General features: G+C 52.0%; 5 protein-coding genes, 1 long non-coding RNA gene and 1 pseudogene across 35 annotated transcripts; 5 read left to right on the top strand and 2 right to left on the bottom strand.

Moving 5' to 3' along the window:
* The first annotated feature begins 25,186 nt into the window (after positions 1 to 25,186).
* GUK1 (guanylate kinase 1) lies at positions 25,187 to 33,369 on the top strand. 18 transcript variants are annotated; one of them, XM_003893003.3, is made up of 8 exons: positions 25,283 to 25,413; positions 29,937 to 30,050; positions 30,454 to 30,495; positions 31,262 to 31,358; positions 31,826 to 31,964; positions 32,035 to 32,119; positions 32,790 to 32,875; positions 33,084 to 33,369. In XM_003893003.3, the coding sequence occupies exons 1-8, from the start codon at positions 25,353 to 25,355 to the stop codon at positions 33,114 to 33,116; spliced, it is 657 nt and encodes a 218-aa protein (XP_003893052.1). In that variant the 5' UTR covers positions 25,283 to 25,352; the 3' UTR covers positions 33,117 to 33,369. The 18 variants fall into 18 exon arrangements, with proteins under 18 accessions (XP_017804447.1, XP_021782122.1, XP_021782151.1 ...); XM_021926456.2 differs by having other exon boundaries at positions 25,285 to 25,413; positions 30,441 to 30,495; positions 31,281 to 31,358; XM_021926409.1 differs by lacking the exon at positions 32,790 to 32,875 and adding an exon at positions 26,680 to 26,883 and having other exon boundaries at positions 25,306 to 25,413.
* A 7,088-nt stretch (positions 33,370 to 40,457) lies between these two features.
* On the top strand, positions 40,458 to 44,217 carry GJC2 (gap junction protein gamma 2). The gene has a single exon (XM_021926400.2). It carries the CDS (start codon positions 42,128 to 42,130, stop codon positions 43,451 to 43,453), a length of 1,326 nt encoding a protein of 441 aa, XP_021782092.2. The 5' UTR covers positions 40,458 to 42,127; the 3' UTR covers positions 43,454 to 44,217.
* A 4,343-nt stretch (positions 44,218 to 48,560) lies between these two features.
* LOC101023916 lies at positions 48,561 to 49,366 on the bottom strand. Its single transcript, XR_159818.5, has 2 exons — positions 49,064 to 49,366; positions 48,561 to 48,925 (listed from the first exon to the last, which is right to left on the bottom strand). It is a non-coding gene; the product is annotated as an uncharacterized LOC101023916 (long non-coding RNA).
* Positions 49,367 to 50,010: 644 nt separating this feature from the next.
* Positions 50,011 to 81,666, top strand: IBA57 (iron-sulfur cluster assembly factor IBA57). 6 transcript variants are annotated; one of them, XM_009185913.4, is made up of 5 exons: positions 50,011 to 50,550; positions 58,524 to 58,864; positions 58,957 to 59,125; positions 73,566 to 73,655; positions 81,001 to 81,666. In XM_009185913.4, exons 1-5 carry the CDS (start codon positions 50,210 to 50,212, stop codon positions 81,026 to 81,028), a joined length of 969 nt encoding a protein of 322 aa, XP_009184177.2. In that variant the 5' UTR covers positions 50,011 to 50,209; the 3' UTR covers positions 81,029 to 81,666. The 6 variants fall into 6 exon arrangements, with proteins under 6 accessions (XP_009184177.2, XP_017804428.2, XP_009184185.2 ...); XM_017948939.3 differs by lacking the exon at positions 73,566 to 73,655 and adding an exon at positions 65,344 to 65,421; XM_009185921.4 differs by lacking the exon at positions 73,566 to 73,655 and having other exon boundaries at positions 50,014 to 50,550.
* A 7,263-nt stretch (positions 81,667 to 88,929) lies between these two features.
* Positions 88,930 to 257,803, top strand: OBSCN (obscurin, cytoskeletal calmodulin and titin-interacting RhoGEF). 7 transcript variants are annotated; one of them, XM_031655006.1, is made up of 110 exons: positions 88,931 to 92,336; positions 95,957 to 96,962; positions 97,622 to 97,891; positions 98,324 to 98,584; positions 98,942 to 99,250; positions 99,715 to 99,981; positions 100,586 to 100,867; positions 101,177 to 101,452; positions 103,420 to 103,695; positions 108,529 to 108,804; positions 128,498 to 128,773; positions 129,584 to 129,859; positions 133,006 to 133,281; positions 140,246 to 140,521; positions 147,389 to 147,664; positions 151,786 to 152,061; positions 154,564 to 154,839; positions 155,893 to 156,168; positions 156,396 to 156,674; positions 156,797 to 157,063; positions 157,191 to 157,460; positions 158,362 to 158,628; positions 159,072 to 159,338; positions 159,552 to 159,664; positions 159,781 to 159,934; positions 160,126 to 160,287; positions 160,375 to 160,479; positions 161,342 to 161,608; positions 161,827 to 162,096; positions 162,446 to 162,712; positions 162,804 to 163,070; positions 163,156 to 163,422; positions 164,519 to 164,791; positions 165,605 to 165,871; positions 166,089 to 166,355; positions 168,633 to 168,905; positions 169,325 to 169,591; positions 170,242 to 170,508; positions 170,609 to 170,872; positions 171,176 to 171,439; positions 175,641 to 175,904; positions 176,439 to 176,702; positions 182,119 to 182,382; positions 185,895 to 186,158; positions 186,523 to 186,786; positions 187,341 to 187,604; positions 188,581 to 188,847; positions 189,029 to 189,295; positions 189,387 to 189,659; positions 190,247 to 190,519; positions 191,232 to 191,428; positions 191,617 to 191,692; positions 195,732 to 196,004; positions 196,917 to 197,183; positions 197,959 to 198,231; positions 198,842 to 199,117; positions 199,699 to 199,986; positions 200,127 to 200,408; positions 201,117 to 201,490; positions 204,143 to 205,013; positions 206,100 to 206,378; positions 210,831 to 210,909; positions 211,164 to 211,288; positions 211,558 to 211,755; positions 212,471 to 212,503; positions 212,774 to 212,872; positions 213,038 to 213,256; positions 213,747 to 213,807; positions 214,156 to 214,226; positions 214,944 to 215,066; positions 215,184 to 215,323; positions 215,874 to 216,074; positions 216,221 to 216,303; positions 216,784 to 216,957; positions 217,853 to 218,012; positions 218,413 to 218,529; positions 218,631 to 218,795; positions 219,002 to 219,160; positions 219,344 to 219,521; positions 220,059 to 220,172; positions 227,798 to 227,965; positions 228,742 to 228,844; positions 229,216 to 229,345; positions 231,561 to 231,672; positions 241,242 to 241,418; positions 244,168 to 244,267; positions 244,621 to 244,745; positions 245,259 to 245,371; positions 245,576 to 245,744; positions 245,984 to 246,065; positions 246,151 to 246,351; positions 247,064 to 247,124; positions 247,527 to 247,604; positions 247,913 to 248,085; positions 248,327 to 248,353; positions 249,032 to 249,184; positions 249,284 to 249,329; positions 249,770 to 249,847; positions 250,113 to 252,138; positions 252,984 to 253,064; positions 253,378 to 253,488; positions 253,642 to 253,809; positions 254,749 to 254,871; positions 255,055 to 255,225; positions 255,844 to 255,925; positions 256,103 to 256,342; positions 256,485 to 256,708; positions 256,880 to 256,955; positions 257,218 to 257,367; positions 257,543 to 257,803. In XM_031655006.1, the coding sequence occupies exons 2-110, from the start codon at positions 95,975 to 95,977 to the stop codon at positions 257,718 to 257,720; spliced, it is 25,122 nt and encodes an 8,373-aa protein (XP_031510866.1). In that variant the 5' UTR covers positions 88,931 to 92,336; positions 95,957 to 95,974; the 3' UTR covers positions 257,721 to 257,803. The 7 variants fall into 7 exon arrangements, with proteins under 7 accessions (XP_031510882.1, XP_031510884.1, XP_031510886.1 ...); XM_031655013.1 differs by lacking the exon at positions 175,641 to 175,904; XM_031655011.1 differs by lacking the exon at positions 185,895 to 186,158.
* Positions 134,445 to 135,031, bottom strand: LOC101022380 (annotated as a pseudogene). Its single transcript, XR_637156.4, has one exon. The product of XR_637156.4 is annotated as a 40S ribosomal protein S10 pseudogene (transcript).
* Positions 173,444 to 175,634, top strand: LOC116270255. The gene has a single exon (XM_031655028.1). It carries the CDS (start codon positions 174,379 to 174,381, stop codon positions 175,432 to 175,434), a length of 1,056 nt encoding a protein of 351 aa, XP_031510888.1. The 5' UTR covers positions 173,444 to 174,378; the 3' UTR covers positions 175,435 to 175,634.
* Positions 257,804 to 270,895: the final 13,092 nt, after the last annotated feature.

Raw genomic sequence — 270,895 nt, 5'->3', positions numbered from 1 at the left:
CAAGTAGTTGAGATTACAGACTTGCACTGCATACCCAGCTAATTTTTGTATTTTTAGTAGATACGGGGTTTTGCCATGTTGGCCAGGCTGGTCTCGAACTCCTGACCCTGTCAGGTGATCTGCCCACGTTGGCTTCCCAAAGTGCTGGATAACAAGTGTGAGTCACTGTGCCTGGCCTGTATTTAGTTAATTTTTTCTGTTCCACTCGGGTTAGCAGTTTTATTCAAGGGAATCTGGTTATTTCTGTCATGTATAATAACATAATAACCATAATTATGATTGACAGTATATACTCAGACACATCAGAATTTTAGAAATCCTATAAAAATTTTTTTTTTTGAGATGAAGTCTTGCTCTGTAGCCCAGGCTGGAGTGCAGTGGCACCATCTCGGCTCACTGCAAGCTCCGCCTCCTGGGTTCATGCCATTCTCCTGCCTCAGCCTCCCCGAGTACCTGGGACTACAGGCACCCGCCACCACACCTGGCTTATTTTTTGTATTTTTAGTAGAGATGGGGTTTCAACATGTTAGCTAGGATGGTCTCGATCTTCTGACCTCGTGATCCACCCGCCTTGGCCTCCCAAAGTGCGGGAATTACAGGCGTGAGCTACTGTGCCTGGCCTACAATTTTGGAACATATATTATTGTCCACTAAAATATAAACTGATGATTAAATATTATTTTTATTTTGACAATGCTTCCATGTAACTTAACATGTTAAATAATTATGTTTACCTCTCTTTTGGATGTTTTAGGGGCCCTCTGGAGCATTCCAAAGTTACAGGCCAGAAAAGACCATTTTGGGGCCAGGCACGGTGACTCATGCCTGCAATCCCAGCATTTTGGGAAGCTGAGGTGGGTGAATCACCTGATGCCAGGAGTTTGAGACTAGCCCGGCCAACATGGTGAAACCCCATCTCTACTAAAAACACAAAAAATTAGCTGGGCATGGTGGCAGGTGCCTGTAATTCCAGCTACTCAGGAGGCTGAGGCAGGAGAATTGCGTGAACCCAGGAGAAGGGGGGGTTGCAGTGAGCCAAGATTGCACCATTGCACTCCAGCCTAGGCAACAAGAATGAAGCTCCAGTCAAAAAAAAAAAAAAAAAAAAAGAAGAAGAAAGACCATCTTGGGCTGGATGTGGTGGCTCACACCTGTACTCCTAGTAATCCTAGCACTTTGGGAAGCTGAGGCAGGCAGATCACTTGAGGTCAGAAATTTGAGACCACCCTGGCCAACATGGTGAAACCCCATCTCTACTAAAAATACTAAATTTAGCAAAGCATAGTGGTACACGCCTATAGTCCCAGCTACTTGGGAGGCTGAGGCAAGAGAATTGCTTCAACCCAGGAGGTGGAGGTTGCAGTGAGCCAAAATCATGCCACTGCACTCCAGCCTGGCTGACAGGGCAAGACTACATCTCAAAAAAAAAAAAAAAAAAAAAGAAAAAACAGAGAAAAGACCATTTTGAAGATGAAATTTGATTTTGGGAAGACTATTAAATATGTTAAAGGTTTAAGGCTGGGCATGGTGGCTCATGCCTGTAATCCCAGCACTTTGGGAGGCCAAGGCAGGTGGTTCACCTGAGATTGGGAGTTCCAGGTCAGCCTGACCAACATGGAGAAACCCCGTCTCTACTAAAAATACAAAATTAGCCAGGTGTGGTGGTGCATGCCTGTAATCCTAGCTACTCGGGAGGCTGAGGCAGGAGAATAACTTGAACCCAGGAGGTGGAGGTTGCAGTGAGCTAGATCATGTTATTGCACTCCAGCCTGGGCAACAAGAGCGCAACTCCATCTCAAAAAACAAAAAATGTTAAAGGTTTAAAATATTTGATATTATGAACTAGAATTCCAGTTTACCATAAGTCATTCATTTAGCCAAAATGATGACTCAAAAATTTTTCAAAAGGCAAAAACCTTTACTCATTAATAGAAGACTTACCTTTCCAAATAATCTGTCTTGTGTATTCCCTCCCACCTATTTTTTTTTTTTGGTAGTGTATTTAAAAGGCAAACAAAATCTTTCATTATCTTTCAATATTACATGAAAATTTTGTTCAAGAGAGAAAGCCACATTTCACCCTTGCATTAGTGGACTATTAATGTCAACCACAGTTTTTAATATAACCTCATAGACAAACATATCCAGTCTTAATCAGTTTGACCATAAGGCGAGATTTTCATAAACCTTTTATAATCCTTTACAAATTTTTGTCAAAGAGCAGATTAGTGCTTTAAGAAAACCCTGTTGTGCTTTTATTTAGATGTTCATTTTAGGGAAAAAAAATTAATACCCCTTAAATTTAGTCAATATTTTCACACATAGAATTTCTTTTACAAGGTTAATTTTTACAAACCTTCCACAATTTCTTTAAACCTTTAGTTTAATTTAATTTAAAACAATCCTTTAACCCTCTAAATTAGGCAAAAATTTATATTACCATGCCCTCTTATAATCTCTTAACCAAAAACACTTAAAACCTATTTTTTTCAGTAGTTTGAATTACATGTTATAATGGTAATTCTTAGCAACTTTCACTTTTGGTGCATAAATTTTCTTTTATGAATCATTTCACAACTTACACAGAGCATCTATGACATGCTTGGACTTCCTGGCTTGTCTTAAACATCCCTCTTTTAAACAACCAGTCATTTTACTTTAGGACAAGAATTTAGCTTACAAGACGCTTTCTTATATAAAGTCTCTTTTCTTTATAAACTTCTTTTCATAGCTAGGGGGCATAGCTAATTCCACATATTCCCAGGCCTTATTTAGAATTTAATGTCTCCAAAATTAGTTGAACAATTTTCAAAAGTCAAAGCAGTTTATGACCTTAAAGTATGAAGAAAACCTAATATCTGACCTGCATAATTTAGACTAAACACTAAATACTAAATAAATAAATTTTAGGCTAAAATAAATGTCTTTATTTTTTCAATAATTTTTAAAGCTGTTTTTATTTTCCAAAGATTACTAAAGTTACCTGAATTAAAAGGCATTACAGTTTTTATTTTTCTTTTAAAATATTTGATTTAAGTGCCTATTTTTGTTCAAGTCAGAGATCTTTTATGTAAACATTACACACACAACAACACATATATAATTACACAGACAGACAGAGGAAGATTACTACAGTAGTTGTAAGATTTTTTTTTTGTCAGTTTTTAAGTTTCTTAATTGGATTATTTGCTTTAGGGTGGAGTCCTTGGAAGAACAGGGCCAGGAAAGGGTTTCTGGTGCCTCTTGTTTTCCCCAAGGAGCCCCAGGCTGTTAGAGCTTGAATATCTGCTTTTAATTAAGCTGACTTTTAACCATAGAACTCTTTAATAAAGTCCTTCTAAAATTTCTTATTACCTGACTTTAGCCAGGCCAAATGGCTGATATTTCTGGCTTTTAAACTTTACCAAAAATAACCTCATAGGTGCTCTGAGAAGGGAAAATTCAAGACAGTTTGTGGAGGGGAAGAGAATTTAAAAATGGCAAAGGTCACCCAAATATTAATGAGAAAGGCTCATCCCCTAATCTAGGGATTGAACCCTGAACCTGGCCCGCCATTGTGAAAAGAGAAAGCATGGTCACATAATTACAAGGTCAAGCTCCCAAGGACATAACTGACCAATTTACTGAACCGTCTTGAAAAGTGGGCTTACAGGCGTCTATCCTAAGGTACCCCTCTTCGTGACAGAACAATACAGAAAGGCACGCAAAGCACACCAGATTTGCTACAGTTTAAGACTAGCCTCACAAATCCTTTCTTCCATTAATCAAAATTTACAGAGGAGATAAACAGTGATTTTTACCATTCATTCAATGAGTTTGCACAGAGAGAGAGGGGGGAGGGAAGGGGGGGGGGGAGAGAGAGAGAGAGACCAGAAGTCTGACTGGGAAGAAATTCTTACCCTTTTGCTGGCGTGACAGGCTTCTGGGTTCTCTTTCTCTGGCCCTAATGACCCAGCTGGCTGCACCATAGCCCTGGGGGCCAAGACACAACATAAAGGAAAATTTTCTGTTTCCATTCTGGCCAGAGCAAAATATGTGTGATAAAACACAGACATTAGTCACTCTGCTTAGCAGCCAATATCAAACTGGCAAGTCTTAAATTTGTCCCCAGATGGGCCCCATCATCTTTAATCCAACCTCCAACTAGGAGTTTCAACGTATGGTCTCTGGGCCAGATGGTTGCCCTGAGTAACAGAAAAGATAGGAAAGGAAAGGTAGAGAAAGAAAAGTATTACCTGTGGCAGGATGGGGAAGGTGAAGAGCTCAAGGAGGCCAGAGAAAGACTGACTCATTGCAGCAATGCTGCAAAGTTCAGGTGGCTGTTTGTCAGTAGCAAAGATATCTTTTCCCGCAGTCCCATCAGCTCTCAAGTTTCCCCTTTCGGGAGGAAAAAGCTCCCCATGTGCCACTATCCTGTACATACATGCCTAATCCTGTCACCCTCAACCATCAGCAAAGAGTGCAAGGCAGGTTATTCCAAAGAGAATAGCAGTTAACATTCCGTAGTGCCTAACCCGTTCTTAGCCAAAAGGGACTTTTTTGAGAGCCCTTATTTTTAAATGTACTTCAATGCATTGCTCATTCAGAACATTCCACTGTAAGTTATCTCTAGTAAGATTTTGCCATTTCTGTAAGACTTTGCTGCCTCCTAGGCCAAATGTGTAACCCAAAAGGAACTCAGTTTTCCAGAAATTAAGACTCCTATTTTTACCTAAAATAGTGGCTTTATTCTCAGGTTCTCTTAATTAACTTAGCCAGTGATTTTTCCTACCTAAGTGCACAAGAAAAATGAAACAAAGGGGTAGAACACAAAAATCCCTGTGAATTTTCAAAAGCCAAATTGTATAACCCATGCAATATTACTGCTTACTACCAGTTTGTTTCTGACCCAGTCGTATGTAAAAGGCCTCTAACTGGATCAAAGCCAGTTAATTCCCAGATCAAATCCATTCCTGTACCCAGGCAAGTTTCTTTTTTTTTTTTCTGAGACGGAGTCTCGCTCTGTCGCCCAGGCTGGAGTGCAGTGGCACCATCTCAGCTCACTGCAAGCTCCACCTCCCAGGTTCATGCCATTCTCCTGCCTCAGCCTTCCGAGTAGCTGGAACAACAGGCACCTGCCACCACACCTGGCTAATTTTTTGTATTTTTAGTAGAGACGGGGTTTCACCGTGTTAGCCAGGATGGTCTCAATCTCCTGACCTCGTGATCTGCCTGCCTCGGCCTCCCAAAGTGCTGGGATTACAGGGGTGAGCCACCATGCCCAGCCACCCAGCCCAGTTTCTGTCATGACCTCCAAACCCAGTTTGGAATCAGAAATTTGCTCAAAGAAACTCAGAGAGCTCAAAACACAAATCTGTGGAGCTCTGAAATCCGAGAGCTTACCCACAATCCTCAGCTGCTCCAAGAGATTAGTGGACACAAGTGGGTCCTGCAGGTACTTTGCATATTCACTCAGCACTCCTGGGGGTTGCTAGAGGCCCTACCTCGAATCCCACTTCTGACACCACCTGATAAAAGAGAAGTTTCAGCCAAATTAAATTTAAAGGAATTTAACTGAGCAATGAATGATTTGTGAATTGGGCAGCCCCCAGAATCACAGCAGAGTCACAGAGACTCCGGTGCAGCCACGTGGTGGAAGAAGATTTATAGACAGAAAAAGGGAAATGACGTACAGAAATCAAAAGTGAGGTACAGAACAGTTGGATTGGTTACAGGTTAGTATTTGCCTTATTTGAACACAGTTTGAACACACAGCAGGGTATGAATGGTTGAAGTAGGGCAACTGGGATTGGCCCAGACTTTGTTATTGTTACAGGTTCATACTCCTAAGTTTTCAGTCCTATCTACCTATTAAACTAGGTTGCAGTTCATCCACAAAAACTCAAATATAGAAGTATGGAGCCCTCAGGCCATATATAGTTCACTTTAACACACTCTTCTGTGCATTCTGAATTATAATCCTCATTTTTCATTCCTGAGTAAACTCAACATATTTAGAGATAATTTTCTCTACTTTTTTTCTTAGGTTGATAGTTTCAAAGCAGTTTACAGGGATTTCTGTTTGTCTGTAAAACTCCCTTTTTTCCCAGTTTTCCTCAGGTGGGCCTATGACTTTCATAGCATGCTGAGTGGATTAAAACAAACACAGTTTTTCACATTATACTCTCAGAACACACTTTTAAAAAAATTCTTTAATTATTGGCTATCACAACGTGCTTCTGACACCAGATGGGTATTTCTCCCCACACACTAAGCAAGCAATCAGTTCTTCAGCGGATAGCAGCTGGGTTTCCTTTGTTCAGCTCGACTCTATTTGAATGCCAATCTCGAGCCCAGGTTGCTTTACCTGTATTCTGGCCTACCAGCAATAAAGTATGGATCCTAGGACCCCCTTTGGATTCAATTAATTTGCTAGAGCGGCTCACAGAACTCAAACACTTAAGTTTCCTGGTTAATTATAAAGCATAGAGATGAAGGGATACGCAGGGCGAGTTATAGGGCTGAAAGCTCCACACTTTCTGTGGGTCAGCCACCCTCCATGAACCTCCACGTGTTCAGCTACCCAAGCTCTCCAAACCTAGTCCTTTTGTGGTGTTTATGGAGGCTTCATTACTTAGGCATGATTGACTAAATCACTGGCCACAGGTACTCAGTTTAACCTTCAGTCCCTTTCCCCGCCCCAGACATGGGGAGATGGGGATGAGGATGAAAATTCCAATCCTGCCTTGATCTTTTCAGTGACTAGCCCCATTCTGAAGCTACCTAGGGGCTGCCAGCCACCAGTCAACTCATTAGCATACAAAAAATCCCTTACTTATAGAGATTTCAAGGATTTTAGGTGTTGTATGCCAGAAAAGGGCTTTCACCCTCAAGATTTGCTAAAAATCATCTGACAAAACAGAAGAATATATATGACACACAAATTTATTAATATGATGGGAGAAAAATCTCAGAGTGACTACCCCACCACTGAGTGGGGTACAGATGGATATATGCCCTTAGGGGCAAGGGAGATGGGGAAGCATAAATGATTTTAGGAGCTCAGTAAATGATTTTTAGGGGAGTTCAAAGGGCTTGAAGAGCATACAGTAGCCTCCATGAAGTCTGTTGGGCTCACAGGGTAGGCGGTGGTTTGTGACATCTGTCCAGGTGGATTGACTTCAGACTTTCTCCCTGCAATATGAATTCAGTTAATAAAAACTCAGGGAAGGGACCAGAGGTAATTGTTTTCTTCTTTAGGCAGAAAAGGGAGCTTCAGAGAACAACTTTATCCTGTGCTTTGGGAGAGACAGAGAATTGGGAGACATGAGGTGGGGAAGGTCAGAGAGACCTTGCAGCTTCTTCATTTCCACATGTTTTGACACCATATTTTGGGGATATCTGTTTCTGAGGCCCCAAGATGGAGACAAAACCTAAATATGTATATTTCACAATATCACACATGCATACCTTTGGTTGCAATCTTTTGCTATTCCCAAATAAAATGTTTTCTTCTAGAAAGCCAGTCTCAATAAGGCTGAAAACCCAAGGGGGTGGCATGGGTTGACTAAAGCCAGGCCTGCACAGTGGTGACCTATGTCACTGCAGGGGCAAGTGGGGTGGGCCAGTGCAGAGCTGTGACATAAGTAGGTGACTTTCTCTATCAGAACTTTCAGTTAAGTTACTTCCAGTTAAGTAACTTTCAGTTAAGGCTCTTCTATGAAGAGCCTCTATAACAGTACTGACTCCATGTTAGAAGAAAACTTGCTTGCTTGAATACAATTATTACTTTGCTTGAGTCTTTAGATTATTCACTAAAAATGGCCTCAGAAAAAGAGGACCTTCAACAGAGATTTTTAAAAACATGCCAACAAACAACTCTGGGAATGAATTGGCCGGCCTGACCATACCCACAGAAGGCCACAAAGCATTGACCAAGAAGGCAAGGATTAACCGCCCACCTGAGAATGCCCACATTTCACAAGAATGTTTTCATTATTTTCCCTAATTTCCCTTAACAACCTCTGATTTAGAAGCATGACTCAGAATGGTGGCCTTTGAACCCTAGTTCACTGCCTTCCCTGGGTTGCTGGCATCTTGAATAAAGCTAACTTTCCTTTTACCAAAGCTTGTCTCTTGAGTTTTTGCCTTTCAAGATTCAAGTGGCCTAGACCTGAGTTCAGTTACACCTCTGCTAGCAACAGCCAGCACCACCAATGAACAAACACCATCTGCAACAAGCCCCTGTGAACAAGAGTTTCTGTTTCAAAATATCTTACATGTGCTTACTCTTTTTTGCTTTCAAAAGCTTCCTCTTGTCCCAACCCCTCAAATATGCTTATGGTCCACCAAAGCACATGCATCCCAGATTACAATTCCTTGGCTATTCACAAATAAACTCTTTGTTTTGAGAGTTGGTCTCTCTTGCTCATTTTGTTACAGTAGGTAGTTAGGCAGACATGAGCAGGGCAGGAGAGGCCCTCTCCCAAACCAGGAATGTCAGATGATCACCAGGTGATGATCAGGCGGTTGCTAAACTGTTGCTTTAAAATAATTGATTGCAGCTGGTGCCAGGGAAAGCCATCTCCTAATAGACAGATAACACCTGAAGCTGTTAAACAGCAGCTTCCAAATAAGATCTCAGGAGTTGGGTGAGTAGGGTCAAGCAGGAACACTAAGAGGCAAAATGGCAGAGTTTAATTGGTGTATGACCTTCCTCTAGGAACACTCAACTGGTAAGGGAAGAATGCCTCAGATGAGCATGCATAAAATTTCAGTAAACACACTGTGCATGTGGCCCTTCCCAAGTGCTTGCAGGCTACTGAGCATGTGGACCGCCCACCCCAAGGGAAGAATCAGGGGAGAAGAGATGCAAGATCTCAGAAACATGCCAATGTATAAGACCCCAAGTTGAAGGTCAGATCGCGCACTTGAATCTCTCAAGTTGCCCTCATGGTCCTCTTCCAAGTATACTTTACTTCCTTTCATTCCTGCTCTAGAACTTTTTAACAATAAACTTTCATTCCTGCTCTGAAACTTGCCTTGGTGTGTCAAGAATTCAGGTCGGTGCAGACCCATACAGATTCACCACTGCTAACAACTTCAGGCTGACACAGAAAGGAGGAGCTTTTCCCAGATCGGCAACCTCTGGAACTGTATGCAGTACCCACCTGAGTCCATTGCGCTCTCAGCTTCCATGAGTAATCTTTCTTCTGTGTGGTTTACTCCTGTCTTGGATTCAAACTCACTCCTTTTGGTTGAACTCTCTGACTTTATTCGGGATTTGTTTCTGTTGACACCACGTCCTTTCTTGTGTGTTCTGCACTGGAACAGCCTATGCAAACCTACTTGCAAAAGGCCGGGGGAGCTGAGAGGCTGAAGAACGAGGCTGACAAATCTGAAATCTCAGGAAGAAAATCTGATAGAGACTTATGGACAAAAGCCATGACTCAGGCAGCCTGCAGATGGTGGATCCCTGCACTGTTACCTCCCAGACTCAGGCCTTTATAAGGAAGGAATATGTAGAGCAGTTGAAGTCAACCCTGCAGGGAAAGATAAGAATTTTCCAAAAGGCAGGATTTATGGTCACATTTGTGATAATGTGAAGAGACTGTTTTGACCTATAGCAGGATATGCGGTGAGTCCACACTCCTACAAGTCCCAGAACTGGGGTTAATCAGAAGTGAGCATGGAAGACTGGCATCCAAGATGGAGTTGCTTTAGCCTCCACATGGTGAGTATTCTTTTGGTTTCATTTTTGGCTGCTTGCATGCAATTAGACCTTTTCCCCTTGTTTTCGTTGTTTCTAAACATCATTTGAGAGCAAAATAACACAACATTGTTAGACACGGTTGAACACCTAAGAGTCACTGGGGTGCTCACCACCATTTTATAACAGATTAGAGTCTCCAAAGTCAAAGACTCCTTTGAAAGGACAAACTGGTCACAGATAGGCAATATTACCACTGGGGGCCTACCAGTTTCAAGAGAATTTATGTATAACAAGGGCTTCGTGGTCACAGGTCAGACAACTTAGAGCAAAGGCCATCCACCAAGCAAAACAAGCATCCTGTGAAAGGCATACTTATGAAAGCAGAACACTTTGTTCCTGAGTTTTAGTTTCCTCAAAGGACCAATAGGATTTTCTTTTTGCTTTTGAGAGATTAAGAAAGGGAGTGGGATTCCCAAATTCTAAAGCATGCAGGGCAACCCTCCTTCAGGACCCCAGTCAGCTCCATGTCCAGACGTTCAGGCTCACCCTTGTGCACCCTTTTAAACCAATGGACAAATTACACCAAGGATAATTTGGAGCTCCAATGGCCATTTGCAGATCAAACTGCAACTAAATTAGGAGACTAAATTAGGAGATCAAACTGCAACTAAATTAGGAGACTAAATTCTGAGAACTAAATTAGGAGACCGTGGCTATAGCATCAGTCTGAATGGGAGACATATTACAATTGGCATCTTGAGGCTTCAAAGCACATTTAGGACTCAGAAATTACCTCTATACAAAACGCTGTCTCAAAGCCAGTTGAGACAAGTAAACAATTAAAAGAGGCCAAAAAAAAAAAAGAAAAAAAAAAAAAAAAGAAAGGAAAAGCCTTAGAGGCCCAGACTCTCTCCTCCCTGGAACCTTCTCCTCCCCTTCCTACAGCCCTTCCTATAAGCACTGATGACCCAGCTAAATCCCAAGGCTTGGACGAAGGTTGAATTCGGAGCCATTGCCAAGGAATTCCCAAAAGTCACTGAAGACCATAACTGATTTGCTGATGAATTCAACATGGTAATCCAGGCCTATCAGTTCGGCTTCCCCAATCTATACCAGCTGCTTCATACACTTGTTGATGAAGGCCAAGCCCAACATTGGATGGCTAAAGCTAACTGGATCCCATCTGAACTAGACAAATGCCCCAATACTGGGAACAAGCTCCCAATCTAAAGAACCCCAGAGCTATCTTTAAGTTTTCCTTAAAGCCATAGATTGGAACAAGATTCAACTTGTACCCAAAACCAAATGAACCAGTTCAGAATTATTACAATTGACTCCGCATTGTCTTTAAGGACAATTCTGGACTTCTGTAAATGTTTATTCTACCCGAGTAGCCTTTAGTTCTATGTTTGTGAATAGCCTAACTTGAGAATTTTCCCAACCTGTTAAAATAACCCACATGGAATGGGGAGCCATGTCCACTCCACATTTAGTAAGGTTGGCCAATCAGCTCCGTGAAGATACCAATAAAAAGAAAATTATCAAAATCCTCAACCACCAGCTACAACAAACGGAAGCCCCCAAACAAAATCCTCCTGGCCCCTACCATTATTGTAAAAAACTGGACACTGGAAGAGAGGTTGCTGTAAGTTAAAGAGAGTTAAAGACCCCTCCCTCAAAACCCTCAAGGTATATATTCCTTTATTAGGCTGTTCTTGAATTGCTATAAATACCCAAGACTGTGTAATTTTTAAGAAAAAAGGATTAATTGGCTCACAGTTCTGCAGGATGTGCAAGAAACATGCAGCATCTGCTTCTGGAGAGGACTCAGGAAGCTCCCATTCATGGCGGAAGGTGAAATAGCAGCAAGAGAGCATGGGGGAGGTGCCACACACTTTTAAACAACCAGATCTCTCGAGAACTCACTTGCTATCATGAGGACTGCACCAAGAGGATGGTGCTAAACCATTCATGAGACATCCACCCCTGTGATCCAATTACCTCCCACCAGGCCCCACCTCCAATACTAGCTAGAGATTGCAATTTTCTTTCTTTCTCTCTCTTTCTTTCTCTCTCTCTCTTTCTTTCTTTCTTTCTTTCTTTCTTTCTTTCTTTCTTTCTTTCTTTCTTTCTTTCTTTCTTTCTTTCTTTCTTTCTTTCTTTCTCTTTCTTTCTTTCTTTCTTTTTCTTTCTTTCTCTTTCTTTCTTTCTTTCTCTCTCCTTCCTTCCTTCCTTCCTTCCTTCTCTCTCTCTCTCTCTCTCTCTCTCTCTCTCTCTCTCTCGATTCCTGTTACTCAGGTTGGAATGCGGTAGCAAAATCTCAGCTCATTTCAACCTCTGCCTCCCAGGCTCAAGCAATCTTTCCACCTCAGTCTCCTGAGTAGCTGGGACCACAGGCGCACATTACCATGCCTGGCTAGTTTTTTTGTATTTTTGGTAGAGACAGGGTTTTGCCATGTTGCCCACACTGGTCTCAAACTCCTGAGCCCAGACAATCAACCTGCCTCAGCCTCCCAGAGTCTTGGGATTACAGGTATGAGCCACTGCGCCCAGCCTGGGGATTACAATTCAACATGAAATTGGGGCAGGACATTAAAACTATATCAACTCTCAATAATGGACTCCAAAGAATTATAGGGATTCTTCTCATCCCTCCCCACAACCATGTTAGGGAAATAACTCTTAATATCAAGAATGAGGTCCTAACTGTCCTTATAGTTACTGGAGCCACACTTCCAGGGTTCAGCTCCACTAACCTCAACCAGCCTCTGCCTTGAAGCATAAATACAAATAGTGTTCAGTCTACAACAAACCTCAGGATGTCTTTGTAGTCCTGTCTATCCTTTTCTGCCTCAGTCTCTTACAGGATCTCCTTTGTTCTTAGTAATTCAGCTCCTGTCCACCTTCTTGGTCAATACTTTTTTTAAAAAATATTTTTTATATTAATGGAGATGGGTTTTTGCCATGTTGGCCAGGCTGGTCTTGAACTCCTAGCCTCAAATGATCTGCCTGTCTTGGTCTCCCAAAGTACCGGGATTACAGGCAGGAACCAGAGTGCCTGGCCTGCAAACAAACATCATGCAAGAGTTTCTTTCTCCCAAAAGGGGAAAATAATTTTTGGATTTGACAAACCAGGTCAAACTGACTCAATCCTGGAACTTCCTGACTCTTTAAGTTACCTCAAACAAGGAAGATCTATTGGTCATAAAATCCATCACTGCAGCTTATAAGGCACAAAATCTTGTGATGTCGCGTACCACAGTTCTTTAACACTTCAATTATGCCAGTAAAGAAACTTAATGGCTGTGAGTAGAGATTTGTTCAAGACCTTTGTGCAATAAACAATATGGTTGCACCTCACCACTCAGGTGTCCCAAACCCCCATACTTTGCTCACCTCAATCCCAACTGATGGTAAGTTCTTCACTGCAATTTATCTGTGCAGTGCCTTCTTTAACATCAGGTCAGCCAGGCCAGTCAAGGCCTTTTGCTTTCACTTGGGAAGGCCAACAGTGTACCTGGACGGTCATGTCCAGCGCTTCACTGAGAGCCCTTCTTACTTCCAAATTCTGAAGGCCAACCTGAAGGTTGTCACTTTCCTCATGGGTCCACTTTATTGCAATATGTGGATGACCTCCACTGTTCTCCCTTATAGGCAGCATGTGAGGAAGACAGTGTACACTTGTTAAAACTCTTATCTGGTAAAGGCCATTAAGTTTCTAAGGAAAAATTACAACGGGTAAAAACCCAGGAAAAATATTTAGGCCACCTAATTTCAGAAAGTGGACCACACTCAGACCTAGACTGCATACAAGACATTTTATAATCCCGTATAATCCCTATAATTCTCTATAAATCCAGAACTGAGCACCAGCTCTGTGGATTTCTCAGGTTTGCTGTATCCCCAGGTCTTCTCTTCTGGCCCAACGCCTCTGCTAAAACCACCAAATCTGACCCCATTGTTTGGGAAGACCCAGAAGATATGGCTTTTGACAAGCAAACAGGGAATTTTATTAAATCCCCCAGCCTTGGGACACCCTAATTATCAACTGCTATGGTTTGAATGTTTGTCTTCTCCAAAACTCATGATGAAACTTAATCCTCAATACAGCAGTATTGAGAAGTATTGCCTTTAGGAGGTGATTAGGTCATGAGGGTTCTGCTCTTGTGAATGAGTTAATCTATTCATGGATTTGGGGCTTGATGGGTTAATGGATTACTGAGCTATCCTGGGAGTGAGACTGCTGTCTTCATAAGAGGAAGAGAGACCACCTCCCTCACCATGTGATGTCCTGAGCCACCTCCCCTAGCACTCTGCAGGGAGTCCCCACCAGCAAGAAGGCCCTCACCAGATATGCCCCCTTGACTTCGGACTTCCCAGCTTCCAGAACTGTGATAAATAAATTCTTTTTCTTTATAAATTACCCAGTCTCAGGTATTCAGTCACATCAACAGGAGACTAAGGCAACTCCCCTTCTTCACTTGATCTTAGCCAAAAGGCCGAGAAGTGATGCAACCCCCAATTCTTCCTTTCTGTATATGAAAAAAAAGGAAGCACCCTGACAGTTTTAACTGAAAAGCACGCAGCTGGCCATGGTTGGGGGGCTGAGGTAGAAGGATCACTTAAGACAGGAGTTTGAGACTAGCCTTAGCAACATAACGAGACCCCTCACCACACACACAAAAATTAAATATTAGCCTGGCATAGTAGCACACCTGTAGTCCCACCTACTTGGGAGGCTGAGGTGGAAGGAGCACTTAAACCTAGGAGTTGAAGGCTGCAGTGAGCTGTGATCATGCCACTGCACTCCAGCCTGAGTGACAGAGTGAGACTCTGTCTCTGAAGAAAATTTAAATTGAAAAAGTTTTAAAAGCATAGAAATCAGCATATTCCCGTATGATACTACAGTGAACAGTGGGACCTGGGAGCTTGCAGATTTCCTCCTTGTCTGAGGGCTATCCGTACCACCACCCTGTGGGTGAAATCCACCAAAGAAGTCATCAGGGGATCTCCTTGGGCCATTTTTGTGCCACATTTTCTTCTATCCACCTCACCTTTTATGAGATCCTTCTGTTAACCACTCCCCATATTACTTTCTCTTGCTGTAATAAACCTAATCCTGCCACTCTCCTTCCTCTCTACTCTGGGATGAGATGCCACATGACTGTCTAATTTTAGTGGATCATCATTTATTTATTTATTTATTTATTTACTTATGTATTTATTTATTTATTTATTTTGAGACAGAGTCTCGCTCTGTCACCCAGGCTGGAGTGCAGTGGCCTGATCTCAGCTCACTGCAAGCTCTTCCTCCCAGGTTCACGTCATTCTCCTGCCTCAGCCTCCTGAGTAGCTGGGACCACAGGCACCCGCCACCACATCCGGCTAATTTTTTTTGTATTTTTAGTAGAGACGGGGTTTCACCATGTTAGCCAGGATGGTCTCGATCTCCTGACCTTGTGATCCGCCCGCCTCGGCCTCCCAAATTCCTGGGATTACAGGCTTGAGCCACCACGCCCGGCCAGTGGATCATCTTATGATTCCCCGAAAGGATTTACAGAAAACTCCCCTGGACAATGTGAAGCTATCCTGGTTCACAGATGGTTCATACTTCCAGGATGATCACGGTGAATATCCTACGCCCACTTGCTTTGAGGTTGGGAAAGCAGTCGCTTGGCCTTCAGCCACTCGAGCCCAGCAGGTGGAGCTATTTGCCCTCACTGGAGCCTGCCTTATCACTAAGGGAAAATCTGCTAATCTTTGTACAGATAGCAGGTAAGCATTTGGAGTTGCTTATGATTTTGGAATGTTGTGGAAACAGGTTTCCTCACTTTCAGTAATGAACCTTATGATTTATTATATGCAATACAAATACCTGCTGCTGTGGCCATGATAAAGGTTCCCGGCCATTTGAAACTAGATTCCATGGAGGCTAGAGGACACCACCTTGCTGAGAATGTTGCTAAGAATGCTGCCCTTAAGAGCCTACTGATCTGGCCAGGCGTGGTGGCTCAAGCCTGTAATCCCAGCACTTTGGGAGGCCGAGACGGGTGGATCACGAGGTCAGGAGATCGAGACCATCCTGGCTAACACGGTGCAACCCCGTCTCTACTAAAGAATACAAAAAAACTAGCCGGGCGAGGTGGCAGGCGCCTGTAGTCCCAACTACTCGGGAGGCTGAGGCAGGAGAATGGCGTAAACCTGGGAGGCGGAGCTTGCAGTGAGCTGAGATTCGGCCATTGCACTCCAGCCCGGGCGGCAGAGCCAGACTCCGTCTCAAAAAAAAAAAAAAAAAAAGTCCTACTGATCAATTCTCTGTCATGGAGTTACCCAGTTGGAAAGATTTCCAAAGGATATGATCTTAGAACAATGACTAAAGATGAACATTACTGAGCACCAGAGGCCAAAAAAAAAAAAAAACCACAATGGGAAAAATACAGGCTGATGGTTCAGTGATAGAGAGGAACTCTGGTATGGACCAAGTAAAAGGCCTGTACTTTTACTTTTCTCCATGAAATTTCTGTTAAGTATTGTGCATGAATTGAGCCATGGGGCTGTGGAAAAGAGGATCATTTTTATGAAACAGTACTGGTAGGGCCATGTCAATGGACTTGCTAAAAGGGCTTACCTCGCCTGCCAGACCTGCTTTGAAATCAAACCTGGAAAACCAGTGTGAACTGCCCTTGGCCATTCTGACCTGCCTAATGGGCCACACAGGGTTTGGCAGATGGACTTCATCCAGATGCTTCCTTCACATGGGTATACATATGTCTTAAGTAAGTTAGCATACTGAAACATTAATTACTAAGCATAAGTTTAAACACTTTGGCATCGTGTTTTTATATGGTATAGAGAAGCTAAGTGTATTTAGGTCTAGTAATATGAAATATTGTTTCCGGAAATTATGAAATGGAGAATGCTGATATAAGTTCACCACAATGCTTGCTAGTATTCTAGAAATTAAGATTCTAACAGTTAAAAGTTATAATAACATATGGGATTAAACTACTAGAAAGAAAACAACTTTGTCTGCAAGGGAAAAAATATGTGTTTGATAGGAAAAGATATGAAGAACACATTTTTGTTTAACAAAGGGGTTACAAATGGTTGGTGGAAATTTTGTGTTCTCAAACCTGACTGAAATTGAATGGATTTATTTGAATGGTTTTATTAAAATTAGCTTTAGCATTAATAGTACACTGGTGCAAAAGTAGTATTTGCTCTTTGTTAAGATGACAAAGTTTTCTTGGAGTATTGGTCTGAGAATGTGAAGGATTCTTTTTCCTTTCAGTTGGTGTGGGAAAAGAAGATTTTGTGTTTTATCAAGATAATTTTTTGTGCTTTGGCTTTTATTAGGTCTTTATTTTTTATTTTTATTTAGTTATTTATTTTTGAGACGATGTCTGGCTCTATTGCCCAGGCTGGAGGGCAGTGGCACCATCCTGGCTCACTGCAACCTCCGTCACCTAGGCTCATGCATCCTCCCACCTCAGCCTCTCAAGTAGCTGGGACTACAGGTGCACATCACCAGGCCCGGCTAATTTTTGTATTTTTTGTCAAGATAAGGTTTCACTATGTTGCCCAGGCTGGTCTCAAACTCGTGAACTCAAGAAATCCACCCGCCTCAGGCTCCCAAAATGCTGAGATTACAGGTGTGAGCCACCATGCCCAACCTGGGTCTTTGATTATTTAAGTGAGTCTTCACAACATTAAATACCTAAGTTTTTGTTGACAACTCTATAACCTATATTTGCCTTTTGAAGTATTTTATTACTCTGGTTAAATCAATGACTGTTATTCCACAGTGACCTGTGATCCTATTTTAATCAAGTGTTTTAAACTTTTTTACATTTTGACAAATTTCCCAAAATCCAATTCTAAATTAAGTCTTTTTGAGTCAAGCTAATTTTGGGATATTCCAGAAGGCCCCTGGAACATCCAAAAGAGATATATCAAACCAATTATTTTCATTTGGCATATTAAATTATATGGGGGCCAGGCATGGTGGCTCATACCTGTAATTCCAGCACTTTGAGGGGCCATGGTGGATGGATCTCTTGAGCTCAGGAGTTCAAGACCAGCCTGGGCAACATGGTGAAACCCCATCTCTACCAAAAAACAAAAGATTAGCCAGGCATGGTGGCACACAACTGTGGTCCCAGCTACTCGAAAGGCTGAGGTGGGAGGATTGCTTGAGCCCGGTAGATGGAGGTTGCAGTGAGCCAAGATTGCAGCACTGTACTCTGTCACCCAGAGTACAGAGTGGGTGACACTGGGTGTCAGAGCCAGACTCTGTCTCAAAACAAAACTATATGGGAAGTATTGTCAAATAACTGATGCTAAGCCATCTTTGAATTATTTTTGTATGAACGTGTTATTAATATGTGTTTCATAAATTGTATAAAATTCCTAAGACTCCGGTATGTTAGCCATGATTTTGGTTATTTTGTTAAATTGTTGTATGCCACAGAAATAATTAAATTTTCTTGTCAACTGAAACATTATTATTAGGCACTCTCATCAGATCTTTACCTATGGCCATTTAAAGTCTGGTTGTTCACAGTTAATTGGTTTACAATCATGCTTTTCTAAAAGTGTTTTGCAAGCAACTATAATCCTAAAGTGGTTGTGTCTTCAAGGAGATGCATGGAAACCTTGGTGCTTTGGGAAAAACTCTCTCAAATCGGGTTTTTCCTTTGTTCTCACAGAAGAACACAGAAGACTTCTGTGATGAAAGGTGTAGGGTTTTTCACCACACACCAGGCAGCAGACACCAGCGAGGTGTCCTCCAATTCAATTCTAACACTATCTACCTGGAGATAGTGTCAGATTTCACAGGCTTGGGGCTCAGTCCTCAAGACTGCCCCCGACACTCTCAGACACCAGTTGCAAGTCCAGGTCTCGGGAAAGTCTGACCAATTGGCTTCAAGCTGGGGGTGCCACAACCCTCTCTTTGGGTTTTATTAATTTGCTAGAGTGGCTCACGGAACTCAGGGAAACATGTTTTTTGTTTCGTTTTGTTTTTTGTTTTTGTTTCTGTTTTGAGACAGAGTCTTGCTCCATTGCCCAGGCTGGAGTACAGTGATGATCTCGACTCACTGCAACCTCCGCCTCCCGGGTTCAAGCGATTCTCCTGCTTCAGCCTCCTGAGTAGCTGGGATCACAGGCGCCCACCACCATGCCCAACTAACTTTTATATTTTTAGTAGAGACGAGGTTTTGCCATGTAGGCCAGGCTGGTCTTAAACGCCTGACCTCAGGTGATCTGCCTGCCTTGGCCTCCCAAAGTGCTGGGATTATAGGCGTGAGCCACCATGCCCAGCCAATTTTTGTTTTAACTTGAAACACAAACGCTTTATTTAAAGACTCATCTGAATTCCTGTGTGGCAGGCCAAGAATAAAATAAAGGAGAACGCAGCACACCATTCTCACCGGTCAAGTGGTCAAACCCAACATCCAAGACCCAGCGAGCAGCCAAGATCAGTGCAACCTCCCGACCTCTGGCTCTGACTCCAACAGGGTGAGCACAAAGCCCTCGCACATGGAGCCTTTTACATTGTGGATGATGGAGCAGCTCGTATCCTCCATAAATTCCATGCGCATCTGCGTGCACTGTCCCTTAGAGCCAGTTCTGCCCAGAACCTTGGTGACCCTGGCCAGCTTGATAGGCTGCACATGGCTGGTGTCCATGATGGCAGTGTGGTGGCAGTTGGGTTAAGATAACACTTACGTTTGCTGGTTTATTAAAAAGGGTATTTTTAAGGATACAAATCAACAGCAAGATGAAGAGACGCATAAGGTGAGGTCTGGAAGGGTCCTAAGCACAGGAGCTTCTGTCCTCATGGAGTTAGGGTGCAACATCCTCCCAGCCTGTGGATGAGTTCTTCTTCACCTTTCTCTCAGCCTTCACATGTTCAGCTCTCTGGATGCCCCCCAAACCCTGCCCTGTGGGCCTTCTATACTTTATTGGTTGTCCATGATAGAAGCATGGACAACTGTGTCAAAACATGATTGAATTTTAAAAAAAAAGTCTGATCTAAACCTAGCAAGACATCTCCACGTCCTTCCTCCAGAGTATGGGGAAGGGCCCTTTCTGGAATGAGGGTCTTTTGATCCACAATCAGATTAGAGTCCTGCCTTGGGCAAATGAAAGAGAAGGGCAGAGATATTCTGTCTCCTGAGACCCAAAGCACCCAACATTATAACAAAAGACTGTAACAATGGTTCTTAGAACTATGACCTAGGAACTGTGGACAAAGAACTATGACCTAGGAACTGTGGACAACATCTCTATATCAGGACACCACAGATGGAAAAGACTGTGACAAGTACAGGTTTCTGATGATTTTAAGATCATACCATTGGGCTGGGTAAGAATTTCTAGAACTCTAAGGGAAAAACTAGACTCACCAAATTACTAACCCAACATCAAGCAGGACAAAAATTAATCACATGAGACTAAATGGACTGACGAATTATGGGTTTCTATGTCTTTTTAAAATTCAAAAATATTGCTGGTTCTTTCGTTTTTCAGATTTAAGGAAACATTTTCTTTTAGGCTATCTATAGCTTAAGGCAATTTGGTAACTTATACCTTTGTGAACAAAAATGGAGACATTTGCTTTTTTCTCCCTACCTGATCCTTCCAGAATTTAGAAACTACTCATGAGGATTCTTTTTTTTTTTTTTTTTTTGAGACGGAGTCTCGCTCTGTCGCCCAGGCTGGAGTGCAGTGGCCGGATCGCAGCTCTCTGCAAGCTCCGCCTCCTGGGTTTACGCCATTCTCCTGCCTCAGCCTCCCGAGTAGCTGGGACTACAGGCGCCCGCCACCTCGCCCGGCTAAGTTTTTGTATTTTTTAGTAGAGACGGGGTTTCACCGGGTTAGCCAGGATGGTCTCGATCTCCTGACCTCGTGATCCGCCCGTCTCGGCCTCCCAAAGTGCTGGGATTACAGGCTTGAGCCACCGCGCCCGGCCGAGGATTCTTATTTTTATGACAAAATAATTATTTACATATGTTCAATAGAATCTGCTGTTGGCTGGGCATCTCAGTCTCCCAAAAGTGAGGGATTAATCCCAACACTTTGGGAGGCTGAGATGGGAGGGAAGATCACTTGAGGCTAGAAGGTTAAGGCTCTAGGGAGCTATTATTGCACCACTGTGCTCCAGCCTGGGCAACAGAGTGAGGCCCTGACAGAAGAAGAGAAGAAAGAAGAAAGAAGAGGAAGAAGGAGGAGGAGAATCTTCCCTCTTTATAACAGGACACAATTAGAAATATTGGATATATTATGACTGGGATATCGAAATTGAGACTGTAGATACAGACTTTGCCTGCAGTACTTACAGACACATTCTGTCTACACTGGCTTCCTAGCGTTGAAAGATTTTTAAAAGTTCATTCTGAGATTCCTGATCTAAAGTTCCAGCCAAGCAAACTTCAAAAGAGCCTATGTGGTTGATTGCTATTCTCACTGAACTTCTCTAAATAAGCGGAGCAATTTGATGAGGCTAAACATTTTGCAAACAAATTAGTCTTACTCTGATTATCTCTGGTAGAAATGAGGGGCAACTGTAAAGAGAAAATGTATGTTTCAGAAGAAAGAACATTATAGTACACTTGTTATTAGATTGTAGCCTTGTTTGTTGTTCTAGAGTTTTTGTTATCTACCTGCAGAATGGACTGGACCCTGAATTCTTCTTGTTTCCTCCAATACATGTTGACAACTCTCCACCTTAAGAACAAAACTACTAAGCTGGACAACTTGATGTAAACATCAAGGGACAAGTCTCATGCCAACGTGTGGACCATACAGAGTTCACCAAACCACCTGTTGTCATAACCAGAGACAGTCATATTACAAATCAGGACCAGAAGTTGACAATTTTACACTGTGATGCTTTTCCCCAGATATCCAAACAGGACTAGCCTCTTGCCCCTCTCAATTTTTCCTTGCTCATGCCTACCTCTTTCAGTAGTTAGAATTTCACACCAGTAGCTTCTGTGGGTTACCTGATAAAAATATTGGGTCTGTCGGGCCAGACTCTGATCTTTATGACCCAACAGACTCTTTAGTTTATTTAGTGGGTAAGTTTGGCAACATCCCTGATGCAACTGTTTGGCACCAAAGCAAACCAGACCCACTTTTTCTCACTCCCTGCCTTAATTTTACATAGATTACCTACTAGCTGAACACGAAGGGGTCTTGTGTGGTTTCTGGCACATCTTGTTGCACAAGGATAAATACATCAGGTATTGTAGACTCAGTTGCAAAAAATTAACAAACAGGCTACTTGGTTAAAATGGGTAGACCCATTTTATATAGTTTGATGTATTCAGTTTTCGTTGGTTGGGTTCATGGGGACCCTGGCTAAGGAACACACTCCAAACCCTTGGTATTATCCTCCTGACAGTCACAATAGTGGTCTCCCTGGTGCACTGTATCCTTTCAAATGTTTTAAGTGTTTGCATGTGACCATCCATTGAACATCAAATGGTCCCTCTTCAGCTGGAATGACAAAAACTCAAAGAAATGCATGATCATGGCCAGGCGTGGTGGCTCACGCCTGTAATCCCATCACTTTGGGTGGCTGAGTAGGGCAGATCATGAGGTCAGAAGTTTGAGACCAGCCTAGCCAACATGGTGAAACTCCGTCTGTACTAAAAATACAAAAATCAGCTGGGCATGGTGGCAGGCACCTGTAATCCCAGCTGCTCAGGAGGCTGAGGCAGCAGAATTGTTTGAACCCAGAAGGCGGAGGTTGCAGTGAGCCGAGATTGTGCTATTGCATTGGGTGACAGGGCAAGACTCCATCTCAAAAAAAAAAAAAAAAAAAGGCATGATCATGAAGACACTGTAACCTATCAATGACGTGATGACGTGTTGACGTGTTGAGATCAGAAACCCAAACTGATAGTAACTGAGAGAGGCATTTTTAAGTTTTGGTCAAGCTAGGTGACAGCCGGATCAAAATGGGTAAAAATTGTTTTTAAAAAATCATGGGAGGCCATTGTTTTGGACTGAGCTCTTGCGCTAGGTTCCAATAGACCAGACCAAACCAAAATTAAATCACTTATGTTAAATACCACATATGAAAATAAATCCCAAAACAGATTAGTTTTTCCTCAGTCGGCATAATAAGAAAGTCCCTTTTGCTCTCTAACCCTTACAAAAGAGTAACCTGAAGTAAGCTAAGGTTACCAATCTGTTATTTTTCTATCTTGTTTCCTTATTCTCTTCACCTTACAAAACCCATGGTTCTGATATCGCCCAGGCAGGGGGTTTTTATTTTTATTTTTTTGAGATGGAGTCTCGCTCTGCCGCCCAGTCTGGAACGCAGTGGCGCATTTTGGCTCACTGCAAGTTCCACCTCCCGGGTTCACACCATTTGCCTGCCTCAGCCTCCCGAGCAGCTGGGACTACAGGCGCCCGCCACCACGCCTGGTTAATTCAGGCAAGGGCTTTTATTCTATTTTGTAGAATGAAGGCTGCCTCAATTCATGAATCACGAATAAAAGCCAACGAAACCAATGAACACATATGACATAATTTTGCCTCTGACAGTGAACTTTCCCTTTTTTGCCTAAAAAGCTTCTCCTTGCCCACCTCCCCCAATGCAGCACCCATGGTCCGACATAGCATATATATGCCAGGTTGCAATCCCTTGTCCAACAAACTGTTTTATTAGTAGTATTTTAAAAAATAGAGACGAGGCTTTGCCATGTTGCCCAGGCTGGTCTCCAACTCCTGGGCAAGTGATCCATCTGCCTTGGCCTCCAAGAGTGCTGGGACTGCAGGCATGAGCCATGGTACAAGAGCCTGGCCCCAACATATTTTTTTAAAGTTGTATTTTTTAAAGTTTTACTTTTTTTCTTGCCCTCCTGCAGTTCACATTCAATTTTTTTTTTTTTTTTTTCTTTTTGAGACGGAGTCTCACTCTGTCATCTAGGCTGGAGTGCCATGGCTCCATTTCGGCTCACTGCAACCTCCGCCTCCCAGGTTCAAGTGATCTTCCTGCCTTAGCCTCCCCAGTAGCTGGAATTACAGGGGCACACCACCACACCTAGCTGATCTTGTATTTTTAGTACACACAGAGTTTCACCACGTTGGCCAGGCTGGTCCCAAACTCCTGGCCTTAGGTGACCTGCCTGCCTCGGACTCCCAAAGTGCTGGCATTACAGGTGTGAGCCACCGCACCCGGCCTTCAATAACACTTTTTTAAAAATTTAAAATAGGCCGGGCGCTGTGGCTCAAGCCTGTAATCCCAGCACTTTGGGAGGCCAAGACGGGCCGATCACGAGGTCAGGAGATCGAGACCATCCTGGCTAACATGGTGAAACCCCGTTTCTACTAAAAAAATACAAAAAACTAGCCGGGCGAGGTGACGGGCGCCTGTAGTCCCAGCTACTCGAGAGGCTGAGGCAGGAGAATAGCGTAAACCCGGGAGGCAGAGCTTGCAGTGAGCTGAGATCCGGCCACTGCACTCCAGCCTGGGAGACAGAGCGAGACTCCGTCTCAAAAAAGCAAAAAAACAAAAAATAAATAAACTTTAAAATAATTTTTAGAAATAGAGTCTCATGGCCAGGTGCGGTGGCTAACGCTTGTAATCCCAGCACTTTGGGAGGTCAGGGTTGGTGGATCACCTGAGGTTGAGTTCAAGACCAGCCTGGCCAACATGGTGAAACCCCGTCTCTACTAAAAACACAAAAATTAGCCGGGCCTGGTGGCGGCCGCCTGTAATCCCAGCTACTCGGGAGGCTGAGGCAGGAGAATCGCTTGAATCTAGGTGGCGGAGGTTGCAGTGAGCCGAGATGGCGCCATTGAACTCCAGCCTGGGTGACAAAACCGAAACTCCGTTTCAAAAAAGAAAAAAATAAGGTCTCGATCTGTCACACAGACTGGAGTGCAGTGACACGAACACCGCTCACTGCAGCCTCGACTTCCCAGGCCCAAGCGACTGTTCCACGTCAGCCTCCCGAGTAGCAAGGACTACAGGCACAAAAAATCTTTTTAAATTTTTTATACATTAGGGGTTTCCCTATGATCCTCAGGCTGGTCTCCAACTTCTGGCCTCACGCGATCCTCCCGCCTCGGCCTCCCAAAGAGCTCGGATCACAGAGGTAAGCCACGCGCCCGGCCACATTTCCCAATTAATGGTTTTTGAAGAGTGGCCGGCTTGGAACGGGTTGGCGGAGTCGTTGGTTAGGCCCCTGCAGTGTCGATGGAGGACGAAAACGGCGCTGTGACATAAGGGGGAGGGGGCGGGCTGGCGCAGCGCTGTGACGTAGCAGATGAAAGCCCGGCCTGCGCTGCACTGAGGTACTTCTCCGAAGGACAGGGAGGGACAAGTACACCGTGGGCGGGGCCGGCGGGTCGTGGCGTTAGTTCGCGCTGTGAGGAGGCGGGCCGGCGCCGCGCTGTGACGTAAGCGGGAGGAGGTGGGCTGGGAGGGCGGTGTGGTGAACGCCCCTGCGGTGGCGACAGGCCGGCGCTAGTGGAGGCGGGGCCAGCGCGGCACTGAGGTAAGTACTTCCCTAAGAGGCGGGGAGAAACGAGTCAGACATGGGCGGGGCAGGCGCCTCATGACGTCAGTCTCTCGCGCGTGCAGAGGTGGGCCGGTGCGGGGCTGTGACGTAGGTTCAGTGGGCGGAGGAGGTGGTCCCAGATGCTGCGGCGCCCGCTGGCCGGGTTGGCTGCGGCCGCCCTGGGCCGGGCCCCACCGGACGGTGAGTACGACGAGCACAGTCGCGAGGGTGACTCGCGGCCGAGGCGGCAGCGGCCCCTGCGCTTTGCGGTCGCCCAGTCCACGCCGCCTCCGGATCTGCTTCTAGCCGGGACACCCTGTGACACGTTCAACTGTGGACCCTGAGAACTGGGGAGCTCTGGAGGGCGGACGGGCGGGCAACGTGGGGGAGCCCCTGTCCCGGAGGGCGGGGCGCTCCTCAGGAGCTGAGCGGACCGGCAGTTCTCGCAGCGTCGAGCTGCTCCTCTGGCGCGTAGGAGCGCTCGGTGTCTTCCCGACAGCTGGGCACGCCGCCAAAGACAGCAGCCGGGAGTCCCTATCGCTGGCCCGGCGCGGTGTGCGCTCTGGTTCCCACCTTACTCTGCAAACCCGGGGGTCCTGGGCGGATGGAGCTGGCTATTCCGGGGCTCCCAGGATTCTGCCTGCCCCGCGGCACGGCGCAGAGATAGGGACTTGGGGAAACTGCAGACCTTTCTCCCGACGCATGAATGTGGCATTTGGGGTTTGGATTCTCCCAAGGCCAGAGTCTGGGTTGAGGTTCTTGAAGTTGCCCAGCTGCCATTCTTGAGCGTCGCCGTAGAAGTATGCCCCAGTAAGGACTGGGGTGAGAAGCAGGTGCCTTAAAGTTGATTTTGACCCTGCATGTTGTGGGCCTCGGTTTCGCCTCTGCTTGAAAGAGGCCAGTCCTGGTACCCCGGGCTGGGTCCTGCTCTGCTTCCCTGAGCTCATGGCCCCTTCCTGTCTCAGGCTTGCTCTGCCCTTTGCCCGGGGTTGCTGTCGAGGACCCTGTGCAAGACTCGGCCTGTTTTTCTTTCTCCCTGATGGACAGACCCAAACATAGCCGCGCAGCATCGTGAAGGGCTGGGGTTTTCACGCGTCTGTGGCTCTGGAAGGGCCCGGTTTCCCCAGGAGGTAAAGGAATGTTCCTGTCCCCCTGGGGGAAAGAAAGTGAAAACGAAAGCGCCCTGGCTGCTCCTGGTGTGGTCCCATTTAAAATGAGGTTGCTGAAGGCTAGGACGCGTGCTACCCGGATGTGTGCCCAGAGACCCTGCATCCAAGAGCAGCCGCCTGGACCACCAACCTCCCCTTCATCCAGCCGACCCAGCCCAGAGCCCAGGCCCACGTCTAGTGGATTGTGTCTTACGAGAGGCCAGGCAGGGGCTGACTTCTCTCGGTTCTCAGAAGGTCGAGCCCTCTATTAGCATTTCCTGCAACAGTGGGCAGAGGGCAAGGTGGTGACTCTGTTCAGTCCTTAGGATGGTTGGAAGCCGGAAGGAGGAGATTCTGCCGCCAGAGCAGGAAGTGCCTTTCCAGGAAAGCGGCTGCTGGGGCAGCATGGGAGCCCAGTCCAGGGAGCGTTCTGGCAGAGATCATTCCGGAACGTGGATCTGCGCCGGCGGCTCCCAGGAGACCTTCCATCTCGGAGCTCCTGTGGAGACCACGTGCCTGGCAGGTCCTTACAGTTGTGGGTTGTGTGGCTTCTTGCCAGGCAGCTGACTGGGGTTTGCGACTGTGGGTTGATGAGAGTGGAGAACATAGAATGTTGTTTGCTGGAATGCTTCTCTCTGCCCACAGGAAGACACCTTTGGCATGTGTATTCTGGTCAGGGCAAAGTCAGGTTCTGTGATTTCCACCCCAAGATTGTAGGAGCCATGAGGCCTGGGCCACAATTTTCTCCCTTGGTTGTGCTCCATGAAAGGTGGCTTTGGTGTCCGCTCTGCCACTGGTCTCTCCCCAGGCAGGCAGGCAGGCATCCTGTGCCCCCACCTTGTCTCCAGTGGTGGTGTGGCTGTGCTTCTGCAAGGCCCGCATCCACTCACTGTCTGCCCTCTGCACTCTCTGGCTGGCCAGGGCCCCCAATAGTCTGCTCATTGTGCCCTCACGCTTGGGCAGAGCCGAACTTGGGACCCAGGAAGAGCAGAGTGTTGGCCCGCCCAGAGTTCTTGGCAATTGGTGTACCGTGTGTGCCTCGTGCCCTGTGCTGGGTGAGAGTGGGCACAGCTGCGCAGACAATGCCCTTGGCGAGGCTGGAGCCTGGACCCCTGCCTGGCAGCAGCTGGGCGAACTGGTATCTTCTGCCTGTGGGTCCAGCCTCACCTTGGTAGCTTAGTGCTCCCTCAGGAGGAAGGAGGGGAGGCCTGGTCAGTGGAGGTCACCGCTGTGTTTCCTTCCGTGTAAATTGTAGTCACGTACCATCTAGGTTCAGACCCGAAAAGCTTGGAGCCAGGGGCTGGGGGAAACAGGGCAGGACCAGCCTCGGGGTAGCCCTGTTGGGCCCACCAGTGCCATGCTGGCTGTGGGTTGGCAGGGTGGAGTGACCTTAAGAAGGGCCAGCTCTGGAGCAACAGGGCAGAAGCTCACATGGGGTCCAGCCCACAGGACCGTCTGAGTAGTGCTCCCATATCGGGTTCTTTGAAGCGCATGATCTAGCTTAACTTTTTCTCCTTCGTATTGGAAAAGTCACCATAAGATCATCAAGTCTTAATTTCTGTGATCGTGATGCTTCAAGTAGGTGTGTAGCTATTGCTGGATGTGTCCTGAGAACTGCACCCCTTCCACTCTGGCGAGAAGCAGGGGCTCCAGAAATTCATGCAAGTGGCATGGCTCATTGATTGTGGGAGACTCTGGGGGGCTCCTAGCTAGTGTATTATGGGAACCAGGCTGTGGGGGTTGCAGGGCTCACTGTCTGGGAGAAGCTGAATGGATGAAGAACCCTGGCCACTGTGGTGCGTGCTGATGGTTGGCTGGCACATAGAGGAGGTGGCAGGGCTGGAGAGGCCTGAGCTAAGCGCAGGAGCAAGTTCTGTGGGTGGGAGAGCCAGGAGGGCATGGAGGGCATGCTGAGATGAAAACGACATGTGCTGTGACAAAAAGCCCAGAAGAGGCAGTAAGGAGGCAGGAGTCTATCCCTTACGGAGAGCACATGGACTTCTGGGTGGGTGCCCTGCAGTTCCCTTCCTCCTGAGTCTTTTTAACTGGGGGTCTAGGGTCAATCAATGACATGTATGCGTGTGCATGTGTGCCTGTGTGGGTACACATGTGTGGTGTGTGTGCATTTGTGTGCATGTGTGTGCTGTGTGTGCATGCATGTGTGTGTGTTTGTGGTAGGTTTGTGCACACATCCTGCATACTTTTGTGCTTGGGAGTGGCATGTGTGTGGTGGGTGTCCCTGTGCATGATGGAGTTGCAGCTGTGGTGCATTTGTGAGATTACCTCGGTGGCCTAAATTGGGGATTAGGAGGGCATCCTCAGGTCCTTCCCGCTGTCTGCTCGTCTGCCCACAGGCGGCTGTACCCCAAACAGGAGGAGGCCATCCACGCCTTGCCTGAGTTGTGTCCAAGGTTTGCGCGTCGCCAGGGGTCTGTCCACTTCCCTCTGCCCCGGTCCCTGAACACAGCTGCAGTGCATGGCACCACTCCTCAGCTCTGCTCTCCACCCCAACTCGAAGACGCTGCCCTGGCCCTGTGTGCAGCTCACGTGGGCTGGGAGGTCAGGGCAGGTGCAGGTCTTGGGACAGGAGCTGGAGCCGTCTTTTCCTTCCTGCACAGCCGCAGAGCAGGTGGACAGGGCTGCTTCCCTGCAAGGGCCGAAGGCCAGGCCCCCTGGGGATTTATTCCTGGCTTAGAAGGGTGGGGCCAGAAGCAGGCGTGATGGGGATTAGGGACTCAGCACCCTCAGCTCTCAGTCCAGCAGACAGACCCGCCCCAGGCTGGCCACAGAGGCTGCACCCCAGCAAACAGGTAGGCGCTGTTCCTGGGGAGGATTCCCACCAAGCAAAGGCCAGCTCCCGGGCCCTCACCTGCCACAAGTGTCCAAGCTAGGATCCTGTTTGCCGTCCCCTTGGAGGCTGGGAGGGAGACCTCCAACCCCCTCCTGGCATTACCAGCATCACAGATAGGAGTCCCAAGTCCGATGAGAAGTTCCTGGAATGGGCATAGATTCAGCAGATCTTGACAAGGCCATATCTGCAGGGTATGGTGCCAGAGGACAGAGGCGGGACAGGGACATTTCCATTCCAGACCTAGCAGCCCAGCACTCAGCATCATGCATGGGAGCAAATGGCTGGGCTCCTGGGTGGGGTGGGGGTCTCAGGGCAGGCTCCCAGAGGGCTTGGAGGTGACTCCACCAGGTGGGGACGGTAGCGCCCGGGTAGGGTATGATCAGAGTAGACAGCATCGCTTACCAGGGACCCCTGGGGAGGCTGACAGGGTCAGTGGGTTCAGTGGTGGTGGATTTCAGTGGGGGGCTCCCCTGCTGAGAACCCAGTAAAGCTGGCCTTCCATTCGTCTCCTGTGTGCCCAGATCCTGGTCTGAGGGCCACTCTGTGCATGCCGGGCCTTCCAATGTGACAGAGCTCAGGGGGAAGAATACCCAGGCTCTCAGGAGACTCTCAGGCCAATGTCTCCATCCCTGGGTCAGCCCTTTCCTGCCATGAAGGCAGAGGCAGCTCAGCAGGTGGGGGCCAGAGGCCACACTGCTATCCACAGCCTCTCCTCTCACCCCCAGGCATGTCGGGCCCCAGGCCTGTGGTGCTGAGCGGGCCTTCGGGAGCTGGGAAGAGCACCCTGCTGAAGAGGCTGCTCCAGGAGCACAGCGGCATCTTTGGCTTCAGCGTGTCCCGTGAGTCCAGGGCTCTTGCGGGGGGATGCGTAGACCTCAAGGCTGCTGAGTAGTCCCAGCAGCCTGTGAGCAGGCCAGGAGCCTGAACCCAACAGGCACACTCACCCTGCAGACTGTCCGCACTCTCGCCCACTTCCTACCACACAGAACCTGAGGTTATTGCACTCCTGCTGTCCTGCGTGCCTGTGTCTCCCTTCCCTGGGTCTGTTGAGTGCTGATAACTGGGCTGCAGTGTCTCTTTCTGGGAGAACCCTCGCCTTGTAGACTCCTGCGCCTTCCCAGCTGTGTGCTCCACTGGCTGCCTGCATCCTGGGGCTCAAGTGCTGTTGGGACCGCAAGGGGAACGCTGGGTGGGGCAGTGCGCTCTGAGCAGTCCCTGATGGGTGACAGGTCTCTCTGCTAGATACCACAAGGAACCCGAGGCCTGGCGAGGAGAATGGCAAAGGTGAGTGGGGTGGGGCCCTGTGGCTGGAGCACCCCCAGTGTGAGCAGGGCTACTGGGCCCTACAGCTGTGTTGGCTGTGCTGCCCATCTCCTGCCCCCGTTGATCCCTCATCTGTGAGATGGGTCCTTGCCTCCAAGAGCCAGTGAGCTAAATCAGGGTGTCAGTGTCACAGTGCGGTGTCGCCTTCCTTGGGTACAGTGTGAGAGGCCAGCCAAGGCCGGGGGCTGTCTTCCTCCCACCCTGGAGGCGGCCACAGTGCTGCTGTCCCCAGCCCTGTCCTGGGCTTATCAGCACTTTTGAGCTGTCTTCTGGGGTCCTGGTAAAAAGGGCCACTCTGCCTGCCTGATTCAAGACAAGGGACCCCCTTCCCAACAGCACCCCTGCCCCGTAATGTGCAACCCAGTGGTCTCCAGTCACCCCACCACATCATCCCCTCTGTAACCTGATGGTCACCAGTTCCCCCACCACCTTCCCCCAGCACCTGTTGATCTCCAGTCCCCACTCCCCCCACCACCAACTCCCAACTCCCCCGCTGGAACCCAGTCTCGTATCTCCATCAGTGAGGACAGTGTGAGAAATGGTGTCTGGCTCAAGCACTTGGCAGCACTTGAGGGGTCCTCAGACGTCTCCTGCCCGGCAAGGATCTGACCGAAGCAGTCGTGGGCGTGGGAGGGGCCTGCAAGCATGCCTGGGTTGGGGGCGGCTGGCCCTGGAAGCCCTGGTGCAGGTCCAGTCTGCCCTCTGGACTGCCCCTCCTCTTCCCCAGATTACTACTTTGTAACCAGGGAGGTGATGCAGGGTGACATAGCAGCCGGTGACTTCATTGAGCATGCCGAGTTCTCAGGGAACCTGTATGGCACGAGGTGGGCCACGCGTGGGTGCGGGTGGGCTCCCGGGATTGCTGTGGGCGGCAGGGGTTCAGGTAGTGCCTGCTGCCTGCCCGCCATCCACACCACCCGCCCCATGGTTATGAATGTGGCCAGGTTGTGGCCCAGGGCCAGGCTCCCAGGTCTGTGGCCCTGTGGTGGCTCTTTCACGAGACTACTGGGCCCGGTCCTGCCACCATGCGTTGTCCTGGCAGGGTGAAGGGTACACAGGACACCTCGTGCTTACTACAGGCACCTTGGAGAGTGGGTGGTCTGTGTTCCCTGTAGGTGGGGCAGGGTGTGGGGGTAGCAGGTTTGAGGTGCTGTGGGGTGCTGGGTTCACGCCAGGTCTAGGCTTAGCTGTGGGAGGAGAATGCTGGGCCTGGGAGGACCTGGGTGTCCCTGAAGCTCTTGTAGGCCTCGGAGAGCCCTGGCACCGCTGCTGACCTGGCACCTGCCTCCAGCAAGGCGGCGGTGCAGGCCGTGCAGGCCATGAACCGCATCTGCGTGCTGGACGTGGACCTGCAGGGTGTGCGGAACATCAAGGCCACCGATCTGCGGCCCATCTACATCTCTGTGCAGCCGCCCTCACTGCATGTGCTGGTGTGTGCTGGGCAGGGTTGGGGGCTGGGGGTCAGGGCATGCCAGGCTCTGACTGCCACCCCTTTTTTAGGAGCAGCGGCTGCGGCAGCGCAACACTGAAACGGAGGAGAGCCTGGCGAAGCGGCTGGCTGCTGCCCGGGCCGACATGGAGAGCAGTGAGTGTGCCGTGGGACTACCAGGGCATGCCAGGAGGGGAGTCGGGGTTCTGAGACCTTTGGCACCAGGGACCCTGTGGGTCCCCAGACCTTCTGACATCCGGAGTCCCTGTGAGGGTCCTCAGACCTCCCAACTACCTCCCAACACCTAGAGTCCCTGTGAGTGTCCCCAGAACTCACCCCAGTCACCAAGGGTCTCATTGAGAGTTCTCAGATTTCCTTCTGTTACCTAGAGTCTCCGTGAGGGCCCCCAGACCCCCCGTCACCCAGGGTCCCATGAGATGTCCCCTACCTTCTAGCCCCGGGGGTGTCATGTACATCCTCTTACAGCTGTCGCTTCCCCTCTGGGTCTGACTGCAGCCCACAGGAAGAGGGCATTTAATGTTCTGCTGTGTGTGTAGAGGACACTGCAACCCCTAACCAGAGTCCTGATGGTTGCTGGTGTCCAGACCCAAGGTTTGGGGCTCCAGAGAGAGCAGGAGGGGTACCTGAGGACTGAGTCCCAGGGGGCGGCCCTTCCCTACCCTGCACAGGCCCAGCTGGGCTGGAAAGCTGTCACACAGCCACAGCGAGGACAGCCGCAAGCCAGTGGGCTGTTCTGGGGGTCATGTGGGACTTGGGGTGGGGCTGCATGGGCTCACTGTGCCCTGACCCCAGGCCCCACCCACAGGCAAGGAGCCCGGTCTTTTTGATGTGGTCATCATCAACGACAGTCTGGACCAGGCCTACGCGGAGCTGAAGGAGGCGCTCTCTGAGGTGGGCCCGTCCTTGTGCCTACCTGGGCAAGGCCCAAGGGGAGGCCTTGGGGCCAGGCCTTTGTTGTCCAGGAGGCCACTGAGGTCAGATGGGACAGTCCTACCCAAGCACTGGAATGAGACACCAAGGTCCACTGTGGAGGGAGAGCAGGAAGCCCAGCCCTTCCTGGATACCAGCCCTCCCAACTCTCTTTCTTCCTCACTGGCAGGAAATCAAGAAAGCTCAAAGGACCGGCGCCTGAGGCTTGCTCTCTGTTCTCGGCACCCCAGGCCCATACAGGACCAGGGCAGCAGCACTGAGCCACCTCCTTGGCAGGTGATAACGGCAGCTCTGTGCCCTTGGCCAGCACATGGAGTGGAGGGGATGCTGCCCCTGTGGTTGGAACATCCTGGGGTGACCCCCGACCCAGCCCCACCGGGCTGTCCCCTGTCCCTATCTCTCATGCTGGACCCGGGGCTGATATCCTAATAAAATAACTGTTGGATTAGAAAGTCCATAAATGAGTGGAACGTGGCCCCGAGGTTGGTGGAGCCCCATCCTGATCGGGCCCCATCCTGATCAGGCCCCGAGCTCCAGCAGCCCACCCTAACCACCAGCCCCCCCTAACCACCAGCCCCAAGGAGGACCACCAGGTGGCCTTTGCCTAGGCATCTGCTGCCTGTCGGCTCCTGGCTGCCACCCCAAGGCAGCATCATGCTTGACTGGCAGCCAGGGAAGGTGGCAGGGCTGGTCCCAACCCGCCTGGTGGGCCAGCAAGTGGAGAGCAGGCAGCGGCTGCACCGGGCAGCCTGAGGCTGCAGGGGTGGGCCCTGAGGGCTGCCTCTTGGTGCCCGAGCTCCTGTGGATCTGGCATGGGCCAGAGCTTCCAGGAGAGGCCTCTGGGCTCTGACAGCTGGAGGTTCTAGACCTCAAGGCATAGGGGATTCCTTGAGGGAGATGCCCCTCCCCTCGCGGCCCTAGGGGCTGTGTGTTGTGTGTGGGGAGCCTGTGGTCAGGCCACCTCCCTCCTTCCCCTGTGCTCCCCCAGCCTGCCTGTCTAAGGCGGCACAGGGTGGTGCTGCCGGCCACCCCTAGGGTCAGCCCCAGCCCTGTTCTGATCCTAGGTGAGGTGCTTCTGGGGTGGGGTGCAGACAGATGGGTGGGAGAGAGGGAGGCAGGCAGGGCGCCCGGCCGGAAATGGGGGCGGGGAGCAGAGTCCCCGCCCAGAGCCCAGACTGGGGCCTCCGGAGGATACAGTCCAGAGCCGCCCAGGCGGCTGGGCAGGGGAGGGGAGGGGAGAGGAGGGCAGGGGAGGGCCCGGGCAGCCCCCAGAGGCTTGCTCCAGGACAGGTGGACTGAGCTTCGGAGGCTGGGGCTGGCCTCTGACCTGCTTGGGCCTGGAAAGCCCTGCCCGCTGCCCTGCCCCCCAGGACAATCAGGGATTCAGACCCTGAGGCCGAGGGGGGAACAATGGGGCCCTTGAGGGCCCCTCCTCCAGCCCCCATTGTGCTTGGTGGCGAGAGGTGGCCCTGGCTCGGCCACACACCCTCGGGGAGGACCAGCATCCAAGCAGGTGGAAGGGGTCTGAGGGAGACTGGAATTTTCTGGCCTGGAAAAGGTAGGGTGCTGGGGTCCATGTATGTACCTCATGGGGCTGGGGGCTGTTGCCCCAGGAGACAGCCTCACCCTGTGCTCCTGACCTTGAGTCCCCGAAGGAGGGAGGGCTTCCTGAGGACCGGCCCCAGGAGGGTGCACTCCTTGTGCCTGCCACCCTCTCCTGGGCTCCGCTGCTCCACGCAGATGGTGGGGTGTCCCCCGGCTCCGTGTCTGTGTCCTTCAGGCCCAGCTGCCTTCACCGCAGGATGGGCACCAACTTGTGGGGTCTGCTCTGGGACAGCTGGCAAGTGGGAGGGGGCTGCCTTCAGTACCTCCCCCAGCAGCTGGGGCCCCTCAGGCAGCGGTAGGGCTGGCCTCTGAAACACCAGCCAGCTGCATTGTGTCCAGGCCCACTCTCCTACCCTCAGCGGCCACCTGGACATGAGGGGGCTGGCCTGCCCCTTGCACAGACAGACCTGGGGCCCTGCTCAGTCTCCTTCATAGAAGACCACAAGCCAATAAGCTTGCACTGGGGCCCAGCCTAGGCCTGAAGCGCAGCAGACCCTGTGGTCAAGGAGCCATCCCCAGTGCTCGTCAGTGCTGTGATTAACTGGGTGGAGGCCCCCCCTGGGGTGCTGGAGCAGGCCCTCAGTGCAAGGAAGGGGCAGCATGGCTGAGGAGTGGGAGGCCCGTATCCCGCGGGGAGGGTGGAGCACCCCAGGGCTGATGCACAGGGAGGCCACAGCCCAGGCATGGGGGCCCCCATCCCGGAGCTGGATGGCAGTGAGCCCAGGATTCCTGGCTGCTGGGCATTCAGGAGGGAAGAGACGGGTTCGTGGACCCTGAGGGGAGCAGGTGGAGAGCAGGGACAGGCTTAGGAGGCTGGGGTAAGCATCACCCCCTCACTCCCACCATGCATACCCCCCAGGGCTCCATTTCTGGAGGATGTGTGGTCAGCTCCAGGCCTGTAACAGCCCAGGAGGCTGGCCGGGGGGAGCTGTCCAAACTGCAGTGATGACACACTCCCAGCCTGACCCAGGCCTAACTTGACCCCTTGGTCCACCTCCAGGGGAGGAACAGCCCCTCACTTCTAGGCCTGACAGCTCTGTACCTGCTTGGGACCCCGAGGGAGGGGACTTGAGAACGGGCTGCAGGAGGGCCCACACATTGACAGTGTCAATTGCCAACAACCCGAGGGGGAAGAGGGCTCCATAGGGGAGGAGGCACCAGCCTGGATGTTGCCTCACCAGCTGCACCTGTGCACGGCCCTGGCAGGGGCTGGGGACCCCACAGACTCATACCCCTACAGCATGTTCCTCAGTGTTCCCTCACTCCCCTGGCATTCCTGAGCACCATACCCGTGCTCTTGGGCTCCTGGGGATCTGGTCAGTTTAGGAGCTGTGGCAGGCCATGTGAGGGGAGCCATGATGTGGGCAGGCACTTGGGGTCTTGGTGGGGGCACCTTGCGTTCCTGGGCCTGGGGGAAACTCCCTGAAGGAGGCGTGTGGTGAGGCTGAGTCTGAATAGGGAGGGTTCATGGCTATGTGTGAGAGTGAGTGTGTGAGCCCAGCTCTATGTTGAGCTCGGGCAGCAGTGTACATGTGGGAGTGTGCACTGCTTATGTGTGGAGGGTTGGAGGGAGGAGCGTGCACTGTGTGTACATGTGAAGGATGCATGAGGATGGCTGGTGCCCACAGCCAGTGGGCCTACAAGCTGCACAGGCAGGACAGCGAGGCCGGCCACGGAGCTGCTGGGGCAGAGTGGGTGTGGAAGGAGGGTTCCAGGCTTGGGGCTTGGGTCCTGGGGGGCCGAGCTCTGCACCTCCCTCTGGACCAGGGCATCCAGAGGAGCATGACTGAGGGTGCACTTGGGGCTGACCATCCCAGGGCCTGGGCTGTCCAGGACAGGCAGCTGGGGGCTCAGGCAGGGACATGGAGGACAGGTACGGGAGCTGCCACCACAGAGCTGAGCTCTGGGCATCAGGGTAGGGGGCTACGGCCTGTTGGGGGTGAGGAGAAATTGAGGCCTGAGGGTGGGTGAGCGCTGTACCCCCCCTGAGTGAGGACCGTCCCCACACAGGGCCCCGCAGTGGAGTGCAGGGGTAGGAGGGGACTGTGCCTGCAGGAGCCCCAGGGAAGTGGGACTGGGAATCTGCTTTGGACTGAGTGGACAAGTGACAGCACAGTGCCTGCCATGCGCTGGGGTCCCGTCATTTTCAGGGAGGGGAGGAGCCTGCCCCAGGGTCCCACCTGGTGAACTGTGTGCGTGGGTACCTGTCTGGTGGCTGCCCTAAACTGCAGAAAACACCCGTGCTTCGTGGCCTGCCCTGGGAGGGTCTGCAGATGGAATGAAATACCTGGGCCCCTGACCCTGTGCTACAGACCTGGCAGGGCGGGGCTTGTTCCGCTGTGTCCCAGGACCCTCATTCAGACCCAGGATGAGCAGGAGGTTGATGGGGGAGGAGGTCCAGCTCTGACTGGTGTCCTGAGGTGCCAGGACACCAGGACACCGGTCAGAGCTGGCCCAGCCAGGTTTGCAGACAGGTGGCCTCGGCTTGGGCCTGCTTGCCCTGAAACCCTTCCCAGAGGTGGCCCCCACTGTGAGCCCCCATGGTGAGCCCCTTGGCTCTTGCCGCACACCCTTTGAAGCCCTTCCTGTGAGTCCCTGATGGCACCAGGGTGAGACCGTCCCCACTGTGAGGCCCCCTTTTACACCCTGGCCTAATAGCAAGCCCCCGTGAGACCCTGGTCCCCAGTATGAGAACCCTGTGAGCCCCCGGCCCTCCACCAATGCCCACATCCTCCTCTACTTCCCACAGCCTTCCCTGGGGCTGACCCTGCCTTACTACTCCGAGACCTGGGCCAGGCAGCGTCCTGGCTGCTGGCCTCCTGTGGCCACCCCCCTACCTCTCCCTGACATACATTACTAACCCCAGCAGCTCCCTCCTCCCAGACTTTGAAGCCCAAGGGTGCTTCCAGCTCTTTGACCAAGCTGAAGCCCCTCCCCACCAATCCTCATTCTGGGCACCCTGGAGGTGTAGCTTTGGGGTGAGATCTCTTGGACTTGTGTGCACATAGTCTACAAATCGCGGGCCTGGCTCCCTGGAGGCCAGCACCCCTCCCCTCTCCTCCTGAGGGCCTCCACCAAACCCCTGCTGACAACCTCATTCTGCAGCACTATCCCAGGGCCTGGGCTGTCCAGGACAGGCAGCTGGGGGCTCAGGCAGGGACATGGAGGACAGGTACGGGAGCTGCCACCACAGAGCTGAGCTCTGGGCATCAGGGTAGGGGGCTACCATCAAAAAAAAAAAAAAAAAAAAAAAGGAGATAGGGTCTCGCTCTGTCACCCAGGCTCGAGTGCAGTGGTGTGATCTCGGGTCACTGCTATCTTCCCTTCCTGGGTTCAAGCGATTCTCCCACCTAAGCTTCCCGAGTAGCTGGAACTACAAGTGCACCACCATGCCTGGCTAATTTTTGTATTAAGAGCACATTTCTTAAAATAAATAAATAAAAATTGCCAGCATGGTGGCATGTGCCTGTAGTCCCAGCTACTCAGGAGGCCAAGGTGGGAGAATTGCTTGAGCTCAGTAAGATTTACAGAAATGGCTGGGCGTGGTGGCTCATGCCTCTAATCCCAGAGCTTTGGAAGGCTGAGGCGGGCGGATCACGAGGTCAGGAGATCGAGACCATCCTGGCTAACACGGTGAAACCCTGTCTCTACTAAAAAACTTCAAAAAATTAGCTGGGTGTGGTGGTGGGCGCCTATAGTCCCAGCTACTTGGGAGGCTGAGGCAGGAGAATGGCGTGAACCTGGGAGGCGGAGCTTGCAGTGAGCTGAGATCATGCCACTGCACTCCAGCCTGGGAGACAGAGCGAGACTCCGTCTCAAAAAAAAAAAAAAAAAAAAAAAAAAAAAAGATTTGCAGAAATGTTGTGAGGATAGTGCAGACTTCTTATAGACCCCACACCCAGTTTCCCCGTTGCTGACGTCTTGCATTAGCGTGACATGCTCCTCATAATGAATGGACCAGTATCGATGAACTGGGGTTAACTGAGGTCCTTGCTGTATGCAGATGTCCTTGCCTCTCCCCTCAGGGTCCTTTTCTGCCCCACCATGGATCCCACATGGCATCAGTCACCGTGTCTTCCTGGGCTCCTCTTGGTTGCAGCAGCCTCCTGGGTCTCCTCGTATGGGATGTCCTTACTGTCTGGATGAACACTGGCCAGATGTTCTGCAGGATGCCCCTTGGGTGGGATCCCTTTCAGCCTCATGTTTCCTTATGAGTCCTCAGGGGGATGGATTTTGAGAGGAAGACCGTGGAGTTGATGTAACCTTCCCATGAGATGCTGTGAAGCATCCACACCATCCACGATGCTTGTGATGGCACCTTGGCTGCCTGGCCAGGGTTGGTGTAGGATTCGTGCTGCAGAGGCGTTCTCCCCCTTTCCCTCCCACACCCTCTGAAGCCAGGTTACCAGGTGCAGCCCACAGGTAGGGCTGGGGGTCACGCTCCCCTCCAGTACAGGGTGTCCACATGGCTGCTTTGGATTGACTGTGCACAGGGGAGCTGTCTCCTGTCCCCCAGTTGGTTATACATTCAGTCAGGTACCTTGGCTTCTAATCTATGTCAGTCTGTAATCTGTAACACAAGACTACTTGATTTCTTTCACTGCTTAGAGGGATCCAGTCTCAGGCACTGGGCGCTGTACATGCAGGTGCTGCTTGCACTGACTTCCTCTCTTGACACTACAGTTTACTCCAGGCTCCCCTGTACTTTCGCAGCCCCAGCCCTAGGGTCTGCCAGTCCCCCACTAGGGGTTCCTGATTCCTGTGATTGGGAGTGGAGGTAGGAACCAAGGCCTGGGCCCCAGGTAGGTTCTTGCTCCTAGGGTGTTTTTGCATTGAGGCCTTTGCAGGCGCCAGAGCAAAGGTGTGTGTTTGAACCCAGGTGCATTCACACATCTATATTTTCTATAAAACTGCCCACGTCTCTGTGAGACACCTTGCGGTCTCCAGCTGTGATCACATGGAATAGTCACCAGCAGTGTGGAAGGCGGTGACACAGCGACAGCCTCAGGGAAGGGCTGAACCTGTGTGTGTGCGCCTGTGCATGTGTGTGTGGCGGGGCCAGGCAGCAAAGGCTCCTGGTGGGAGTGGGCTCCAGCCAGTGTGGGAGCCGTGGGCAGAGCACACGAGGGGATATCTGGAGCCAGGTGTGGAGTGGGGGCAGGGGACCTGGCACTGGGGCAGGCGAGGCCACGGCATTTGCTCTGGTTAGGAGTCAGGGGCGGGGCAGGAGGCCTGCTGGGTGGGTGTCCTAATGCTCCCCAGGCTTGCAGGCAAGGAGTGAAGTGCCTGAGGCCCTGCAGGCGGGGCCGGGGGAGCCAGGCTCAGGATTGGCTGGGGTGGAGAAGCTGCTCTGCAGGGCAGAGTGGCATTTGGGTGTGGCCCTCTGGCACTGGCTGTGCCTGCTGGGCATCTGAGTGCCCATGTTGGGGGTAGAAGCAGGCCCCGGAGAGAATTACGGGCTGGAGGTGTGGATCTGGGAGTCCCCATAGGTGTGGCCCTCAGACCAGGACCTGGGTTCTTCCAGGCTATTCCCAGGACCACTATGTGGGTGCAAGTGACACAGCACTCCAGAGCGAAGCGCCAGCTCTCAGACACCAGGGCACATCAGCCCACGGCCGAGCCACGGTGGTCACCAGAGCTAGCTGATGGCGCCATTTCCTCAGCTGAATCAAGGAAGCCACTCGGCAGTCAGCCACAATGAGAGGGCTCACACCATGGGCAATGGCAGGCGCCATCACTGCAGGCTGCCCCCAGAGAGCTATTTGTTCAATATTGCCCCCACACAGCTGGGCAGGCCGGCCCTGGCACCGAAGGCCTCCTGCCCCATCTCTCCTTTGAGCCTGCTCTGTCTCAGGTTCCTGTCGGGCTGGAATCAGTGGGCCTCAGCCTGCTGTGATGGGTCAGGCGGGGAGGGAGGGGGGCCCTGCCTACCAGAGCCAGGGGGATAGGGGAGGTGGCCCCAGGGCTGGAGTGTGCCAGCCTGTGCATATGCGTGTGCCTGATCACATGTGTGTGTGAGTGCACGGGTCTGTTTGCATGTGTGTGCATATATGTGTATGTGGTTGTGCATACATATGTCTGCATGTGTGTGCATATGCACAAGTGTGTATGTGGCACTGTTTTTTCATGCATGTGTGTCTGCATGTGAGTGCAAACAGGCATGTCTGTGGATGTACACTGGTGATAGTTTGCACATACACATCTGTGTTTGCATTGACCCTGTTTGCATGTGTATCTGTGCATGTGTACGTGTATGCATGTGTGTGTGCATGTGTATCTGCATATGCATTGTGCATGTTCATGCATATGCACGTGTGTGCATGTGTACATGTGTCTGTGGATATGTATCTGAGTGTGTGTGCACATGTGAATGTGTGGCTCTGAGGGGTACTGCACAGATGTGAGGAAGCAGGGCCACTTCCCCAGGAACCCTGACTGCCCCCTCTTCCTGCCCCGGGTGGGGAGGCCTCAGCTGCATAAAGAGGCCGGGAGCCTCACCAGCGACTGCTGCTGGTCCCACACCTGCCACCGCTGCCTCCCAGGCCAGGTACAGGGAGAGGGCCAGAGGCAGAGGGAGCTAAGGGGTCTCCTGCCCCAGCGACCCAGGAGCAGGTACTGGCCCCAGGGAAACCGCCAGGAGAGGGTGGGCAGGGGAGCTGTAGGAGCTCTCCCTCCTTGGAACACAGTCCCTGCTGCACAGCCCTCTCCTGGGGGCACTTGCCCACCTTGGGCTTGGCTGGCCTGTGGCATAGCTGTCTCTGAGGGTCGCAGGTGCTGAGTGTGGCCTTGCATTACTGGGTCTATAACCTCGCTGGACACCGTCCCTCCTGGACCGACGCCTGGCTTCATCCTGACCCCAGCTGGGGACGGTCTGGGTTGAGATCATGGAGGACCAGGAACCTAGATTGGGCGGGTGGAGCCCTGGAACCCTGGGCACCTGAAAAGGGCAGCGGGACCAGCCCGGGGCTGGAGGGAGGATGGAGGATTTTGCGGAGGCGGAGGGACCCTGACGACCCCTGTCCTGGGTGTGGAGGGAGGCTGAGCAGGGCCTCTGGCGGCCGAGGGGCTATGGGGATTGTGGACTGGTGGCACTTTGGGGTCTGGGATCTGATGGTGGGGCAGGCACGGGGGGCTGTGAAGGACTGAAGGCTGATGGGGCTGCAGGGTCTTGGGGTCTAGGGAGCTGGAGGGGCCAGGAGGGATTGAGTAGCTAGGCAGGCTGGGGAGACCCTTCGGATGCTGAAACTCTGTGGGACCCTCTCCAACAACCTGGATGCGGCTGGGGCTGGGCTGGTGGTCATGGGTGCAGCGGACACTGAGACCACCAGTCCCCACATTTGAGTAGTGCTCGCCTCAGTGTCCCCATCTGCCTCCTGAAGGCAGCTCACCCAGCTGGGGCCCTGCATCTGCACAAGCAGGGGCGGATCAGGTGGGGGCTTCCACTTCCGTTTAAGGTGGCAAGCTCCACGTCATCGGCTGTGTAAGCAGAGGGGCCAGCCACAAGGCAAACCTGGAGCCCCAGCTCTGAGCTCTGAGCTCCGCGGGCTCCTAAGTGCGGGCCCCTGGCTGACCCCCACTCCGCCCCACAGGACCCGCCCGCCCGCCCCTATGACCAACATGAGCTGGAGCTTCTTGACGCGGCTGCTGGAGGAGATCCACAACCACTCCACCTTCGTGGGTAAGGTGTGGCTCACGGTGCTGGTGGTCTTCCGCATAGTGCTGACGGCTGTGGGCGGCGAGGCCATCTACTCGGACGAGCAGGCCAAGTTCACCTGCAACACGCGGCAGCCAGGCTGCGACAACGTCTGCTACGACGCCTTCGCGCCCCTGTCGCACGTGCGCTTCTGGGTCTTCCAGATCGTGGTCATCTCCACGCCCTCAGTCATGTACCTGGGCTACGCCGTGCACCGCCTGGCCCGTGCGTCTGAGCAGGAGCGGCGCCGCGCCCTCCGCCGCCGCCCGGGGCCCCGCCGCGCGCCCCGAGCGCACCTGCCGCCCCCGCACGCCGGCTGGCCTGAGCCCGCCGACCTGGGCGAGGAGGAGCCCATGCTGGGTCTGGGAGAGGAGGAGGAGGAGGAGGAGACTGGAGCAGCCGAAGGCGCCGGCGAGGAAGCGGAGGAAGCCGGTGCGGAGGAGGCGTGCACTAAGGGGGCCGGCGCTGACGGCAAGGCGACGGGGACCCCGGGCACGGCCGGGCAACACGATGGGCGGAGGCGCATCCAGCGGGAGGGCCTGATGCGCGTGTACGTGGCCCAGCTGGTGGCCAGGGCAGCTTTCGAGGTGGCCTTCCTGGTGGGCCAGTACCTGCTGTACGGCTTTGAGGTGCGGCCGTTCTTTCCTTGCAGCCGCCAGCCCTGCCCGCATGTGGTGGACTGCTTCGTGTCGCGCCCTACTGAGAAGACGGTCTTCCTTCTGGTTATGTACGTGGTCAGCTGCCTGTGCCTACTCCTCAACCTCTGCGAGATGGCCCACCTGGGCTTAGGCAGCGCGCAGGACGCTGTGCGCGGCCGTCGCGGCCCCCCGGCCTCCGCCCCCGCCCCCGCCCCCGCGCCGCGGCCCCCGCCCTGCGCCTTCCCTGCCGCTGCTGCTGGCTTGGCCTGCCCGCCCGACTACAGCCTGGTAGTGCGGGCGACCGAGCGCGCTCGGGCGCACGACCAGAACCTGGCAAACCTGGCCCTGCAGGCGCTGCGCGACGGGGCAGCAGCTGGGGACCGCGACCGGGACAGTTCGCCGTGTGTCGGCCTCCCTGCGGCCTCCCGGGGGCCCCTCAGGGCAGGCGCCCCCACGTCCGGGACGGGCAGTGCTACCTCTGCGGGCACCGTCGGGGAGCAGGGCCGGCCTGGCACTCACGAGCGGCCAGGAGCCAAGCCCAGGGCTGGCTCCGAGAAGGGCAGTGCCAGCAGCAGGGACGGGAAGACCACCGTGTGGATCTGAGGGCGCTGGCTTGCGAGCTGGGCCAGGGAGGAGGAGGGTTGGGGGGCTCCGGTGGAAATCTGCGACTCCTTCTCCTCAGCCTTCTCCTTAGCCGGAGGTCTCAGGCAGACTCTGCCCAGAGGGGCAGCCAGGCTGCTCAGGGAAGGGGCTGAAAGCGGCAGAGGAGTGCTCTGGCTTGCTCACTACTGGGGCCAAGGTGGGTTGGAGAGAGGGTCTAGGAGCCAGGAAGGGCCCTCTGCTGTGGTCTGAACCCCAGGGGGGCTGGGGCATTGATTCCACCCCTGTCCTGAGCTGGAATACATCCTCTGGGATGCCAGCTCTTCCCTTTGAGCTTCCCTGCAGCAAGCCATGGAGGCCCTAGGGTGCCTGGTATGGGCATCAGTTGGTGGGAGTGTGGGGGTGTGTATCCCCATTCCCTGCAACAGGGAGGGCTCTGTTGAACAAGGAACGGGGCTCCTTCAGCCCTCCCCCTCCCAGCCCCAAACTGAGACAGACTGGGAGCTGGGAGCCAGGGGTGGACAGGACCACACCCTCTTTGAGCTTCTGCGATGCCAGCCTTCCCTTCCTCTGGGAGACTTGAAGTTCTGCAAAGATGTTGACCATGCCCTGCATCTTGGACCCAACGGGTGGTGGTCAGGGCCTGGGGGCTCCATGCTATGGGAATGGGGCTCTGGGGTTCCTGTCTGTGGCCTGTCTGCCCTCCTCCCTAATTCAGACCCAGCCTCAAGAAGAAAGGGAGTAAAATAAAACTAACTTGTTTATAACCTTGTGTGTGCATGTGTATGCATGTGCATGTGTATGCATGTGTACGTGTGGCTATGTGTGTGACCGCATGCACACGTATGTGCATTGTGTGCATGTCTGGGTGTATGCTTATGTGTGTATGCATGGGTGTGTGTGCATGGCTACCACATGGGGAGACATGGCTTAGCTCCAGGCTGGCTGGGAGAAGAGACCCCTCCCTAGGGACAGGCAGGGGAGTATGGTCACAGGCGAGCCCCTGTAGCTTGTCAGACAACACTCGGGGCCTGCTCGGTGCCAGGCAGCGTGCTGGGGGCAGGGGTGGGTGGGACTGGGTGGAGTGCACTGATGGTGAGAAAGAAAGCACACACTCAGAGCCTCAGGTTGGGCCGCAGCTCAGTGGATGGAGGGTGGCTGTCTCAGGCCCCGTCATGACCAGGACATCGGCCAGAGCCTGCAGGGGTGGCTTTGGCGAGGGGCCAGGGGGCTCATTAGCCCCTGGAGCACACTCCAGGTGACTGGCTATCCCCCAGCCTCCCTTAAGCCTGGTGCAGCCTGGCCGGCTGCCCCTTCTGGGCTGCATACCCCTCTCTCCGTGTTGTCCCCCAGCCAAGACTCAAGCCCGGGCTGAGCCCTGAGTCTCACCTAAGCCCGACCCCAGGCAGATGCCAACTGCAAACTGCGTCCCTCTCCTTTCTGGGGCTTGCCTGGCGGACCTCTGGCCCCAGGTGAGCCCCGACTCGTGGAGCCACGGACAGCAATGCTGAAAGTGCAGCCTCAGGGAAGAAAAGCAAACACCATCCCCAACAGGTGTCCACTCCAGTGAGGACACACCAGGAGCCTCTCCAAGACAGGAAGGGTTTGGGGCTGTGCTGCTGGTGGTGCTGTCACGGGGGAGGCCAGGTCCCTGTGGTGGGGGGCCGTGGTGTCCAGCCATGCTGGGCAACTGTGCATGGCTCACCCTTCCTCCACCTTTCGTTCTGTTCAGGCCTTTGCCTGATAAGATGAGGCCACCCACATTGGGAGGCCAATCTGCTTTCCTCAGCCCATCTATTCAAATCTTAGTGTCATCTGGAAATGCCCAAACAGACATACCTAGAATAATGTGTGACCCCATATCTGGGAACCCTGTGGCCCAGTCAAATAGACACATAAAATGAACCATCACAGGCCAGGAACTGTCTCACATCTGTAATCCCGGCACCTTGGGAGGCTGAGGTGGGAGCATCACTTGAGCCCAGGAGTTCAAAACCAGCCTGAGCAACACAGTCCCCATGTCTACAAAAAATTAAAAAGCAGCTGGGCGTGGTGGTGTGCACCTGTGATCCCAGCTACTCAGGAGGCTGGGGTGGGAGGATCACTTGAGCTAGGGAGGTAGAGGTTGCAGTGAGCTGTGATTGCACCACTGCACTCCAGCCTGGGCAACACAGCAAGACCCTGTCTCAAAGTAAATAAAATTAGCCATCACAGGTGGACTGGAGGCAGAACTGCTTCTTCTTTGGGAAACTTTAGTCTTTGGCTATATATCTAAATATAGATATAAAAATAGTATATAGTATCTATGTCTATATTTCCTGTGGTTTTGTTTCTTTGGAGAACCCTGGCTAGTACACATCCCTCAGCCAGAGCTGTTCAAAGGGCACCCCAGCTTTGAGGGAAGCTGGAAATGATCTCTAACCTGGAGAGTGTGCCTGTTGGGACTGCCATACCACCACACCATGCACTAGGTGCCTTAAACAACAGACACTGATTATCTCACAGTCCTAGAAGGGAAGGCCAAGATTAAGGTGTGGGCAAGCCTGGTTCCTCCTGCAGCCTTCCTCCTTGGCCCATGGATGCCATCTCCCCGCTGTGTTCTCACACGGCTGTCCCTCTGTGTGCATCTGTGTCCTAATCTCCTCTTCTTTTAAGGACACCAGCCACCGTGGATTAGGACCCACCCCAATGAACTCATTTTAACTTAATCATCTCTTTAAAGGCTTTGTCTCCAATTATAGCCACATTCTAAAGTTCTTGGAGGTTACGACTTCAACACAGGAGTTTTGAGGGGACAATTCTGCTGGTATTAGAGGGTATATGCCCCCTGGGAAGCTGGATTGTCACGAGAGAAGGGGAGATGGGACCCTGGGGACAGACCTCCCTTCTTGGAGACTTGGGGGTACGTGGGCCATGTCAGGTTTGTGAGCATCTGCTGGTGGGCTTAGGCTCTGTTACTACACCCTCCCAGCGGCATGGCCTTAGCCAGGAAAGGCTGTGCAAGCCTCAGCCTCCACGCCATCTGCTAATCCTCCCTCTAAGACCAAGTCCTTGATAATCTGGACATTCCCACAATGTTATGCCTGAGCCCCACACCACCAAGCAGGGCTGGCGTCTCCCACTACAGCGGGACGTGGTATCTAAGTTGCTCCAGTCTGCAGACCCCCAAAGGCTAAACCCCTCCCACACTCCTGGCGCTTATCAGTCACTTTTAGAAAACCCATGCCTTGGTTTCCCCAGCCACCTGGTGTGGCCACGATGGTGATGAGCTGAGCCTGGCACTGCTGATACCATAGTCCCCCTCCCTCCTCTGTCCTGCATCTTCTGAGCTCTAGGGCAGGTTGGCAGGGGGGCCAGTCACTGTTGGGCCCAGCCATATACACAGCAGGACAGAGCCAGAGCAGGCGGTGCTGGAGCAGGCTGGCGGGGTGGGACTCCACGTCTCACCTCCATCCGTTTCCACAACCTCAGCCAAAACTCTCGGCTGCTCATGGGTGTGCATAGTGGGGTGAGGGGCCAGCTGCTCAGAGACGCCCCCAGAATAGGGCAGTGGCGCTCTCCTTCCTCTAGGAAGGGAGGAAGCCCTGAGGCGAGAATAACAGGAAACCACCTTCCCCCTACCCCCACAGTACCTGGGAAGCAGGGGCTGCCACCCCTATGCCCAGACATTTTCCAGTTCTCACTCCCCTGGCCCCAGCTGCAGCCTGGTCCCTGAAGCCAGGATGGGGGCGGGGTTTCCTCCCCCAGGTGCCAGGCCCCAGTCCCCTGCCTGCTGATAAGGGGAACAGCAGCCCCGGTGGCTGGCCAGGCTGGCGTAGAGGGTCCAGGAAGGCTTCTTGGAGGTGGCCTGGAGCTATGGCCTCACATGGCTCTGGCACTGGAAAGTGGCCCCTGGGACTCTGGAGCTTGAAAGCTCTCTTTTGTTTCCTTTGAGTCCATTTGAACTGAAGGAGCCCCTGATGGTGGTGGCGGCTTCTTTGTGGTGGGGGGCCTAGGCAGGACGGATTGGAAGCCACTGGGCCTGGCCCGGGGCACCAGGTTGCTACACGCCTTTCCTGCTGCCTGTGCAGGGGTGGAAGCAAATTCCTCCTCTGGCTGAGGACCAGGCTGACGTGAGGCTAGAGGAATTCGACCCCCGCCTGTGAGTGTTGTCCGCGCCACCCCCTGCCCCAGGTTTCATCCTGCCTGCCTTCCGCTCTGTCCATATGGGGCTGCCCGGGGCGGGGGTGGGGGGGATACCGGGTCACCCTCAGGAACGCCAGGCTCCAACAGAGGAAGGGGTGGTGGCTACAGCCAGTGGCTAGGGAGCACATTCTAGGCCTGGCCTATCTCAGTCAGGAAGCTGGCGGCTGGCGGGGGACTGAGGCCCAGGGACCTTGGGGGACCCGGCTGATTCTCTCCAGGCCCCTCACCATGCCGTGACCCTCGCCTCGTTGGGCAGGCAGGGATCCAGGGCCTCACAGGGCTTGGGGCAGGTGGGGATGCTGTGAGGAGGGTTCAGAAGGGCAAGTAGGAGCTCCAGAGACGAGGAGGCTGCAGTGAAGGGAGTGGACTAACGGCAGGGCCTCCGTGGCCATGACCAGGGCCTGCGGGAATTCGCTGACTGCTCAATGTCACCTGAGCCCCTAAGGCATGCTGGGTGCTGGCCCAGGCCCTCGGGACACGGCAGGGAGCTATGGCAGGGATTCTCTGCTTGGCCAAACTCCGGCCAGGATCCGGAACCTTCTCCTAGGCCCATGTGTGGGCACTTGCTTGGAAAATCCAGTTTTAGTAAGAGCCCTACTGAATCAGTTTAGCCAGAACACCACACCCTGGATATCTCACCCTCCATGACATCTGATTGGGTCCCTCATCCTCCACCGTCCCCTGGTGACGTCTGATCACCCTGCCTGCCTAGAGCAAGGACCCTGTGAGGTGGGTTTAGCCAGACCCCTCAGCCCTGATGTCTCCTTAGTCATTCCCACCCACTGACCCCACGCTGCTCCTCGGCTTCTCCACCCCCTTCCCTGCTGTGTTGGGGTTGAGCTCCATCTCCACCAAGGCTGCCAGGCAGGGCCCCACACCACATGATGCGCCTTGGTGCAGTCTTCCTCACTGATGTTACTATGCATCACGAGGAATTTTTTTATTCAACAGCTACACAAAGACCTCTGCTTGCCGGGACTCTGCACCATAAAGACACATTGAGTAAGGTTTCTTTGGTGCTTTGAGTTGAGGACTATGGAGAGAGGAATGCAACAGGGTGCACGGGCCCATGGAGGCCAGAAAGACGGGGATGGTTTGGACTAGGGCAGACTCTAGGGCTGAAGGCTGCTGGGGCCACCTTGTAGATGCATCACTTACTACCAGGGAAAGTGGCCACTGTACAGGGCTGCTCAGCGGGGGCATGGGGCATCACTCCTCAAGAAAGCACAGTGGGGTGGATATGTCATAGCAGTGTGCGGTTCCTGCCTAAATTGTCCTCTGTGAGTTCAGCTGTGAAGAGAAGACAAGAATCATCGGAAGGACGTCCTGCAGGACAGGTTGGGCCCCGTGGGAGCTTGGAGTCCTGCACTAAAGAGGACTATAGACACATGACGGGGTTGACCCTGGCCTGAAAAAAGCGGAAGTTACCAAGGATGTGATTGGAAGCTGTGATTGTGTCTCGTCATGTTGCATTGATTAGGGGTGTGGAGGGGTTGTGCGCTGGATGGTGCCTGTCCTTATCCGTGGAGTCACTTGGGGATGGAGCCTCCTGCCACCTGCAGCTGATGCCCCAATTGTCCAGCAAATAAATGACACAACAATCACACGTGGACAGCTGGCAAGCTAGTAGGTACCCTTATAAAAAGAGGAAGTGGCCAGCGCAGTAGCTCACCCCTGTAATCCCAGCATTTTGGGAGGCCGAAGCCAGTGAATCACTTGAGCCCAGGAGTTCAAGACCAGTCTGGACAACATGGGGAGACCATTTCTACAAAAAAATACAAAAATTAGCTGGCCTGGTGGCTCGCGCTTGTAGTTCCAGTTACTAAGAAGCTGAGGCGGGAGGATTGCTTGAGTTCCGGAGCTTGAGACCAGCCTGGGCAACGTAACCAAGACCCTGTCTTCACAAAAAAAAAAAAAAAAAAAAAAAAAAGCTGACACACGCTAGACCGTGGATGGACTTTGAGAATACTATGCTGAGTTAAATAAGCCGTCGCAAAGGACAAACCCCGTAGGATTCTACTCCTGTAAAGTCCCTAGAGGAGGCATGCTCATGGAACCAGAGGGTACAATGGGGCTGGGAAGTGGGTGTTTAACAGGGAGTCTCAGGTTGGGAGGATGAAGAGGTTCTCGAGATGGGTGGCGGTGCCCGACACGGGTGGGTGAAAGCGAGGCATGCCCCGAATAGAACACAAGAAGGCGCTTAAGAGGTGGGCAGAAATCTCGTTACCTGCCGAGGGTGGAGCCTACGTGCTGACGGATAGGTCGAGCCCCCGCCCCGAAACACACCCCGCGCACGATGCTCCGCCCCCCACGCATGCCCCACCCACCCAGCAGGCACGCTCGCCCAGCCCGCCCCTTCCAGCCCGGGCGGACCTGCTCCTCACGCACGCACGCTCTGTTGGCCCCGACTCGCACTGCTCCTCCCCTCAAGCACGCACGTTTCGTTCACCCCTCACGCACGCACTCTGCGCCCGCCCCTTCCCGCCTCCCTCCGGCGGCCGCCGCCAGGGGCCGCTGTGGCACCCGCCCCTCCTGCTTCCGTGGGCCCTTCCGGCTGCCGCACTCTTGTCCAAGATGGCGGCCGCGGCGCTGCTTCGAGGCGCGGCTCCGGGGCGCGGCGGCCCGGCCTGGCGCTGGTGGCTGCGCGCGGCCCCAAGGTGCCGCCTGGCCCACAGCTTCCGCAGTCCTGGTGGCGACCCAACGGCCGCAGCGACCTGGGCCTGCTTCCGGCTGGATGGGCGCACCCTGCTGCGCGTGCGCGGCCCCGACGCGGCGCCCTTCCTGCTAGGGCTGCTGACCAATGAACTGCCGCTTCCGGGTCCCGCGACCCGGGGGGCCCCGCCTCTTGCGCGCGCGGGCTACGCCCACTTCCTGAACGTGCAGGGCCGGACGCTCTATGATGTTATCTTGTACGGGTGAGCGCGTGTTAGGAGGGCGCTAGGGGGCGGGCACCCAGGGGAGTGGCCAGGGACCGGCACCCAAGGGAAAGGCGGGCGCCCGGGGCCTGCAGAAGGCGTGGGAGGTGGGCACCTGGGGAGGGCCGGGATGGGGTGGAAGTTCAAGGGCGGGTGGGCCAGCGACTGGCACTCAGGGTCGGGCACCCAGGTGATTCCGCTTGGGATAGACACCCAGGGGAAGCTCACCCAGGGCCCAGCACCCAGAGGAGGACTCGGCTCGACACCCAGGGATGGTTCAGCGACTCATCCAGGGGAGGCCTGGGTGCCCGCCTACCATATCAGAACAAAGGCATCTCTAGGTGGGCACCTCCCAAGTGGGCCACCTGGTGACCCTTCTCCTTCCGCAGGGACAAGGGGTTCAGGGCCCCCGCCTGGTGGCAGAGCTGTGTTTCTGAGTGACAGCTTGTGGTGACACTCGTGGGTTCTGTTTACCTTGTGTTTCTCTGTGTCCCCTCCCAGATCTCACCATTGCTGGTCACACTGGCATTTGGTTCTGTCATCTGTGCTGATATCACGACTGTCAGTGATGTTCATGCCGGGTCAGGGCCGTGACAGCCTACAGCCTGGGGTTTCCCTTGCTCAGCTTCTAGGGACCTGGATCCCTGAAACCTCCGCCGGGTGAAGTGGATCTGGCTCGTGGCCGCCTGCCTGCTGTCTCTCCTGTTCTTGTCCTCTTCAGCTTACTCCTGTGTTTTGGTTTCAGGGGATGGACACCTTTTTAACGACTTCCTGAGCTACGTGGGGTGAATTTTTGGACTCATTGTGTCTCTGCCAGTGGCTTTACCTGATATCCTGGCTGGGTGTGAAAATCTAGCTTGGAAATTGTCACCAAGAATGTTCACATCACAACTTTGTTTTCTCGCTGCCAGCTTTTCTGAGAAGTCTAGTGCCGTTCTTATTTGTATGTGAACTGTGTTTTTCTCTGTAAGCTTTTCGAAACTTTTCTTTATCTTTGATGTCGTGAAATGTCTTGCTGATGTGTCTTAGTTTGGTCTTTTTCATATCACATTGCTGGGCATTTAGTGCGCTCTTTAAATGTAGAACCGGAGTTGGTGAAATATGGCCCTTAGGTCAGACTCAGCCCATTACCTGTATTTATAATAAAACTCTCTGGGAACCCCGCCCATTGGATTCCATGTGGTCTGGGGCTGCTTTTTTTTTGAGACAGAGTTTTGCTTTTGTTGTCCAGGCGGAGTGCAATGGCACAATCTTGGCTCACTGCAACCTCTGCCTCCAGGGTTCAAGAGATTCTCCTGCCTCAGCCTCCTGAGTAACTGGGACTACAGGTGCCTGCCACCATGCCCGGCTAATTTTTGTGTTTTTAGTAGAGACAGAGTTTCACCATATTGGCCAGACTGTTTTCAAACTCCTGACCTCAGGTGATCCACTCGCCTCGGCCTCCCAAAGTGGTGGGATTACAGGCATGAGCCACTGCACCCGGCCTGGGGCTGCTTTTGCCTAGAGTGGCAGAGTTGTGGCATGAGTGTGGCCCTCAAGCCTAAGTTATTCACTGGCCCTTTACAGAAAAAGTGTGCCCACCATAGCTCAATAGGCTTAAATCTTCATGTCCCAGTTCAGAGATGTAGTCATCATTGTTTGTCTTATGTATTCATTACATTTTGTCTAGCTACTTTAATTTCTTCATCTTAAGAACTATAGTCTTTGATTATTTTGAGCCTTCTATGTCAGTACTGTGCTGTTCACATGTTAGCCTTACAGTGATGTTGTTTTTGGTCCCCAAATTCCCTTCCATATTTCTATAGTCCTCTTTTATTCTTTTCCCTTTGAGTCCTAGTTCTATTGAATTCCTATTCTTAATAATTGTTCTATGGTATAAAGTACAGCTGACTTTGCACTGCGTAGGTCACCTATATATGGATTTTCCTTCACCTCTGCCACCCTGAGATGGCAAGATCAACCTTTGCTCTCCTTCCTCCTTCTCAGCCTACTCAACATGGAGACCATGAGGATGAAGACATTTATGGTGATCCATTTCCATTCAGTGAAGAGGAACTGCATTTCCTCTTCCTTAGGATTTTCTTTCTGGGATTTGTAGCTTACTGTATTGTAATACAGTATATAATAGCATAAAACAGAAAATATGTGCAACTTGACTGCGTATGTTATACATAAGGCTTCCAGTCAACAGGAATCTGTTAGTAGTTAAGCCTTTGGGGAGTCAAAGCTTAAAGGTGGGTTTTCAACTGTGTGGGGACCAGTGCCCCTAGCCCTTGCATAGTTAAAGGGTCAACTGTCTGTCCTTTCTGCGTCTCAGGGTTTTTTCCTCTTCATCCTTTGTTGCCTAGTCTAGAGCTTGTCTGTAGATCTGTTGGGCCCCAGTTCCCCTTGCCAAGCATATGCTTGGTGGCTTTTCTGTGGCTTTCTATTTGCTCTCATTGTAGTGGTCTCTGTCCTCGAGGTCTGCAGGAGGAGTTAATTTTCTTCGCTTGTGCTGGGTGTCTGGTGTGTCCGCCACTGTTCTGAGTGCTGAGGGTACTGGAGGTGGCTCTGTTCTTCCCCAGCTCAGCACTGAAGGGTGATATCATCCACCTCTGGTCTCGCTTCTGAGATGTGACACAAAGTCACAGGCCAGGGAGCTCCACTCTGAGGGGTTGGGTGGGGCAGGACCATCCTCCATGGGATTCAGCATCCGTGTAATAATACTTGAAACCCTGTAGCTTCAGTTCTGTTGGAATTCATGGCCCTGTTTCTCCTCAGCCATCAGAAGAAGGACACGACAAGGTCACCTCAATTAGCTCCCCAGGGGTGGTGGGTGACAGGTGTCCAGATGCCACCCCTCCCAGCTCTGTGGCATGGGTGGGCTTAGGGCTGCGCTCATTGGGCATGTTTAGTTCAGTTCATGAGGTTACACTCTTTTCCTTGTCGGGCTGCTGTTGGCTGTTGACCTCTCTCTCTGTGGTTTGCCCTCTCTGGTCACTCCTCTGGGGAGAGGGCAGCCTACAGGTCAGGGGCCACCTCTCGCTGGAAGCCTCCGTGTGTTCCTGCTTCTCTGGTCATTCCCTGCCCATCATTCCTCTGTGGGTTTTTTCTGACTGTAAGTCAACTCTGATACTTGCTAATATATCATCCTGAGCCATTGCTTCCTTAAAGCCCCCTATTCTTGTTTCCTGGATGTAGTGCCTTCTTTCAGATGAAGCTATAGTTTTTTGGTTGTTGTCTTTTAATGGGAGTTGCTTTTTATAGCAGTTTTAGGTTCTCAACAAAACAGCAGAATGTGCAGAGATTTCCCATATTACCCCACAACTTCCCCTATCATCAACATCCCTCACCAAAGTGCTGTTTTCGCCACAATTGATGAACCTCTGTTGACGTACCATCATCACTTGGAGTGCATAGTTTTCATGAGGGTCACTCTTGGCTTGGTGTGTTAATAAGTTAGGCAAATGTATGATGACACATGTCCACCATTGTAGCATCACATACAGTAGTGTCACTGCCCTGAAATCCTCTGTGCCCTGCCCATCCATCCATCTCCCATAACTCCTGGCCACCACTGATGTTTTTAGTGTCTCCATAGTTTCACGCTTTCCAGAATGTCCTGTAGTTGGACTCATGCATCTGTAGCCTCTTCACATTGGCGTCCTTCACTTAGTGATAATGCGTTTAGATTCCTCCATGTTTTTTCATAGCTTGACAGCTAATTTTTTTTTGTTTTGTTTTTTTAAGATGGACTCTCGCTCTGTCGCCCAGGCTGGAGTGCAGTGGCTGGATCTCAGCTCACTGCAAGCTCCGCTTCCTAGGTTTACGCCATTCTCCTGCCTCAGCCTCCCGAGTAGCTGGGACCACAGGCGCCCGCCACCACGCCCGGCTAGTTTTTTGTATTTTTTTATTAGAAACGGGGTTTCACTGTGTTAGCCAGGATGGTCTCAATCTCCTGACCTTGTGATCTGCCTGTCTCGGCCTCCCAAAGTGTTGGGATTACAGGCTTGAGCCACCGCGCCAGCATTCTTTTTAGATGGAGCCTTGCTTTGTCGCCCAGGCTGGAGTGCAGTGGTACAGTTGTAGCTCACTGTACCTTCAAACTTCTGGGCTGAAGTGATCCTCCCACCTCAGCCTCCCAAGTAGCCAGGACTACAGGTAGTTGAGATCTCACTATGTTGCTCGGGCTGGTCTTGAACTTCTGGGCTCAGGCGAGTCTCCTGCCTCAGCTTTGCAAAGTATTGGGATTGCAGGCATGAGCCACCATGCCTGGCCTCCTTGGGGTCCTTTTCTGTCAGTTGGTTTTGATCTCTCTTCACGTAGGAGGCAGAGAGAGGCTGTAGGGTCATGTCGCAGGTAGGATTGTGGTCCAGTGGCCTTGCTGTGATCTGGCTGGGGCAAGGATGTGGACTCAGTGCAGGGCTCAGCAGGCCCAAGAGTGTCAGGGCTGTGGCCTTGTGTCTGTCCAGCACTGAGGGGCAGGAGAGACTTGTCAGGCCTCTGGTGGCCTGGGAAGGAGGAAGGAGAGAGAAGGGAAGGAGTCAGGCCGGGCCCCAGGGCAGTGTTTTCCTGAACATGACTGGAAACCCTTGGGTCTGATGGCTAGGGGACCCTTTCTCTCAGTTGGCTGGGCCAGAGCCACCCCTGATCTCCCTCCACTTCCTGCACCCTTACTCCCACCGGGGCTTCTGGGCTCAGCGAACAAAAGCACAGGACACCCAGGTCCATCTCAGATGAGCAACAGATGATTTGTACGTACATCTTGTGCGGTATTTGGGGTACACTAAAAAAGTCATTGGTCGTTGATGTGAAATTCTGATTTAACCAGGTGCCCTGTATTTTCTTTGGCAACCCTGTCCCCTGTGCCCCTCGGTGGTATCTGGAAATATTTTTGGTTGTCATGATGGGATGTGGTAAGGCAAGGGGTGCTGCTCAGCATCTGGACAGCCGCCACCATGGATAACGATGAGGCTGAGAAAGCTCCCCAGGCCAGGGCTCTCCTTTGCGGCTAGTCTCCTGGCAGTCTTCAGGTGTGGCAGGGGTTGGGGTGGGCCTGGGGGTCACGTCCCAGCTCAGTTGGTCCTGAGAAGCTGCTTGGTAGACAGTCACCGGCACAGAGGGCTGGAAAGTGCCCTTGACCCCAGAACCTGGGTCCTGTGAGGACATCCACCCTGTGGGAGGCCAGGGAGTGCTCAGCAGATGGGGGCAGCAGGGGATTTCAGCATGGGTGGGGGTTCCAGCCAAGGCAGGCAGCTGAGCCAGCCCCACCTCAGAGTGCAGGGGCCCTCAGCTTAATCTTCTCTGGGCTCCACTCTCGACTGATGGACCCATGGGGCACCCTGGCCCCACCCTGCCTGTCCTGCCCCAGCTCCTGCCCTTGCCCTGTAGGACTCTGTGGCCTCCCCTGTGCCTGTGTGCCCAGCTTACTAGACCCTGGACCTGCGATCCCTCAGCTCCACTCTAGTCCCCTTACTTTGTCCCTCTACTCTGCCTGGCGCTGCTCAGCTCCTCCCTGCCTGTCCAGTGCCCAGCACCCTGTGCCCATGACCTCACATCTGTCCCTCCGCCCGGGTCCCCTGCTCACCTGTGTTTTAGTCCATCTTTGTCTGCTGACCCTAATGTAGACTTTAAAAATACAAATACGCATGCATGTGGTTAAAAACTTGCTGATGTCAGATGGCTGGGATGAAAGGACTGCCTGCTGCCTTCCCTCTTGTAGTGCTCGGACACCTCTGCAGGGGAAGCTCCTTGTTTTTTTTTTTTTTTTCCCACTTCTTATTTTGAAATAATTATAGATTTGCAGGAAGTTGCAAAAAAAAAAAAAACCAAAACAACCTGTGGGAGGAGATCGCATAGACCCCTCCCCAGTTCCCCTGATTGCACACACAGGGCACATCTGGGGTCTCTGGATTTGCGTGTCTTACTTTGTGCGTGTGTGCATGCATGTGTATAACTGCGATTTTCTAACGTGCGAATACCTGTGGCCGTGATCAGGCCCATGCGGCTTCCTGCTCCTGCCCCTGAATGGGCACCCCCAACACCCCGAAACCTGTTCTCCAGCTGTAAAATTGTGTCATTTCAGGAGTGTCATAGTTGGATGCACCGGCCTGTTATTTTTGCCCTTACCCTTTTCCCTCACCATAGTGCCCTCAGATCCGCCCACTTCTGTCCATCTCCGGCTCCCTGTTCTTGCTGAGAAGTCCCCTGTCGTGTGGTGGCACCTTGATTCTCGCCTTTTGGCCATTACTAGTAGAGCTGACTGCTGTGAGCTTTCGCTGCAGCAGGTTTTGTGTGAACTGCAGTGTTCATTTCTCAGTGATCCATGCCTGGAAGTGAGAGAGCCAGGTCACAGGGTAGTTGCTTGTTTGATATTGTGAGGACTTGCACCCTGTCTTCCAGAGGGACGCCCGTTTTGCCTCCACACTAGCACCATGCCAGTGACCTGGTTTCTCCTTGTGCTGGCCAGCGTTTGGGTTTGCCACTGCGTCTGTCTGGGACACATTGACTGTGTTTCCCTGGTGGCGTGGTGACCTTTTCGCACCACACCTGCGGCTGCCCCTCTGTGCTGTCCTTGCTGTTCCTCCCATCATCTTAGCCCCACATGTGTAAATGACGTATGTTCCCCTCCCTTGCCAGTGTTGTTTTTGATGTCCTGTGACCACTGTCTTGGAGGGCGGGCCAGCTCCACTGGCTGTCACAGCTGGCTATGCCCACCCTCCCTGCATCAGGGTCCTCAGTGAGACCTGTGCCCACTGGTTCTGGGTGATGAGTGTGAACATTCTCTGTGGCTGCTGGCATGTGGGCATGATCACAGGGTAGAGTGAGACTGCAGAGATGAGGGCAGCAGGCCCCCACTTGGCACCTGAAGCTCTGGGTGGCTGGCAAGGACTGAGCCCTCTTCTGGCTGGAAGGGGCTGGGCCACCAGCTTGTGGGCTCCTCTCTGGCAGGCCCTCTGGGGGTCTTATTACCTCCCTGTCTCAGCTCTCACCGGTCTGTGAAGCCTTGTGCAGTCCACACCTGCAATCAACCCTAGCCATGGAGGTGGCTGCACCCGAGGTATCTCCACTTAGTGCCCCCCACCTGACATGCCCCACACTGCCCGGGCCTCTCCTCTCCCCACCATCCATCTGGTCAGGGGTCATTCGTGTGGTGCCTGCCCAAATCCTCTGAGGAGGGCTGCCTGGAGTGCAGGTCAGAATGGCTCTGGGGTTGGGTTCTGAGACTTGACTTGGGGAGGCAGGTGGTGGACATAGGTAGAGTGGTCCTCAGGCATATTGTACCTCCCTGACCTCCTCCTGGGCTCCTTGCTCCTCCCTCCTGCCCACCTTAGGACCCTCGGGCTCCTCGATGGCTTCCCTGGGCTGGAACAGGCAGGTCTGGTTCTCAGTGGCTGTGCATACCGTTCCTCTGTGGGGCCCTGCCCGTCCCTGCTCCCGCATCCAGTGGACTGTTGTCATTTCTTCCCTAGGCTTTGGGACTACTCCAGACGATGCCCTTGGGCAGGCTATTGTAGTTCTGCCAGTCCCTGGGCAAACAGGGTCTGTCTGCGCTAGCCCCTGTGAGCTTGTCTCTGCCTGCTTAGAGGAGAGCTCTGGAGGCGCAGCTCCGCGTGGCTGTGGGCAGGGCTCTCCATGCGCTGGTCCAGGTGTGCCCTGCCTGGCCTGATGTGCATTGTCTGCACGTATCCTGGCATTGCTGTGGGCACGGCACTCTGCGCTGTTCTCCATGGTGCTCACATCTAGCTGTGATGCGCACCTTGGGAGGTGCTGCGGGGTGTGGCTATGGGCGTGGCTTGCTGTGGGCGTGGCTCCCTGCTTGTGGTGACCCAGGCGCTTGCCTTGAAGGTGCAGTCCCTTGTGGCCCAGGGCAGGGCTCCTCGCGTTGGTCCACGGTGTACTCCTCTGCCCGGGTAAGGCTAGCTCCGTCATGCAGCCCTTTCTGGCCCACGCACTTGGTGAGCTGGCATGCACCCCTGCCTCTCTCCCTGCAGGCTCCAGGAACACTCGGAGGAGGTGTCTGGCTTTCTCCTGGAGTGTGACAGCTCCGTGCAGGGCGCACTGCAGAAGCACCTCGCGCTGTACAGGATCCGGCGGAAGGTCACGGTGGAGCCGCACCCGGAGCTGCGAGTATGGGCGGTGTTGCCCAGTTCCCCTGAGGCCTGCGGGAATGCACCGTTGCAGGAGAGTGCAGGGGCTGCTGCCATCCTCATCCGCGACCCGCGAACAGCACGCATGGGGTGGCGGCTCCTCACCCAGGACGAAGGCCCAGCCCTGGTGTCGGGGGGCCGGCTCGGGGACCTGTGGGATTATCACCAGCACCGATACCTGCAAGGTATGGGCAGGGTGGGTGCGCAGGACTGGATTGCATGGGTAGGGCTAGACGATGTTCAGTTCTCGCTGGTTTCCCTCCTCCGATCCCTGCAGGCGTTCCTGAGGGGGTCGGAGACTTGCCTCCTGGGGTGGCCTTGCCGCTGGAGTCCAACCTGGCCTTCATGAACGGCGTGAGCTTCACCAAAGGCTGCTACATCGGCCAGGAGCTGACAGCCCGCACCCACCACATGGGCGTCATCCGCAAGCGCCTCTTCCCTGTCAGGTTCTTGGACCCCCTTCCTGCCAGTGGCATCACCCCCGGTGCCACGGTGCTGACTGCGTCAGGACAGACTGTGGGCAAGTTCAGGGCCGGCCAGGGCAACGTGGGGCTGGCCCTGCTGTGGTCAGAGAAGATCAAGGGTCCTCTGCACATCAGAGCCTCTGAGGGTGCTCAGGTGGCCTTAGCCGCATCTGTGCCAGACTGGTGGCCTACAGTCTCCAAGTAGCCCGAAGCCTTGGCTGGTGCAGGCTTATGGGGAGGCTGGGGCCTGGGGCCTCTGTCCTCTGTCGGGGGTCTTCCCATTCCATCTGTCTGCTGTGCCTACTGGGTGGGAGCCCTGGTTCCCATCTGGGAAAGTCCCCCTCGTAGGTGCCCTGCCTGGCCCCGCCCATGCTCAAGGGCCCCAGGCACGTGGGTTGTTTTCTCGCTGGGCTTCCTGTGGCCCCAGAGGAGCCCACTGTGTGAGTGCTGAGCTCCAGGTGGCGCCAGGCCCCAATTGTGGCTCCACACAGGGTTGTCTGGGAGGATGGGACAGTGTCTCTGGCCAGCACTGGCAGCTTCTGTGCCTTGCACCCCACTCTGCCCAGCATGAGCCTCATGGGGGGTTGGTCCCTGTGCCTGGAAGCTGGGCGGTGTCCAGGGTCTGCAGGCTGGGGCTCGGGCTTTGGGAGTTGTTTCACTGTGCTTGTTTCCAGCATGTCTCAGGGTGGGGTTGTGCGTGGTTTAGAGGGGTCTGGGACATTGGATCAGGTGGCATGTGGATTTTTGTGCATGGAGGAGCACACAGGGCTGAGCCACCAGGTATCCCATGCTGGAGGCTTGTGGAAGGCTGTGCCCATTGTCCATGTTTCCCCACCTCTGTTCGTCCTCAGAGCCCTCCAGGAGCGTGGGGTAGGGCCAGCTCAGGGCTCAAAAGCCAGCAGGGCAGAGTTCTGCATATGTGTGCTGGGTTTCGGCACTGCCTGTGTTTGCAGTGAGAGTGACTTGCTGTCAGTCGTGGGGTGCAGCCTCCTGTTCACCCACTGGCTTCCCCCTTCCCACTGAAGTGTGAGCTCCATGTTTCAGGGCATTTATTAAAGAGTGAGCCACAAGCAGCCCCTTGGGAGCTCTGGTTTCATTTGGGGGAGAGGGAGGCGGGGGCTTAGTTTCTGGGATCTGGCTGACGACCCTGGGAACAGCTGTCCCTTGAGAATGCCTAGACCTACCAGATGAAGCACTTGGCATGGCTGCAGGCCAGCAGGGGAGGCCTCAGAGGCCCAGGCTGGGCATGTGGGTGCCGAGTCTGCAAAGGACAGCCCCATGGCTGTGAGCTGTTGGCTGCAGGGCACAGGGCCTGGGGGGCAGGCATTTGGGCCACTGAGCTGGACCTTAGGGTGGTCACGGAGGGCCAAGCAGGCAGGGAGCCTGTGCAGCCATCCTGGGGGGCCACAGGTGCTCTCTAGAAACCTTCAGCCATGGCAGTTTCAGGGCCAGGGGTCTAAAGGCAGCTCTGAGCTGCTGCGTAGTTTGCCATCACCACGGAGAAGGGTGTAGAGTGGATGCACAGGAGGAAGTGGCTGCAGCTGGAGGGAAGAGGAGGGCTGTCCAGTCCCACCTGCTGCGGTAAGCTCTCCTGTGGGCAAGGAAACAACTAGGTGGCCCTGACCCCTGGGGTCCTGAGAGCCGGTGGCCTTCAGCCCCTCTTGGACAGGTCATGCTCTGGAAGTCCCCAGTGCAGGATGGATTCCAGACCAGCATCCCTGCAATCTTTCCAGCCCCACCGGCTGCTGCTTTAAACTGTCATGGAGACATTTGATCAGCTTCCTGGCCAGTTTTCTCTCCAGCTCAGCCAGGAGTGGATGCCTGTGGCCCGTGTCACCAAGAGCTGGTGTCTCCTGCATGAGGGGCATGCACCCCTGGAATGAGGGTCTGTGCCTCGAGCTCAAAGTGCCCTGGCTCCCTCATCTGCCTGAGGTTGCCTGGCATTCCCAGCAGGACCTCCTTGAGTGCTGCAGCATCTGGGAGCATCCTAGCCTGTCCCGTGGGTGTGGCTGGGTGGTGAGCCAGGAAGGAAGCACGCCACTCCAGAGTGAGGTGCTGCCTGAGCCATCCTGTGCCCCCTCAGTGTCTTCAGGTCTCTGCAGGTGTCAGGATCTCAAAATACTTGGTTCATATCAAACACATTCCGTGTTCTTCTGTGTCCTTTTTTTTTTTTTTTTTTTTGAGATGGAGTCTTGCTCTGTTGCCCAGGCTGGAGTGCAGTGGCACAATCTCGGCTCACTGCAAGCTCCGCCTCCCAGGTTCCAGTGATTTTCCTGCCTCAGCCTCCTGGGTAGCTGGGACTACAGGCACATGCCCCATGCCTGGCTAATTTTTGTATTTTTAGTAGCGACAGGGTTTCACCATGTTGGCCAGGATGGTCTCGATTACAGGCATGAGCCACTGTGCCCAGCCTTTTCTGTGTCTTTAAAAAGGAAAGTATCAGTCAACAAAAGAGCCCCTCTGTCATACAAACCAAATCAGTTTTCACCAAAATGTCCTTAGTCCTCTCAGAAAGGCCTGGCCTTTTTTTTTTTTTTTTTTTTTGAGACGGAGTCTTGCTCTGTCACCCAGGCTGGAGTGCAGTGGCCGGATCTCGGCTCACTGCAAGCTCCGCCTCCCGGGTTCATGCCATTCTCCTGCCTCAGCCTCCCGAGTAGCTGGGACTACAGGCACTCGCCACCTCGCCCGGCTAGTTTTTTTGTAATTTTTAGTAGAGATGGGGTTTCACCGTGTTAGCCAGGATGGTCTCAATCTCCTGACCTCGTGATCCGCCCGTCTCGGCCTCCCAAAGTGCTGGGATTACAGGCTTGAGCCACCGCGCCCGGCCAGGCCTGGCCTTTAGGACCTTGGAAGCAGGCCTAAAGCCTAAAGCGCATCAGCAGGGTCAGAGCTTTGCGTTCAGGAGCACTGGGGTCTGCTGAGAGCTGGTGCGGCAGCTCCAAAACTGCACACTGCTCTTCTGTCTGCTTTAGTTTATATTGTAAAAACATAGGAAGTTAGCGTGTGTGTGTGTGTGTGTGTGTGTGTGTGTGTGTGTGTGTGAATTCAAGGCATAAGGTACAGTTGTGTTATGTGGGTATAGTGCATGGTGATGCAGTCTGGGCTTCTTACCTTCACCTCTCCTGCCACGCCTCATTAGAGTCCCTCATGTCCGCCTTCTGCCTTCCACTTTCTGAGCTCACATTGCCTGTTGGGCAGCTCCTGCTTATGAGTCAGGACGTGTGGTGTTTGACTCTCTGTTTCTGAGTTGTTTTACTTAACACAGTGTATAGTGCATCTTTAAGAAAGCATGCTTGTATTTTCCTTTCAAAGCCAGGTAAGGTTGGGTATGGTGGCTCATGCCTGTGATCTTTGGGAGGCTGAGGCAGGAGGATTGCTTGAGCCCAGGAGTTTGAGAGCAGCCTGGGCAACATATCAAGACTCTGTCTCTTAAAAAAAAAAAAAAAAAGTTAGCCAGGCATGGTGGAGCCCAGGAGGTTGAGGCTGCAGTGAGCTGTGATTGTGCCACTGCGCTCCAGCCTGGGCAACAGAGCAAGACCCTGTCTTAAAACAAAGAAAAAATAAAAAAGAAGAGAAGTTGCAGTTGGTAGTATTTCCAGAGCCCAGCAGACAGTGTAGAAACTGTGAGAAACCCACCTCCAAATCAGGCCTTTGATAGAAAACATCCTAAGAAGTATACGTTCATTGTAAAATCATCATCATCATTATCTTCTAATCCCCAAGGAGACAAGCTCCCTGTTCTGTGTTCTTGTATGAGACAGTCAGTCAAGTGCAGCCTGAGAGGAGAGGCAGGAGCCCAGGAGAGCTTCTGCCAGACCTTTCCTGGCGCTTCCCCAGGAAAGGCAAGGTAGGGCAGGTGTGTGGCCGGCGAGCTGGAGTGATTTCCATGGGCTCCAAGCTGTAGGAGTGGTCCTTGGCTGCCTGAGTGCTCTGGCTAGATAGAGGTGGGCTCTGGACTGATGAGGTTGCATCACAGAGGCGTGCACCCAGCTGGGCCCTTATCTGTAAGGATTGGCTGCTCTGGGAGGGGCAGTCTCCCAGCCAGAAGGTGGAATTTTTTTTTTTTTTTTAAATGAGACTGCCGTAAAACAGAGGAAGTTTTTTTGTTTTTTTGTGTTTTTTTTAAGATATCAAAACATGCTAAGGTACAGGAAAGAAATTGTAAACACACACACACGGTACCATAAACAAGGCCCAGCAGAAAGACATACAGAAGCACACACACCAATATTCTGATCCTAGAGTAAGCAGACACATCACATGGAATGAGAATGTTTAATATATTTAAATAAAACAATTTATGCACAGGAAGCAAGAGACTATAAAAATGACCAAGCAGATTAAAAAGAGAACTTGTTGAAATAAAAATAGAATATTCTAAAAAATAATCCATGGTGTGTTTCCTGAAGAGTTGGAAACTGTTTGAAGAAATGACCCCAAAGTGCAGCTGGAAAATATAAGATGGGATAAGAGACAAGAAGACAGAGAATTTAGTATGGCATCCGCAATTTACGAGTAATTCCAGAAGGAGGGGAAAGAGAATATGGGGTGGAGGCAAGTATTCAGAGAAATACGGCTGAGAACTTTCCCAAACCGATAGGAGCCCCTGCTCCTTAGGTTCAGGAATCCAGTGGCTCCCAAGCAGCATAGTTAAGAAGCTCTACCAAATAGTCATGTCTTGGTGAAAGTACAGAACCTCATGACAAAGAGATCTTGAAAGAAGGCAGAAAAGAAAGAGATTATCTGGAAAGAAGAAAATAAGTGGTTTATTAAAAGCAACAGTGGAAGCCAGAAAGAAAGTAAATAATATTTTCAAAGTCCTGGGAGAAAATAGTGATAGCCTAGAATTGTGTACACAGAAAAATCCGTCTTTCAAGAATGAGGGGCCAGGCACAGTGGCTCATGTCTGTATTCCCAGCACTTTGGGAGGCTGAGGCAGGTGGATCACCTGAGGTCTGGAGTTCAAGACCAGCCTGACCAACATGGTGAAACCCTGTCTCTACTAAAAATACAAAAATTAGCTGGGCATGGTGGCATATGCCTGTAATCCCAGCTACTCGGGAGGCTGAGGCAGGAGAATCACTTGAACCCGGGAGGCAGAGGTTGCAGTGAGCCAAGATTGTGCCATTGCACTCCAGTCTGGGCAATAGAATGAGACTCTGTCTCAAAAAAGAAAAAAAAAGAGAACTAAAGGCATTTTCATACCAGGAAACCGTCCTCACTCCTGAGTTTGCTGCCAGCAGAGCCTAAAGCATCTAAGGCATGTCTGGGCTTCTGGCAAGGGATCCTGTGGGGAAGCTGGTGATGGAAGAAGGAATGAATAGGCAGGAGGGTCGATTTGTGGGCATGTCTAAAACACCACATCTAGAAGCTTCTACTTAGAATGCCTACTTTTGGAGTTTATAAAAAAGATGCCACATGTGAGTTGGGAGAGAGGTGCGCAAACCTACAGTGTTCTATAGTCCTCCTCCTGGTTGGAAGGAGGGCATGGACACTGACTTTAGCATCTGTTACTAGGCTTATCAAAGTTTTCAGATAATCTCTAAAAGAATGGAAATGTATCTTCCAAACTATAGAGGGAAGACCATGGAATTTAAAAGCCAGTCCTTCAAGGAGAAACAAACAAACTCACAATTGTAGTTGGGAGGTGTTTTTTTGTTTTTTTGTTTTTTTGTTTTTTGAGACAGGGTCTCACTCTTGCCCAGGCTGAAGTGGAGTGGCATAAACACACTACAAGCTCACTACAACCTCAACCTCCTGGGCTCAGGTGATCCTCCTGCCTTAGCCTCGTGAGTAGCAGGAACTACAGGTGTGAGTCATCACACTCGACTAATTTTTTCTTTTCTTTTTTTAACTTTTTGTAGAAATGGGGGTCTCACTATATTGCCCAGGCTGGTCTTGAATTTCTGGGCTCAGGTGATCTTCCCACCTCCACCTCCCGAGTAGCTGGGACCACAGGGGCATGCTAATTTTTAAAATTTTTTGTTTTTAAATGCGTCTTCAAGTCCTGTCCACAAGTAGCTGGGATTGGGGCGTGAGGCACTGTGCCAACTTCATGTTGAAACTGAATTGCCATTCTAACAGTGTTAAGAGATGAGGCCTGTAAGAGGTGATTGGGCTGTGAGGGCTCCACTCTCAAGGGTGGAGTTAATGTTATGAAAGGGTGAGTTTAGCCCACTTGTGTCTCTCTTGCCCTCCAGTGTTCAAAGCACCATCTTGGAGGCAGAATTCCCAAGTCTGCCAGTTCCTGAACCTTGGACTTTCCGATCTCCAGAACTGTGAGCCAATAAACTTCTGTTCCTTATAAATGAGTCAGCCTCAGGTATTCTCTTGTAGCAGCACAAATGGAGGCAGACACTTCCTTTACCAATCCCATGGGAGGCCGACTCCTGTGAGCTGCCTCCAGCTCCCCAGGCCACAGACTCCATCTGGGCTCACCTGGAGCTGTCCCTGTCTCATCTGGAAGCTCTCCCACTCCTCTGCCAGCCTGGGCATCTCCACCCAATATGAGTGATGGCGGCTGATTCCCTTGCTTTAGCAATCTGGGAATAAGGAATGTTTGCCTGTTCTCATTCAGGGGTCTCTGCATCTCCATACTTGCACAGATTGTGTGTACATACATTTTCCAGTCTTTCTGGTAAACCCCTGCGGTGGAGCTCTGGGCCACAGGGCAGGAAAGCTCAGTGTTGCTAGGAACTGCCAGACATTTTCCCAGAGTGAATGCAGCATTTACATTCCCACCAGAAGTGTGCCAGGTTCCTGTCGTCCTGCATCCTCGACAGCACTTGGTGCTGTCGGTCTTCTTAGTTTCCATTTAGAGATTTAGTGTTTGAGTTTTGAACATCTTGGGTAAACGCCTTGATTTGGGAAAAGTGAGGAGAAGGGTCTGTCTGGCTATGGGCTGTGGAGACCCAGGGCAGTGCTCCATGTGGGGCAGGGAGCCCAAGCTAGGACTGTGACTGGGCTGTGGGCACCTGGCCATCTCCAGTGTCCCCGTCTTTCATTTCCCTGGTGATGATGCTAGCTTAGTTTGTGCACACTGGCATTTGTGGGAGAAATGAAGGATTACTTAATACATTTTGTTTTATGTCAGACACTCTCACAGTGAGAAGTTCTCAGGGACAATAATAGCAGGGGGTCCTGCTGAAGAAAAACTGGGAGATGGCTGAGCTCTGGTCCATCTTTCATTGATTCATTTATTTCTTCATTCAACCGTGTATTGAATGCTTATAGCCAATGAAAAGAAAATACAAGGTATATTTTATTGCTACGGGCTCTGTGGTGAAAAATGAAGCAGGAAAACTGGACGGGATGTGTGTGGTGGGGACAGGGTGTGTGTGGTGGGGAGTGTGTGTGGGGTGGAGACAGGGATGGGGTATGTGAGGGCACTGGAGGTATGGATAGCGGTTGGATGCCCAGCTGGGGGTAGGCAGTCTGGAGGGTCCTGGATTTGGGAGCTCAGATGTGTGGGCCACACAGACATGCTGGAGAAGGGCATTTGGGGAAAACGGCTCCAAGGGGTGGACACCTGCCCTCTGGCCTCACCAGCTGTGGACAGGTGTGTGCTGATTGTGTTTCTGGTCTTTTCAGGAGCTCGTGCTGGGCTGCAGATATTGTTGTTTTTTAATTGAAACTTTATTGCCCACTGGACATGGTGGCTCATGCCCCCTAATCCCCACCTAACCCTAATCCTAATCACAGCACTTTGGGAGACTGTGGTGGGAGGATCACTTAAGCCCAGGAGGTCAAGACTGGAGTGCTCTACAATCGCACCACTGCATTCCAGTGGGGGACCCTGTCTCAAAAAAAAGAAACTTTTGTTGCCGTAATAGTTGTTGTAAGAAAGAATACAGAGCGATCCCTTGTTCCCTCTGCCCAACTTTTCCTAACAGTGAGTCTTTGCAGAACACCACAGTCTCACACAAGGACATGGACTTCGATGCCATCCGATGGCCTTACTCAGCCTCTGCCCATCTCACTTCGTATCCCCAGGAAGATCCCTGTGTGGCCCTTCCACACCCATGGCTCTGACGCCATCTTATCCCTAATCCCTGGCAACCGTAGCCCATCTTCCATTTCTAGAATTTTGTCATCCTAGAAATGTCATATCCAGCTGTCCACGGTGGCTCGCGCTTGTAATTCTAGCACTTTGGGAGGCCGAGGTGGGCAGATCACTTGAGGTCAGGAGTTCAAGACCAGCCTGGACAACACGGTGAAACTCCGTCTCCACTAAATATACAAAAATTAGCCGAGCGTGGTGGCACACGCCTATAATCCCAGCTACTCAGGAGGCTGAGGCAGGAGAATTGCTTGAACCTGGGAGACAGAGGTTGCAGTGAGCCAAGATCGTGCCACTGCTCTCCAGCCTAGGTGACAGAGTGAGACTCTGTCTCCAAAAAAAAAAAAAAGAAAAGAAACGTCATATCCATGGGGTCATTCAGGTGCCGCCTCTGGCACAAGGACATATCCTGGAGCTCTCTTCCAGCTGTTGCGTAGTTCGTTCCTTTTTATTTCTGAGTTGTTTTTCCTAGGGTGTGAGCCCCGTCTGTTTTCCCATCTGCCCATTTGTTTTGGGCTGAATCATGTCCCCCTAACAGTGTCATAGGCTGAAGCCATCATCCCCAGGGACTCGGAATGTGACTGTTTGTAGACACAATGTTCACAAACGTGATTAAGTTAAAATAAGGTCACATGGGGGGGGCCCTAGTTTAATCTGACGGTGTCCTGATAAAAACAAGAAATCTGGACACACAAAAAGACCCCTGGGGTGCACACAGGGAGGAAAGGCCATGTGAGGGCACGGGGAGAAGGCAGGGGCTGCCAGCTGTGGAGAGAGGCCTTGGAGGAACCAGTCCTGCCCCCTTGATCTCGGACTCCTGCCTCCAGGACTGGGAAAATCTGTGTGTGCTGGTGGCCCAAGCCAGTCGAGGCAGCACTGAAAGACACATGGGTTGTTTACAATTGTTGCTGTTACACCTAAAACTGCCACAAATATTCATGGTCAATTTACTGTGTGAATGTGTGTTTTCATTTCTCTGGGCCTGGAAGTGTGATTGCCGGGCCATACAGTAACTGCCTGTTTTGTTTTGTAAAAAACTGCTCGGCTGCTTTCCAGAGTGTCAGTCCCGTTTTACCTTCCACCAGCAGTGTGAGTGACCTGGTTTCTCTACGTCCTCCCCAGCAGATGGGGTGGTCACTGCTTTTTGTTCTCCCCATTCTGATCTAACTGTGGTGACCTCATGCTGTGATTTCAGTTTGTATTGCCTTGATGGCCAGTGTCGTTGAACACCTTTACATGTGCTTACTTGCCATCTGTACATCCTCTTTGATGAAATGTTTTTTCCCCGTTCTCTCTTTTTTTTTCTTTTTCTTTCTTTTCTTTTCTTTTTTTTTTTTTTTTGAGGTGGAGTCTTGCTCTGTCGCCCAGGCTGGAGTGCAGTGGCACAATCTCAGCTCACTACAACCTCCACCTCCCAGGATCAAGTGATTCTCCTGCCTCAGCCTCCCAAGTAGCTGGAACTACAGGCGCCTGCCACCACACCTGGCTAATTTTGTATTTTTAGTAGAGACTGGGTTTTGCCATGTTGGCCAGGCTGATCTCGAACTGCTAACCTCAGGTGATCCACCCACCTGGGCCTCCCAAAGTGCTGGGATTATAGGCGCAAACCACTGCGCCTGGCCATTTTTTGCCCACTTTCTAATTGGATTGTTCATTTAATTCTCGCTGTTTAGCATGTCTTTTTTATTTATTTATTTTTTTGAGACAGGGTCTGGCTCTGTTGCCCAGGCTGGAGTGCAGTGGTGTGATCTTGGCTCACTGCAGCCTCAACCTCCTGGGCTCAAGTGATCCTCTCAAGTAGCTGGGACTACAGGTATGAGGTGCCACACCCCGCTAATTTTTGATTTTGTAGAGATGGGGTCTCACTCTGTTGCCCAGGCTGGTCTTGAACTCCTAGGCTCAGACAGTCTTCTCACTTTTGCCTCCCAAAGTGCTGGGATCACAGGAGTGAGCCCCCACACCTGGCCTCAGTAGATACTGTGATACCATATGTCAGATCCAGTCGATTCTCATTATTTGGCAGTAGTTACATCCGTGAAGTCACCAGGATTGCTGAAATAGCAAATTCTTATCCATCATTCAGCAGAGAAATACTGGCAAGGCGCCTGGGAGCCTCTGGTCACATTTAATCACCTAGTCAATGCATAGCCTTGCTTTAGGTGTGTTTTGTTTGAAGACACCTGGTTTAATACAGATTGCTGGTGCATTCATGTGCTTACGGCCTGGGGGCACTGTAACTCTTGCTTATCTAACACAATCTTCAGGAGGCATGTCATGGCCCTCCTGCACCTGGGACGCCAGATGGCACTTCAGCATTGTGCTGGGAGGTGCCTTTAAATGCGAAATCACCCACAAAAAGCACAAAGCACAAACGTGTGGAAAATGTGGCACTAAATAGACCATGAAATGATGCTTCACAATAAGCCAAAAACCACAGGCAGGGTGCAACCTTCTCCACCCGAGCTGGGAAGGAGTGTGCCGGGCCACGCAGAGTTTCTCACTGCTGCCAAAGTCCGCAGACGACTCTAAACACTCCCAGAGGATTAATTTCGGGGTTACAAGTATATTTTATTGAACAGAATGCACAAATGACAATGAGAGACGGTGTCTGGGTTGCAATATTTTCTTCCCGTCAGCAGGATGCCCTCTAGTCCTCTTCACTGCGGCTTTCACAGAGCAAACGCTGTAAACATTTGATGAGGTCCAATTGATTAAATTTCCCCTTTATGGATCATGCTTTAGGTGTCGGCTTTAAGAACTCTCTGCCTAGGCCTAGATTCTGGCCATTTTCTTCTATTTTTTTTTTTTTTTCCTTGAGACGGAGTCTGGCTCTTGTCGCCCAGGCTAGAGTACAATGGCACGCGCTTTCGGCTCACTGCAACTTCCGCCTCCTGGGTTCAAGCGATTCTCCTGCCTCAGCCTCCCGAGTAGTTGGGATTACAGGTGCCCACCACCACGGCCCGGCTTATTTTTGTATTTTTAGTAGAGATGGGGTTTCACCATGTTGGACAGGCTAGTCTCAAACTCCTGACCTCAGGTGATCCGCCCATCTCGGCCTCCCCAAAGTGCTGGGATTATAGGCGTGAGCCAGTGCACCCAGCCTCTTCTATATTTTCTCTACAAGTTTGTAGTTTTATATTTTCTGTTTAAGCCTGTGATCCTTTTTTTTTTCAGTTGATGCATATTTTGGGGGTACATGTGATAATTTAATACGTTCATACAAGTTGTAGAGATCAAACCAGTATACTTGGGGTGTCTTCATCACCTTCACCATTTGCCTTTATGCTAGAAACATTTGAATTACTCTCTTCTAGCTATTTGGAAATGTACAATCAAATACTGTAAGCTACAGTCACCCTACTGCTCTCTGAAACAGTAGGTCTTATTCTGTCAAACCAAGTATTTGTACCCATTAATCAACTTATCTTATTTCTACCTCCCCACCCTCCCTGGCTTCTGGGACCCACCAGTCCTCTCCATCTCCATGAGGTCCACTGTTTCAGCTCCCATATGAAATCGAGAACACATGAAATTGTCTTTCTGTGCCTGGCTTATTTCACTCAACATAAAGACCTCCAGTTGCGGGCCAGGCACAGTGGCTCATGCCTGTAATCCCAGCACTTTGGGAGGCTGAGTTGGGCAGATCACGAGGTCAGGAGATGGAGACCATCCTGGCTAACATGGTGAAACCCCATCTCTACTAAAAATACAAAAAATTAGCTGGGCGTGGTGGCACATGCCTGTGGTCCCAGCTGTTTGGGAGTCTGAGGCAGGATGATCACTTGAACCTGGGAGGTGGAGGTTGCAGTAAGCCGAGATCGTGCCACTGCAGTGGCACAATCTTGGCTCACTGTACTACTCCAGCTTGGATGACAGAGTGAGACTCTGTCTCAAGAAAAGAAAAAAAAAGACCTCCAGTTCCGTTCATGTTGCTGCCGGTGATAGGATTTCCTTCTTTTTTTGTGAGTGAATAATGTAGTATACATCCACTGAGTATAAGTACCATATTTTCTTTTTGTTTGACCTGGAGGCTAACTCTGTCATCCAGGCTGGAGTACAATGGCGCGATCTCGGCTCACTGCAACCTCCATCTCCTAGGTTCAAGTAATTCTACCTGAGCCTCCTGAGTAGCTGGGATTACAGGCACCTGTCACCATGCCCAGCTAATTTTGTATTTTTAGTAAAGGTAGGGTTTCACCATGTTGGCCCTGGTGGTCTTGAACTTCTGACCTCAGGTGATCCTCCCACCTTGGCCTCCCAAAGTACTGGGATTATATTTTCTTTATAATGTGTATGTAATAATGTGTATATGTAATAATGTGTAGAAGTACCATATTTTTAGATATAAGCCATTTTCACTGCAGTGAGATACTTCAGTATAGTTTTGATGTGCATTTTTCTGATGATCAGTGATGTTGAATATTTTTCTGTAAACCTATTGATCATTTGTCTTCTTTTGAAGAATGTCTATTTGAATCTTTTGCCCATTTTAAAATCAGATTACTGTATTTTTTTTCTGTTGAGTTGTTTGAGCTTCTTATATATTCTGATTATTACTCCCTTGTCTGATGGGTAGTTTGCAAATATTTTCTCCCATTCTGTGGGTTGTCTCTTCATTTTGTTTTCTTCGCTGTGCAGAAGCTTTTTAGCTTCGTGTTTGCTTTTGGTTGCCTGTGCTTTTGAGATCTTACACAGGAAACATTTGCCCACACCAATGTCCTGCAGAGTTTCTCCAATGTTTTCTTCTAGCAGTTTCATAATTTCAGTTCTTACATTTAAGTCTTTAATCCATTTCGAGTTGATTTTTGTATATGGTGAGAGATAGGGGTCTAGTTTCATTCTTCTGCATATGGATATCCAGTTTTCCCAGCACCATTTATTGAAGAGACTGTCTTTTCCCTAGTGTATGTTCTTGACACCTTTGTCAAAGGTGAGTTGGTTGTAAGTGGTTGGATTTCTATGTGGGTTTTCTGTTCTGTTTCATTGGCCTATGTGTCTGTTTTTATGCCAGTACCATGCTGTTTTGGTTACTATAACTCTGTAGTATAGTTTGAAGTCTGGTAATGTGATGCCTCCAGTTTTGTTTTTTTTCTTAGGATAGCTTTGGCTACCCTGGGTCTTTAGCTGGGTGTTTTGTGGTTCCATATAAATTTTAAGATTTTTTTTCTATTTCTGTGCAGAATGTCATTGGTATTTTGATAGGGGTTGCATCAAATCTGTAAATTGTTTGGGTTGTACTGTCATTTTAACAATATTAATTCTTCCAATCCATCATCAGAGAATATCTTCCCATTATTTGGTGTCCCCTTCAGTTTCTTTCATCAGTGTTTTATAGTTTTCCTTGTATAGATCTTTCACTTTGGTGAAATCAATTCCTAGGTATGTTATGTTCTTTGTAGCTGTTATTATCCACGGGATTGTTTTCTTGATTTCTTTTTCAGATTGTTTGCTGTTGGCCATGCTCCATGTGGAGATAATTTTTGTATAAGGTGCAAGGTTTTGGCTGAGGTTCAGTTTTTCCCTTTTGTGACTGTTTAGTTGCTCTGGCACCATTTGTTAAAAGGGCTGCCCTTCTCCACTGCATTGGAGCTGCACCTTTACAGAAAGGAATCAGTCTTGCATATTTGAGGGGGCTTTTTCTGGGCTCTATTCTGTCCCATTGATGTGTGTGTCTGTCCCTCAGTGGATGCCACACTGCCCTGTTTCTGTGGCCGTGTATGGTAGAAAGACTCACCAGCAGGTACAGCAATTCCTCCCACTTCCTTCTTTTCTTTCAAGATGATTTTAGCTGCTGGGGGTGGTGGTGGCTCACACCTGTAACCCCAGCATTTTGGGAGGCTGAGGCGGGTAGATTGCTTGAGCCCAGGAGTTCGAGAGCAGCCTGGCCAACATAGTGAGACCCCGTCTCTACAAAAAGAATACAACAAAAACAATAAAAATTCACCTGGTATGGTGGCAAACACCTGTAGTCCCAGCTTCTTAGGAGGCTGAGGTGGGAGAATCGCTTGAGCCTGGGAGGTCAAGGCTGCAGTGAGCCAAGATTGCGCCACTGCACTCCAGCCTGGGTGACAGAGTGAGACCCTGCCTCAGGAAAAACAAACAAACAAAAAACCTAGAAACAAAAAAATAAATAGTTTTAGCAACTGTTGTGCCTGTGCCTTTCCATATAAGTTCTGGAAGTAGCTTGTCTATGTCCATGAAAACCCTTGCTGGAATTGTGATAGGAATTGAATTAAGTGTGTAGATCCTTTTGGGGAGCACTGGCTTATTCTGTGAAGTGGGCGATAGTCATGGCCCCTCGTGGCTCCCATGTAGCCCCGGTGGAATCCCAAGATTCATGACACAGTCTTCCTTTTCTTTTAGGCTCCGATTCTTGAAGTGCTACCAGATAGGCAGCATCCCTATGGGGTCCTTGCCAACAAAGCCCCTCTGTGACCATATTTTGGTCTTTAGGTAAGAAAAGACTGGGGCTGTGTGACCGTGGCTGAACTGGAGTGCCACAGGGCTTCGACAACTCTCAGGACGTCCTCTGGAACCCTGTGGCCTGTGTCCTGGCCACGTGCCCCAGAGTTGGTCCTCATGCCTCATGGCCCTGCTATTATTTCTGCATTGGGAGAGCCAACCTGTGGGGCCCAGGCAGTGTGGGCAAGATCACCCAGCATTCAGATCAGGGACAATAACAGGCGTGGCCATGGTCCAGCAGAGGACCAACAGTTACAGCTGGGAGAATTAATTTAATGTGAACCCTGACCTTCCTCCCCTGACCCTTTGAGAAATCTCAGAGCAATGTCTTCTGAACCAGCGGCTTCTCTGGTTCATTTTGCTGTGATACAACAAGATGGCTTCCCAGGCATGAGTCCCGGACGTGAGTCCCAGGCATTTGGCTGCATTTCTGAGGCTGTGGTCACCAGGGAGCAGCCACGTTCTCCCGACGAGTCCCTGCAAGTCAGAGCCCAGCTTTGTGGTCTCAGCTCACTTGGGGTCACTTGAGGTGGCCTCTGGGTGGGGACACCCCAGTGCCCTTGAGAACGGAGCCATCTGTGTCCAATGGTGACCATGGGGTGGCATTGAACAGAGGCGTGTCCCATGTGCCTGGCTGGAATGCAGGAAGAAGAGTTCTCAGAATTGATGAAATATGAGAAATGAATTTAAAAATTTTTTATTTTAAAAAATTATGGTGAAATACACACAAAAGTACCCTTTTAAACCATGTTTAAATGTCTCATTCAGTGGTATTCAGTACATTCACGTGGTTGTGCAGCCACCACCCATCTCTAGACCCCCTTTGTCTTCCCAGCCTGAAACTGTTCTCATCAAACGCCAACTCCCCATACCCTCCTCAGCCCCTGGAACCACCATTCTCTCTTCTGCACCTGTGACTGTGACGACTCCAGAGGCCTCTTATGAGTGGAATCACATGGGATTTGTCCTTTTGTGTCTGCTGCATTTCATTCAGCATGTTGTTGTTATAGCCTGTGTCAGCATCCCCTTCCTTTTCAAGGCTGAATACTATTCCATCATGTGGATGGCCTGGATTGTGTATATCCATTCATCTGTGGGTAAACACGTGGGTTGTTTCCACCTTTGGTTACTGTGAGTAGTGGTGCTGTAAACATGAGTGTGTAAATATCTCTTCAAGACCCTGCTTTCCATTCTTCTGGGCAAGGCTGGGCACGTTGGCTCACACGTGTAATCCCAATGCTTTGGGAGGCTGAGATGGGCGGACCACTTGAGGCGAGAAATTTGAGACCAGCCCAGGCAACATAGTAAGACCCCCATCACTACAAAAATAAAATGAAATTCCTCTGGGTATCTATCCAGAAGTGGAATGGCTGGATTATGTGGGAGTTTTGTGTGTCATTTTTTGAGGAACCTCCATCCTGTTTTTCATGATAGCTGCAGCATTTTACATTCCCAGCAACAGTGTACAAACATTCCTGTTTCTCCACATCCTTGCCAACACTTGTTATTTTCTGCTTTTGGATGGTGGACATCCTAATGGATATGAGGTAATTTCTATTTTATTTTATTTTATTTTATTTATTTTATGTTTTTTATTTTTTATTTTATTTTATTTATTTTATTTTTATTTTTTATTACTGTTTTGAGCCTGGGTCTCACACTATCGCCCAGGCTGGAGTGCAACCTCTGCCTCCCAGGTTCCTGCCTCAGCCTCCCGACTATCTGGGATTACAGGCGTGCACCACCATGCCTGGCTAATTTTTGTATTTTAGTAGAGATGGGGTTTCACCATGTGGCCAGGCTAGTCTCAAACTTCTGAGCTCAAGCTCACCTGCCTCAGCCTCCCAAAGTGTTGGTATTACAGGCGTGAGCCACTATGCCCGGCCTGGTACAAGGTAATTTCTCATTGTGGTTTGATTTGCATTTCTCTAGTTATTATGTTGAGCACCTTCCCATGTACTTTTTGGTTGGTTGTGTGTTTTCTGTGGAGAAGTGTTTATTTGCGTCATTTGCCCGTTTTGAGATCAGATTGTGTGTCATTTTGTTTATCCATTCATCTGATGCCTGGGTTGCTTCCACCTCATGTCCATTGTGAGAAGTGCTGCTCACATCACCCCGGGTGGACAGACAGTTCATTCTGTTTTCAAGCAGTCACTGACAGTGTTGCAACTGGCCCTCCTCACAACGTCGCAACGCACTTGAGGCCAAACCCAACCAGCCCAGGAAGGACCCCCGGGTGGGGGCCTATAGGGTACTGGGTCTGCAGTCTTCCACTGTGGGGCAGGGCAGGGGTACTGTTCAGAAACTCCTTAGCGGAGGAAAATGACGCTTTTTTCCCTGCAGTCTCCAATAAGCGTTCTGCTGCAGAGAATGGAGGGCTGGCTGAGCCTGGGTGGGCTGTCCCACTGCGAGGGGATTCCAAGAGGTGAGGGTTTGCATTCCTTCTGCGGGCACACAGCCTGTGGGCACACAGCCTGTGGGCACATGGCCTGTGGACACATGGCCTGCGGCCCGGGCGCCAGGTGGACGGGTCAGCAGAGGCATTTCTTGGATTTAATGTCCCGACTGGGAATGGGTTGAGCCCCCTCTGTGTATTGGCCACACCTGTTCCTTTCCTGTCACAGGCCTTTCCAAGTCCCTTGTCCTTCTCGCTGATTTTGTAGGCGTTATCTGTGTATCCTTGTCAATTCTATGTATTGCCTGTATTTTCTGTCAGTGTGAGGCTTGTCTTTCACTTTCTTTAATGGTGTCTTTTGGGACAGGAGTTTTTAATTCCAATGCAGTGAACTTTTATTTATTTTTCTAAAGGTTTGTGCTTTTTGTGCCTTGCTTAAAAATTCCTTCCCCGCCCTGACCTCATGATACTAACTTCTAAGACTTCTGTAGTTATACCTTTCTATTAATGAATGAATGAATGAGAGGGTATCGCTCTATCACCCAGGTTGGAGTGCAGTGGTGCGATTATGGCTCACTGCAGCCTTAAATTCCTGGGCTCAACCAATTCTCCCACCTCAGCCACCCAAGTAGCTGGGACCACAGGCATTGCACCACCATGCCTGTCTAATTTTTGTAGTTTTTGTAGAGACAGGGGTTCGCCACGTTGTCTAGGTTGGTCTTGAACTCCTGGGCACAAGCAATCTGCCTGCCTTAGCCTCCCAGAGAGCTGGGATTCTAGGTGTGAGCCACGGCGCCTGGCCTGGACCTTTCTTCTGTAGATTTTTAATCTACTTGGGGTTGGTGTGGCTGTATGGTGTGAGGTGGTTTTCTGGTTGACATAACTAGCTGCCCTAACACCATTTACTGAAAGTTCATCTTTCCCCACTGATCCAGGGTGCACTTTGTTCAGATTCCATGCGTTCACCTGTGTGAGTTTGTTTCTGGACTTCTCATTCTGCTCTACCCTGTCTGTCTACTTTTGTGCTGATAACCATGATGTCTTAATTACTGTACCATGAGGATCGTTCTTAGTAACTGGCATAATGCTGTCACAAGCTAAGGTCTTCTTCAAATAACATCTTGACTTATCTGTGTGAATTTTAGAGTCAGATTTTTTACAGTCTGTTTACACACATACTCATGCACACACACAATAGCATTTTGATCAGCATTGCATTAAATGTGTAGGTCAAGTTGGGGAGAACTGACATCTTTGTGTTACTGAGTTTTCAAGTCCAAAAGCAGTGCATATCTCTCTGCTTATTTATGCCTACTTTAATTCTGCAAAGTTTGTATAATTTTTCTGAAGTCCTTATATATCTTTTGTTAAATGTATTTATTTAAAATAATTTTAATATGTGGCAAAAGGCATCCTTGCGAAATTGCATTTATCTAATTTTTTGTTACTGATGTTTAGAAATAAATTTGCTAAACTTTAAATGTTCGGGCTTTTACTTTAGACAATCATCTGATCTTAAATTAATGACAGTTTTGTTTGTTTCTGGTAATCTGTAAATGTTTAGTTTTTTTCCCATTCCTTTCTCTGATGGATCAGGTTAAATAGGGGTGCTGGTGCCTCACTCGGCTCTTGATCTTAAAGGAAAGTTCATCATTATTTTACCACTTGGTCTGGTGGTTGTTGACATTTCTTGGTAGGTCTTCTTTTTGAGGTTGAGAAAGTTATTATAACTGGAAATCCTAGTTTGCTAAGAATTTTTTTTTTAAATCACAAATGGTTGTTGAAGTTTATCAGTTTTGGGGAGTATGAATTGAAATGATGATTATGTTTTTTGAGGAACTTGTCCATATCACCTGTTTTCAAATTTATTTTTACAAATTTGATACAGTTTGGATCTGTGTTCCCACTAAATCTTACATTGAAATGTAGTCCCCAGTGTTGGAGGCGGAGCCTGGTAGGAGGTGTTTGGATCATGAGGGGAAATCTCTTTAACACCTAGCTTTGATCCTCTGAACTGGAGTCCTGCATCCTTGAGACAACCCCACACTCATGATGGAGTGAGAATGACAAAGGCAAACAATACCTCAACATCACCATGGAAACCACTGGGACCTCGGGAGTCATAAGAGGGCCCCAGGGACCCACAGGCTGCTGGGATCACACTTTGAGAACCACAGCTCTGCTGTTCTGATCAGCTCCTTTTACTTGGGCTCTGTTTAAGATTTCGTTTTAAAGTAGGATTCAGGAGCCAGGCTGAAAAGTTCAGGATGAAGGGGGATGCCTGAATCCTAGGCCTGCTGCTCAGTACGTGTTTGAGGCTGCACCTGTCCTCAACTCAGCTGGGACCTGTTATTTTTTAACTGCAAATGGGATGTGTATTTGTTGAATAAAACTTAACAGTACAGAAGCACACAGAGTAAAAAGCCTGTCCATTTTTCTATATTCTTGAAGGTCACCATGGTCAGCAGTCTGTGCTCACTTCCAAATGCCTCTGTGCGTGCAGACACAGATGTCTCTACTCACACACTTATATCCACACACACCACCTTCAAGTGGCCCTTTTCCCATCTTAGCTGGGGTTGTACCCTCGATGTTCTGCAGCTTGCCTTTCCATGCTGGGTACAGTTGTCATGATGGTGAATCTTATGTGTCAGCTTCCCTGGGCCACGGGGTGCCCAAACATTTGGTCATACATCATTTCGGATGTATCTGTGAGGATGTTTCTGGAAGAAATTAGCATTTGAGTCAGTGACTGAGTAAAGCAGATTGGTTTTCCAGAGTTGGGTGGGCCTTGTCTAATCAGTTGAAAACCTGAATAGAACAGAAAGGCTGAGTAAGATGGAACTCCTCCTGCCCGAATATTTTGAGCTGGGGCATTGATTGGTCTTTTCCTGCCTTTGGACACAAACTGAGACATTGGCTCTTCGTGGGTCTTGAGCCTGCTGACTTTCGGGCTAGAATGGTACCGTGGGCTGCCTGGGTCTTCAGCCTGCTGACTGCAGATCTTAGGACTTCTCAGCCTCCATAGTCATGTGAGCCAGTTCCTTATAATCACTCAGTCTATCAGTCTGTCATCTATCTATCAGTATCTATCAGTCATCCATCTCCATCCATGTATCCAATCTATCTAGATCCATCTATCAATCTTCTGTACCTACCTGTCAATCATCTATTTATCATATCTATCCATCCATCCATCTCATGTATCATGTATCTTACTGGTTCATACAGAACCAGTGAGAGACACTTATATCCATCTTGTTTCTGTTTCTCTGGAGAATCCGGACTAATACAGGTGTCATCCCCAATCAGTGCATGAGGGTCCACTGCATTTTTTTCTGTGATTGCCCCCACCTTTGACAGACCAGTCCTGTGATTCATTTGATTCTTCCCTTGGTGATTGAGTTTGTTGCCAGTTTTTTTTTTTTTTTTTTTTTTCCCAGCATCAGCTGTCTTGAATATTCTGTTTTTAAAAACCTTATTTTGTAGAGACAGAGTCTCCCCGTGTTGCCCAGGGTCGTCTGGAACTCCTGGCCTTAAGCAGTCCTCCTGCCTCAGACTCTCAAAGTGCTGGGATTACAGGCATGAGCCACTGTGCCTGGCCTTGAATATTCTTGTATCTGTGTCATAGTGCATGGGTAAGAATTTCTGTAAGTCACCTGTGTAGCAGACATCTTTTTCAACATTTGTTTTTGATATCTTTTGTTGGATAGTCATTTTACATTTTAATGTAATTAAATTTATTTTTTTCCCTTATTTGGGATATGTGCTCTTTTGGTGTGTCTTGAAGAAATGCTTTCTTGAAAATGTTCTCAATTGTATTCTAAAAGTGTTTGTTTTACTTTTTTTTTTTCAGTAGAGTTTTAAAATTTATCTCAGCTTAATTTTTAAAAATTCCATCCCCTACTCCCCCCGCAGACCCTGGCCACCATCAGTCTACTTTCTGTTTTTACGGATTTACATATTCTGGATATTTCATATAAATGGAACCATACATATAGCCTTTTGTGCCTGGCTTCTTTCACTGAGCATCATGTTTTCAAGGTTCATCCATTTTGTAGCATGGATCAATAGTTCATTCCCATCTGTGGCTGACTAATATTCCATTGCATGAAAACCCATATCTTGTTTATCCATTTGTCTGTTGATAGACATTTGGGTTGTTTTCATCTTTTGACTATTGTAAATCATGCTGCTGTGGACAAGCAAGCATGTATAAATTTTTGTGTGGACATATGTTTCAATTCTCTTGGGTATTTATCAAGCAGTAGAAATGATGGATTATATGGCAACTCTATGTTTAATCAGCTTGAGTTTTGTGTATGGCATTGTATTTATTTCCTAGGTCTGTTGTAACAAATTGAATGGCTTAAAACAATAGACTTTATTCTTCCATAGAGGTCCCAAATCAAGGTGTGGGAAGGGTCATTGTTCCTCCAGAGGTTCCATGGGACGATCCTTCCTTGCCTCTTCCAACTCTCAGTGGCTCCAGGTGCCCCTGGGCTTGTAGGCTTATAGCCACATCCCTCCAGTCTCTGCCTCTGTCTTCACATGGCCACTCTCTTCCTGTGTGTCTCTACATCTCTGTGTATGTCTGTCTCTGTGACTAAATTTCTCCTTCTTGTGAGGACACCAGTGATTGGATTAGGGCCCACCCTGAGGACAGCATCTTAACTTGATTGCATCTGCATAGCCCCCTGTTCCATCCACAGGTTCTGGGAATGAGGAGTTCAACATACCTTTTTGGGAGGACACCAGTCAACCCATGATAAGTGTGAAGTAGTACTCCAGTTTTATTTCTTTTTAGAAGAAATAAACAGCTTCCTGTGTAGGTTCTTAGCACATTCGAGAGTCAATGCTTAGAGAGTAGAGACTGTTTCTTGCTGGGACCGTTTTCTCTGCACATTTTCCTTAATGGCCCTGTTCTCTTGACTCTTCTAGATGGGCTAGCCCTGGCGCTGGCTGTTGAAGAGCTAGCAGTGGCCACAGGGAAGCCCTGGACAACTTAGTGGTGTGCCCTACAAATGACTCTGTCCAGGGCATCCCCCAGTACAGCAGTGGGACAAGAAAACAATGACGGGATGTTGCATGAACTGACCCTCAGAACCTGATATCCAGGAGAATGAACATGAATTGGGATCTTGAAGTTCTTCAGAAAGATCAGAGTGAGCAGTGGCCCTGAGTCACTCTGTAGCAGTCATGGCAGTGAGAAGAGCCACTTTCTAACCATAATGGAATTGCAAGATTGCCAAATTAAGTCACCCAGTTAATTGTGGCCCTTAATTTTACTCTAGGAATCTGTGCTGTCCTAATCTTAGCATTTCCAGGGAGATATGGCAGCTGTTGGGGGCAGGAGGAATCACCGTGTTCCATGTGACCACTGGTTTCTACAGGCTCTAATTTTAAATTATGACAGGGAGAGAGAAGGCTGAGAATCATGCTGCTGACACTGAGACAAGGGTTCCCAGAGATTCATTTTCCTTGGACATGGCAAAAAGACTTTGCACAGCCTTTTCAAAGATTTGGCAAATACTGTGGGCCAATTTTTATATGCATTTTTTGGCATTTATTTCAGTGGATGCAGAATAAATTATTAAAATTCCTGCACTTACTTTACATTAAAAAAAATTCTTATACAGGCTTTGCTTCATGAAACCCTTTATCAAGTTGTTTGGTTATTTTTTGATTTTCACCCGAGTTGATAATTGCAACTGAATTCATCTTGAACATTGAGAAAACAGTAAGGACCCATGAGATAAGTTTTAGAAGTCAACCAACAGTATCCCAGTCCTCGCTAGCAGGTGGTTTAAAGCATCTTTCAGAATTTGAAATCAGTTTTAATGATGGTCACTAACATGAATCATGTTAACATAATTTTAAGCTTGTTGCACTTAATGTTCTGATTGAGCGTTTTTAAAGATTCTGTTTTAATTGCTGTTTTGGTGAGAAGAAATGATTCAGGAGGTCTGTGCCTTGTTACCCACGTGGTGCTCAAGGTTGGGTGAGGGAAAGATGAGCAGGTAAATGCACAAAAGTGGGAATTCCAGATCATCAGAGTCATTTAATTTTGTTTTGGACAAGAAACGTTTATATGCTGAATCAGTCTGCCTTTTTTTTTTTTTTTTTTAAATCCCATTGTCTCATGGTATCCATTGTTTCCAATGAGAAATCAGCTGTTAATCTCAGTGGGCTGCCCTTGTATGTGAGGAACTGGTTTTCTCATGTGCATGTTGGTGTGCCTAATGGTGTCCCATATTTCTTTAAGGCTCTGTTCATTTTCTTCATTCCATTTTTTAGATTGCAGAATCTTTATCAATCTATTGTTGGGGGCCGCACCGGGGGTGGTGTAGAATGAAAGAACACACACAAAGACAAAGACACACAGAGAACATGGCGGCCGCACTCAGAGCCTCCGCCTCACTTTATTTATACTCCATAAACCTCACGTCAGCAGAAAGAATGCAATGCAGAACAAACTTTCTTTTCCCACATGTAACCTTCTACTCAGTACCTTGTTTCTATATTCTTTCTTATTTACCCGACTTCATGGCGCCTACGGGAGTTCATTAAAAGTTCAGTTGGAGATACTGTCCTTGAGCCCTATCTATTCTCAGCATACTGTTTTCAAAGGCCCCTGCAATCTATCCTTAAGTTCTGACTCTTTTTTCCCTGCCAGTTAAAAACCTACCATTGAACTCCTCTATTGAGTGTTTTATTTCATACATTGTACTTTTCAACTTCAGAATTTCCATTTGGTTGTTTTTATAATTTCTGTTTCTTTATTCTGTATTTGATGAGACATCATCATTGTACCTTCCTTTGCTTCTTTAAGTGTGGTTTCCCTGAGTTCTTCAAACATATTTATAATAGCTGCTTTGAAATCTTTGCAAAGTCCAACATCTGGATCCTCTCACAGTTTATGTTGTCTGTTCTCCCTTTCCCTCCATTATAGGTCATACTTTCCTGTTCTTTACATGCCTTGTAATTTTCATTTTTGTTGAAAACTGGATATTTTAGGCAATATATTGTATCAACTCTGGATTCTGATTCAATTCCTCCCTCTCTTGGATTTCTTTTTCAATTGTTTGCTTATGTGTTTGTTTAGTGACTTGGCTATTTACCCTGCAGTGTGACACTCCTCAGAAGGTGTGATCTTTAGCATGCACAAAGTCACCCTGGGATGACAGTGATTTTAGGATCTCTCTCTCTCTCTCTCTCTCTCTCTCTCTCTCTCATTAGACTGGGTCTCACTCTGCTGGCCAGGTTGGAGTACAGTGGTGTGATCATGGCTCAGTGTAGCCCCCACCTCCCAGGCTCAAATGATCCTCCTACCTCAACCTCCTAGGTAGCTGGGATTACAGGTGTGAGCCACCATGCCCAACTGGTCCTTAAAAAAAAATTTTTTTTTATAGAGATGGGGTCTCTTGATGTTGCCCAGGCTGGTCTTGAACTCCTGGCTTCAAGCAGTCTTCCCAGCTCAGCCTCCAAACTGTTGGAATTACAGGCATGAGCCACTCTTCCCAGCCAGGAGAGCTCTCTTTGACTGTCTCTTTCCCTAGTCCCTCTGTTAAACTGTCTTATTTAATGCCACCCACAGCTGTTAATATTGGCTGATTAATCTACTGTTTTGAGTAATGCCCTGGGAACATAAATTCCTCCATTGTCTTTTGGTCAGGGGGTCATTTTTGTTTTGTTTTTCTTTTTAATTTATTTGTATTGATACATAACTGGGTATTTATCCAAAGGAAAGGAAGTTAGTATATCAAAGGGCTTCCTGCACCCCCGTATTTATTGCAGCAGTATTCATAATAGCCAAGATGTGGAACCAACCTAAGTGTCTACCAGTGCCTGAATGGATAAAGAAAATGTGGCATATATACACAACGGAATGTAATTCAGCCATCAAAAAGAATGAAATCATGTCATTTGCAGTAACACGGATGGAACTGGAGGTTATTATGTTGAGCAAATAAACCAGGCATGGGGGTCATTTTGACCCGGTCTTTGAGGTTTGTTCTGACCCAGGACATTCTTCTTAGCTGTGTCCTGCTGAAGTTCCTCTGGTGAACTAGCTGGCCTGAGATTGAGCTTGTTGGTCTTAGGTAAGAGGAACAGTTGTTTTCAAGAGCACCCTTAGGGTTGAACTTCTTTTCCCATGTGCTGTTTCAAATAGTCAGTTCCTATGGGGAGTGCTTTAGAACTTTCTGTTCTTACGAACTTCTTTTCCCCTTTGGCAAATCTTGGAGTCAGTTTTCTGGGCAGTGGCAGCCTGTGGTCTTCGTGGTTTGCATCAAAGACCAGATATACATGTCCTTTAATTCCACAGACCCTGAACTGTTCCAGTAACCCAGCAGTGGCGTATCTGACTGGGAGCTCTGTGACAAGGCTTGGTGGTATGCAGAGTCGGTTTCCAGTAAGATTCTGCAACTATTTTTCTAAAGACACACACGTACCTGTTTGAGCGGGAGCCAGGCATGGCTGACTTCCCCACAAAAGGGATAGGGCTGGGTGTCACTAAAGGCTGGGCCCTCTGCTCACGAGGCTCTCACACCATCTTAGGAGTGAAGCTGACAGGCCTCTCAGACTTGGCCTTCTCTGGCACAGGTAGGATTTAAAAATGAGGCACAGACTCTTCCTATGCATGTGTGACATGCTAGAGATATGGCCTTTAAGACCACATTCAGGGCCGGGTGTGGTGGCTCATGCCTGTAATCCCAGCACTTTGGGAGGCTGAGGCAGGCGGATCATGAGGTCAGGAGTTTAAGACCAGCCTGGCCAATATGGTGAAACCTGGTCTCTACTAAAAATACAAAAATTAGCCATGTGTGGTAGCACACACCTGTAGTCCCAGATACTTGGGAGGCTGAGGCAGAAGAATCACTTGAACCTGGGAGGTGAAGGTTGCAGTGATCCTAGATTTCACCACTGCACTCCAGCCTGGGTGACAAAGCGAGACTCCGTCTCAAAAACGAAACAAAACAAAACACATTCAGAAACCTTCAGGGAGATTAAAAGAGGCATAAATACTTCAAAGCCAAGGTAATTACCGACCCTGTCTGCTGAGGCAACATACAGTGGCATTGTGAAGAAATGCAGCAGAAAGCCACTTCCTTACAGAGTCCCGTCCTGGGGGATGGGTTTCCCAGCGCTCCCGCACTTGGGTCTCTCCCCAGATCTGCTCTTTTCATTCATGATGCAGACTCTGCAGGGTTCTGACCACAGGCTCGCCTTTGCAAAGACAACATGATTTTCCTTCTAAAGCTCAGCCAGAGCTACCACCGTCCTTCAGAGGAACGGGTCCCAGCCTTGTGATCGGTGGGCATGGAGTTCTGGCATGCTGAACCCTTGCCGTTTTGTGATTGGTTGTCTCAGTGGCTAGCTCTTCACTTTTCCCCCATTCTTACTGTGTTAAAATACAGAGAACACAACATTTACCATTTTGACCATTTTAAGTGTCCAGTTCAGTGGCATTAAGTGCATTTATGTGGTTGTGCAACCATCACCATCACCCATCTCCAGAGCTTCTTCATGTTCCAAAGCTGACAATCTGTCCCCATGACGCACCAATCCCCATACCCCCACCCAAGCCCTGGAACCCCCATTTTATCCTCTGTCTCCGTGGGCATGAATCCTCTGGGGACCTCACAGGAGTGCAATCAATCTTTGTCTTTCTGTGCCTGGCTTATTCACTCAGCATAATGTCCTCAAGAACTATCTCTATTGTAGATGCTACAAATGTCCTGCTTTTAAAAGCTGAATTAAAAATAAACTGAAGGCCCAGTGCAGTGGCTCCCACCTGTAATCCCAGCACTTTGGGAGGCTGAGGCGGGTGGATGACCTGAGGTCGGGAGTTCGAGACCAGCCTGACCAACATGGTGAAACCCTATCTCTACTAAAAATACAAAATTAGCTGGGTGTGGTGGCGCATGCCTATAATCCCAACTACTTGGGAGGCTGAGGCAGGAGAATCGCTTGAACCCGGGAGGCAGAGGTTGCAGTGAGCTGAGATTGCACCATTGCACTCCAGCCTGGGCAACAAGAGTGAAACTCTGTCTCAATAGCTAGCTAGCTAGCTAGCTAGATAGCTAGATAGATAGATAAATAAAATAAACTGAATAGCTGTCCTTTGTGTGTATCCACCACCTTTTGTTCATCCACTCATCTGTTGATGTACACTTGGGTTGCTTCCAGCTCTTGGCTGTTGGGAATAGTGCTGCAATAAATATGGGTGGGCCGGCTGCGGTGGCTCACATCTGTTACCTCAGCACTTTGGGAGGTGGCAGCAGGAGGATCACTTGAGCCCAGGAGGTCAAGACTAGCCTGGGCAACATAGTGAGACCTCATCTCTATTAAAAAATATTTTTAAATTAAAAATAAAGTGGGTGTACAAATATCTTTTTGAGACCCTGCTTTCAATTCTTTTGGGTGCATACTGATAGACAGAATTGCTGGGTCACATAGGGATTCTATGTTTAGTTTTTTAGGAACCATCATACTGTTTTACACAGCGGCTGTGCACCAGCTCTTTATTTTAGTAAACCTTCTGCAATGTAAAAGTGAAATAAATGATCGTATTTAGTAATTGTCATTTTTCTCTCTATAATTTACCTTATCTAAAAAGGTAGCATTTTCCATTTTATTTCCCATTCTTGGTGTGACTGCCTAATTTTGTAATAGATGATTTAAAAATTATTTTGTCACCATAGAATGAATATATATATATTTAGCAGCACAAACAGAAAAACCAAGAGCTTCTATCCCTTGGTCTTGAAATAGAAACAAAATGGACAAACCTATTTCAAATTAGGAGAACAAGAGAATTGAAATAAGAGATCTTTTCCTCCATAATAGCATTTTCCTAACGTGTGATCTAAAGAGGAAGGTGCTGAGGTAGGCCCAGGAGAAAAATCCCAGAAAGACGAAGGCCCTGTTATTTTTATGGTGTAATTTAATACACATGAATAACTTTGTAAATTAGGTGTTTTTCAAAACAGCAATAACTTTCCTTTGTTTTATGCTACCTAAGTGTGTGGTGTCTATCCAATATGTTACTAGGGTACATGTTCACTGTAGCTATTCATGATAGCCAAGATATGGAATCAACTTGAATGTCCAAGAAAACATGGTATATATACACAATGGAGTATTATTCAGCCATCAAAAGAACGAGATCCTGTCATTAGCAGCAATGTGGATGGAACTGGAGGCCATTATGTTAAGTGAAATCAGCCAGGCACAGAAAGGCAAATATCGCATGTTGTCATTCCTTTGTGGGAGCTAATTTGCACTGTGTAGACATATATCAAAACATCACATTGTACACTTTAAATATGTACAATTTTTATTTGTTATGTATCAATAAAGCTGGGATTGGGGATGCAATGGTATAAAAACTAACTCTCCTTTCTACTTGTGCAAGTGCAAGATTCTCATATGGGCAGTTGTATCCAGACTTTTTTTGTGTCCTTCTCAATGTTTAGCCTCTTACAGTAAAAAAAAAAAAAAAAATCTAAACTCAAGACTATGTTTGGGTTGCACCAGTTCTCACTCATGTTGATTTCATGGAGGTGGAGAGTTGAATGATGGTTACCAGAGACTGGGGAGGGAAGCGGGAAGGGAGATGAAGAGAGGCTGGTTAATGGGTAGAGACACACAGTCAGAGAAAATGAATCAGTTCTAGTGTTAAGTAGCATGGTAGGGTGACTGTAGGTAACAATAATTCATCATATATAGTTGGCCCTTGAACAACATGGGTTTGAACCACTGGGTCCACTTATACGCAGATTTTCTGGAACCAAATGGGAAGGGAACCAACAGTGTTCTCTGGATGTCAAACCTGTGTGTATAGGGAGGGCCGGCTTGTCGTATATTTGGGTTCCACAGGGCCGACAGTAGGACTTGAGTATGCACAGATTTTGGTATATGCGGGGGTCCAGGAACCAGCTTCTCGTGTATGCTTCAAAATAGCTAAAAGAGAAGATTTGGAGTGTGAAGAAATGATCAGTGTTTGAGGGAATGGTGTCATAAACCCTAACTTGATCATTACACATTGTGTGCAGGCATCAGGACATCATGTGTGCCCTGTAAATATGTACAATTATATATCAATAACAAGTCAGTAAAATTAAAGCAATAACTTACTGGGGTAACAGTCAGATTTACTTGCTCCAAACAGATTTTACTTTGCTCCTGATATGTTACTAGAGAAAGTTTACTTTGAAGTAGTGTATTTGTAAGCAACCCAGCTGCAATGAAAGGAGTTATTTCCATTAAAATATACAGAAGTCTTTAATTATAATTCATTTCTGGCCAGGCACAGTAACTCATGCCTGTAATACCATCACTTTGGGAGGCCAAGGTGGGATGATTGCTTGAGATCCCGGGAACCAGCCCAGGAAACAGGAGACCCTGTCTCTTAAAAAAAAAAAAAAATTGGCGGTATGTTAGCTCAAGCTTGTAATCCCAGCACTTTGGAGGCCGAGGCAGACAGATCACGAGGTCGGAGAGGTCAGAGACCATCCTGGCTAACCGCGGTGAAACCCGTCTCTACTAAAAAATACAAAAAACTAGCGAGGCTGAGGTGGTGGGCGCCTGTAGTCCCAGCTACTCGGGAAGCTGAGGCAGGAGAATGGCGTGAGCCAGGGAGGCAGAGCTTGCAGTGAGCTGAGATCCGGCCACTGCACTCCAGCCTGGGCGATAGAGCGAGACTCCGTCTCAAAAAAAAAAAAAAAAAGATTAAAAAATTAGCCAGTCATGGTGGCTGACACCTGTGGTTCTAGCTACTCAGGAGGCTGAGGAAAGAGGATCACGAGCCTGTGCAGTTAAAACTGCAGTGAGCTGTGATCACGCCACTTCACTCCAGCCTGGGTGATAAAGAAGACTCTGTCTCAAAAAAAAAAAAAAAAAAGCCACATCACATTGTACACTTTAAACATAAACGATTTTTGCTTGTCAATTATAACTCAATAAAGCTGGGGCAGGTAGGGGACATGGCAGTACAATAAAAACCCCTCACCTATCTGCTTGCACAAATGCAAGCAGATTTCCCTCTGGGCAGCTTTTTTCAAACTTGGCATTTGCATCCTCACAAGATTATTTAACCCCTTATGCTTAAAAAAAACCCCAAAAAACTGAAACTACAGACTTCATCATTCTTTGCGCTAATGTCGTCTTGTTGAGGAAGGATCTCCTTCAGGGTGGGACAGTGCGCTTAGCAGTCACATCTCTGTGACCATAAAGGCTGCTTCTCATTTATAACAGGAGAAATGTTGCCAGCACAGCCGCCGTGTAGGCTTAAGCAAATTGTTTTCACCCTGTGAGCCTCAGGCCCCTCTTCTATAAGATGAAAAAACACCCTTGTTTGGGAATATCTAATAAGATGCTGACATGAAAAGGCCTTATGAACACAAAAATGTGGCACACCTGTGTGTTCTCTCGGTGCTGCTGGGAGTGTGCATTTGCTGAATGTGTGTCATCTACAAGCTGGTTAAGGATGGAAAATGCCTTCCCTCCTAACATTCAGAAGGGAATGAAAACCCTCTTTCCTCCTAGAATACAGAGGAGGAAAGAACTTCATCTTTACACCCAAGCCAAGACACCAGAGATTCTTGACATGTTCAGATATGACTTGGGGATCATAAAATGTTCAGGAAACCCTGTGGGACTGACTTAGAGGTTTTTTTGCCTATAATTCGTGGGCACCCGGGGCCCAGCCACCCCATCACCTAGGCCTCAGGCACAGGTCTGAGGCCTCCAGGCCCACCATCCTTCAGGCCTTGGGAGGTGGCTATGAGAACACCCCCTTCAGTTAAACTGCACCCAGGATGCCAGCCCACCCAGCTGTGAAAGCCCCTGGGAGGAGGGCTCATCGCGGGACATCTCTGTGGAAGCTGGCAACTCAAGGGACACGTGACATTTGCTTTCCTCAGGAAATTGTGTCTACTCCTTCTCCACCTGTACCCCTTTGAACAGACAGCAGCTCCATGAAAGTTCTCTTTGCAGTGGATTCCAGCCAGGAATAGGCAAGGTCCATGGCCAGCCATTGTGTCCCGTGGCCTTCCATGGTATGAAGGACACCCTGGGCATAGTGCCTCCGGAAGCTCTGTTGTGCAAATATCCCACTGTCTTCAACAAATACATTGCAGGGAAATAAGGAACAACAGGGGTCCTGTGAAGGAGGCAGAAAATCCAGCCTGATGGCTAGCAGTGGTGTTTGGAGATGCAGCAGAGCAGGCAGCAGTGAAGAGTGTCAGGAGGGCAGGTCGCTCCTGGAGGCTGTGGGGGCATCGCTTCTCCCAGGTCGAGGAGGACCTGCAGGGGGCTGGCCCGCACAGCCATCTTCTCTGCACCCTCCACTGCCCTGTCCAGGAGGGAGTGGGGGCATGTATTGGAGCATACATGATGCACACACACTTCTGCATGGCTGAGGCAGCTCAGGGCCAAGCTCCTGGTGGGAGAGTGGGCTCTCCTTCCAGCCTTTCCTTTCTTCCTGGTGCTGTGGTCTGAATGTGTGTCCTGAAGATTCACACGTTGAAATGCTCACCCCCAAGGTGACAGGAATAGAACATGAGCTTTTGGAAGTCATGAGATAAGGCTGCATAATGGCATGACCGTTACTCCAGAGACCCTTGCCCTCTTTCCGATTGAGGACACATGAGAGATGTTGGCCATTGCCTGGAAGAGCCTGGGGTACCCTGTGAGGACATAGAGGCCTGGCACTGGATCAGGGATGGGGCGAAGCCTGGAGGCACAGAGCAGATTCTGAGCACCCCCGTCTTCCCCACCCTCCCTCCTGCCACAGCCTGAGCTGTCCTCCTAGGCCCAGCTCCAGGCCCTGGCCGGCCGGCCCCTTCTTTGGCTCCCTGGTGCTGGCAGCTGGGACCCTGTTGGCAGCACACCTCAGGATAGGTGCCCCCAGGTGCAGGGTGCAGGCTCCCTCCTCCCTCCATGGAGGCCCCTGTGGGTAGAGCCTCGGCTCCTCCTCTGGACCTGGGCCCACCCTGGCACAGGGCTCCCACTGGGCGACCCTCTCTGGCTGCTGCTCCCCCGGTGGGGCCTGCCTAGTGCCCGGTCCACACTTCTTCCTGGCCAGGGCCGTGGGGATGGGGTCAGCCCCTCTTGGCTATGAAGCAGGGTGCCATCAGCATCTCTCCCCAGGGCTGGTCCCTTCCCCGGGGCAGGCTGAGTTCTCACAGGACACCCCACTGCTCCCACGTAAGGATGACTCTGAGACCCAGCTGAGGCCTCCAGGAGGGCCCCTGGTGGGCAGCGGCTTGCCACAGGCCTGGGCCTGGCCAAGCAGGGTGCACCAGGCTCCTGCCCCCATCCCTCAACTGCTGGCCCTCAGATGGGTGCTGGGTCCTTCTAGGGGGTGGTCCTGCGTCTCCTCTGGGGGCAGTACTGGGGCTGCCTCAAGATCCATCCTGGACTCCCCTTGGGATGGTCCCTTGTCTCCCTCAGAGCCTTCCTGGGTCCCCCAGGCTCCTTCCTGCCCCACACTCCAGGATGCTGGTTTGAGGTGAGGGGAGCAGGCCAGCTACGGCCCCCGGCCAGCATCACTGCTGAGGACACAGGGTCCCCCCATCCCTGGCTGTGGTCCCCAGCCTGCATCACTGCTAAGGACAAGGGTACCCCTGTCCCTGGCTGTGGCCCCCGGCCCGCATCACTGCTGATGACACAGGCAACCCTGGCCTCCATCCCTGCTGAGGACACAGGGTCCCCCCATCCCTGGCTGTGGCTTCTGGCCCACATCACTGCTGAGGACACAGGTGTTCCCCATCCCTGGCCGTGGCCCCCGGCCTCCATCACTGCTGAGGACACGGGTGTGTTCCCCGTCCCTGGCCGTTGCCCCCCGGCTGGCATCACTGCTGAGGACACGGGGTCCCGCATCCCTGGCTGTGACCCCTGGCCTCCATCATTGCTGAGGACACAGGCGTTTGTCCCCCCTCCCTGGCTGTGGCCCCGAGCATCTGCCCTTTGCCTCCCACAGGGCCGAGGGTGAAACTGAATCCGGGATGGTGACACCCGGGTTATTTTGGAGCTGGGCTGGGCCAGCCTGGCCGGCACAGGGGGTGGGGTGGGGGCGGGCCCAGCCTTCTCCAACTGACAGTGTCTGCCTGTCCTTTTGTCCCCGTCCAGTTTGAGGAGCGGCCGGAGTGTGGGCTGCTGGTAGGTAGCCTGCTGGTCCTGGGCCCTCGGAGGGAGGTGAGACCCGGCAGCCCCTGCCTCCCAGCCAGCACCCCCGGCCTGTGTGCTGCCCAGAGCCCCCACAGGGAAAGGTGAGGAGACAGAGCCGGGCAGGGTGGGGGCCGTTCTGTGCCCTGGAGGGTGGCTCCACTAAAGATCACGTCTGGGGAGTGGGGAAGCCTTTGGGGTCTGGCCACAGTGCGGCTCCCTGTGGCCAGGCGGGGGTTCCAGCCTCTGCTCCCTCTCAGCCCCGGACCTGGGCCCTTCACATAGGGATGGAGCCACTAAGCTGGCCTGGGGCTGCGGGGTAGCTGGGGCAGTGCCCTACACCCACCGTTCCCTCTACCCCGGAGTTGACCCTCGCTCAGAGAGCGGCCTGGGGGTCCGGCTGGCCCTGCCCCCAGCACTGCTGAGATAGATGCCCGCTGACAGCTGGGGCTATTTTGGGCCTGTTGGCTCAGCAGAGGGGACAGCCAGAGGGGCGCTGACACCTGACTCCAGGAAAGAATTTCCCCGGAGCGCTTGAAGCCTCCAGTGGGGTCTAAGGTGAGGCACAGCCCTGGGACACTGCCCTTGGAACTTCATGCTGGAAGGGCGCAGGAGCACAGGTTGCCTAGGTTGCCTGTTTGTGTGGGGGTGGGGAGGGCCGGCAAGGTGGCGCCCTGGGAGCTGCCTCCCACTCTGGACTCTTCCTGATGATGGTCCCGGGGCCCCTGGAGGACCAGAGTGGCAAAGTTCTGCAACAGTCAGGGTGGAGGGGCTGCTGAGGGGTGGGCGGCTGTGGACAGGGCCTGTCACCCGGGACATGGTTGGGGGGGTCCCACGGGGTTGGAGTGACGCCTCTGAAGGGTTGAGGAGCCCAAGTGTGGTCCATGGTGGGTAAAAGGCTTTCCTGGGAGGCTGAGGTCTGCCCCCCCGGGGAAGCTCGTGGGGTGCCCAGACCCAAAACGTGGCAGAGAAAGAAGACAGCCTCTGCAGATGTCTCAGTGCCTGATGGATTTCCTGGGAGCCCCAGGGGTGACCGTGATGGCCCCCTTCCTGCTCGGCCTGTTTCCTCATCTGTGATACGGGTTGTCAGGGAGGAAGATGGCTCCTGAATCCTCAAGTGTCCTTGCTTGGTGAGCCCTTCTCTGGCCCCAGGCCTGCTGACTGGCGGGGACGCCTCCTGACGGGGCTGCCACGAGCCCCCCAGACCCTGCAGTCGGCCTCCTGGGTCTGCACCAGGTGACAGAATGCAGGCCCCAGGGCCATGGTGCCACCCCTGGCAGCTGATGAGGACCTCAGTGTCTACCCGCTCTTCCCAGGCCAAGGTCAGCCTGTGCCCCTCTGTCCCTTTAGCATGGGCAGTAACGGGAGCTCCCTGACCTGTCCCAGTCCTCTAGGCCCAGAGAAGTTACCTACACATGCTGCCTCATCTGTTGTTCCACTGTGACCCTGGTAGCGCCAGCTGGGGCTCTGGGTGTGGCAGAGGTTGGGGGAGAGAACACCCCGTTCTGCTTTTGGGGAACCCACAGACCTGCTATATGATTTTTTTTTTTTTTTTTTTAAAGAGACTGGGCCTTGCTCTTTTGCCTAGGCTGGAGTGCAGTGGCATAATCATAGCTCACTGCAGCTTTGACCTCCTGGGCTCAAGCCATCCTCCTGCCTCAGCCTCTTGAGTAGCTGAGACAGCAGGCACCTGCCACCACATTGAGTTAACTTTTTTAAAAATTGTTTTTGTAGAGATAGGGTCTCACATTTTGCCCAGGCTGGCCTGGAACTCCTGGGCTCAAGGGATCCTCCCACCTCTGCTTCCCACAGTGCTGGGATTACATGTGCTTGCCACCACAACCTGGCCTGACTCTATGACTTTGGAGAGTGCTGGGGACAGCCCAGAGCTCGTGGGCCCTGGAGAGTTGATGTCAAAGTAGCCCTTTGAGTCCTGGGAGGAGCCCATAGAAGCAAATTCCCAGAAAGGGTGAAACTCGGACCCCAGTCCCTGCTGTGGGCGGGCCCCTGCCCAGGTCCTCCCCAGCCCCAGAGCCCTGCTGTGGGTGGGGAGGCTAGGCTGCAGCAGAGGTGCTGACTGCACAGTGAGTCAGCAGACTGGTACCCACTGCCTGCAGTCCAGCCCTGCTCCAGCCTCAGCCTGACCAAGGGGATTAAGGGGGATTAACTACCTGAATCGCAGGACCAGGAGGAGGGCCCAGGAGAGTCACCCTGGCTCAGCCCACAGTGGGCGCCCAGGCCCAGAAACTGGTGGCTCTGGCCTGAGGGAGAGTGCAGGCAAGGTGCCCTGGCAGGGGCCTCTCCACCATGAGGTGGTTGTGCCTGCCAGGGCTGGAGGGAGTCAAGGCACCCCGGGCCAGCCCAGTGTCAGCGGGGCCCACTCACACCTGCTGTTCCTACAGAAGAGCTGCACAGGCAGGCAGGGCAGTGTCACCCCACACCATCTATGTGGGGGGATCTGTACTGGGGTGGCTGGCCTCCAGGCTTGGCCTGGGGTGGTGAAAGGACAGCGTCACCCGGGGCCTTGGGTACTGAGGTGCCCCGGAGGACCCAGGTGTCCACCCTCAACCCTGCAGCATGTCCAGCTGGCCAGTGTGGCTGAGAACTGTGGGGTGACCAAGTTGGGCCCAGCTGACCCAGCCCAGCTGGTCTCAGCCTGGAGGTCTCCAGCTCTTCCAGGGGGATATTACTGGCCTTGCCAGCTCCAGACTCTGGGGTCCCCCAGCTATGCTCCCCAGCCAGATATCTGACTGTGCTGCCCTTGCATCCCAATCCGACCCTGGGACTCAGTGGAGGGGCCTGGGAGCAAGCAGCTAAGTGGTTTCCAGTCCTTCCGGCTCATGGATGAGCATGCCCCTGGGGAGGAGGGAGGTGTGTGACCCTGCAGAAGAGGTGAGGCCCCTCTGCAGCAAGGGCAGCTGCAGGCGGGACTGGCCTCTCAGTGCAACTGGAGGGGCTGCTGAAGGAGAGTTGCCCTAGGGGTCGGGGGCGGGGTGGGGGGTGGGATGGGAAGGGGGTGAAGAAGAGGAGGGAGTAAGGGTGTTGCCCAGGGCAGAGGATGCAGCTCACCTAGAAGAGGCTCAGAGGGGAGCCTGCCAGGGTGGAGAACCGGTGACTTCGTTGTGTGATAGGCAGAGGAGATGGGCATGAGACCAGTGCCCATGGTGGGCCTCCCGCACCCAGGGCTGCCGGGGCCCAGCGAGCCTCCCCTTCTTGGTGTGGGAGACACACAGGCCAGCTGAAGTTTTAGGCCCCAGAGGCAGCAGTGTGTGGGGCAGGAGAAAGGACACCCTCCGCACCAGGCAGGTCTGCGTGCCTCAGGGAGGTGCTGCAAAGCTTGTAGGCTGGGAGGAACTGAAAATAGCGGGCACTTCGAGGGAGGGGGCCCTGCCTGGTTGCTGGGGGGTGTAGGTTTGGGACATGTGCTCCAGTAACTGTAGCTGGGGCAGTGGGTCTCTGTAGGTAGGGAGAGGGAAGGAGATGTTCTCAGACGCTAGAAGAGCCGTTTGCAGGTGAGGGTACCAAACCCCAAATGCCCAGAAAGGGGCAAGTCGGCACTCCTGGGCCAGATGTGAACCGATGATGCTTCCTCAGGGCGCGAGGCGGGGGTCGGGGGTGGAAATAGGATGTATGGAGGTGTTGAACTGGGTTCCCCAGGCAGCACGGTGGGGTGCACCCGGGCGTCATTCCAATCCCCACTAAGAGCATCCCCACCTCCTCGCAGGTCCCCGCTGCCACCCTCATGGATCAGTCACAGTTCAGTGGGGCGCCCCGCTTCCTCACCCGGCCCAAGGCCTTCGTGGTGTCGGTGGGCAAGGACGCCACCCTCAGCTGCCAGATCGTGGGGAATCCCACGCCACAGGTGAGCTGGGAGAAGGACCAGCAGCCGGTGGCGGCGGGCGCGCGCTTCCGTCTGGCCCAGGACGGCGACCTCTACCGCCTCACTATCCTGGACCTGGCGCTGGGCGACAGTGGGCAATACGTGTGCCGCGCGCGCAATGCCATAGGCGAGGCCTTTGCCGCTGTGGGCCTGCAGGTGGACGCGGAGGCCGCCTGTGCCGAGCAGGCGCCGCACTTCCTGCTGCGGCCCACGTCCATCCACGTGCGCGAGGGCTCAGAGGCCACCTTCCGCTGCCGCGTGGGTGGCTCCCCGAAGCCGGCAGTGAGCTGGTCCAAGGACGGGCGGCGCCTGGGTGAGCCCGACGGCCCCCGCGTGCGCGTGGAGGAGCTCGGTGAGGCGAGTGCGCTGCGCATTCGGGCGGCGCGGCCGCGCGACGGCGGCACTTATGAGGTCCGCGCCGAGAACCCGCTGGGCGCCGCCAGCGCCGCCGCTGCGCTCGTGGTGGACTCGGACGCCGCGGCCACTGCCAGCCCTCCTGGGACCTCCACTGCCGCGCTCTTGGCGCACCTGCAGCGGCGGCGCGAGGCCATGCGCGCCGAGGGCGCCCCGGCCTCACCGCCCAGCACCGGCACGCGCACCTGCACTGTGACCGAAGGCAAGCACGCGCGCCTCAGCTGCTACGTGACCGGCGAGCCCAAGCCCGAGACGGTGTGGAAGAAGGACGGCCAGCTGGTGACCGAGGGCCGGCGCCACGTGGTGTACGAGGACGCGCAGGAGAACTTCGTGCTCAAGATCCTCTTCTGCAAGCAGTCGGACCGCGGCCTCTACACCTGCACGGCGTCCAACCTCGTGGGCCAGACCTACAGCTCTGTGCTGGTCGTAGTGCGCGGTGAGCTTCTGGGTGCGGGGCGCGCGGGCCCAGGTTCCTCCCCAACCCCTGCACCTGAGTCCTTTCGCCCTTGCGGGTGTAGTTTCCCATCCGCGTCTGTCCAGTCGTGGAATCCAGGGTTGCAGGTGTCCGTTCCTGGTGGGCAAAATGCGGGCGACCCCCCATGACCTGCCTTAATGACCCGCAACCCGCTTTCCCAACCCAGTCCCCTGCCCGCCCCGCCCCCTCCGCGTGCCACCCCACCCCACCCCACCCCACCATTGGCCCACAGACGGGGGAAGAGGCGTGAGGGGGGCGGGGCCGCAGGAGATCCCACCTCCTCAGCCCTGCCCTCTCCCTCGCGCTGCTCCCTCCCCAACCTCCACCACTCCGCCTTCTGCTCTTCTACTCCCTGCCCCGCAACTTCCCGACTCTCCCCTGCGCCCTTCCCAACCCGTAGCCCCCCTAGCTCCTCTCCCCACCCCACTCCTCTACCCTGCACCCTCCCCTTTCCAGCCACCCAGCCTCTCTGCTCCTGTTCCCTACTCCTTCCCACACCCTCACCTCTGCATCCTCCAGTCTCCTTTCCCGCCCACAATCCCCCAATTTTCCCCCTCCCACCCTGCCTTCGTCCTGCACTCTCCGGCCCCGCCCCTCTCACCAGTCTCCTCTCCTGGCAGAACCCGCGGTTCCCTTCAAAAAGCGGCTGCAAGATCTGGAGGTGCGGGAGAAGGAGTCGGCCACGTTCCTGTGCCAGGTGCCCCAGCCGTCCACTGAGGCCGCGTGGTTCAAGGAGGAGACGCGGTTGTGGGCGAGCGCCAAGTACGGTATCGAGGAGGAGGGCACCGAGCGCCGCCTAACCGTGCGCAATGTCTCGGCCGACGACGACGCGGTGTACATCTGCGAAACGCAGGAGGGCAGCCGCACGGTGGCGGAGCTCGCAGTCCAAGGCAGGCGGGGCGGGGCACGGGGGCAGCTTCGGGGAGGTAGCGGGGGCAAGGAAGCACCGAGGAGGGAGGCAGGAGGAGCCAGGCCGGACGGGCTGGGTGGGCACGGGGACGGGCAGGGTGCGGACGGGCTGGGCTTGCGAGGTACGAGTTGGGACTGGGGCAGGCAGGGGCGGGACTGGGGCGGGAAGGGCAGGTAAGGTGGGGGCGGAGGAGCAAGCTGGGGCGGGGCACAGGGTGGGGATTAGGGGCAATGGGAGATGTAGTGGGCAGGGGTCTTGCGGGACGGAGCTGGAACTTGAGCCGGCGGGACAGGAAAGGGATTGAGCGGAGGAGTGAATTGGAGGCAGCCGAGAGATGGGGGCGAGCGGAGGAGCGAGTCTGGAGCGGAGGGTGCAGGGGCTGGTCTGACCGGCCCGGCTCCCTCCACCCCAGGAAACCTCCTCCGAAAGCTCCCTCGGAAGACGGCGGTGCGCGTGGGCGACACGGCCATGTTTTGCGTGGAGCTGGCGGTCCCGGTGGGCCCCGTCCGCTGGGTGCGGAACCAGGAGGAGGTGGTGACCGGGGGCCGCGTAGCCATCTCCGCAGAGGGCACGCGCCACACACTGACTATCTCCCAGTGCTGCCTGGAGGATGTGGGCCAGGTGGTCTTTATGGCTGGCGACTGCCGGACGTCCACCCAGTTCTGCGTGTCGGGTGAGGGCCTGAGGGTGCTCCCAGGATGGCGTCGCTTCCCTGCTGTCTCCCTGGTCCCAGTCCCCTGCCCTCCATTAGCTCAACTCTGTGGGCTTCAGCCTGCTGCTGCACGGAGGGCCGCCCGGGCAAGACCATAGTCCTGGCCCTCCAAGGTTAGGCTCCCTGAGCCCCTACAGTCTTTCAGCTGCAGCCAGAGAAGTGGCTGCAGGTCTGGGGATGGAGGTTATGGCCAGTGGTCCAGGTTTCCAGAGGAGCCCCAAGAGAGCTGGGGATCCTGTGATACCCCTCCAGGTGATTCCAGACCCCGGGCTCAGGAAGAGGCTCCCAGTAGGTGACCTCTGCCCACCCTCCACACAGCCCCCAGGAAGCCTCCCCTGCAGCCCCCTGTGGATCCTGTGGTGAAGGCCAAGACAGAGAGTTCCGTGATCCTCAGCTGGTCCCCACCACCCCATGGGGAGCGCCCTGTCACCATTGACGGCTACCTGGTAGAGAAGAAGAAACTTGGCACCTACACGTGGACCAGGTGCCACGATGCTGAATGGGTGGCTACACCTGAACTGACCGTGGCTGATGTGGCTGAGGAGGGGGACTTCCAGTTCCGAGTGTCAGCTCTCAACAGCTTTGGTCAGAGTCCCTACCTGGAGTTCCCGGGGAATGTCCACCTGGGTAAGTGGGGCCTTCCTGTTACAACCTATGGGACTGCTCACCTGCCCTGGAATGCCCCAGGTCCAGCCTCAGGGAAGGTCAGAGTGGTCTCATGAAGACTTTCTGTGAGGAGGGGGGCTGCCAAGGCCTTGCCCTGATGCAGTTTTCATGGTGGGAAGGAGAGGTGACCCCACAACAGGGCCCCCGGGAGCCTGCCTGTCTCCAGCAGACCCAAGGGACAGGGCTCCAGGGCTGCCCCACTCTGGTGAGGCTTATGGGATGCCGGAGGGGTCTCGGGGTGGCTGTACCTTGTCCTTGTTCCTTCATGAGCCTGACTTGTGCTATGGTCGCTCTGTGTGCCGGCCAGACTTCCTGGAGGAGGGACATTTGGGTCCAGGCTCTGTAGGAAGAGGAGGGGAAGGCAGAGACCCCCTCAGTACTCCCTACTCCTCCTTGGCCCCTTTCTGACGCTGCCCGCCCCACAGCTCCCCAGCTGGCCGTGAGGACACCGCTGAAGGCAGTGCAGGCAGTGGAGGGTGGCGAGGTCACTTTCTCTGTGGACCTTACGGTGGCCTCAGCGGGTGAGTGGTTCCTGGATGGGCAGGCCCTGAAGGCCAGCAGTGTGTTTGAGATCCGCTGTGATGGCACGTGGCACATGCTTACCATCCGGGAGGTGCCTGCCAGCCTGCACGGGGCGCAGCTGAAGTTCGTGGCCAATGGCATTGAGAGCAGCATCCGGATGGAGGTCCGGGGTAGGTGCAGGGGCCCAGCCTGGGACCCTGAGCCTTATTTCTCCAGGGTGGGCTCGGTCAGGTCTCCAGGTAGGGCTGCTACAGGTCTGAGGGCCCCAGGACACCCTTTCAGCCTGCAGGTCACTGGGATGAAGCAGGCAGGGTGGTGGGCGTGCGAGGACTCACTCAGGTTGGCTGGTGGCACTGGTCCCTGGCGTCTGGGTGAGGGCCTGGGGCTGCAGGGGTCCTGTTGGGCAGAGCCTCATGTCTGTCTCCCTCCTTCCCTCCTTTCCCACTCCTCGCTCCTCTCTCTTGTTCATCTTTTCCCTTCCGTTTCTTTCCTGCTTCTCTCCTGCTTCTCTCTGTCTCTGCCGTCCCATGCCTGGCTGTTCCACCTCCGTCTCCACTGCTTCTCTGGTATATTTGTGACCTCTGTTCTGCCTTTTTCTCCCCTGCCTGCCTCTCCTTCGCTGTCCTCCCGTGCTGTTCTCCTGGGTCCCTCCCTTTATCTCTTTCTCTGCCCTGTGTCTGTCTCTCCTTGTCTCCCCTTCCATCCAAACTCCTCTGTCCACCTTTCTGTGCCTCTCCATCCATTCCCCTCTGGCCACGCATACCCGGCCCCCAGCGGCACCAGGGCTGACTGTCCACAAGCCGCCAGCCGCAGCTGCCCGGGAGGTGCTGGCTTGGCTGCACGAGGAGGCGCAGTTGCTGGCTGAGCTGTCAGATCAGGCTGCGGCTGTGACGTGGCTGAAGGATGGTCGCATGCTGCCCCCAGGCCCCAAGTATGAGGTGCAGGCATCGGCCGGGAGGCAGGTGCTCCTTGTGCGAGATGTGGCCCGGGAAGATGCAGGCCTCTATGAGTGCGTCAGCTGCGGGGGCCGCATCGCCTACCAGCTGTCCGTGCAAGGTGGGGGCAGCTGGCAGCCTCTGCGGGGTTCTCTGACTTTGTGGGGAGGGTGAGGGACAGGGCAGTGGGGGCAAGCCCAGTGTGGTAGGAGGAGGGACTCTGTAACTGGGTGGTTGCTCTGGTGGGCACAAGTCCCAAGGTTAGAGTCAGCAGGCCGAGCTGGTTGCTTGCCCAGCAGGGTCCCTCTGGCCTGGTGAGCCTGGGTGTCCTGTGTGGTCCCAGAAGCCGGAGCAGCTCCAGCTTGTGAGCGCTGTGGCTGAGTTTGTGCTCAGGGCCTCTGCAATCCCTGACCCGCCCTGTGTCCTGCAGGCCTCCCATGCTTTCTGCACAAGGACATGGCAGGCAGCTGTGTGGATGCCGTGGCTGGGGGCCCGGTGCAGTTTGAGTGTGAGACCTCCGAAGCCCATGTCCACGTGCACTGGTACAAGGATGGCATGGAGCTGGGCCGCTCCGGTGAGCGCTTCTTGCAGGAGGATGTGGGGACGCGGCACCGGCTGGTGGCAGCCACAGTCACCAGGCAGGATGAGGGCATCTACTCCTGCCGTGTGGGCGAGGACTCTGTGGACTTCCGGCTCCGCGTCTCTGGTGAGCACGCTGTGTGTGCATGCGTCCCGGCCCATGCTGGGTGGGGAGCAGGTCTGGCTGCCTCCAGCACAGCAGGATTGACTTTCCTGACCCTTCTTTTCTCCAGCAAATGGTTCAGGGTGTCAACTGAAAAAAAAATCAAGGTTTTAAAAGAATTAGTTTTATTCAGAAGGCTCGAGAATTGTGGCCCAAGAGAGTCTTTCAAACTTTCTATTAAGCTGCTCCAAAGCAGAGTTTTGCAGGTCATACATAGGTGTGGAAGGCTCTGTAGCTGCTCAGAAGGTACCTTTAGAGCCAGAGCTCCTCACAGCTTGGGTGCACCTGGTTACAGATGACAGAGGCACAGTCATGAATACTGCCAGATGTTATCTCACATGCAGGGAGAAGAAGGGGCCCGCACCATTGAACTTACCTTTCCTAAAATTGCTGTACTTCAGGCAAGAGACATGGGAACCTGCGCTCTGTCCCCCAGGGCTGTGCTTACTCACTGGGCCAGGATTGGTGAATTCTGCTGGCAGACCAGGATGAGCAAACATAGCTTCTTATGTTTGCTGCCTTGTCCCAGAGGACATTTGCTTCTCTGTTTGGGAAAAGAAATGACATGAAAAACTGACGTTTACATGGGTAAAGAATCTAAATGTAGAAAATAAGAAAAGATAACATGAAGGAAATTGTGGAAAGTGGACATGGACTTGGTTTTTTAAGGCTTTAGGAGAATTTTTTCCATCTGCACCTGGGCCTCTGTCTTCTGTTGTGTTTCATTGTCGCCACTGGGGCTCACTCACAGCTCTACGGACGCTTTTGTGTATTGTGTGTTTGTGGGCCAGGCTTAGGGCTGGGCACTTCATTTAAAATGTGTTTTTATCTTATTTTGTATTTTATTTATTTTATTATTTTATATTTTTGAGACAGGGTCCGCCCAGGCTTGGGTGCAGTGGCGCCATCTCGGCTCACTGAAGCCTCAACTTCACAGACTCAAGCAATCCTCCCACCTCAGCCTCCCAAGTAGCTGGGACCACAGGCGTGTGCTATCAAGCCCAGCTAATTTGTGTATTTTTTGTAGAGATGAGGTCTTGCTATGTTGCCCAGGCTTGTCTCAAGCAATCCTCCTGGCTCAGCCTCCCAAAGTGCTTGGGCCAAAAATGTTTTTAAAGCCCTTCTCCTTGTTTTTAAGATGAGGGGACTGAGGCTGAGTGGAGCCACAGATGGGAGTGTCTTTGACAGGTTAAGATTTGAATGTAGGTGGCTCTGAGCCCTGGCTCTTTCTGGAAGCCTCCTGGGCCCAGAGATGTTGACTGGGAGGCTGAAGGAGGAACACAGAGGGCTTCTCAGGGAGCATGGCTGTGGGACCTCTGTGGGCCGGGTCCCGCTCACATAAGCCACGACAGGGAGGGCCCAAAGGCCAGGCTCTGGAAAACTATCCTGCTGGCTTCCAGGGGAAGGTATGTGGGCATTTAACATATAAAAGTTTAAAAATCATGCCAGCCCAGCCCTCTAACTTTCACAGTCCAATGGCCAATTCGTCCACAATGCAGAGCACACCCTGTGCCTGCTCTCTGTTGTTTGAGTAATCGGGAGCATCTGTGAAGCTGAACCTTCTCTCCGTCTTGGTCCACATCATGGCCCGTGTCCATAGGCGGTGGACCTCCAGGACGGGCGGGAGTTTAGGGGAGAGAGAGACAGCATGCTGGCTCTGCGAAGGACACCCAGGCCACAAGGCCCTATTGACAGCTTCTCGTAGGCACATGCCCCGCCCTCCTGTCGCATGCTAGGGCCTTCACGGGTCAGGGGTTGGGCATCACAGCTGCCTGTGCATGGGAAGAGCTACGCCTGAGCACACGGACCACGGAGGAGCCTGTGGCGGGACTGTGCATGCCTGGGGTACAGAATCTGATAACCAAGAACCAGACCCTGCAAACCTCACTTGGAAGGGCCTCTGACCCCACCTTCCCCCTTATCCATCCCAGAGCCCAAGGCGGTGTTTGCCAAGGAGCAGCTGGCTCGCAGGGAGGTTCAGGCCGAGGCGGGGGCCAGCGCCATGCTGAGCTGCGAGGTGGCCCAGGACCAGACGGAGGTGACGTGGTACAAGGATGGGAAGAAGCTGAGCTCCAGCTCGAAAGTGCACATGGAGGCTGTGGGCTGTACGCGGAGGCTGGTGGTGCAGCAGGCGGGCCAGGCAGATGCTGGGGAGTACAGCTGTGAGGCCAGGGGACAGAGGATCTCTTTCTGCTTGGACGTTGCAGGTGGGTCCCTAGTGGCACGGTCAGCGCCTGTCCAGGTGGTGGAGTGTGCGCTGCACTGGCACTCAGCACCTCTGCACCTCTCTGCATCTCCTGTTCCTGGCCTGTAAGGGAAGGCTGTGCTGCCTGCAGCGGTTCTGTTAGAAAATCCAGCATTCTTGTGCACACCCACAGAGCACCGTGCTGCACTAGCCAGGATCCTTTGTATGTTTATTCAGAAGCCTGTTTTCTGCTCCTGGTTGAGACCTTCCGCAGACCAGTGGTTTTTGTCTTTGTTCTGAGGGAGCTGCAGTTGTGTCTTTTGTTTAGGGCGCTGCAGTCTCAGCTGACCATGGAGTCTCCTCTCCCGTGGGGACCCTTGGTGTGTCCCCTCTGCTCCCAGACTTAGCGTCTGGGGACAGCATTCCTTGTCTTCCCCTCCTGGCCACACTGCTGCCTGCAGCTTCTGCCTCTAGAGTAGAAGGAACCAGGAAGGTGCCGGAAGCTCACGCTTGACTGGAGTTGCCTTAAGATGACCTTGTGTGGGCCCCGCCAGGGCTTTAGAGTGAGCCCCCCTAGTGGGTTCATCGGCAGCCCCATCACCTGTCCCTGAGGGTCCACGTGCATGTGCCCTGCCAAGGTCATGCTTTCCTTGGGGCCACCTCATTCTCTTCCTCTGCTTCCTAAAACACCAGACATCATCTTCTTCCTGCAGAGGACACTGGGACCTCTGGGCAGTCCTGTCGCTCCTGCACACCCCTTCTTCTGCCTTGGCTCAGCCCGATCCTGGCCGAGGAAATCCTGCGCATCTGTCGCTTGCATGATTTGGGGAGGCCTCTGGCCGCTCCCACCTTAGTGTTTAGGCTTTTCGGTGGGAGGCAGAATGCCCCTGTGGTTGGCGACCAGCTCTGGGACAGCTTTGGCGCCATTCCCAATGGGGTAAATGAACCCACCCCTGCCCATCTCAAGCTACACACGTGGCTTTGCTGAGTTTGGGATTGGGAAAGATGGTGGTGGCTCTCAGGAGCGTGGTGCCCTGGTGCCTATAGGTGCTCCGTGTGTCCCGTGGAGGTGCTGGTCTTGGTTGTAGGGGGAGCAGCCCTCTCCTCTCGGTGCTCCATGGGTGGGGGATGGGACCCGCAGCACGTCCTTATCCAGTGAGGTCCTTTCCCAAGACCCTCCTCTGTAGCTGCCATACTGCTGTGGCTGCTACCCTGTGTGCAGGGAGAGGGTCAAATCAGCAAAACTGGTTAGTTTTTTTTTTGGTAATTTTTTGTTGGTTTTTTTCTTTTTGCTAATTTCTTTCAAGATTTGTCTCTCCTCATGGCTTCCTATGTTGGAGTATCATATCTACTTTGTCTTGGTTCTGAGTTAAAATTTCCAGTGTAATATCTGATTGCACATATAAAGTTGTCTTTGTTATCATGAAATTAAGGAAGCTCTGGTGCCAACAGATTTTTTGTTTTGTTTTGTTTTGAGACGGAGTCTCATTGTGTCACCCAGGCTGGAGTGCAGTGGTGTGATCTTGGCTCACTGCAGCCTCAACCTTTTGGGTTCAAGTGATCCTCCCGACTTGGCCTCCTGAGTTGCTGGAACCACAGGCACGTGCCACCACACGTGGTTATTTTTTAAGAAATTTTTTGTAGAGATGGGGTCTTGCTGTGTTGCCCAGGCTGGTCTTGAACTCCTGGCCTCAAGCAGTCCCCCTGCCTTGACCTCCCAAAGTGCTGGGATTACAGGTGTGAGCCACTGCACGTGACTAAGAATTCTTTTTTCTTTTTGAGGTGGAGTCTCGCTCCGTTGCCCAGGCTGGAATGCAGTGGCGCAGTCTCAGCTTACTGCAACCTCCACCTTCCAAGTGCAAGCAATTCTTCTGCCTCAGCATCCCGAGTAGCTGGGATTACAGGTGCCCGCCACCACCCCCAGCTAATTTTTTTATTTTTTATTTTTAGTAGAGACAAGGGTTTTGCCATGTTTGCTAGGCTGGTCTTGAACTCTTAACCTCAAATGATCCACCTGCCTCGGCCTCCCAATGTGCTGGGATTACAGGCATAAGCCACTGTGCCTGGCCCAACAATTTTTTAATAATGACATTTGAGATGTAATCGATGCACAGATTTTAAGTGTATCATTTGAGGGATTTTGGAAAATGTAGATACCGTGCATTACCATGTCCGCATCAAGGTACTGAGCATCTCTGTCTTGCTAGAAAGTTCCCTCATGCGGTCTACCCTCCACCCTGCTCCAGGCAGCTGCTGTCCTGTTTCTCTCCCTATGTCAGTTGTGCCTTTTCTTTCTTTTTTTACTTTTCTTTTCTTTCTTTTTTTTTTTTTTTTTTTGAGATGGAGTCTCACTTTGTCTCCCAGGCTGGAGTGCAATGGCGCGATTCCAGCTCACTGCAAGCTCTGCCTCCCTGGCTCACGCCATTCTCCTGCCTCAGCCTCCCGAGTAGCTGGGATGACAGGTGCCTGCCACCATGCCTGGCTAATTTTTTGTATTTTTAGTGCAGACAAGGTTTCACTGTGTGAGCCAGGATGGTCTTGATCTCCTGACTTCGTGATCCGCCCACCTTGGCCTCCCAAAGTGCTGGGATTACAGGCATGAGCCACCGCGCCTGGCCCAATTGTGTCTTTTCTAGAACATCATTGAAATGTTCAAAAACCTACCCTCTACAAAATGACTTGAAATGGGACATCAAATGTATAAGGAACTTTGAAAAAAGGGATTGCCCAGGGACCAAAAAATAAGAGGGAACTGTAGGATGGGTGCAGTGGCTCACATTTGTAGTCCCAACACTTTGGTGGGCCAAGGATGGAGGATCACTTGAGCCAGAAATTTCAAGACTAGCTTGGGCAACATAATGAGACCTTGCCTTTAAAAACATAAAAAAGTAGAATAATAATAATAATAGTAATAATAATAAAAGACAAAAGAATGACTGGGTGAAGTTGGGGGCTTTGTGTACTTTGCAGTACCATAGAGCAGTCAAAACGAGCATAGGGCTGCGCATTGCAGCTGAAGAAGGGCGATCGATGCACGCGGTGTTGTACTGGAAAAGCAGGTTACAAAGCACAGCGTGACGTTCTGTGTTTAGTGGTTAACAACACGCAGTGGCAGCAACACATGGCAGCTGTGGTTTATCTCCTGCCTGGAATCTCCGGAGATGCTCTTAGAGTGCCACACCTCTCACCTGTGTGAATCCTTGGTCATTCTATTTCAGACAGCAGGAAGTCGATGTGCAGAGGTGAAGTCACTTTGTCCAAGGTCACATCGTGGGTAAATGGTTGAACAGAGCAGCCTGACTTGCACATTCACCCTCAATAAACACACATACCGAGACAATAAAAGGAGATTCCAAAACCAGGATTCAGGCTGGGGTTACCTCTGAGGGGCTGAGAACTAGTGGTGATGGCGTTCTTCTTTCTTTACCAGGTGGGGAGTGTGTGGGTGTTCATTGTATTGTTTTTTTCTTTATTTTCTGCATATTCTTTCTTACCCACTGATCAACAGCATGTACATATTTTTTAGAAATAGGAAGGCAGAACTCGGGAAAAAATGAAAGGACTTTAAATTGGAGTTTCTGCAGAGCTAGGTAGTGGGGCCAGGTGGAGGGGTAGGGCATGGTGTTTTGGTGTGTTTTAGCTTATTTATTTATTTTTTTTTTGTGATACTCTAGTTTTTAGTACTATTTTGTCTGCATGTGTATTTGTAGCTAGTTAATGGGCACAGATAGCACCTAAAAAGAAAACTCTTCTGTCTGATTTCATATATTCAAAGTTTGAAGACAGGTTCTACGGTTAGGAATGAGAATGGTGGTCGCTTTTGTAGGGGAGGCAACTGGGAGCTGTGTGAGTGTGGGGTGTGGGTTACCTAGGTGCACATATCTGTGAGAACTCATAGAATTGTGCACCAGATCTGTGCATATCACTATGTGTACATGTTATCCTAGTTAAGAGGTAGCATAAGGGATTTTCGTTTTTAGAGACAGGATTTTGTTCTGTTGCCCAGGCTGGAGTGCAGTGGTGCAGTCAGGGCTTACTGCAGCTTTGACCTCCCAGGCTCAAGCAATCCTCCCACCTCTGCCTCATAAGGAGCTGGGTACTCGCATACCACCGTGCTCAACTAATTTTTAAATTTTTTGTAGAGACAGGGTCTCACTAGGTTGTCCTGGCTGGTCTTGAACTCCTGAGCTCAAGTGATCCATCCAGCTTGCCCTCCCGAAGTGCTAGGATTATAGGCATGAGCCACTGTGCCTGGCCTCATAAGCAATTTTTCGATGTATGAGTTTCCTCTCTGTGTTGAGGGAAACCCCAGACAGATACAGAGCAGCTCTGGCTTTAGTGCAAACCAGGGGAGAAGTGGCCAGGGGATGGTCTGTTTGGGTCATGGTTTTGTAGGAGAGAGGTTCCCACATGTCCTGTGATTTTCAGCGTGAACCCAAGAGGGTGTCTGTGTTTGCTATTTCTCCAGGCTTTCTGGGTTCTCAGGCAGAGTTTTTGTAAGTGCCAAGGGCATGATGTGGGTGTTTCACACAGTACCAGCAGCTTTTCCTTTCAAAGGGGAACTCTGCCAGGGTGGTGCTTTTTTCTAAGGCGTTACGGAATGTTTGGACTCCAGAGTATCTGCTACATGTTGCTGATGGGCCTTGGGAAATTCTTCCCCATGCTGATGCTTGAAGCTTCCAATATGTGTTCTCTCTTGTTCAAACCCTCTGGCTGGCGGTTGGTGAGGCCACTGTTCATGGGCCACAGACGGCCCGTCATCAGTGGGCTCCAGCCTGAGCAGCCTCTGCATCTGAAACTTCAGTTTCTGTGCGCTGGCGTCTCTGACTGTGCATCCTTCCCTGTCCATCCCCAGAGCCCAAGGTGGTGTTTGCCAAGGAGCAGCTGGCACACAGGAAGCTGCAGGCAGAGGCAGGAGCCAGTGCCACACTGAGCTGCAAGGTGGCCCAGGCCCAGACAGAAGTGATGTGGTACAAGGACGGGAAGAAGCTGAGCTCCAGCTCGAAAGTGCGCATGGAGGCCACAGGCTGCACGCGAAAGCTGGTTGTGCAGCAGGCAGGCCAGGCGGATGCCGGGGAGTACATCTGTGAGGCTGGGGGCCAGCGGCTGTCCTTCCATCTGGACGTCAAAGGTCAGTTGATCGAGCAGACATTTGAGCATCTCATGGGAGCAGGCCTGGGGGCAGTGTTTCAGCATAGGCTGGGACAGTGCTTGGCGGCCTCCTAAGGGCCTGTTTCAGCTAGTTATCTGCTGCTGAGTAACAGATCACTCCAAACTTAGAGGCCTGAAAGAATGATCAGTTTGCCTCTCACCATTCTACAGGTTGAGAATTTGGTCAGGGCTCAGCAGGGGTGGCTCATCTGTGCTTCATGTGGTGTTGGCTGGGGCTGGGGGATCTGACTGGCCTCATTGGTGCACCTGACCAAGGTCCAAGCTGGGATGGCTCCAGTGGATGGCGGATGGCCAGGATGATAGGCCTGTCTCTTCTTCTGGTGTCAGCTGGCCTCACTCCCATGCCTGCAACCTCATTCTTTCCTCCGTGGTCACTCTCTTTTTGGGCTTCTTTCCATGGTGACTGGATTCTTCTCCTAGGGAATGGTAGAAACTATGAGCCTTGTTAACCTGGGTTCTCAGGACTCCCAGAGTGTTACTTTCCCCCATGTTCTGTTGCTCAAAGCTAAGCATAAGGCCAGCCTAGTCTGCAGGAACTTGGGTGTAGGGAAGTAGACCCTACTGTCAGTGGGGGAGTGGCATGTCCTGTTGTAGAACATTGTGCACCCAGGGCATCTTGACTCATCACAACCTTTTTAACAGTTTATCACAAGGACATGGGCTCTGTTTAATTCTCTGCCATCCTGAACATGGTATCTTTTTCTTTCAAATGCTTGCCTCATGGTCACAAGGTGGCTTCCATAGCTCCAGCCATCATATTCAAGACGGGAAGATGTAGAAAGGGTGTGTATTAGTTTTTTTGTTTTCTGCTTATTTTTTAAACTGCTTTGCAACAAATAACCACCAACTTAATGCCTTGAAACAATGCTCACTGAGTATCTCACAGTTCTGTAAGTCAGAAGTACAGGCATGGTGTGCCGGGGTTCTCTGTTCAGGGTCTCAGAAGCTGAAGTCAGGTGCCTGCTGATTAGTTCTCTTGGTTCCTGTTTCTAGCTTACCCAAGTTGTTGGCAGAATTCAATTCCTTGCAATTGTGGGTCTGTGAGCCCATGGGTCCAAGGCCCTATTTCTTGGCTGGCTGTCAGCCAGGGAGCTGCTGTCATATCCTAGAGGCCACCTCATTCTTTGCCATGTGGCCTTCGTCATCAGGCCAGTAATGGATAATCTCCCTTGTGTCATGTCACTCTCAGACTTCAAATCTCTTTTGCCAAGGAAGAGACCCCTCCCATTTGTGGCCTCACCTGATTAGGTCCAGCCCACCCAAGATCATCTTCCTTTCGAGGAACTTAAAGTCAACTGATTTGAGACCTCATTCCATCTGCAGGTTTCCTTCACAGCAGCACCTAGATTTAGTGTTTGGGCATTCTTAGAATTCTGCCTCCCTCATTGTGGATGTTTCTGGCTGTCTCTTCTGTTTGGAAAACAAAAACTTTTCTTGAAGTAGGGAGTACATCAACCCCCATGCCTCCTTGACTTGGTGGGGTCTTGCAGCCATGCTCAGCTCCAGGTAACCTGGAGAATGTGCCCCTGGCCTTACAGCCTTGGCAGGGGGACGTGGAGGAGGAGGAGGTGGACCTGTGGTGGGAGAAGCTGGCCTGGGACTGGCCCCGCAGCTCATACCCCATAGCCTGGGTTTCCACCTCTTTCTGAGGCAGGCTGGCGGTGGGATCGGCGTGTGTGTGGGGTCAGACTGCCACTTGTGTCTCATTCCTGTCTGTCTGCTGAGTGACCTTGGGCGAGTTGTTGATGTTGTTTCATCCCCAAATTCACATCCACCTGGAACCTCAGAATGGGGCCTTATTTGGAAACAGGGTCTTTGCAGATGTAATTAAGTGAGGCACCTTGTGATGAGGTCATGGACTAGGGTGGGCCCTGAGTCCAGTGACAGTGTCCTTAGACAGACTGGGAGACACATACAGAGGAGGCAACCATGAGAGATGGAGGCTGACACTGGAGCGATGCGGCCGCAAGCCCAGAGATGCCAGGAGCCCCTAGGAGCTGGGAGAGGCAGGGTGGGTCCTCCCCTAGAGCCTCTTGAGGGAGCACAGCCCTGCTACACCTTGATCTCAAACTTCTGGCCTCCAGAACCGTAAGAGGATGATTTTCTGTCATTCTGAGCCACTTATCTTGTGGTGAGCTCTTATGGCAGCCCCCATAAACTCAGACAGTTGGCCTCTCTATGCCTCAGTTTCCTCATCTATAACATGGGAGTCATTATTGTGGCATCTGGGGACTGTGCCTGTGCAGGGCACTGTGAATTATAGCTGCTGGGATTGGATTTTGGGGGATAAACAGGTCAAGGAAGGAGGGCACGACCAGCCTGGTGGTGTAGACACTGGCAGGCCTTCACCCCAGAGGGCCGTGGTGCGGGGTGGGAGGGGATGGAGGTGTGCCAGGCTGCAGGAGCTCAGAGGCACTAGCTGCCAGCAGAGTGGGCACCAGGGTCTCTGGAAAGGTCTCAGTGGCAGTGGCTCATCCAGCCTGTTTCCCTGTCTGTAAAATGTGGATCCCAAGTGCACCCGGCTCTGAGGGCAGGAGAGGGGATGAACATGAGATGGTGCTTGGCAGGGGCTACACTAATTGCTTCATCTCGTCTTCCTGCTGCTGTTTTTACCCCTGGGGTGACACATGACTCAGACACTAGGGGGCCCAGGCTTGCACATCCGCGGGCTCTGTCACATTTGTGCACCAGGTAGAGAAGCAGACAATGTCTACAGCATGGGCCAGAGGTCCTGTGTGGCCACACAGAGGAATGCTGATGTTCAGCAAGTGCCTCGGTCCGTGAGGGCTGCTAGAGCAGAGCACCATAGCCTGGGTAGCTCAGAATCCACAGAAGTGTGAAGTGTGCTGCTTGCAGAAGTCCAAGAGTAAGGTGCCAGCAGATTCGGTGTCTGGTGAGGCCACTTCCTGGTTCATAGAAGATGCCTTCTCACTGAGTCTTCACAGTGGAAGGGATGAGGGAGCTTTTGGAGTCTCTTTTATAAGGGCATTCATCTCATTCATGACCCAACTGCCTCCTAAAGGCTCCTCCTTCTAACACCATGACCTTGGGGATAAGGATGTCAACGTGGGAATTTTGGGGGCCACAGACATTCCAACCATAGCAGTGAGAATGTGGGAGCTAGGTTTTGTGTCGCTCTCAGGGTTTTACCCCAAAGGCAGGACTGGCAGGCTAGCGTGTTCTCTGCGTAAATGCTTTTGTTAAATTGACTTCTTAACATATTGTATCATGCCCATCTGCTATTCTTGGAATGTTGTGTCCCCTCCACAGTTCATGTTGAAACTTAGTCCCCTGAGCAACAGTATTAAGAGGGGGCCTTTGGGAGGTGATTAGGCATCGAAAGCTCCACCCTCGTAAATGGATGAGTACCCTTTGATTATAAAAGGGCGAGTTCACCACTTCCATCCTGTCTCCCATGTGAGACACAGCAATAATGCGCTGTCTTGGAAGCAGAGAGCAGCCCTCACCAGGCAGCTGAACCTGCCGGCACCTTTTATTTGTTTGGTTTTTGAGACAGGGTCCTGTTGTGTCACCCAGACTGGAGCGCAGTGGTGTGACCATGACTCACTGCAGCCTTGACCGCCTGGGCTCAAGCAATCCTCCCACCTCAGCCTCCTGAGTAGCTGGAACTATAGGCACGTGCCACCATACCTGGCTAATTTTCTCAATTTTTTGTTTGTAGAGATGGAGTCTTGCTATGTTGCCCAGGCTTATCTCAAACTTCTGGGCTCAAGCAATCCTCACAGCTCAGCTTCCCAAAGTGCTGGGATTATAGGAATGAACCACTGCACCAGACCTGATTGATTTTTTAAAGTATGTAATTCACGTAACATAAAATTCACCCTTTTATAGTGTACGATTTGGTGGTTTCTAGGTTGCACAACCACACCACAGTCTAATTCCAGAACATTTTCATCAACCCTAAAAGAAACTCTATGCCCCTTTGTAGTCACTCCCCATTCCCCTTCCCCTCAGCACTTAGCAACCACTAACGTGCTTTCTGTCTCCCTGGATTTGCCTGTTCTGGACATTTCATTTAAACAGAATCATATAATATGTGGCCTTTTATGTCTGTCTTTTTTCACTGGGCATGATGTTTTCAAGGCTTATCATGTTGTAACATGTATCAGTACTTCCTTTTCATAGCTGAGTCACATTCCATTGTATGAACAGATCACATTTTGTTTATCTATGCATCGGTGGACAGGCATTTGAATTGTTCCCACTCTGGCAACTGTACATAATACTGCTATAAACATTTGTATGCAGGCTTTTGTGTGAATGTATGTTGTCAGTTCTCTTGAGTAGATACCTAAAGAGTAGGGTTGCCAGGTCATACGGTAATATTATTTATCTTAGTAAGGAACTGTCAGACTGTTTTCTAGAGTGGCTGCACCATTTTACATTCTTCAATCAGCAATGTATGAAGGTTCCAGTTTCTCTACATCCTCACCAACTCTTCTTGTTTTCCATTTATTTATTTATATTTTATTTATTCTTTTTTTAAGAGTCAGGATCTCACTCTATTGCCCAAGCTGGAATGCAGTGGTGTGATCATGGTTCACTGCAGCATTGAACTCCTAGGATCAAGCAATCCTCCCATCTTAGCCTCCTGAGGAGCTAGGACTACAGGTGGGCACCACCACACCCAGCTAATTTTTGTATTTTTGGTAGAGATGGGGTTTCGCCATGTTGGCCAAGCTGGTCTTGAACTCCTCACCTCAAGTGATCCACCCACCTCGGCCTCCCAAAGTGCTGGGATTACAGACATGAGCCACCATGCCTGGCCATGATGCTAGACCTTTTTTTCTGATAAATGATTTGCAAATATTTTCTTTCATTCATTTTTTTTGATTATGTCTTTTGCTACATGAAGCTTTTAATTTTGATAAAGTTTAGGCTGGACATAGTGATGTGTGCCTGTAATCCCACCTACTTGGGAGGCTGAGGTGGGAGGATTGCTTGAACCTAGGAGATTGAAGCTGCAGTGAGCTATGATTGCACCACTTTACTCCAGCCTGGGCAACAGAGTGAGACCCTGTCTAAAAAAGAAATATTTTCTTAATAAAGCTTAATTTATCCTCTTTTGTTGCTTGTGTGTTAGGTGTCATTCCTAAGAAACCATTGCCCAATCCAAGGTCATGAGATATACACCTCTGTTTTCTTCTAAGATTTTAGTAGTTTTAGCTCTTACATTTAGGACTTTGATCCATTTTAAGTTAATTTTTGAATATGATGTGAAATAGTGGTCCACCTTCATCATTTGCATGTGGAAATCCAGTTGTTCTAGCATCATTTGTTGAAGACATTTTTCTCCATTGATTTTTCTTGGCACCCTTGACCATAAATGTAAAGGGTTTATTTCGGGATTCTCAATTCTATTCCATTGATTTCTAAGTTTATCCTTATGTCAGTACCACAGTCTTGATTACCATATCTTTGTAGTAAGTTTTGAAATTAGAAAGTGTGAATTTTCCAACTTTGTGTTTTTTCAAGATTGTTTTGGTTATTCAAGGTCTACTGCATTTCCATATGAATTTTAGAATCAGCTTTTCAAATTTTGGAAAAAAGGTAGGTGGGATTTTGATAGGGTTTACATTGAATGTGTAGATCAATTTGGGGAGTATTGTCATTTCTTCTAATCCATGAGTATGGGATACATTTCTGTTTATCTGGGTCTTTTAAGATTTCTTTCAATGGTGTTTTCTAATTGTCAACATATAAAGTTTGCAGTTCCTTTGTAAATTTATTGCTAAGTAGTTAATATTTTGGATGCTACTCTCCTTGGAACTGTTTTCGTAATTTCAGTTTTGGAGTGCCATTGCTAAGGTACAGAAATAGAATTGACTTTTGTATGTTGGTCTTGTATCCTGCAACCTTGTTGAACTTGTTGATTAGCTCTAATAGTTCTTTTGTGAATTCCTGAGGATTTTTTGTACACAAGATCATGCTGTCTCTGAATAGAGACAGTTTTACTTCCTACTTTGGGACGTTTCTTCTTTTTAAAGTGTAGGCATTTACAGCTGTGCATGTCCCCTGAGCAGTGCTTTCACTGCATCCTGTAGTTTTGGTATGTTGTGTTTTCATTTTCATTAATCTTAAAGTATTTTCTAATTTTTCTTTTAATTTCTGTTTTAAAAGTGTGTTGCTTTATTTCCACATATTTATGTATTTTACAGTTTTCTTTCCATTTTCTAGCTTTATTCCATCATGATCAGAGAAGATACTTTGCCTGACTTCAACTCATAAAAATGTATTGACACTTATTTTGTGGCCTAATAGATGGTCTATCCTGGACAGTGTTCCATACACACTTGAGGAAAATGTGTATTTTTCTCCTGTTGGTTGGAATATTCTATACAGTCTTTTGTTGATTGGAATATTCTATACAGTGTTCCCTGTGGGGGATAGGTTCCAGGACTCCTGTAGATACCAAAATCCATGGATCATCAAGTTCCTTATATAGAATGGTGTAGTGTTTGCATATAACCTACGCACATCCTTCTTTATGTTTTAAATCATCTCTAGATTACTCATAGTACCTAATACAATGTAAATGTTATATAAATAGTTGTTATATATATTTCTAAAAATTTATATTACTTTTATTGTTGTGTCATCATTTTTTTCCAGAATATTTTTGATCCTTGGTTGGCTGAATCTGCACACGTGGAACCTGTGAACTTGGAGGGCTGACCGTATAAATCAGTTAGGTCTAGTTGATTTATAGCATTGTTCAGTCCTCTTGGTTTTAATAGATCTTTTTTCTAGTCATTCTATTATTGAAAGTGGGGTATTGAAGTCTCCAATATTGTAGACATTTTTTCTTTTTGTAATTCTGTTGATTTTTGCTTCTCATATATTGCCCTCTGCTTTAGGTGAGTATATGTTTATAATTGTGATATCTTATTGAGAGATTGGCCCTTTCACAGTGTGTAGTGTTGTTTGTTTCTTCTGGCGGTTTGGTTTCGGGGTCTGCCTTGCCTGGCATTTGGGAGCCGTTCCTGCTCTCTTTTGGCTGCTATGGTTTATGGAGCATCTTTAAGCCTTCCACCTGTTTGCGTCTTTGGCTCTAAAGTGTATGTCTTATAGACAGACGGATAATGACTTTTTAATTAAGAATTAGTTTTATAATTGAGCTGAAATTCACATAACATACAGTTAACCATTTTGAAGTGTACACTTCAGTGGCATTTAATGCATTCTCAATGTTGTGCAACCACCACCTCTGTCTAGTTTCAAAATTTTTCATCAGAAATTTTTCACCAGAACACCCCATAGTCATTGGGTTATTCCTTTACATTCTTCCCTCCCCCCATCATCTGGCCACCCCACATTTTGCTCGTTGTCTCTATAGATTTGTTTTTTCTGGTTACTTCATGTAATAGAAATCTTACAATATGCGTCCCTTGTATCTGGTTCTTTTACTTTGTGTAAACTTTTCAAGATTCATCCAAGTTGTGCGTAACATGTTCCAGTGCTTCATTACTTTTTATGGCTGAATAGTGTTCCATTGGATGTATATATCACAGCATATCACAGATGCTGTTAATTTTTGTTGCTGTTTCTGTTGCTTTTGTTTGTGTATGTTTAGTGACTTTTCTGAACTAATTCTTTAAAGTCTGTGTTCCTTATCGTGAGTGGCCACTGAAGCCTCTGCTCAGTGAGCTTATTGGCCAGCTGATGATTAGAACAGTGGTTTTACTAGATATCTCCAACAATAAGTCTCTCTGTCTTTGGGGCCTCTTTGTGGGAATTGGCCCATGCATTCAACACAGCTAGGAAGACGACAGCTCTACCTGTGCCTTTACTTCTGGCCTCGCAGAACCTCAAGGCTAGCCAGCTGTGTGAGTGTTAGGTCTTCTCAGATGTTTCCTGAGTGTTCACACAGCCTCTGGATATGTATGACCCTCTCTGTGCCCAGGAGTGTGTTGTTGGATCTTTCCAAAGCCTCCTGCGGATGTCTTGTTCTCCAGCATTTCCTTTTAGGCTGGAGACTTTTGATTAGATTATTGTTCATTGCAACCATTCTCCACTGCTTCAAGCAGTCATGGTGTTTGTAATTACCTCTGATATTTTTTCAACAAATGCTTCTGGCGAAAATACCTTTGCACTGGGTGAACTACTCAGGTCAAATAAATGCAGCTGTGGTGAGCAGTTTTTCCAGGGAGCTACTAAACTGGTGAAATAATGACAGTGCTCTAGGAATGGCCTTCTCTGCTGGATGCCAGGGTGCTGGTCGCCAGGGTGCTGGTCTTCATCCTGATTGTGGACTGTCGGTTTTCACAGTTATCTCAGAGCTGGAGGCTGGTAGGTTTAAGAGTTGGGCGAGTTAAAACACCACACATCTAGCTGTTCTTACTGAGATGCACTGGTTTTTCTTGGATGAATGCTCCCCAGATTGCTGCAAGTCTTTGATTAATTTTCAGACTTCTGAAAAGTTGATTCCAACATATGTTTTTGGCCAGTGCTTTTCTTTCTTTTGTGGAGGAGAGGTTTTTCAGAAGTTATTATTTTGTCATTTTTGCTGACATCTCTGCCAGGGGTTTTTGAATGTTGAACCAGCCTCGCATTCTTGGGATGTGTTTGGGGTGTGTTATTCTTTTTACATACTGGATTCAGTTGGCTGATATGTTGCTGAGTATTTTTATTTTTATGTTAATGGAGAATTTTAGTTTGTGGTTTTCATATACTGTCTTTGTGTGGTTTTGATATCAGGGTAACGCTGTCCTCAAAAAAATGGAATGGAAAGCATTCCCCTTCTCTTCTGTTTTCAAGAAGATATTGTGTAGAATTGATATTATTTCTGTTACTTTTAAAATGTCTTTTTAAGTTATTTCATTGACAAAGCAAGTAAAGCCATCTTGGCCTAGAGATTTCTTTTTGTGGAATATTTAAATCAGCCAGACAATTTAATAGCTGTGGGACTGTACAAGTTGTCTATTTCATCTTGGGTGAGTATTGGTAATTTGTGGTTTCTGAGGAATTGGTCCATTTGATCAAATGGATTTAATTTATGTGCATGGTGCATGGAGTTGTTTGTAGTGTTTCCTTATTACCATAGTGTCTGTAGGGTCTGCAGGGATACCCTTGTTTCATTACTGATATTGTTAGTTTGTCTTTGCTCTCTCTTTTTTTCTTTGTCTTGGTAGAGGTTTGTCAGTTTTATTGATCTTTTCAAGGAACCAGCTTTAGGTTTCATTGATTTTCTCTATTTTCATCAATGTTATTGATTTCTGCTTTTATCTTTATTTCCGTCCTTCTTGCTCTGGGTTTATTTTGCTCTTCTTTTCCTAATTTCTTAAGGTAGACTATTAGTTTGCTGATTGAAGTACTTCTTGCTAATATAAATATTTCATACAGCAATTTTTTCTCTAAGCACTGCTTTAGCTTTATCACAAACATTCTGGTGTGGTATTTTCTTTCTTTCTTTCTTTTCTTTTTTTTTGGAGACGAAGTCTTGCTCTTATCTCCAAGGCTGGAGTGCGATGGCACGATCTCAGCTCACTGCAACCTCCGCCTCCCAGATTCAAGTGATTCTCCTGCCTCAGCCTCCTGTGTAGCTGGGATTACAGGCGCTTGCCACCATGCACAGCTAATTTTTGTATTTTCAGTAGAGACAGGGTTTCACCATGTTGGCCAGGTTGATCTTGAACTCCTGACCTCAGGTGATCCGCCCGCCTCAGCCTCCCAAAGGGCTAGGATTACAGGCGTGAGCCACCACCCCCGGCCCTGATGTGGTATTTTCATTGTTGTCCAGTTGAAGATAATTTCTAATGTCCCTTGATACTGCCTCTTAAATGTGTGGATTATTCAGAAGTATGCTTAATTTCCATGTGTTCAGAGATTTTACTATTACCTTTCTGTTATTGATTTGTAGTCTAATTCCATTTTGATCAGATAACATAACTTCGAAACATTTCAATTCTCTTAAATTTATTTCATGAACCAGAATATGTCCTAGGTGGGCGAACATTCTATGTGTTCTGGAAAGGGATGTGTTTTCTGCTGTTGTTGGGTAGATCCTACCAGTGTCACTTAGGTCATGGTGGCTCATGGTTCAGTTCATCTGTATCCTTGATGCTTTTCTGTCTGCCAGTTTTATCAGTTATTAAGAGAAGAGTGAAATCCTCAGCTATGATTGTGGATTTGTCTGTTTTACTTTCAGTGCTGTCGATTTTTGCAGCATGTGTTTCGAAGTTCCATTGTGAAGATCATTTTGTCTTCTTTGCAAATTGACATCTTTATCCCTATGTAATGTCCCTCTTTCTCCCTGGTAATTTTCTGTGTTCTGGAATTTTCATTGTTTGATATTAATATGAACAAACACTGCAGACTTGTGTTATTAGTGTTTGTATTACATGTATTTTGCCATTCTTGTACTTTGAACCTGCCCGTATCATTATATTGGAAGTGAGTTTCTTGTAGATAATATGTAGTTGGCTCACTATTTTCCAACTGATAATCTCTGTGCTACTATGGATGTGTTTAGTCCTTTTTCATTTATGTTGTGATTAATACGTTTGGATCCAGGTTGACTATTTTATTACGTTTTTCCGTTTTTCCCCTCTTTTTTTGGTTCTTCTGTTTCAACTTTTCTGCCCGTTTTGGGTTATTTCGATTTTTTTTTTTTTTTTTTGTATTTCTTTTTAATTTATCTATTGTGATTTTTTTTGGTCACCCAGGGACTGCACTTAACATACTTAACTCTTCATCATCTACTTGAGATCAGTATTTTATCACCTCCGCTGGAATACAGAACTCCTACCATCACATACATAGGTCTCTTTTACTCCCTGACCTTTAAGTTATTATGGTGGTTATCTTACGTATTATCTCTACATTCATTGGAAACCTCATCAGATAATATAATTTTTTTTAACTATAAAATTTATTTTAAAGAACTCAAGAGGAGGAATATAGTCTGTTTTATTTGCCTAGATGTTCAGCATTTCTGTAACCATTCCCTCATTCCTGCTGTTGCAAGTTTCCCTGAGACATCATTTCACTTCTGTCTGAAGGACATCCTTTAGCAATTCTTTTAGAGCATCTCTGCCATTGATGTATTTTCTTAGTTTTCCTTTATTCAGAATGTGTCTGTTTCACCTGCATTCCTGAAAGATATTTTTGGTCGATTGAGAATTCTGGGTTGAGGCCTCTTTTCTTTTAGCACTTGAAAAAATGTTCCACTTCCTTCTGGCCTCCATGATTAAAAAAATATTTAATTGACAAATAAAGATTGAATATATTTAAGCTGTACAACATCATGACTTTACACACACACACACACACACACAGAGTGAGAAATTAACAGTCATTCAAACTGTTCCCCTACAAATAATGTGTTGGTCTTCTCTGCCTGCTTTCAAAAATTTTTTCTTTAATTTTTAACTCATTTAAAATGATACATGTGGGTGTGGAATTTTTTTGGGTTTATTCTGTTTGGGGCTTGCCAAATTCTTTTAATCTGGTTTATGTCTTCTTCCAAATTTAGGAGATTTTTAGTCATTATTTCTTCAGATGATTGTTTCTGAACTATATTTTATCTTCTGCTTCTAGGGATAATGACTTCAATGTTAGATCTTTCAGAATCATCTTACAGGTCCCTGAAGCTCTGTTTTTTTTTTTGTTGTTGTTGTTTTGTTTTAAATCCCTTTCTCTCTGTTGTTTGTATTGGATAATTTCTATTGACCTGTCTTCAATTTCACTAACTTACTTCTGTTATTCATATTCAATTATTGAGCCTATACATTGAATTATTTCAGTTACTGTCTTTTCTTCTTATAAACTTTCCACTCAGTTCTTCTTTATATCTTCTGTTTCTTTGCTGAGACTTTTTAATGTTCCCATTCCTTTCAAGGGTATTTGCTTTTACTTGTTGAAGCATTTTTGTATTAGCTGCTTGAAAATTGTCAGATAATTCCAGTATTGGTGTCATCTTGACAGTGGTATCTATTAGTAATCTTTTCATGTGCATGCTACTTGATTCTTCCTATGCCCAGTAATTTCAGATGGTGTGCTGAGTATTTTGAAGACTATGTTACTTGACTTCAGGTCTTCTTTACATCATAGGGTAATGTTGATTTTTTTTTAAGCTGGAAATGAGCTTGGTTGACTTCTGTGGGTTGATGTCTTCAAAGCCTGAGCGGTTTGATCTGTCCTGTCTGTGCACCTTCTGTGGTCATGTGTGGGCAATGGTTTGTCCCGAGTTCAGTGACGTGTGCCTCTAGGGGGAGCCCTGGAGTTCCTGAACAACTTTATGTTATATTTCTCGAGAGTCTCCCTTTCCAGGACCCTCTCCAGGACTTTCTGCTTTCTTGGGGCTTCATTTTCAGTTCTACAGACAAAAAACTGGAGCTTTGTGTTTGCTGCCCTGATACTGTTCTTATGGTTGCAACTGTATGTGCCAGAGCTGAGCGCCAGGAGGACAGAGAAAAAAAAAATCAGCAGTGCTTACCCTGCTTTCTTGAGATCAGAACCCCTTCCATTGAAGAGGAGTGTTTTCTTTTTTTTTTTTTTTTTTTGAGATGGAATCTCACTCTGTCACCATCTTGGCTCACTGCAACCTCCACCTCCCAGGTTCAAGTGATTCTCCTGCCTCAGCCTCCCAAGTAGCTGGGACTACAGGCACCTGCCACCACACCTGGATTTTTTTTTTTTTTTTTAACTGAGACAGGGTCTCACTCTGTTGCCCAGCCTGGAGTGCAGTGGCGCAATCTTGGCTCCCTGCAACCTCCGCCTCCCAGATTCAAGTGATTCTCCTGTCTCAGCCTCCCAAGTAGCTGGGATTACAGGCATGCACCACCACGCCTGGCTAATTTTTGTGTTTTTAGTAGAGGCCGGGTTTTGCCATGTTAGCCAGGCTGATCTTGAACCCCTCACCTCAGGTGATCCATCTGCCTCAGCCTCCTAAAGTGCTAGTATTACAGGCATGAGCCACTGTGCCTGGCCACATCTGGCTAATTTTTGTATTTTTAGTAGAGGTAGGGTTTCACCATGTGGCCAGGCTGGTCTTGAACTCCTGACCTCAAATGATCCACCCACCTTGGCCTCCCAAAGTGCTGGAATTACAGGAGTAAGCCATTGTGACTAGACAGAGTGTTTCCTTTATCAGTTTAGTTGTTCACACCTGCATGGTCTGGGGTGTGAGAGAAAGGAGAAGAAACAGGGATGTCTTCTGTCCTCTCTGAGCACTTGTGCTTCCCTTTTCTATACCTTGAGGGAGGCTGCAGGATTAGTTGGGAGCCTGCTCTGTCTGCACAAATGCCCGCCTCTGGGTTTTGGGTGCACAGGTCATGGGATGAAGGGTGCTGGGACTTTGAATGCTGTTCCTCTGCTGCCCCCATCCACCTGCTGCTCTCCTTTCTGAGTGTTCAGATAGCGGCTCCTTGGTCTCACGGGTGAGATGGGGGGTTTGCACCTCCAGGAGTGGAGCCACCAGTAGGTGCTTTTGAAAACTGCAAGTTTTATTATAAATATGCAAATAAACCCAAACCTTGGCATTTCTTGTGAGACAAGTCTAAGCATCCTTGTGAGGGTATTTCTATTTCATTTAGGCGAATGTAGCAGGTAAACCACCAGGTAGGTAGCTGGGGACCTGATGGAGTGGCTCAGCTGCACTGAGGGGCCACCGAGACTGCTGCAGGCTTCCTCCCTAGTGCAGCTGAAGGTGGGCACTCACACACACATGTATGCACACAGTGAACTTACACATACACATGCACTCGTATACATGCACTTACACACACATGCACTCTTACACACACCTACACATACATGTGCACGTATACATGCGCACAGTGCACTCATATGCACACACACATATTCTCACATGCACACCTACACACACACATGCACTCACACATATGAATGTACACACATATGCACACATGCACTCACATGCACCTACACACACTTGCACAACATACGCATGCACACATGCACTCACACATATACCACCCACACATATGAACAGACACACACATATGAACTCACACACACACTTGCACATACATGCATACATACCCCAACCACACATTTACATATGCATACATACCCCAACCACACATTTACATATGCATACATACATTTAAACACACAAACAACACACAAGACATATATACACACACATACATAGACACACACAAACCTAAACATAATACACACATAATACCTACATATGCACTTACCTACATATATACACGCACAGACACCTCACTCTCATATACACTCATATACACATATATCCCCCATACACACTTGTGCTATATACATACATTCAAACACATGTACACTTGCACACACATACAGACATCTAAACACACATGTACACAAACATGTAAACACATGTGCATACACATGCTTCATCTTATACACACATACAAATACATGCATGATACACATACATACACATACATGAAAACACACACTTGCTTGTACATGTTACGTACACCCATTAAAACACATTCGCATTCTCAAACACATCACACGCAGTGTGATTGTGAGTGATTTTGTGAAGTGCATGTCAAAGAGAGACAGTTTCCCTGAAAGTACTTTGTGAGTCCTTCTGTAAAGCAAACATAACAAATGTCAAAGAGCTTGGGGAAGCCCTCCCTTGGTGATCAGGCTGATTCGAGGGCCATGGAATGAGCGGCAGATGCAGCTACCCAGCTGGGTTGAGCACACTGCGGCTGTGTGACTGGATTTGCATCTGTGCTCATGTTAGAGGTGCTCATGCAGGGTGCCAGTCTGCCATGTGCCCAGTGCTAGCACTGCTGCTGAAGACGTGTTGCTGACTGGTCGCTGTGTGGGTCCCTGCAAGATACTCGCAGTGCCTGTATCCATATCTGGGTCCCTGAGAACATTTGGCTGCAGAGGTTCGGCTCTGGGACTCCTCAGCATGCTCAGTGAGGCGGTAACACTTAGTCAACTCGGTTTAAAAACACAGCAACTCTTTTAGTGATCGTTTTGAAGACAGGTGTGGACTTGGAGGTGCATTTGAAAGCTGGTGTCCACTCACTTGGGCCATCCTGCACACCTGGGAAGTGGACTTTGGTCCTTAATTCCTGGGGATGAAAACATAGAAGTTTCACAGTTACACTCTGACTGCACCATGGAGACTAGATTAGGATGAGGGGGGATCAGAGGCAGGAGGCTCTGCCCTGCCTGGTCCAGGGAGGGGAGGGCCGGGCCTACAGAGGGACAGCAGTCCCGAGGGTGGAGGAGAGGGCCGGGCCTACAGAGGGACAGCGGTCCTGAGGGTGGAGGAGAAGGCCGGGCCTGCAGAGGGACAGCAGTCCCGAGGGTGGAGAAGAGGGCTGGGCCTGCAGAGGGTCCGAGGTCCCGAGGGCAGAGAGGAGGCCATAGGCTCAAGAGCCATTTAAAAGGTGGAGCACAGACTGGGTGCGGTGGCTGACACCTGTAATCCCAGCACTTTGGGAGGCCGAGGTGGGTGGATCACGAGGTCAGGAGATCGAGACCATCCTGGCTAACATGGTGAAACTCCATCTCTACTAAAAATACAAAAAATTAGCCGGGCATGGTGGTGGGTGCCTGTAGTCCCAGCTACTCAGGAGGCTGAGGCAGGAGAATGACATGAACCCGGGAGGCGGAGCTTGCAGTGAGCCAAGAATGTGCCAGTGCACTCCAGCCTGGGCAACAGAGCGAGACTCCATCAAAAAAATAAAAAATAAAAAAATAAAAAAAAAGAGGAGCCGTGGCCAGGCGGGTTCAGGGTTGAGAACAGAGGAGATGGGAGGTGAACTGCAAGCTTGGGCAGATGCGTAGATGCAGGGGCTATATCTGAGATGGGGCAGTAGGCAAGAAGTAGGTGTGCAAGGAGAAACGGGTGAGGAGCTGTTCCATCCTGTCCAACCTGGAGCTGGAGTTGCCACAAAGGCAGTGGAAAGGAGTTTCCACAAGGGAGTGCCCCAAACCATCCCACAATGGGATGGTTAGGATTCCACAGAAAGAAGCACCAAACACCAGGGTGATCAGTCCAGAGCTTTATTAGAGGAACTTGTTTACAGAGGAGGACCACAGCATATGCTTGTAACAAACAGCAAGAAGGCAGATGTCCCATCCAGGCATGTCTACCATGAGGGATCAGGGTATGGAGTTTATCTCAGGGTTGAGGACTCTGGCTCAGGGCCAAGCAGGGTGGCTTTCTCTGTATTTAGCAAGATGGCTGATTTCTCAGAGTGTTGAGCAACAACCTAAATACCTTTATCCATGCCTGGTTCAAGCCTGGAAGGGAAAAGTTGCAGGCGGGTCAGGACAGATAAAGAAAGTGCTAGGGGCGCCGGGGGATATTACATTAGCCTATGTGGGACATCCAGGAGGCAGTGGCTCTCTGGGCTGCACCTCGGTTGATGCTGAGCTGACAAGGGAGCTTTGGGATTTGTTGGCATGTCAATGGCAGGAGAGGATGTTGTGCACTGGGACACCGTGGGCAAGGGACCGTGATAACAAGACTCGCCCTGGGGCAACACTGAGGAAGCTGAGACCACCAAGGAAGAGGCCCAAAGGAGCAGGAGAAGAATCTAGAGAGTTGTGTTTTGGGGTCAGTGAAGACTTTGATGCACAGGTGATGTGCAGGTATGAATGCCATGGTGAAACAGGAGCGACGGGGGAAGGGCTGAAGGACTGCAACCCCAATGGGCACAGCTGACCTTAGCAGGAGCAATGGCTCCATGGCTGCTGAGCAGATCTGAGATGAGGATGTGGACACAGCTGGTGTCTATGGTTGTTTCCCCAAGTCAGGCTTTGAAGGGCAAGAGAGAGAGCAGGGGTAAGATGCAGGGCTGGTTCTGGCCCCTGTGGCCCCTGGTTACTGGCGTGTCATGAGGGGGTGTGAGAGCCTCACCACCTGCTGCTGTCCGTCTGCCGGCCCTAGCAGAGCCATCAGGTCAACAAGGATGAGCTAGTGAAAGGCAGGCAGCTGGATGCATCATTATTTCCTTTGTAAAAATTAATTTACAACATAAAACACCACCTTTTGTATATTGGGCACAAATACGTTTTTTAAAAGATTTTTAAAAAATCTAACCTAAGTGTCCAACAGCAGATGAATGGATGAAGAATATGTGTTGTATATTATAGTATGCAGGAGGATGCTATTCAGCTGCCACTCAGCAACACGGGTGAAGCTGGAGGATGTTATGTTAAGTGAAATAAGACATAAAGACAGTTACTGTACAATCTCACTTATATGTGGAATCTAAAAATGTGGAATTTGTAGAAATGGAGAGTAGAGTACCAGAGTCTTGGGGAGGAGGTAGGTCATGGAGATGTTGGTCAAACTGTACAAAGTTTCAGTTGGGAGGAATAAGTTCAAGAGATCTATAGTACAACATGGTGACTGTAGTTAATAACAATGTATTATATTCTTGAAAATTGCTAAGAGAGTGGATTTTTAGTGTTGTCACCACAAAATGATACATATATGAGGTAATGCGTATGTAAACTAGCACAATTTAGCAATTCCACAGTATATACATATTTCAAAACACATTGTTCATAATAAACGTATACTTTTTTGTAAAGTTAAAAAAGGACTTTTAGGATAAACTACAGAGTGAGGAAGATGCAATAATAAAAGAGGTCATGCAGAAAAATTTCGGAAATTATAAACAACATGAGTCCTAAAATTTGTAGATTCACAAGAAATCATTGTAAGTGTAAAGAAAATAAATTCTCAGCTAGACATAACATAGTGAATTGTAGAAGGCCAAAAAACCAAGAGGAGAGCCTTAAAACTACCACACAGAAGAATATATTAAGAGAACAACAGTTATCCTTCCTATAGATTTCTCAGCAGCAATGAAGAGCCCAGAAATGAAATGATGGCATAACGTCCAAATTAGCAAGGAAGACAACTGTCAACCTAGAATTCTGCACCCAGCTAAGCTATCATTCAAAAGTGAGTGTGAAATAAAGACATTTTCAGGAAGTAGATTGACAAAGTTTACCATTCACAAAACCTTCCTGAGAGAATTACCAATAGATACACTTCATAAGAGGAAAATGTCATCCAAAGTAACAGAATAGGTACTGGAAGTAGTGATATGAGGAAACTCAAATAATGAAAAGATCCAATCCCAAGGCCTAGGATTAGATTATACCAATGACAATTGGCCCTCTAGAAGTTGTAGGCTGTATTAGCAGTCCTTTGTGTGAGTCAGGGTTACTGCCCATTCTGCCAGTATTGCTTAAGGAATTATCTCTGAAAATACCTATGCTTTGGTGTGCAGGTCACAAATTGTGCTTCTCTTTGTTTTTATACTTAGGAGATCACAGCTGGTAAATAAATGTGAAAACCTGAATTGCAACATATACCAGTCTAAAAATTATCTAACTGGGAGGCTTCAGATTCTGAGAACTAACCTATCGTCTGCCCTGTGCATCTTCAAAATGTAAAGTTCTTTTTGTTGAGAAATCCAGGAAGAGGGCAGGCTTGTGGCTGAACCATCAGAGTTTTGAGATCATTCAGTTCTAGTAATTGGAATATGTCTGACCCTGTGTGTCACACTCTATCCCCAGAGCCCAAGGTGGTGTTTGCCAAGGAGCAGGTGGCACACAGTGAGGTGCAGGCTGAGGCAGGGGCCAGGGCCACACTGAGCTGCAAGGTGGCCCAGGCCCAGACAGAGGTGACGTGGTACAAAGATGGGAAGAAGCTGAGCTCTAGCTTGAAAGTGCATATGGAGGCCAACGGCTACAGACGGAGGCTGGTGGTGCAGCAGGTGGGCAAGATGGATGCCGGGGACTACAGCTGCAAGGCCAGGGGCCAGAGGGTCTCCTTCCACCTGCACATCACAGATGGGTTTCTTGAGATCTTTCTTATGTTCCTTAGGATAATTTTTAGTGACATTAGCATAGAGGTGCCACCTAATTGCCTCTTTTGTTACAAAGCCTCCCTTATAATAACTAGCAAGTATTAATTTTGTGCCAAGGAACATAGATTTTGTGAATGCTAGTTGTCTTTCTGCTTGCTTAAACTTCAAAACAATTCTATGAGGAGGAACTCTGATTATTCCCATTTTAAGATAACACACAAGGAAGTAACTCACCACAGTTCACAAAGCCAGAAAATTGCAGTCAAGATTTCAACCCAGTATTCTAGGATTATTATTCTTTTTTTCTTCTTGAAGAGTTCTATCTTCAGTATTTATGTTAGCAGCTCTGCTGGTTATATATATTCCATCATTTTTTTTTTCTCATATGAAAACCTATTTGTTCTTCCTTTGATTCTGAGGACTGTTTTATCTGGATATAACATTACAGTTTATCAGCTATTCCTCCACTCCCTAACATTTTAAAGAGGTCATTCCATTATCTTCTGGCTTCCATATTTCCTTTGAAATATCAACTGTAAGATTTACTGTAGACATTTTAAGGGTCATGTATCTTTTTTCATCATGTTGCTTTTAGATTTTCTTTTTGAATTTGCTTCGTGGCCTTTTTTTCTTTGATGAACCTAGTTGTGGTTTCCTTTCTCTGAATCTGGGTTGGGATTGTAGAACATCTTGAGTCTGTGGGTTTATGTCTTTCATCAGCTGTTTGCTGTTACTGAATCCTGAATCTTCAGTGCCTGTGAAATGGGTTGGTTCCAGATTTGTGTCTCTAACTGTGCATCTCTCCTTGTCCACCCTCAGAGCCCAAGATGATGTTTGCAAAGGAGCAGTCAGTGCATAATGAGGTGTGGGCTGAGGCGGGGGCCAGTGCCATATTGAGCTGTGAGGTGGCCCAGGCTCAGATGGAAGTGAAGTGGTACAAGGATGGGAAGAAGCTGAGCTCTAGCTCAAAAGTGCGCATGGAGGTCAAGGGCTGCACAAGGAGGCTGGTGGTACAGCAGGTGGGCAAAGCAGATGCTGGGGAGTACAGCTGCGAAGCTGGGGGCCAGAGGGTCTCCTTTCAACTACACATCACAGGTGAGTTTTTTGAGGTCTTTCTTTTGCTTTTAGGATAATCTTTATGTACTTAGGGTATGTATGGAAGTCCCACCCAAGGGCCTTTTTTCTCATAAAGCTTCCCCTGTAATAACAACTAGCAGGTATTAATTGTGTGCTGAAGATCTAGATTTTGTGAAGTGCTTCTTGTCTTTCTGCTTGCTTAAACTTCAAAACAATTTGTGAGGAGGAACTCTGATTATTCTCATTTTAAAATAACACGCAGGGAAGTAACTCACCACAGTTCACAAAGCCAGAAAATTGCAGTCAGAATTTGGACCCAATATTCTGGGATTACTATTCTTTTTTCTTCTTGTAGAACTATATCTTCAGTATTTATGTTAGCAGGTCAGCTGGTCATATGCCTTCTCTAACTTTTTATTTCTTTTGTGAACACATATTTGTTCTCCCTTTGATTCTGAGGGCTGTTTTATCTGGGTATAACATTACAGTTTAGCGGCTACTCCCCACTCCCTTCTGGTGTCCATATTTTCTTTGAAATATGAACTGTGAAATTTGTTATGGATATTTTAAGGGTCATGTACCTTTTTTCATCCTGTTGCTTTTAAGATTTTCTTTTTGATTTCGCTTTTTGGTAGTATTTCTTTTATGAACGTAGGTGTGGTTTCCTTTGTCTTCATCCTGGTTGGGATTGTAGAACATCTTGAGTCTGTGGGTTTATATCTTTCATTAGTTGTTTGTTGTTGCTGAATCCTGAATCTTCAGTGCCTGTGAAATGGGTTGGTCCCAGATTTGTGTCTCTGACTGTGCATCCCTCCTGTCCACCCTCAGAGCCCAAGGCGGTGTTTGCCAAGGAGCAGTCAGTGCATAATGAGGTGCAGACTGAGGCAGGAGCCAGTGCCACACTGAGCTGTGAGGTGGCCCAGGCCCAGACGGAGGTGACGTGGTACAAGGACGGGAAGAAGCTGAGTTCCAGTTCGAAAGTGCGTGTAGAGGCCACAGGCTGCATGCGGCAGCTGGTGGTGCAGCAGGCAGGCCAGGCAGATGCTGGGGAGTACAGCTGTGAGGCCGGGGACCAGCGGCTCTCCTTCCACCTGGATGTTTCAGGTCAGTGCTTTAGGGGTACTAACTTTGTAGAGGTGATGATGAGACTGGTTGATAGACTCTGGTGCTCTTCCCATTAGCCTTTACCTCTGTGGTTTCCTATCCTCCCAATTCCTATTTCATAACTGGTGTGGTCAAGGGAGGCCAGATGGGAAAGGTATGTGTGGAGGGACAGGGGCTGTTGCTGTGTACCTGGAATGGTGTTTATATGCAGTAATGCTCGATCATACGTTCCCATCATCTGCCTAGAACCTTGCTGGTGTTTCTTCTTGTCTCTACCAGGCCCTGTGGTCAAGGTAGACCAGGTGTCTCCACCTGGGGATATGTGAATTTCCTTCTACTGGATGTCTGGCAGCTCCCACATGCCCGCATGCTTGTTCTCCCTAGTGACAGATGTTTGAATTTAACTCAGCTGGGAGAAAGGGGAATTTCAGCCACACAACCATACATGGAATTATCTCAGTATCACACTGTGGATTATCTGATTTTCGATGTCCTGGGACCTTCTCCCTTCTTTTGCATGGACATGGAAGTTAGCTGTGCACCCACAGGTAGCAAAACCTAGATCCATGTTTGTTGCAGTGTCTGTGTCAAGTAAAACAGCAGCATGGATTGGTACATATGAGCCTGTGATATGCACCCATGAGGTCTGGAATTCTCTGCCAAAAACAACTCTTGTTTTCCTTTGTTTTTAGTTAGAATATGTCAGATTCTCCTTGGAGCTTGATTTTTAAATTGAGAAATGGAAAGGAATAAGTAGCTTAGATGACATCACCAGGCACTGATACAACTGAGATGCAATAGTAGCATTATATTAGTCTGTTCTCACACTGCTAATAAAGACATACCCGAGAGTGGGTAAGGAAAGAGGTTTAATTGACTCACAGTTCTGCATGGCTGGGAAGGCCTCAGGAAACTTGCAAGGCCTTAGGAAACTTACAATCATGGTGGAAGGCACCTCTTCACAGGGCTTCAGGAGAAAGAATGAGTGCCGAGTGAAGAAGGGAGCTCCTTATAAAACCATCAGATCTTGGTAGTAGTCACTTACTATTACGAGAACAGCATGAGGGAAACTGCCCCCATGATTCCATTACCCCCACCTGGTCCCACCATTGCAGCGTGGTGATTATTACTATTCAAGGTGAGAGTTGGGTGGGGACACAGAGGCAAACCATATCAAGCAGCCCCTAACTGACAAAAGCAGTATTTATTCAGTAGCATTTCCCAGTAATTATGTTGTGGCTTTTCCTGACTGGGTCATAGAGAATTCTGAAACCACATTTATTTTCTTTTCATTAAGAGAATCTTCACATCAGAGATCTGTGGGCTGCAGCCCCATGTTGATGCCTGGGGGCCAACACGTGACAGTCTGGTATTACCACTGTGCAGTGGTTTGTGGGTGGTTATAGATGCCAGTAAACCCACTATGTGTCTTTCTAAAGTGCTATTTTAGAAGAGTATGACAAATTATTTATTGGTAATAAATATGAACAGGTTCAACAAATTGTTAAATTGTTTAAAAAGTATATAAAAAGTAACATAAGAAGAAATAGACAGCTCAGATAGTCCTATAACTTTTAAATAAATGGGACTAGTAACAAAAAATGTTTTCACCAGTAAATTTCTAAGCAATATCTAATAACTATACAGTAAATTGTACCAAACAATCTGCAAATAAATTATTCCATGTTCATGGAGATTCTTCTAGAGAATACAATGAAGAGATGCACTCTCTGATTTGTTTCATGTAGGTAGCATAACGTTGATACAAAGTAAGAAGAATTAAAAATAGGCCAACCTATTATGGATAGCAAGGACAAAATCTTAAACAACATATTATTAATATATATTTAGCAATATACTAAGAGAATAGTATGCTATGAAGAAAGTCATATTACCCAGGCATGGTGGTGTGCACCTGTAAGTCCCTGCTACTTGGGAGGCTGAGGCAGGAGGATCATTTGAGCCCAGGAGTTGGAGGCTGCAGTTAGCTATGATCACGCCACTGCATTCCTGCCTGGGCAACAAAGCAAGATCCCATCTCTAAAGAAATTGAAAAAAAGTAGCTGGCTGTGGTGCCATGTACCTGTAGTCCCAGCTACTTGGGAAGCTGAGGTGGGAGGATGGCTTGAACTCAGGAGACTGAAGCTGCGGTTAGCTATGATTGCATCACTGCACTCCGCTCTGGGTGACAGAGTGAGACCTTGTCTCAGAAAATAAAAGGAAAAAAAAAAGATTTGGACCATTAAACCACATGGGAAATACATCAGACCAGGATCTCAACCACACACAAAGTCAACTCCAGTTGGTTAGAGATGTCAGAATCCTGGGGAAACCCATACAAGTCTTAGAGGAAAACAGAGATGTTTCTGGTGATTTCAGAGTAAAGCATGACTTCCTAAACAGAACATACATGCCCTGATCACAATGAAACACATTTGATATATTTGAATACATTAAAATTAAAATTTTTGATTCTTTGGAAGACACCATAAGAGAATGAAAAGGCAAGCTACACAGAAAAGGAAGATATTTCTAACATGCTAATGGTCACTGCTCTAGTATTTCAATGTAAAAAGAGATCTTAAAATGGAAGTGTAAAAGAAAGACAGTGCTATTGAAAGTCAGACAAAGCACTTGCACAGTGACTCCACAGAAGAGTGAAGACTCCATCCCCAGACCATCAGAAGGCAGCCAGCTTTCAGTCCTCCTGACAGGGCCCCAGGAAGCCACGGGAGGCCCAGGCCCTCCCCGCAAAGGCCAGAGCTGACCCTCCTGACAGTGGCAGGAGCGGGAGCCTCAGACTCTGGGGCCCTGGGGTGAGGACGCACCCTGCACAGTCGCCTGGGGAGAACCCGGCACATCTGTGAGGGGAGCTGTGCAGGCGTCAAGACTCCAGTCCCTGCCCTGGAGGATCTGTCACGGCAACCCTGCCTGGGACAGCCCATGGCACCATGCAGAATGGATGGAGAAACTGTGTTCCTTGTGCTGGGAGGTGGTGGGGCTTCTCCCGACCACATGGCCAGTGCAGAGCCTGAGGCTGGGGAAGGTGCTCTCCCTCCTGCCTCCCTGCCCAGGCCTTCTCTCCCCAGTGCTGCCTTCCTGATCTAGATGGTGGTGGTCACCCTGTGCATCCCTGCCTTCCCCAGAGCCCAAGGTGGTGTTTGCAAAGGAGCAGCCAGCACACAGGGAGGTGCAGACCGAGGCGGGGGCCAGTGCCACGCTGAGCTGTGAGATGGCCCAGGCCCAGACAGAGGTGACATGGTACAAGGATGGGAAGAAGCTGAGCTCCAGCTCGAAAGTGCGAATGGAGGCCGTGGGCTACACACGGAGGCTGGTGGTGCAGCAGGCAGGCCAGGCGGACGCCGGGGAGTACAGCTGCGAGGCCGGGGGCAAGCAGCTCTCTTTCCGCCTGCATGTGGCAGGTCAGTGCTTTGGGGGCGCCGAGGAGCCTCTTCAGAGGTGATGGTGGTTCTGACTCGTAGCCCCAGCATATCTCTGTGCACTTTCCTTCAGCTTTCATGTCTCGGGCTTCCCATCCTCCTGCTTCCATTTCCATCCCTGTGGCTGGGGCGAGAGAGAGGTGTGCATGGGAGGCAGAGGGGCTGTATCTGCAAACCCGGAGGCGTGTTTGCACTTTATAATGCTCAGCCACTTGTTCCCAGCACCTGCCCAGAACCTTTCTGGTGCTCCTTGACATCTGGGACTCTGGATCTCCCTTGTCTTGGGTTCTAAGGTTGACCAGGCGTCTCTCTCCTGGGGTTCTGTGAATATCCTCTCAGTATATGCTCTGGCAGCTACCATATGCCCTCACCCAGCAGCATATGCTGGTTCTGGTCAGCGAGAGATATTTTAATTTTTTTCTTGGTGGAGTGACCCAAACCTTCATTCCAGAAGGGTCTAGATCATTTGTAGTCCTGCCTGGATTGGGCTGTTGTAGTTTCCCACTGACCTTAATCACAGGGCATGGTAATACTGAGACACGCCCAAAGGAATTGCCTATATTCCACACACATGCCTCCTTACCTCCATTGTGAAGTAGTAGACTGATTTCATCTTGATAGTTTGGGTCAGTCACCCTAACCAACAATGTAACTCCCTTAGCCTGTTGACTTAAAGGTAGGAGGAGCCCAAAGTGGCCAGGTGGCAATCTTAAATTCCAGTTTAATGGGATCGTTGTTGTGTCTCCTGGTGGCAGCATTCCTCCTTCCGGAACTAAGATCTCTAAGCCAGCAGAAGGTGATGTCATGAGAACAGGAAACAAAAATTTTGCTAGTGGGTCACTAGGGGTGATGGTGAGTGGTGCCACTTCCACTTCTATCCTTTGATTCCCGGACTCGTGAATCCTGGCTATGGGAGAAACAGTACCATATATTAGACACCAATTCAGAGCATACGCAGCCTCTGGAGAACTTTACCCCAGCCCTGAAAAGTATTGTCACCTAGCTGGCTTTGGAATTGTGACTTCAAAAGGCCCTTCCACTGTTCTATCAGTCCACCTGCTTCAGGATGATGGGGAACATGGTAAGACCAGTGAATTCCATGAGCATGAGCCCACTGCCACACTTCTTTTTTTTTTTTTAATTTATTTAAGGTTTTTTGGCTGTAAGTTTATTCAATGCAAAATAATCCTCTTCAATTTTACTGAGGTGGCTGACCACGTCCACGACCAAATCCACCTCTAAACTGGAATTCAGTTGCTGACCCAGCCCCAGCCTCGGCTTTCTTGTCGGCACCAGGTGGCACAGCACTCCGTCTGTAGGTATCTCTGTCAGCTTCCCCTCTTGTGAGTCTCGCAGGTCGCTCACCCTCCAGACCTTTAGGCCGAGGCCTGCCAGTCTCTGGACGGCTACGGCGTAGGGCGGCAGGCACAATCTCTGGGGGCAGATGAAGGTAATCACGGAGATACTGGATACCCTCATTGGTAAGGTACCAGTAGAAATGTCTCCAGGCAAACTGTTCCTTCACGTAGCCTCGGGACTTGAGAGACTGCATGGCCTTCATGACATGAAGGTTGGGCACATTCTTGTCTGCCAGCTCCGGGTGCTTAGGCATGTGGACATCCTTCTTGGCCACCATGACTCCCTCCTTAAAAAGGAGTTCGTAAATGGCAATCCGGTTCTTCTTAGGCATCAACATCTCGGTGGCTGCTGCCACACTTCTTTAACCATAGAGTGCCTTGGTCAGAGACAATGCTGTGTGGAATACCATGACAGTGGATAAGGCATTCTGTGAATCCATGGATGGTAGTCTTGGCCAAAGTGTTGTGTGCAGGATAGACAAACTCATATCTGGAGTGTCTATTCTGGTGAGGACAAACCATTGCCCTTTCCATGATGTAAGAGGTCCAATGTAATCAACCTGCCATCAAGCGGATGTCTGATCATCCTGAGGAATGTTGCCATATCGAGGGCTCATTATTGGTCTCTGCTGCTGGCAAATTGAGCACTCAGCAGTGGCCTTAGTCAGGTCCGCCTTGGTGAGTGGAAGTCCATGCTGCTGAGCACACGTGTAACCTCCATCCCTGCCACCATGGCCGCTTTGTTCATTGGTGATGACAGGGGTGGCTGGGGAAGGAGGCTGAGTGGTGTCCATAGAACGAGTCATCCTATTCACTTGATTATTAAAATCCTCCTCTGCTGAGGTCACCGTTTGGTGAGCACTCGCATGAGATACAAATATCTTCACAGTTTGTGACCACTCAGAGAGGTGCATCCACATACCTTTTCCTCAATTTTCCAATCACGCTTCTTCCAGGTCCCTGACCATCCAGCCAAACCATTGTCTACAGCCCATGAATCAGTGTATAATCGCTCATCTGGCCATTTCTCCTTCGAGCAAAGTGCACAACGAGGTGCACTGCTTGAAGTTCTGCCCACTGGGAAGATTTCCCTTAGCCACTGTTCTTCAGGGATGTCCTAGAAAGAGGCTGTAGTGCTGCAGCTGTCCACCTTTGGGTGGTGCCCGCATATCATGCAGAACCATCTGTGAATCAGGCCCTAGTCTTCTCTTTCTCTGTCAGTTGATCATAGGGAACTCCCCATGAGGCCATTGGTGCAGGCTAGGGGAGAGAAGGCAGGGTGGCAGGAGTGGGGACCATGGGCACTTGAGCCACTTCCTCATGTAACTTACTTGGGCCTTCAGGATCTACTCTAGCCCTATCATGTATATACCACTTCCATTTGATGATAGAATGCTGCTGTGCATGCCCAACTTTATGGCTAGATGGGTCAGAAAGCACCCAGGTTATGACAGTCAGTTCAAGTCACATGGTGACTTGATGATCCATAGTCAATTGTTCAGTTTCCACCAAAGCCCAGTAACAGGCCAAGAGCTGTCTCTCAAAATGGGAGTAGTTACCTGCAGAAGATGGCAGGGTGTTGCTCCAAAATCCTAGAGGCCTCCACTCTGATTCACCTGTGAGGGCCTGCCAAAGGCTCCAGACAGCATCCCTATTTGCCACTGGCACCTCAAGCACCACTGGATCTGCTGGGTCATATGGCCCAGGTGGCAGAGCAGCTTGCACAGCAGCCTGGACCTGTTGCAGACCCTTCTCCTGTTCTGGACCCCACTCAAAACTGGCAGCCTTTTGGGTCACTTGATAAATGGTCCAGAGTAACACACCCAGATGAGGAATGTGTTGCCTCCAAAATCCGAATAGGCATTGTGCCTCTTTCTTGGTTGTAGGAGGGGCCAAATGCAGCAACTTATCCTTCACCTTAGAATATCTTGACAGGCCCCACACCACTGGACCTCTAGACATTTTACTGAGGAAGAAGGTCCCTAAATTTTAGTCAGATTTATTTCCCATCCTCTGGAATGCAAATGTCTCACCAGTAAGTCCAGTGTGTTTGCTGCTGTGTATGTCTGTGTTCTCTTGGCTGGTACATAGGGAAGCCTGATAAATACAATTAATTTTCTTTCAGAAAAAAAAAAGGGAGAGTGTTGATGCCAAATAGGGGTGGGCTGAAGTCCCATGGTGACCTCTGGGTGCTAACACATAAGTTTGGTATTACATCAGCATCAGTGTTATGTGGATATATATATAGATAACAGAAATCCCACTGTATATATTTGTGAAGTTATTTTTGGAGAATATGACAAGATGTTTCATGTAATAAATTTGAAGAGTTGGGACTATTTGGCTAATTCCTAGTAAATTACATGAAAACTCACATAAGAGGATACATAAAACTTAAATAGTCCTATAAGTTTTAAATAGATGGAGGCAGTAGTAAAAAAATATTTTAAATCCAATAATTTTCTAGTAAACTGTTTCAAATATTCTGGAAAGCAGTTATTCCATATTCATGAATATTGTTCTGGAGAATAGTAAAAGGAGATTGACTCCATATGCCATTTTATGTATTTTTTTTTTTTTTTTTGAGACAGGCCCTCACTCTATTGTCCAGGCTAGAGTGCAGTGGCAGGATCTCGGCTCATTGCAGCCTCTGCCTCCTGGGTTCAAGTGATTTTCCCACCTCAGCCTCCCAAGAAGCTGGGGTTACAGGCATGCACCACCAGCACAAAAATAGCATGTATGCTGGCTATTTTTTTGTATTTTTTTTTTCAGTAGAGACGGGGTTTTGCCATGTTGCCCAGGCTAGTCTCAAACTTCTAGGTTCAAGCTATCCACCTGCCTTGGCCTCCCACAGTGCTGAGATTACAGGTGTGAGCCACCATGTCCAGGCCATCATTTTATGTAGATAGTGTAACATTAATACCAAAATCTGACAAAGGAAGTGGGAAGAACTAAATTGTAGACCAATCTGTATGGATTTGTCATTATCGGTATCAAGAACACAATCATAAACAAAGTATTAGCAAATGGAATTCAGCAACGTATCAAGAAGACAGTGCACTCTGTTGAAGATCCTGGTCCCAGAATGCAAGGCTAGTTGGCTTTAGAAGCATTAGGTCAGTATAATAAGCTTGACCTTAACAGATTGAATGAAAAATGATATAGTTATCTCAATAAATGCAGATTAAAAGTATTTGATAAAATCTAGAAGATATATTTGAGAAAATTTAGCACTATCATAGGATTCTTAACAAACTTTATAGAAGTGTTTTTCCTTAATTTGATAAATGATACTGCAGAAGCACCACTAGGATCCCACTCAGAGTGAACCTTGAAAGGTTTAATTCAGAGGAGACAGGGCAGTGTCACCACTTGTATCCAACATTGTATGTAAGGGTAAGGAGGAAGATAAAGCAAAAGGCATAGCACTTGGAAAAAGTAAAAGTGAAATTTACTGATGATATGACCATCCACTTGGAAAATCCAATAGAGAACTTAGTAGACTAAGTAACATTGTTGAGAATGATTATCCTGTAAAAAAAAAATCAACACACAGAAAACATTTCTGTATCTATATACAGCAGTAAACAGTTGCAAAATGAAATTTGAAAAGACTTACAGTAGCATCAAAATTACAATGTTTCTAATTCAAAGTCTAATAAAGATGTTTAAAGCCTGGGGAGGGACTAGGAAATTATTGTATGTTTTGCAAGACCATTAAGAAATCTAATTAAATGGATAGAAATTCATGAAAAAATTAAAATATGTTCATTAACAATCAGGATCCAAACAATTTTTTTTGTGGGGGAATGAAAAGGAAATCAAAGTATGAACATGACTGTACCAGATGTCAAAAATTATTGTAAAGTTACAGTAATTAAGACAATGGATTTCAACGAATGGTTAGGTATCAGAACAAAGAAATGGAATAGTGAACTCAGAAATAGTCCCATGCATCGATGATCTCTGGACATCCTCCCCCCCTTTTTTTTTTACCATGGCATCTGTGCAAGAAATAGAGAAAGGATAGTGTTTTCTTTTTTCTTTTTTTTTTTTTTTTTTTTTGAGATGGAGTCTAGCTCTTTTGCCCAGGCTGGAGTGCAGTGGTGCGATCTGGGCTCACTGCAAGCTCCGCCTCCTGGGTTCACGCCATTCTCCTGCCTCAGCCTCCTGAGTAGCTGGAAATACAGGCATCTGCCACCACACCTGGCTAATTTTTTTTGTATTTTTAGTAGAGACAGGGTTTCACCATGTTAGCCAGGATGGTCTCGATCTCCTGACCTTGTGATCTGCCCACCTTGGCCTCCCAAAGTGCTGGGATTACAGGTGTGAACCACTGCACCTGGCCAAGGATAGTGTTTTCATAACTAGTGTGTGGACCATTTAAACATATGGGAAGAATTAAAGCGTATTGGTAATTCATAGCATGTGCGAGAGTCAGCTCCTGGTGGGTTAGAGACCTCAGGGTAAAAGGTAAAACCATATACCCCAAGACGGTAAGCATACGCTATCTATAGAATTTAGGGTTTAAGGAAGTGTTTAAATAGTACACGAATGCCCTAACCACAATGGACAAGATCGATGTATTTGAGTAAATTAAAACTAAAATGTCTGATTCATCAGAAGACGCCATAAAAGATGAAAACCCAAGTCACACAGGTAGGGAAGATACAAAGTACATAATTCTGACCTCTCTAACATTTAAATATATAAAGAAGACCTTAAAGCCGGAGTCCCCAACCCCTAGGCTGTGGACCAGTACTGTTCTGTGGCCTGTTAGGAACTGGGCCACACAGTAGGAGGTGAGTGGCAGGTGAGCATTCCTGCCTGAGCTCTGCCTCCTGTCAGATCATCAGCAGCACTAGATTCTCATAGGAACATGAACCCTATTGTGAACTGTGCATGGGAGGGATCTAGGTTGTGCTCCTTATGAGAATCTAATGTCTGATGATCTGAAGTGGAACAGTTTCATCCCGAAACTGTCCCCCAGACCTCCATCTGTGGAAAAATTGTCTTCCATGAAACTGGTCCCTGCTGCCAAAAATGTTGGGGACTGCTGCCTTAAAGTGAATAAAGACAAGACAGTGCTATTAATAATGGGATAGAATTGAGTAGTGACACTACAGAGGAGCAAACAGGAATGGCCAATCCTCTAGAAAGATGCTCAGCCCTGTGAGCCGTAGAACAATAAAGAAAGCCACAGTGACACACCCCACTGAGGCCAAAGCTGACCGTCCTGACAGTAGCAGGAGCGGGAGCCTCAGGACTGGGGTTCTGTGGTGAGGATGCGCCCTGCACAGCCGCATGGGGAGACCCTTGCTCCATTCATGAGGGGAAGGGTGCAGGCATCAGGACACCAATCCCTGCCCCAGATGAGCTCGTGCATGCAAGATCTGTCACAGCCACCCTACCAAGGATAGCCTGTGGCACCGTACAGAATAGATGGAGAAGCTTCCTTGTGCTGGGAGGTGGTGGTGCAGCCTGGAGAGCATCTGTCCCTCGCACCTCCCCTTCCAGGCCTTCTCTTCCCAGTTCTGCCTTCCTGACCTAGATGGTGGTGGTCACCCTGTGCATCTTGCCTTCCCCAGAGCCCAAGGCGGTGTTTGCCAAGGAGCAGCTGGTGCACAGGGAGGTGCAGGCCCAGGCGGGGGCCAGTGCCACGCTCAACTGCGAGGTGGCCCAGGCCCAGACGGAGGTGATGTGGTACAAGGACGGGAAGAAGCTGAGCTCCAGCTCGAAAGTGCATGTGGAGGCCGAGGGCTGCACACGGAGGCTGGTGGTGCAGCAGGCGGGTCAGGCAGACGCTGGGGAGTACAGCTGCGAGGCGGGGGGCCAGCGGCTCTCCTTCCGCCTGCACGTGGCAGGTCAGTACTCTGGGGGATGGAGAGTGACCTGGTGTGGAGGTGATGATGAGACTGGCTGATGGACTTCACGGCCCCCAGTGCCCTTTCCATGAGACTCCACCTCTCCACTTCTCCATGCCCTCACTTACCAGGTTCATGCCCGTGGCTGGGCCAGGCTTGGCTGGATGGGAGGGTACAGGGAGGGCTAGGCCCTGTGGTGCACTTGGAGCGGCGTTCCCATGCAGTGCAGCCTCATCACACTGAGCCCCTGCCCCAAACCCCCGTGCTCTTTGGTGTCCAGGCCCCTGGCACTATCTGGCCCTGTGGTCTGAGGTGGACCAGGTGCCTCCCCTGGGAAAGTGGGGTGTCCTTTCTATCATCCAGTATCTCCCGCCTGCCTCCCTTCAGCACCATGTGGGGCTTCTAGCCCATGAGAGACATTTTGAATTCATATGAACCACATAGGGGAAATTCTGCCCACGCAGTCCCAGTTGGAATTCTCTCCAGACTGAACTTCGGAGCATCAAAGCTTTTGGTGTCCCAGGAGACTCTTTCCTTTTTTTTTTCATGGATCTAGAAGCTTTAGAAGCTCACTGTGCACCTATACGTGGCAAAATCTCGGTCCTTGTTTTCTTGCAGTGTCTGTGCAAAAAATCCCAGCCCAGAGGGCTGGTGACTGTGCCCCTGGGATACAATTGTGAGATTCCAAGTGCTCTTCTTAAGGCTAATCTGGCTTTCCTTTTGTCTCTAGTTACAACATTCTGAGTCAGAATTCCCCCTTGGAGTCTGATTTATGAATTTAGCAGTAGAAAGGAAGAAAGAGCTTAAGCTATCTCAGCACACCTAAGATATGTATATATTTTGTTGAAAGAGTCTGGCCTGGGCATAGTGGCTCATGACTGTTGTAGTCCCAGCACTTTGGGAGGTCGAGGCAGGAGGATTGTTTGATCCCAGCAGTTTGAGACCAAATTAGGCGCTATAGCAAGACCTCGTCTCTACAAAAAATACAGAAATTAGCTGGATGAAGTGGCACATGCCTGTAGTCCTAGCTACTCAGGAGGCTGAGGCAGGAGGATCACTTGGGCCCAGGAGTTCCAGGCTGCAGTGTGCCATGATCACACCACTGCACTCCAGCCTGGGCGACAGAGTGAGACCCTGTTCTGGAAAAAATAAAAAATAAAAACAACAACAACAATAACAAAAAACCAGGCTAAATATCAGAGAGAAAAAGGTTGTGGTACTATATTGACTCCCAAATGCCAACCCTTGAGAGCTTGGCATTCTATCAGTATATAGTCATTTGTAGTTGTGTATAGATACCAAAAAAGCCCACTATATATCTTTCTAAAATATTGTGTTAAGAGAGTGCGATAAATTATTTAATGGTAATACATTTTATAAGTTTTGGAGAATTGCCAATTTCTTAGAGAAAACTATATGAAAAAGTTACACAGGAAGAAACAGACAACTCAGATAGTCCTATAGCTTTTAATTAAGTGGAACCAGTGATACAAATATTTTTATAAAAGGTCTAAGCCCAGTGGATCTACTGATAAATTATACCAGATATCCTCAAAACAAATTATTTCATGTTCTTAGAGATCCTTTCAGAGAATAGAATGAGAAGATACACTCTTGAATCTGTTTTATGTGGATAGCATAACATAGATACCAATTATGACAAGAACAGTATAACAATTTGAAATTACAGGTCAATCATTATGGATATGTAGGCCAATGCTTCAACAATATATTTTCAAAGTGGTATGATCAGTATGTCAAAAGGAAAATGCACTATGATAAAAGGCATAATTTAGAAATGCTGTACTGGTTCAATATTCAAAACATCAGAAAATGTCAAACAGATTGAAAGAGAAAAACAGTATGATTATCTCAATAAATGCAGAAGAAAAGTTTGATAAAATTTAACATCATAAATTCTGAACAGCTCTTTGATAAAATTTAGCATCAGGCCTGGCACGGTGACTCATACCTGTAATCCCAGCACTTTGAGAGGCTGAGGCAGAAGGATGGCTTGAGCTCAGGCATTCGAGACCAGCCTCCCAAGCAGCAGGGACCACAGGAACATGCTACTGTTCTGCAGGGTGCCCTGGGGGTGTGACAGATCCTCCATGGAGAATGAATGGAGAAACTGTGTTCCTTGTACTGGTAGGCAGTGGTGTAGAGCCTGGAGAGCATCTGTCCCTCGCATGTCCCCTTCTAGGCCTTCTCTCCCCAGTGCTGCCTTCCTGATCTAGATGGTGGTGGTCACCCTGTGCAAACAGAGCCCAAGGCAGTGTTTGCCAAGGAGCAGCCAGCGCACAGGGAGGTGCAGGCTGAAGCAGGGGCTAGTGCCACAAGTGGCCCAGGCCAAGACAGAGGTGATGTGGTACAAGGGCAGGAAGAAGCTGAGCTCCAGCTCAAAAGTGCATGTGGAGGTTGCAGACTGCACACGGAGGCTGGTGGTGCAGCAGGCAGGCCAAGCAGATGCCAGAGAGTACAGCTGTGAGGCTGGGGGCCAGCAGCTCTCCTTCAGCCTGCACGTGGCAGGTCAATGCTTTGGGGATGCTGAGTTACCTTGTGTGGAGGTGATGATGAGATTGGCTGATAGACCCCAGTACTCTTTCCACTAGAGTTCATCTCTGGAAGTCTCTCGTAATCCTAGCTGCCGTTTTCCTACCCATGGCTGGCCCGAGGTTGGCCAGAAGGGATGAGTGTGTACAGGAGACACTGTGAGTTGTGTTTACAGGCAGTAATGCTGTTCACATATTCCCAGCACCCAGTCAGAACCCACAGGTGCTCCCAGGTGTCCAGCCCTTTGGCTCAGTGGAACTGAGGGGGCTGCTACAGGAGGCTGAAGTAGACCAGATATCTCTCACCTGAGGCCATCTGAGAGCTTGCACCCAGCCTCACCAGCACGACCTGAGGGCTCTCCCTATGGAGAGATGGTTGAATTCCATTGAACCAGGATAAGGGCAAATTTCAGCCACACAATCATTCTTGAAATTATCTCATGATTTGAACTTTGGATTATCCAAGTTTTAGGTGTTCGGGGACCCTCTTCTCATCTTTCTTATGGGCATAAAAGGTCACTGTGAACCCACATGTGGCAAAATCTATATCCTGGTTTTTGTTGTTGTTGTTGTTGTTGTTGTTTTTGAGACAAAGTCTGTCACCCAGGCTGGAGTACAGTGGCACAATCTCAGCTCACTGAAACCTCTGCCTCTTGGGTTCAAGCAATTCTCCTGCCTGAGCCTCCCAAGTAGCCGAGATTACAGGCGCCTGCCACCACACCTGGCTAATTTTTGTATTTTCAGTGGAGATGGGGTTTCATCATGCTGGTCAGGCTGGTCTCAAATTTCTGGCTTCAAGTGATCCACCCGCCTTGGCCTCTCAAACTGTTGGGATTACGGGTGTGAGTCACTACACCCGGCTTGTTTTTATTATACTGCCTACAGAATAAATACAGAGCTGGGAATTGGTGGATTTGGACTGCGATACACCACTGTGAGGTTTGGAATTATCTTCTGAAAGTGTATGTTGTTTTCATTTGCTCTTATGTCAGAACATTCTGTGACTGAACTTCCCTTAGTTTAATTTTGTATATTTAAAACTGAAGAGGAATAAACAAATCAAGCTACATCAACACACATTTTAAAGATGAATTACTACACAGCAGCCACTGACAGATAAAGCAGTATGTGTTTCATACCATTCTAATAATTCATGGCTAGTTGATAGAGAAATCTGAGAACCAGCTTTATTTTCTTTTAGTAAGAGAGTCTTTTGTTGGATGGAGATGGAGTGCAGTCACACACTTGTTCATAGGTACTGACACTTAACACGGTGTCACATCAGCATCTAGGAGTTTGTGGGGATGTATAGATGCCAGAAACCCCACTTTGCAGGTACTGGAAATGTTGTTATGTGAGAACATGCCATTATTATTTTGAGATGGAGTCTCGCTCTGTCACCCAGGCTGGAGTGCAGTGGTGCGATCTTGGCTCACTGTAACCTCTGCCTCCTGGGTTCGAGTGATTCTCCTGCCTTAGCCTCCTGAGTAGCTGGGACTACAGGCATGCACCACCATGCCTAGCTAATTTTTTTGTATTTTTAGCAGAAACAAGGTTTCATTATGTTGACCAGGCTGGGCTTGAGCTCCTGACCTCAGGTGATCCACCTGCCTCGGCCTCCCAAAGTGCTCTAATTACAGGGGTGAGCCACCATGCCCGGCCCTATTATTTATGCAATCAAATTTGAAAAGTTTTGGAAACTTGATCAATTTCTTCAAAACTATATCAAAAGTAAAAATAGGTAAGTTGAACAGTCCTATAACCTTTTATAGAAATGCAACAAATAATCTTCTCATAGAAGATTACCCCAGTGCTCTACTGTAAACTGTACCAAATATTATAGAAAGAAATTATTCCATGTTCATACACATTCCTCTAGAGTATTGAAAAAGGACCTCAGTGCTCTATCTCGTTTAATGTAGGTAAATATCATTAATACAAAGCTCTGACAGGGTGAATATGAAGAATTAAAATTGGCCAATCTCTTATCAGTGTCAAGGCTCATTATCTTAAACTAAGTATTAGCACCCTGAATTCAGCAATTTATCAAGAGGATAACACACAATGACAAAAGTCATAGTCCAGTAGTGCAAGGCTGGTTTAACATGAGAAACATTTGAAAATCAGTACAAAATGTGACATTAATAGATTGAAAGAAAAACGAATGTGATTACCCCAATATGGAGACTAAAAGCATTGGATAAAGTACAACATCATAAATATGCAAAAAAAATTGGAAAAATTTAGCATCAATTCATGTCATATAATTCTTAACAAACTCTAAATAAAAAAATTTTTTCCTTAATTTCATAAGCAATAGTATAAAGAAAACAAGCTAATATTACACAAACATGAAACCTTGAAAGTGTCGCCTTTGAGATTGGAAACAGGACAAGGACTCCATCCATCACCACTTCTTCCAACACTGTATAGCAGACAGAGGAGGAAAAGAAAGTACAAGGTGTAAAACTTGGAAAATAAAACATGCAACTCACAGATGATATGGTTATTAATTTAGAAAGTCCAAAAAAACCCCTAATTATTAGTAAGACATTTGGGAATGGTTATCACATAAAAAAATCAATATACAGAAAACACTTCTAGATCTATGTACCAGAGACAAGTAGATGGAAAATAATGTTTTAAGAGATTTCCAGTACCATCCAAAGTCTTGTAGTTACCAATTGCAAGCCAACAAAAGATCTTTAGATGGTTTGTGGGGGGGAAATTATTAAACATTGTTGAGAGACAGTAAAAAAGATCTCAATAAATAGTTAAAAGGCTGTGGAAGACCTGAAAGTATAAATCCCAGTCAACCATAGTTCTGTTGGGTGAGAGAATACTGACAAGCACATAGCAAAGGCCAAGCAGAGCCAAGCTACCCTTGAAGAACACAGTGTGAGGGCCTTTGCTGTGCCAGACAGCAGGGTGTCCTCTAAAGCAGTAGTGATCCAGATACCTGGACCCAAAGGCAGAAAGAGATCAACAGACCAAAATAATTGAATACTGAGCTCAAAACAGCTTTGATGGAACCAGATTCCTCCTCCCTTTCTTTATTTTTTACCCTGGTGCTAGGAGGAGGTGTAGAGGAAGGGTGATCTTTTCACAAATGGTGCTAAGACAATTAACTGTTCGCAAAAATAAAATAAAATTGAGTGTCTACCTCCCCATACAAGAAATCAACTCAATATGTGGGTAGAACAGCTCTTACCAGATAATATAGATAATATAGATTATCTGGTGACCTCTGGGTAATAGAAGATGTTTTGAACAGAACCTGAATGCACTAACCACACAGGATGAATGATTATTTGCCTGCAATAAAACTGATCACTTTATTTCATCAGAGAACTTTCATACAGGAGTGAAAGGGCAAGGTACAGAGATAGAGAAGATGTTTGTAACATACATAGCTTTTAAGTATATGAAGTTCCTAAAAATAAATATGTAAAAGACAGTGCTACTGAAAATTGGGGTTGGGCATGGTGGCTCATGCCTGTAACCCAAACGCTTTGGGAGGCCAAGGCAGGAGGATTGCTTGAGCCCTGGAATTTGAGAACAGTCTGGGCAACATAGCAAGACCCTGCCTCTAGAAAATAAAAAATAAAAGAGCTAGGCATAGTGATGCATGCCTGTAGTCTCAAGCTCCTTGGGAGGCCGAGGTGGGAGGATGTCTTGAGCCTAAGGATTGAACCTGCAGTGGGCTATGATCACACCAATGCACTCCAGCATGGGTGACAGAGTGAGAGCCTGTCTCAAAAAAAAAAAAAAAAAGAAAAGAAAATAAAATTGGGCAAAACACTTTAACAGTGACACCATAGAAGAGCGAAGACTCTGTCCCCAAACCATCAGAAGGCGCTCAGCTTGACAGTCTTCCTGACAGGGACCCAGGAAGCCACAGGAGGCCCAGGCCCTCTCTGCAGCGGCTAGAGCTGACCCTCCTGACAGTGGCAGGACTGGGAGTCTCAGACTCTGGGGCCCCGGGGTGAGGACATGCCCTGCACAGTCCCCTGGGTAGACCGTGGCACATCCATGAGGGAAGCTGTGCAGGTGTCAGGACCCAAGTCCCTGCCCTGGAGGATCTGTCATGGCAGCCCTGCCTGGGACAGCCCATGGTGCCGTGCAGAATGGAAGGAGAAACTGTGTTGCTTGTGCTGGGAGGTGGTGGGGCTTCTCCTGACCACATGGCCAGTGCAGAGCCTGGGGCTGGGGAAGGTGCTCTCCCTCCCACCTCCCTGCCCAGGCCTTCTCTCCCCAGTGCTGCCTTCCTGATCTAGATGGTGGTGGTCACCCTGTGCATCCCTGCATTCCCCAGAGCCCAAGGCAGTGTTTGCCAAGGAGCAGCCAGTGCGCAGAGAGGTGCAGGCCGAATTGGGGACCAGTGCCACGCTGAGCTGCGAGATGGCCCAGGCCCAGACAGAGGTGACGTGGTACAAGGACGGGAAGAAACTGAGCTCCAGCCCGAAAGTGCGAATGGAGGCCGTGGGCTGCACACGGAGGCTGGTGGTACAGCAAGTGGGCCAGGCAGACGCTGGGGAGTACAGCTGCGAGGCCGGGGGTCGGCGGCTCTCCTTCGGCCTGCACGTGGCAGGTCAGTGCTTTGGGGGCCCTAGGAGCCTCTTCAGAGGTGATGGTGGTTCTGGCTCATAGCCCTAGCATATCTCTGTGCACTTTCCTTCAGCCTTCATGTCTCGGGCTACCCATCCTCCCACTCCCATTTCCATCCCTGTGGCTGGGCCAAGGGAGGGGTGTGCCTGGGAGGGAGAGGGCCTGTTCCTGCAAAACGGGAGACGTGTTTGTACTTGGTAGTTCTCAGTCACACCTGCGGGCACCTTCCTAGTTTTCTTGGTGTCCAAGGAGTCTCACTGCCCCTGGAGCTGGGGGTTGAGGTGAACCTCGCGTCTGTCGCATGCACAGAGGTGAATGTGCTGTTGTTGGATGTCTGGCAGCTCCCGCATCCTCACCCCACAGAGCGTAGGGCTCTCGCCAGGGGAAGGGGAGCTGCCTCCATTTCATCCATACAAGGTAATGGGAGTTTTCAGTCACCGGATTGTCCTTGGAATTTTCCCAAAACTAAAATTTGGCTTATCATAGTTTTAGAGGAGGAGAGACACTCTTCCCTCTTCCCGTATGTTACAAAATGTAGATCCCTGACTTGCTATGATTGTGTGAATCGTAAGGAGTGGTGCCCCAGTGGGGACGTGCCTGTGCAGTGCATCCATGGGCTTAGAATACTGTTTCTAAGACAAAGCATGTTTTCCTTTTGTCCTCAATTGGAGTATTTCGTGTCAGTGTTCTCCTTGTAGTTTGATTCAGAAATAGAAAAGAGTAAGTAGAGTAGGCGACACCACCACACTTTGTCAAAGGCGAGTTCCCTTCGTAGCAGCCTCTGTTTGTTATATGTATTTATTTTATAGAATTTCCTAATGATTACTGTGTTTGAGCCTCCATGGCTGCTTCATAGAGAAGTCTGAGAAACAAATTTATTTTCCTTTCATTAAGACAGTCTTAGTAACCCCGGCTGTAGGTCCCACACTGACCTCTAGGTGCCACCATATAACAGTTTGTTACTGCATCAGCATAGAGTGATTTGGGGGGTGTATATACACCCAAAACCTCACTCTGTATGTTTGTCAAATTTTAAGAAAATATGACAAATTATTTTATAGAAATATATTTGTGGTAATAAATTTTGTAGTAATAAATTTGAAAAATATTGACAGTTTGGCCAGTTCCTAGAAATATATCAAAAGTGACACAAAGAGAAATAGATAACTCTAGTAGTCCTAGAAACTTAAAAAAATTGAACCATGAAAACCATCTGCTCGTAGCAAAAGACGTAAGCCTGGTGGCTTTACTGCTAAATTATACTAAATATTTAGGAAATAAATTATTCTATGTTCATACAGATTCTTCTACTAGGGAACAGAAAAGCAGATATACTCTCCAGATAGTCTTGTAGAAACATGATATAGCCTAGGGCAGTGGCTCATGCCTGTAATCCCAACACTTTGGGAGGCCAAGGTAGAAGGATCACTTGAGCTCAGGAGTTCGAGATCATCCTGGGCAACACAGCAAAACCCTGTCTCTGAAAAACAATTTAAAAATTAGCTGGGTGTTGTAGTGGGTGCCTGTAAGTCCTAGCTGCTTGGGAGGCTGAGGTGGGAGGACTGCTTGAGCCCAGGAGGTTGGAGTTACAGTGAACTATAATGGCGCCACTGCACTCCAGCTAGGTCAACAGATTGAGACTCTTGTCTCAAAAAAGAAAAATAAGAAATATAATATGGATATCATAATATGGACAAGGAATGTTAACAAGAATTAAAATTTTAGACCAATCCATTATGGATATAAAAAAAAAAAATTAGCAAACTGAATTTAGCTATCTCTCAAGACTCTCTAAGGAAGGATGTAGTCCCAGAATGCAAGGCTGGTTTAGTTTTTGAAATATGCAAATCTGTATAAAGGATGATGTAATTGGATGCAATGAAAAAGTTGTGTGATCTTAATAAATACAGAATACAGTGTTTGATTAAATTTAATATTAAAGTTTAGAAGTAATATTTGATAAAGTTCAGCATCAATTCATGTCATGAAATTTTTAACAAATTATAAAGTGTCCTTCTTTGATTTGGTCAATGGTACTGCAGAAAACACCAGGTAACTGCATATTTAAAGAGCACCTTGAAAGCTTTGCCTTTGAGATAGGAATCAGCACGTGGAAACCAACCATCCCCACTTCCATTCAGCACTGTACAGCAGAGGAAGGAGGAAAGGAAAAGAAAAGGTATAACACTTGGAGAAAAACATAAGTGGGATTCACAGATGATATGAGTATCAATTCAGAAAATCCAAAAGATAGAGAGATAAATAATAAGATAAATAATAAGTAATAAATAATATGAGAGTTGAGAAACATCACATAGAAATTCAACATGCAGAATACACGTATATATGTATGTATGTACACATACACACACACACACACTAGCAACACAGTTGTAAGGTGAAATTTTAAAAGATTTACAAGAGCATGAGAAGCATCAAGTATAGTAAAGATGTTTAATATCTCAGTGGAGGAAAATTGTCAAACATTTTTGTTTTTGAGTCAGGATCTCACTCTGTCACCCAGAGTGGAGTTCAGTGGTATAATCATGGCTCACTGCAGCCTCGACCTCCTGGGTGGGCTCAAGAGATCCTCCCACCTCGGCCTCCTGACTTGATGAGACTATAGGCCATGCACCACCACGCCCAGCTAATTTTTTAAGAAATTTTTTTGGTAGCAACAGGGTCTCACTATTTTGCCCAGGTTGGGCTCAAACTCAAGCAATCCTCCCACCTCAGCCTCCCAAAGTGCTGGGATTACAGGTGTGAGCCGCTGTGCCTGGCCATTGTGAAACATTTTTGGCAGACAGTAAGAAGACCTAAATAAATAGATAGAAACCCATGGAAGACTCAAATATGTTCACACCCAGTCAAAACCCAAGCAAATGTTTTTCTTTGGGGAGGTGAAGGTTGAGAAGCAGATTCTGAAGGCCAAGTGGAGTAACACACTCTTGAAGAGCCACTTGTGAGCATTTGTCTACCAGATATTAAGAACCAATCAGCTGCAGGAATGGAGACAGCCAGGCACAACACAAGGACAGTTGTCAGACCAAAGGGACAGAATCGTGAGCTCATGATCAGACCCAAATACATGGATTCTCCCTTTTATTGTTTCTTGTTTTTTTGTTTTTGTGTTTTGTGTTTTTTTTTTTTTTTTAACCTTCACACCTGCACAGGCAGTGGAGAAAGGATGATCTTCTGAAAAAAAAATGGTTCTTTGATTTTTTAACCTTATAAAAATTTAGACTAGTAACTTATTTCACACTAAAAAGTAAGTTCCAGGGAGGTTAGAGGCCACAGAGTATAAAAGGTAAAACCATAAAACCCCTAGAGGATAACATAGATTGCTGAAAACTTCAGGGAAAGGAAAGATTTCTTAAAACTACAGAGTGGAACAATGGTATATTTACCTACATTAAAACTACAACTTTAATTTGTCAAGACATCATTTGAGAGTGAAAAGGCAGGTCAAGGACATGGGTAAGATGTTTACAAATACACAGTTATCATTTGCTAGCATTTAAAATATATAAAGAGTTCCTAAAAATAAGAAAGGAAAAGACAGAAAAGGCTATTGAAAATTGGACAGAAGCCTGAAGAGTGACACCCCAGAAGAGCTGATGTAACGGCCAGAAGTGGTGGAAAGGGCTCCACCTTGCATGTCACCAGGCAATGCATGACAAAGCCCAGGCCTTCCCTGCAGAGGCCAACGCTAACCCTCCTGACGGTGGCAGGACTGGGAAACTCAGTATTCTGGGGCCCTGTGGTGAGGACACGCCCTGCAGTCCTGTGGGGGAGACGCTGGTATATCCGTGAAGGGAGCTGTGCAGGCATCAGGACCCCAGTCCCTGCACTGGAGGAGCTCGTGCACGGAGTCTGTCACTGCTGCCCCGCCTGGGACAGCCCATGGCAGCGTGCACAGTGGATGGAGAAACTGTGATTCTTGTGCTGGGAGGCGGTGGGATTTCTCCCGGCCACATGGCCAGTGCAGAGCTTGGGAAGGTTCTGTTTCTCCTACTTCCTTATCCGGGCCCTCCTACCCTAGGGTGGTCTTCCTGACCTGGGCAGTATCTTTGACCTTGTGTGTCCCTCCTTGTCCATCCCCAGAGCCCAAGGTGGTGTTTGCCAAGGAGCAGCCGGCGCACAGGGAGCTGAAGGCTGAGGTGGGGGCCAGTGCCACGCTGAGCTGCGAGGTGGCCCAGGCCCAGACGGAGGTGACATGGTACAAGGACAGGAAGAAGCTGAGCTCCAGCTCGAAAGTGCGCGTGGAGGCCATGGGCTGCACACGGAGGCTGGTGGTGCAGCAGGTGGGCCAGACAGAGGCTGGGGAATACAGCTGCGAGGCTGGGGGTCAGCGGCTCTCCTTCCGCCTACATGTGACAGGTCAGTGCTTTGGGGATGCTGAGTGAGCCCTGTTTGGAGCTGCTGCCTCAGTGGGCTTTCCATTAGACTCCATCCCTCAACTTCTCCCATCCTCTCATCTCCTACTTTTATGCCTGTGGTGGAGCTGGGCTGCCTAGTGGGAAGGGAGTGAACAGAAGGGTCACGGCCCTCCTTGTCCATGTTGGGTGGTGTTTCCGTGCAGACATGCTGGGTCACATTTTCCCAGTACCTTCTCCAAACCAGTGATGTCCCGAGGTGTCCAGGACTCTGGTCCTATCTAATGCATGAGATGGTGGTAGGCCAGACATCCCTCCCTCGGGGATGCTCCTGCAGTCCCTGCACGGCCTCATCTGGCCCCACGTGAGGGCTCTCCCTGTGCAAAGAGATTTGAATTCGTTCAGCCAGGGTGTAGGGAAATTCCAGCCACACAGTCTTATTTGGAATTATATCAACACTGAACACTGGGTTCCCAAAGTGTTTAGTGTTCTGGGACGCACTTCTGTCCTTCCCCGTGGATGTAGAAGCCCTGTCTGAGTCTTCATTAAAACCCAGATCCACAGCGTTAGTGTGTGCAAAACGAGTAAAGAGCAGTGCATTGGCAGGTGCACACATGACACTGGAATTCCGTTTCGGAAGCCAATCTCAATTTCCTTTTGCATTCTGTTAAAATGTTCTGTGTCCGAATTCCCCTTTGGATAGATTTAAAAGTGATAGGAATAAGTAGCTTATGGCACAGTCACACACCGGTAGAATTAAGTTACGGTGGTAGCAGCTGCTGACTGGGGAAGCCATATTTACATCATCCTGTTTCCTTGACAAGTCCTGTACCTGTCCTCTCTGGCTGATTCATAGGAAGTCTGAGAACGATCTTTACTTTCCTGTTGTTTGTTAGGAGAGTTTAACTTCAAACTCCAACCCTGAGCCCCGAGTGCTGCCACATAACAGTTGGTGTTATGTATGTCTAAAATGGCTTACAGATGTGTAGATACCAAAAATACTCACTGCAAGTAAATTTGAAAAGTGTTAAATTATATAATTTCTAGAAACTAAAAACAGACTTAAGAAATAGATAACCTATATGCAGTTATCTACTGTTACCGAAGTTATCTGCAGTTACTACAACCTAGTAAAAACTAGAACCGGTAGCAAAAAATCTTCCCATCAAACAATGTCTAAACCATGTGGCCCTATTGAGAAATTCTTCCAAACATTCTGGCCAGAAATTCTTCCATGTTCATGGAAATTCTTCTGGAGAATGGAAAAAGGAAGATATACCCTCTAACTCATTATATGCAGATAGCTTAATGCCGTGACTAAAATCTGGCCAGAAAATAGGAAGTTTGCATATTGTAGATCAAACAATTATGGATATCATGGCCAATTTTTTAAACAAAGTATTAGTAAACTGAATTCAGCAATACATCAAGATGATCATACACTATGATGAAATTCATAGTCTAGGAATGAGGGCTGCTTTCATGTTAAAACATTAGAACATCATGATATTATGTGATTGAAATTTTAAAACAATGTAATTATCTTAAACTCAGAATAAAGTACCATATTTGATAAAAATTTAACCTCATACATTCAGAAGAAATGTCTGGCAAAATTTAGCATCCATCGTGCCGTTAAATTCTTAACAAAGTATAAATAAAAGTTTTTTTTTCTTAATTTGACCCAGGGTATTACACAAAAATCACAAAGGGAGACTTTGTAAGCTTTGCCTCTGAGCCAGGGACAGCATGAGGAAGCCAGTGGTCAGCACTTCCATCCAACATTGGACACACAGTTAGGAGGAAAGTAAAACAAAAGGTATAAAAGTTGGAAAAAGGTGAACTGACAGAAGATATGGTTTACCCAGAAGATAAATTATTAGAGAGTTGAGAAAGATCAACCCTTGCAAGATCTATGTGAAGAAACTTCCATACATGTAGACTAGCAGCAAGCAGTTTGAAAACGAAAACGTGAAAGATTGACAGATGCCTCAAAGGCATCATGTTTATGATTCCAGTCTAATAAAAGATGTCCAGAGGCTCTGCGGGGGGGGGAAGCTGTGTAACACTTGAGAGACAGTAAAGATCTAAAGTGGATAAAAGTATGGAAGAATGAAAGTTATTCAGTCTCAGTCAAAATCCAAACAAATGTGGTTTTGGTGGATGCGAGGTTCAAAAATGACAAGTGGATTTAAAGCTCCATACATGCTTGAAGAAGAGCCACGTGTGCAGGCACCCCAGTCCCTGCCCTGGAGGTGCTCATGCATGGAGGGTTTGTCATAGCTGCCCCACCTGTGATAGCCTATGGCGCCGTGCACAGTGGATAGACAAACTGTAATTCGTGTGTGGGGAGGTGGCAGGGCTTCTCCCGGTCACACAGCCAGTGCAGAGCCTGGGGAAGGTTCTGTTTCTCCTACTTCCTCATGCGGGCCCTCCTACCCTAGGGTGGTCTTCCTGACCTAGGCTGTATCTTTGACCTCATGTGTCCTTCCTTGTCCATCCCCAGAGCCCAAGGTGGTGTTTGCCAAGGAGCAGCCGGCACACAGGGAGGTGCAGGCTGAGGCGGGGACCAGCACCATGCTGAGCTGCGAGGTGGCCCAAGCCCAGACGGAGGTGATGTGGTACAAGGACAGGAAGAAGCTGAGCTCTAGCTCAAAAGTGCGCGTGGAGGCCGTGGGCTGCACACGGAGGCTGGTGGTGCAGGAGGCAGGCCAGGCGGATGCCGGGGAGTACAGCTGCGAGGCTGGGGGCCAGCGGCTCTCCTTCCACCTACATGTGGCTGGTGGGTGCCAGGGTTAGGTGAAATAGAGGTGATCCTGAGTGTCGGGTGTGAAACTACAAGGGCACGTTTGGGTGGCCCAAGGTGCCGTGGGCCCTGGCACCTTCCCTCTCTGTAGGCCTTAGAATCTGTGTCCCCAGCTCTCCCCAGCGGCTCTCAGGCCAGTGTCCTTATGTCATGAGACCAGAGCAGGCCCATGGACTGAGTTGACCATGGTGTGTGCCCTGCAGTGGCTGAGCTGGGGGTGGTAGGGACAGTAGCATGATGTCCTTGGGGTGGGGGTCTGGGGTCTGGTCTCATGTGAGGACCCCTGTCTGGGCGGTAGGGACAATAGCGTGATGTCCTTGGGGGTCTGGGGTCCAGGTGTAGTCAGATGTGATGACCTCTGTCTGGGTGGTGGGGACAGTGGTGTGATGTCCTTGGGGTGGGGGTCTGGGGTCTGGGTTGGTCTAATGTGATCTGCTGACTCCTCTGTGGGTGCTGGGCTATGGGAGGGCCCTGCAGTGACTGGAGAGCGTGTCCTGGGTGGTGGGGGGGCTTGTCTCTGTGCTCTGGGCCCTAGATCTCTGCAAGCCTGTGCTGGGCCCCTTGGTCATCACCATGTGTCCACCTGTCTTTCTGACATCCGACCCCTTCCACCCTGTCTCTGAGCCAGGGACAACAAACCACACTCAGCTTGGCATTCTCTTTCCGGTGGCCCTGCCCGACACTCTGCTGCCTCTGGGCCAGCCCAGGTTGCTGGTCCATCCTTCCTGACCCTTCATGTCCTGCTGCCTGTGGCCCCATGTGGTGGGGAGGGCTGGCAACGGGTGAGGGCCCCAGGGCCCTGGAAGACCAGGGCAGGGAAGGGACCGCATCCTGTTCCCAAGAGACATGATGGTGGTGCTGCCAACATGCACTCTTAGACCTTCGGCTCTGGTAGTGCCGGGGGGAGCTCTGTGCGTCACAGTGCACTGCTCAATGATGGACAGCCCTGCCTGGCTGTCACTGGGCTAACACATGGGCTGCGTCTGCTCTGGAGCCTCTAACCCTACATCCCTCCTTGTCCATCCCCAGAGCCCAAGGTGGTGTTTGCCAAGGAGCAGCCGGCATGCAGGGTGGTGCAGGCGGAGGCGGGGGCCAGTGCCACACTGAGCTGTGAGGTGGCCCAGGGCCAGATGGAGGTGACGTGGTACAAGGATGGGAAGAAGCTGAGCTCCAGCTCGAAAGTGCACGTGGAGGCCGAGGGCTGCACACGGAGGCTAGTGGTGCAGCAGGCGGGCCAGGCAGATGCTGGGGAGTACAGCTGTGAGGCGGGGGGCCAGCGGCTCTCCTTCCACCTGCACGTGGCAGGTCAGTGCTTTGGGGTGGCAAATCCACTTCACCTGGAGCTGATGGCCACACTGTATAGCTCCTGGGATTCTGGATGGTGGTTGATGGTGCTCAGGACGGCACTGGGCCATCCTTGAAGAGCAATGGGTATCAGGGGTGCCAGGTGGCATTAGGGTGGCCCTGAAGGGGAGCGGGGCCGGTCCAGGGATGCCAGGGTCCCCCTCTCATGCCAACTCACCTCTACCCAGGGCCGGAGCCCCAAATTTCAGAGAGACCCTGCCGCAGTGAGCCTCTGGTGGTCAAGGAGCATGAAGACATCGTCCTGACTGCCACGCTGGCCACACCCTCTGTGGCCACAGTGACCTGGCTTAAGGATGGTGTGGAGATTCGCCGCAGCAAGCGGCACGAGACAGCCAGCCAGGGGGACACCCACACCCTGACCGTGCATGGCGCTCAGGTGCTGGACAGTGCCGTCTACAGCTGCCGTGTGGGCGCAGAGGGGCAGGACTTCCCAGTGCAGGTGGAAGGTGAGCTGGGCACGGGGCGGGGACTCCTCCAGACCCCTCTCTCCCAGAGCTGGGAAGGGGCAAAGCTGGGGCTCAAGTCTGGTCTGTTAGGAACCTGGCTGATGTCCCCTTCGTGCCCACAGAGGTGGCCGCCAAGTTCTGCCGGCCGCTGAAGCCTGTGTGCGGTGAGCTGGGCGGCACGGTAACACTGGCCTGTGAGCTGAGCTCAGCGTGTGCAGAGGTGGTGTGGCGCTGTGGCAGCACGCAGCTTCAGGCGGGCAAGCGCTTCCAGATGGTGGCCGAGGGGCCTGTGCGCTTGCTCACTGTGTTGGAGCTGCGCGCGGAGGACGCAGGGGAGTACGTATGCGAGAGCCGTGATGACCACACCAGTGCGCAGCTCACTGTTAGTGGTATGTAAGGGGTCGGGTGTCCCTATCCAGGGCAGCTTCCTGGAGGAGGTGGCCTTTGGCACTCCTGCAGTGTGGGGGCTCTGCCGGTCCCGCGCGCCCGCCTCTTAAGCAGTGCTCCTGTCTGCAGTACCCCGAGTGGTGAAGTTTATGTCCGGGCTGAGCACCGTGGTCGCGGAGGAGGGCTGCGAGGCCACCTTCCAGTGTGTGGTGTCCCCCAGTGATGCGGCAGTCGTGTGGTTCCGGGACGGTGCCCTGCTGCAGCCCAGCGAGAAGTTTGCCATATCACAGAGTGGCACCAGTCACAGCCTGACTATCTCCGGCCTGGTGCTGGAGGACGCGGGCCAGATCACTGTGGAGGCTGAGGGCGTCTCATCCTCTGCTGTCCTGAGGGTCCGAGGTGAGTGTGGGGGGCAGCAGGACTTGCCTGGCTGGCCGGGGCTCCTTGCACAGGCATCTCCCCTGTGGGCTGGTTCTGAGTGGGCACCTGGAACTGCTGTCCTGTTATGGCTGATCTGGCTGATCTCAGGAGACACAGGGTGTGTGGACTGCAGAGAGGAGATTCGGGTAGGCTGGATGGGTCAGGTGCCTTCTCTTGGTATAGAGAAGATGCAATCCTGCAGGTGCACCTGGTGGGGAATGGGTGGAGGTTGAGGCAATCCAGGGAGGCTTTCTGGAGTAGGTGGGTGCATACTTAGCCTGATGGATGGCAGGGAAGAGAGAGTGGGGTTAGCACCAGTGCAGGCAGTGACATGGGCTTCCCATGCTGCTGAAGCCAGAAGGCAGAACTTTCCCTGAAGGGAAGTGGGAGTCATGGCAGGTTCTGGAGTAAGGGAGTGATGCAGTAGATTCACCTTCTGCGGAGTTCAAGGGTGGCCTAAGGCAGAGGCCCGCCAGCGCCTCTTCCTCAACCTGTGCAGGACTCCTGGGCTTTGCTAAACCCCCGTTGCGCCTGGGGGAGCTCTGTCTTCCCGCCTCTGCAGTTCCCGCCAGTGCTACTAGTGGGGATTACGCCTAGGATTTTGAGGCACGAGGGCCTGGCGTCTTGTTCAGAACAGGGGAGCTGGAGGTAGAAGCGGGGCTTAAGGAAGCTTCCCGGTTTCCTCGCTTAAAGTGTTTCCTCGCCCACGTGTGGCCAGGGCCGCGCCGCTGTTTGGATTGGGATCCCCGGGCGCCCTGCGGGCAGCTCTGCCTGGGCGCGGCTCAGGGCAGGCGCCTGTGCTGGGCGGGCCCTCTGTACCTTGGCTTGCCCGTGGAGGAGGGCAAGGACTGCCATGACCTCCCCTCTCCTGCGACCCCAGAGGCGCCCGTGCTGTTCAAAAAGAAGCTGGAGCCGCAGACGGTGGAGGAGCGGAGCTCGGTGACCCTGGAGGTGGAGCTGACGCGGCCGTGGCCGGAGCTGAGGTGGACACGGAACGCGGTGGCCCTGGCGCCGGGAAAGAACGTGGAGATCCACGCCGAGGGCGCCCACCACCGCCTGGTTCTGCACAACGTAGGTTTTGCCGACCGTGGCTTCTTTGGCTGCGAGACTCCGGATGACAAGACACAGGCCAAACTCACCGTGGAGAGTGAGTCGCGGGCGGGAAGGGCGGGGCACTGAGGAGGAGTGAGGAGGGAGGCAGCGCACTGAGGAGGAGGGAGGAGGGAGACGGAGAATTGAGGAGGAGTGAGGACTTAGGCAGGGTACTAAGGGGAGGAGGGAGGAGGGGCACTGAGAGGAAGAGAGAGGAAGGAGGTGGCCCACTGAGGGGAGGAGGGAGGAGGGATGCAGAGCACCGAGGGGAGGAGGGAGGAGCCAGGCGGGACACTGAGGGGAGGGGCGAGTCCTCTGGATGGGACGTAGGGCTGGGGGAGGGGCAGGTCTCCCGCCGGAGGGGCTAGCGCTGGGGGTGGGCGTTGGGAGGCTTCCCCAGCCCTCCCTGAGCTCCTGGGGAAGCTGGCTGTACCCCAGGGTTCTAAGGCGGTGGTCTCAGAGCAGCGGCTGACCCGTGATCCCGCGTGTGCACCGCAGTGCGCCAGGTACGGCTCATCAGGGGCCTGCAGGCAGTGGAGGCACAGGAGCAGGGCACGGCTACCATGGAGGTGCAGCTGTCGCATGCGGACGTGGAGGGCATCTGGACTCGCGACGGTCTGCGGCTCCAGCAGGGGCCCACGTGCCACCTGGCTGTGCGGGGCCCCACACACACCCTCACGCTCTCTGGGCTGAGGCCAGAGGACAGTGGCCTTATGGTCTTCAAGGCCGAAGGAGTGCACACGTCGGCACTGCTCGTGGTCACTGGTGCGTTGGGGGGACTGGCAGGGCTCAGCACAGATCATGCCTACCTGTCCCGAGGGAATCCCGAGGAGGTCGGTGGGGACTTTAGGGACCTGGATGAGCCAGCTCCATATAACTCTGTCCAGCTTGGGCACTGCCCCACCCTCATCCTGTCCCCACCCTGAAGGCTCCTCCAAGCCCTTTTTCTCCTCCCACTTCCTACTTCCTCCTCCCCAGAGCTGCCTGTGAACTTCAGCCGCCCGCTGCAGGATGTGGTGACCACCGAGAAGGAGAAGGTTACCCTGGAGTGTGAGCTGTCTCGTCCTAATGTGGATGTGCGCTGGCTAAAGGTGCCTCCCCCTGACCCCACTCTGTTGCCTCCTTCCCTCCTCTCATGGGGGCAGGCCCAAGTGGAACCCCAGGGCTGAACCACCTGTATGCCTGACCGGGCTTCTGCGCTCCACAGGACGGTGTGGAGCTGCGGACAGGCAAGACAGTGGGCATTGCAGCCCAGGGCACCTGCAGGAGCCTCACCATTTACCGGTGCGAGTTCGCGGATCAGGGCATGTATGTGTGTGATGCCCATGACGCCCAGAGCTCTGCCTCTGTGAAGGTGCAAGGTGAGGGCTGTGTGGGGCACGTGGGGCATGGCAGGTGTGGGCACCTCCTCCTGTCTTCTATGTCCCCCAGCCAGGGGCTTGGCCACTCTGCTTTCACCTTCACAACCCTTGGCACGCTGGGGCACTGGGTGGGGGGTGCTGGGGGTGGCTCTGTGCGTCCAGGTGTGGCAGGGCCTCCTTTGCCACCCCAGGCCGCAACATCCAGATCGTGAGGTCCCTGGAGGATGTGGAAGTGATGGAGAAGGACGGTGCCACCTTCTCCTGTGAGGTCTCCCACGACGAAGTGCCTGGCCAGTGGTTCCGGGAGGGCAGCAAACTGCGGCCCAGTGACAACGTGCGCATCCGCCAGGAAGGTGCGAGGACCAGTGGCTATGGTGGGCACGGCCCAACCCCCAGGTCCTCCTCTGTCCCCGCCCATACTGAGCCGCCTTTTTCCCCAGGAAGGACATACACTCTCATCTACCGGAGGGTCCTGGCGGAAGATGCAGGAGAGATCAAATTTGTAGCTGAAAATGCAGAATCTCGAGCCCAGCTCCGAGTGAAGGGTGAGGTGGGGGCTGAGGGGAGGGCGAGGCTGGACAGTGTGCATGTGTGGCCAGCTGGCTCAGCACAGGCCCGGACACCCCAAGCCCGCTCTCAGGACCAGGACAGCAGGGACTCACGAGGAGGGAAGGGGTTGTCACCTCCTTGGCAGGAAGATAGAGGCCAGAGAAGTGGCCATGAGGGGCTTCTCCCTTCCTTAAAACCGAGATCCTGATGAATCCTCCCTCTGGCTGCAGCATGTGCTGCAGAGGCCAGGCATGAGGCCCTGTGGGGCGGTGGGGAGGGGGAGGGTTGTCGGGGGCGGGGAGTTCTACCTGGTGGCAGTGAGGAGGAGGATCAGGGGATCAGGGAGAGTGGTGCTGGGGCAGCAGGGAGGGAGGCTCTGCAGACAGGTGGAGTGGGGACGGGCCAGTAGGGCTAAGTCAGAGGTGTGCGGGGAGGGGACATGAGTTCCTGGGACTGGGCTAGGGTATGTGGTTATGGTTCCGAAGTGGGGGCTTGGGGAGAGGACTGCAGGGGGTGGGGCTACATGGGGCAGAGCCTACCCTGCTCTTGGTGGGCCAGGACAGCGGGCAGGACCTGGGTGGTGGAAGTGGGAGTGTGGGATATGGGAGGGCAGGGTAGGCAAAGGCAGGCACACTCCCCTTGCTGGTGGTCTGCTCTGTGGAGCAGGTCGTAGCACAGCTCCAAGGGGGATACTCAGCCTAAACACCTGCTGTCCCCTGGCGGGCAGACATGGGCTGTTGGGGCCTAGTGGGGTCCGAGCCCTTGGTTGCCCAAAACACCCAGTGCCTTGTCGGAGCCTGGGCCTGGGAGCCTGGAGCACCGTCTCTGATCCACCCCGTGCCCCAACTATGCTCACAGAGCTGCCAGTGACCCTCGTGCGCCCTCTGCGGGACAAGATTGCCATGGAGAAGCACCGCGGTGTATTGGAGTGTCAGGTGTCCCGGGCCAGCGCCCAGGTGCGGTGGTTCAAGGGCAGTCAGGAGCTGCGGCCCGGGCCCAAGTACGAGCTGGTCAGTGATGGCCTCTACCGCAAGCTGATCATCAGTGACGTCCAGGCAGAGGACGAGGACACCTACACCTGCGACGCCGGCGATGTCAAGACTAGTGCACAGTTCTTTGTGGAAGGTGCAGGCAGGGAGGGCAGCTCTGCAGGTTGCTTTTGTTGGGGGGAGTCTCCTAGGTCCATGGTTTGCATACACTCCTGGAGACGCTGGGTCTGGGTAGCTCAGGAGGATGCTAACATGCATCTAGTGGGGCAGGGGCTTGTTCCCAGGAAGGAACCCTGCCAGAGGGGCAACTTGTCCTATCCATGGGATCCGCCAGCAACTGCTCCTCCCCAACAGAGCAATCCATCACCATTGTGCGGGGTCTGCAGGACGTGACGGTGATGGAGCCTGCTCCTGCCTGGTTTGAGTGTGAGACCTCCATCCCCTCAGTGCGGCCACCTAAGTGGCTCCTGGGGAAGACAGTGTTGCAGGCTGGGGGGAACGTGGGCCTGGAGCAGGAGGGCACGGTGCACCGGCTGATGCTGCGGCGGACCTGCTCCACTATGACCGGGCCCGTGCACTTCACCATCGGCAAGTCTCGCTCCTCTGCCCACCTGGTGGTCTCAGGTGAGCACTCCCGCCCCGGTGGGTGGACGCGAGGCAGAGGCATAAAAGGACAAGGCTGTGGGTGGGTACAGGGCAGGGTCATGGGAGGAGAAGGCTCAGTGCAGTGATGGGACACAGTTCAGGGCCACAGATGGGTATCACTCATGGCCAGGGGAGGACACAGTTCAGGACCACAGAGGATACAGCTCAGGGCCAGGGGAAGGCACAGTTCAGGGAACAGTGGACACGGCTCAGGGCCAGGGGAGGACATAGTTCAGGGCCATAGGTGAGCAGGCTCAGGGCTTGGCAGGCAGGACAGGGTGATTGGTTCCTGTGGCCCCGTGGCCCAGCCTGTCTCCACTCCCTGCAGACATCCCCGTAGTCCTCACACGGCCGTTGGAGCCCAAGACAGGGCGTGAGCTGCAGTCAGTGGTCCTGTCCTGCGACTTCCGGCCAGCCCCCAAGGCTGTGCAGTGGTACAAGGATGACACACCCCTGTCTGCCTCTGAGAAGTTTAAGATGAGCCTGGAGGGTCAGATGGCCGAGCTGCGCATCCTCCGGCTCATGCCTGCCGATGCTGGTGTCTACCGGTGCCAGGCGGGCAGCGCCCACAGCAGTACTGAGGTCACTGTGGAAGGTGGGGCATGAGGGACACGGGGCTACTGAGAGGGTTTTGGGGAGGGGTTGCCTGGTGATGTGGGCACTGAGGCCCGGTGTGTCCCTTGCAGCGCGGGAGGTGACAGTGACAGGGCCGCTGCAGGATGCAGAGGCCATGGAGGAGGGCCGGGCCAGCTTCTCCTGTGAGCTGTCCCATGAGGACGAGGAGGTCGAGTGGTCGCTCAACGGGATGCCCCTGTACAACGACAGCTTCCATGAGATCTCGCACAGGGGCCGGTGCCACACGCTGGTACTGAAGAGCGTCCGGCGTGCTGATGCAGGCACAGTATGCGCCTCCTCCCCCAAGGTGTCAACCTCTGCCCACCTGGAGGTCCGAGGTGAGCCATCCCACCAGTCTTCAGGGCTCCCCACTAGGGATGGGACAGGTGCTGGGCTCCCCTCACCCTCCTACCCCTCCTGCAGTGAAGCCGGTGGTGTTCTTGAAGGGGCTGGATGACCTGTCCGCAGAGGAGCATGGCACCCTGGCCCTGCAGTGTGAGGTCTCTGACCCCGAGGCCCATGTGGTGTGGCGCAAAGATGGCGTGCAGCTGGGCCCCAGCGACAAGTATGACTTCCTGCACACGGTGGGCACGCGGGGGCTCGTGGTGCATGACCTGAGCCCCGAGGACGCCGGCCTGTACACCTGCCACGTGGGCTCCGAGGAGACCCAGGCCCGGGTCAGCGTGCACGGTGTGTGGCTGTGGGCCTGGCGGAGCTCGGGGAAGGGAGGTGTGCTGGATGGGCATGGATGTGGGGCTGGCCACTACCTGGGTGGCCCACGTCATTCTCTGAGATTGAAGGGCTGCTCTGCTGAGCCGGGGAGGTCAGGGGAGCCTTCTAGAGGAGCCATGACTTGACATGGTCCTGTGAGGCCTGGGTGCAGGCAGGTGGACCTGGGGACGATGGGTCCTGGAGCCAGGGTTGGAGGCTGTGCTGTCCCTGCCTGGTGGTCCCGACATAGCCCGGGGATGTTGCCCTGTACCAAGGGATGTGTCTGCACAGAAGCCACCAGGCCAGTGTGGGACACCAATGGGGATGGCCAGGGAGAAGCCGAGATGCCAGGCAGGGGCTGTGAGTAGGCCATGTCTCTGTCCTTCATGGGGCCCCAGCAAGGCCCCAGGGCCACTGGGCTGACAGGGTAGAGCCATCCCTGAATCCAGCCCTGCAGCACTGGGGGTGTGCATGCCCTGGAGTCTGTCCTGTTTTTCAGGGGCAGTTCCCTCAACTGCAGGGTGGCTACCTGGCCCCCTGTGTGTGTATGCACAGTCCCAGTGGCATCCTGGTGTGGGTGACAGGCGGCGTAACCAGCCTGTTTGCTGGTCCTTGACAGTCTTGTAACGAGATGGGGAAGGGGCAGGAGGCGTCGTGAGTTTGTCCTGGAGCTGGGACTATGGGGTCCTGTGCCTCCTCTCCTCCCTGTGATGACCATGGGTCCTCCCTCTCCCTGCTACCCTGATTGGAGCTCAGAGTTGTTGGTTATGCAAATGCCAGGGGACAGCCAGCTCCAGCAGAGGGGTGTCTACTCATTGGCTGGTGCAACGTGGCACCCTGCCCCCACAGGGCCTGGCCTCTCCCAGGGTCTGACACCTCCCAGGGTTTGGTCCCTGTGGGGTCTGGTCCCTCTAAGAGATCCAGCTCCTCCTGGGGTCTGGTCCCTGTGGGCTCTGATCCCTCCCAGGGTCTGGTCCCTTGGGATCTGATCCCTCCCAGGGTCTGGCCCTTCCTATGTCTGGCCCAGGGCAGTGCTGTCCTCTTGCCTGGCCTGACAGTCTCCGATGGCCCACAGATCTGCACGTGGGCATCACCAAGAGGCTGAAGACAGTGGAGGTGCTGGAGGGGGAGAGCTGCAGCTTTGAGTGCGTCCTGTCCCATGAGAGTGCCAGCGACCCAGCCATGTGGACAGTCGGTGGGAAGACGGTGGGCAGCTCCAGCCGCTTCCAGGCCACACGTCAGGGCCGAAAATACATCCTAGTGGTCCGGGAGGCTGCGCCGAGTGATGCTGGGGAGGTGGTCTTCTCTGTGCGGAGCCTCACCTCCAAGGCCTCACTCATTGTCAAAGGTGGGCAGGGCCTGCCGGACGGGGGCTTATCACCTGGGCTGAGGAGTGGGGACCCTGGGCCTGTCCCCAGGAGTCCAGGAGCTGGGCCCCACTGGCTGCAGAAGCCGGTGGGGGTGCTTTTGGGGCCTGCTTCCCCCAGCTGCTGCAGAGCACCCCTTCTAGGAGCCACAGGGCCTGAGGCACCTGCTGGATGCTGGGGGCAGTTCTCATGTGGAAGTGGGGTTGCGTTCTTCTCTGAGCTCTGATACAGGCCTGGATTCTTTTCCAATCTGTGTTCTGAGTGCCCTGAGCACTTGGTAGCTCCCAGAGCTGTGGCTCACAGGGCCAGTCTGGCAGCACTGGCCTGAGGGCCCAGCCACTCTGCTCTGCTGACATCACCGCCAGCGCCCGAGTTCGCGCCCCTGACGAGCACACTTGGTGCAGTTTGGTGGGGCACGCTCAGAGGATGCCAGCGTGGGCCTGAAAGATGCCAGAGGATAAAATTCTGTAGTTGTTGATCTTCCTGCCTCCTGAGTCCCACCCTGGTGACAGTGGGGACACTAACATTCCAGGTCTCTGAAGCTCCTGAGGGCCGAGGTCCCAGAGTTTGGGGGTTGCAGGTTCTGTTGTCTTGGTCACCAGAGAATCAGTGTTCTCAAACACTTGTCCTTGCCCCAATCCTGGTCATGGTGAAGGTGGTAGGGTTTTGGCTGGGTCTGTGCGTAGAGCTATGGCTATAGCCAGGATGGTGGCTGGGGCCGTGACTGCAGTCATCTGTGGCTGGCTCCGTGGCCCTGGCTGTGCTTCAAGGGCAGCTGTCTCTGCTCTCTTCAGAGAGGCCGGCAGCCATCATGAAGCCCCTGGAAGACCAGCGGGTGGCGCCAGGGGAGGACGTGGAGCTGCGCTGTGAGCTGTCACGGGCGGGCACGCCTGTGCGCTGGCTGAAGGATGGGAAGGCCATCCGCAAGAGCCAGAAGTACGATGTGGTCTGTGAGGGCACGATGGCTGTGTTGGTCATCCGCGGGGCCTCGCTCAAGGACGTGGGCGAGTACACGTGTGAGGTGGAGGCTTCCAAGAGCACAGCCAGCCTCTGTGTGGAAGGTAAATGCTGCAGGAGCCCCACGCGTGGCCCTGGAGTGGCGTCTCTACCCTAGCGGGGCACAGGGCCACCCCTGGAGCCTGAGCTCCTCTGTCCCAAGTGAAAGGGCTCACCCAGGTCCCAGAGCTTCCCCAGCCAGGCCTGGAAGATAACAGGGCTAGCCTGGGGTCTGTGCAGGCCTAATGCCCCACCTATTCTGCCTCCGTCTCCCTGCCCCAGAAAAAGCAAACTGCTTCACAGAGGAGCTGACCAACCTGCAGGTGGAGGAGAAAGGCACAGCTGTATTCACGTGCAAGACGGAGCGCCCCGCGGCCACAGTGACCTGGCGCAAGGGCCTCTTGGAGCTACGGGCCTCAAGGAAGCACCAGCCCAGCCAGGACGGCCTGGCCCTGCAGCTCACCATCAGTGCCCTGGAGAAGGCAGACAGCGACATCTATACCTGCGACATCGGCCAGGCCCAGTCCCAGGCCCAGCTCCTCGTGCAAGGTGAGGTGCCCAAGTGTGCTCGGGTCTAGGCTTTGAACGGCACTGGAGACTTGGAGGTGGAGAGGCCCAGCCTCAGTTTCTTATCATAAGGGTAGAGGGATGCACCATGCTGGGTGGTCACTGAGGCTCCCCAGCATGGCTGTGAATGAGCTGCTGGTGCTCACTTACTTGTGTGTTGATTTGGTCACTGTGTATTTCTCCCACATGCCCTATGTGCCTGGCCCCCATGCGTGAGCTCAGTGTGTATCTGTACATACAACGTGTCACCCTTATCCCAGAGGGACAGCCTGACTCAGCTGTGCCAGGCAGCCTCAGGTGCTCCCAGGGAAGAACTGATGGTCATTAGGGTTGTCATTGAGAGTTACAGTGGCATTTTAGTCTTTTTCTTGTTTACAACAGAATACCTGAAACTGGGTAATTTATAAATGAAATAAAGTTACTTCTTACAGCTCTGGAGGCTCAAGGTCAAGGGGCCACATCTGGTGAGGGCCCTCTTGCTGGCAGGGACTCTCTGCCGAGTCCCCAGGGGGTGGCACAGGGCATCTCATGGGGAGGGGGCTGAGTGTGCTAACTCAGGCCTCTCTTCATCTTCTTTTAAAGCCACCACTCACATTAAAGCACTTTAACACATTAACCTGTTAACCCACTGATTCATGAATGGATTAATCCATTCCCACCTTGGACCCAATCCCCTCGTAAAGGCTCCACCTCTTAATATTACCACATTGGGATTAAGTTTCAACATGAGTTTCCAGGGGGACATTCAGATCATAGCAGGTGGCTGTTTGATCTTACTGTTTGGCTCCACATTTGAGTGGCAGGCAAAGTGACAGCTGTCATTCTCCCCACTCTGTAGATAAGAAAACTGAAGCTTTAGTGGGTCCATGGCCAGAGCAAGGTCGTCAGGCACATTGGGATCAGAGCAGGCGAGGCCCAGCCCCTTCACCACAGCCTTCACTTGGCTCTGAAGTCCCGGGCTGGTGTGTCCAGAGCTGAGTTTGCAGGGGGTCCCTACTGGGGTCTGACCACAGGGCGTTCACAGGGTTCAGTATTTGAAAGGCCCCAGTTGTGATCATGAGAAGTAATGTAAAGCAGGAATCATCACTGATTTTTCCTCTCCAATGGATTTGGTGATCCTGGTGAAAGCATTCTGTTAACACAGTAAAGCCCCATGATCTAATAAAGTTGGTACCCGTAGTTAATTTTTTTAAAAAGCCATCAAGAGTGAGAGTCATAAGATAACAAAAGATGCTCTTTAAAAGTTTAACATGGCCGGGCTCAGTGGCTCACGCCTGTAATCCCAGCACTTTGGGAGGCTGAGGCAGGTGGATCACGAGGTCAGGAGTTCTAGACCAGCCTGGCCAACATGGTGAAACCCCATCTCTACTAAAAATACAAAAATTAGCCAGGCATGGTAGCACGTGCCTGTAATCTCAGCTACTCAGGAGGCTGAGGCAGGAGCGTTGCTTGAACCCGGGAGGCGGAGGTTGCAGTGAGCCAAGATCGTGCCACTGCACTCCAGCCTGGGAGACAGAGTGAGACTCCATCTCTAAAAAAATAAAATAAAATAAAAGTTTAACGTATGAGGATGTTGGCTGGCCTGGTCAGAGGCCCAAGCCATTTCCTTGTGTGCCATCCACTGATGAGAGCTCTTCATCCACGTGGATTGCCCGGGTTGGGGTTGCCTTCTTTGAGGTGGAGCTATGCCTGCAGGACACTCATGCATGCAGAAGGAATCTGAATGCAGGACCTGTCTCCATATTCGTAAACGCTCATCTTTTACCATCCCTAATTCAGCAGCCAAAAAACCTCGTTTCTAGGAATTCACATTTCTTATCTTCCAAGCATTTGATTTCAATTTCAGCATAACTATAGCCATTTTTTTTCACACTCCTCTTTCATCTGTTACTACAAGAGTTAATTTCATGGCACAATTGTAATGATACACACAGCTGTGTATGCATGTTTGGGAACCAACCGCTCCTGGGAGCACAGCTTGGATAGGGGGCAGAAGTGTGCTCTCCTGGGTTCTCAGCAGGCTGCAGACTCGCCCAGCAAGCCTTGCAGAAGGACCTCCAAGGTGCAGAGAGGTGGACTTGGGGCTCCGAGTGGCCCTCAAACAAGTATCTAGACCGTTCAAACTCTGACCCATTTACTGTTTTCGGAGTTCTGTCCCTGCAAACTTGTTAAAACACAGACACCTTGCTCTGTCCTGGGGAGTGTCTGTCCTGGGGAGCACTGCTGGCTGAGCCTGCCCAGGACGCTGTGCCTTTGCAGGCCGGAGAGTGCACATCATCGAGGACCTGGAGGACGTGGATGTGCAGGAGGGCTCCTCGGCCACCTTCCGTTGCCGGATCTCCCCGGCCAACTACGAGCCTGTGCACTGGTTCCTGGATAAGACACCCCTGCATGCCAACGAGCTCAATGAGATCGAGGCCCAGCCTGGGGGCTACCACGTGCTGACCCTGCGGCAGCTGGCGCTCAAGGACTCGGGCACCATCTACTTCGAGGCGGGTGACCAGAGGGCCTCAGCCGCCCTGCGGGTCACTGGTGGGTCACATGCCCACGTTGCACATGTTGCTCAGAGCTGCAGACAGGTGGAGAGGCAGATGGCAGCTCAGCCATGTGCCTAGTATCCCTGGGCACACAGAGAAAGCACCCTTGGCTGACTGTGGGGTGGGGGCTCGGAAGGCTGAATTGGGCTTTCAGAATGAATGCTTCTGCATGGTTTGCAGAACTGTTCTTGGTGTGCGCTGGCTAGGCTGCATCCCCACTGGGGCAGGAGCCACACAGAGCCTTCCCTGTTCCCTCCACAGCCTGTTGCGTGGCCCCAGCATGAGGGTGACTGGTGGGTGCTGAGCCAGGGTGTTGCCTGGTCTGCAGTGAGACCCAGGGTTTGTCCCTGTTGGCCCCTCCAGCAGCAGCAGGACAGGATCCCACATGCTCCTGCTTCTCTCTCTGTCCCCCAGGTAAGCCAAGTGTCTTCTCCCGGGAGCTCACAGATGCCACCATCACAGAGGGTGAGGACTTGACCCTGGTGTGCGAGACCAGTGCCTGCGACAGCCCTGTGTGCTGGACCAAGGATGGGAAGACCCTGCGGGGATCTGCCCGGTATCAGCTGAGCCACGAGGGCCACCGAGCCCAGTTGCTCATCACTGGGGCCACCCTGCAGGACAGCGGACGCTACAAGTGTGAGACTGGGGGCGCCTGCAGCAGCTCCATTGTCAGGGTGCACGGTGAGCCCCAGCAGCCCCAAAGCCTAGCCACAGGCCAGGTGCCTACAGCTCTCTTCTCAGGCAGCACCGTCTTCAGGGCAGGGCATGTGCGCCCACAAGGAGCCCAAGGTGGGAGGACCCAGGCTCCTGTGCATCCTGTATGGGGTGCCCACAGCTCCCCGTGTCCTTCCTGGCTCTCCCTGGCACCTCATCCACCCTGCTTGGCTTCCGCTCTGGCCTCTGCCACCCGCAGGAGCCGCCCTGCAGAGCTGTCTCCTCTGCGTCCCTGAAGGGCTGTCCCTCTGTGCATGCCTGTGTCCCTGACCTCCCATCTTAGGAGGCGCCAGCCACAGTGGCTTAGGGCCCACCGTGACCTCATTTGACCTTACTTCCCTCATCACTACCACGCTTTGAGGTCTGGGCTAGGGCCTCCAACTGTGAATTTGGGGGCACAGGTCCCTGACACCCCACCCTTCTGTTCTCCTGCTTGGTTCACCCTTTCTATCCCTCACCCTCAGAGCTGCCCCTTTCCAGAAGTCTCGAGGTCCTTGCCACAGGCCCCAAAGGAGAAGGGGGACCCTGCAGCTGATGTCCCCAGCCCTCCACCACCTATAGGGGACCCCTAGTGGACCAGTCGGGGGAGGGCAAGCTGAGCCTGTGCCTGTCTGCAGCCCGGCCAGTGCGGTTCCAGGAGGCCCTGAAGGACCTGGAGGTGCGGGAGGGTGGTGCTGCCACACTGCGCTGTGTGCTGTCATCTGTGGCTGCGCCCGTGGAATGGTGCTGTGGAGACAATGTCCTGAGGCCAGGTGACAAATACAGCCTACGCCAGGAAGGTGCTGTGTTGGAGCTGGTGGTCCGCAACCTCCGGCCGCAGGACAGCGGGCGGTACTCATGCTCCTTCGGGGACCAGACTACTACTGCCACCCTCACGGTGACTGGTAAGCATCTCTGTTCACCCTGCCCATGTGGCCCAAAGATGCCACTTCCTCCAATGCAGGGGAGCAAAGACGATGTTCTCTGTGTCTGACCTTCCTGCAGCCCTGCCTGCCCAGTTCATCGGGAAACTGAGAAACAAGGAGGCCACAGAAGGGGCCACAGCCACGCTGCGGTGTGAGCTGAGCAAGGCGGCCCCCGTGGAGTGGAGAAAGGGGTCCGAGACCATCAGAGATGGGGACAGATACTGCCTGAGGCAGGACGGGGCCATGTGTGAGCTGCAGATTCGTGGCCTGGCCATGGTGGATGCTGGGGAGTACTCGTGTGTGTGTGGAGAGGAAAGGACCTCAGCCTCACTCACTATCAGGGGTAAGACCCTGTGTCCAGAGTCGTGGCCAGTGTCCAATTCTTTACCTCTGCTGTCAGTTGCACCAATTCCAGTCTCCCCCAACTGTGCCATGCCCTTCCCAGCACATCACGGAATCCCTTCCAGCTTTCTGGACTATTGAAGGAACCAGGAGAACCTGGCATTTGCAGCCAGACTCCCACCCTCGAGGCACCCTGGGACCTGTCCTGTGGGAGTCTGTCTTATCCTCCATCTCGCCATTGCCTGTCCCCCTGTGCTTCCCAGAGTCTGATCTACTGCATGTCTGTCTGTCCATCCCTCCCCAGCCATGCCTGCCCACTTCATAGGAAGACTGAGACACCAAGAGAGCACAGAAGGAGCCACAGCCACACTGCGGTGTGAGCTGAGCAAGGTGGCCCCCGTGGAGTGGAGGAAGGGCCGTGAGAGCCTCAGAGATGGGGACAGACACAGACTGAGGCAGGATGGGACTGTGTGTGAGCTGCAGATCTGTGGCCTGGCCGTAGCAGATGCTGGGGAGTACTCCTGTGTGTGTGGGGAGGAGAGGACCTCTGCCACTCTCACCGTGAAGGGTAATGACTGCCTCTGGCCACGTGCATGGGTGGCTGTGTCCGAGTGGGTATGCATATTCCTGCCGTGTGCCCATGTCTGCGCTATGGCCTTCCCTGTTTCTGCGTGGGGTTCCTGAATCATTCCTTCAGTAGGGATTCCTCACACCTGCTGCGTGTTACCCGTCTTAGGAGCAGTAAGACAGCAGAGAAGAGAGGGCTGCTTGAGCCCTGTGGGGTTGTAGGCAGAGACAGAGGATATGGGGAGAACAAAATCATTACAAAAGTGAGATCATAGATCTTCTCCAGGGTTAACACCAGGAAGGCAGGAAGGCAATCAGGAGGAGCCCCAGAAATGGAACACAGAAAGGAGTGGGGAGATGGCACGTGGGCTGGAGTGCACAGCCAGGGAGGGGAGGGTCCATTGTGAGGAGGAGAGAGGTAGGGTGACTGTGGGGGGGAGGTGATGGGGTGACTGTGGGGGGGAGGTGATGGGGGTGACTGTGGGGAGGAGGTGATGGGGGTGACTGTGGGGAGGAGCAGCCGCAGTGACTCTTCATGTGTCAGCCAAGCAGAGCAGCTGTGTGGAGTGGTGGAAGGGGCCCAAGACGATCCAAGATGGGGGCTTTGACCAGGACAGGACATCCGGAGCCCTGTGGCCTGCCTGCAGTGGATCTAGGGTGTCGTCATGTGTGGGGGGTGGGAGTGGATCTCAGCCGTGGCTGGGTGCCCTAGGGACATGAGGCTGCAGAACTCACCCTGGGCCCTGAACCTCTCAGTCACAGCAAGGAGAGGATTCCAGCCTCAAGCCACCAGTGTTAGCAGAAGGGACAGAGCCCTGCACCTGGCCTCTTGTGTCTGTGGAGCTGGGACCCATGGCCCAGTGTGGCTGGTGGTGTGGTGCGACGTGTGCAGGTGCTCGGGGCCTTGGCCTGGCTTGATTCTGTCAGGGAAAGCACATGGGATAAAGCCGGCCCGGGTGGAGGGCCCGAGCACCTTAGAGGGAATGCAGGGAAGGACTCTCCCAAGCTTGAGGACTTTCTTGCCCAGGACTCTGGTGGGCTCCTGTCACACCGCAAGGAGGGATCCCTCAGGCCAGTGAAGGGGCAGGTTCTGGGGGCCAGGCATGGCTGTCTGGATGCCAGTGCCTCCTCAGACGGGTGGCTGAAGAGCAGATGACCAGAGTGGACCCTTGCCGGCTGCCTGAGGCAGTTGCTTCCAGAAGTGGGCGAGTTCCAGGGAAGCTTCAGGTGGTGGGTGCCCTGCTGGACCCCCTCTTGTGCCTCCTTAGAGGGCACCCTTGCATGCTGGAAGTTTCCACTGGACCCCGAAGCCCCAAGGATGCTCTGAGCTGCAGTTCCCCGGGGGCATCCAGGGGATGCAGCTGGGCACTCTGAGGCTCCAGTCTCCATCTGGTGGGCTGGGAAGCCACCCAGCTTCAGTGCACAGGAGACAGTGGCCCTCGTCTGTCCCTGTGGTCCATGGCTATCTCCTGCTTGCAGGGCATGTCCGGGTGGACCGTTCCTTCATGTATTCGTTTGGTCATTTCTTATCTGCTGGACCCATGCACCAAGGCACCTGTTGGCGTGGGGTTCTTGCTTGCATCATGAACACAGGGTGATGGTCAAGGTGGAGGGTGGCATCCTCCTTTCTCCCAGCAGCAGGCTCCTTATTCCCTGTCTGCCCTGGGCTCTGGCCACAGGAGCAGCAGGAACTGATGAGAAGCAGGAGCCTGGATGATTTTGTGGGAGATTTTTAGGCAGCTGATTTTGTGTCTTTTTCCTCCAGCTATTCATCAAGATCATGAGGCTGGGCATGGTGGCTCACACCTGTAATCCCAGCACTTTAGGAGGCCGAGGCAGGAGGATCATTTGAGCTCAAGAGTTCCAGGCCAACCTGGGCAACCCAGGGAGACCCTATTTCTACAAAAAATATGAAAATTAGCTGGTTGTGGTGGTGCACACGTGTGGTCCCAGCTACTCAGGAGGCTGAGGTGGGAGGATTGGTTGAGGCCACAAGTTTGAGGCTGCAGTGAGCTGTGATGGCACCACTGCACTCCAGCCTAGGCAACACTGAGACCCTGTCTGAAAAAGAAGAAAAAAATTATGAAGGAGCTATAAAATAGGGAGCCACAGAATGGGGCCTGGGCCACAGTATAGTGTAACTGAGCCACCAGGCTGGTCTTGGGCCCTTGAGCATGATGACAGATTCAATCTGAGCCAGGATGGGCTGCAGAAGACCTTGGGGATGGGGAGATCCTGTTTGGTTCTGTCTCTTCCTCCCCATGTCATGGGTCTTGTGGCCACTGCATGTGTCTGCCATCATCTTGGGGTCCCTGCTAGGATTCCAGCTCCTCTGTGTCCTGGGTGGCTTTCCCCTGCGTGTCCATGGCCAATCTGTTCTCTGTTTCCAGGGCACTGTTTCATGTCCACGTGTCCATGCTTTAATTCCTAGTTTCCTCCATAGTTGGAGTGTGTCCTTGCTGAGTGTCCCAAGGTGTCTCCAGAGGGCCTCATGGTCTTTGTGTCCTCTCCGGCCCTACCAGCCAGGTTCATAGAAAGTACGAGGCCTGAGGACACCTCAGAAGGGGCCACACCGTGATGCTAACGGGCTGGACCGTGGGAAGCCACAGTGCACACCTTGTACTCAGCACACCCCAGGAGTGGCCCGTGTTCAGATAGCTTCCCTGTCTTCTCTGTGTTGTCCATGTCCTGTCTCTTCTGTGGGCTCAGAGGGTGTGATTGTGGCCATCTCTTTCTGATCCCCCAGCCCTGCTGGCCAAGTTCACAGAGGGTCTGAGGAATGAAGAGGCTATGGAAGGGGCCACAGCCATGTTGTGGTGTTAACTGAGCAAAGTGGCCCCTGTGGAGTGGAGGAAGGGGCCCAAGAACCTCAGAGATGGGGACAGATACATCCTGAGGCAGGAGGGGACCAGGTGTGAGCTGCAAATCTGTGGCCTGGCCATGGCGGATGCCGGGGAGTACTTGTGTGTGTGTGTGGGCAGGATAGGACCTCAGCCACGCTCACCATCAGGGGTAAAGATCATGTGTGGCCTTGTGGACCCGTGGCTTGGTATCTACATGTCACCGTGTCATTCTCATCTTCCAATGTGGCACAGCCCCTGTGGCAATCCTGGGGTTGTCTCTTCTCCAAGTGAGGTCCTCTGGTTGTCTCCCGCCTACCCTTCTTGTCCAGGGGGTGTCCTCATGCTCATGCTGATCCCTTTGTGTTCTCTGTTCTTCCCAGGCCATTTGCTTCCTCCTCATGTGAATGTTTATTTGCTTCTTCACGTGTGGTCCTTTGGTGGTTTGTGTGGCTCCTTGTGGGTGTCCATGTCCCGTCCACAGAGTCTTCCAGACAGTCTGATGATCTCAGCGACTGCTTGGTCCTTCCCAGCTCTGCCTGCCAGGTTCATAGAAGATGTGAAAAACCAGGAGGCCAGAGAAGGGACCACAGTCATGCTTCAGTGTGAGCTGAACAATGCAGCCCCTGTGGAGTGGAGGAAGGGGTCTGAGACCCTGAGAGATGGGGACAGATACAGCCTGAGGCAGGATGGGACCAAATGTGAAGTGCAGATTCGTGGCCTGCCCATGGTAGACACTGGGGAGTACTCGTGTGTGTGTGAGCAGGAGAGGACCTCAGCCATGCTCACTGTCAGGGGTAAAGGCCACATGTGGCCAAGGAGAGCCATATTCTGGTGTCCATGTATTGATGTCATGCCGTCTGTCTGTACTCACACCATGTGCTCTCCCTGCATCTGCGCCACCCTGTTCCCATCACTCTGCAGGATCTCCTCCAGCCTCCAGAGCTATTGTGGGAACCAGGAGAAACCAGCCTTGCAGCCAGCTTCCACCCCATGTGCCTACAAGGATGGGCTCCATCATGTTGTCCTGTTGGCTTCTGTACCTTGCCCTTCACGCTGTCCTGTCCTTACCCCCAGAGTGCTCCAGAGGCTCTCATGGTCCTTGTGTGTGTCTGACATACTCTGGCTCTGGCAGCCGGAGTTACATAAAGTGTGAGGACTCAGGAGGCCATGGAAGGAGTCACAGCTACAGTGCTGACAGGCTGGAGCATGGGAAGCCCCAGTCCACAGCCTGTGCTCAGCACATCCCACATGTGGCCTGTGTCCAAATGGGTTCTGTGTCTTCTCTTTGCCATCCATGTTCTGTATCTTCCATGTGCTCAGAGAGCAAGATTGTGTTCATATATTCTGATCCTCCTCCAGCGCTACCCATCAAGTTCACAGAGGGTCTGAGGAACGAAGAGGCCACAGAAGGGGCAACGGCCACACTGCGGTGTGAGCTGAGCAAGGTGGCCCCTGTGGAGTGGTGGAAGGGGCATGAGACCCTCCGAGATGGAGACAGACATAGCCTGATGCAGGACGGGGCCAGGTGTGAGCTGCAGATCCGCGGCCTGGTGGCAGAGGATGCTGGGGAGTACCTGTGCATGTGCGGGAAGGAGAGGACCTCAGCCATGCTCACCGTCAGGGGTAAAGGCCACACGCGGCCAAGCAGCGCCATGCTCTGGTGTCCACATGTTGACTTGACGCCATCTGTCTCTGCCATGCTGCGTTCTCTCCCCATGTCTGTGCCTGCCTGTGTAACTGCACAAGCTTCTTCCAGCCTCCAGGGCTGTTGTAGGAAGCAGGAGGAAGCAGCCTCTCTAGCCGGCTCCCACTGTGTGCCTCTGAAGACTCTGTCAACATCATCACGTTGGATTCTGTGTCTTCCATCCTGTCACATTCTGTCCCCTGATGTTCTTCATGTGTTTCTGACCCTCTCTGGGCCTGGGTGCCAGAGATTCCTATAAAGGCTGAGATGTGAGGAGGCCACAGGAGGGGCCGTGGCCATGTGCTGTAGAGCCTGTACTAAGAGAAGTCCCAGTCCACAGCCTGTGCTCAGCACACCCCCATGCAGCCTGTGCCTAGTTGGGTTCTGTGTCTTGTCTGTGCCATCCATGTCATTCCTATCTCTTCCATGTGCTCAGAGAATATGATTATATCTGTGTCTTTTGACCTCTTCAGCCCTGCCTTCCAAGTTCATAGAGGGTCTGAGGAATGAAGAGGCCACAGAAGGGGCCACGGCCATACTGTGGTGTGAGCTGAGCAAGGTGGCCCCGGTGGAGTGGAGGAAGGGGCATGACTGCCTCAGAGATGGGGACAGACACAGCCTGAAGCAGGATGGGTCCAGATGTGAGCTGCAGATCCGTGGCCTGACTGTGGTGGATGCCGGCGAGTACTCGTGTGTGTGTGGGCAGGAGAGGACCTCAGCCATACTCACTGTCAGAGGTAAAGATCGTGTGTAGCTATGTGGACCATGGCTTAGTGTCTCCACATCTCTGTGTCACCACCTTCTGCCTTCGAATGTGGCATGGTTCTGTGGCAACCCCATGGTTGTCTGTCCTCTAACTGGGGTCCTCTGGGCATCTCCCGCCTCCCTTCTTATCCAGGAGGTGTCCTCATGCTCATATCCTTTTGCTTGTGTGTTCTCTGTTCCTCTGGGGCCATTTGCCTCCTCCCCATGTGTACGTTTGTTTGCTCTTTCACATGTGGTCCTTTGATGGTTTGTGTGGCTCTTTGTGGGTGTCCATGTCTTGTCCACAGAGTCCTCCAGATGGTCTAATAATCTCAATGACTGCTTGGTCCTTCCCAGCCCTGCCTGCCAGATTCATAGAAGACGTGAAAAACCAGGAGGCTAGAGAAGGGGCCACAGCCGTGCTGCAGTGTGAGCTGAGCAAGGCGGATTCCGTGGAGTGGAGGAAGGGGTCTGAGACCCTGAGAGATGGGGACAGATACAGCCTGAGGCAGAGACCCGGGACCAGATGTGAGCTGCACAGATTAAGTGGCCTGTCGTGCTTGAACTGGGGAGTACTAGGTGTGTGTGTGTGGGCAGGAGAGGACCTCGGCCACGCTCACCATCAGGGGTAAAGACCATATATGGCCACCTGAGTGATTCCTGTCTCCTCCCGCCTAACCCATATGTTCTGTGCTCTCCCAATGCCTGTTGATGTCATTGCCTCAAGACAATGCCTCAAGTGACTCATTCAGTCACTCCCCTGTGTGATACATCCCACAAATGCACATGGAACCCACTTGGATGACTTAATCTAGGGCCTGGGAATATGGACTTCAAGAGTGAATAGGGCAGGGACCCAAAGGAGAGCTCCACAGACAGACGTCAGGGTCCAGGAGAACTGTCTGAGGCCACTGGCATCTTGCTGGGGCTTGCACATGTGTGCGGGCTCTGGGGACCCAGGCCTAGAGGTGAGGGCCTGTGATTCTGCTGATGGACATGCACAGTAGGGTTGGGGGCTCACTGAGGAGGTGGTCAGGCCAGGCTCCACTAAATCTGCTGAGAGTGTTTGAGTGGTTCTTGTGGTCATGCCAGGCTCCTGAAGGACTGCTGCCTTTGTCTGCTCGGCGGACACAGCAGAGCACTACATCTGGGTAACTTCACAGCAGATACTTATTTTCTCAGACTTCTGGAGTCTGAAATTCCAAGATCAAGGGGTCACTCAGTTGGTTTGTCCTTAGGCCTCTTTTCTTGGCTTGTAGATACTCTCTGGTCATATTGGATTGGGCCCACCCTAACAACCTCATTTTACCTTTCAAAGATCCTATTTCAGTACTGTGACATTGTGAAGTACTAGGAGTTAGGATTTCAACATACGGATTTGGGGAGGGGACTCAATTCAGACCATGACATTCTGCCCTCTGGCTTCCCACAATTAATTACCTTCTAACATGCAAAATACATTTACTCCTTCCTAACAGCCCGTAATCTTAACCCATTCCAGCATCAACTCAAAATCAGAATCTCATCTGAATGTCATCTAAGTCAAGCGTGAGGGAGGTGAAGTATGACATTCTGAGGCAAAATTCTTCTTCAGTTGTGAAGCATGAAACCAGACAAGTTTTGTGCTTCAAAAATTCAATGTGCAGGCATAGGATAGACGTTCCTGTTCAAAAGAGGGGAAGTTGGAAAGAAAAAGTGGGTCTTGGATCTTATGCAGGTCTGAACCTAGCAGAGCAAATTTCACTAGATTTTAAGGCTGGTGACTCAGTACAGTGGCTCACGTTTATAATCCTAGCACGTTGGGTGGCCGAGGCAGGAGAATTACTTGAGGCCAGGTATTCTAGACCAGTCTGGAAAATATAGCAAGACCCTTTTTCTAAAAAAAAAAAAAAAAAAAAACGTATTAGATGTGGTGGTGCACACCTGGGGTTCCAGTTACTGGGGAGGCTGAGGCATGAAGATCACTTGAGCCTGGGAGTTTGAGGCTGCAGTGAGCTATAATTGTACTGCACTCCAGCCTGGGTGACAGTGAGACCCCATCTCTACTTTTTTTCTAAAAGCCTGAAAAATAATTCTCTTTGACTTAATTCCAGTCCTCCATGCCAACCAGAGTGTTGTCCCCAATCTCTCAGACCTGGGTAATATCTTATGCACTCATCCTTGGGTAACAACCTCTTCCCCCTCTGTTCTGGGAAGAGGTGGTCCTGATCCCTGGACCTCTAGTGGCAGTGACAGCCCTGCTGATGCCTTTGGGGCCATTCTTTTATTTTGAAGGATAAGACATGTTTGCAGCCATATAGTGATAATAGCTCATCCTGGTGAATCCCGGAAGTCTGAGAGCCTTCCTTCATTTTATCCCACCTCAATCCAATTCACTCCAATCTGCTGGTATAAGATTATCAAAAACTGAGTTGGCCTCCCATGCAATTCATGGAGGTCCACACCATCAGACAAGAGGCTTTTCCAGATAACTGCATCTCTATTCCTGGCTTCTGTTGAGATGACTAATTGGATCCATAAATTGCACACCTGGTGCTTTAGCAAATGGTTGTCTAGCCACACCCTTGATGTTCTCTTCAGAACACAGTTTCTCATTTTTTACCATGTGGTTAGGCTGAAAAATTTCCAAAGCTTTAAGTATTGGTTCCTTTTTTATTTACAATTCCTTCTTCAATTTATTTCCCTCCTCTTGCACTTTACAATAAGCAGCAAAGAGAAAACAGGTTGCACCTTCAACACTTTACTTAGAAATTTCCTCAATTAAACATGCAAAATTTTATTGTTTCTTAGTCCTACCTTCTACACACAACAACACAATTTGGACAAGTTCTTTGCCATGTAATAACGAGGATCACCTTTCCTCCACTTTCCAATAACCTGTTCTTTATTTCCATCTAAGGTCTGACCAGAAACATTTTTAATGTCCATCTTTACATGAACAGGTTGTTCACAGCAATCTAGATTTCCACTTCCACATTTTTAGATAATTGTTACAATGGCACCCTACTCCTGGTACCAATATTTCTGTTAGATTTTTGACTAGAAGTCTGAGGTGAAGTGTTATTAGGTTGACTTCCTCTGAGGCTTCTCTCCTTGGCTTGTTGATGCAGTCTTCTGTTTTTTCGCGTGGTCACCCCTCAGTGTGTCTCTGTGTCCTAATATCCTCTTTTTATAAGGACACCAGTCATACTGGATTTGGGCACACCCTAACAACCTCATTTAACCTTAGTTACCATTTTAAAGGCCTTATCTTTAATACAGTCACACTCTGAGGTTCCAGAGGTTAGGTTTGAACATATGAATTTAGGGGGACACAATCAGACCGTAACAGGGGGTAACCAGGGTGGGGCTTGCTCCATTGTACTTTGTGAGCTGTCACTCTACCTAGAGTCAGGAAGCAAGAGAGGACAGCAGGTTGAAGGGTCAGAGGTGTGGTGTCGAAGCCATATCTGGAGTCTGTTGGGGGTTTTGGTGATTGAGCCAAGGCAATGTGTATCCAGTAAAGTCAGGACAGGAGCAGTGAGGTGGAGACAGCAGGTCCTTGTGTGGGCTGGTATGGTTGGCAGTGAGCCGAGGTATGCCCATGCATAAGTAGTGCTGGATGGAAGCCCTGCCTGGGATGGGTATCTCCTGTATGAGAATGGGGAAGCAGGTGTCAGGACAAGGAGGTGCCTCCTGTGAGACTGGAGAGAGAGAAGAGAGAGATGTGTCACATTATTGCATATGTGGAATTTGGAGGAGCCTGTCTTGCTTCCTAGAATGATAGGACATGGGTAGGACAAGATGTCCTTTGAGAATAGATCCAGGATGGAGCCCATCTCCCAGTCAATCTGCACCTCACAGGCAGAACACAGGAAGACCTCAGTCTCGCACAGTCTTTGGTCCACCTTATCCCATGTCCTCGAGATCTACTTCTGTTTCCTTCCTGGATAATCAGGTTGTGTCCCTCAGATCCTCCAGTGGATTTGATGGCTTCTGTCCATGTGACCCTTCCTAGCCCTGCCTGCACGATTCACTCAAGATCTGAAGACCAAGGAGGCCTCAGAAGGGGCCACAGCTACACTGCAGTGTGAGCTGAGCAAGGTGGCCCCTGTGGAATGGAAGAAGGGTCCTGAGACCCTCAGAGATGGGGGCAGATACAGCCTGAAGCAGGATGGGACAAAGTGTGAGCTGCAGATCCATGACCTGTCTGTGGCAGATGCTGGGGAATACTCGTGCATATGTGGACAAGAGAGGACCTCGGTCACGCTCACCATCAGGGGTAAAGTCCATGTGTCCAGATCTGCGTTCTGGTGTCCAGTTGTTCACTTCCTGCCGTCAATCTCTGCCCATTGCATGGTCTCCCCCAGACTGCCACACTCTTCACATCATGCCATGCTATCCCTTCCAGCTTCCTGGGCTGCTGAAGGAACCAGAAGAAGCTCATCTACATCCAGATTCCCACTCCTGTGATACTGTGGGCCCTGTCCTATTGGATTGTGTCTTTCTTTCATCTTGTCATGTCCTGTCTACCAGCGCTTTCCAAGGAGTTTAATGTTCTCTGTGCTTTCTGACTCTCTCTGGCCCTGCATGCCAGATTCATGTTATCTCTGAGACCTGAGGAGCCCACGAAGGGGCCATGACTGTGATGTTACCAGGCTGAACAGAGGGAATCTACAGCCTGTGCTTGGCATACCCTGCATGTGGTCTGTGTCCAGTTGGGGTTTGTGTCTTCTCTGTGCCATCCATGTCCTGTCTTTTTCATGTGCTCAGTGTAATTGTGTCCATGTCTTTCTGATCCCTCTACCAGCCCTGCCCGCCAAGTTCACAGAGTGTCTGAGGAATGAAGAGACCATGGAAGGGGCCACAGCCACACTGCAATGTGAGCTGAGCAAGGCAGCCCCTGTGGAGTGGAGGAAAGGCCTCGAGGCTCTCAGAGATGGGGACAAATATAGCCTGAGACAAGAAGGGGCTGTGTGTGAGCTGCAGATTCATAGCCTTGCTATGGCAGATACCGGGGTGTACTCCTGCGTGTGTGGGCAGGAGAGGACCTCAGCTACACTCACTGTCAGGGGTAAAGATCCTGTGTGGCCATGTGGGCTTGTGGCTTGGTGTGTATACCTCTCTGTGTCACCACCTTCTGCCTCCAAATGTGACACAGCTCCTGTGGAAACCCTGTGATTGTCTGTCCTCTAACTGGGACCCTCTAGGTTTCTCCTGCCTCCCCTTCTCATCAGGAGATGTCCTGCTCATGCATGTCCCTGTGTGTTCTCTGTGCCTCCTGGGCCATTTGCCTTCTCATTGTTTGTATATTGCTCATCTTGCTGTGGTCCTTTGGTGGCTTGTGCGGCTCGTTATTGGTGTCCATGTTCTGTCCAGAAAATCCTCCAGACAGTCTGATGATATCAGTGACTGTTTGGTACTTCTCAGCCCTGCCTGCCAGATTCATAGAGGATATGAGAAGTCAGAAGGCCACAGAAGGGACTACAGTCACACTGCAATGTAAGCTAAGAAAGGCGGCCCCCGTGGAGTGGAGAAAGGGGCCCAACACCCTCAGAGATGGGGACAGATACAGCCTGAAGCAGGATGGGACCAGGTGTCAGCTGCAGATTCATGGCCTGGTCGTAGCAGATGCTGGAGAATACTCGTGCATATGTGAGCAGGAGAGGACCTCGGCCACGCTCACTGTCAGGGGTAAAGACCACATGTGACCACCTGAATGACTTTTGTCTTCCCCAACTTAACCCACATGGTCTGTGCTCTCCCAGTGTCTCTCAATGTCGTTGATATTTTATTCAGTCACTCATCTGTGTGGTCCATCCGACAAATGCACACTGAGAACCCACTTGGATGACCTAATCTAGGGCCTGGGCATACAGACCCCAGGGGTCAGGACAGGGAGAGCAGCAGACAGGTGTCAGGGTCCAGGAGAGCTGTCTGGGTCCCCTGCCATCTTGCAAGGGCCTGTGGATGTCCACCAGCTCTTGGGCCCCAGGCACGGAGGTCAGGAAATGTGTCCTTTGACAGACATAGCAATGGCTTAGGCCAGGCTCCTCTTCAGTCTGGTGAGTGTTTTGATTGATCCTTGTGGTCATTCTAAGCTTCTAAAGGAGTATTGTCTTCATCTGCTCAGGCTAACGTAAATCACTGCAGACAGTGTGGCTCAAATAACAGAGATTTATTTTCTCAGAAGTGGGCTGAAATCTCAAGACCAAAGTGTCAGCTCCTCTCTTCTTGTAGATGGCTGTCTTCTCCCCGTGTCTTCATATGGTTGTCCCTCTGTGTGCATATGTGTGTCCTAATAACCTCTTTTTATAAGAGCACCAGTCATACTGGATTTGGAACCACCCTAACAACCTCATTTTACCTTTCAATGATTGTCTTTAAATACAGTGACATTCTGAAGTGTACTGGGGGTTAGGACTTCAACATATGCATTTTTTCTGAGGTGCAATTCAGACCATAACACTCCACCATGTGGATTGTCAAAATTCATGGCCTTTCTCACATGCGAAATATGTTTACTTCTTTCTAACAGTCCCAAATCTTAGCCCATTTCAGTATCAACTAGTCCAAATCACCTCTAAATATAATCTGAGTCAACTGTGAGGGAGACAAAGTGTGACTCATCCAGAGGCAAAATTTTTCTTCATCTGTGAGGCTGAGAAATCAGACAAGTTATTTGCTTTGAAGTCACAATGGTGGGACAGGCACAGGATGGACATTCTTAATCAGGGAAAAACTGGAAAGGAGAAATGGGTCATGGGTCCCAAGCAAGATGTAACCCTAGCAGGACAAATATCATTAGGTTTTAAGGCTTTGGATTAATGCCCTGTCCTCTGGACCCAATAGGATTGCAACTCTACCCCCTCAGCCCTGAGTGGAGGTGTCTGGCTCTCTGTAACTGAGGAGGAGACAGCCTTACTTCTGGAGCCTGTGCCCTCTACCCCCTGGTTATAGTGCCATTCCTGTCAACCCCTGAACCAATTTTGGGGTCATTATTCCTTTTTCTTGCGGAATATCATGTTTATATCCATGTAGCTCTATTGGCCCATCCTGTGGATTCTCAGAAGTCTGACATCCTTCATTCATTTTGTCCCATCTCTGTTCCAATCAATTCAAGCTAGCACAGCATTTCCTCTGGTATAAAGGTCTCAAAAACTGTGTCCCATGCGATCTATGTGGATCAAAGCCACCAGACAAGAGTTTTCCACAGATCTTTCCTTGATGATCTCATTTTTATTACTGACTTCTGCTGAGAAGGCTGAATGGATCCATCCACACACCTGATCTGTTTAGCAAATGGTTGTCCAGCATTGATATTCTCCCAGAATAATGCTTTCTCAATTTTTTTTTTTTTTTTTTTTGCAGTACGTATAGCCTGAAAATTTTTCTGTATCTTCAAGTTCTGGTTCCTTTTTGCTTAACAAATCCTTTTTGAATTTTATCTGTCTCCTCTCACATTTTCATATTAGACAGAAACCAGGCTATGGTTTCAATTCTTTGCTTAGAAACTTCCTCAGGTAAATATATCCAATTTTGTTGTTTGCAAGTCCTACCTTCCATAGAACACTAGAATAAAATTTGACCAGGTTTTTGGCCACTGTATAACAATGATAGTCTTTCTCCAGTTTTTAATAATATGTCTCCCATTGTCATCTGAGGCTTGACCAGAATCACTTTTAACACCCATGTTTTCACCAACAATTGCTGCCTGCAAACACTGTTTTTTGGCATGCGCCTGAAATATCTTTCAGCTACCTCCCATTACGAAGTTCTAAAGCCACGTCCACATTTATAGGTTTTGTTCCTTTGGCACCCCACTCCTGGTACCAAAGTCTGAATTTGTTTGCTTGGATTGCCATAAAGAAAGTATCATAGACTGGGTGGTATAAATAACAGAAATGTATTTCCTCACCATTCTGGAGACTAGATGGTTTGAGTTCCAGGTGTCAGTAGGGTTGGCTCCTTCTGAGGTCTCTCTCCTTGGCTTGTAGGCAGCCATTTTCTCTGTGTCTTCACTGGTCCTTCTGTGTTTGTGTCCTAATCTCCTTTTCTTATGAGGACAGCATTTATATTGGATTAGATGCCACCCTTGTGATCCCATTTAGCGTTAATCACCTCTTTAAAGGCCCTATCTCAAAAACAGTCATATTCTGATAGTGGAAGTTAGGACTTCAACGTTTTACTTCTGTAGAAACACAACCCATAGCAGGCTATGGCTATGTAATTGGGTTAGGCTCTGCTCTGCTAACTTGTGAGCCCCTTGCCTGGAGTCAGGAGGCAAGAGAGAATGGTAGATTGGAGCTTCAGAGGTGTGGTTCGAGGCCACATCTGGTGTCTTCATGATCTAGGTGATATGAATCAGGGTAATATGTGGGAATGTGGATTCATAGGGTCAGTCCAGGAGCATGTTAGATGGAGGTAGCAGGGCATTGTGTGGGCTGGGATGTTGTACAGTGAGCTGAGGTATATCTAAGCATGGGCAGTGCTGGATGGAAGGCCTGTCTGGTCAGGCTGTCTCTTGTGTGAGGGATGACAAGGGATCAGTGGATATTGGGACCTGAAGGTGCCTCCTATGTCATCATAGAGAGATGTCCATCACATTATTGCATATGTGGGTTGCAAGTTGGAGGAGCCTGTCTTGCTTCCCCATAATGAAAGTTCACAGGTAGGACAAGATGCCCTCTGAGAAGAGATCCAGAATGGAGCCCATCTCCCACCCAATCTGCACCTCACAGGCAGAATGTAGGAAGTCTTCACTGTCAAATGCACTTTGGTCCACCTCATCCCCAGTCCCTCCAGCCTTCCTGCTTCTGTTTTCTTCCTGGATGTTCAGGTGTGTCCCTCAGATCCTCCCGAGGGCTTGATGGCTTCTGTCCATGTGACCCTTCGTACCCCTGCCTGCCCAATTCACACAAGATCTGAAGACCAAGGAGGCCTCAGAAGGGGCCACAGCCACACCACAGTGTGAGCTGAGCAAGGTGGTCCCTGTGGAATGGAAGGAGGGACCTGAGACCCTCAGAGATGGGGACTGTGTTCTCTGTTCCTCCTGGGCCATGTGCTTTATCACCCTCTGTACATTCATTTGCTCATTCTGCCATGGTCCTGTGGTGGTTTGTGTGCCTCCTTGTGTGTGTCTGTGTCCTGTCCACAGAATCGTCTAGTTATTCTGATGATCTCAGTGACTGCTTGGTCCTTCCCAGCCCTCCCGGCCAGATTCATAGAAGATGTGAGAAATCACGAAGCCACAGAAGGGGCCACGGCTGTGCTGCAGTGTGAGCTGAGCAAGGTGGCCCCTGTGGAGTGGCGGAAGGGGTCTGAGACCCTTAGAGATGGGGACAGATACAGTCTGAGGCAGGACGGAACGAGGTGTGAGCTGCAGATTCGTGGCCTGGCTGTGGAGGATACTGGAGAGTATTTGTGTGTATGCGGGCAGGAGAGGACCTCAGCTACACTCACCGTCAGGGGTAAAGATCCCGTGTGGTCACATGGACTTGCGGCTTGGGATCTATGTGTCTCTGTGTCACCACTTTCTACTTCCAAATGTGGCATCCCTGTGGGAACCCTGAAGTTGTCTGTCCTCTAACTGGGGTCCTCTGGGCATCTCCTGCCTCCCCTTCTCTTCATCAGGAGATGTCCTCCTGTTCATCCCCATCCCTGCATGTTCTCTGTTCCTCTTGGGCCAGGTGCTTTCTCGCCTTCCGTACATTCATTTGCTCATTCTGCCATGGTCCTTTGGTGGTTTGTGTGGCTCCTTGTGTGTGTCTGTGTCCTGTCCACAGAGTTGTCCAGATAGTCTGATGATCTCAGTGACTGCTTGGTCCTTCCCAGCCCTGCCAGCCAGATTCATAGACAACATGACAAACCAGGAGGCCAGAGAAGGGACCACAGCCACACTGCAGTGTGAACTGAACAAGGCGGCCCCTGTGGAGTGGAGGAAGGGACCTGAAACCCTCCGAGATGGGGACAGACACAGCCTGAGGCAGGACGGGACCAGGTGTGAGCTACAGATTCGTGGCCTGGCTGTGGCAGATGCCGGGGAGTACTCGTGCATTTGTGGGCAGGAGAGGACCTCAGCCATACTCACCATCAGGGGTAAAGATCACATGTGGCCAAGCAAAGCCATGTTCTAGTGTGCCAGTACTGATTTCATGCCCTCCGTCTCCTCTCATTCCGTGTCGTTTCCCTGTGTCCATGTCATCCTGTTCCCATAATTCCACAGAATCCCTTCCAGCCTCCTGGGCTGTGGCAGAAACCAGGAGAAAACAGCATCTCTAGCCAGCTCCCACCTGTGTACCAGCATGGGTTCAGTCATGTTGCCCTGTTGGGCTCTATGTCTTGTCCTCCATTCTCTCATATTTTGTCCACCAAAGTGCTCCAGATGATCTGATTTTCATGTGTGATTGACCCTCTCCAGCTCTGTATGTGCCAGATTCATACAAAGACCTAGGCGTGAGGAGGCCACAGAAGGGGCCATGGTCATGTGCTGTACAGCCTGGACTGAGGGAAGCCACAGTGCACAGCCTGTGCTCAGTACATCCCGATGTGGCTCATGTCCATTTGGGTTCTGTGTCTTTTCTGTCATCCGTGTCCTGTCTCTTCTGTGGGCTCAGAGGCATGATTGTGTCCTTATCTTCTGACCTCCCCAGCCTTGCCTGCCAAGTTCACAAAGGGTCTGAAGAATGAAGAGGCCACAGAAGGGGCCACAGCTATGCTGCAATGTGAGCTGAGCAAGGCGGCCCCTGTTGAGTGGAGGAAGGGACCTGAAACCCTCAGAGATGGGGACAGATATAGCCTGAGGCAGGACGGGACCAGATGTGAGCTGCAGATTCATGGCCTGTCCGTGGCAGACACTGGGGAGTACTCATGTGTATGTGGGCAGGAGAAGACGTCAGCCACTCTCATTGTCAAGGGTAATGACCACATGTGGCCACATGGACTGATGTGGGTGTGTGTCTTTCCTCCATGTGCAGTCACAGGGACAGCACACCTTCTCCTTGTGGATGCTCCTTTCCTCTTCCTCTTGCTGTTTCCTCTGTCCCCTCTGCTCATGGGTTCCAATGTTATCCTGTGCCCTGGTATCTATACTGAGCTTCAGCCATGTGACCTTGTGTACCAGTCATGGTTGTAGGGAAGGAATTCCCACCTTGTCTCTCTCCCCCTGCCTCCCATCACTACCTAATCAATCCAACTTTCTGCCATCCTTCATTTGAGACCTGAAGTCTTTTAGCCACAGGGTCTCATGTCCTTCTCGGAGGGAGGCCTTTGGTGCCCAGGAAAGGGAGGCAGGACCTAGAGCCCTGGGCCCTGCAGGCTGGCCCTGGTTCTCAGTGTAGCCTTGTGGGGCAAACAGCCCCCATAACACCTGAGGGTCTAAGGGAACCCGGTCCCTGCCCTGGAGTCTGGGGGACATGGCCCTCTCCTGGGGTCTGGAAGACATGGCCTCACTCTGGAGTCTGAATACACATTCCTGCCCTGGGATTTGGGTGCCCACGGAGGGGAGGTGGAACCTATAGCCCTGGGCCCTGGCCTTGCCCTGGGATCTGGGGGACTCAGCTCTGCCCTTGGGTATGGGGTACAGGGCCTCACCTTGGGTTCTGAAGTACACATCTTTGCCCTGGGCTCTGGAGGGTGTGGCTCTGCGGGGGTTGGGAGTGGGGTCCTGGGTGAGAGGACAGCCTCCTAAGCCCTGGGTAGATCTAGCCCCTCCCTGCTTTCCCACCACACTGCCTTCTCGCTCCTGAATCACAGACTGGTGGTACCATCTGAGGCAGCACCGCCTGTGGAGCCAGGCCAGGGAGCTGGGAGGAGCCCAGGTCCTCATCTGCCGGCCTGGAGAGCGATGCCTGGTGTAGATCTGGAGCTGACCCTGCCCCTTGCCCCTTGCAGCCCCACAGCCAGTGTTCCGGGAGCCGCTGCAGAGTCTGCAGGCAGAGGAGGGCTCCACAGCCACCCTGCAGTGTGAGCTGTCTGAGCCCACTGCTACAGTGGTCTGGAGCAAGGGTGGCCTGCAGCTGCGGGCCAATGGGCGCCGGGAGCCACGGCTTCAGGGCTGCACTGCGGAGCTGGTGTTACGGGGCCTACGACGTGAAGACACTGGAGAATACACTTGCACCTGTGGCTCCCAGGCCACCAGCGCCACCCTCACTGTCACAGGTGGGAACCCAGGCTGGCCTGGCCCAGGATATAGCACAGTTCCAGTGCTTTGGGCCTGCCTCCTTCCTGGTAGCTGCTCTGGTGCGGTTCCCCCTCCCCACTTTGCCCTGTATCACACTTGTTCATTCCCCCTTATAGCTCCTCAGGGACCTGCCCTCACGCCCTGCTCCCTTCCCTGCAGCTGCCCCTGTGCGGTTCCTCCAAGAGCTGCAGCCCCAGGAGGTGGATGAGGGAGGCACAGCACACTTACGCTGTGAGCTGAGCCGGGCGGGTGCAAGCGTGGAGTGGCGCAAGGGCTCCCTGGAGCTCTTCCCTTGTGCCAAGTACCAGATGGTGCAGGATGGTGCAGCTGCGGAGCTGCTGGTACACGGAGTGGAGCAGGAGGATGCGGGTGACTACACGTGCGACACGGGCCACACACACAGCATGGCCAGCCTCTCTGTCCGTGGTGAGCTGCTCACCAACCCCTGCCTCCCACAGCCCCTCACCCTTGGTCACAGGCAAGAAGTGTTAAGCATCCCTTCCTGCATCCCCCGCAGTCCCCAGGCCCAAGTTCGAGACCCGGCTGCAGAGCCTGGAGCAGGAGACAGGTGACATAGCCCGGCTGTGCTGTCAGCTGAGCGATGCAGAGTCGGGGGCCACGGTGCAATGGCTCAAGGAGGGTGTGGAGCTGCATGCGGGCCCCAAGTACGAAATGCGGAGCCAGGGGGCCATGCGGGAGCTGCTGATCCACCAACTGGAGGCCAAGGACACGGGCGAGTATGCCTGCGTGACAGGTGGCCAGAAAACCACTGCCTCCCTCAGGGTCACAGGTGAGTGGTGGGGCCTCCCAGAGGAGAGGGTGAGCCCTTCCCTGCCATCCCACCCACTTATGGTTGCCTTCTGGGTGCACCTGAGTCCCCTGCTCTCACGCTGTCTTCCTCCTCACCCTCGCACCTCCCAGTGTCCCTGTCAGGGCTCTCCGAGAGAACCTGGGTAGCAAGGAAACAGGCTGCAGCCCCTCAAGCCCACCCCTGAGGCCGGTGCGAGGGTGCACTGCTGAGCCCCCACCTATTTCTCCTACAAGCCTTGCCTCCCTGCTGTGCTAGCCAGGATGGGGCTGGCTGCGTTGTGGGAGTTGACAGGCAGTTGGGTGTCCCACGACCCCTTCCCATTCCTCAGACACAACTGCCCTCTTGGCCCACACTTCCAGCCCAGGTTCTGTCCCCAAAGAGCTCAGTGTCATGGCAGGATCTGTGCTTGTGAGCACATCAGGAAACAAAAGCCATGTGGGACAGATGGGCCATGGCAGAAGAGTGTGAGGGTGCCCAGGAAGACTTCCTGGAGGAGTGGGCATGGGAGCTTGGCCTAGGCTCTTTTACCTGGCTGGTAAAGGGAACCATCTCGCCCCACCCCTCAGAGCCTGAGGTGACCATTGTGCGGGGGCTGGTTGATGCAGAGGTGCTGGCCAATGAGGATGTTGAGTTCAGCTGCGAGGTGTCCAGGGCTGGAGCCACAGGCATGCAGTGGTGCCTACAAGGCCTGCCACTGCAAAGCAATGAGGTGACAGAAGTGACTGTGCAGGATGGCTGCATCCACACACTGCGACTGAAGGGTGTGACACCTGAGGATGCTGGCACTGTCTCCTTCCATTTGGGCAACTGTGCTTCCTCCGCCCAGCTCACCATCAGAGGTAGCCACAGGCAGGCCCCACCAGTGACTGCACGGGGTTAGAATGTCTGGGCCCTGCTGGGTATGGAGCCAGACAGCAAAGGTTCCTGCCTTTGGAGGCTGGGGCCTGGCAGGGAGGTGGACCTGTGAGCTGGCATTTCAGGGTGGCCCCAGGATGTCAGAGGAGAGTAGGCTGAGTCAGGCTAGTGAGGCAGGTGGTTGTGAGCTTCCAGTAGGCTGACACAGTGTTGGAGTTTGGGTCTTGGCCCTCGTGGCGGGGCCACTGCAAACCATAGCCCACTCCCAGCCCTCAGTCATCTGCACCATCTCCTCTAGTTCTCACGCTAGTCCCATTTATCCACCCGTCATCCATCCTTTCATTCATCCATTTACCATTCACCCATTCATCCACCCATTCACTATCCATCCATCCATCATCCATCCATTATCCATCGATCCATCCACAATCCATCTATTTATCCATTGATCAGCCATCCATCCATCCACCCATTATCCATCCATTCATTCCTCCATTGATCCATTCACCCATCCACTGTCCATTAGAGCAGACTCTGCCTGCAACTGGAGTGGGGAGCAGAGAACAGGCCCCCATGTGCATGTCTTTGTGCGTGGGGGAGGATACCCAGGGATGGACTCCCAGGACGATGAGACTGTGCTGATTGAGGGGGCACCTCAGACGCTGAGGCTGACACCCATGCCTCCCCTGTGTCCAGCTCCTGAGGTGACCATCCTGGAGCCCCTGCAGGACGTGCAGCTCAGTGAGGGCCAGGATGCCAGCTTCCAGTGCCGGCTATCCAGAGCTTCAGGCCAGGAAGCCTGCTGGGCTTTAGGAGGGGTGCCCCTGCAGGACAACGAGATGAATGACATCACTGTGGAGCAGGGCACACTCCACCTGCTTACCCTGCACAAGGTGAGGCCTCTGGGACCTGAGTGTACCAGGACAGGAATGCTTCCAACTCCATTCAGGAAGGTCTTCCACCAGGGGGTTGTGTTGGGGAAGTGATGACCTCCTGTCACTGAGGTCTGGCAAGCTGGCTGGGCTCCTCCTGGTCGGGATGGGGGCTCTCAGGGCCAAGCATGTCTCTCCCTGCTTCCTAGGTGACCCTTGAAGATGCTGGAACTGTCAGTTTCCACGTGGGCACGTGTAGCTCTGAGGCCCAGCTGAAAGTCACAGGTGGGCAGCCCCTTTCCACACCGGTCACTCTGCCTGCAGATGCCCAGCTTCCTGGGCACCAGAACGTCCCACCCATTGGCAGCTGTCAGCGGGCAGGGGGCAGAAACCCAAGACTTCCTACAGTGATCTTGTCTTGGGGCTGGCAATTTTCCAACCCCTGGCCACTGAAGCCAAGGACCAGAGAGGTCACTGGCGAGTAGGCTGGTGAAGGTAGTCTTGAGAAATTCCAGGGTGTGTGTGGGGTCCCTGTCCAGGATTAATGCCACCTGCGGGAGGGAGATGGGGGGCCCAGCTGCCATAGACTTGGGCCCTAAGGTGGAGGCAGGACCTTCCTGACTTCCATCCTCCAAAAGCCTACTCCTATGCTACGGATGCATGCACATGCCAGTGCATCTATGTTTACACACATCTGCATGCCTGACAGGCTCAAAGGTGCAGATGCAAAAGCATGCCTATGACAAGTGTATGGATTTGGGCAAGCACGCAAACAAGATTTTAGGAGCCTTCAGCCTGGGTCATACTTTGCACCCAGAGCTGGTCATCCCTGAGTGCTTGTCCTTGAGTGTTCTTCCCCTACTGTCCTGCCTTTAGGTCTCAAATGTGTCCCATCTGTGTACTCATCATCCATCTGTTCATCCATTTATCCATTTACCTATCCACCTTCCATCCATCTGCTATCCACCATCCATCCATCATCTGGCCATTCATCTATCATCCATCCTTCTATCATCTGTCCATCAGTCCATTCATAATCCATCCAGTCATCCATACAGCTACCATCCATCCATTCACCATCCACCAGCCATCCATTCACCATCCACCCATCCACCATCCATCCATTTACTATTCATCTATCCATCCCGCTGTTCCTCCATTCATCCATCCATCTGCCCATTCACCATCCATACATCATTTATACATCCTCCATTCGTCTATTCGTTATCCATTCACACACCCACCATCCATCCACCCACCCACTGATCCATCTGCTATCCGTCCATTTACTATCCATCTATCCATCCACTATCCATTCACCCATCCTTCCATTCATCTACCATCCACCCATCCATCCATCTATTCACCTGTCTACCATCCATCTACCCTTCCCCCATCCACTCATGTATTCATCACTCACTCATCCACTATTCAGCTATCTTTCCATTCATCCACCATCTATCCACCATCCATCATACATTCACAATCCACCTGCTATCCATTCATTCACCATAGAATATACTCTCTAAGCTCCTACCCTTTAGCAAGTCCTGAACCTCATGATGGGCCAGATGCAGTCTGCCTTCAGGGGATCCCCAATCTGTTGGAGGAGTTGGACATGGAGATAGTGTGTCCTTCATCCTAGGTACCACCTCCCACTCCCAAGTCTTTAAAAGGAGACAGATGCAGTCAGTTCTGTCACTTGTGGGTTTGGGAAAGGTTCCAGATGCCAGTGCCCTCAAGTTGAATGGTGAAGACAGGAAGTTTCCCAGGTGTCCTGAGCAGGGGCAGGATAGCAGGGGCCTGGTATGTTCATCAGAGTGGGCAACTGTATGGAGCAGCATGGAGCTGGGCTGTGCTTTGGCCCCTCTCTAGGTGAGGTATTCTCAGCCTGGGTGAGCTGACTCACATACAGACATCTGGCTGTGACCTTGTGGTGAGGGCCCTGGCACAGGTGTGTAAATGGGTGCCCATCTCAGACCTAGGTAGGTTTTAGGTGGTATGGTGGAAGAACTTGGGAACTTGCTGGAGACAAGAATGAAGAGTTGGTGGGGCAAGATGAGGAGGTGGTCAGATGTGCACTTGGGGAAGACAGTCAAGGGAAGACCAGGAGCTGGTGGTGGGGTGTCAGTGGTACACATGAGGAAGAGCATGGAGAGGCTTCCAGCGGAGGGCCTGCTTGGGTGGGCACAGGGGCTGATTTGCCTGGTGTTGTCCTAATGGGTGGCTGGTATCTCTGTAAGTTCTCCCCACCGACACTTCCTCACCCCATGGGATGGAAGTGTATTGTCTGGGCTTTGCCAACTGCAGTTTCTCTCTCTTTGTGAGGAGGCTCACAGGATGGTCTCGGGAAGTTACTCAGGGGCAAGCAAGGATGGAGGGCGGCATCTCCGTTGCACGATTCCAGGCAGCAGGTGGTGGAATAAGCCTTTGGTTCTGTCTTCCTCCCTTGCCTGTGTGGTGTGGGGTTCAACTGTGTGGGCAGCAGTAGCCTGGGCAAGTTCTATCTGACATGACCACACTGAGTTTCCATCTGAGAGGTGGATGGGAGGGAGGAGGAGAGTGTGGAAGGCACAGGGCAGGCAGTGACCACAAACATGTCTGGGCAGCTCCTTGAGTTTGGGCCCTGCTGTGTGACCAGGCAGGGAGCAGTTGCCACTCCACATAAGGGCCCTGGAATTCTGGGCTGAAGGGGCCTTGGAGGACATCTGGACAAAATGCCCTCTTGGGATGGGAGAAGCATCTGCTTCCACACCCCCAGGGACAGGGAACTCACTTTCTGAGGCCAACTCCCATCTGCTCACAGTAGGAGGCCCTGTGGCTTCTCCTATCCAACCCACATTGGGTCAGATAAGGCACCAAATGCCAGAAAGAACCCCAGCCATGGGGCTTGGAGCTTGTCCATTCTGCCTTCTGAGAAGGGCATGTGTGCCTGTCATCAGCCTCCTGTGGGTGAAACCAGGCATGTTCTGAAGGGGTGTGTGGGGGTGCGGGTCTATGAGCTGAGGCTGAGCCACTCCACGGGCTCACTGTGGGTGGCCTCTGTGTCTCCCTTTGTGATCAGGGTGGGCCAGCTTGCCTGGGTGGATTTCTATTCCATAACCCTAGGTCACCCTCCTGGTCTGGGTGATGCCTGCTCTGGCAGACCCCAGGGTGGCCCCAGTACCAGTTACTAGCCCCAAGGCTATTCTAGCAAGTCCCACTTTTGGTGGGGGTGAGGGGACAGGGTCTCCTATTGCCCAGGCTGGAATGCAGTGATGTGAACATAGCTTAGTGTAGCCTCAACCCCCCTGGGCCCAAGCGATCCTCCCACCTCAACTTGGTGAGTAGCTGGGATTACAGGCACATGCCTCCATGGGGTCTCACTATGTTTCCCAGGCTAGTCTTGAACTCCTGGGCTCAAACAGTCCTCCCACCTTGACCTCCCAAAGTGCTGGGATTACAGACATGAGCCACTGTGCCTGGCCAAGTCCTACTTCTGACACCAATTCTACAGAACAACACACTTACTGTTTTTCTCCTATTATACTCTCATAGCACAGAACACTCTGTGACCAGATGTGCGGGGGCCATACACCAAGCGATTCTCTAGCAGACAGCAACTGGCTGTCTACACTTCAATTCTGATACTTTCTACTTGGAGTGAGAGTCAGATTTCATAGATTAAGGGCTCAGTCCCACAAGACTGCCCCACTTCAGATGCCAGTGGGAAGTCCCACGCCACCCACACTTCTGACTGAACAGCTATGAAATGGGGTTCCCACTTCTCCTCCTTGAGTTTGATTAACTTGCTAAGACAGCTCCTAGAATTCATAGAAACACTTGTATTGAGCAGCTATTATAAAGGATACAGCTCAGGAATAGCCATGTGGAAAAGATTTAAAGGGCAAAGGATGGGGGTGGGGGTGGGCATAGACCTTCCATGCCTTTTCTGGGTGTGCCATGCTCCTAGCACCTACATATCTTCATCAACCTGGGAACTCATCAAATCTCATTCAAGAGCTTTTATAGAGCATAATCTCTGTTCCCCTCTCCCCTTCCTAGAGGTGGGAGGGTAGGAAAGTTCCAACCCTCTAAACACTTGGCCTTTCTAGAGGTCCATTCTGATGTTGTCCAGGACCCCTACCTGAGCCACATCATTAGCATAAACTCAGGTGTAGTCAAAGGAGTACATTATGAACACTCAGGAACTTCTGAGGGCTTTAGGAGCAGAGACACAATCTATTCTTGTGCCACACCCCCACACCAGTGAACCCTAAAGTGGCCCAGTCCTGTGGATTCCAGGGTGTCCCAGCCTCGCCCTCCTTCTTACCCTCTTGTGCAGAGGCAGCGCCATGCCTGGTACGTGGCTTGCAGAATGTGGATGTCTTCGCAGGGGAGGTGGCCACGTTCTCCTGTGAGGTGTCTCACGCGGGTGGGCCGGAGGCCCGCTGGTGGCTGGATGGGACCCTGCTACAGGATGGCCCCCAGAGTGCCATCACTGTGCGAGACGGGATCTTTCACTCCCTCACGCTCTCAGGCCTGGGGGTGGCCGACTCTGGCACTGTCACCTTCCGCGCAGGGCCTCTGGTCTCCACGGCCAAGTTGTTGATGAAAGGTATTGGCCGATGGCAACCCCTGCCATGCTGGCACTTTTGTATGCTTCCTGCGGGCTCCTGGGATTAGGGATTGGCCCCCAGGGCCACAGAGTAGGCACCACTCTATGCATGCTGTCTGCCTACAGTGGCACAGGTGGGTATGGAGGGTGGATGAGAAGTCTGGGCTTAGGGAGTGGTGTAGCTGGACACCAACCCATGCCCTACTGGCTATCACCTTGCTGGCCGCAAGTGCCCAGCCATGAAACCCAGTCCCTTGTGTAGCCAAAAGCAGCCCCTGCTGAGTCTACCCCTGCTGTCACCTGCTTCCTCCGCTGTGGGCTTAGGCTAGGTTTATGCCCTTCTGGGAAAGAGCTGGCCATATGGGAGTCCCCTCCCAGTGACTTACATGGTGGCTTTGCCCCCTGTACACCCTCAAAGAAAATGTGGAAGGTTCACCTGAGTCCCGGGGCACACAGCCATTTGTGGAGCAGGATTTGTACAGTAGAGATGGGACAGAGACCCCAAGAAAGATGGCAGAGTCCTTGCAGAAGGGGCAAGCTGGGCTGGGGCTCTGGCTCCTGAGCCAGGGCCAGAGGGCATGGGGTGGGGGGACTTTGGAGGGTTTGTGTCCCTGTTGGGGCAGTGTGCCCAGGGCCAGAGGGAGGTAGAGGCAAAGGGGACCAGGAGGGGCTCCCCTGGAAAGATACCAAGCCCGACAGTGCTGTCTCCCATGGGTGGGGGTGAGGTGTGTCTGCGGTGGATAGCCCTGGGCTGTCGTGGTGGGCCCCCTTCCCTGGTCACTGCTCTGCCATTTCCTGCCACAGCTCTGCGCTTGCTGCCGCTGAAGCCTCTAATGCTGACAGCAGAGGGTGGGGATGGCTGCGGTGGCTCAGCTCCAGGGGCTGATGTGTGTCCGGCATGTTGGCCGACAGATCCCGTGGTGGAGGTGGTCAGTGCCATGCAGGATTTGGCCGTGGAGGAGGGTGGCTCGGCCGAGCTCCTCTGCCAGTACTCACGGCCTGTGCAGGCCACATGGAAGATGGACGAGCGGGAGGTGCGCACGGATGGGCACCGTGTCATCATAGAGCAGGACTGGAACGTGGCCAGGCTGACCTTCAGGCCGGCCTTGCCCTGTGACAGTGGCATCTATTCTTGTGAGGCTGCGGGCACCCGCGTAGTGGCCCTGCTGCAAGTGCAAGGTGAGGCCGCCTGGTGGGCAGCCCCAGGCCCGGGGCAGCTTTGGCACAGTTTTGGCTGTGCAGTGATAGTGGAATGGCAGGCAGTGTCTGGTGGCTCTGGGACACAGGTGGCTCGGACAGGTGGAAACAGGCCACATAGGTGGCAAACTCGCTACACCAGGAGCTGAGCTGTGGGTAGGCGGGGCATGCACAGCTGCTGAACTTGTGGCTTCCATGAAGAATGTGTGGCCAAATTCGAGACTCCTACATGTGAACCCACAAGAGAATTAGAAAGGGAGGGGAGAGCGGAGGAGGGCAGTGGATTAGGGAGGAGGTCTCTGGTTGTTGTGAGTCTGAGCATGGCATCCTAGGGGCCAGGCAGCAGGTCTAGTAGCTCTGTTTGGGGGTGCAGAGAAAGGGGGCTGTTTCCAGACACTGAAGCTGCAGTGGGGCCATGGCAGGTAAAGCATGGCTCTGAGCCCCATGGCTGTGTTTAAGCCCAGTTGTGCAGTTGGCGAGTTTCTAGTCTCGTGAACACCTGTGAGGTTTCTCACCTGTGAGGTCAGGAACCCAGTGCCAAAGTGGGCAGGGCATGGTGTGGCGGCGGGGGGGGGGGGGGGGCTGGGTGACTACAGAGGCAGGCACGGTGGCTCCACCCTGGACACTGAGTGCCCCCCTCCACATAGCTTCTGGGGAGGGGGCATTTTGTTTGACTTTTTGTAGTTTTCAGGACACTCCCAAGGGACGTGGGGATCCTGGAAGCGCAGGCATGGTCTGAGCCTCCCTCTCCCCGCAGCCAAGAACACAGTGGTGCGGGGGCTGGAGAACGTGGAGGCGCTGGAGGGCGGCGAGGCGCTGTTCGAGTGCCAGCTGTCCCAGCCTGAGGTGGCTGCCCACACCTGGCTGCTGGACGACGAACCTGTGCGCACCTCGGAGAACGCCGAGGTGGTCTACTTTGAGAACGGCCTGCGCCACCTGCTGCTGCTCAAAAACTTGCGGCCTCAAGACAGCTGCCGGGTGACCTTCCTGGCTGGGGATATGGTGACGTCCGCGTTCCTCACGGTCCGAGGTGACTGCGCTGTGCCGGTGCGGGGCGGGGCCAGATCCCACTAGAGGCTGCGGGGGGCGGATGGCAGAGGGGGCGGGGCTGGGGGCTGCAGCTGCAAAGGGGACATCAGTCTCCAAGACCCTCCTGCAGGAGGCTGGGCCACCCGCGCTGCAAAGGCGCTGAGGCGCTGAGGCCCTGGTGCTGCTGGCAGAGCCGGGGAAGGGAGCGGCACAAAGCGCAGGGTTTGCCAGGGGCCGGCCCCTCCCACCTGAGGCTGGGAGCCACCCGCTCTGCAGTGGGTGGAAGCCCTAGGCCCGAGGCTCAGGAGGGGTGCACGGTGTGTTCGCCGTGCGCCGAGACCAGAGGCTCTCCGGAGCCAGGAGGGGGACGTGTTGGTCTCTGGGACCCACAGGAGGCTGGGTTGAAGGCAGGCATGACTGGGGGCCAGATGAGAGGTGTCTCCCGTGGGAGGCTGGGCTGACTTTGAGAGAGGGGTTTGCTGGGGCCGCAGGTGGGGAGCTTCGGCCTCCCAGACCCCTCCCACCCACGCAGGTGGGAAGAAGCGAGGGTCTGAAGTCCAGGCCCTGCTCCGGCCCTTGCCCTCACACCCCTTCCTCGGGCACACCCGCAGGCTGGCGCCTGGAGATCCTGGAGCCGCTGAAAAACGTGGTGGTCCGGGCCGGTGGGCAGGCCCTCTTCACCTGCACGCTCAGCGAGGTGGTGCCCGTGGGAGAGGCGTCTTGGTACATCAATGGTGCCGCGGTGCAGCCGGATGACGCCGACTGGACTGTCACCGCCGATGGCAGTCACCACGCCCTACTGCTGCGCAGCGCCCAGCTCCTCCATGCCGGGGAGGTCACCTTCGCTTGCCGTGACGCCGTGGCTTCTGCGCGACTCACCGTGCTGGGTGGGTGGTGGGCGGGCTCCCTTCTCCCTCCCCTGCAGGTCGGGTCTGGGGCCCGCCTGGCTTCCAGAGCTTGTGGGTCTGTGGGTGACCATCCCGGGCTGGGTTCTGCAGCATCTGCCCACTGCAGAGCTTGGGGTTGACTGCCTGCAGATATGGGCCTGGCCATGGGAGTCTGGGAGGCTGCCCTTGGCCAGGCATAACGATGCATGAGTCTACCACCCTGTGGGTTCATAAGGCCAAAGTCCCCTCATTCTGCTCCACCTCCCCCTCAGCTCCCCCAACTCCTAATGCAGATCTGAGCCCAGCTCTGGGGAGACAGGAGGTGCAGAGACCACCAGGGGCTCTCCACACTGGGTGGGCTCTGGACACATATAGTCTCCATGTGACACGCAAGTGCGCCACCACGGGGCCTGGGCAGCATCCCTCACTCCCTGAGACGGGCTGGGCCACTAGGTACAGCAGCACGCTGCCTTCGGGTGCAGCCACACCACCTGCAACCAGTATCAGAGCCCAGTGGCTTCTAGAGGGGCTGTTAGTGCCGACAGGGAGCCACCCCCCTGACTGGTTCCCCTTTTCCCCAGGCCTCCCTGACCCCCCAGAGGATGCTGAAGTGGTGGCTTGCAGCAGCCACACTGTGACACTGTCTTGGGCAGCTCCCATAAGTGATGGAGGCGGTGGTCTCTGTGGCTACCGCGTGGAGGTGAAGGAGGGGGCCATGGGCCAGTGGCGGCTGTGCCACGAGCTGGTTCCTGGACCTGAGTGTGTGGTGGATGACCTGGCCCCCGGGGAGACCTACCGCTTCCGTGTGGCAGCTGTGGGCCCAGTGGGTGCTGGGGAACCGGTTCACCTGCCCCAGACTGTGCGGCTTGGTGAGTTGCTTCACTGGGGCCTGGGGAGTTCACAGCCCCCACAAGCTGGAAGAGGGAGGGGTCCCCAGGGGTGGGGCCTGCACCCTGGGTGCATCTTTGCTGATGGAGCCTGTCTTCTGTCCGTGAATGCTGTTCCCCAGCAACGCCACCGAAGCCTGTGCCTCCCCAGCCCTCTGCCCCTGAGAGCCGGCAGGTGGCAGCTGGTGAGGATGTCTGTCTGGAGCTTGAGGTGGCAGCTGAGGCTGGCGAGGTCATCTGGCACAAGGGAAAGGAGCGCATCCAGCCCAGTGGGCGGTTCGAGGTGGTCTCCCAGGGTCGGCAACAGATGCTGGTGATCAGGGGCTTCACGGCAGAAGACCAGGGCGAGTACCACTGTGGCCCAGCCCAGGGCTCCACCTGCCCCGCGGCTGCCACCTTCCAGGGTGCGTCATCCCTGTCCTTCCAGGTTCCAGGGTGGGGAGCTTTGGTGTGGGGGTGCAGCTTGGCCTTCCTCTCACAGGCTCTTTTAGGGAAGGGCTGAGGGTCCTTTTGAGGCCCATCACATAGGAGAGACTGAGGCTGCGCAGGGAGATGTGGTAAACCCCATGTTGCAGAGTCTTGATGGCCTAGGCCAGCCTGCCTGTCCCTGAGCAGGTTCTGGGTGGTGCAGCCCTTGGTTCTCCTATTCTGGTCCCTTTAAGCTTCTGGGCCCCTGCACACAGACATCCCCTGTACTCTGAACCCCCTGAAAACCCCAGTGCTCCGAGCCCTCCCACACTCTGAGGCCTGTCCCCTGAACTCTGAGCCTGATCCTCCCTGCATGGCAGCCAGCACCCCCATGAGTCTAGGCACTCTATCCCAGAAGCAGGGCCAGAAGGGCTCAAATCAGCCCAATTTGCTTTTGCAGAGTCCTTTCCTGTTCCAGTCATCACATACCCTGTGCAGGGAGGTAGACTGTGGCCTCATTCAAAGTGGGGGAGCCAAGGCTCAGAGGCTCTGAGACTTGCAAAGATTGTGCCATCTGAAGTAGCTAGTGCCAGGTGGGGGTAGAGGCCTAGCAAGGCCACAGTCCAGCTACATACTGATAAGCAGCTGAGGTCTGGGCTGATGGCTCTGAACTAGCCCACTGACCAGTCTTTTGCCTTCCTCAGTGGCGCTGAGCCCAGCCTCTGTGGATGAGGCGCCTCCTCAGCCCAGCCTGCCCCTTGAGGCAGCCCAGGAGGGTGACCTGCACCAACTATGGGAGGCCCTGGCTCGGAAACGTCGCATGAGCCGTGAGCCCACGCTAGACTCCATTAGCGAGCTGCCTGAGGAGGATGGCCGCTCACAGCACCTGCCACAGGAGGCAGAGGAGGTGGCACCTGATCTCTCCGAAGGCTACTCCACGGCTGATGAGCTGGCACGCACTGGAGAGGCTGACCTCTCACACACCAGCTCTGATGATGAGTCCCGGGCAGGCACCCCTTCCCTGGTCACCTACCTCAAGAAGGCTGGGAGGCAAGGCACCTCACCACTGACCAGCAAGGTGAGCCCCCTCAACTTGCCCTGCAAGGAGAGGTCTGAGACCTTCACCATCCATCCATCCATCCATCCATCCATCCATCCATCCATCCATCCACTATTCATCCATTCGCCATTGATACACCCATCTATGCATCTACTCATCTATCCATCTTTTCTTCCATTCATCCACTCATCTGCCATTCATCCATCTATCCATACATCCATTCATCCATCTTTCCTTCCTTTCTTCCATGTATCTATCTATGCATCTTTCTATCCATGCATTCATCCATACACCATTCATCTATCTCTCCATCCATGCATCCATCCACCATTCATCCACCCATCCATGCATCCATCCATCCACCATTCATCCATCCATGCATGTATTTTTCTATCCATCATTCATCCAACCATCCACCATTCATCTATCCATCCATCCATGCATCCATCTACCATTCATTCACCCATCCATGCATCAATCCATCCACCATTCTTCCATCCATCCACCATTCATCTATCCATCCATTCCTTCCATCCATTCCTTCCATTCCACCATCCACCATTCCATCCACCCATCCATCCATCCATCCATCCAGCATTCATCCATCCATCCAAGCATGCATCCATCCACCATTCATCTACTCATTCATGCATCCATTCATCCACCCATCTATGCATCCATCCACCATTCATCCATTCATTCCTTCCATCCATCCATCTAAACCCCTCATCCACCCATCTGCCATCCATGATCCATCCTATCTCTTTCATTTCCATCCACCCATCCACCATTCATCCATCTATGCATCCATCCATCCATGCATCCACCCATCCTTTCATTCATCCAACTACCATCCATCTATTCAATCCAACTGCCATCCATCTATTCAGGCATCCATTTTTCCGTCCTTCCATCCTTCTACCTAATCCATCCATTCATACATCTGTCTTTCCTTACTTTCATCTGTTTATGCATCATCCATCTACCATCCATCCATCCATTCATCCATCCTTCCATCCATCCATACACGATCCATCCATCAATGCATGCATTTCTTCTCTTCTGTCTGTCCACCATCCATCCTTCAATCCATGCATCTGTCTATTCTTCCTTCTATCCATCCATCCATCCATCCATCCATGTATCCATTCCTCCTTTCTTTCATTCATCCATTCATGCATTCATTCTTTCTTTCATCCACCCGTCTATGTGTCCATCTTTCTTTCCTTTCATCTATTCCTTCATCTGCCATCTATTCATCCATATGTTCATCTTTCTTTCCTTTGTTCCATCTATTCATCCACCATCTATCCATGCACACATTCTTCCTTCCATCTAGTCATGCATTCACCCATCTGCCATCTATATACTCATCCGTCTATCATCTGTTCACCATCTCACCATCTGTCCATTCATCATCTTTCTATAATCCTTCCATCTGTCCATCTATGCATGTATCCATTCATCATCCATCTACCATCCTTCCATTTGTCCATCCATGTATACTACCATCCTTCCTTCTTTTCATCTATTCACCCATCCTCCTATCTGACATGCACCCATCTACCCACTATCCATTCATGTATCTACTCACCATCCTGTTATTCATCCATCCATCTACCATCTACCCACCATCCTTCCATTCCATTCCATTCCATTCATCCATCCATCTACTATCCATCTGCCACTCCTGCACCTGTTCACCTGTTCATTCATTTGTCTGTCAGCCTGTTTACCCACCTATACAACCATACAACTCCATCCATCTGCTGTTTATCATCCATCCACCTACTCTTTCACCCATCCATCCACCATTTGTCCATAATCTATTCCTGTACTTGTTCACCTGTTCGTCTGTTTGTCTGTCAGCCTGTTTACCCACTCATCTACCCATACCACCATCTGTATAACCATTCACTCATCCACCAGCTACCCACCCACCCATCCATCTATCCATCCATCCATACACCTGTTCTCCCATTCAACCATCCATTAATTGATGTATCTCTCCATCCACCCTGCATCCATCCATTCATATACACATCTGACCATTAAAACTTTTGCCTTGGCTGGGCGCGGTGGCTCAAGCCTGTAATCCCAGCACTTTGGGAGGCCGAGATGGGCGGATCACGAGGTCAGCAGATCGAGACCATCCTGGCTAACCCGGTGAAACCCCGTCTCTACTAAAAAATACAAAAAACTAGCCGGGCGAGGTGGCGGGCGCCTGTAGTCCCAGCTACTTGGGAGGCTGAGGCAGGAGAATGGCGTAAACCCGGGAGGCGGAGCTTGCAGTGAACTGAGATCCGGCCACTGCACTCCAGCCTGGGCGACATAGCGAGACTCCGTCTCAAGAAAAAAAAAAAAACAAAAACAAAAAAACTTTTGCCTGAAGAGTTGGAACTGGTCTCTTCATGGTGTTCTTCACAACCCTGTTCATCATGGTCTGAGTGATTGTGTAAAGTGATTTCCAGGAAGTGGGCTTGCTTTTTGGAAGGTGCTGTCAGACATCTAGGTCAAATTGAAGCTAGTGTTGGTCCAATTGGTAGGAGGAAAAAGGGCATACTGGAGCAAGACCTGGAGCTGCCCCTGCCATGCGTTCCACACCAGTCGTGCCCAGTTCCTGGCCTCAGATTCCCTATCTCACCATGACGTCAGGCTCTGTGCCCACAGGTTGGGGCCCCAGCAGCCCCCTCTGTGAAGCCACAGCAGCAGCAGGAGCCGCTGGCTGCTGTGCGCCCACCGCTGGGAGACCTGAGCACCAAAGACCTGGGTGATCCCTCAATGGACAAGGCAGCTGTGAAGATCCAGGCCGCCTTTAAGGGCTACAAGGTCCGGAAGGAGATGAAGCAGCAGGAAGGGCCTATGTTCTCCCACACATTTGGGGACACTGAGGCACAGGTAGGGGATGCCCTGCGGCTGGAGTGTGTTGTGGCCAGCAAGGCAGATGTGCGAGCCTGCTGGCTGAAGGATGGTGTGGAGCTGACCGATGGGCGGCACCATCACATCGACCAGCTTGGGGATGGCACCTGTTCTCTGCTGATCACTGGCCTGGGCCATGCTGATGCTGGCCGCTACACCTGTCAGGTGAGCAACAAGTTTGGCCAGGTGGCCCACAGTGCCTGCGTGGTGGTCAGTGGGACAGAGAGTGAGGCCGAGAGCTCCTCTGGGGGTGAGCTGGACGATGCCTTCCGCCGGGCTGCCCGGCGGCTGCACCGGCTCTTCCGCACCAAAAGCCCGGCTGAGGTTTCAGACGAGGAGCTCTTCCTGAGTGCAGATGAGGGCCCTGCAGAGCCAGAGGAGCCTGCGGACTGGCAGACATACCGCGAAGATGAGCATTTCATTTGCATCCGTTTTGAGGCACTCACCGAGGCCCGCCAGGCGGTAACTCGCTTCCAGGAGATGTTTGCCACACTGGGCATTGGGGTGCAGATCAACCTGGTGGAGGAGGGGCCTCGGAGGGTAGAGATGCGCATCAGCAAAGAGGCCCCCGCCCCTGTGGTGCCTCCAGAGCCATTGCCCAGCCTACTGACTTCTGATGCTGGTGAGTCTGCACACAGCCTCGGTCTGGGGTCACAAACCAGGGTGCAGAGGCAGGGAGAGGCAGGGGAGAAGGATCCAGAGTCTGCTGCAAGCTTAAGGGGTTACCCGTGCCCACCATTGGGTTCTTTGCAGGTGCAGCCCACTGAGGTGTGAAAAGCCCTGACTTTGAAGTTAAATAGAGCTGAATTTGAACTCCAACCCTGTCTCTTACTAACTATGTGCTTTGGGGGAAGCTGCTTAGCATCTCTGTGCCTCAGCTTTCACATCTGTGAAATGAGAATGGGAATGCAGTTCTACCTTGGTATACACAGAGGATGGATTTTAGAACCCTTATGTGTACCCAAATCCACACATACTCAAGTCCCCAAATCAGCCCTGCAGAACCTATATATATGAAAAGTCAGCGCTATACAGGGTTTTGCATCCCACAGATGCTGTATTTTTTTATCCAGTTTGGTTGAAAAATATCCACACATAAGTGGACCCATGCAGTTCAAATGCATGTTGTTCAAAGGTCATTTGTGTTCACTCTAGAATTTTTTAAAAAGGAGACTCTGAAACCTGTATAAAATGCTGCACTCCTCATGGTCCAGTCTGCTACCGTTTCCCATTCCAGCATCTAGGAGTAATTAAAAAGCCATTTCCTTATTTACTTGTATCTCTCTAGGAATGTTAGAGAGGGTAGGATGAGTGACCCACAGTGTTATTTCTTGAAACTTCTCTCCAATTTTGAGCCTCTGCCTTGCTGCAAATCCCTCACCTGCTCCTCCTGGACTTACAGGCCACACAGTCTTTATCTTTGCTTTACCTCCCTTTTCCTCCCTGTTTCCAGCCCTTTATCGCTTTTGCCTCAGAGCAGCTTGGGAACCAAGCTGGCAAACAGAATTCTTAGAGAACAAGGAAGAGAGAGAAGCTTAGCAGGCAAAGATACCATTCTTTTTAGCTGTCAGGGTCTATGAACATTCCCATATGAATGATTGCTCTGTACATCATATGTGTCAAACCATTCATCTGGTGGCAACTTGCATGTATGTGGCAGCCGGACATGATCATTGTTCCCTGGGGCTAAATCACCCATCTATCCCAGCCCCGGTGTTCCTGACCGAGTTGCAGAACCAAGAAGTGCAGGATGGGTATCCTGTGAGCTTTGACTGTGTGGTGAGAGGTCAGCCCATGCCTAGTGTGCGTTGGTTCAAGGATGGGAAGTTGTTGGAGGAGGATGACCACTACATGATTAATGAAGATCAACAGGGTGGCCATCAGCTCATCATCACAGCCGTGGTGCCAGCAGACATGGGTGTCTACCGCTGCCTGGCTGAGAACAGCGTGGGTGTCTCCTCCACCAAGGCTGAGCTCCGTGTGGACTGTGAGTACTGCGTCTGGTTTGGTGTCTCCAGGGTGGGTGGTGTAGGGGCTCCTGAGTTGGTCTTGAGGATGATTCAGAGAGCATTCGTCTCACGCCAGGCAGGATTTGGGGCCTCAGAGTCTTGTGGCTGATGGAAAGCTCTCTGGGAGTTAGGGCCAAGACAGGCCCCCAGTCTGGAGCCCCTTGGGGTAAGGGGTTGAGGGATCTCATCTCTGTGAGAGGCATCCTGGCTGGAACAGAGGCCCAGGAAGGTTTGGAAGTGGACCTCATGGAGTAAGGTGAGGGGGTCAAGAAGGGTGAGTCCAGCCTACCCCAACCACTCCCTTGAGGTCCCTTTTGAAGGCTGTCAGATGGCTTGATCAGGAAGCCTCTCAGGAGAAGCTCAAGGGCATGGTGAATGGTTCATGGCACTGTGACTGGAGGGCAGTGGTATAATCATAGCTCACTGTAACCTCAAACTCCTGGCCTCAAGTGATCCTCCTGCCTCAACAAAGGTTTTAAATTTTAATAAAGTACAATTTACCTACTTGTTCTTTGGTTGCGTGTGCTTTAGTTGTCATTTCTAAGAAATTATTGCCTAATCCAAGGTTATAAAGAGTTAAACACCTATGCCTATAGTAACTCATATATTTAGGTCTTTGGTCCATTTTGAGGTTTTTTTGTTTTGTTTTTTTGTTTTTTTGGGTTTTTTTTTTGTATATGATACGAAGTAAGGGCCCAAGTTTGTTCTTTTAATGTGGATACCCAGTTGTCTCAGCACCATTTGTTGAAAAGACTATTTCACCATTGAATTGTCTTGGAATTCTTGTCAAAATTTGATTTTCTCTAAATGTATGGGTTTATTTATGGACTCTAAATTCTGTTTCATTCATCTAAATGTCTTTCATTATGCCAGCACGACACTGTCCTGATTACAGTAGCTCTGTATTGGGTTTTGAAATTGGGAGGGTAAGTCCTCCAACTTCCTTCTTTTTCAAGATTGTTTTGCCTATTTTGGGTGCCTTGCATTTTCATATGAATTTTAGGATCAGCTTATCTCTTTCTTCACAAAAATTCTCTAGGTATTTTTTTAAGATTTTTTAAAAAATAACTGGTTATGAGTAATTTGATTATGATGTTCTTTGGTGTACTTTTCTTCATGTTTGTTGAGGTTGGACTTTGTTGACTCTCTTAGAACTGTGGGTTTAGAGTTTTCATTAAGTTTGGAATTTCTGTGACCATTATTGCTTCAAATATTCTTTTCTTCAATTACGTGTATATTAAGACGTATTATTATTATTTCTTCAAATATTCTTTTCTTCATTTACCTGTGTATTAAGTCACATGGAGTGTGTACAGTTCACTAATGCTCTTTTCACTTTAAAAAATTCCTGTATCTTTCATTTTGCATAGTTTTTATTCATGCCTTTACGTCCACTGTCTTTTCTTCTGTAATATCCATCCTATTAATCTCATTCATTTTATTATTTGTCTCTATAAGTTCTACTTGAGTTTTTAAAAATATATTCTACATCTCTACTTAACCTTTTGAATGCAGAGAATACAATTCTAATACCTGTTTTCATGTCTCCTCTACCAGTTCTAACATCTGCATCAGTTCTGGGTTGGTTTCAGTTGATTATTTTCTACTTTATGGGTCATCTTTTCCTGTCTCTTGGTATGTCTGGTGATCTTTGATTGAGTGCCTGACATTGTAAACTTTACCCTGTTAGGATATTTTGTATTTCTGCCGATCTTCTTGAGCTTTGTTCTGGGATACAGTGAAGATACTTGGATGCGATTTTATTCTTTGGGGCCTAGCTTTTATGATTTCTTTGGTGGCTCCAGAGCAGTGCTCAGTCTAGGGCTAATTATTTCCCACTGCTGAGGCAAGAACTTTCCTGAGTACTCTACTCAATGCCCTTTGAGTTAGGAATTTTTCTAGTCTGACTGGTAGAACCAGGAGCTATTCCTGGTACTGTTTCCCCTAATCCTTTCAGGTGGGTCTTTCCTCACATGCAAATGCTAATCAGTATTCTGCTGAGTCCTTGAGGCAGGTCCTTTCTCTGTACTGCTTTCTTTTCTCCAGCACTTTGTCTGTGAACTCTAGCTGCCTTAGTCTCCCAGGACTCTGAGCTCCATCTTCTCATCTCAAGGAGTCTGCTGGGACCTACCTCAGTTTCCCTTCCCTGAGTCTACAAATTCAAGGCAGGAAACTGGCGCAATCATAGGGCTCATCTTTGTTTCCCATGTTTAGGAAATCCCTGTCCTGGCCTGGTGCACTTTGGCTCATGACTGTAATCCCAGCATTTTTGGAGGCTTAGGCAGGAGGATCACTTGAGCCTAGAAGTTCACGACTAGCCTGGGCAACACAGTGAGACCCTGTCTCTACAAAAAAAATACAAAAAAATTAGCCAGGCATGGGGCTGTACATCTGTAGTCCCAGCTGCTTGGGAAGCTAAGGCAAGAGGATCGCTTGAGCTGGGAGGTTGAGGCTGCAGTGAGCTATGATTGCACCACTGCACTCCAGCCTGGGTGACAGAGTGAGGCTCTGTCTCAAAAAAAAAAAAAAAAAAAAAAAAAAAAAGAAAAGAAAAGTAGAGACATAGAATATATTTTATTTAATTTTTTTATCTCTCAAGATTTATTTTTCAGTTCTTTACTTTTTCCGTTAAGTTATTGGGGTACAGGTGGTATTTGGTTACATGAGTAAATTCTTTAGTGGTGATTGGCGAGATTTTGAGGCACCCATCACCTGAGCAGTATACACTGCACCTTATTTGTAGTCTTTCATCCCTCACCCCCACTCCCATGCTTCCCCCCAAGTCCCCAAAGTCCATTGTATCATTCTTATGCCTTTGCATCCTCATAGCTTGGCTCCCACTTATCAGTGAGAACATATGATGTTTGGTTTTCCATTGCTGAGTTACCTCACTTAGAATGATAGTCTCCAATATCATCCAGGTCAGTGCAAATGCTGTTAATCCATTCCTTTTTATGGTTGTGTAGTATTCTATCCTATATATATACCACAGTTACTTTATCCACTTGTTGATTGACGGGCATTTGAGGTTGGTTCCATGATTTTGCAGTTGTGAATTGTGCTGCTATAAACCTGCGTATGCAAGTGTCTTTTTGAAATAATGACTTATTTTCCTCTGGGTAGATACCCAGTAGTGGGATTGCTGGAACAAATGGTAGTTCTACCTTTAGTCCTTTAAGGAATCTCCACACTGTTCCATAGTGGCTGTACTAGTTTACATTCCCACCAGTAGTGTAGAAGTGTTTCCTGACCACTGCATCCACACCAACATCTACTGTTTTTTAATTTTTAAATTATGACCATCCTTGCAGAAGTTAGGTGGTATCACATTGTGGTTTTGATTTGCATTTCCCTGATGATTAGTGATGTTGAGACAGAATATATTTTAAAAACCCAAGTAGAACTTCCAGAGATAAAAAATCCAATGGATAGGATTAATAGCAAGTAGAGAAGAAGATTATAAATTTATTACAGAAGAGGGCGGGCACGGTGGCTCACGCCTGTAATCCCAGCACTTTGGGAGGCCAAGGTGGGCGGATCATGAGGTCAGGAGATCGAGACCATCCTGACTAGCACGGTGAAACCCCGTCTCTACTAAATATACGAAAAATTAGCTGGCATGGTGGCGGGCGCCTGTAGTCCCAGCTACTCGGGAGGCTGAGGCAATGGCATGAACCTGGGAGGCGGAGCTTGCAGTGAGCCAAGATCGTGCCACTGCATTCCAGCCTGGGCGACAGAGCAAGACTCCGTCTCAAAAAAAAAAAAAAAAAAAAAAAAAAAAAAAATATATATATATATATATATATATATAAAACAGAAGAAAAAAATACATCATTCAAGGACATGATAGAAAGAGGATGAGGGAGGTCTCTGGGGTCCCTTCTATATGGGCAGTAATCCCATTCATGGAAGTTCCACCCTCATCACCTAATCACCTCCCAAGGGCCCATCTCTTCATCCATAGGGGGTTAATATTTCAGCATATGGTCTTTGGGGGGCATCTCAACATTTAGTCCATAAAAGAGGGTAAGTCCAACCTCAGTCACTCCATCTTGACTAGAAACACAAGTCCTAGCTGTTTGAGACCTGTATCTTTTCATCCCATTATTCCCTAGTAGGATGGAACTGGAAGGTTCTACCACTATCTCTGTTTCTTCTGAGGCCTCTGGATCATTCGTTATTAGTTTGTCGTGTCAAAGAGGCTTGTAGTTAGTTATAGGCCTTGAAGTATGGGGCTGGTAATAGCTGGGGGTGGAGAGGCTACAATATCACTATTCCCCCTATGACTTCCTAGCTCCCAAATCTAAGTGGCTTCCAGGCAAGGCTCTGTAGTCAGGACCTCTGAGGGCCGAGGCCATCCTGGTGCAGGAGCTCGTGCTGGGGCAGATGGGATGGCAGGCCTTGCTCCAGTTCCCCTCTTCCTTCCCCAGTGACAAGCACAGACTATGACACTGCAGCGGATGCCACGGAGACCTCATCCTACTTCAGTGCCCAAGGCTACTTGTCCAGGTAGGAGCTGCCAGAGGTGGGCTGTGCCCCACGGACTGACGTTGCAGGGCCTCTTGGGGAGTGATGCTGCTGGGTGAGGGCAGGGCTTGGTCTGACAGCGTCCAATCCTGGAGCCTTCCTCCAAGCCCTGGCGGTCTCTGTCAGCAAACAGGGGCTTCCAACGTCATCCATGCCCAAGCCCCTCAGCACCCCTCCCGCCCTGCTCCCCTCACTGCCCTACTTTCTGGCTGACCCCTTTTCTGTTCTCCTGCCAGCCGGGAGCAGGAGGGAACAGAGTCCACCACTGATGAGGGCCAGCTGCCCCAGGTGGTGGAGGAACTGAGAGACCTCCAGGTGGCCCCTGGCACACGCCTGGCCAAGTTCCAGCTCAAGGTGAAAGGTGAGAGGGAGAGGGAGTGGGGACACAGCCATGGCAGGATGGAGGCCAAGGAGCCGTGCCCCGTCAGCTACAATTGAAAGGAGACCCCAGCAACAGGGTCAGGCAGTCACTCTCCCTGCTGCCTGGGTGCTGGAGGCCGATACTTCATCACTGGTGGTGTGGGGGTGTTTGAGGGACCCTCTCTCCAGGCCTTCATCTGTCTCCCATCTGGAGGACACAGTGCCCGTGGGTGGTAGCCCAGGCTGACCACTCCCCCTCCCGTGGCCCAGGCTACCCTGCTCCCAGATTATACTGGTTCAAAGATGGCCAGCCCCTGACCGCATCTGCCCACATCCACATGACTGACAAAAAGACCCTGCACACCCTGGAGATCATCTCAGTCACTCGGGAGGACTCTGGCCAGTATGCGGCCTACATCAGCAATGCCATGGGTGCCGCCTACTCATCTGCCCGGCTGCTGGTCCAAGGTGGGTGCTCTGAGGGGCCGGGCAGAGACTTGGGCCCTGGGCAGCATCCTGGCCAGGGCTGACATCCCCTGCACACCTTGCCATATCAGGCCCTCAGCGGGGGTCCCTGGTACAAAGTGGCACAGGTGGCCAGAAGTTGGCCCTTCAGGGAGCGGGTGTGCAGCCCTCTGTCCTGACTAATGGGCAGGCTGGAGGTTGAAGTTGACCCAGGAAAGTGGGTAAACATTGAGGCTCTAGGTAAATCCATGCACAGCCAGAGCCAGTGTAGCTTGGGACTAGAGGACCCTACTTCCTTATTGTTCAAAAAGTTCTGAGCACTGAGAGTTCATTCCAAGTTTCACCCAAACCCGTCCTGCCACTGCTGCAGCTTTCCCCAGCGTCCCCAGGTGTGAGTCCTCTGCTGCTCTGGGCAGCATTATTTGGTTGTGTGCTGGTTCCAGTGTGGGGCCACAGAGTCTGTGGCAGGGTGAGGGTGGGTGGTGGGGCATTGGGTCTGGTCCATGCAGCCTGTTGCCTCTGTCACCAGAGTGTGTAAGTTGCAGGGCTTCATGGCCCAGGTTTCAGGCAGGGGTTAGGACGTTTGCTTGGGGAGCAGCGCTGCCCTTGAGTTCCCTCACTGCAGGGAGTAGAACTGCTGGGCTCCCGCACAGCGCTGAGTAGGAGCTGTGGCGGGGTCCTGTGTGTGCTAGGTGTCTGACTCTAGTGCCTCTTTCAGGCCCCGATGAGCCAGAAGAGAAGCCTGCATCAGGTGAGGCAGCCCCAGACGGGCAGGGAGAGGCCAGGTGGCCATGGGTGCTGAGGGCCTGACCCTAGGGCTGACCGCAGTGGAGGTGTGGGTGGCCATGGGCTGGCTCAGGGAGGGCGCACCTAGGAGACAGCCCAGCCGAGGGAACAGCGTGGTGCTGTCCAGGTGCTGGCTGTGGAGAGCCACCTGGGGGCCTGCAGACATCATCGAGGGCCAGGAAGCAGGCGGTAGGGACTGTGCCAAGGTCTCTGCCAGCCACCCTGTGCCCCCTAGATGTGCATGAGCAGCTGGTGCCACCCCGAATGCTGGAGAGGTTCACCCCCAAGAAAGTGAAGAAAGGCTCCAGCATCACCTTCTCCGTGAAGGTAGAAGGTAAGGCATTTCTTGTCCCCTGCTGTGGAAAGATCACCCCTGGGGGATGGGACAGAGGTGCCCCCTCCCCACTCACATCATCCTGAGGGAGGGCCACAGACAGGGCTCCACCTCCAGAGGCCCCGCTCCTGGCGGAGTGCACTTACCACCTCCTGCCCGCCCCAGGACGCCCGGCGCCCACCGTGCACTGGCTCAGGGAGGAGGCTGAGAGGGGTGTGCTGTGGATTGGCCCTGACACGCCAGGCTACACCATGGCCAGCTCTGCACAGCAGCACAGCCTGGTCCTGCTGGACGTGGGCCGGCAGCACCAGGGCACCTACACGTGCATCGCCAGCAACGCTGCCGGCCAGGCCCTCTGCTCCGCCAGCCTGCGTGTCTCAGGCTGTGAGTAGGGGGTGGGGGGGTGGAGGGCTGGGGCATGGGAGGTGGGCACTGGGTAGCTTTGGAGTCTCCTTGGGGCACACTGCCCATCACCACCATCTGGGCTGGGACCCTGTGGGACCCCCTCCTTCCTCTTCTTATTCTCTGACAGCACCAGGGAGACCCCAAGACGGGTCAGGCCCTGGTGGTGCTGGTGGTTTTGAGCCTCAGAGTCCCCTCTGGGCCCAGGACCCGTGGGTTCTGCACCGCCGGCTCCAGGGACTTTTCCTGAAGCCCCCTGCATCCTGGGCCTTGCTCAGCCCCTCTGAGGACAGGAGAACCCCTGTTCTCCTCCCATCACTGTTGGGGTGACCGCAGGCCAAGAGTGGGATGGGGAGGTGAGCTTGGGCACAGCCCCTGCTCAGGGCTTCGGAGGGACCCAGTCCAGATCTGGAATCAGACGTGCCGGGGTTGGGAGCACCATCCTGATGGTTTGCCCGGTCCTCCCTGACAGTGTCTAAGGTGGAAGAGCAGGAGAAAGTGAAGGAAGCACTGATTTCCACTTTCCTGCAGGGGTAAGTGAGGGTTGCCCCTGGAGGCTGTTCCAGTCAGGGCCAGGGAGGATGCTCTAGGAGTGGAGGACGGGACAGCGCTGCCCCTGGGGAGAACACCTGTCCCAGAGCGTGTCCTGGCTCTGCCCCATGCAGGCCGTGTGGTTTGGGCCAGCTCTCTTCCTTCTCTGCACCTCAGTTTCCCCATTGTAAAGCGAAGGCTTCTGTTGGGCCTCTCTGGTATGGAGCCCCTTTCTCTAGTATCTTGGTCTGTTGTCCCCAGACCCTCTTTTTGTCAGGAGCTTCTGCATAAGGACAGAGGGTGGTGGGGTCCAGCCCAGGCCTCTCAGGACACCCCCTTTGCCCGTTTAGGACCACACAAGCCGTCTCAGCACAGGGGTTGGAAACTGCGAGTTTTGCTGACCTTGGTGGGCAGAGGAAAGGTACAGTCAGGCTGGGTGCATGCCTCTGAGGGGCCAGGGTGATCCCCTGATGCTGGGATCAGGGAGGAGGCTTCCCGGGGGTGGCTCCAGGCCTCAGAGGCCCCTCCTGAGCAGCACAGCACTGAGACACCTGCTCACACAGCCAGGACCAACCCGTGCCTGGACTTCAGGCTTGATTAGTGTCGGAACCATGTCTGATCCCCATGGATCTGGGAGCCTGTGGGGTCCCTGGGCCAGCCCTGGGCACAGAGCTCACATCCAGCGGGCTGTGTAGATACCAGGGTCTGGGTAGAACTCCTAGGTGCTGGGCACTGAGAATAGAGGCAACACAGCCCCGCTTTGGACCCATGGCCCCTTCTGCAGCCTGATGCCCAGGTCTGGCCTCTGCTGACTCTGTCCCCAATGCCCCTCATCCACTGTCCACTGGCAGTCCCCACCGTGCCCTCTGTCTCTGGACATTCTCAGCCCCCTGGTCATGCCTCGGCTTGACACTCATGAGCCAGAGTGACTCCTCATCCTGGCCAGTTGCCACTGGCCTCCCGCCTTGCCAGCCACTGAGTCTCATCATCTCCCTGCTAGACATCAGCATCATGCGGGGAAGGCTTGGCTGTTTGTTCACCATTGGCTCCCAGGGCCCAAGATGGGCCTACAGCATGGGGTGCTTGGTACACATCTGAGGGGCACGCAGCAACCTGAGCAGAGTGTTTGTATCTCCAGGAGAGCCTCTGGCTGCCAAGGAGGCCCTCAGACACCTCTCCCTTGCTGAGGTGGGCACAGAGGAGTTCCTGCAGAAACTGACCTCCCAGATCACCGAGATGGTATCGGCCAAGATCACGCAGGGTGAGGGGCAGCGGCCCATGTGCCAGGGTCACTGGGATGTGTCCGGGGTGTTTGCCCTTCCCCTGAGCCCTGGAAAGCCAGAGGCAGGCCAGGGTGTCATGATCCTTGCACCCCCAGCCAAGCTGCAGGTGCCTGGAGGTGACAGCGATGATGACTCCAAGACACCATCTGCATCCCCCCGCCACGGCCGATCACGGCCATCCTCCAGCATCCAGGAGTCTTCCTCAGAGTCAGAGGATGGCGACGCCCGAGGCGAGGTGGGCAGCTGGAATCCTCTGGGAGCAGGGCAGGGAGAGGCCCTGACCTTCCTGAAGAGAAGGTGAAGGGTGGGGAGGGGCTCAGGAGGCAGGACTCCCATGGGACTTTAGGGAGGTGGGACCCCAGCAAGTTGCAGGAACTGGTGAGAACAGGGTCTTCTCCACACGGCGTCCTGTGGAGATTTGCCTTCCTGGAGAGCCATTTGTTTAGTTCATTCATTCACTCCTTCATTCCTTCAAAGGAGAATGTGTCTCAGGCCTCCAGTATACCAGGCACCCTGTTAGGGCTTGGAGTGGGTGTGGAGACGGGGAGAAGGTAAACAAGTAACTGAGTGTAGGCAGTCCAGGCCTGGAGACCCCAGGGCTGTGGTGACCTCTAGGGGTGGGGGTGGGGCAGGGGAGGTCTCTCACATTCCTGCTGTTCTGTGTGGGACAGGAATCAGGCGTGTGCATGCTGACTGGGGATCCCTGCCCTGTGGCTCGGGATCTCGGCAGGCCCAGCTGGCACCTCCTGGGTCTCACCACTTTAGCACCCCCACCCCCCTCTCAGATCTTTGACATCTACGTGGTCACCGCCGATTACCTGCCCCTGGGGGCTGAGCAGGATGCCATCGCACTGCGGGAAGGCCAGTACGTGGAGGTCCTGGATGCAGCCCACCCACTGCGCTGGCTCGTCCGCACCAAGCCCACCAAGTCCAGCCCCTCACGGCAGGGCTGGGTGTCACCAGCCTACCTGGACAGGAGGCTCAAGGTACCTGAATGGCCAGGCAGGAGGGGTCCTCAGGGGTCCTGGAGGCCCCTAGGAGGGGCGTCCCAATTTGAGGGGCGAGAGCCCAATCCCTACAGGACAGGGCCAGAGTTCAGCACCCCGACCGGAATACTCCTGTCCCTCACCAGCTGTCACCTGAGTGGGGGGCTGCTGAGGCCCCTGAGTTCCCCGGGGAGGCCGTGTCTGAAGATGAATACAAGTCAAGGCTGAGGTGAGTGCCTGCTGGGCTGGAGGTGGTGGCACTGGCATCCCACTGACTGGACAGTCTTCCAAAGAAGCTGGCCGCTTGCCCTGGCTCTGGGTCCAGGCCCTAACCCTGGAGGTCTTGGGGTCACGGCTATGCTGATTCCTCTGCAGGGGCCTCTGAAACAGTGCTCCTGTGTGAGCCTATCAGGGACAGGTAGGGGCCAAGGACAGCAGAGCAGGCCCAGAGCTGCCTGGGTTCCTGCAGCTGCCCTCCCAGCCTTGTACTGGCAGGACCCATCTGGGTGGCTTCCTGGTGTTGGGACCGGCCTTGTCCAAGAGGGAGCCTCTCTCCACCTGCTCTCCCACTTCCTGTGAGCAGGCGACAGGCTGCGCAGCAGGATGCGCTCCCATTTAGCAGCTGAGGGAGCGGGAGCCTCGTGGCCCACAGTCCCTGCACGGGAAGCAGGAGCTCCGTGGTCCCTTATGGCGGCCCCCTCCTGCCCAGCTCTGTGATCCAGGAGCTGCTGAGTTCTGAGCAGGCCTTCGTGGAGGAGCTGCAGTTCCTGCAGAGCCACCACCTGCAGCACCTGGAGCGCTGCCCCCACGTGCCCGCAGCTGTGGCCAGCCAGAAGGCAGTCATCTTCCGCAATGTGCGGGACATCGGCCTCTTTCACAGCAGGTGGGTGGGTGGGGCCACACATACACACACACACGTCCATGCATAGACGCACTGTAGGGCCAGGCCTCGTGCAGGTGGGTTGGAGCCAAGGAGGGAGAGAACCTGTGCTGACTTGATTTATCCCTCAGTGCACCTCCCCTCAGAAACCCAGACGTGTGTACCTGGCTTACTCATGGGAAGGCCTACGGTGCACCAACAGCTAACTGGCATGTGCGCAGGCCCACTTGCATGCACACCCTCACACGTGCGCACACATGAACACACACGTGTACAGGTGCAGCCTTTAACACCATATACCCATGTGCATGGCACATGTGCACATCTGTAAATGCACACACATGCACACAGTACACACATACACCCATATACATGTGCACATCACCTGTGTGCCCACAGTGCATACCTATAGACGTGCGTACACATATATGCCTGTGTACATGTATACATGTTACACACATGGACACACATATGTACATGTCTCCACACTATTTTTGCACACCTATGCATATGCACTTCTGCACATATGTGCACACCCAGCATGTACATGCACATCCTTTCATCTTAACACTTGAATACATGCACACATGCATATAACACAGCATCTCCTTCCCCCACCACCTGCCTGTGTATGCAGCCACATGTGCTCATACACATTTACATGCCTCCACAAATGTGCATGCCCACATACATGTACACATGTAATATTCCTGTGAGCTTTCATACACGGCACACAAGCACTTCTTTGCATGCCCACACATGTCTGCATGCATACTCTCACACACCCCAGGAGCCACAGGCCCCAGCCCTTGTGCAGGGCCAGCTTCCTCCCAGAGGTGAGGGCTCAGGGCCAGGCTATGGGGCTCAGGCTGAGTCCTGATGGCATCCCCCTTCACAGCAGCTTCCTGCAGGAGCTGCAGCAATGCGACACAGACGATGACGTGGCCATGTGCTTCATCAAGAACCAGGCAGCCTTTGAGCAGTACCTGGAGTTCCTGGTGGGGCGCGTGCAGGCTGAGTCGGTGGTCGTCAGCACGGCCATCCAGGAGTTCTACAAGGTGCCCATGCCTGAGCTCATGGACTCCTGAACCTCAGTGCCTGCCCTTGGCTCCCTCTGAAGGCTCACTGAGCCCAGGCATCCTCCAAGGTTCATTCTGGCCTGCCCACATCAGAACCTGCGTTCATCCCCGACCTTGCCACTGCCCACAGCCTCCCTGCGGCCCCCTTGGGCCTCAGTTCAGAAATGTGGGTGGAGTTGCTTCTGCAGCCCTGTGCTCCTGGGCAGGCCACTTCAGCAGCCCAAGTCCTGTGCTTGTCACCTGTCAGTAGGTGATGACAGCTGTCACCGGGGGCGCAGGTTGTGTGTGCACCCTGGGGACCCACCCTCCAGCTCTCAGGGACACAGCCATCGGGGGCCTTGCATTCCTGCCCTAAAATCCACCCTCCTGGTTCCCACAGAAATATGCGGAGGAGGCCCTGTCAGCAGGGGACCCCTCTCAGCCCCCGCCGCCACCTCTGCAGCACTACCTGGAGCAGCCGGTGGAGCGGGTGCAGCGATACCAGGGCTTGCTGAAGGTGGGCACCACCTCCCCTGCCCCACCTCCTCTGCCCAGGCTGGGTCTTTTGGGGTCCAGCCTGTGGAGCAGTCTGAACCCTGACCTTCGCCCCGGCCCCAGGAGCTGATCCGCAACAAGGCGCGGAACAGACAGAACTGCGCGCTGCTGGAGCAGGCCTACGCCGTGGTGTCTGCCCTGCCGCAGCGCGCCGAGAACAAGCTGCACGTGTCCCTCATGGAGAAGTACCCAGGCACCCTAGAGGCCCTGGGCGAGCCCATCCGCCAGGTTGGGGAGGGGCAGGGGCCGGGGCCGGGAGATGCGTGTGAGGTGGGTGGATATTGGGGTGTTGGGGGCTTGCATCTGGGGCTGCCAGGAAGTGGGGGTGTGTGCATGAGTTGGGCAGGGCACTGGGTACTTGGGTGGCTGTGGGGTCTGCACCTCTGAGCAGTCTGGCCCAACACAGGCTGACCACAGTCCACACCCTCCCCCAGGGCCACTTCATCGTGTGGGAGGGTGCGCCAGGGGCCCGAATGCCCTGGAAGGGCCACAACCGTCACGTGTTCCTCTTCCGCAACCACCTGGTAATCTGCAAGCCCCGGCGAGACTCCCGCACCGATACCTTCAGCTACGTGTTCCGGAACATGATGAAGGTCTGTGGGCTCCCGGCTGCTGGGCGTGGCTCCCTGTCCCTCAGCTCCGGGGTGGATGCCGGTGGCCACGCCTGCAGCCGCTGGTCCAGGATGGCCTGAATGTTTCCTCATCGAGTCCCACATCTGTTGAGGATGGTCAGCCCGTGTCCCCATCCCTGTGCTGACACCCTCCCCTACCCACAGCTGAGCAGCATCGACCTGAATGACCAGGTGGAGGGGGATGACCGTGCCTTTGAGGTGTGGCAGGAGCGGGAGGACTCGGTGCGCAAGTACCTGCTGCAGGCACGGACAGCCATTATCAAGAACTCGTGGGTGAAGGAGATCTGTGGCATCCAGCAGCGTCTGGCCCTGCCTGTGTGGCGTGAGTGTCCACCTCCCCGGGGGCCCAGGTGGCTGAGCCAGGATGGGGCACCCAAGCCTGTTCCTGCAGCCGCACAGGTCCCTACCTGGGTGGGTGTGAGGGGTGGGCTCGTTCCTAGGACAGACGGCTCAACCAGCCTGTGGCATGTGATGGCTACAGCCTCATGGGGAGCTCCTGGGCTGGGTGTTGGATTGGCCCTGACCCAAGGTCGGGGATACCATGGGGGCCCCAAGCTCAAGGCACCCACCCAGATCATGTCAGGGGCTGTGAAGGGTCTGGCAGCCCAGGGTCTGCTTCCTCAACTAGAACAGAATCTTCCCCCGAGCCCCCACTGCTCTCTGTTTAACACACACCTGCCTCACTCACCTGACTCTGGATGGGGACCTTGGATGAGGGGCGACAAAGGACAGTCCCCATAGTGGCCACACCATCGGATGTGGGGCTCGTGGTGCAAGGCAGATGACCTGCCAGGTGCACCTGGGGGTGCCGCAGCCCAATGTCCCCCCACAGAGTACTCAGGGCTGTGTGTGTCCTCAGGGCCCCCGGACTTTGAAGAGGAGCTGGCTGACTGCACAGCCGAGCTGGGTGAGACAGTCAAGCTGGCCTGCCGCGTGACAGGCACACCCAAGCCTGTCATCAGCTGGTACAAAGGTAAACCCCGGGGCCGGGGGCTGTGGCCTTCCTGTCCAAGATGCTGGCCCTGCAACAGAAAAGAGCCTCCCGAGAGAAACAGGCTGTGAGGGCTGGGGACCCAGTATGGGATTTGGCCGGGAGCCTGGGGCACGAAGGACAGGCCTCATATGTTCACTTGCCACCTGCCTTCCAAATCAAAGGCAGCATGGTTGGGGACACGGAGATGCCGAGACATGGAGAGGAGGGAGTTCAGTGAGGGGACTCAGCTCTGCAAAGCTGCTAGTCCCATAGTCAGGGCTGATTGCAGCCAAAGGGCCCAGGTTAAAGTAGCTGCTGGGAGAGCTACCTAGGGAAAGGTCCAGGTGGCACTAGGCATGAACTTCCAGTTGTCCCCTCCCGGGGGCATCATTTCTCCCAGTGACAGCATGTGATGACATGCACAGGGTGGTGCCAACCAGGTGCTTCCCTGGCTATGGTGTCCAGGGTTTTGCAGGCCCAGCCATGGAATCGTGGCTCACTGCTCTGTGGTGGGCCTTGGGCTCCAGCCCTTCTGGAAGCCAAGCTGATGCTGTATGGCCCAGGGACCCCCAGGAATCTCAGAAATCTCACGGTCAGCATAGATGATCCCATGTGGTCCAGGGCTCCCAAGGAGAACAGATGCTTTTACCAGGCAGGATATCCCAAGGGCCTGAGATCACCTCCTAGGAGCTGCAGAGTTCTCCCTGGGGAGCTGTGCTGGAGCCATGTCGGGTTTGAGCAGCAGAGGGAAACAGTTTGGCTCTGTCATCTGTCACCTTGGCTGTAATGCCAGGAACCTGCTGGGGAGGGCCAAGAGGGGACCTGGGACACCAGCCTGGGAGTCATCGTGCTGGAGCTGGGGACCCGGGCTCAGGGATGGCTGTGGATTCCAGGGGTGTGTTGAAGGCTGAGCTGGCCCGATTTGCTGATAGGGTGGCTGGCTATGTGGAAAGAGCTTGGCATCCAGATGTGCACACAGTTGGGGCTGGACATCCACCAGGGTGGTTCCGTTTGCAAAGGTAGAAGGCTGGGGAGAGGCACGGTGGTGTGCAGATGGGGCTGGGTGGGAGGAAGAAGCACCAGGCCTGGGAGGACCCTGCAGAGTCGAGGTGCCTGCAGTGATGCTGGCAGAGGGGCCGAGGGGTGGTCGGAGAAGTACAAGTAAGGCTCAGAAGAGGGATGTGGCCGGAGGCGACGAATGGGACGTTGTCAGCTCACAGAGCATCTGACCTGCCAGTTGATGCAGACGCAGAGTGCATGTGGAGGGGGTGAGGCCCAAGCACCCAGGCTTGAGAGCCCCCACTTCCAGAGTCTGCAGAAATGAGGGGACGCGAACCCAGGGGAAGGAGCGGCCAGGGAAGTGGGGGCCCAGGAAGCCAGCCAGGGAGAGGCCAGCAGGGAGTGGGCAGGGGCATCCAGGGCTGCCAGGGTCCCCATTCTACCCTTCACACATGTGCAAGTCAGCCTGTCACGGTTTACACACATACACATTACACATACTTGTACACACACGTACATAGAGACACATACAGAGATACATGCTATGCACTCATGCATATGTACATACACACCCCATATATATGCATTACACACACATATACATTAACACTATATGTGTAATATACATAGATGTACACCACACATACAGATACTACACGTACATGCATAGTATACAATACATATACACAAATACATACCATACACATGAATATGTACATAGATACACATTATACAGGTACACATACATGCACACACACCACATGCACATGCATCATGCACAAGTGCACACTACATGTGCCTATACAACTACATAGATATATACACAGATACATGCAAACATGCACTATACACATAGATACATGCACATTACACACACAAGTACATACTTTACATATGCACACACACTTTATACATAGCTACACGTACATGTATGCACACACTACACATATATAAATATACATATTAGAGACCACACATATGTGCACACGTAGATAATACTGCACACATATACATATGTACACAGCCACATACCATACACAATACACATGCACAGATACATGCAACACACATGCATGCTACACACATAGACACCATATATTTATATTCATAAATACTACACACTCGTCTGCATGCATACATACACAGTACACATATATACACATAGACCCACCATACACATAGGTACACACAAGCATACGTACTACACACATATCTGCATGTAAACATGCACAAATGCTACATATACACATATATACATGTATAGTTATTTGCACACACACAGAAGACACAAGACGTCCACGACAGAAATGATTCATCATCAACATGAGGCAGCAGCCAGAACAGGCTCTTGCCACAACTCTCAGGGGTAGTGTGGGAGAAACCTGCACATGCATGTGCTGCACCATGGATTTCAGGGGCTGCATCTTATCACCTTGGGTGTCTCCAGGAAGGGAGGCATCTCTGCTCCACTGTCCTGGAATGTCTGCTTGTGTGAGCACTGCTGTCTGGAGCATCTGGGCTGCAGGAGCTGGCCAACCATGGGGCATTGTGCCCCAAGAGACCCAGCTCCACCCTATTTCCACAGGCTCCAGCCGCTCGGGGATTTTCCCACACTTGTGCCCAGCCCTCAGCCATCCTGGCTAATCTGACTGACGCTGGCTGGTATGCCGTCCTTCCAGTCTAACTCAGGCTGCATTTAATCAAGCCTCCCAGCAGGGGAGATGCCAACCTGTGGGACTGCCCTGGACCACCCCAAGGCAACAGCCACCACGTGTGTGGCTCCCACACAGGAAGTCTTGAGAACACAGTTATTGTTTACAATTTGGGGACTCCTAGGAAGGCACACATCAGTACTGACTGATGGTACCTCCCAGATGACCCCCCAGGGGGTCACCTGGGCTGTCAGGTTAACCTCATCTGGCCTGGCTGACTGGCCTCCAAGCCCCCAGTTCAGTCCTTATAACCTAGTGCTGTCCTGGTGTTGCAGGCACCATCCAGGCACTCAGCCCTTCCTGTTCTCCCTGTCCACAGCAGCTGGGCCCGCAGGTCTGCCCATGACTGAGGATGGGGCTGGAGAGGAAGGACTCTAGGGAGTTTTGCCTGGGTGTGTTGGGAGGGGCCGTCCCGGTGTCCACTGGTGAGAGCTGATGAACACAATGGCTTGGAGGGCTGCCCTGGGATACTTCTGGAGGAAGGCTCGGATGGGTCATTAACGCCTGCTCCCTGGGGTCTTAGGAGCTTCCCTCCTGCCACCTGTCCAGACCTCTCCTCCGGGAGGTTAGGTTCAAGAGGAACAAAATCTTTTTTATCAAAGCCTGCCAGGAGCCAGTTGAATGCCCTGAGCCCCGCTCCCTTTGGACCAGGCTGCCACCGAGGGTTGGTCATGGCAGAGCCTGGGTTTCCCTGTGGATGGAGGCCCTCCCGTTTCCCTCACTTCCTAACCACCAGTAGGCAGCTTGCATGAGAGAGCTTCTCTCTGGGGACAGCTGCCCTTGGTGACTGGACTGCCTTCCAAAGGTCTGTAGGGCAAGAGGAGGTGGGCACAGTCAGACTGCCATCCCCTTGCTGAGTGGCTCTTGTGGTAGATGTCATAGGACATCAAACTGCAGGGGGTGTGCGTGGCACACGCCTTCATGGTGTGGCTGGAGACCCAAAACAGCTTCATAGCAGGTAGGCCTCCACAGAGAGCCTGGAGAGGGACAGCTGGCCTAGGGGCCATGGAGAACATTCCCCTTGGCCCTCTGCAGTTTTGCTGAACAATCAGCTTGCAAAAGGCAAACAGATAGGAGGAAAGGCAGACACATTTATTGAATGTGTAGACACTGGATCCTTCAGAATGAAGACCAAAGACCCAGAAGAAGCTGTCTATTTTAATGCTTAGGTTCCATAAAGTATGGACAACTGTGCTGAAATAGGATTGGGCAAATAGGGTTGGATCTAGTGAGAACAGACTGAGTGGGGACATCCTGCTATGCCTGTGTGTCTGGATTCTTCTTGGCCTTCTGAGCAGTGTCCTTTCCTTCTGAGTGAGAAGCAGGACCCTTGCTGGAATGGGGGTCTTGGATCTACAGCCAAACAAGGTAGGTCCGATCATTTCTTCATGGCCAAGTTTTACACAGAAAGATGGAGAGAAAATCGGAGTCCTATTTTTAGGCTTTGTGGCTGGCTTTAGAGAAAAAGGTGTTCTGGTTTCTATGACCCACCTTGGGGAAGAGGGATTCTAGTTTCTATGGAAGCCTGGGAGGAGACTGAGGGGCTAGAGACAGGAGGGGAGGAGAAGGTCAGAGAGATAATTTTGCTTCTGTGGCTGCTTGGGAGGCCCTCATTTTGGGGTCTTGTTTTCTGAACCCCAACACTGGGTTCATAGGAGCAGTCTGCCAGGATGGAGAGTGGGTTCACCACATGCAATGTGTTCTCCTCTCCTGTAGGCTTGAGAATGTCTCTCCAGGATGTCCTCAGTCTGACATGTGATGTAGATTCTGCGTCTGTACCCTGCCTATGGTGGGGCTTAGTGATGTGGTGTCCTGGGGGCTCTGCACAGAAGCCTTGGCAGTCTGGCCAGGGTGTCCCCATCAGCAGCCTTGATTCACTTCATTGTTCATTGCCCCAGGAAGGGGTGTCTTTAACCTGCCAACCTATTTAAAATTATCTCTGAGCCTGGCATGGTGTCACATGCCTGTGATCTTGGCTGCTTGGCAGGCCGTGGCAGGAGGAGTCCATGCGCTCCCTGCCGTGTCCCCTCTGCCTTCCCTTGGGGGAGTCTGTCATCTCGGGGAAGTTGCTTGAGCCAGGAAAGGATCTGGTATAGAGGGGATGGAAGGGGTTAGAGGACAATGACAGAACAAGACACACCTCCGTGGCTCAGCCAACCATGGAGGTAGGACCCTGTCTCTACCGCAAACACATAGATCCCCTACTGTCACCCCCAGAAGAATGGAAGGCCAGCATGCTGGATGCAGGAGGCTGCTCCACAAGACGCCCAAGCTGTGGCCATTCTTCCTGAGTGCGGGCTTGGTGCCCATCCTTTCCCCTCCAAACCAGCCAGAGCTAGATGGGCTGAGCCCTCTCCTGCCTCGCCCATTGTGGCTGCTGGTGGCCCTACCCGAGCACTCAGTTCAGGCATGAGTGTCCGTGGCTGTGGTCTGAACAGGGTCGGAGTCTTCCTTCAGATTCAGCACTGGCTCTGGCATTTATTGTGAAGTGGTTGAACTGAGGCTGAACCAGCAAAGTCCCTGGCAGGGACTGGAGAAAGAGCGCCAACCAAGGCACCGCCCAGGTGTCTGTATTTGGACCCACTCCTCAGTTCTCAGACTGCAACTACCTGCCTAGTTTCTCTCCTTAGCAGGGCAACAAAGTAGAGAAAGAGATCCACAGGGCCACTTCTTCTTTTCCTTCCAGAAGGCCATGCCTCTGACAGTGTCACTTCCCTGTCTCCAAAATAGTAAATCAAAAACTGTGAAGGGCCCACAATTTTACCCCACTTGCAATCTTGCAAGCCAGCCTGCTAGCCAGATGTAGACAAAAGACACAAGACTCATGGGTCAGAGACAAAGACTTTTTACCAGCAGTGCCTCAGTGTCTCTCATCATTGCCCCCACCCGTTTCTGTGAGGAGGCGATGGAACCAGGTGTTAGTTGCATGCAGGGGTTGCCCCACGAGAGAGAAATCTTGAATCTTAGGAGACTTGGAGCTCTTTTTATGGGGCTGCTGGTACATCTGCCCATGCTTCACTCCAGAGATAGTGGATGACTTCCTACCCTGGGATGCAGAAATGTCTCCCAGGAAAGGAATGGAAGGGTTTTGTCTCTGTTGCCCTGGAACACAGCCAGGCAGACGGGCATCTTCTGCTTCACTCTCCTTACTTTCTACTCTACTCTCTTCTTCTTCTTCTATTCTAAACCTGGCTGTGAGTGCCTTTGCTCAGAGAGTTGAAATGTGGAATCTGAATTCCAGGGAGAATTGTTTTCTCACAGCAAGATGAGGACAGAGCTGCTGGTAGCATGGCGGCCCTGACTGCTGGTAGCTTTGGGGGAGAGAAATGGAGCCTAGGGGATGGGCTTAGTGGGGATGGGAAGAGATGCCCTGGAGGGTGTGAGCACAGCTCCTTTCTGGAGTTGCCACAAAGGGGTGCAGAGATCTGAGGTGGTAACTAGAAGGTTTTTGAAAAAAATTAAAGATTATTTCTGAGCTGGGTGGGGTCGCTCACACCTATAGTCCCAGCTACTCAGGAGGCCAAGGGGGGAGGATCGCTTGAGCCCAGAAGTTTGAGACCAGCATGGGCAACAGAGTGAGGCCCTGTTGCTACAAAAAGTTAAAAAAATTAGCCAGGCATGGTGGCGCACCTGAGGCGGGAGAATCACTTGCGCCCAGAAGGTCGAGGCTGCAGTGAGCTGTGATCGCCCCACTGCACTGCAGCCTGGGCAACAGAGCAAGACTCCATCTCTACAAATATATATGTGTATGTGTGTACGTGTGTGTGTGTGTATAATGTGTATATATGTGTGTGTATATATATAATATATATCTCTTATAGTTCTATACAAATCATAAGTTAGTGCTGGTTGTGACCTTTGTGATTTAAGCAATCTGTGGGGCACACCCGACACTGTTGGAATGTGAATCGATGCTGTTTTATATATTTAGACATTATGTGGGAAGGAGTTCTCCACAGTGAGAGGCCGTGCCTTCTGGTCCCTCACCTGGGAAGGAAGCATGCATTGGCCAGAGAGGTGTAGTCAGTTGTGTGTTCATACCAAGGTGATTTACTTCACATTCTTCAGTCTTCAGATATTTGTATTAGAAGGCTGTGCATTTGGAGGCATGAGGATGTGGCCTGGGAGAGGAGAGTGGAGCTGGGGGTGAGACTTTGGGCTGCCGTGTTCTCCGCAGGAGCAGGTGCAGGGAAAGAAGGCATGGAGGGCTGTGGGCAGTGATTTTGAGAAGGGGCTGTAGGCCCTAGGCTGGGCAGGCAGGGGTGAAGAGGGGATCAAGGTGCTGTGAGCTGGGGTGCAGTCAGTGCGTTAGAGGTCCTCAGAACATTGCAGGACTGCTGAGAGCTGAGGTGACCAAGGACTCAGCTGCCCATAGAGGATGTCCTCTGTGGGGCTCAGGTCCCTTGGCCTGCCCCCTGCCTCTAGCTAGTGTCCAAGGTGGACAGAGAAAGAGACAGACAGAGTGAGAGACAGAGACACAAAGAGACAGAAAGGCACAAAAGGCACAGACAGAAAAACAGACAGATAAAGACAGACGTGGAGTCAGAGACAGACACAAAGGCAGAGACAACAAGGAGACAGAAAGAGAGACAGAGACAGAAAATAGAAACACACACAGAGATAGAGACAAAGAAAGAAGCTGAGTCCGAGACAGACGAAGAAAGATGGAGACAGAGAAGCAGAGACAACAGAGAGAATGGGAGCTCGTGTCAGCCTCTCCCTCCAGGGTTGCAGGTCAACCTGGAAGCTGGACCCGGCAGGGAGCCCGTGCCTGGCCCTTGTGCTGCAAGTGTGGCCCCTCCGTCCCCTCCCCGACCATGACTGCAGCCCCCAGGCCAGGCCCAGCTTCTCCCCGCTAATGGAGTGAGCCCCTGGGTCCCCACCTGAGTGATGGCCCCCGCTTGTCCTTTCCAGATGGGAAACCAGTGCAGGTGGACCCCCACCACATCCTCATTGAAGACCCTGATGGCTCATGTGCCCTCATCCTGGACAGCCTGACCAGTGTAGACTCTGGCCAGTACATGTGCTTCGCGGCCAGCGCCGCTGGCAACTGTAGTACCCTGGGCAAGATCCTGGTGCAAGGTTAGCCTGGAGGCCTTCCTGGGGGAGGAGCCACCCTGACCCCCCCACCATGGCAGGCCCAGCTGCGGCGGGGTGGTGGAACAGTGGGATGGACATCCAACCATGTTCTGAGGGGATCACTGGGGGCTCATAGAGGGCACCGGGAGGGGTGGGGACCCTGCAGCCCCTTCCCTGGCATCAGCCTCAGCTCCGTCATGGCATCTCTATGTCTCTCTGTATGTCTCTGTGTCTGATGCACTGTGTCTATTTCTGTCTTTGTCTGTCCATGTCTGTATGTCTCCATCTCTGCCCTTTGATCTCTGTCTCTGTCACCCTGTCTCTGTATGTCTTTTTTCTGTTTCTGTCCTTCTGTCTCTGTTTGTCCATCTCTATCTATGTGTCTCTCTGTCTGTCTATCTTTCTGTCTCTGCTTCTCCATCTGTCTCTCTGTCTCTGTTTCTTTATCTCTGGTCTCGATGTCTATGTCTCTCTCTCTCTTTCTGTCTCTATTTCTGTCTCAATTTCTCTTTCTCTGTCTCTTTCTGTCTGTTTTTCCATCTCTGTCTCTTTGTCTCTCTCTATTTTTCTCTCTGTATTTCTTTCTCTGTCTCTCTTTCTCTGTATCTTTATCTCTCTCTGTTTCTCCATCTCTATCTTTCTGTCTCTCTGTCTCTTTCTTTGTAAGTCTTTCTGTCTCTGTCTCTATCTCTATCTCTATGTCTGTCTCTGTCTGTCTGTCTCTATGTTTCTCTCTGTCTCTCTCTCTCTCTCTGTCTCTTCCCTCCACAACCCCACAGTCCCACCACGGTTCATGAACCAGGTCCGAGCCTCGCCCTTTGTGGAGGGAGAGGATGCCCAGTTCACCTGCACCATCGAAGGCGCCCCATACCCGCAGATCAGGTGGGGCCCAGGCCTGCCTGGGGATGGGGCATGAGGGGGCCGGCTCCCACCTGGAGCATGGGGCACGGACCATGTGTTCCCGTGTCAGGGCTGGGCTGGACATGGCCACTGGCCTTCAGCTTTGTGGGGCTCTGGTTCATTCTGGATGTGGGACACCCCTCAGCCAGGAGGACACGGCCAGGCTGTGTCTTGGCTTCTGGAAGGGTGGGCTCTCTGAGGACCCCTGGGGTCTGAAGGCAGGACAGCTGGGTCGTGAGCACAGGTAGCACAGCCGGGTTTGACCCTGAGACAGGACATAGGAGGATGTCGCTGGCGGGGTAGAGCATGGCCTGAGTCCTGCCTGCCTCACGTGCCCTCCGGGTGGATTCCAGGTGGTATAAGGACGGGGCCCTGCTGACCCCTGGCAGCAAGTTCCAGACACTGAGTGAGCCTCGCAGCGGCCTGCTAGTGCTGGTAATCCGGGCGGCTGGCAAGGAGGACCTGGGGCTCTACGAGTGTGAGGTGAGAGGTGCAGGAGTGGGGACCTGCCTCGGGGCCCAGGCCATCCATGCCGGCCATCCTCTGGGGTCTGATTGTGGAGGGGCTTAAGACCCCAGGCCCTATCCTCAAGGTGGAGGGCTCTTGGCAGAGGCCAGGGGGCACCATACCCACTGCTACACCCTTCCTTGATGACAGGCCAGAGGCCACCGTGCCACTCTCACCCCCCCATCACAGGCGAGGGCCACCATGCCACTGTCACTGTCATCCCTGGCCACACCACTGCCCCATGCCCTGGCCTTATTCTTCCTCTGCCCCGAAGCCTCTCCTTGGCTCCCATGTCAATCTGGATGCCTTCCTTGGCTTCCCTGACCATTTCGAGGATGCCACTTGGTTTTTGCCTTTGGGGGGCCCGGCATGGCCTCATGAATTTTGTCATTCATGTCAAATGGAGTGTCAGTCATCCAGTGTAGCCTGGCCCTGCTCAGGTACCTTTTACCTGTGGAGATGTCCAGCCTACAGGTGGACAGAGCTGCCTTCTGCTCAAGCCACTGTGTCTGCAGGGCCGGGGCAGGGGCTCCCCAGGGTGGGGCCCAGTCCCAGTCCTCCGGCCCTTCAAAGCCTGCAGTGGTTGTGGTGGTCATGGTGGCTGTGTGCCAACTGTAGGTGCCCCAGACCCCAGGCGCTGGCCTCTGTCCAGCTCCTCCAGGGGCACTTGTCTGGCCACCACCCCCACCATGTAGCTGCTGCTGTGAGCCTGTGGGGAGCCTGCCCCACACCACTCTGGCTGGGGAAACCAGAGACCCAAGTGAGCTCTTCATTTGCACTAATACCATCACTAGCCATGCATGGGGATTTAAATTTAAATTTAAATCAACTAAAGTTAAATCCAAAGCTAGGTGCTGTGGCTTACGCCAGTAATCTCAACAATTTGGCAAGCCAAGGCAGGAAAATCCCTTGAGCTCATGAGTTTGAGACCAGCCTGGGCAACATGTTGAAACCCTGTCTCTTAAACAGGGTTTATGTTTGTCTGACTGGTGTGTCATCTCACACCAGTTAGAATGGCAATCATTAAAAAATCAGGAAACAACAGGTGCTGGAGAGGATGTGGAGAAATAGGAACACTTTTACACTGTTGGTGGGACTGTAAACTAGTTCAACCATTGTGGAAAACAGTGTGGTGATTCCTCAAGGATCTAGAACTAGAAATAACATTTGACCCAGCCATCCCATTACTGGGGATATACCCAAAGGATTATAAGTCATGCTGCTATAAAGACACATGCACACGTATGTTTATTGCGGAACTATTCACAATAGCAAAGAGTTGGAATCAACCCAAAAGTCCATCAGTGACAGACTGGATTAAGAAAATATGGCACATATACACCATGGAATACTATGCAGCCATAAAAAAGGATGAGTTCGTGCCCTTTGTAGGGACATTGATGCAGCTGGAAACCATCATTCTCAGCAAACTATCGCAAGAACAGAAAACCAAACACCGCATGTTCTCACTCATAGGTGGGAAATGAACAATGAGATCACTTGAACACAGGAAGGGGAACATCACACACCGGGTCCTATTGTGGGGAGGGGGGAGGGGGGAGGGATAGCATTAGGAGATATACCTAATGTAAATGACGAGTTAATGGGTGCAGCACACCAACATGGCACATATATACATATGTAACAAACCTGCATGTTGTGCACATGTACCCTAGAACTTAAAGTATAATAAAAATAAATAAAGAAAATGCGTAGGCAAAAAAAAAAAAAAAAAAAACTAAAAAATTACTCAGGCACAATGGTGCACACTTTTAGTCCCAGCTAGTCGGAAGGTTGAGGTGGCAGGATCCCTTGAGCCCAGGAGTTGAAGGCTGCAGTGAGCTGAGATCGTGCCATTGCACTCCAGCCTGGGTCACAGAGCGAGACCCAGCTTTAAAACATACATAAAACGAAGTTAAGTTCAGTTAAAGATTCGGTTCCCTGGCTGCTCTGGCCCCATGTCCCATGCTCAGAGCTGCACGTGGACAGGGCAGATGGAGAGCATCCTCATCACTGCAGGGGACCCTAGGGCCATGTGGGTCCCCCAGGGATGCTGTGGCTGGGCTGGGGCCCTTCCCTTTGTGGGGGACACACCAGGATGGAGGCTGCCCATGCTGCCAACATGGCCACAGGGAGAAGGCCCTGCCCGTGAGAAGCCTTGGGCTCTGAGCCAGCCCTGCTGTCCTTGCAGCTGGTGAACCGGCTGGGCTCCACACGAGCTAGTGCAGAGCTGCACATTCAGAGCCCCACGCTGCAGGCCCGGGAGCAGTGCCACAGGGAGCAGCTCGCGGGGGCAGTGGAAGGTAAGTCCCACCCCTGTCCTTGCCACCAAGGCAGCTCCCCACGGCTCAGACCCACGCTGGACCCTCACAGGCCTGGCCATGCCCGGGGGGACATGACTCTCACCTTTCCCAGTCAGGGTCTGCTGCCTGGAGGACACTGGAGGAGGGCTGGGCTGGCATCGTGGGGCAGGGAGAGCCACAGATGAGAGATGAGGAGGCTGCTGCGGGCCACACACAAGTCCCAGCCCCTGGCTGGAGGCAGCACCTGTGTGGGCTGGTGGAGTGTGGGCCCTGAGCCCAGAGCCTGAGTGGAGGCTGAAGAGGTCACTCTGGGTGAGCGGGGTTCCCAAAGCCCTGCTGCGGTCCAGAGAGGGAAAGCCTGTGCACAGAGGCCAGGCCTACACCCAGGGCAGCTCGCCGGTGGTGGACAGGAGGCAGTGGGCAGGAGGCAGTGGGGAGGTTGCGGCAGGAACAGTAGGAAGGACGTCTCTGCAGAGGGCCAGGCCACTGGGCCCCAGCTTGGCTCCCAGGAGAAGGGGCAAGTGTCAGGGGCCTGACCCCTCCATTGAGGGTAGGGCTGGTTGTGGAGAGACCTGGCCTGGTCTGGGACTGCTCCTGGGTTCCTGGGAGGGCCTTGGGCTGCAGAATGACCTCACTAGGGGTGGAAGGTGATGGGCCGGGGGAGAGGTGGGACACATCACCTCATTCCTCCAGGCTCCCGGATGCTTTACTCAGGGCAGGGCAGCCAGGATGGGAAGGGGGTCATCGGGCATCCGTCTTGGGCTCCCAGTTGGGCTGCCCGTCTGGACAGGTTTTGAGCCTCCCATCACTGGGGACATGCAAGTGGAGGCTGGTTCAACACCTGGCGGAGCTGCAACTCTCACTATGGGTTGGAATACGTGTCCTCCAAGTCTTAAACATTGGCTCCTGCAACCCCACCTCAACTGTCTCTCCCAGTGCCCAGTGTCTGAAAGCCAGTTGCCCATCTGGACCCCACAGAGCTGGGCCATCTTTGATTGCCCTCCATGACCCTCAGGGAGACCCCTCCCTTGCTGGGCAAATGTCCTTGTTCCTCAGCCTACACAGTGCCACAGGCACTGGCCAACCCCTGACTGCGAGTGCCCCATGTCTGACGTGTCTCTGGGGGCCCTGTGACCTCCGTCAGCCCCACAACTGGTGGCCACAGCACCACACACAACTGCTTCTGGAGCTGCCAGCACCTCAGCCTCCCATGAGTCTTGTGTCTCACGGCCAGGGAGGTGCCCAACTGGGACACTGGGACACCCAGGGCTGCCTCTTGCTGGTGACAGGAGTGTCCTCCACAGTCGTTCACTTGGCTGTCACAACAAATCTCTCTCTGGGTCTGGAGGAGGGGGTGGCAGGGGAGAGAGGCCACCAGTGCTGGACAGGGTGTTGGCACTTCGGCGAGGTGAGAACGCAGGTCCTTGAAGACCCTGAAGCTGGAGCCAACACCTCCCCGCTTCTAACTCCTATCCTGCTGCTTCATCTTTAACCCAGCAGCTCTGCAGCCCGAACAGGCCCTGGCAGGCCTCTGCGGGGTGGGCGCTGCCCCCTTGCTTGTGGATCACGCTGCGCACGGCTGCACTCCTCCCATGGTCGCAAATACTCACTCTGGCCCACAGCTGATCAGGTGGCAGTTTAGGTACATGAATGAAGGTGCCAGAGAGTGTATGGGCCCAGAGGTGCCTGGCTGTCAGCCCCAAGTACAGGGAGGATGAGTGGGGAGGCCCTGGATTTTCCCATCACTCTGTAGTTCCCATCACTGGCCTGCAGGTGGTGGACACATTGGCTTTCTCTGGGGTCAGCTTAGTCTAAACACACAGAGCCTTTTGGTTGGATCTCATTCTCTCCTCCCATGGGCACTCCTCTCTCCAGGGGGAGCCTGTGAAATACACACTTACACATATGTATACATGTGCATGCACACACATATGCATGCACGTACACACATTTGCACGTGTGTGCCCAGAAATGCACAGTACGTGTGGCTTGCAAGTGTACATATAGATGCAGGTAGTCCCTGAAATTCATGTGGTTCTCATCTGAGACAGGCGTAAAGCCTTTCTCCACATGGCAATCTAGCAAAGCAGACGGTGTCCCACCCCCGACCCAGAGCCGTGAGGCCGTGTGCCCCAGGCCACGTTACTTGACTTTTCTGGGCCTCCTGCTTGTTTTTTTCCCTCAGGGTGCTGGGAAGGGTCACTGAGATGTGAAGGTGCTGGTGGCCTGTGGACTGTCCACTGGCCAGCTGGCTAGGGCTGGGAGGGGGCCATCTTTGTGCCCTGATGATTCTGCCTGGGAGCTGCAGAGGAGGAGTCCTTGAGGTGAACTGGAAGGAGGAGCTGCCTGATCCCAGATGTGTCCCATCCCATAGCTGGAACCACAGGCCCCATCCTGCTGGCTCTGGGGAGGGAGGCAGCTAGGAAAACCAAGAGAGACCATGGAGTGTGTGAACTGAGGATGCTCCTATAGGGAGATTTGGGCTGACGCTCACTCGGAGCTCAGCACCCTGCCCAGGCATCCCCTGGGGCTGTTCTTGGCAGGACTTCTGTGGCTTTGTGCCACAAAGCTCAGGTGTGCCACTTTCAGGACTCCAGAGTCCCTCTCTCCTGAGGATTTTTTGTAACAGAGGCCCCAACTGCCTCAGCCTCAGTGTAGCTGCTGGCTCCCTATGCAGCCACAGGCCATGTATTCCCTTCTAGGACTTGGTTTCTGTGTCTGAGAAGTGGGATTGTAGGTCTGACAAATTCACAGGGCTCCCTTGGCACATGGGTTGAAGGAGAAGCTGGGATTTCTGTGCTGGGAGTGTAGGTAGGGTCTTCATTCTCCCCCCAGACCCTCGAGACCCTCGAGACCCTGCAAGACCCTCGAGAGGGACAGTGGGTCCTGCCTTCACGAGGGAACACATTGTCCTCAGCCCTCATTCCACAGCCACTCAGGACAGGCATCGTCACCTCCATGTCAGAGACCAGAGAACTGGGGCTCTGAGTAGACAGCCTGCCCAGGGGCAGCTTAGCAGGCGACTATAATGCTGTGCCACTCAGATAGCTCAGCCCCCAGCACTGGCTGGTCTGTAACCCTCGCTATTCCGACTGTTTTCTTTGTAGTCACTGAGCAAGAGACTAAAGTCCCCAAGAAAACCGTCATCATGTAAGTGCAGGCGTGTTCCTAACCTTCCTTCTGACTGCAGTGCCTCCTGCATGCCACTGACCTGCCTGGATCATGCCCGTGTGGCCTAGCCACCTGCTTGCCGCCTGTCTGCTCACGTAACATTCACCCTCTGACTGCCAGCACCTTACCTTACAGGTACTTGCAGTTACCTTGCATAGGCACCTTCCCCTGGGGCCTCGATTACCTCCACACTTCACAGCTCTCTCTTCCAGGGCCTCAGTACACTCCATGGTCCCACTATTTCAGCAGAGTAGACTTATTCCACACACTTCACAATGGTTCATCCAGGGATTCATCAGGTGCTAGGCCTGACAGCTGCTTTCCTCAGTGGGCCAGAGACAGAATTCTAATCCTCAGCACCCTGGGATTTACGACAGTGTTGTCCAACAGAACTTTCTGTGATGATAGAAATGTTCTATATTGGCTGGGCACAGTGGTGCACGCCTGTAATCCCAGCACTTTAGGAAGCCAAGGAGGTCAAGAGTTCGAGACCAGCCTGGCCAACATGGTGAAACCCTGTCTCTACTAAAAATACAAAAATTAGCCGGGTGTGGTGGTGGGCCCTTGTAATCCCAGCTACTCGGGAGGCTGAGGCAGGAGAATTGCTTGAACCCGGGAGGCAGAAGTTGCAGTGAGCCAAGATCATGCCACGGCACTCCAGCCTGGGTAATAGAGCAAGCTCTGTCTCGAAAAAAAATAAAAAGAAATGTTCTATATCTCCCCTGTCCACTACAGTAGCCACTAGCTACATGTGTCTTTTGAAGCATCTGGAATGTGTCTAGTGTGACTGAAGGACAAATTTTAAATTTAATTTTTGTTCATTTGAATTTAATTTGCATAGTACACTCATAGTGGACAGCACAGCCTTAGGGCCCTTAGAGGTCCCCAAGCCTGATTTTCACATTTGGAAGATGGGGAAACTGAAGTTCAGGGAAGAGAGGAGGTTAGCTCTGGGTGACTAATGATTGGAAGCCAGCGGAGATCCCACTTCCCCAGTGCCATGCCCACCGTCCCTTTCTTCATCCTTCAGTGCCTCAAGGATTTAGCAAAATCACACATGCTACTGCTGATGAAGTAACACAAGAGGACCAGAACTGGGTGAACCCATAAATGTAGGGTTGGTTTTGACCTGAATAATCTGAGAGGACTTCCAATAGAAGGTGTGTGCAGGTGGGAGTGATGGAAGAGCTTGCAAAAGCCAGGAGGCAGGAAAGACTATGGTTTCCTAAGGCCAGATGGCTGAGAAGCTCCAGCACGGGAAAACTCTTAGTTCTCAAGGGGCCTACAACCTCCAAAAGGGGCCTTCAGTTGGCCCTATTATAGGAAAATCCCATTGCCAGACATTTGTTGAGATCCTGGGTTAACCCTTCTTTGGCTTTCTCCCTCCTTCCCTAAAGCAAGTTGCTTCTATGATGCCACCCCACAATAGATGGGACTGCCTGGATGCTCGTGAGCACCCCACTCCTGGAGGTATGCAACGGTGCCAGAGCCTCACATAGATTAGTTCTACATTTTGTCCCTTTGGGAGCACTATTATTATCTACATTTTATGGATAAGAAAATGGAGGAGCAGAGATGGAGCCAGAATGCCCCACTGGCAAAGCTTCAGAGGCGACTCATGCCTAGGGAAGGGAGGACCAGGTGATTTACAAGCATACAAGTCCAGTCTGTTCCAGACTTAGGAAGGTGGGAACCCTCACCCTGCAAAGAAAAATTTACCCACTCAACTTGAGGAATGGAGGGAGCCAACTGCATAGGCATAGCGCTGAACCCAAGGGTGGACCACACAGGTAGAGGCACCAGGGAGGCAGTAGACCCGAGAAGGAAACAGGGCTTGGAGGCAGACCCCATGTGCTGTGCTTGCAGTATCAGTACAGGATGCCCATGTGTCCTTGTGCGGGTAGCAGTGAGTCCGGCATTTGGGGGGATATTTAGGAGTCCCCATCCCCATCCACCTGTTGGGCTGCACTCAACTTACCACCCTGCATCAGCAGATCGGGCAACGTGAGGTGAGCAGATGGGGCCCGGTCCAGGCTCTCAGCAACAAGTGTACTGCCCTAGAGCCTGTGTGTGAGGCAGGAAAGCAGCCTATGGGCATGAGTGGGCCACATCTCTGAGCCTCAGCTTCCTCATCAGTTAAGTGGAATACATCACTCCCTCTTTAATAGCTGAGGGCTGGAGGAGGCAGGACCTGTCATTGCTGTGCACCCCAAGGGGTGGTCACACATCTCTGGGCTCATCCCTGGGAGCAACTGCTTCCAGATGGAGCCCTGAATTAGACAAAAGCAAAGCTAAACGAGAGAGAGGCAGTACCTTGGACAAAGAAGACAGCTGGCAGTAGCTCACGTGGTGACAACTTTGTCACCTCATACGTGCCACATTCCTTGCCCTGAGCCTGAGGGAAGTGCAGGGCTGAGGGCAAAATGAGTAATAGGCAGGGAACTGGTATGTGTTGTGTGTTACTCAGCACGTTCTGCTTCCCTACCTGTTACTCAGTTTGCTCTCAGTGCTCAGCAAGGTCAGGGACACCGGGCACCAGAGGAGGACCTGGGCTGACTGCTGCACTTCTCCCTCTTGGCCCCAGGCAGATTTTGAGCCTCTTTGAGCCTCTCTGTCCCCTATGAAGTGGGATCAGACCCTCTCCCAGGTTACTACAGAGTCAGACAAGAGAACTTGCAAAGTGCTCCATGCACAGCCACATATAGCCGACCTTGCATTCTGCCTCCATCACTCCTCCCCAGTCCCATTTTGGGAGATGGAACCAGGCAGGAGGAGGGGCTTGTCTGACATCACACGGCTCATCACGGCCAAGCCAAGTCTGGGGCCAGGTATCCAGCCAGGTTTCTTCCTTGGCCTGCCTAAAGCCTTTCCAGGCCTCACACTCTCAGACCCAAAGGCTAGGAGAAAAGGTCTGAGCTCAACCCCCACCCCGCCCCCGCGGCATGAGCTGTCCAGCCCATCCCTGGCTGAGGATTTTCGGGGTGTGCAGGCCCTGCCCTCTTAGAGTTGGCCACTCACCGTCCCCCATGATACAAAGCACAAAGCCTGCTGGTGGCATGGACCTGGAGGGGAGACTGTCACTGGGGCCACTGCACTTAGGATGTGACCCAGTTTTTGGAGGCACTTGCCTTTGCAGTGCAGCACGGGCCTCCCCATATACCTCACCTCTTGTTTTCAGATCTGCACACCAGAGACTGAGGTTGGCCACATGGGACCTTGTGCTTTGTTTCTTTGGTTCTATGGCAGGGGGTGGGGGACTCTGCAGGTTGGGCTCACATGCATGTGTAAGAGTTCTTTGTGCACTCTCACCGCTCGCTTGCTGGTACAATAACCTGAGCTCTTACGCTGCCCTGGCAATCCTGGGCACTGTGCCCATCTTTTCTCGGGCCCTCTCCTCCCTCCCCCAGAGAAGAGACCATCACCACTGTGGTGAAGAGCCCACGTGGCCAACGACGGTCCCCCAGCAAGTCCCCCTCCCGCTCACCTTCCCGCTGCTCTGCCAGCCCGCTGAGGCCGGGCCTACTGGCCCCTGACCTGCTGTACCTGCCAGGGGCTGGCCAGCCCCGCAGGCCTGAGGCAGAGCCAGGCCGGAAGCCCGTGGTGCCCACACTGTACGTGACAGAGGCCGAGGCCCACTCTCCAGCTCTGCCCAGACTCTCGGGGTCCCAGCCCAAGTGGGTGGAGGTGGAGGAGACCATTGAAGTCCAGGTGAAGAAGATGGGCCCGCAGGGTGTGTCTCCCACCAGAGACGTGCCCAGGAGCTCATCAGGGCATCTCTTCACGCTGCCCGGTGCCACCCCCGGAGGGGACCCCAATTCCAACAACTCCAACAACAAGCTGCTGGCCCAGGAGGCCTGGGCCCAGGGCACAGCCATGGTCAGCATCAGAGAGCCCCTCGTCTTCCACGTGGATGCCAGAGGCAGTGTGGACTGGGCTGCTTCTGACGTGGGCAGCCTGGAGTTGGAGGAGACCGGCGTCACCCTGGAGGAGGAGTGCACCATGGAGGAGGCGGGAGAGGAAGAGGAGGAAGACGGAGATGCCTTTGTGACGGAGGAGTCCCAGGACACACACAGCCTTGGGGATCGTGACCCCAAGATCCTCACGCACAACGGCCGCGTGCTGACACTGGCTGACCTGGAAGATTACGTGCCTGGGGAAGGGGAGACCTTCCGCTGTGGTGGTCCTGGGCCCGGCACCCCTGATGACCCTCCCTGCGAGGTCTCAGTGATCCAGAGAGAGATCGGGGAGCCCACGGTGGGGCAGCCTGTGCTGCTCAGTGTGGGGCATGCACTGGGTCCCCGAGGCCCTCTCGGCCTCTTTAGGCCTGAGCTCCGTGGGGCATCACCACCAGGACCCCAGGTCCGTAGCCTTGAGGCCACCTCCTTCCTCTTGCGGGAGGCCCCGGCTCGGCCTGTGGGCAGTGCTCCCTGGACGCAGTCTTTCTGCACTCGCATCCGGCGTTCTGTGGACAGTGGTCAGAGCAGCTTCACCACAGAACTTTCCACCCAGACCATCAACTTTGGGACAGTGGGGGAGACGGTCACCCTTCACATCTGCCCAGACAAGGATGGGGATGAGGGGGCACAGCCCTGATGCTGCTGCTGTGGTGGCTTGGGGCAGCAGGGAGAGGGGCGTGCCCTTGAGGCCTAGGACGCTGCCCAGCCTCAGCAGCAGCCCCTAGGAGCCTCCTGAGGGCCTCTCTGTCCCTGGTCCTGGGCCCTTCTTACCTCACTCAACTTCAGCCAGGAGGACTGGGTGGCGCTTGTAACGTCAGAATGACTGGCTCAAAGACCTCAGCTCTGGGCTATTTCCTCTCAGCCTGGCAGGAGCCTTGGGACTGTGGACGAAGGATGTAGCCTTGGGCATTTGTCCTGTTCCCATGTGGGCCAGGTCCATCCCTCCTGGTCACAGCTGCCAGGCCTGGCATGGCCTTGCCTCTTCTGCAGTCTTGGTGACTGAGACCCTTGGGTGGGTGCTTCCCAGCTCTGCAGGCCCTCCTGGCCTTCTCTACAGGGTGGACATGGGGTCTGTGTGTGGGCAGCAGCCTGTCTCTCAACAAGAATAAAGTAGCTTCCTGCACACCTCTCTGACTCTCCTTGCCTCTCCACTGGGCAGCCCTGGGTCCCCTCCACCTGCAGCCCTCAGGGGAGCCCATACCCTCATCTGCCTTTTACTGTGAGGTCCCCTGGCTGGCCACTGCCTGTGGAGTCCCGGCCCACCCTGGGGTCCCTGAGTGGACCTGCGACAGCTGGTTCCCATCATGGAGAGGCCACTCACAGGGGCACACGGCATGGCCAGAACAGCCAATCATGCTCCTTCCTAGCATGCTGGGTACCAGGCAGGCCTTCCCCAGCCCTGGGCAGCTGGGACTGTTGTCATGGCAGACGTGGGGATGTGGTGACCCCATGGGATCTCAGCATCAGAGGTCAACTTCATTGTCTCTGGCCGGACGATCCCAGCACCATTAGAGGACAACCCCAAGCCCTCCAGCTCCGAGGCTGGCCCAGGGGTCCTGCTGACTGCGTTGGAGTGAGGCGGGTAGAGAGGAGGGTACCCTGGCAATGTAGAGAGCAGCCCAGGTCTCCTCTCCAGGCTGGCGACTGGGGATGCGGCAAGGGCCCTCAGCAAGGGCTTGAAGACACAAACAAGGCGGGAGGCTTGGGGCAGGTGACCTGCTGGACCCGTGTGCGAGGTGCCTGGCTGATGGCCAGGTGGACGGGGAGGCTGCTGAGGGGGAGCTGCCAGTGGGGACCATGCCCAGCAGGGCTCTAGAGGAGTCTCTTGCAGCTAGCAAGGGGCCAGGTGGGGCGGTCCGGGCTGGGGTTGCAGGCAGAAGGGAGAGCAGATTTGGGTCACAGGTGGAGAAGAGAAAGCCCCTGGCAGGCGAGTTCAGGCAGGGGCTGCCCTGGGAGGGAGGGCCCATCCCCAGGGAGGGGTCCACGGTCATGGCTGCCTGGACACCCGCTGAACCCAAGCTTCCTCTGGTTCTCGCCTTGGCACCAGGCTGTGCCCAGGTTTGAGGAGAGGCCAGCCCTGGTAGGGGGTTGTGATCAGTGGCAGAGCCAGGGCCTGGGGCAGGTATCCAAGCCCGGCTGCTCCCTGGAGGTGGTGACACTCTCCTGAAGGTTCCCGGGGAGGATGGGCCTGAGCTCGCAGGGAGTCTAGGAGGAGGAAGTGCCTGCCTGCAGCATGGGTCTGTGGTTTTTTCCTCTCTGTGTCCCAGGCCTCCACCTCCAGGCAGCCTCCTGAGAGGGGAGTGGGTGGGGAGGAGCCCAGTGTTGGACCACCTGGGCAGTTTCTGAGGAGGGGGACGGGGTTCCTGGAGACCCCTCTGGAGGCTGCAGCTATCCCAGACCCCCGGGTCTCACCTGCTCTTCACTCATCTGCCTCTTCTACAGACACCACCCTGGAGCGAGTGGACAAGATCACACCCGTCCTGGAGAGACTGCTGGGCCCCAGGGTGCCAGGCCCCTTCACAGGGGACCTCACTGGCCCCAGTCCCTGCCCCGGGGGGGCACCTGCACTCCAGGAGACCGGCTCCCAACCTCCAGTCACCGGATCTTCGGAGGCACCCGGTGAGGCCCAGGCGCATGCTGACAACAAAGACCCCCAGGGATTGACCCCAACCTGGCTGTGCAACGTGAAGGGTACCCATCACATGGGCATGAACTGGCCAGGCCCCAGTGACTCCGATTTGGAATCCCAGTGGCTCCATGCACTGGGGGTCCTGGGCCAAGCCTACCTCTTGCTTGGCCTCAGTTTCCCTGTCAGAATCTTGGCACAGAATGGGTTCTGGAAGGTTCCTCCTGCTCTGAATCTGTTCCAGGAGCCAGAGGCTTCCCATGGTTGGCCTGTGATGGCAAATTCAGGTGCCCTGTGCTCCTCAGTAGACAGGGAGGAGGGGGAGCAGGGGGTGAGAAAGGGGAGGAGGAGACAGGGGAGAAGTAAGAGGGAGAGGAGGAGGGGGATGGAGGGAGCAGAAGACAGGAAAGGAGGAGGTGGAGGAGGGAGGGGCAGAAGCAGCCAGTACCCCAGACCGACCAGATCAGACTGGCTGCTACAAGAGCCAGCTCTATGGGTCACTCAAGCCCCTTCCCCCAGGTGTTGGGGGTCTCCTGTTTTGAAGCACTTTAATGGCTTCTTCTTTTTTTGTCTTTGGGACGGGGTCTTGCTCTGTCACCTAGGCTGGATTGCAGTGTGCAGGGGTGCGACCACAGCTCACTGCAGCCCCAACCTCCTGGGTTTAAGTGATTCTCTCACCTCAGCCTCCCAAGTAGCTCCCATGCCACCATGCCCAGCTAATTTTTTTATTTTTGGGTAGAGATGGGGTCTTGCTGTGTTGCCCAGGCTGCTCTCAAATTCCTGGGTTCAAGCCATTCTCCTGCCTCAGCTTCCCAAAGTGCTGGGATTACGGGTGTGAGCCTGGCTGCCCACCTGCCCGAGCCCTGGCCTCGCTCCAGCCCGGTCTTCAGGTCCTCGATCAAGGAACTTTTCCTAAAGGGACAGATAGTGCATCTGGGGAAACTGAGGCCTGGGTTGGGGGAATCTCATCCAAATCCCTGCTGCTCACTGCAGGTGGATGGGGGCCTGGAGTCAGGTGTCCAGAGAGCCATGAGGACGGGGCTGAAGCGAGGCCAGAGCTGGGGCAGGATGGCAGCCAGGCTCCTCCCCTGCCCCGTCCAGCGTCCTCTGCATCTTGCTTCTGTGGGCTTCTCGGGTCCATGCCCTTCTCCTTCTCTTTTGGCCCAGCCCCAGCCTTGGTTGTCTTCATACAAAAGACCATCACGGCCTTGCATCCTGTGTGCCTACCCACTCTGGTCACCCCACACCATCTTGCAGGGGCTTCCCTGATGCACCCTCCCTGGCCACCCCTACCTGGTTCCATCACCTTGGAGAAAGGCCGTCAGGCTGGAGCCAAACAGGATGAGACCTCCAGGGCTCAGTGCCCTCCCCAAGGACAGCACGGGACAGTCCCCCACCATGGTCTCACGCTTAATCCCCTGAACACATGCTCCAACAGTCCCACAGTCCCTATGCTGCTTCTGTGGCCTCCCGCAGGCCAGGTGGCATAGGGTTCGGGGCAAGCAAGCCGCCTTCCCCCATGAGATGAGAGGGCCAGCCCCTCAGGTCTGCTTCCCCACAACAGGCACAGAAGCCCCCAGGCCTTCAATGAGCGCAGGCTCCTCCCTCTAGCTGCCTGGGCACCCTGGGGCCACCTAGGGCTAAGGGGCGTCTCTCTAGGCCCCAACTTGGTGTACATTTGCTCCGTTTGCCTATCACGGGGCTGGCTGGGAGCAAGGCCTGGCCCAGGAGAAGGGGCACGGCATCCCTGTCACCCTGGGAAATGGTCTCTTCTCATTCTTCTGCCTGTCACTCTTCCCCATGCAGTGACTGAAGGCCCGCGTCCGTAAGGGAAGGACAGGCCGAGGGTGGGGCAGGGGTCTGGGAGGACTGGCCCTCACTTGAACTCTGCCTTGTGGGTGGAGTGTACCCTGCCACATCCAGTGGGCTGTGTGCCAGGGCCACAGTGGTTGAGCAGACAAACCCGCCCTAGGTGCCGCTTGGCCCATCCGGGGCAGATCGTGGGCTCCTTCACAGGCCTGACGCTCGTTCACTCTGCCCGATGCCTCTGCAGAGTGGGCATGGGTTGGCCTGCTCTGGCCATGACCCCACCCGCCCTGCCTGTGGCGGACACCCTTTCCACTCGTCCACCTGCTTGAAGCTCAAGTGTATTCCCACAGCCACCTGCCCTGCCTGCGCTGCCTGTGCCACCGGCCGGGGCTGTCCCGAGCCCCACTCCTCTACCCAGTCTGCCCTGGGTCTCTCCTGTCCTCTCCCTCACAGCTGGGTGGAGCGGTGTCAAGGGCCCTACCTGTGACCTCTGGGCAGCCCCATGGGGTGATGCCCTGGCCCTCTGGATCCTGCCCACCATTGCTTGCATGCTAGGAACTGTTGAATGCTCCTGGCACACACGGTGCTGAGACAGAGCTGCCTGTCCTGCCTGGCTGTCAGGGAGTGTTCTAGAGGGCAGAGGCCACCGCATCCAGTTGTCAGTCTGGCGGGTGGGCAGGGGACCCTCGGGGCTGGTGGCACCAGGTCAGATATGGAGGGTGCTTGGCACCTGGGCTCTGCAGGGTGGCTAACTGCACATGCTTGAGCTGTGGCCTGGGTACTGGGTTTGGGGCCTAGGACCTTGCCAGGATCTCACCCACAGCCCAGGGCCCCGGGAGCCCAAAGCTCTGCCTGGGCTTTCCTAGCCTGGGAATGTGGGGACCAGATGCGGGTACCACCTGGGCTCCATCTCATGAGGCCCTCATCTCCCAGCAGCCGTGCCCCAGAGCGTGCCACAGCCCCTCCTCCACGAAGGCCCAGAGCAGGAGCCAGAGGCCATTGCCAGAGCCCAGGAATGGACTGTGCCCATTCGGTAACCACCCCAGACTGCTGGGTCCTGCACTGGGGACCAACCCCAGGGGACATCTCTGGGCAGGCAGGGCAGGGCACGAGTTACTGCGGTGTCCTCACAGCCCTCCACTCTTTGCCAGCAGCTACCCCAGGCATGGCAGGTCTGGGAGGAGAGGCCACCCTTGGGATGAGAGGTGTTGGGGGGCCCCCTCCACACTAAGGGCTGGGCACCCGTCTGTACGTCTCATCCCAGAGAGGCTTTGCTGCAGCCCCTTCCTAGTGGTGATGAGCAGGGATACCCTATCTCATCGGGAGGCCTGGCTGCTCAGAACGTGTGGGGGCCCGGCAGAGCCTCACCCCACTTCCTAACCCCAGGATGGAGGGTGCAGCCAGGCCTGGGGCAGGCACAGGGGAGCTGCTGTGGGACGTCCATAGCCACGTGGTCACGGAGACCACACAGAGGACCTACACATACCAGGCCATCGACACACACACCGCAAGTACGGGGTTGGGCCCAGCTGGGTTATAAGTGTGATCCCCATACCTCCTGTCCAGGGCTGGGGGGCATTTGCACATCTGCAGAGGCCACCCAGCCTGTCTCAGCCCTGCCCCAGCCTGGGACGCCCACATTCTACTCACTGTGTCCCTTCAGAGGGGCCAGAACCCTCCACTGGGGAGACGCAAGTGGCAGTGAACTTGGTGTTAATAGGACCCTGTCCCTGAGAACGGCAGCCAAGTTAGTGAGCTCCACTGGCCCCATCAACTCCTCCTGATCACCTGGCCAGCTGAGGTCAGAGTGGGAGAGGCAGTGGTTCCATTGAAGGAGCACCCATAACTGTCAGAAGCCTGGGCAGTCAGGATGGGGTGCTGTTGCTTGGGCTGTGGGGGGCGTTCAGTTGCCCACAGTGTATCTCAGGGCCTCAACAACCACCCAGGCGTGGTGGGCTGTGGCTGGCACCCAGGGTTGTGTGGCTGGGGAGGTGGTTTCCATGGTTCCCTCCCTGCCCTCCTAGGGCCCCCATCCATGCAGGTAACCATCGAGGATGTGCAGGCACAGACAGGCACAATGGCCCAATTCGAGGCTGTCATTGAGGGCGACCCACAGCCCTCGGTGACCTGGTACAAGGTAGGTGTGCAGGTCCAGGTGAGCGAGATTCGGGAATGGCCCCAGGATCTGGGGGACCCACGGGAGATGGGTGCAGTCCACACTGTGCACTTCCTCCCACATCCCCTCCAGACTGGACACACAGCAGCACTGCTCAGTGAAGGGTGGGGTGATGGGGTCCCCCAGAGTGGGCTGATGGCAGCCCTGCTGATCCTGTGCCTCCAGGACAGCGTCCAGCTGGTGGACAGCACCCGGCTTAGCCAGCAGCAAGAAGGCACCACATACTCCCTGGTGCTGAGGCATGTGGCCTCGAAGGATGCCGGTGTTTACACCTGCCTGGCCCAAAACGCTGGTGGCCAGGTGCTCTGCAAGGCAGAGCTGTTGGTGCTTGGCGGTGAGTTGGTTGACCCCTCCTGGGCCCAGGCTCTGCAGCTAGGCTGGCCAGGTACAGGTCTTGTCTCCATGGGGCAAACTCTCTTCCCATGGGTGGTACCTGGGTGGGTGTGGTCCCTGGGTGGGTGTGGTCCCATAGTCTTGGGTCCAGGAAGCAGCTCCCATTAACACCACAGCACTGGGTTCTGTGGGGATCAGGGTGGTCACCTTTGCCCATACCAGCTGCTTCCCATTCCTTAGGGGACAATGAGCCGGACTCAGAGAAGCAAAGCCACCGGAGAAAGCTGCACTCCTTCTATGAGGTCAAGGAGGAGATTGGAAGGTAGCACCTAGCCCCCTTTCCCCTGGACAGCCAGATGGCTCCCTTCCTCAGGCCACCTGGGCTCTCCTCACTCCGTCTTTCCTAGGGGTGTGTTTGGCTTCGTGAAAAGAGTGCAGCACAAAGGAAACAAGATCTTGTGCGCTGCCAAGTTCATCCCCCTACGGAGCAGAACTCGGGCCCAGGCATACAGGGAGCGAGACATCCTGGCCACGCTGAGCCACCCGCTGGTCACGGGGCTGCTGGACCAGTTTGAGACCCACAAGACCCTCATCCTCATCCTGGAGCTGTATCCTGCCCTCAGCCCCTGAGAGGGCTTGAGGAGGGGCATGCAGGGCCAGGCCAGGGCTCAGAGGAGCCATGTGCTTGGTGTCCCCTGCCTGGCTGGGTGGTGGCGACAGCCACCCAGCCGGGAATTTGGGTGGGGAGTCTTCTGTTCCTCGGGGCAGTGACTGGAGTCCCCAGGGGGTACTGGTGGCTAGCTGGCCCTGATGACCTGATGCCCTCAGCAAGGATGGTGGGGGTCCGCTCCCACTCTGTAGATGGCCTCTTAGAGAGGAAGGAGCTGCTTGGCCTGGCTACTCTGGGGCACACCCTGCCACCCACGTGGCCTTGTCTTGGAGGTCTCCTCTGTCCTCTGGTGCTCTTGACGGTGTCAGCCGGACACATGCCTCACTGCCCCAAGTCGGTGTCCTCTTTGCAGGGAGAGGGTGCTGGATGGGCTCTGTACAGAGGGGACAGGATGCCCCCTCCCACTGTGCCAGTGCAGTGACTGGCCTCAGTCCCCAGCGTCAGCCTGCAGCCCCTCCCTTTTCAGGGCTGCATGCCATCTGGGGTTCAGAGGGGTCCCCACTCCACTCTCCTCAACCCTGAGCATCACCCCCTGCTGCCCCCAGAGATCAGATGTGCCCGTAGTCCTGGCCACCTCATTGTGAGTGTGGGTTTCTGGGGGCAGGCAGGTTTCAGCCTCCCAAGCCTGTTTTTCCTTGATGGGATCCCAGGTGCTCATCCGAGGAGCTGCTGGACCGCCTGTTCAGGAAGGGTGTGGTGACAGAGGCCGAGGTGACTGGGCCGCCGCCTGCCACTGCCCCAGCCACGCACCCTACCCCAGACCCCTCTCAGACACCAGGTCCCTGCAGATATAGTCCCAGCCACAGCCCTCTCTAGCTCAGGGGCCTCTGGGGCTCCCCATGGCCTCCAGGGCGTGTTGACCCCTCAGTCAGGCTCTACACGGCCTGCCACCCCGCCTCACTTGGCCAGCTGACCAGCCCTGCCCACCCCTCCCCCACTGAGGTTCACAAGTCCATCGTATCCTCCCCACCTTTGAGGGATCTCCTGGCTTAGGGGCACACAGGACCCAGGAGGGCTTTGCATATCAGCTGCCGAAGCCAGGAGGAGGCCGGACTTGAAGTGGAGAGGGAGGCTGGGGCTGGGCTCCCACCTGAACAGCAGCCCTTGCTACAGGTCAAGGTCTACATCCAGCAGCTGGTGGAGGGGCTGCACTACCTGCACAGCCACGGCATTCTTCACCTGGACATAAAGGTTAGTATGTCCTCATCGCTGCACCCCAAAGCCTGGGACCTGCAGGCCAGTGGGGCAGGCTCACCACTCCCAGCTTCACTGAGAGGGCTTGCTTGCCTCCAGGGACAGGGAGCTCACCACCTCCAGGCAGCCCTTTCGAGTGGGGTGTGGCTCTGGTGGAGCAGAGCCTGTCCCCAAATGGCTGCACCAGGTGCTCCCCACTGCCTCACCCTGTCCCCGGGCCTCTGGGTGTCCCCACCAGGCCCACCAGCCCCAGGAGTCACCCCTTTAGGGCATGGCTCTCACCCACTCCCAACTCTCCCCGACAGCCCTCTAACATCCTGATGGTGCATCCTGCCCGGGAAGACATTAAAATCTGCGACTTCGGCTTTGCCCAGAACATCACCCCAGCAGAGCTGCAGTTCAGCCAGTACGGCTCCCCTGAGTTCGTCTCCCCCGAAATCATCCAGCAGAACCCTGTGAGCGAGGCCTCCGACATCTGGTGAGTGGGTGGCTGGGCCAACGGGTCTGGGTCTGCAGCTTCTCTGGGAAGCCGGTCCCCACAGATGGCTGGGCCCTCTCCTCTGTCCCAGGGAGGCAGCAGGCAGCCTACTGGTCAGCCAAGGAGTCCTCCCTGAACCTGTCTCCTCCTACAGACCTGGGTTCCCCGCTTCCCTGTGTGTGTGCCTCTTACCTGAGGGCCAGGCCTGGGGCGATGCACAATGTGTGGTTTTGTCTTGCAGGGCCATGGGTGTCATCTCCTACCTCAGGTGAGCAGAGCCCTGCTCCATCAGCTGACCTAAGACCCCTCCCTTGTAGGCCCACTGAGGGCATGTGTACCGCTGGCTGCTCCCCAGATCAGAGACCCGAGACCCAAGGGGCAACTATCTTGGGAACAGGCGGTCAGCCAACCCTGATAAGAGGTTCCTGCCCAGAGGGTCTCACAAACACCCTGTCATCAGAGGGCTGTGCCGGGTCACGAGGCAGCCAAGCCACTGCCCTGCAGGACTGGGGGTTGTCCAGCAGTCACTCATAACAGCCACTGCTGCCCTGAGGATGACGGTGGTATAGACAGCCTGGACCTCCTCAGCAAGTTGATCCTTAATTCCTAATTCAGGCTGATCTTGATGCCTGCCCCAGACTGGATCCCTATTTCAGACTAAGGCTGGTGCCCACCCAGGCTGACCCTACATCCCTGCCCCAGCCTGAGCCTGGATCCCTATCTCAGACTAAGGCTGGTGCGCACCCAAGCGGACCCTATATCCCTTCTGCTACTTGAGCCCAGATACCCCAGGCTTGGTCTGGGTCCCTGTTCCAAGCTGAGCCTAGATCTCTCTGGGCAAATCAGAGAAACTTGCTGGGATTCTCAGAGCTAGATGGGAGTGGGACTAAGAGCCCATCCGCAGTCAGGGCCTCATCTGAGGGCTAGACCCTCCCTCTGCCTTCAGCCTGACCTGCTCATCCCCATTTGCTGGCGAGAGTGACCGTGCCACCCTCCTGAACATCCTGGAGGGTCGTGTGTCATGGAGCAGCCCCATGGCTGCCCACCTCAGTGAAGACGCCAAAGACTTCATCAAGGCTACGCTGCAGAGAGCCTCTCAGTGAGTGCGCACCCAGGCTTCTCCTGCCGGGGGCCAGTCAGCCCTGCCCCAGGGGGCAACTGACCACCTGACCCGTCCTGAGCCTTCCTCTCCCTGCAGGGCCCGGCCTAGTGCAGCCCAGTGCCTCTCCCACCCCTGGTTCCTGGTGAGTATCAGGGTCAGCCCCACACTATGCAGGCAGAGCCTGAGGCCAACAGGGGCAGGGCCTCTGGGCAACAGGGTGTGTGAGCACAGAACTGTGGCTGTGGCCTGGACTCTGCCCGGCCCAGAGGACGTTTGTCCCTGTACTTTAGTGAGAGGGCTGTGGGAACCTCAAGCTGGAACCACGTTTCAGTGCCCCAGCCCCCAATGCCCAGCAGGAGGCAGGGAGAACTGCGAGGAGCTCAGGGACAGGGGGTCGCTGTCACCTCTGACCTCTGACCTTTGCCATCTGCCCCACCTGGACATCTTGGGTGAGGGCTGTGGTGTCCTGGATCCAGGGGATCCCAGGACTGGGGCTGCCCAGCAGGGCTTCCATCATGGGAGGGGCCCCTATCAGGGCACCATGGTCTCCCTGCTATGTGGCTGCCCACCTCGGTCTCCCAGAAATCCATGCCTGCGGAGGAGGCCCACTTCATCAACACCAAGCAGCTCAAGTTCCTCCTGGCCCGAAGTCGCTGGCAGGTGAGCCATGACCATCTGAGTAGGGACCAGTGAAGGGGAAACTGAGGCCCCACAGGGTCAGCTGCGCACCTAGGAGTGCAGGGAAGTGGGGCTGGGCTCCTTTGAGCATGCTGAAAGGAGATGGGAGTCATCTGCTGGGCACAGTGGGGATGGGTGCACAGAGTCTCATGGTGCAGGAGGGTGGAATGACTGTGCCCTGGGGGCAGAGGACCCCAGAGCTCCTGGGTCTCCCCACCTGATGCCTGCTGCCCCCATGCGGTTCCAGCGTTCCCTGATGAGCTACAAGTCCATCCTGGTGATGCGCTCCATCCCTGAGCTGCTGCGGGGCCCTCCTGACAGCCCCTCCCTCGGTGTGGCCCGGCACCTCTGCAGGGACACTGGTGGCTCCTCCAGTTCCTCCTCCTCCTCTGACAATGAGCTTGCCCCATTCGCCCGGGCTAAGTCACTGCCACCCTCCCCGGTTACACACTCGCCACTGCTGCACCCCCGGGGCTTCCTGCGGCCCTCGGCCAGCCTGCCTGAGGAGGCCGAGGCCACTGTGCCCTCTGCCGAGGCCTCAGCTCTGCCTGCATCTCCTGAGGGTGCTGGGCCACCGGCCGCCCAGGGCTGTGTGCCCCGGCACAGCGTCATCCGCAGCCTGTTCTACCAGCAGGCGGGTGAGAGCCCTGAGCATGGGGCCCTGGCCCCGGGGAGCAGGCGGCACCCAGCCCGGCGGCGGCACCTGCTGAAGGGCGGGTACATTGCGGGGGCGCTACCTGGCCTGCGCGAGCCACTGATGGAGCACTGCATGCTGGAGGAGGAGGCTGCCAGGGAGGAGCAGGCCACCCTCCTGACCAAAGCCCCCTCCTTCGAGACCGCCCTCCGGCTGCCTGCTTCTGGCACCCACTTGGCCCCTGGCCGCAGCCGCTCCCTGGACACGGAACATGACCCTCCGAGCACCCCACGCTGCTCCCCAGAGGCCTGCTGTGAGGCACAGCAACTGCCTTCAGCCCCCTCCGGGGGAGCTCCTATGAGGGACATGGGGCACCCTCAGGGCTACAAGCAGCTTCCATCCACTGGTGGCCACCCAGGCACTGCTCAGCCAGAGAGTCCATCCCTGGACCACCCTTGGGGGCAGCCAGCCCCTTTCTGTCATGCCAAGCAGGGTTCTGCCCCCAAGGAGGGCTGCAGCCCCCACTCAGCAGTTGCCCCATGCCCTCCTGGCTCCTTCCCTCTAGGATCTTGCAAAGAGGCCCCCTTAGTACCCTCAAGCCCCTTCTTGGGACAGCCCCAGGTACCCCCTGCCCCTGCCAAAGCAAGCCCCCCGCTAGACTCTAAGATGGGGCCTGGAGACATCTCTCTTCCTGGGAGGCCAATACCTGGCCCCTGCAGTTCCCCAGGGTCAGCCTCCCAGGCGAGCTCTTCCCAAGTGAGCTCCCTCAGGGTGGGCTCCTCCCGGGTGGGCACAGAGCCTGGCCCCTCCCTCGATGCTGAGGGCTGGTCCCAGGAGGCTGAGGATCTGTCCGACTCCACACCCACCCTGCAGCGGCCTCAGGAACAGGTGACCATGCGGAAGTTCTCCCTGGGGTGTCGCGGGGGCTACGCAGGTGTGGCTGGCTATGGCGCCTTTGCCTTTGGTGGAGATGCGGGGGGCATGCTGGGGCAGGGACCCATGTGGGCCAGGATAGCCTGGGCTGTGTCCCAGTCCTCAGAGGAGCAGGAGGAGGCCGGGGCTGAGAGCCCACTGCCCCAGATCAGTGCAAGGCCTGTGCCTGAGGTCAGCAGGGCTCCCTCTAGGAGCTCTCCAGAGCCCACCCCATGGGAGGACGTTGGGCAGGTCTCCCTGGTGCAGATCCGGGACCTGTCAGGTGATGCAGAGGCGGCTGACACAATATCCCTGGACATTTCCGAGGTGGACCCCGCCTACCTCAACCTCTCGGACCTGTACGACATCAAGTACCTCCCATTCGAGTTTATGATTTTCAGGAAAGTCCCCAAGCCCACTCAGCCAGAGCCACCCTCCCCCATGGCTGAGGAGGAGCTGGCCGAGTTCTCGGAGCCCATGTGGCCCTGGCAAGGTGAAATGGGCCCCCACGCAGGCCTGGAGATCACAGAGGAGCCAGAAGACGTGGATGCGCTGTTGGCGGAGGCTGCCGTGGGCAGGAAGTGCAAGTGGTCCTCACCGTCACGCAGCCTCTTCCACTTCCCTGGGAGGCACCTGCCACTGGATGAGCCCGCGGAGCTGGGGCTGCGTGAGAGAGTGAAGGCCTCCGTGGAGCACATCTCCCGGATCCTGAAGGGCAGGCCGGAAGGTGAACCCCCACCCCACCCCAGGCATCCTTCACGTCCAGGGGCCCCCATTCTGTAACTGGGGCTACTGCACTCCAGGTGACGGCAGGAGGCCCCCGGGGCACCCCCGCCGGTGTCCAGGTGCTGCCCACACCTCCTGTCCCTGCCTCAGGTCTCTGAATCTTGGGGTCACCTCTCCAGCCCTGGCAACCCTCCCCACGGGGCAACTGAGACCCAGCCCTGGGACCTAACATAGCTGAGGAGGCCTGGGGAGGCTGTAGGTGGTATGCCGCTGGGGAAAGCATTTGAAGGGGCCAGAGTCTTCCTGAACCAGAATCCTTCCTGACCCCAGACTCCTCCCGACCAGCCCCAGACCCTCCCTGACCCCAGACACCCCAACGCTGTACTCTCCCAACCCCAGATCCTGCCTGACTGCAGACCCTCCTAACCCCAGATCCTCCTGAGTCCTCTTTGACCCCATAGTCCTCTCTGACCCCAGACCCTACCTTACCCCAGACCCTCCCCAACTCCATGCCCTACCTGACCCCAGACTCTCCTGACCTCAGGCCTTCCCTGACCCCAAAACCCTTCCCAACCCCAAAACCCTTCACAGCCCCATAGTTCTCCCCGACCACATAATCCTCCCTGGTCGTGGACCCTCCTGACCCCATGCCTGGAGGTGGGGAGGGTGCCTGATATTCGTGTTTCCTCTGTGGCCTGGAAGTCTGAGGAGTGGGCAGCGGGCCAGCCGACCACAGTTGCTTCCTGTCCCAGCTGCTCCGGGTCCTTGCAGCCAGAGGCGGCTGGTGCTACCCAGAGGGGCCAGGCCTCCTGACCATGATCTTCATCGGCTCCCTTCCTCCTGCAGGTCTGGAGAAGGACGGGCCCCCCAGGAAGAAGCCAGGCCTTGCTTCCTTCCGGCCGTCAGGTCTGAAGAGCTGGGACCGAGGTGAGCAGGCCCAACACAGAGACTGGGCCCCATTGCCTCTCAGGGTCCCACCAGCATGGCCAGACAGGTGGGGAGCAGGCTTGCACTCACAGGGGTGCGGGAACCGATGAGGGGTCCTGGTGGGTGTGGTGAGCTGAGCAGTCTTGGAGGACTTCCTGGAGGAGGAGGTGGTGGTGCAGATGGGCCAGTCTGGGGAGTGGGGAGTCGTGGGTGGTGGGGCAGGGCTCCTCCTGGTGTCCCCACTGCGGGGTCCAGGCCATGCTCTGGGGCCTGGAGGTCACCCCTGAAGGCTGATCTCATCCTCCCTCCTCAGCGCCGACATTCCTAAGGGAGCTCTCAGATGAGACTGTGGTCCTGGGCCAGTCAGTGACACTGGCCTGCCAGGTGTCGGCCCAGCCAGCTGCCCAGGCCACCTGGAGCAAAGGTAAGAAGCTATTCCAGGGGCTGGGGGCTGGTGAAATCGGGTGAGTGGCCATCGCCAGCCCCACAGGATGCCTCGCTGTCCAGAGGGAAACTGAGGCCCAGGGAGAGGTGTGAGGCCTGGCTGTGGCATGAGGCTTGCTCTGTACTTTTGCAGATGGAGCCCCCCTGGAGAGCAGCAGCCGTGTCCTCATCTCCACCACCCTCAAGAACTTCCAGCTTCTGACCATCCTGGTGGTGGCAGCTGAGGACCTGGGTGTGTACACCTGCAGCGCGAGCAATGCGCTGGGGACAGTGACCACCACGGGCGTCCTCCGGAAGGCAGGTGCGTGGGCCACACTGGGGGTGGGCCAGGGAGGCTGGGCCAGGGCTGCTGGGAAGCCTCATCCTCCGTGGAATGCTTCCGGGCCCGTGCATTGGCCGCTGAGGCGGCTGCTCCCCGACCCTGAGCAGCCCACATCCCTGTGGGGCCAGGCACCGCACACGGCCAGGGCTGCAGGAGGCCCGAGAAGGTCAACAGAGTTCTGACCACACGGGCTGCCCTGGGCTGGCAGGAGGTCCTGAGCTGGTTCCAGCAGAAGGAACCAGCCTTGGGAAGGACGGCCGGATGCAGTTGCTGACGTTACAGGGCTCGGAAGGAAGCCTGTTCATCCACGCTCCCTGCCAGGGAGAAAGCCCATCCCATTGGCCACTTGCCAGGAAAACTGAGTTTCTTGGGCACATGACCCATCGCATCATCTTCCCATGTTCCTTCCACGCCCATCCCTCCAGCCCATGCAGGAGTGGGCTGCTTCCGGTTCCATATCTCAATCAAAGTTGAGTTCCAAGCACAACACAGTTCCCTGGGCATGTTTCTGAGGTAGTCAGGATGGGGGCTACAGGCCTAGCTCTGGGACCCCTGGCCCAATGACCAGAGTGGGCCAGCCTGCCTCAACCTGTGTAGGGCAACCCAGTGAAGCCCAGCAGCCCCACCAGGGCCCCTCTGACCAGAGCCTGGGCCCCTGCACAGGGTTCTGGTCACACCGCGGTGAATGGGCCAGCCCAGGAGCGGGTTCTGGCAGGGCAGACACCTCCCCAGCCCCTCGCCAGGAGAGGCCCCTCCTACCATTCCTCACTGTGATTGGACCCTGAATGAACAGGACCAGGGAGGGTGGGCTCCAGAGCCCTGGTAGCTGCCAGGGTGAGGCAGGGGCCAGCCAGATATTGCCCCCTGGAGGCTGGGTGCCCACCCTGGAGTCACTGACCATTGGGCAGTGCCTTGCAGAGCGCCCCTCATCCTCGCCATGCCCGGATATTGGGGAGGTGTACGCGGATGGGGTGCTGCTGGTCTGGAAGCCCGTGGAATCCTATGGCCCTGTGACCTACATTGTGCAGTGCAGCCTAGAAGGTATGAGGTGGCCCCTGCGCCCAAGGCTCCGGCCACCCCTCATGGGGGCCATGTTGAGGGGCCCTTGGGGAGGTGCCTGGCCTGCTCTGTGCCCATGGTTGGCCTCAGGGAAGGGTTTCTCCACCCCCACTGATGTGGTGTGCAGAGGCCTCAGTAGCCCCTCACGTGCTCCTGTGTGGCCAGGTGGCAGTTGGACCACACTGGCCTCCGACATCTTTGACTGCTGCTACCTGACCAGCAAGCTGTCCCGGGGCGGCACCTACACCTTCCGCACGGCATGTGTCAGCAAGGCAGGAATGGGCCCCTACAGCAGCCCCTCGAAGCAAGTCCTCCTGGGAGGGCCCAGCCACCTGGGTGAGCCACACCACACTCAGGGCTTGGAGGGTGGGAACAGCAGCTGGAAGACCCAGATTATGCTCCCTCCTGTGCAGGGTCTCCATAGCTGTCCACTTCCTTCTGGGGAGAGACCTGCTCCTGGGCTTGGCATTCGAGGCCTACACACTTTAGGGGCTACCTCACCCCCAAGGCCCCCCCTTCACTCACCTACACTTCCATACACTTGTTGGTGAGCCCACAAGTCCATTCTGCTTCATGCTGAATGTTGGTAGTGAGTGTTGATAGTGACTGCCCCTTGCTGCCTCTAGCTTTGGTGGAGGAATGCTGGGGTTGATTAGTAATGTCTGTCCTGGGCTCAAGACAGACAGAGAGGGCATGATTGCTATGGGTGGTCCATTCTCAAATGCCCCTGCAGCCCTCATACACACCCTCACTCAGGTTGGCTCTCACTGTTTGCTGTACCCCCTCCCTGTCCCCGTACCCCCAGAACCTGAGGAACAAAAGGTGGGAGTGTGTAGGACCTCAAAGCCCCAGTTGTCAGGGTACCTGGGAAAGGGTGATGGGAGAGGTGGGGAGAGCTGGGGCTGTGGGGATGCTCTCTTCACCCCCTCTTATGGCCTGCCCCTCCTCCCACAGCCTCTGAGGAGGAGAGCCAGGGGCGGCCAGCCCAACCCCTGCCCAGCACAAAGACCTTCGCATTCCAGACACAGATCCGGAGGTGCAGGGGCCTCGGGGGCTGCAGGCGGGTGGGGCCAGGGCCTGGACCCCCCCTTGCTGGCCACCCATGGCCCCACACCCACCTTCTCGCTAAGCTGGGCTCCTGCTGTTCTGAGTGTTGGGAATCGGGGAATGGGAGGGGATCACCCACCAGCCTGACCGCTGTCCCCTTGAGCAGGGGCCGCTTCAGTGTGGTGCGGCAGTGCTGGGAGAAGGCCAGCAGGCGGGTGCTGGCGGCCAAGATCATCCCCTACCGCCCCAAGGACAAGACGGCAGTGCTGCGTGAATACGAGGCCCTCAAGGGCCTGCGCCACCCGCACCTGGCCCAGTTGCATGCAGCCTACCTCAGCCCCCGGCACCTGGTGCTCATCTTGGAGCTGTGCTCTGGGCCCGAGCTGCTCCCCTGCCTGGCTGAGAGGTGAGGGTGGCCTGGGGTGGCATGGTTGAGCTGATGGACTGATGGACGCAGGCCTCTGGGGTGGGGCCGGAGGACCAGGCCCCTCTGCACAGCCCGGTGGCCCCCACCCTGGAGCCTGGGCTGAGCAGCTTCTGCCCCCCAGGGCCTCCTACTCAGAATCGGAGGTGAAGGACTACCTGTGGCAGATGCTGAGCGCCACCCAATACCTGCACGCCCAGCAAATCCTGCACCTGGACCTGAGGTCTGAGAACATGATTATCACCGAATACAACCTGCTCAAGGTCGTGGACCTGGGCAATGCACAGAGCCTCAGCCAGGAGAAGGTGCTGCCCTCAGAGAAGTTCAAGGACTACCTAGAAACCATGGGTACGTGTGTGGACAGTTGGGGGGAACTCACCTGGGGCGGGGGGCAGGAAGAAGCCCCCTCTCCTCCAGTGCTGTCCCCTCTCCCAGCTCCACTGCCACCCACTCAGCCGCACACCTGGCCCACACACCTGTGCCCCTCCACCTGAGCCCAACCACATGTGCCCCTCCCAGCTCCAGAGCTCCTGGAGGGCCAGGGGGCTCTTCCGCAGACAGACATCTGGGCCATCGGTGTGACAGCCTTCATCATGTGAGTCCTCCAGCCTGTCTGGAGGTTACTAGGTGGGCTGGGTAGTCTCCTCCCTCCACCCGAGGGTGACCTCACGGCCCCTGCACCCCCATACCCGAGGGTGCCCTCACGGCCCCTGCATCCCCGTCCACCCGAGGGTGACCTCACGGCCCCTGCACCGGCCACCCGTGGGTGACCTCCGTGCTCCTGCATCCCCTCCACCTCCGCCCTGGTCTACCCGAGGAGGGTGACCTCAGGGCCCGTGCACCTGCCACCTGTGCAGGCTGAGCGCCGAGTACCCGGTGAGCAGCGAGGGTGCACGCGACCTGCAGAGAGGACTGCGCAAGGGGCTGATCCGGCTGAGCCGCTGCTACTCGGGGCTGTCCGGGGGCGCCGTGGCCTTCCTGCGCAGCACTCTGTGCGCCCAGCCCTGGTAAGGCGCGCCCCTCTCCTCCTTCTCCCCGCCCCCTCCTCCTTCCGTCCCGCCCCGCCCCGCTACTCCCTTTCCCCTCCGCCCTCTCCCCTCCCCGTCCCTCTCCCCTTTTCCACTCCCCTTCCCCACACCCCTCCAGCCGCTGGGCCACGCGCTGAGCGTTTGTCGGTTCCAGGGGCCGGCCCTGCGCGTCCAGCTGCCTGCAGTGCCCGTGGCTGACAGAGGAGGGCCCGGCGTGTTCGCGGCCCGCGCCCGTGACCTTCCCTACCGCGCGACTGCGCGTCTTCGTGCGCGATCGCGAGAAGAGACGGGCGCTGCTGTACAAGAGGCACAACCTGGCCCAGGTGCGCTGAGGGTCGCTCAGGGCCGCACCTCTCGGTCTCCCCGCTGGGGCTCGCTGCAGACGCGCCAATAAAAACGCACAGCCGGGCGAGAAGTCTTCCGTCTCTTTGCATTATTTTCTTTTGGGAAGGGGAGGGAGTGAGGGCTCTGTCCCCGCCTTTCTGGCTGGGACGCCGATCAGGCTGCCCAGCTGTGTCTGGGCCTGCGAGGCCCTTAGAAGGCGTCCTTAGGGGTCGCTCCCTCACTCCCATGCTCCGCGCGTTCAGCCCCGCGGGGCGTCTCCATCCTCACACCCGTGCGCGTTTATTCCACCCGCCGTGCGCCTTCCTCTCTTCCATCACGCTGACCTCCAGCCCCGCAGCCCGCTTTCTCCGCCGTCGGGCCAGCGGCTTGTTTCCAGAACTTCTCTGCCCCAGGAAGAGTTCTTGGGCAAAGTGTGCAAGCGAGGGCGGGGAGCCGCGGGCCACGATCCGCTGGCGGAGAGAAGGCTTCAGAGTCGCTGGCGCGTGGCCTCGGTGGAAAGCAACCCAGTGTTTGAGATTCCAGGGGCAATGACTGTGCTGGCCGAGCCCCGCCCTGCCCCTTGCCAGGAGTGTGGGAAGCCAGGGCCGTGGGGTGTGCGCATTGTCGCTCAAACGCTCCTGAACGCCCTTTTTCTACTCTTCTTTGACGTGGGAAAGGGAACTTGAGATAGGTGCAGCCCAGGAGACCTGGGAGCTGGCAGGGAGGGCCTTCTCCTCTTGCAGATAAAACCTTTTGCAGAGGTCCCTCAGACACAAGGCCAGGCCACTTATACCTATGTCTGAGCACAGGTGGAGAGAAGGCTAACCGACCACTCCTGGCTAAAATGAGTCATGGTGATTCCTGGCCAGCTTAGATTTATGGAGACATCCAGTGATGGAGTTGTCCTGGCTCTCTCTGACAGCATGCAACCCAGAGTGAGGCCCCGTTGTTTTAAACACTCCTTTTAATCACCAAAACATTCAGCTCTTCATTGCATCCTCTTCTCGAGCAGCCCCAGGGTTCCCAGGGTGGGGATATGTTCTCCACTGTCCCCAGCAATAAGGCCAACTTGTTGGACAACAGCTTCGTTTCTGGGGGGCTGGGGCTGCAGGGTGTAGACCGCAGTCTCTGCCCTCCTGATTCTCAGCTCATCTCAGGGGCCTAATGCTGATGGGTTCATTCTGCAGTGTCCAAATGCTGAACACCTCCCCTGAAATCTTACTAAGCCCAGGACACTTTGAATTAAAATCCAAGCATCAGCCAGGCAAGCCTGGGATTACAGGCTTACACCTATAATCCCAGCACTTTGGGAGGCTGAGGTAGGAGGATCACTTGAGCCCAGGAGTTCAAGACCAGCCTGGGCAACAACCCTTGTCTCTACAAAAAAAAAAAAAATTAGCTTGGCGTGGTGGTGCATGCCTGTGGTACCAGCTACTCGGGAGGTGAGCCCAGAGGTCAAGGCTGCAGTGAGCTGTGATTGTGCCACTGCACTCCAGCCTGGACCACAGAGCAAGACCCTGTCTCTAAAAAGAAAACAAATCCAAACATCTTCTAACTTGAACTGACTGCCCTCACTCCCTCTGCCCCCACACTGCCTCTGACTTTACCTTCCTCCTCCTTTACGACCTCCTGAGAGTCAGCGTGTCACCACTCAATGCATCACAAAGGGCACAGGCATCGTGCACTCACTTTCCCATGATGCTGATGTCAGGGTGGGGTGGGGGGGAAGGTAGTATCTTTTCCTCACCCATTGCAAGGCATATGGATGAACCTTGCATGTATGGCCCCAATCACAAAGACAGGTTGACAAGATAAAGCATGACACACATCTATTTAACAAAAAGTTTTATGTGACAAGTGAGCCTTCAGAAACAAAAACCCAAAAAAACAGGCAAATCTGTCTATTTTTTATCCTTGGGTTTGATGAAGAATGAACAGTCATGTAAAAATACGCTTAGAAAAAAAGCAGGTGTAACTTAATGGTAATAAACTGGGGGCAACTGGCCAAGGCCTGTTTATTCAGATTCTTCTTGGCCTCTGGAATAAGGATCCTATGACCTGCTTTTGGGGGAGGTAGGTCAGATAATTCTCTTATGGCTTCCTTCAAGGAAGAAAGGCAGGAGAAGGTCAGAGAGAGACAATTTCCTTCAGCATGAGATACTCAGCATCTCAAGGTGCCATATTTTGGGGTATTACATTCTAAGCCCCATCACTGACATCTCACAAAACTGTAGTACAATATGATGACCATTAAGACTGGTACAGTCAGGACAGAGAACATTTCCATCTCGAGAAATCCCTTATGCTGCCCAAAAAGGCATAAAAATAACCACACCCACTTTCCTCCCACGGCAACACTCCTTAACCCTGGCACTCAACAATTTGTTCTGCACTAATATAACTTTGTCATTTTAGGAACATTCTATAAATGGAATAATCCTATATGTGGTATCTTTTGCCTGGCATCTCTGGAAATTCATGAAGGCTGCTGCATGTGTCAATAGTTCATTCCTTTTTATTGCTGCAGAATATTCCATATTATGGATACACCACTGTTTCTTTAACCACTTATCCATTGAAGGACATTTGGGTCATTCCCAGTGTTGGGAGATTACAAATAAAGCTGCTATAATCATTCATGTACAGGTTGCTGTGTGACTGTAAGTCTTCATTATTCTGGGATAAATGCCCAAGAATGCAACGGCTGTGTTGTGTTGTCATTTCATTGGACAGTTTTGTATCCCCTTGTGGGTGAAATATCCATTCATGTCTTTTGCCCATTTTCTAACTGGATGGTTTGTTTACTTAATGTTGAGGATGAAGAGTTCCGCGTATATTCTGGAGACCAGCCATTTGCCATATATGTGGTTTTCAAATATGTTCTCCCACTTTTGGGCTTGTCTTTTCTTCCTCCTAACAGAGACTTTTCTTTTTTGAGGTAGCATCTCAGTCTGTTGCCCAGGCTGGAGTGCAGTGGCACAACCATGGCTCATTGCAGTCTTGAATTCCTGGGCTCAAGAAATCCTCCCACCTCAGCCTCCTGAGTAGCTGGAACTAAAGGTGTATGCCATCACACCTGGCTAATTTACTTTATTTATCTTTTTTTTAGAGATGGGGGTCTCACTGTCTGTTGCCCAGGCTGGTCTCAAACTCCTGGGCTCAAGAGATTTTCTCGCCTCAGCCTCCCAAAGTGCTGGGATTACAGGCGTGAGCTACCTCACCTTAACAGGGTCTTTCACAGAGCAAAACTTGTTAAATTAAAAAAGTTTTAAGCTGTGATAAAATACACATAACGTTTATCACTCAACCATTTTCAAGTGTACAGTTTTTTTTTTTTTTTTTTAGACAGAGTCTTGCTCTGTTGCCCAGGCTGGAGTGCAGTGGCACAATCTCAGCTCACTGCAACCTCCGCCTCCTGGGTTCAAGCAATTCTCCTGCCTCAGCCTCCCAAGTAGCTGGGACTACAGGCATGTGCCATCAAACCCGGCTAATTTTTTGTATTTTTAGTAGAGACGGGGTTTCATCATGTTGGCCAGGTTGTTCTCAAATTCCTGACCTCAGGTGATCCCCCTCAGCCTTCCAAAATGCTGGGATTACAGGCATAAGCCACCGTGCCCAGCCAAGTGTACATTTCTGTATTGTTAATTATATTCACATGTGGTGCAACCATCACCATCATCCATCTCCAGAACTCTTCATCTTGCAAAACTGAAACTCTGTCCTCATTAAAACCCATTCTCCCTCCTCCCAGGCCCTGATAGCCCCCATTCTACTTTCTGTCATTATGAACTTGATTTCCTTTGATACTGAGGAAAGAAAGAGACCCTCTCATATTGTTTTATACTCAGTACCTGTTTTAAGAAAAAACAAGGAAGCAAAACCAAAGACAGGCAGCCTGGCGCCAGACCCAAAACCAGGCCTGGGCCTGCCTGGCCTAAACCCAGTAGTTAAAAATCAACTCATAACTTAGAAACCAATGTTATTCATAGATTCCAGACATTGTATAGAAGAACACTGTGAAACTCCCTGTCCTGTTCGGTTTCACTCTGACCACCGGTGCATGCAGCCCCTGTCACGTACCCCCTGCTTGCTCAAATCAATCATGACCCTTTCATGTGAAATCTTTAGTGTTGTGAGCCCTTAAAAGGGACAGAAGTTGTGCACTCGGGGAGCTTGGATTTTAAGGCAGTAGCTTGCCGATACTCCCAGCTGAATAAAGTGTTTCCTTCTACAACTCAGTGTCTGAGAGGTTTTGTCTGCGGCTCGTCCTGCTACATTTCTTGGTTCCCTGACCGGGAAGCCAGGTAACTGACAGATGGCTGAGGCAGCCCCTTAGGCGGCTTAGGCCTGCCCTGTGGAGCATCTCTGTGGGGGACTCTGGTCAGCCCGAGTGACGTGATCCAAAGCGCGCTCCAGGGTAGGCAATTCCCCGGGTGGAACGCCTTGCCAGAGCAGTGCATAGCAGGCCACCGCGGAGGATTAACACAGTGGCTGAACACCGGGAAGGAACTGGCATTTGGAGTCTGGAGATCTGAAACTTGGTAAGACTAGTCTTTGGAACTTGCCCACTCCATTTGAGTGGGAGCGTGGCCTGATCACCCATGGCGTGCCTTGATTGGCACTTTGGTGTTGGTTTTGGTTTTGACTTGGTTTGAATTGCTTGACAGGACTGGTCTTGGAAACTTGCCTCCTCCATTTGAGTAGAAGCGTGGCCTGATCGCCCATGGTATGCCTGTACCGGCACTTTGGTTTTTGTTTTTGACTTGACTTAGATTGCGTGATACTTTGGTTTTGGTGTTGACCTGGCTTGGATTTCTGGATACTCTGATTTTGGTTCTGATTTTGGTTTGGTGTCAACTGCAGAAGTGTGTGTGTGCTCTTTTTACCTGTTTTTTGTTTGGTGGTGTGCGCGTTGTGTGAGTGTGGTGTTTTGTCTCAAAGAAGCATGGGTCAGGCACAAATAAGCCCACCCTACTAGGAACTATGTTGAAAAATTTCAAGAAAGGAAAAAAAAAGGGGGGAGGCAGAATTTATATAAAAAGAATGTTATATGGTAAATTCTTGTCCTGAAATAAATTAACTGGTTATTTAAAAATTTAAAAAAAGTTTGTAATAAGTCAGAAAGTTGAGACATGTCAAAAAATTGAAAAAGTTGTGAAAGAAAAAAAGTTATAAAAAATTTTTATGCAAAAAATGTTATACAATTTAAAAGTAATAAGGCCTCCTGAGTACTACTGAAAAAACAGTTTATGTGCAAGGTGTATAAAAAAAGTAAAATATACCTTTAGTAAAGATTATAAGGAGACATAAGAATGTGGATTTTTACCTACCTTAAAAGGTTAAAGAAATGATTGTTTTAAAAGTTTAAGCAAGTTTTAAAACATTAATTATAAAGAAAATTCTGTGTGTAAACATATTAGCTAAAGTTAAAAAGGTATCATCCAGTTTTTCTGTGAACTGGACATTAAAGTAAAAATGCAACAGGTTTTTCTTAAAGCATCAACCTGCTCTTTAACAAATATTATAAAACGTTAAAAATAATCTATAAAATCTTATCTTATGGTCGAACATGAAAAATTGGATAAATATGTCTACAAGGTTCTATTAAAATTAAGTTTAACATTAATAACACAGTAATATAAAGGTAAATTTAGCTTATCTGATATAAAACTCATACAAAAAGCAATATTAAATATAAAATGGTGTTTAGTTTTTTTGGTCTAAAAACTAATAAAAATAGGTGCTAAAGGAAACATTCATTTTACTAGAAGATCATAGAAGTTAAAGACTTAAACTTTGGCAATTAAGACAGCATACCAAGATGCAAATGCCTGATTGAAATGGATCAACTATTCCATCTGCACGTTAAACAAAAGCAATTGTTATGCTTGTGCACATGGCAGGCCAGAGGCCCTGACTGTCCCCCTTCCACTAAGGTGGTCCTCCAGTCGACCAGGCATGGGCTGCATGGTAGCTGTTTTCCAGGATTCTACAGCCTGGAATAGTAAGTCATGCCAAGCTCTTTCTGCTATATCCCAAAGTCGCTGCGGGGCAGCCCCTGAGGGGCATCCGGCTTCCATCTCCCAACACTAAGTTCACTTTGTATCTCTCATGGGAGGGAGGAGACTTAGCATTCCTTGGAGACCTGAAGGGATGCAGTGAGCTTAAGAATTTTCAAGAGCTTATCAATCAGTCAGCCCTTGTTCATCCCTGAGCGGATGAGTGGTGGTATTGTGGTGGACCTTTACTGGGCACTCTGCCAAATAACTAGAGTGGCACTTGTGCTTTAGTCCATTTGGCTATCCCTTTCACCCTGGCATTTCATCACCAGAGGAAGAAAATAATAATAATAATAATGATAAGAAGAAGACATTGTAAAGTGAGAGGAGCCCCTTATAGGTCTTTCAACACTCATATCTATTTAGATGCAATTGGAGCCCCGCAAGGAATACCAGATCAATTTAAAGTTTGAAATCAAATAGTTACAGTATTTAAGTCAATATTTTGGTAGATGACAGTCAATAAAAATGTAGATTAAATAAATTACATCTATTACAACCAATAGTAACGAGTTTTTCATGAGTTAAAAAGAAAAACTCATGTCGGCCCCAGCCCTGAGGCTACCTGACCTGACAAAACTCTTTACACTCTATGTGTCAAAAAAAAAAAAAAAAGGCAGTTGGAGTTTTAACCCAGACTGTAGGGCCCTGGCCAAGGCCAGTGGCCTATCTCTCAAAACAACTAGACAGGGTTTCCAAAGGCTGGCCCCCATGTCCAAGGGCCCTGGCAGCAATGGCCCTGTTAGCACAAGAAGCAGATAAGCTAACTCTTAGGCAAAACCTAAACATAAAGTCCCCCCGTACTGTGGTGATTTTAATAAATACCAAAGGACACCATTAGCTAATAAATGCTAGACTAACTAGATACCAAAGCTTGCTCTGTGAAAATCCCCACATAACCATTGAAGTTTGCAACACCCTAAACCCCGCCACCTTGCTCCTGGTATCAGAGAACCCAGTTAAACATAACTGTGTATAAGTATTGGACTCAGTTTATTCTAGTGGGCCCAACCTCCAAGACCATCCTTAAACATCAGTAGACTGGGAGCTGTACATGGATGGGAGCAGCTTCGCTAACCCCTGCAAAGTGACTCTGAAAAAGACGATAAACCCTGCTCCAGTCACACGTGGAAGCTGACTAGTCCACGCACGGCCGAAGCATGAGGAAACTCATCGTGGGACTCATTTTCCTTAAAATTTGAACTTGTAAAGTAAGGACTTCAACTGACCTTCCTCAGACTGAGGGCTGTTCCCAGTTTATACATCAAATCACTAAGGTAGGACAAAAGATTGCTACAGTCCTATTATTTTATGGTTATTATAAGTGTACCAGGACTCTAAAAGAAACTTGTTTATATAATGACACCCAGTACAAAGTATGTAATCCAGGAAGTGACCAGCCCTATGTGTGCTATGGCCCCTCTGAACCTCCCATGATCACAGTTTTTAAAATAAAAGTAAGGGCTGGTCCTTTTCTAAGCGACACAAATAAAGTAATAGCTAGAACAGAAGAAAGAGGGGTCCCCAAAAATGTAACCTTAAAATTTGATGCCTGTGCCGCTATTAATAGTAAGCAGCATGAGATGGGATGCGGTTCTCTAGATTGGGAAAAAAGTTACACAGCAGAAATTAAGTATATCTGTCAAGAATCATATTTAGGTGAGATGTGTCAATACTGGTCTTGTGTCATTTGTGCTACTTAAAAAAAATAAAAATAAAAAAGATCCTGTTTGGCTCCAAAAAGGAAAAGTCAGTCCCTCCTGCACCAGTGGGAGTTGCAACCCTTTAGAATTGGTAATCACAAACCCCTCAGACCCAAAATGGAATTTAAAAAAATACGTAACATTAGGCATTGATGGAAAAGGACTAGATCCTAGCGTAAGCATCCTAATAAAAGGAGAGGTTCAAAGACACTCTTCAGAACCAGTATTTCAGACTTTCTATGAGGAACTAAATGTGCCAGTACCTGAGATTCCAGGAAAATCTAAAAATTTGTTTTTGCAATTAGCTGAACATGTAACCTGGTCTCTAAAAGTCACTTCATGTTATGTTTGTTGAGGAACCGTAACAGGAGATCAATGGCCATGGGTAGCCTGAGAATTAGTTCCTACAGACCCAGTTCCTGATGAATTCCCGACCCAAAATAACCACCCTGACAATTTTTGGGTTCTAAAAGTCTCAGTTATCAGACAGTATTGCATAGCTAGAGAAGGAAAAGGATTCACTCATTCTGTAGGGCGGCTTAGTTGTCTTGGGCAAAAGCTGTATAATAGCAACGCAAAAACAGTTACATGGTGGAGTTCCAATTATACAGAAAGAAATCCATTCAGTAAATTTCCAAGGTTGCAGACTGTCTGGGCCCACCCAGAATTCCACCAGGACTAGACTGCCCACACTGGGTTATACTGGATATGTAGACATAGAGCCTACGCTAAGCTGCCTGACCAGTGGACAGGTGGTTGTGTTATTGGCACTATTAAACCATCTTTCTTCTTACTGCCCATAATAACAGGTGAACTTCTGGGCTTCCCAGTCTATGCTTCCCATGAAAAACAAAGCATAGCCATAAGTAATTAGAAAGATGGTGAATGGCCCCCTGAAAGAATCATACAATACTATGGACCCACCACTTGGGCACAAGATGGTTCATGGGGATATCGGACCCCCATCTACATGCTCAACCAAATCATATGGTTACAAGCTGTTTTAGAAGTTATTACGAATAAAACCGGTCAAGCCTTGACTATTCTGGCCCAGCAAGAAACTCAGATAAGAAATGCTATTTATCAAAATAGATTGGCTCTCGACTACTTGCTAGCAGCTGAAAGAAAGGTCTATAAGAAATGTAACCTTACTAATTACTGTCTACACATAGATAATCAAAGGCAAGTAAAGACATAGTTAAAAATGTGACAAAACTGGCACATGTACCCATGCAAGTGTGGCACAGACTTAATCCGGGAGCCATGTTTGAAAATTAGTTTCCAGCACTGAGAAGATTTAAAACTCTAATAATAAAAGTTATAATAGTAATAAGAACCTGCTTACTGCTCCCTTGTTTGCTACCTGTACTTCTTCAAATGATAAAAAGCTTCATTGCTACCTTAGTTCACCAAATGCTTCAGCACAAGTGTACTATATATATAAATCACTATCAATCTATTGCACAGAAAGACATAAGTAGCAAAAATAAGAGTGAGAACTCCTACTAATAAAAAGTGAGAGTCTCAAAGGGGGGAAATGAGGAAAGAGAGAGACCCTCTCATATTGTTTTATATTATTTTATACTCAGTACCTGTTTTAAGAAAAAACAAGGAAGTAAAATTAAAGACGGGCAGCCTGGCGCCAGGCCCAAAACCAGGCCTGGGCCTGCCTGGCCTAAATCCAGTAGTTAAAAATCAACTCATAACTCAGAAACCGATGTTATTCATAGATTCCAGATATTGTATAGAAGAACATTGTGAAACTCCCTGCCCTGTTCTGTTTCACTCTGACTACCGGTGGTGCATGCAGCCCCTGTCACGTACCCCCTGCTTGCTCAAATCAATCATGACCCTTTCATATGAAATCTTTAGCATTGTGAGCCCTTAAAAGGGACAGAAATTGTGCACTTGGGGAGCTCGGATTTTAAGGCAGTAGCTTGCCAACGCTTCCAGCTGAATAAAGCGTTTCCTTCTACAACTCGGTGTCTCAGAGGTTTTGTCTGCGGCTCGTCTTGCTACATTTCCTCACGTAAGTAGAGTGCTGTGGTATTTTCCTTCTGCGACTGGCTTATCTCACTTAGCATAGTGTCTTCCAGGTTCATCCATGGTGGTTTTGCTTGACTGAGAGACTAGGCTGTGCAGTGCCAACATTCAGACCGATCAGGAGTTCCCGAATAGTTCTCAGGGCTGTTTTATTGTTCACAGGTCTCACTCATCTTGGGGGAGTCAGAAAATCACAGTGGATAGGGGGAAGGACAAAATGTGTCTGAACCAGAGCAAGAACTGTAGGAATGAGCATGAGTCACCATAGGAGTTGCTGGACTGTCCGCTCAGAGAGTTATGTGTGAAATAAACACGGTCTGAATCTGAAACCCCTCAAGGACCAGAACACTGGCCACATAGGATGGATTAGGACTGTGTCTCTTGTCCCAAGTAACTTTCCAGTAAGGACAAATACAACACAGCCCGGGCACCAACCGACCAAAATGATGGCAAATAGTAACAATTAACACTAACAACAGGGCTTAACACCATTTATAGCACCTGTTATGCTTTAGGCATTACTGCAGGGAAATTACTCATATTATCCTAATATATCAAAACTGTACAAAGGAAAAGCTCTCTTAAATGGCGTTTCTCCTCTGCTCTCACGCCACAGCAGCAATCAGCACAAAAGAAGATTCTGTGGCCAAACCTGTGAGGTTTCTCCCCACCACCAAGCAGCGGACATCAGCTGGGTGTTCTCAGTCCAATTCCAACACTATCTACCTGGAGATAGTGTCAGACCCCACAGGACTGGGGCTCACTTTCCAAGACTGCCCCCCACACAGACACCAGTCAAAAGTCCAGGCCTTTGGAACATCTGACCAACTGGCTTCAAGTTGGGGTTCCCACAAGCCCCTGTTTGTGTTCCATTAATATGCTAGAGTGGCTCACAGAACTCAGTGAAACACTTACTTATGTTTACTGCTTTATTAAGAAGGATGTTACAAAGGATACAGATGCATAGGGCAAAGTATGAAGGAAGAAGCACGGAACCACTCTGCCCTCTTTGGGCATACTGTTTCCCAGGAACCTCCACATGTTCAGCTATCTGGAAGCTCTCTGAACCCAGTCCTTTTGGGTTATGGAGGCTTCATTACATAGGCATGATTGATTAAACCATTGGCCACTGGTGAGCAACTTGACCTTCAGCCCCTATCCCCTCCCTGGAGATTGGGTGTGGGGCTGAAAGTCCCAACTCTCTACTCCTGCCTTTATCTTTCCAAGGACCAGCCCCACCCTGGAACCTATCAGACAAAAGGCATTCTAAAGAAGACACTCTGGCAATCCCAAGGATTTTATGAGTTATGAGCCAGTAACTGTGGGTGAAAAAAACATATATATATACACACACACACATATATATAATCACAATAACTTAGTATCTAGGAAATAGAAAGCTATGGCAATAAAAGGCAAAATTGATAACTGGTGCATTGGTAATCATAGTAGAAGATTTTAATATACTGTGTTTAGAAATCAATAGGTCATATATATAAAAATAAATCAATTTCTGTAACTATTGATGGCATCACTGGAAACACTTATGTGATAGACAGGAAGACAGTACTTTGAAACCAACAAATGAAGGATTCATATTACTTTCAGATATCCAGAGGCCATCCACATAAATGACCAGGCATTGGGTCAAAATCCTCTCAAAGTGGAGATCATACAGCCCACATTTCCTGGCCACTGTGAAATGACATTAGTCACTGTCAATCAAAGAATAAACAGCAAGTTATAGCTAGCCACTTGGCCATTTTAGAAAACATCCTAAATAATTTCTCCATTAAATGGGAAAACCAAACTAATAATTAATTTTAAAGAGGTATCCTAAGGAGGAAGGAAGGAGGCTGGCAGCAAAGGACATTCCTTTATTTCCCCAGCTCTAGGAATTCTTAGTTTAATGTTGGGAAAATTATTTATTCTGGTCATAACAGGTTTCCTTTGGTAACATGAAAATGAGATTACTACAGAACCTAGAACATTAAATTAAAAATTCAAGTTTTTAAAATACCATGCAAATTTTTACTACCATATGGTACAGAAACAAAAAGCATTCAGAATGCAAATAATTGGCTTATATCCTGAGACCCTGCATTCTGTATCCAAAGGTTGATGTGTCTTCAACACAGATGTCCACATGCTCACCTGCAGATAAGGATACTGGTGCCTTGGGCAACTGGGCTAAGAGATAAGATAGGTATATAGATATGCACAGATATAAATATATGATAGAGATACAAAGATATAAAGATGGAGGCAGATAAATATAGAAATGATAGATGGATATGATAGAGATCTAGAAGATAGAGAAGATAAATAGATGATATAGGTAGAGATAGAGACAAAGATATATTGAAAAATAGATAATAGAGCTATAGAAGATAGATATCTACAGCTATAGATAAATGGATTGATTGAGATAGAAGATAGACACAGATAGGTAGATAGATATGCTAGTTAGAGATATGGATGGATGGATATAAATACTACAGATAGAAGATAGAGACAGTTATATGATAGGTAGATGTAATAGAATAGATAGACATGACAGATATACAGAGACATGGAAGATAGAGATGTAGAGATATACAAAGATAGATAGTTAGATGCATACATTTAAGGCAATTGCATAATTTAGAATATGTTCTCTGCCCATAACAGAATTAAATTGAAAACCAGTAACCAGTTAAATATATCTGAAAAATCTCCAAGTATTTGACATAAATACACTTCCAAGTAATCCATGAGTCAGAGAAGAAATGACAAAGGAGACCGAATGAGAATGGAAACAAAATATGTCAAAATTTGTGGGATATAAAAATGAATCAAACAGGAATTCGGCTGAAGAATACAATAAGTGGACTGAAAAGGTCACTAGAGGAATTCAAGAGTAGACTTGACCAAACAGAAAAATCAGCAAACTCAAAAATGATTTAAAATTATCCAGTTAGAGGACCAAAAAAATAATAATAAAAAGGAATAAAGAAAACCTAAGGGAATCCTAGAACAGAGAGAGAAAGGGGCAGCATGCTTATTAAAGAAATAGTGCCCTACAAAACAAAAAAGAAATAATGCCTTAAAACTCCCCAAATCTGGGGAGGCAAATGAACATCTAGATTTGTGAAGTCTAAATGGCCCCCAATATGATAAACCAAAGAAGTCTGCACTAAGACATGTTATAATCAGATTGCCAAAGTCAAAGACAAAGACAGAATTTTGAAAGCAGCATGAGGAAAGTGACATGCATGGGAGCTCCAATCGGATTACTGGGGGACTTCTCAGCAGAAACCTTGCAGGCTGAAAGAGAGTGGGATAATATTTTCAAAGTGCTGAAGGAAAAAAAACTGCTAACCAAGAATCTTATTCCTA

The sequence above is a fragment of the Papio anubis genome, chromosome 1 (genome assembly GCF_008728515.1).
Source record: "Papio anubis isolate 15944 chromosome 1, Panubis1.0, whole genome shotgun sequence".
Classification (NCBI taxonomy): Eukaryota; Metazoa; Chordata; class Mammalia; order Primates; family Cercopithecidae; genus Papio; species Papio anubis.
Note: the sequence above shows the minus strand (reverse complement) of the source record. Positions and strands in the feature narration are given on the sequence as shown.

Excerpts from the sequence above, each read along its gene's own strand:
- GUK1 (XM_021926409.1), top strand. The coding sequence starts at position 25,353 with ATGCTGCGGCGCCCGCTGGCCGGGTTGGCTGCGGCCGCCCTGGGCCGG. Across the intron at positions 25,414-26,679 it reads GGGCCGGGCCCCACCGGACG|TCCTTAGGATGGTTGGAAGC; the intron begins GTGAGTACGACG and ends GACTCTGTTCAG. Across the intron at positions 31,965-32,034 it reads CGCCCTCACTGCATGTGCTG|GAGCAGCGGCTGCGGCAGCG; the intron begins GTGTGTGCTGGG and ends CCCCTTTTTTAG.
- GJC2 (XM_021926400.2), top strand. The coding sequence starts at position 42,128 with ATGACCAACATGAGCTGGAGCTTCTTGACGCGGCTGCTGGAGGAGATC.
- IBA57 (XM_003893001.5), top strand. The coding sequence starts at position 50,210 with ATGGCGGCCGCGGCGCTGCTTCGAGGCGCGGCTCCGGGGCGCGGCGGC. Across the intron at positions 50,551-58,523 it reads TATGATGTTATCTTGTACGG|GCTCCAGGAACACTCGGAGG; the intron begins GTGAGCGCGTGT and ends CTCTCCCTGCAG. Across the intron at positions 58,865-58,956 it reads CCAGCACCGATACCTGCAAG|GCGTTCCTGAGGGGGTCGGA; the intron begins GTATGGGCAGGG and ends CGATCCCTGCAG.
- OBSCN (XM_031655006.1), top strand. The coding sequence starts at position 95,975 with ATGGATCAGTCACAGTTCAGTGGGGCGCCCCGCTTCCTCACCCGGCCC. Across the intron at positions 170,509-170,608 it reads TGCCACCCTCACGGTGACTG|CCCTGCCTGCCCAGTTCATC; the intron begins GTAAGCATCTCT and ends ACCTTCCTGCAG. Across the intron at positions 170,873-171,175 it reads AGCCTCACTCACTATCAGGG|CCATGCCTGCCCACTTCATA; the intron begins GTAAGACCCTGT and ends ATCCCTCCCCAG.
- LOC116270255 (XM_031655028.1), top strand. The coding sequence starts at position 174,379 with ATGGCGGATGCCGGGGAGTACTTGTGTGTGTGTGTGGGCAGGATAGGA.